A 267,978-nucleotide genomic window follows, 5' to 3' on the forward strand; every position below is an offset into this window, starting at 1 on the left:
TGAATGTTTCCCCATAGATAGAGGGTAGAAATGTAAAAATAAAAATAATTGTGATGAAGCTTGCATTCAATTGCCCATCCCTATTGCACACAAGTTATGGCTAATTTAAGATGAAAACTTCAATCCTGTAAAGTCAACCCTGTTACTTTAAAAGTTTCAATGCAGCCATTTTATCTCCATATCAAATCATTTCTGGGTAAAAAGTTTAATTGAAATTTTAATTGAAAACTAACAAGAATAGCTTCTTAGCAAAGGGCAATTTCTCAAGCAAGAATGTTGCTAGGATTGTCTGGGAGTAGTGTGGTGTAGTGTAGTGTAGTGTAGAGTGTGGAGGGGAAAAGTAAAAATGTGCTGTTATTGGCAGGAGATTTGACACCCTCTTTCTTGTTGGTCTATTCATTTACCTGTATGGTGATGTCACCATGGAAGGCCAAAACAGGCTGAAATTAATTTTATTAAGTTTAACATGTCCTCTTTATGATACATTGTTTTAATCAAGTTTTGGGGGACCTAATTGCACTACCCAAAATTACCCAAATATACTGGTCAAAATAGTATAAATACAAAGAAAATATTAAAGATAAATATTTAAATACAGTATTAAAACAGTTAACATTCATAAAATGACTGTGCATAGTGCAGCACAAACTCAAAAGTATGTGGCTTACAGCCTGTAGAAAATGATACTGTTTCAGTTGCACTACATGGTCTCTGAGTAGTTAATTGCTATTGAAATGGTCTCTGAGTAGTTCATTGTTATTGAAATTACTTTAAGGCTTCCAATCCAATAAATCCTCTGGTCTAGTGCCTCACCAAGACAGTGAGTGGGGCTCCGCTGACACTTAATAACCTGGTAGGAATGGAACCCCCACCCTCATTGGTCCTTCATTGGTGTCTCTGAGCCTCTCTCCTCTTCTTCTTGTAGTCTCAGAGAGCAGTCTTCCAGTGGTCTGGGTGTGTAATCTTCAAGTGGTCTGTCTTCATTTTGGTCCCCCTCTTCTAATTCATCTTCTTCATCTTCCTGTGGTCTGTCTTCACCTTGGTCCTCCTGGTCTCCAACCAGCACCTTGCTGTACAGCTTCTGCTGCTCCTCTTTGAACGTATTTTTCACCTTCCCTCGTTTCAGCCCTCCATCCCTTAGAGCAAACAGATAAACACAGGGAAGAGCCGTTTTGTACAACCCTCAACACATGTACACTTGCAAGAATGTACACACCATGATACACACACAGCTAGGAATCGTGCTAGACAGGATGTGTGTGCGTGTGAGATGCGTATTCACTGAAACTCACCACAGCAGGTCCACCAGTCCTCCCTGCGTGGCGATGGCTGCTTTTACTCTGTTGGCAAACTGCACCGCATCCTCTCCCTCCTACGCAGACAACAGAGATGGCTCAGTCAGACAGTTAACATTGAGTCTCCATACCAGGATGGAGTTTTTGACTTATCACTGTCAGGATTATTTAGGTCTAGATCTTAGGGGATTCCCTGGTTTATAACTGCATTATACAAATCAATAATAACAACGTTACTGGGCTAAACCAAAACAAAGGCCACACCTCTCTGCTCATAGGTGGAAGGTACCAGACACTGCAGACGATGGCCCAACTGCTCATCATCCTCAGCAGGTAGTTGACCATCCCAAACTTACTGCTGTTCCAGAACGCGTCGCCAAACCTAGGGTCATACTGTCACAGGGAGGTCAAAGGGAGAGGGTTAGGTGGTTGAGAGAGAATAATAGATAAAACGGCAGTAGAGAGAGAGGGAGAGACTACCTTAATGGCCACAGGGTAGACAGTACAGCCTATCTCAAAGCTGCCCTTTTTGAACATCATCACTGAGGTATTGTTGATGCATGTGCCTGAGTGAGAAACACATTGTCACGCCGCATCATTACACACTCACACAGATCCGACATAGGGTGAATTTTCATCATCATTACAGCCTTCATTAGTTGCCATATCTCATTTCTATTTGAGCAGCACTCGATCCACCAGAAAAGGGTCCGTTTTCATACTAACCCTCTGGGAAGATGAGGATGGGGTGTTTAGTTTTGTCTGCTACATGATTGCTAAGCCTGGAAAATGAAAATACAGAACAGTGTAAATAACATGTTTATAACTAGGGATGGGAAAATTACCATATTACCGTATAACCGACGGTTATGGATGAAGACTGTCACGAAAATAAAATAACCGTCGAACGAAGAGCTGACTGAATGATCACAATTAAGAAGCATATTTCTATAGCGGCACATGCAGTCCGGAGTGAAGGAGAGGAGAAAATGTGCAACAAAAACCATCATCCAAACTTCCATGACCGTCACAGTGCTACTAATAATATAACTGTTTTCACCACATTATAAGAATGCATTCGTTGCTTTTTAATGCCTTCGCCAAGTCTGACAATGAGAAATGGAAGGAAAGTATGGTTTCCGCAACATGCAGCTGCAGTATTACCTTTCGGCCACAAGGTGACGGTCTTTGACTTCAGATCTCTCAAACCAGATGTGGGGGCTGGATTTCACCATGGCTCTCTGGACTACCCCGATCAAACCACCATGGATCTGGCCAACCTGAGAGAGGAAGTGATGACTGAGTGAGAATCTTGAACTAAACATCTTGGCAAAGAATGGGTTATACATCTGTCTCCCAAGCGCCCCACATATTCCGTACCAGCACACATGCACACACACACACACACACACACACACACACAGCTTTAAACAAACAGACAATGCTTACTGTCACACACTAGGATTTACATACAGTACCATAGAATAGCAGCCATCATTGGCCAGGATGATGACGTCAATGGGAGTTGTGTGATTCGCCACACAGATGCCTCCATTCTTTGGTTTGTTCTCACTGTCGGCAGAGCAAAGAAACGACTGAATGAGACACATTAACAAAACCGCCTATCTCATAAAACTACCAACAACCAGTGTGTGCCACCCTAATTGACATACAGTGCCTAAAGAAAGTATTCATACCCCTTGACTTATTCCAAATTTTGTATTACAGCCTGAATTCCAACTGGATTACTTTTTTTTTTAAATCACACCCATCTATCTACACACAATACAATAATGACAAAGTGAAAACATGAAAACAGACATTTTTGCTAATTTATTGAAAATGAAATTCATTTTCACAACCCTTTGCTTTGACACTCCAAATGTAGCTCAGGTGCAGACAATTTCCTTTGATCATCCTTGAGATGTCCCTACAACTTGATTTGGGGCAGCAGATAGCCTAGTGGTTAGAGCGTTGGGCCAGTAACCAAACGGTTTCTGGATCGAATCCCCGAGCTAACAAGGTAAAACATCTGTCGTTCTGCCCCTGAACAAGGCAGTTAACCCACTGTTCCCCGGTAGGCCGTCATTGTAAATAAGAATTTATTCTTAACTGACTTGCCTAGTTAAATAAATGTTAAATAAAACAAATATATAAAAAACATTGGAGTCCACCTGTGGCCAATTCAATTGTTTGGACATGATTTAGAAAGAAACACACGTGTCTATATAAAGGTCCCACAGTTGACAGTGCATGTCAGAGCAGAAACTATACCATGAAGTCTTGGGAAATGTCTGTAGATCTCTGAGATAGAATTGTGATGAGGCATATATCTGGAAGGGTATAAAGCAATTTATAGAATGTTGAATGTTTCCAAAAGCAGTGGTCATTGGGAAATTAAAAAACATATGGAATTACCCAGACTGCCAAGAGCTGGCCGTCCGACCAAACTGAGCAACCGGGCAAGAAGGACCTTGGTCATGGAAGTGAACAATCTGTCGTTGCTAATGTTAGCAATCAACCTGCTTCAGAGTGAAAAAGACCTTAGACTGGGGTGAAGATTTACTTTCTAACAAGACAATTACCCCAAGCATACAGCCAAGGTAACACTGGGATGGCTTTAGAACAAGAATATGAAAGTCCTTGAGTGACCCAGCTAAAGCCCAGACCTGAATCACATAGAAAATCTATGGGAAAATTTGAAGATTGCTGTTCACTGCCACTCCCCATCGAATTTAACAGAGCTTGAGAAAATCTGCAAGGAAGAATGGGAGAAAATCCCCAAATCCAGATTTGCAAAGCTGATACAGACATACCCAAGACAACTCAAAGCTGATACAGACATACCCAAGACAACTCAAAGCTGATACAGACATACCCAAGACAACTCAAAGCTGATACAGACATACCTAAGACAACTCAAAGCTGATACAGACATACCCAAGACAACTCAAAAGCTGATACAGACATACCCAAGACAACTCAACACTGATACAGACATACCCAAGACAACTCAAAGCTGATACAGACATACCCAAGACAACTCAAAGCTGATACAGACATACCCAAGACAACTCAACACTGATACAGACATACCCAAGACAACTCAAAGCTGATACAGACATACCCAAGAAAACTCAACACTGATTCAGACATACCCAAGACAACTCAAAGCTGTAATCGCCACGAAAGGTGCTTCTCCAAAGTATTGACTCTGGGGTGTGAATACTTATGTCAATTATTATTTATTTATTTCATGTTCAATAAATTTGCTAACATTTCTAAAAACATGTTTTCACAAAATGTATTTAAACCATTTTGAATTCAGGCTGTAACACAAAATATGGAATAAGTCAAGGGGTATGAATACTTTATGAAGGCACTGTAAGACTGGCTTTGAGCTCAGTACAAGATAGGGTGGTGAGTCACTAAATGGGCAGAAAGCTGTGACAAAATACAGTAGGTTTGTGTCTCTGTTGTCTGAGCTGATGTTATGTGAGCATTTGGTTGGTCTACAGTACCTGTTGTGATAGGTGATGATGGCAGTGAGGGATCGGACACAGATGCGATAAGACATCAGATGAATCTTCTCACTGAGGTACGTCCTTAACCTGAGGAGATCAACACACTGACAATAAGGCTTTCACCAACACAGAATATTATTGTAGATAAGGTACTGTAAGTTTGTGGTAATTCTGAGGGTGTTGGTGGAAACGTACCAGCCGCTTGGTATGAAGCCCACTATGGTAGTCAAGACCACAAGCAGACCAATACCAGAGGCTGCCAGAGTAACCCTGTAGAACACAAAACAGTCCACCACATATCAATTTTGTTTACAACAAAAGTTGTGATGTGCAAAACCCCCCAAAAAATGGTCTTTCATGCTAAATAAACACAATTCTTATAAATCTCATTTGTAGACATCTTAATGTCCACAACAGCTCCTTGTCGGCCAATAACTAGCAAAGACGTTTCCTGCCTTAGATGCTGACCCTGACTCTTGACCTCTGACCTGAGTGGCAGCAGGAAGCCATAGCGGATGAAGAGACCCAGTCCCCAGAGCACGCTGAGTCGCAGGCTGATGTGGCGGGCGTTGAAGTTGCTGCGGGTCAGCAGGTTCCAGGACTCCAGCTCCTGAGCAGAAAAGCGCTTGGTCACCTCGTCATCCACGATGCTCTCCACTCCCCGCCGGCAGAAATACATGATGTCCGCCATCTCAAACTCAGGCTCAGAGCTCAGAGTGGTGCCGCTGGCACGGAGCTCCTGGATCTCCTGCTCCAGAGATGACAGTTCTTTAGCTATGATACCTGAGACAGAGAGGGAGTGAGGGAGAGGGATGGAAAGAGAGACAGAGTTAACACAACAACAGAGACATTGCCATTCCCATAAGTGAGAGATGTACATTAAAAGGTTGTACCATTACTATAGGGTTTATAAAGATGTTGATTCTTCTCCTTTGCGCCTCTCTCCATCCGCACAGTAGCCCACTAAAAAGAGGGGGGGTATCATACATTAGTTGTACATTAACTTTAAACCATGAATTCTATCCCAAAGGTATTTATAAGCCATATTCTATAGCTTATGACATTTATATTCATAATTCTTATCATTTGATGAGAAGCAATAATTTCTCTGTGCCAAGATATCGTCATTCATAAGCCTGAAGGTGCATCACAGATAGTCTTGGGGACCAGACTGTATCTCCTAAATGATTTATGTTAGCCTGGCCTAGCAAGACTACATCACATGGTACAACTGACAAAGAGTCAAGAGCTGAGTAAGCAGATCCACAGAGAATAGGAACACAACAGCTATCTTAGACAGGCTCATAAGCATGAAACAGGCAGTCTGGAGTATTTGGGGGGCATGTGGTTTCCCCTGAGGGACAGACTGAAAACAATCATTTTTAAAAATATTTTACATTTAACTAGGCAAGTCAGTTAAGAACAAATTCTTATTTACAATGACGGCCTAGAAACAGTGGGTTAACCGCCTTGTTCAGGGACAGAATGACAGATTTTTATCTTGTCAGCTCTGGGATGTGATCTAGCAACTTTTCGGCCCAACACTCTAACCACTAGGCTACCTGCCACCCCATAAAAAAGGAGGATCCGAACGGACCCGAGGACAATCAGACCCGAACCAGAAGTGGTCAGGTCTATTCGGGTCTATCAGCTGTGGTTACATAGAATTTGGACCTGCTCAGGTCCCGGGCCAGGTATTCAGGTTCGGGTGGACCAGTGAAAACTACTGTATATCCCTTCCTAAACCATTTCCTCCACATTTCCTGTGGCTGCCCCACACCTAGGCCTAATTCAGTCATGATTTCCTTGAAAATAACATCAATCCTGTGTTTGAATGTGTAGGAGATTATAATCATATTGATATGAAATCCCTAGTAATTTGAAAGTATAATGCTGCTAGGCTAATTCAGCACTTACAGCCAAAGGCACTGTGACATGCTCCTGACAGATGCAACAGGTTGATGTCAAATGTGATGTGGTAGGGGAGAACCAAAGACCACACACACACTGCCACCTGAGGACAAATTTGACAAATCCACTGAGGGTAGTGGTCTCTCGTGCTCACTTTAGTGAATGAAAAATTAAATGATATGAATTGCTCCACAGAACAATGTCTATAATGCCATTTATTGTCAGTGAAGTTGACTGACCACATTAGGGGGAAAAAGAGCCAAGCTGAGGTGACTAGTCTCTCCACAAAGCCGATCAGACTCAACCTGGGGTGTAATAAGGGCAGCTATTCTAAATTGAGCCTGGCCTTAGATGAACGCCCCTTACTGCTAAGCGAATTCAAAATATAGGCATAGTTCAAGTTCATACATTAAAACTGGAATACAATTACTTTGTATTGGAGTATGAAAGTCGCCTATCAAAGTTTTTCAAAAATATCTCGAAGCAGGCATTCACTAAGGGCCCAATTATGAGTTAGGAATTGACGCCTTCTCTACGCACTTCTCAGTAGTTGGTATTCAGATTTATCTTATTCAGTTGCGTAACACTCTTTTGCGCGCTCTGAATAAATTTCATTAAACTATTGAAAACCCTCCCATTTGCTGGCCAACAGATTTTCTCGTGTAGTTTTTATTCAATAGGGTTTTTCAGGACTTTTATCTTAAGCCATCCTTTTAGTAGAATTTTGTCTACATACACACAAGAATATATCGACAGAACGGGTTCTGAATATTAGGGATCAATTAAAGAAATCCATCTAAATATATGCATATTCGTCTCCGTTTCAGCACCAATTGGTAGATTTAAAAATACAAAGATTTTGTAGATTATTTAGGTTTAGGAAAGTATTTATGAATCTTCTTTTTTTTTTAAACAGGTTTGGAGAGCCTTTACAAACAAAAGAAGGAAAACGGTGGTTTGATTCATTCAGAAAATGTCCACATTAATTTCTTCAACCCATGGTAATGTTGGAAGATTAATGTAGATATAATTATAATAGAACAGTATACCCTGTTACCCTTGTCTACTGCCTGCACTAAACATGGCTGTGTCATCACACGGTTACAAGTGTTGCGCCAGGCGTCGGGTTCAGACTGTTACGGCTTGGTCTGCGCACCACTCCATTACGATTTAATTAGCCTGCAATAACAACAGGACCTTACCGGAGTTCAGAGAGGAAACAAACGAAGGTAAACGAAACAATGTAATTAAATAGAATGATAATGTAACCTATATCAACTGAAGGGAACTAACAGTAAATTGGCAGTTGAATATGTGTGGTTATTAGGCCTACTGACGGCCGATACTGATAGTGGCTAATATTTAACGTGATAGAAATAGGAAAAAGAGAAAGTCATTTGAGTGACCATCCCTGCAAGTTAAAAGGCTATACAATTTAAATTCTGCATAATGTCACAGCATTTCATAAACTTTACTGTGGGGAAGTTGATCTGTTGCTATGCTTCAGTTTGCTTCCATATGACTGGTTTCACATGTCTCCAGCGATTATAAGGTCAAATACAACTAAAACAAGTGTTATTTTTATTTATAATTCCCTTATCCAAACTGATTACTCATTTATCAAGTTGTAAATTACAGTGCATGGAGAATGGTGGTATTTCTCTCAGAAAAAATAAAGATGCTTTTTCCACTTGGACATGGTAGTTTCGCTAGATCTTAAGCATGAGAAAAGGTGTGTAAGTTCAAGGTCAGAATACGCATATAGAGAAAAGTGCATAAAAAAGGGATTTTCTTTTAAACGTTCCATTTACGCACGCTTAAGTAGAGTCAGAATCGGACCCATTGTGACAGTGTGAAGCGAACTCACCTCAAAGACCTTGAGAAGACTCTTCATGTACAGTCTGCGGATCCCAATGGACACTCCAAGGACGGCCGGCACGACTATGACTAGCAGCGAGCTGAATCCCACAGTGAAGGATATGCCAAGGACTATACACAGCGGGTTATCAAATGGGAGGAGGAACCAGCCCATGTTGGCCACAGGTGAGGCCGGGGCTGTGGTGCAGTGGAACGGTGAGGGGATATGGCAGGGAACAGGGAGGACTGATAAAGGACTAAAGAGAAGTCCAGGACCAAGACTAAGGCTGCAGATTAGTCCTCTTGTCCCTTTATAGCCTCAGCTTCTGAAGCCTGCAATGAAACAAGGGCTTCATGGGCACATCGGGCCTGGGGAAGCTCAAGTCAATGTCTAGGAGAGCAGACTGATCTCATCATGAAGACTATAATAAAGGATCCAGTAATGTCAGAGCATCCAAAACTTCAGTCCTCAACTTGATCCATCCTTCAAAAGAAAAAGGAAAATGGTAAACCACCAGTCTGTTTGTATAGGTTGTTTTTTATGGTTCCTTTGCAAAAGGGATGAGACTGCCCTGGAAAAATACAGATATTGGTGTAGCTATCCTCTATAGTGAAGGCTGGTTAAATAGTTAGATGTGGTACACAACTGATGTTCAATTGCCATGTTAACTGAACAGTTAGCTAGCTCAGTGTTATAATGCTCTTACACAGAGTTATTAAACGTCAGTAGATACAGTACATAACTAGTAGAGGTCCCATATGGTGCTGTTATAAACAACACAGCAACAGCTGGTTAGCAGCTTACTAAATTGCTAGCTAAGTAGTGTTACCTAGCAACCATCACTGATCTTTCCCATTTGGACAATAGATGCAGAACACACAGAACTAGTTCGAACTCAGAAAATCTATTGTTACAAAGCAGATTTACTTGTTCACATTTAGATAGCTAAATATATCTAAAAATAGCTATCTAGCTAGCTAACATAACAATATTGAAGCTAGCTAGCGAGCAAGTTAGCTAACTAAGCTGCTTACTAGCTCTCGAAAACCCTTCTCCGTATGTAGCTAACTTTCGGGTTTTCTGCCATTCTCCTCTGTCAGAGCGTCTATTGTATGTGCTCGGGAAGCGCACTGAATTTACAAACAATCTGACAACGCTCTAAATTTACGAACGACCGAGAACACACTGACACACAGGAGGCAATTTATGAACGCAACCTCAGACGAGCGTGCTATAATAATAATAATAAATAATTGCAAAATGTGTCGTTTAGCAAACAGTAATGATGTCCAAACCCGATTGCGATTATACTCACAAAATATGCAAATTACTTCTTCAGAGTGTGTTTACTCACTTATTTTTAACTTGGCGGGCTCCAACAAGGAAAACGTATATGAGAAACTCATCATCAATCATTAGCATGACTCCCTCCCTGTCTGCAATCATCGACCTCATACTGGGAGCTAATCCTCTCTGTTTAAACCTGAGTCTGGTCTGCAGTGCCCCGAGAGGGGAGGGGGAGGCTCAATCTGGTTTTAATGTCTATGCTCAATGCAGAAGTTCCAGGAGTGGCCCTGCTCTTCATTCCATCCTCTCTGGTTCCATATATTTTTGTTACATTGTACCCTCTGTCACTAGTAGCATAGGCCAGAGATTTGCAAGGGGTCCACGATTTTTTTGTGGTTAATTTGTGGAAAAATATTGTTGGTGATTTGTATATGTGATCAATTATATTTTTTTATTCGTTTTTTATTTATTATCTACAACAGAATAACATCGTGGATACCATTTTATGTCTGTGCTTCCAGTATAAGGGAAGTTCTAGGTAGGTTTGCGAGCCAATCCTAACTAGTGTTAGCCAATTCTTTTTTTCTTTTTTTACCTTTATTTAACCAGGTAGGCAAGTTGAGAACAAGTTCTCATTTACAATTGCGACCTGACCATGATAAAGCAAAGCAGTTCGACACATACAACAACACAGAGTTACACATGGAGTAGTACAAAAATAAGTCTATACACAATGTGAGCAAGTGAGGTGAGATAAGGGAGGTAAAGGTAAAAAAAAAAAAAAGGCCATGGTGGCGAAGTAAATACAAGTAAAACACTGGAATGGTTGATTTGCAGTGGAAGAATGTGCAAAGTAGAGATAGAAATAATGGTGCAAAGGAGCTAAATAAATAGAGTAGGGAAATTTCTTTTCGATACTGTCGCAAAGCTAACTAAAAAGCAGCATTCCCCAAGTGAGGATGGCTTTCACTTCAGCAGTAATAAATTCATGAACTTCTTTGAGGAAAGGATCCTGATTATTAGAAAGCAAATTATGGACTCCTCTTTAAATCTGCGTATTCCTTCAATGCTCAGTTGTCCTGAGTCTGCACAACTCTGCCAGGACCTAGGATCAAGAGAGACACTCAAGTGATTTAGTACTATATCTCTTGACACAATGATGAAAATAATCATGGCCTCTAAACCTTCAAGCTGCATACTGGACCCTATTCCAACTAAACTACTGAAAGAGCTGCTTCCTGTGCTTGGCCCTCCTATGTTGAACATAATAAACGGCTCTCTATCCACCGGATGTGTACCAAACTCACTAAAAGTGGCAGTAATAAAGCCTCTCTTGAAAAAGCCAAACCTTGACCTAGAAAATATTTTTACAACTATCGGCCTATATCGAATCTTCCATTCCTCTCAAAACTTTTACAAAAGGCTGTTGCGCAGCAACTCACTCCCTTCCTGAAGACAAACAATGTATACGAAATGCTTCAGTCTGGTTTTAGATCCCATCATAGCTCTGAGACTGCACATGTGAAGGTGGTAAATTACCTTTTAATGGCATCAGACCGAGGCTCTGCATCTGTCCTCGTGCTCCTAGACCTTAGAGCTGCTTTGATACCATCGATCACCACATTCTTTTGGAGAGATTGGAAACCCAAATTGGTCTACAAGGACAAGTTCTGGCCTGGTTTAGATCTTATCTGTTGGAAAGATATCAGTTTGTCTCTGTGAATGGTTTGTCCTCTGACAAATCAACTGTAAATTTCGGTGTTCCTCAAAGTTCCGTTTTAGGACCACTATATGTTTTCACTATATATATATATGTCATTCGAAAACATAATGTTAACTTTCACTGCTATGCGGATGACACACAGCTGTACATTTCGATGAAACATGGTGAAGCCCCAAAATTGCCCTCGCTAGAAGCCTGTGTTTCAGACATAAGGAAGTGGATGGCTGCAAACTTTATACTTTTAAACTCGGACAAAACAGAGATGCTTGTTCTAGGTCCCAAGAAACAAAGAGATCTTCTGTTGAATCTGACAATTAATCTTAATGGTTGTACAGTCGTCTCAAATAAAACTGTGAAGGACCTCAGCGTTACTCTGGACCCTGATCTCTCTTTTGACGAACATATCAAGACTGTTTCAAGGACAGCTTTTTTCCATCTACGTAACATTGCAAAAAATCTGAAACTTTCTGTCCAGAAATGATGCAAAAAAATTAATCCATGCTTTTGTTACCTCTAGGTTTGACTACTGCAATACTCTACTTTCCGGCTACCCGGATAAAGCACTAAATAAACTTCAGTTAGTGCTAAATACGGCTGCTAGAATCTTGACTAGAACCAACAAATTTGATCATATTACTCCAGTGCTAGCTTCCCTACACTGGCTTCCTGTCAAGGCAAGGGCTGATTTTAAGGTTTTACTGCTAACCTACAAAGCATTACATGGGCTTGCTCCTACCTATCTCTCTGATTTGGTCCTGCCGTACATACCTACATGTACTCTATGGTCACAAGACGCAGGCCTCCTAATTGTCCCTAGAATTTCTAAGCAAACAGCTGGAGGCAGGGCTTTCTCCTATAGAGCTCCATTTTTATGGAATGGTCTGCCTACCCATGTGAGAGACGCAAACTAGGTCTCAACCTTTAAGTCTTTACTGAAGACTCATCTCTTCAGTGGGTCATATGATTGAGTGTAGTCTGGTCCAGAAGTGTGAAGGTGAACGGAAAGGCTCTGGAGCAACGAACCGTCCTTGCTGTCTCTGCCTGTCTCTACCTTCCCCTCTTTCCACTGGGATTCTCTGCCTCTAACCCTATTACAGGGGCTGAGTCACTGGCTTACTGGTGCTCTTTCATGCCGTCCCTAGGAGGGGTGCGTCACTTGAGTGGGTTGAGTCACTGATGTGATCTTCCTGTCTGGGTTGGCGCCCCCCTTGGGTTGTGCAGTGGCGGAGATCTTTGTGGGCTATAGGATGGATCCTGTCTCAGGATGGTAAGTTGGTGGTTGAAGATATCCCTCTAATGGTGTGGGGTCTGTGCTTTGGCAAAGTGGGTTGGGTTAAATCCTTCCTGTTTGGCCCTGTCCGGGGGTATCATCAGATGGGGCCACAGAGTCTCCTGACACCTCTTGTCTCAGCCTCCAGTATTTATGCTGCAGTAGTTTATGTGTCAGGGGGGTAGGGTCAGTTTGTTAAATCTGGAGTACTTCTCCTATCTTATCTGGTGTCCTGTGTGAATTTAAGTATGCTCTCTCTAATTCTCTCTTTCTCTCTCTCGGAGGACCTGAGCCCTAGGACCATGCCTCAGGACTACCTGGCATGATGACTCCTTGCTGTCCCCAGTCCACCTAACCGTGCTGCTGCTCCAGTTTCAACTGTTCTGCCTGCGGCTATGAAATCCTGACCTGTTCACCGGACGTGCTACCTGTCCCAGACCTATTATTTTACCATGCTGGTCATTTATGAACATTTGAACATCTTGGTCCGATCCTTCATACTCCTCGTCAGAGGAAGACGAATGTCGTTACACATGCTTATTTAAGATGGTGAGGAAGGCATTTAAAAAAAAAACAGGCATCCTCTACTGACGGAATGAGATCAATATCCTTCCAGGATACCCCGGCCAGGTTGATTAGAAAGGCCTGCTCGCTGAAGTGTTTCAGGGAGCGTTTGACAGTGATGAGTGGGGGTTGTTTGACCGCTGACCCATTACGGATGCAGGCAATGAGCCAGTGATCGCTGAGATCTTGGTTGAAAACAGCAGAGGTGTATTTAGAGGGCAAGTTGGTTAGGATGATATCTATGACTGGAAGTCTACAGGAACTGTACTTAGATACATGCTTTTATTGATAAAATCTCGAACTATTCCTTTAATATGGGGCAAATTACATTTTTTTTCTGTATTGAAAATTATTAGGCAGGTCTCTTAGTGTTCGTTTTCAGGATGAAAAAGCAGTTTCAGTGTCAATTTAAACAACCAAAACCAGATAGAAAGCATGCAGAAAAGAAATGGAACTATACATATTTTTTAATAATACCATATTTGACAACTAACAATCAAATAAAAGTTAGACAGTCTGGGAGAATCAAAAACTGGGCATTCAGGGCACATGCCCATTGGTTTTGTTCTAATGTTTGACCAGAGGAACATAGCATTAGCTATGGAAAAAATGCATAGAATTGCAGGAATTAAAACTGTAAAATTGTCTCTCAGCTCCATGCCAAACTGTGTAGAATGGCTGAAATTTGCTTAAAATCTGCAAACTGTTTTCTCCACCAACAAAAAAATACATTTACATTTCTAGCTAGTAGCAAAGAAGAGGTGACGTGAGAGTTTTTTTCGCCCCAAATCTGCCCAAGTTAAGCAGATCATTAATTATTAAGCAAGTGAGGGAGTTTTTTATTGGGGGGGGGGTGAGTGTCAAAATAAAAGGAATTGCTATTTTGATATGTGAGGCTTATTTGATCTAATATAAGTTTAGTAATGCTTAGGTTATTACGAGTGTACAGATATAAGTGTGATGCACGTGACATCCCAGCAACGTTGAGAAAAAACACTTTATTGGAGTTGTCCCTGTTGAAATTCGAGTCGGTCTATGCATATTCATATTCTCAAAATATTTTGTAATCAAGGATATTATTTCTGATCTGACAGGTTTTTGCAACCTATAGGCTAATGGGTGTATATCCAGCTAGTTCAGGTCCTGTCTGACTGTTTTCTGCTCTGAATGCAGATAGAGGTCTCACACACACACACACACACACAAAGACATACACACACACACAGTGTTTTTGCAACAAAAATCTTTATTCTCATCTACTATGCTACAAATGGTTTTACTATTTGGCATGCATAGAATCACACAAGGAAGAGACATGCAAAGTCACAAATAAGACTGCCTAAGGGAGACTCGCACAACAAAATACACAAGCACTCATACATAAACACTCTCATCAGTACATAAATACACACACACACACATTCTCACACAGGTTTCAGTGTTATGTTGATCACCACAATAATATACTGTGTATATGTTTGTTTGTGGTGCACATTGTTTATTTGCATGGGGAGTGACAGTGTGTCTGGTTAAATCATAAGTGGAGCATGCATTCTTAGTATTCATGCAAAACAATGTGCAAAACTGTGTATTGGGTTGGCCCGAAGAAACCAATTAATTATGATTGCTACCGCATTCCCCAGAGTATTCGGTACTCAAGAAACAGACCTTCCATTTATCAAAGCAGGTACCCATCTATGTTCAAAACTTGTATAATGTAACTCGATATGTGTTGATAATGATAAAATCTAAAAAAGTGCATCCGTGGTAATACATGGCATGTAATTCAAGATAGAGCCAGCATATGCCATGGGTTTGACACTAACTGTACAGTAGCTTAAGACATATGAAATCTTACAGGAAAGGATAATTGAGGTGCACAAACACACATGAACGCACACACAAACAATACATATTTTGAGAGTTGGTACACTGATATAATAATATTGCCACTAAAAAGTTTATTTTAGGAGTCCAAAGCCCCAAAGGGGAATATGCTGCTTTAGACTAGTTATAGGAGACGTTGGCATAAGTAAGAAAGTGTTGAAAATGTAAATGTGTCTCCTTTACTTTGCTACAGCATTAACCAACCATTGCAATGAGTGTAAGTAGCTCAAACATCACATTGCTCTTTAGACCCTGTAAACACCTAGATATGTTTTCTCGAATATCTGAAATGTACAATGTAAAACTGTGGGAGGCTGGCTGTTGTTCTGTTTTGCTCTTAGAGACAGCAGTAACAGCATCATCATGATCACTGATGTTGTTCCTTCAGCTTTTGTGCATGTCTTCAGATGTGGCAGTAGCAGAGCGGGGTTGATATGTCGTTTTCTCCTTCTGTAGTTCAGAAGTCTGAGGTAAGAGGTCTGTCGGTAAGGGCTCTGCCATCTCTGCCTCTCCTTCACTTCTTCTTCTCCTTCTCATCCTCTCTTACCAGGAAAGGAACCAGTCGGTATCATGACCTACACTCAGCGAGACATCATGCGCACAAACTCTGAGGGAGATTCGTAAAAGAGAGAGATTAATAAAACTGAGAGACATTAATACAACAACAGGGAAAGAGTGTGAACATGATTCACATAAAGTTTAGTGGCTGATCCCCAACTGGTGAATTTGGCCCACGGGTGATTTTATTTGCCCCCCCCCCTATAAAAGACTGTAAAACACCAGCATATCAGCTCCGAGAGATTTTAATTTTGTAAATCTGTTCCATAGTATTCCCACGCATAATAGAGAGATACTGTATATGTGATCGTAAACAAATGTAAGCAGTGTTTGAAATTATGATGTTTCAGTCAAATGTTATATGTTTGTGCTTCTTGCAGTCAATTTGCAGTCTACAAATGATTTGTAATTATGTCCTAACGTGTAGGGAATGCATGGTACTGAAGGTCACAGTGCTTTTAAGAACTGTATGTGCTGCTATCAGCCAATAAAAATAAATACATTTTCATAGCAACGATTCTATTTCTAAATGAGCACTGTGGATTATAAATATGAATGTATTTAGAGCGTAAGACGTGTGGGCGAAACTAACGTTTGGAGAACGCAGAGCATACGGATGACTCTAGTAAGAATACCAGCACATTGCTATTTTTGTCCCACTGGCAGTATGCTTCCCTTGTTCTCCTGGTAATCTGTGAGGTGACATAATCCTTTGGTGTGGAGATAATCTGACAGACAGCCTGACTCCCTTCATCCTCCCACCTCGCTCTTAGCATGATGCTAGAGTATCAGCCTGCCTCAAACTGTATCGGTGGGGATTGGCACTGAGAGAGTGTGTATATGCATGTGCTTGGGTATGTGTGTGTGTGACGGGATTATTGTGACGGGATTATTGGCATAGCCATAGGAGGGTGCTACAGCACCCCCTGAAAAATCGGAATAAAAAAATATATATATTAGCAGCCCGATATATCCGTCTGCAACGCCAGCACTGGCAAAAATATTTGTTTGATGTGTTTCCTACCATTCCCTTTTATCCATTCTAGCCATTACAATGAGCCTGTCCTCCAACAGCCTCCTCTGGACTGTATATATGAATGGACAAAGCCATCAATCATCTGACACCATTCATTCCTATTTGAACACTCAATAGCGCATTGAAGCCAAATTAAGGTTTAGATGGCATATCATGAAGACATAACATGTGCAGTTTGAGCTATTCTAGGTAGTGACGTTGTAGGCTTGATCAGTGCTGCTGACTCTCATTGAGGAACTCAATTTGAAGGCTGACCGGGTACTGCAGGCTCCCATTAGCAACTCAATTATCCTTATAACTCCTTCTGTGTACAATTTTCAAATAATTGGTTCAAGGACCTACATCTGGTGTATTAGAAGCAATTATTGGTATCATGATCGTCTTCGATTTTTTTGTTTGTTATTTACACAAAGTTTGACCAAGAAGATTACCATTTTTCCATATACTACAGTATAGTGGGGCATCCTGTTTTCTGCTAACTGCAATACCGCAGTGGCCATTGAACTTCTATGGCTTCAATGAGAGGGGGCTGTCATCCTCCCCTGATATGAACAGTGGACCATGACAGGGGTTTGTCAAGCGCTGCAATATCATACAACGAAATAATAATGAACATAAAGTGGATTCGGAAAGTATTCAGACCCTTTGACTTTTTCCACATTTTGTTACATTACAGCCTTATTCCAAAATTAATTAAATTACATTTTTCCTCATCAATCTACACATAATACCACATAATGACAATGCGAAAAATAGATTTTTAGAAATGCTTTCAAATATATATATATATATATATATATAAAGAAAAACATAAATACCTTATTTGCTAAATGATTCAGACCCTTTGCTATGAGACTCGAAATAGAGCTCAGCTGCATACTGTTTCCATTGATCATCCTTGAGATGTTTCTACAACTTGATTGGAGTCCGCCTGTGGTAAATTCCATTGATTGGACATGATTTGGAAAGGCACACACCTGTCTATATAAGGTCCCACAGTTGACAGTGCATGTCAGAGAAAAAAGAGAAAAAACTAAGCTATGAGGTCGAAGGACTTGTCTGTAGAGCTCCGAGACAGGATTGTGTCGAAGCACAGATCTGGGGAAGGGTACCAAAACATTGAAGGTCCCCAAGAAGTGGCCTCCATCATTCTTAAATGGAAGAAGTTTGGAACCACCAAGACTCTTCTTAGAGCTGGCCACCCGGCCAAACTGAGCAATCGGGGGAGAAGGGTCTTGGTTAGGGAGGTGACCAAGAACCCGATGGTCACTCTGACAGAGCTCCAGATTTCCTCTGTGGAGATGGGACAACCATCTCTGCAGCACTCCACCAATCAGGATTTTATGGTAGAGTGACCAGACGGAAGCCACTCCGCAGTAAAAGGCACATGACAGCCCGCTTGGAGTTTGCCAAAACATTTACATTTAAGTCATTTAGCAGACGCTCTTATCCAGAGCGACTTACAAATTGGTGCATTCACCTTATGACATCCAGTGGAACAGTAGTGCATCTAAATCTTTTAAGGGGGGGTGAGAGGGATTACTTGATCCTATCCTAGGTATTCCTTAAAGAGGTGGGGTTTCAGGTGTCTCCGGAAGGTGGTGATTGACTCCGCTGTCCTGGCGTCGTGAGGGAGTTTGTTCCACCATTGGGGGGCCAGAGCAGCGAACAGTTTTGACTGGGCTGAGCGGGAACTGTACTTCCTCAGTGGTAGGGAGGCGAGCAGGCCAGAGGTGGATGAACGCAGTGCCCTTGTTTGGGTGTAGGGCCTGATCAGAGCCTGGAGGTACTGAGGTGCCGTTCCCCTCACAGCTCCGTAGGCAAGCACCATGGTCTTGTAGCGGATGCGAGCTTCAACTGGAAGCCAGTGGAGAGAGCGGAGGAGCGGGGTGACGTGAGAGAACTTGGGAAGGTTGAACACCAGACGGGCTGCGGCGTTCTGGATGAGTTGTAGGGGTTTAATGGCACAGGCAGGGAGCCCAGCCAACAGCGAGTTGCAGTAATCCAGACGGGAGATGACGAGTGCCTGGATTAGGACCTGCGCCGCTTCCTGTGTGAGGCAGGGTCGTACTCTGCGGATGTTGTAGAGCATGAACCTACAGGAACGGGCCACCGCCTTGATGTTAGTTGAAAAAAGGTACCTAAAAGGTACCTAAAGAATCTCAGACCATGAGAAACAAGATTATCTGGTCTGATGAAACCAAGATTGAGCTCTTTGGCCTGAATGCCAAGCATCACGTCTGGAGGAACCCTGGCACCATCCCTACGCTGAAACCTGGCACCATCCCTACGCTGAGGCCTGGTGGTGGCAGCATCATGCTGTGGTGATATTATTCAGCAGCAGGGACTGTAAGACTAGACAAGATTGAGGGAAAGATGAACGGAGCAAAGTACAGAGAGATCCTTGAGGAAAACCTGCTCCAGAGTGCTCAGGACCTCAGACTGGTGTGAAGGTTCACCTTCCAACAGGACAACAACACGAAGCACACAGCCAAGACAACGAAGGAGTGGCTTCAAGACAAGTCTCTGAAAGTCCTTGAGTGGCCCAGTCAGAGCCCGGACTTGAACCCGATTGAACATCTCTGGAGACCTGAAAATAGCTGTGCAACGACGACACTCCCCATCCAACCTGACAGAGCTGTCATGAGGATGGCCTGTGGATGAGGTTTATGACCCCATCATAAATACCTTTCTCCCTTTTCTCTCTCTTGACTCTACAGAAGGACTCTTGAAAAGCCTTTGTTAAACATAGAGTCTGGGAACATCAAAAGGTGGGGGGAAAGGAACCATATTTCGGTAATCCAACCAGCTGAAAATATGTGTTGGTACTAAATGAATATGATGATTCAGATCAGTTGGCGTCTGAGACATTATTACTGATGAGAGGACGACATAAACTGTATCTTGGAAAGTCTACACATTTTAGTTATCAGATTCACATGGAATTGTTGTGCAATTTCAATGTTTAAATATGAAACTAGTTGTGAAAAGATTAAATGTAATCTAGCTTCTTAATGAGAGAACGGTTTGTCATAGAGTAAACTATGCTCAACTCAGTGGCCCTGCCCATGTGAACAGACATTGGTTATAAACTATGAAACACGCCCTTCTCTCCCCTCCTATATAAAGCCCTTGACGAAAATGTAACTTTCTGTTCCGAGGACGTTAGGGCGACAGTCCTACGTTAAAAGGGCTCAGATAATAAGCTGTTCCAAGGATGTGTGGACTTAAGGTCCCCACGTTGAAAGGACAAAGACCACCTACAGAACTAAGCCAATCTTCGAGAACCTAACAAAATTAGCATCGAATTTCATTGTGAAGGTGACGACCTACACCCCGGAAGGATGAATTTCGACTATACCAGCCAGAATATAGCATGAGCTTAAAAGTATGGCAACTTGGTATGAACTTTGAACTCTTATTCACTCCAGAAGTGATACCTCCTAGCCGTTGAGTTAGCAGCAGTCGCTAAAAGTGGGCTAGGAGAGGATGGACAGAGTATCCATTCTACCACGCTCCAGTTCACTAGACATTATTCAGTGGACCAGAGATCCATAAAGGACAAACCGGCCTTCCATCGACGATCAATCTACCGAAGCGCAGCTCAGAGTAAATATTTATTGCATTCTCCTTTTTCAAATGGGCGGTTATTTAGAATGCATAAGATTCTGTATTTACGATAGCATACCTTCTGCCTTTGTTATTCAGTCTTCCTGCTTTTTCACTCAAACCCAACCCCCTCTCTTTGTGTAACCAGCTGTCGTATCTGTTCCGTCCAACAGGGACGTTTTCTTTATGACATAATTTGTAATCAATGTATGATCCATTCTGTGTGATTATTTAGGTATTTAGTAAATAAATAATTAAACCAAATGTTGTATTGCTGATTCAACTTGTTAGCCACGGTTCGTGAAGATAACCAAGAATTTACAACTTTCAGATGAGACTGAATAAAGTGACGATTAAATATTGACTGCTATTGATGCAAAAGATTACTAGGTCTTTAAGGGTTTATTCAGAAGATAACAGCTCTATAAACATTATTTCTAGTTGATTACATTCACCTGATTAGCTTAATCAGGTAATATTAATTACAGATAAATGTCAGAATAGCATGTCATATCACTTAATCCGGCATAGCCAAAGACACAACAGCTTTGTATTTTTTATAAATTTGCAAAAATGTATAAAAACCTGTTTTTGCTTTGTCATTATGGGGTATTGTTTGTAGATTGATGAGGGGGAAAAAACGATTTAATCCATTTTAGGCTGTAACGTAACAAAGGCTGTAACATAATAAGGCTGTAACGTAACAAATATTTGGAAAAAGTCAAGGGGTCTGAATACTTTCCGAATGCACTGTAATACCTGTCAAACAACATCCTACAGGGAGGTGTCTTAGAACCCACTGAGATACTGTAGCTCACCTTCAAAGTCGACATGGCCGTCTCCATTCAGGTCAATGTCCCGTAGGATGTCCTCTAGGTCTCTATGACCAACCTAGTAGAATAGGGAAAGAACCGAGAAAAAGCACTGCTCAAATGTAGGCTACAGTGAGATCAGACAGATGCGTGGACAGGTTGAGTGAAAGATGGAAAAACTCAAACAGAAGGACCACTTTTCTTACCTGTTGACCTAAAAGTTTCTTCATTGCTTCTCTGAGTTCAGATGTGCTGATCTGGCCATCACCATTTGTGTCAAACTGAGAGAGAAGGAGAGAATATAATAATGAATAATTAACTAGCTAATCATGCAGTATTGTAGTCTGCTCTTTCACCAATACCGTCGTCTTTCCTATATTACTAATGAGTTCCCCATACACATGAATGCTTCTCCTCACTTAATCAAATTTATATTAGCTTAAATCTTTCTAGCTTTCTTTCATCCCCTTTGGATTTTGTTCTTTCTTTCTCTATTATATCATTTATATGTAATAAAAATAAGTTCTCCTCACTCTATTCCTATCTCTCGCTGTCTTATTATTCCATTCCATACCACCCTTCTCTCTCTCTCTCAATCTCTTATCCTCACCTCTTTGAAAGCATCCCTTAGCTCCTTGACCCCGATCATATCTGCTGTTTCAGCCAGAAGTTTGGGCCCCATCAACTCCACAAAGTCCTCAAAGTCCACATGTCCTCCCACTGTGTGATGAAGAGTAAACGTAGGTTGAAGGATGTCAGATATAAATTCACAAAACATGTCACACGAATACATCTACAGGGACATTTGTACAATGTCAGAAATATGCAGCTTTGAAAGAGGAGAGAGAGAGAAAAGACTGGCAAAATTTAAGCTACTGTCATGTCTACATCATATTCAGTCATCAATTTTCTCCAAGCCCAGATAGTATTTATAGAAGCGAATGTTATCTTCTTTTCAAGGTTAATTGTTAAAGGGATCAACATCAGAGGTATTGGACCTTGAATGTTCAGAGCCTCTGTGTGTAATGGTGTGTGCAAGTGTCTTTTAGTGTGTGTTAGTGGAAGGGGACGGGGGGGACAGGGGTACATAGAGCATGAATTAGAGATAGAGAGAAAGAAGGAAGAAAGGACATAATATGATAGTGTAACAAAAGAGAAAAGGATAGAGGAAAATGCAAGAGCATAGAAAAAAGGAACACAGGACCTCCCATATTACTCACAGTTCATGTTGATCTGCTGGCTCAGTTCTATCAGCTCCATCTCAGTAGGCATGTAGCCCATGGTTCTCATGCAGTTGCCTAGGTCTTTACAGCCAATGAAGCCATCTTTGTCTTTGTCAAACTCTTTAAAAGCCTCGCGCAACTCTGAGAAAGGAAAGCATAGATGGAGAAATATCAATTGTGCTTTTTAATCACATTATAAAAACCATCAGTTGGCTTATTGTTTTACTACACACAATGAGTGTGGTGTTTATAATACACATGACAGGGAGAGTGAGAGGTAAGCTTGAAACAGTCCGCAGGCTGAAAATATTCCAAAGGTACCTAACACGAGAATGAGATTTTACCAAGGTCAGGCAGATCCTTTGTTTGTATGGATCTAAACCAGTAAGGACTGCTCAATGACTGTATATAGGAATGTTCAAAGCCATTGATCACATGACACCATACATTCCTATGTGAAGACTCAATAGCGCATTGAAGCCAAATGAAGTCGGTTAAGATAGCATCTCATGGAGACACAAAATGAGCAGTTTGAGCTACACTAGGAAGTGACGTTGCAGGTTAGCTCAGTGCTGCTCCCTCTCATTGAGTAACGCAGTTGAAGGCCGACTGGGTTACGGCAGGCTGCCATTAGCAACTAAATGATCCTTATCACTTCTGTGTGCGATTTTAAAATAATTGATTCAAGGACCTACATCTGGTGTATTACACAAAGCTTGACCACGAAGATTGCCATTTTTCCATTCACTATAATGAGGGATCTAACCTTGCCTACAGTACCGTGGTCAGCCTTGGACTTCGGTTGCTTCAATGAGAGGGGGCAGTTGTTCTCCCCTGGGAATGCTACAGTCCAATATGCAATATGAAAGCTCATTGTAATTCATACGGTTTGCTCCTGTATAATGAAACTTACCATCCATCTCCTCCGGCCTCAGCTCTCTATCCTGTAAAGAATCACAAGTCAGGGTTAGGATCCAGCAAGTGGCATTCCACAATTGATGGCTCATAACAGTACAAAACTCTTATGTGAGATATCATCAACTTAACAATCGTTATACATCGTAGAGTACTTTTGTTACATGTGCAATCACAGTTTTTTTTGTGTTAAATCATGTAACGATGAACCCAAATGCAACTTAGTTTAGAGCATTTGTTTGATGCTTGAGTAGCCCATCTACTTAGCTGAGAGGTGCATGCCAACTTTGAGGGTTGGTGGTGAGTCCTGGGGGAACATAGGATGAAGGAGTTCCATTTGTTCTCTCTTAAGATTAACGTCTAGCCTTTGAATTAGCTCGACCCCACCCCTGCATCCCCTAATAGCATCATAGAACATATCATCATGACAGGCTATGAACGGTGCCAGTCTACCAAGGACAGGTCAGTGCACATCTTCCCTTAATGACAATGCCTTGCTACTGAGTCTACTGATCACAGTGAGACTGATACAGACGAAGACAGATGACCTTGTTGCTGCTCCACAGACTTTAGTAAACATTCCGTCAAGGCAATACTACATGGAACACAACGACTTACATTCTATCAGAGTGGCACAAATGGCAGTGAGTGCTAACACTCACACACAGTCGCACGCGCTCATTTTCACACCAACTGACAAGCATTCTATATGTAGGTTACTGTGGATATTTTGAGTCCATTACCTTCTTCTTTGAGTCCATAAGGAGTGTATTGGTCAACGTGGGTGAAAAAGAAGCAGACAAAGACAAAATGTCTGTATGATTATGTGTAAGTTTGTATGAAAATGTTTGTTTTCTTACATGTAGCTACAATGTAAATGTGTCTCTGCATGCATTATGGGCATGTGTCTGTTTGTGTCTGGACTTACGTACAGCCTGCCGGCTCTCAGCGAAGCCCTTGCGTAGAAAGATGCAGGCAGGCCCCAGTACGTTGTGCATGTTGCCTCCATTCTGAGCCATAGCAACTAGTGGCTCAAGATAGGCCCCCCCAGTACCCTCCTCACAGGACTGCACTGCTCTGTAGTTCTTCTTCTGGTCCTGGGGTCACAGATATCCAGGGTGTGGGGCCAGGAGATAGAGGCGCAGGGGCAGAGACAGGGACATAGACTGTGACTCAGCTTGTGGATGGACAACATGGAGTCAGTCAACAACAAGGGGCTAGCTGGTATGAGGGTGGGTGTATGGAAGTGGAGGTGGTGGTGGAGAGGCTGAAAACATGTATGTTAGTCCCTGTGAGTGAGGTCAGAGGTCAGGATAGTAATGGGGCTAGTCAGTCAGTCATGTGGAAGGAACACAGTCAGGGATTGGGTTCAGTGAACGGGGCAATTAATGCCACCCATCCATCCCAAAGATGTCTCCGTACTGCTGAGGACACTGATTTGACTCAGCACACTGCTAGGGTTAGATAATCAAAGAGACACAACAGCTAACTAAGACAATCAGCACAATCCAAGAGAGGGCACGCAGGGAGACCCAAACACATATCTGCAAGCCATTCTGCTTTTGACATATGCACAGTGTAATAGTGGCACAATGATCCCTGTGTAAGGTACCCAGACAATGATCACACTCATTATTGGTTAAAAATGTAGGGTTCTCAATACATAATTTTGTCTAAATACCATTTAAATACAGGGTTTTATTCACGACAGGAAAGCCACACGCATATAAAAGAGACGGATTGCTTCGTGCTCATTCCAATTAACCATTGTCCCAATGATGGAAAGAATTAAATACATCCAGCCATTACATTATAATGACTAATTTGTCTGTGGACCAGGGGGCAGTGACAGGCCATACAATGCACAGACCTAATTACAGACAGAGCCACAGGTTAATTAAATATGAAGGGTGTCACGCCCTGACCTTAGAGAGCCTGTTTATTTCTCTATTTGGTTAGGTCAGGGTGTAATTTGGGTGTGCATTCTAGTTTTCTATTTCTTTGTTGGCCGGGTATGGTTCCCAATCAGAGGCAGCTGTCTATCGTTGTCTCTGGTTGCAAATCATACTTAGGCAGCCTGTTTTCCACCTGAGTTTGTGGGATCTTGATTTTGTATGGGTGCTGTGTAGCCTGCAGAACTTTAGGTTCGGTTAGCTTTTTGGGGGGGGGTTCATAAAATTAAAGAAAGATGTACACTTTCTACTCTGCGCTTTGGTCTCATTCCGACGACGGATGTAACAAAAGTAACATCGGCCACCATAAGAAACCTTTAAAAGTAAAAAAAATAAGGGCCAACCTTTCGGCAGTGTAATGACAGACAAAGAGAAAAGTGGCATCAGTGGACAGAGAGGAGCTGTGGTAAGAGACTAGAATGCTGACTGGCTTATGACAGAAAGTGTCACTATACATGGAACACTGAGCAGTTAACTTAAAGTGGAACTGACAGCATTGTTGGCAGAATAGATGGATGCAGTTTAATGTATGATTCATATAATTCACCAATACATTTCTTGGTAGTCTGAACAATATTGCTATCAGGTTGGTACATTGTTTGCTGCCTCCATTCGGGATGCACTGTTTCAGGTTCAATGTCTCAATATTTTGGTAAAAACTAACAAATGTAACGAAGGCTGGGAATGTAATTTGGTTAGCTAGCAAGAATGTGAACAAATGTTATCCAGTTAGCATATCTCTTGCGTTCGCAAATTCTTTCTGGCTATCTACTCCAATTTCAGAGCACTCTCATCTGAGTGCCAGAGACCAGAATAACTGATCAATTTACGTACGCGCAACATCTGTTGAATATGATCGGTGTCAGTAAACGTAGGCAAAAAAAGTAATAGTAAACGCTATAGATAACATATAAAGAGCCCAACCAACTCTGCTAGGGTGAGTAAAATGGTCAGTGAGGTGTTCTCTCATTTGTGTCTGTAAGTAGCTAGCTAGCAAGCTAACCATCTTTAGCCAGTAAGCTTGGGTGCTTGGTTGGGACAAGAATGCATTGGCAGAAAAGCTGCAGAAGGCTACAATTCCCCATCGTTTATCAGTGCAATTTTGAAGGCCAACTAGCTGAAAAGGTTTGATAGGGTTTATAAAATGTTCCTTAGTTAGATTTTCTCTCATCTTGCTCTGGCTAGTATTAGTTGTTAATCTTGTTGGTGCATAACTGAGGGAGAGAGAGCCTACCTTTTCATGTTGTTTGATCAAAAGAACTGTAAAGTTCCCAAATTTAAGACGACTCCCGTGGTATTTAGATATATGCAGAAATCCATTCAGGTGTATTTTGTGGCATTTGGCGAATGTGTTCTAATGGTCTAAAGTCATGCTGTTGCAACTTCCTGTAAACACACTGTCCAGTTAAAAGTGAATGATGGCAGGCCTGTGTGACAAATGGCTTATTTGCCTACTGTAGCCCTGATTGGCTATGGCTCACCGGTCTGCGTAGACTCCGGTCCTGGACAAGACAGAAGTTTTTATTAGGTTTTATTGACTGCAGTGTCTTAATTGTCCAAACTTACGGCCGCTTTCCCACTATAATGCTATAGAATTTTCACAAAAGCTGTATTTTACGTAATTCCCAAACATTCTAAGAATTTATGAAAATGTGAAAATGGCCATTTCTAAGTGCTCGCCTGTCAGAAAATATAACAAAATAAATAAAGTGTCATATACTTCCTGGGCCGGGCTAGAGTGGGCATCGAGCCAAGTAAGGTTGGGCAGGCTCGGTGCTCAAGAGCTCCAGTGCGCCTGCACGGTCCGGTCTATCCAGTACCACCTCCACACACCAGTCCTCCGGTAGCAGCTCCCCGCACCAGGCTTCCTGTGCGTGTCCTCGGTTCAGTACCACCAGTTCCAGCACCACGCACCAGGCCTTCAGTGCGCCTCGCCTGTTCAGCGCAGCCAGCGCTTTCCTCCTCTCCTGCGCTGTTGGAGTCTCCCGCCTGTTCAGCGCAGCCAGAGCCTTCCTTCTCTACAGCGCTGCTGGAGTCTCCCGCCTGTTTAGCGCAGCCAGAGCCTTTCTCCTCTCCTGCGCTGTCGGAGCCTCCCGCCTGTTTAACGCAGCCATGGCCTTCCTCCTCCACAGCACTGCCGGAGCCTCCCGCCTGTTCAGAGCAGCCAGAGCTGTTGGAGTCTCCCGCCTGTTCAGCTCTTCCAGAGCCTTCCTCCTCTACAGCGCTGCCGGAGCCTCCTGCCTGTTCGGAGCAGCCTGAGCTGCCAGACTGCATGGAGCAGCCAGAGCTGTCAGCCTACATGGAGCAGCCAGAGCTGTCAGCCTGCATGGAGCAGCCAGAGCTGCCAGTCTGCATGGAGCAGCAAGAGCTGCCAGTCTGCATGGAGCAGCCTGAGCTGTCAGTCTGCATGGAGCAGCCTGAGCTGCCAGTTTGCATGGAGCAGCCAGAGATGTCAGTCTGCACAAAGCTGCCAGTCTACATGGAGCAGACAGAGCTGTCAGTCTGCATGGAGCAGCCAGAGCAGCTAGATCCGCCAGTCAGCCATGATCTTCCAGATCTGCCAGTCAACCAGATTCTTCCAGATCTGCCAGTCAACCAGACTCTTCCAGATCTGCCAGTCAACCAGAATCTTCCAGATCCGCCAGCCAGCCAGGATCTACCGGAGACAACTACCTGCCTGAGCTTCATCTCAGTACTGGGCTTCCTCTCAGTACTGGGCTTCCTCTCAGTACTGGGCTTCCCCTCAGTCCAGGGCTGCCCCTCAGTCCCGAGCTGCCCCTCAGTCCCGAGCTGCCCCCCAGTCCCGAGCTGCCCCTCAGTCCAGTGGGGTTCTGGGTGAGGACTATTAGGCCATGGTCGGCGGCGAGGGTGGATTATCCCAGGACGCGAAGGGGAGGAACTATGACATTAATGGAGTGGGGTCCACGTCCCGAGCCGGAGCCGCCACCATGGACAGACGCCCACCTGGACCCTCCCTATGGTTTTGAGGTGCGTCCGGTAGTCCGCACCTTAGGGGGGGGGGGGTTCTGTCACGCCTTGGTCATAGTATTTTGTGTTTTCGTTATATATTTGGTCAGGCCAGGGTGTGACAGGGGTTTATTTTGTTGTGTTTCGTATTGGGGTTTTGTAGGCATTTGGATTGCGGCTGAGTAGGGGTGTACCATAGGCTTGGCTGCCTGAGGCGGTTCTCAATCAGAGTCAGGTGATTCTCGTTGTCTCTGATTGGGAACCATATTTAGGTAGTCGGGGTTTCACTGTGTATTTTGTGGGTGATTGTTCCTGTCTTTGTGTTAGTTAGCACCAGACAGGCTGTATAGGTTTTCGCGTTTCGTTTTGTTTTGTTTATTCAAGTTATTTCATGTATCGTTCATCTATTACATGAGTAACCACCACGCCGCATTTTGGTCCGACTCTCTTTCAACAGACGAACGCCGTTACAGCGGCTTTTTTTTGTATCTAGCTGCATAAGTGTTGCTCTCCACTGGTGGATCGAGTTTTGAAATCAGTGGAAATAGAGTACGATAGCTAAAGAGATGGGAAAACGCATGTTTCCAGATTACGTCTTCAAACTAAGGACATTTGTAGCATGGATCGGTGACAGGGAGACGTGTCCATCATGCATGATGATGTATACGGGTAAGATTAGCTAGCTACATTTTCAGATATTACACGTTTGTAATTTTGACCAAGTGGTTTCATTTCAATCTAAAGTGTACTGTTAGCTAGCGTTAGCTAACGTTAGGTGGCTGGCTCATAAGCTAAGGTAATGTGTGTGATCTTACACGTTGTTTACCTAACTAGGTTCCTTGTTTACTTAGGTAGCTAGCTACATGTCTTAAGCTAAAGTGTACAATACCCGTTGACTATGGCCAGTGTCAGTAAACATCGGCAAAAAAAACAATGAAATTGTTGTAAGCAGAGCTGGTTAGGCTGTTTTCATGTTATCCAGAGGTAAACAAACCATCGGCCAGAGCATCAAGCGAGCGCTCTGAATGCAACAAGATATGTGGGGCTAAAGCTTAAGAGGGTGTGAACGATGCTGAATGGGTGTAGACAAAGAAGAGCTCTCTCACCGAAACACTAAAATGCCATTTTCTCAAAAGTGAGTTTACAAGTTTATCAACATTCAAAGCAGAATTATTTTCCCATTGTTCCTCAAATGCAGTGTATGATATACCATTTTGTATCTCTGAGTTGGGTTTTGAGAATAAGGAGAGAGGGCACAAGGAGTATGAATGAGATTCTCCCCCTCTATCCCTGCCCATTTTCCAGACCCACCCCCCCCCCCCCCACACACACACACACACACACTGCATTTGCCCTCCAATGTACATGACCTTCACACTCCATTTGTTACAGTGGCATTTCCAGCGCCAGCTCCTGCCCTGATACACAGGGCACATCAGCAAGTGATACACGAAGCAGTGCTGATTATCTGATGGTCCATTGTGTCACCAACCTCTACTAATGTTTTTTTTTTAATTATTACATTGAAATGACAGCTAAAACAATATTCTAATGTGAGAAGCAGTAACTTCCCTAGCTACAAGATGGCTTCAACAGTTGCTTGTCATATTGTACTGTACACGCTCAAGGATGTACAGCTGCTGAAGGGGATGAATCTCACTGATGCGTGGTGAAGCAATGCTCCCACTGAACATGAAATCCTGTCTTTACTGTGCAGTTACTCGATGGCTAAAGATCTATGGCTGTCATTGTTGATCCTTCTGTTAAATCACTGAATTATTGTTGTACATGGACTAATCATATACTACTGGCAGATAATGTAAAAATCCCTTCATGATAAGTCCAATATATCCATTCTATAGTCCATTTATAGTACAATGAACATTAACTGGCTGGAAACCCAACCTACCTGTTGTGCAGGGCGTCTGTTAAGATCAGGCTAAAATCCATCATGCTCCTGCAGGCATGGTTCAAGACTATAGCGCCACCTGTTGGTATGTCTGCGCCACATAATCCCCTCTGAAAATGTGAAGTGTTGATGCTTGAAACATGTGGTTGATCATTACAGGAGCCTGCTCAGTGACACCACTCATCCCAGCTATCGGATTCAAGAACAACACAAGACACTGTCTACTACACTAAGGACTCCCACACAGTCACTCCAGCACAACTGTTATATTCACATATATGACAAATAAATATGTAAAAACAGTCACAATGTAGTCCTAATGCGTGGTAGAGTTCATATAGTCCATGTACAACTATACTGTCGTCTTCCTGTCCACAAAATATTGCAGGCTTCCCAGTCAGTATTCTACGCTGGTCAGCTGACTATTTTAGTCCTTGAGGTTCAGTGAGGTTGATGAGACCATAGCATGAGACACTAGGTTGTCCTGTCTCCTCTAATATTCACAACTAGTCTGTAACAGCGAGAGCACAGCTCCTCAGACCAGAAGACTGACAGAGATGCCCCACAGTCAATGCAAAAAAAATCCATGTCCAGTGTGGTCCAATAGCCTCCAGTCAAGTTAAGGACAGTGAGACAGACATGCACCACAGACAGTCAGGGGTTCAGGTGGTCCACAGCCAGAACACAGTACACAAAACCTTACCTTCTTGGAGAAGTGAGATTTGACTGAGTTCCCCATGGTAAAGTCCCTCTCGGTGTGTGTTGTGTGTCTAACCGTGTCTGTGTTAGTATGTCTGTATGGTGTGTGTGCATGTGTATGCGTGTGTGTTTGCATGTGCATGTGTTTCTATGCATGCATGGGATAAAGAGAAAGGTGGTTCAGTGGGTCACAAACTAAGACAAAAGGGAATTTAGGGGGAGAGAGAGACACAGAGAGAAAGAAAGAGCGGGAAAGTGAGGTTCCACAAGATCCACAGAAGACCTAGAGGGAAGGACACTGGGAGTCACGGTGAGAGAGGTAGAGAGGGAAGAGGGGAGGTAAACTGAAATGGAGGAAAGCAAAGAAATGCAACAAAGAATGAAAGATCAGAGAGACAAAGACATGAGAGGGAGAGGAGGCAGGCATGCGTGTCTTAGCGAGATGTAAGCGCTCAAAGTAGAAAATGCAAGATTGCTTATTCATTAGCTCACCATCCTCTCTCCCTCAGCCTCTCTCTTTTTCTCCCTCCCCCTCTCGTCTCTCCCTCACTCTGTTGCACAGTTTCAAACCATCTCTACAAAGCGAGAGAGTGACAAAGAAGCTTGTTCGGACAAGCATATTACCTTCCCCCGAGCAAGATACTGGAGACAGTAATCCAAACACACACGCGCGCATACACTCGATTAAACACACTCACGGATGTGGGGCTGTGGAGCTAAAAATATAACGCACCCTCTCTCTCTCTTCCCCCTCTCTTTTTCCCTCCCTCTTTCCCCTCTCCCCCCCTTCTCTCTCCCTCCTGTCTCCCTTCCTCTCTTTCCCCTCCTCTCTCCCTTCCCTCCTCTCTCTCTCTCTCTCCGCTCCTCTCCCCTCCTCTCTCCCCCCTCCTCTCTTCCCCCTCCCCCTCTCCCTCTCTCTCTCCCCTCCTCTCTCTCCCGCTTTCTCTTACACACGTATGCACATACACAGAAGAGTATGTTCCTCACAAAGTAATTTTAAGCTAGAAGGGACAGTATTGAGATCAAAGCTCTACAAAATACACAATAATTTAACATAAAAGGCATGTGGATGATGGACCACACACACACACACATGCATACATGTACAACACACACCACAAATCACTGCACACTTGTTATATATCTACAGGGTTCTGAGCATTTAGGCAATAAGCACCACATGTATGCTGATAGCAATCTATGCAATCACCTGCAGTGGCTGCCACTGGTCAATCGTTTCCCATAGTTACACACACCAAGGTCCTTTCTCTCGTCTATCCTCTACCTCTTTTAGTCATTTATTCTTTGTCTGCCTCTCTGTTCTACTCCTGATGATTCATCCAGCCTCTCACCGGAGGCTCATTGTGAACATCAGAACACATCAGAACACATCAGAAATCAGACACAGGAGCCGTTGGCTCTCATAATGTCAGCCCAGTGTGTGCACAGGCATAACACACACACACACACACCTGTTTATGTGCCAATTCACATAAACAATAACGCTCACTGTGTTCACCTCCTGATATACACTCATCCATACAACATCCCTCTATATGTTCCTTTCATAACAAGGCACAGTCAGCACACAAAGGAAAGCATGCATTAGTATATTCATACCCACATTCACACACATGCAGACACATACAGTTTGCCACGGGAGAGACATGCCACTAATTCGAAGAGGAAATTTGATGTTAATAATTGCTTTTGCAGTTTAATGAAGATTTGAGGTCAAAGTTAATCCCATTTGATCCAGTGCCATCTAGTGAGCTAAATGGCTTGGGAGAGGAGGGAGAGGAGTCTGGACTGGTAGGGCTGGTAGCATCATCTCTCATGATTCTGCCATGGCATGTCTTTTTTCTCATTCCATGTATGTACTATACTACAGTACTGTATGTGAGTGTGGGTTCATTCTGTAACCTCCATATGATGATGAATATATCTGCCTTTACAGTCCATTTTTAGTTCCTCATCCAATTGCCTATAATTATTACCGTATTATAATGCTACCTTAATATTCACATCAATATTCACAAGTCAGATACAGATGTTCTTCAGAGATATTACATTAATAATGTACTTTATACCTTATATGTTAGTTTCATCTGGGGTAGATATTGAAGAATGGATAACCCATATGTCTGGCTCCTTATGGAGGAGAGAAGAGCCTGAGAAACAAATTGATTTGGGATGATGACCTTATAGCATCTGTATGTGAAAATCACCCGAGGAGGATTCAGTCAGTGACCTGTAAACAGCCCAAGTAGGGAGAGATTATGGTGATGACACACCATATCAACCCCTGAGTTGAAATAACAGCCTTTTTAAATAAAAGTCTGAAAAATGTTTTAGGTTAAATAGGTTGTTATTTTTATGGCAATGAAAGTATCATCTTTCATTTGAAACTAATCTATTCCATGCTAGGAATAATTAAGTGAGAAGCTAATGAAAAGATTTCTCCTTTTTCTAAAGGAGAATGGATGGGGAGTAGTTTGCCGTCAACATTTCAAATAGCATAGCACATAGTATCATGATACAACCTTAGCCAATATTACTATTCTCTTCTTCTGCCTCTTGCCTCTGTGTCCCCTTTCACTCTCTCTCCTTTCCCTGTTTCCCTGTCTCCCTGATTTCCTCTTCCAGTGGCTACGGACAGCCTCAGGTTCCCATGAATATTCATCATTAGCACTCACACACATAAACACACACATGCGCACAGACACACACGTCTTTACACAGTCTCTTGAATTTCACGGTCTAATCCTTCACATTTCAATGAGGATTTAACTGAATAGTGAAAATGTCTACCTCCTTCACAACCATCCATTAATGGACTGTATAAATAGCCATCTGTGGCTATAAATAGTCTTTGGGCTATACACATATTGAAGACAGAAATTACAGTTGATACGACAATACTTATACATGTATCATGGCAGCTTGTCCACACCTCCTTTTCACTTCCCTTTACCACCCAGTCCTTTCATTTTTCTCTCTCTTTCCCGTCATCCATGCTCTCTCTCTTTCCCGTCATCCATGCTCTCTCTTTCCCGTCATCCATGCTCTCTCTCTTTCCCGTCATCCATGCTCTCTCTCTTTCCCGTCATCCATGCTCTCTCTCTTTCCCGTCATCCATGCTCTCTCTTTCCCGTCATCCATGCTCTCTCTCTTTCCCATCATCCATGCTCTCTCTCTTTCCCATCATCCATGCTCTCTCTCTTTCCCGTCATCCATGCTCTCTTTCTTTCCCATCATCCATGCTCTCTCTCTTTCCCGTCATCCATGCTCTCTCTCTTTCCCATCATCCATGCTCTCTTTCTTTACCGTCATCCATGCTCTCTCTCTTTCCCGTCATCCATGCTCTCTCTCTTTCCCGTCATCCATGCTCTCTCTCTTTCCCGTCATCCATGCTCTCTTTCTTTCCCGTCATCCATGCTCTCTCTCTTTCCCGTCATCCATGCTCTCTCTCTTTCCCGTCATCCATGCTCTCTCTCCATTTTCTCTGCCCCCTCTTTCCATTTCAGACCTCATCAAGGTCAGTATGACCTGGCAGGAGAGAGGGAGGGAGAGATGGAGAGGAAGACAGGGAATGATGGAGCGAGGGTCAGAGAACTAATAAAAAAGGGAAAGGAATGAGACTTACAAAGGAGAGAGAGAGCGAGATGACATTTGAAATGTCTATTCCTTTAGAACTTTGGGAGTGTAATGTTTACTGTTCTTTTTTTGAGAGAGAGAGAGAGAGAGAGAGAGAGAGAGAGAGAGAGTGGGGGGGTCCATAGAGTGAAATAGGAGATTATTCAGTGGAATAGTGACAAGGGAAGGTAGGGAGGAGGGAGCATACCACCAGCAGGAAAAGGAGGCTTTAGCTGTGCTTTTACTGGAGAGGTTTCCTTGCTGTCACGCTCGTTGAAATGATTGGACCAAGGCGCAGCGTGCGTATAGAGTTCCACATATTTTAATCAATTGAAACTCACCAAACAAAACAATAAAGCACAAACGAAACGTGAAGCTAACAGTGCTACATTTACATTTACATTTAAGTCATTTAGCAGACGCTCTTATCCAGAGCGACTTACAAATTGGTGCGTTCACCTTAAGACATCCAGTGGAACAGCCACTTTACAATAGTGCATCTAAATCTTTTAAGGGGGTGAGAAGGATTACTTTATCCTATCCTAGGTATTCCTGAAAGAGGTGGGGTTACAGGTGTCTCCGGAAGGTGGTGATTGACTCCGCTGTCCTGGCGTCGTGAGGGAGTTTGTTCCACCATTGGGGGGCCAGAGCAGCGAACAGTTTTGACTGGGCTGCGCGGGAACTGTACTTCCTCAGTGGTAGGGAGGCGAGCAGGCCAGAGGTGGATGAACGCAGTGCCCTTGTTTGGGTGTAGGGCCTGATCAGAGCCTGGAGGTACTGAGGTGCCGTTCCCCTCACAGCTCCGTAGGCAAGCACCATGGTCTTGTAGCGGATGCGAGCTTCAACTGGAAGCCAGTGGAGAGAGCGGAGGAGCGGGGTGACGTGAGAGAACTTGGGAAGGTTGAACACCAGACGGGCTGCGGCGTTCTGGATGAGTTGTAGGGGTTTAATGGCACAGGCAGGGAGCCCAGCCAACAGCGAGTTGCAGTAATCCAGACGGGAGATGACAAGTGCCTGGATTAGGACCTGCGCTGCTTCCTGTGTGAGGCAGGGTCGTACTCTGCGGATGTTGTAGAGCATGAACCTACAAGAACGGGCCACCGCCTTGATGTTAGTTGAGAACGACAGGGTGTTGTCCAGGATCACGCCAAGGTTCTTAGCGCTCTGGGAGGAGGACACAATGGAGTTGTCAACCGTGATGGCGAGATCATGGAATGGGCAGTCCTTCCCGGGAGGAAGAGCAGCTCCGTCTTGCCGAGGTTCAGCTTGAGGTGGTGATCCGTCATCCACACTGATATGTCTGCCAGACATGCAGAGATGCGATTCGCCACCTGGTCATCAGAAGGGGGAAAGGAGAAGATTAATTGTGTGTCGTCTGCATAGCAATGATAGGAGAGACCATGTGAGGTTATGACAGAGCCAAGTGACTTGGTGTATAGCGAGAATAGGAGAGGGCCTAGAACAGAGCCCTGGGGACGCCAGTGGTGAGAGCGCGTGGTGAGGAGACAGATTCTCGCCACGCCACCTGGTAGGAGCGACCTGTCAGGTAGGACGCAATCCAAGCGTGGGCCGCGCCGGAGATGCCCAACTCGGAGAGGGTGGAGAGGAGGATCTGATGGTTCACAGTATCGAAGGCAGCCGATAGGTCTAGAAGGATGAGAGCAGAGGAGAGAGAGTTAGCTTTAGCAGTGCGGAGGGCCTCCGTGATACAGAGAAGAGCAGTCTCAGTTGAATGACTAGTCTTGAAACCTGACTGATTTGGATCAAGAAGGTCATTCTGAGAGAGATAGCGGGAGAGCTGGCCAAGGACGGCACGTTCAAGAGTTTTGGAGAGAAAAGAAAGAAGGGATACTGGTCTGTAGTTGTTGACATCGGAGGGATCGAGTGTAGGTTTTTTCAGAAGGGGTGCAACTCTCGCTCTCTTGAAGACAGAAGGGACGTAGCCAGCGGTCAGGGATGAGTTGATGAGCGAGGTGAGGTAAGGGAGAAGGTCTCCGGAAATGGTCTGGAGAAGAGAGGAGGGAATAGGGTCAAGCGGGCAGGTTGTTGGGCGGCCGGCCGTCACAAGACGCGAGATTTCATCTGGAGAGAGAGGGGAGAAAGAGGTCAGAGCACAGGGTAGGGCAGTGTGAGCAGAACCAGCGGTGTCGTTTGACTTAGCAAACGAGGATCGGATGTCGTCGACCTTCTTTTCAAAATGGTTGACGAAGTCATCTGCAGAGAGGGAGGAGGGGGGGGGGAGGAGGATACTACTATACTAGTGCTACTAGGCAACTATACATAGACAAGATCCCACAAATCGCAATGGGGAAAATGGCTACCTAAATATGATCCCCAATCAGAGACAACCATAAACAGCTATCTCTGATTGGGAACCATACCAGGCCAACATAAACCATTAATCACCTAGATGACCCACCCTAGTCACTATCACGCCCCAACCAACAGAGAATAAACAGCTCTCTATGGTCAGGGCGTGACACGTGCATTATCTTCAGAGCTGTCAAATGCTCTGTGACCAAGGAGCTGAAGGGGGAAAATAAAGTTCTGTATTTTCCTTACATAACCTAGGTCTGTTAGCATGACTGCCTTCCCACATAGCTCAGATCTTCCTCCTATTTATCCAATTCCTTCACTCTTTAAATTCCTGTCACCCCTGTGGCTGCTCGTATGACACACAGAGGTTGGGTTTACGAACTGTGAATTTGCTAATGTGGGATTGGCAGGATCATTACCCTAATACACACACATACACACACACACACATCATTATCACACAATCACACACAGTTTATTAATGAGTGTAACTTATCTCAAGCTGGGTAAACTGGATAAGAACCGCCACAGCCTGTTATCAAATACTGTTGTATACATAAATTAAGAGTTTATTTCCAAAAATAATATAGCCACCTACTTTTCACTTGTTTTTTCGTCAGAAATGATTGCTTATGGGTACCTTCATGTGTGTGTAAAATATTACTGTTCTTAGAGTTTTTATTCATAGATTTGAGATGTTAATGAACATTTTATGAACATTTTTTATGAACATTGTTTTGCAAAACCCTATACTGTATTTACATTTGTTTCGCTGGAATGGAATGTTCGAATCCTGTATATTTGACTGTAATATGTGGTTGTCTCACCTAGATATCTTAAGATGAATGCACTTACTGTAAGTTGCCCTGGATAAGAGCATCTGCTAAATGACACAAATATCAAATGTGACTGTTTTACATACAGATCTCATATTCCTGTATTTAATTATTATTTTTAAACATATTTGAAATGTTGATTTCACAAATGATAAGTTTGTATAGTTCTTTATTGAAAATGTAGTTATTTGTTACAATTGACTGTGTAAAACCTAGGAGTACTACTTATTTCTCTGAGAGTGAGGCAGATAAATAGCATCAAGTGATAGATTTTAAACAAATGCACTGCATGACCAAAAGTATGTGGACACCTGGACATCTCATTCCAAAAGCATGGCCATTAATTGTCAGCCCCATTTGCTGCTATAACAGCCTCCACTCTTCTGGGAAGGCTTTCCACTAGATGCTGGAACATTGCTGCGAGGACTTTCTTCCATTCAGCCACAAGAGCATTAGTGAAGTCGGGCACTGTTGTTTGACGATTAGGTCTAGCTTGCATTCGGTGTTCCAATTCATCCCAAAGGTGTTTAATGGGGTTATGGCTAGGGCTCTGTGCAGGCCAGTCAAGTTCTTCCACACCAATCTCAACAAACAATTTCTGTATAAACCTAGCTTTGTGCATGGGGGCATTGTCATGCTGAAACAGGAAAGGGCCTTCCCCGATATGTTGCCACAAAGTTGGAAGCACAAAATTGTCTAGAATGTCATTGTATGCTTTAGCGTTAAGATTCACGAGAACTAAGAGGCCTAGCCCGAACGATGAAAAACAGCCCCAGACCATTATTCCTCCTTCACCAAACTTTACAGTTGGCAGTATGCATATGGGCAGGTAGCGTTCTCCTGGCATCCGCCAAACCCATATTCGTCTGTCAGACTGCCAGATGGAGAAGCATGAAGCATCACTACAAAGAACACGTTTCCACTGTGCCAGAGTCCAATGGCGGCGAGCTTTACACTACTCCAGCCGACGCTTGGCATTGCACATGGTGAGGCTTGTGTGTGGCTGCTCGGTCATGGAAACCCATTTCATGAAGCTCCCGACAAACAGTTCTTGTGCTGGACGTGGCTTCTAACGGATGTGACTAATATAGCCGAATCCACTCATTTGAACGGGTGTCCATATACGTTTGTATATATAGTGGACATGTCTGTCATTGAAGAACGCCATGCCATGATTAGACAGTGTGTGTTTTTTACCAACATTTGTCTTTTATTTCATTTTACCATGCACCTGCAACAAAGATAGCTCAGATGTGCCAATGCCTTTTGCATGTTGTACCCACATTTCTGAAAATGGATGCCCCCTCCTCATTCAATTCAATGTCTATTCCACGTTGGTTCATTGAAATGACGTGGAAACAACGTTGATTCAACCAGTGTGTGCCCAGTGGGGAGAGTAATGATGAGTATGGAGAGTATAGTGTAATGATGTTATCATTCATAACTGATGAAAATTGGTGTTTTATTTATAGCTATGCATGAATTCATACGTCCAGACAGGGATATTGTATTTATATCAGGATTTTCCTTTATTGATAGGAATCATTCATCATTAAACACTCATTATTTTCATGTCCAATTCTCACAATGCCCCCTCCTCATCACTTTCCTCATAACGCCCCCTCCTCATCACATTCCTCATAATGCACCCCTCCTCATCCCTTTACTCAAAACGCACCCCTCCTCATCCCTTTATTCATAATGCCCACCAACTATTCCCTTTCCTCATAATGCCCCTCCTCATCTCATTCTTCATAATGCCCCCTCCTCATCCCTTTCCTCATAATGCCCCTCCTCATCACATTCTTCATAATGCCCCCTCCTCATCCCTTTCCTCATAATGCCCCCCTCATCCCTTTCCTCATAATGCCCCTCCTCATCACATTCTTCATAATGCCCCTCCTCATCACATTCTTCATAATGCCCCCTCCTCATCCCTTTCCTCATAATGCCCCTCCTCATCATATTCTTCATAATGCCCCCTCCTCATCCCTTTCCTCATAATGCCCCCTCATCCCTTTCCTCATAACGCCCCCTCCTCATCCCTTTCCTCATAATGCCCCCTCCTCATCCCTTTCCTCACAACGCCCCTTCCTCATCCCTTTCCTCACAACGCCCACCTCCTCATCCCTTTACTCATAATGCCCCCTCCTCATCCCTATCCTCACAATGCCCCCTCCTCATCCCTTTCCTCACAACGCCCCCTCCTTATCTCTTTACTCATAATGCTCCCCTCCTCATCCCCTTTACTCATAATGCCCCCTTCCTCATCCCTTTACTCATAATGCCCCCTCCTCATCCCCTTTACTCATAATGCCCCCTCCTCATCCCCTTTACTCATAATGCCCCCTCCTCATCCCCTTTACTCATAATGCCCCCTTCCTCATCCCCTTTACTCATAACGTCCCCCTCCTCATCCCTTTACTCATAATTCCCCCTCCTCATCCCCTTTACTCATAATGCCCCCTCCTCATCCCTTTACTCATAATGCCCCCTCCTCATCCCCTTTACTCATAATGCCCCCTCCTCATCCCTTTACTCATAATGCCCCCTCCTCATCCCCTTTACTCATAATGCTCCCTCCTCATCCCTATCCTCACAACGCCCCCTCCTCATCCCTTTACTCATAATGCCCCCTCCTCATCCCTTAACTCATAATGCCCCCTCCTCATCCCCTTTACTCATAATGCCCCCTCCTCATCCCTTTACTCATAACGCCCCCTCCTCATCCCCTTTACTCATAATGCCCCCTCATCCCCTTTACTCATAATGCCCCCTCCTCATCCCCTTTACTCATAATGCCCTCCTCATCCCCTTTCCCCACAACGCCCCCTCCTCATCACTTTCCTCATAACGCCCCCTCCTCATCACTTTCCTCATAATGCACCCCTCCTCATCCCCTTTACTCATAATGCCCTCCTCATCCCCTTTCCTCACAACGCCCCCTCCTCATCACTTTCCTCATAACGCCCCCTCCTCATCACTTTCCTCATAATGTCTCCCTCCTCATCACTTTCCTCATAACGTCCCCCTCCTCATCCCTTTACTCATAATGCCCCCTCCTCATCACTTTCCTCATAATGCCCCTCTCCTCATCCTTCTTCTCTTTCTTTCTTTTTTTATTTAACTAGGCAAGTCAGTTAAGTACAAATTGTTATTTAAATAGCGGCCTTCCCCGGCCAAACCCGGATTATGCTGGGCCAATTGTGCACCTTCCTATTTGACTCCCAATCATGGCCGGTTGTGATACAGCCTGGAACGCCTCCCTCCTCATCCCTTTACTCACAACGCCCTCCTCCTCATCATTTTCTCATGACACCCCCCCTCATCACTTTCCTCATAATGCCCCCCTCACCCCTTTCCTCATAATGCCCCCTCCTCATAACGACCTCCTCCTCATCCCTTTACTCATAGCCCTTCTATTTCAGGAATTCCTTCTGATGAAAATGAAAGTGAAAGTGTAGGCTCTGCCCTAATTTATGTGCTCTCTATCATCATAGCATGACAAATGGCCCAAGACGATGCCCAAGGACCAGTCAGCCCTTCCTCCATCAAGGGGCCAACATCTTTCTCTACAGTATCCAGAGGACTGACTATTAAATGTGTGATAGAATAATACTATAGTGTCTATGTTTAGTATATATCAATAGAACTCTGAAGCTAGCTACAGTATATGGATGTATGATCTCTGTGGTTCCTTATAGTTGTTCAGAGTAATACTCTGTCCACCCCCACAGGTCATTACACATAGATGTGACCCCCTTCCTAGATGCTTCCTTGACAGGTTTGATCTGATTGGATATCTTAGTTTTACTACCTTTTTGTTTGGTCTCTGGATTGGACAACAATTTATTTTGAATACAAACAAGTCATATCTGGTATAAATGGAATGAATGTCTGTTCTCTCATCTTGATATTTTCTCATTTCCTAGGCTTCTATGCCTCTGGCCTAGTAGGCATCTCTTAGTTCATGCTTTGTCTTGTAACTTAACCTTAAGACATATATGCCTAGAATTATGTTTTGTTAATAATGTCAGTATTGCCTTGTAATTTTTTTAAGCTTTATGCCTTGTATGTGAATCCATTCAATTTATAAAGTTATTTAATAATACTTGCATTTTGCCATCACTTCTCATGACCATTCCTTGATCTTACTCAGCTAAACGCCTAATGCTTGCTTGCATATTTTCCTCACGTGTGCTCCCTCTACAGCCTGTAGGTCACCAGGCTGCTCGTTAGGGCGCACACCTGTCACCAGCGTTAGGCGCATAATGACACTCACCTAGACTCCATCACCTCCTCGATTACCTGCTCTATATATGTCACTCCCTTTAGTTTCTTCTTGTTCCTGTTCCTGTTCCATGTCGGTGCACTGTTCGTGTTTTCTTGTTTTGTTCTTTTATTTATTAAATGTATTCACTCCCTGAACTTGCTTCCCGACTTTCAGAGCACATCGTTACAATTTTAATGATCTTTATAGAGTCAGATATAGTTTTAATAGACTTTGTCCATTAATTGAATAGTCTTATTACAGGTCGCATGTAAGGTACATATACACATGCCAAATATTACCCTGCTACAAAAGCATGCTATTTATATGGATGCTTGAGATAATGTGTTTTCTTATGCAGGAATCCCTGCTTTAGTCACCAATTTGCAAACTGGCTTTGTCAGGTAGCGCGTTAGCCAAAGGATTTGAATATTTTTACTACCACACGAATGGCTGTTCTCCTCCACTCTCTCATAATCAGGTCTTGGGAGTGTTATATTTAGCTTCCACTGGCAGAGAATGAGTTCTGTAGGGAGACCTTGATGTTACATAAGAAAAATATGAAATATAGAATGTCAGTGGGTACATTCTCACTCCATATCAAAAGATTTATTCAAAGTATACTTGTGCCAGTGCCAATAAAAATATATGATAAGATAGATATGATAAGATAGATATGATATGTAAATGTCACCTAATAGATTATCACAACCAAAGATCCAAACACACGCATGCACCTATGTGCACACACAGGCAAGTGTACACACACACACACACACATCTTTGTATCAGACAAACAGAACATCTTGCAATATCTAGACAACACCACACAACTCTCATTTGACTTGAAACTTTGCTATTATGTAATTGGACACAAACGCTGCATATCCAGTTATAGATCTGATCCTACTGAAATAGTCAGAGCTTTCTGACAAGTCTCTGACTTACAGTAACTAGCATCAAGTGACAGTCCCCTTGCATACTTTTTCTGCTCAAAAACTCCTCCAGCTGAGCAATTTCACAGCCAAGTGAGTGAGAAATAGACAGATATTGTCATTAAAGGTCCTTCAATATTCCCATTTCAAAGCACAATGACTGGATAGAGTGATAGAGGGCTACTGCATCGTGTCTCACTGTGGAGCAGATTGAGATACTGTAGGCACTATAGAGCACAGCAGTGCTGCATAGATTGGGGTTTGCTGCCTAGAACTCCTGTGACTGATTGAAGCTCTGGCCTTGTTTGAGTGAAGTTATTTCTGGCACACATTAACACATGGGAAACGTGTTGTCTCCTTCTGAGCTTTCTATCTCCCTTAGCACTGAAACTAATATCTCAGCGCCACGGGAAGAAAACAATGGATAGCCTATGGAGAGCAACAGAGGCACTATAGGAACGGGGTTATTTGATGAGGACTTTGAAGAGGACCTTTGTATTAGTAGAGGGTAGAGGGTAGATGGAGAGGCACACTTCTTTTGCCATCCACAATCACCTGTCTATCTTCCGGTGTACGGCCCCAAAATCTGGCAAAGATTATACCTTTTCCATCCATAAACCTTGATGTGAGTGTGACTTACCACAAATAGCTGTGTGTGTGTGTGTGTGTGTGTGTGTGTGTGTGTGTGTGTGTGTGTGTGTGTGTGTGTGTGTTCAGCACAATACAATTTCCACAGGATTGGAAAGTTGATCCACCTGCCATTGCTCAGGTGACAGACATGATGAGAGTATCCTTCATATCAACACACATGACAGTCTGCCACCCCCTCCATCAAACTAATTACCAGATACACAGATAAGTGAAATTTGGACTCAAAACATATCTACATTTTTGATATGGTCAGCTGGGGTGAATGGGTGTCAGGTCACACTTGGGTTCCTGCTCTACCTGTCCCTCACGTTTGACCCTATCCTACCAACCTGACACTGTGAAGCATTCTCATTTTGTCATGCTTGAGCTGTCTAAGCTATATAATCTGACCTATCGGCTACTACTCATATCTATCCAACGGTCTTGTTTCAAATACATTGGAATCTTTTAGGAAAAATCTTTGGGAAATGTTATAGTGCACTGTGCAGTTGGAAAAATCCATAATCCCAGCCTTCTGTTGTCACGCATCCTATAGCTATTGCAACTACCTGCTCTGAATGAAAGGTTCATCCTTAATTTCTGTGTTATGAATTACTGTTTAATGGTGTTACACAACAAAACACCTACGTGTTTATCCGTGCATAATAGAGCCTTAATGCCGAAATGCATGAAATGGTTAATTGTGTAAATTAAGTTGAATATTTTTGCATTTAGACATTATAATTCAAATTGACCCTTGCAATAAAAGTGAGTTTAGGTCGCGCGGCGTTTTTTGGCAAATGCACATAAATGAATTGCCTATTGTGACTAATAATCCCCCGTCTACTTGTTGAATCCTTGAGCTGATTTTGAATGTTTGTTCGAGAGTAGGCAGGCTAATCAATGTGTTGTAGTGCTGTCTAGACACGGATTTACCTACCTGCCCGAAGACTGATTTCACTATCGGATGCAGATTGGAGTCATGTTCAGGTGGAGCTGTGCTGAGTCTTTTGGCGGTGCGGCTGGTAAGGGGACGGGGCACTGGCGTGGACGATACCGGTGGGTCAGAGTTTAAACTCGTGGACGACCCAGCAATTATTCTGTCCTTTGATTCAAAAAAGTACGCAGTGTCGTCGGATTGTTTTGTATAGGATGGAGTTGGCGAGGACCTCCGGTCTGGACGTGCGTTCCCGTGGTGATGCGCAGGCGGCAGGTCACATTTGGAGGTGTTGTGGTGGTGGTGGTGTGGGTGGAGATGTCTGGACGACTTACTGCGGTCTTTCCCACTGCGATCCATCCGCTCTCTCATTTCTTCCTGTCTGTAGCCGTCATCGTAGTGGTTGCTGTGTTGTTGTAAGTGGTGGGAATGTCCCCGTTTATCACCTCCATTCCTGTCTGTCCTGCCACCGGCATGCCTCGGTTGACAAAGCGGTCTGCGCGCGCTTGCCTCGCACTCATCGCTCCAACACGGCTCGTCAGGTACACCGCTACCTCCTTCGGGTTGATGATGGTGACTGCGGTGGCTGCGCGACCCATGATGCTCGGAATGATGTGCGGATCTGCGACTCACCGGGACCGCTGAGGATCTCAACAGAGAGGTCGTAGATTCGCTCTTGGGAAGAGAGGAGCTCATTGCCGTGTGCCGTTCTTTTTACCTTAATGTATTACTTTGTGCAGATACCAGGACAAGACTGAAGGTCGTGTGAAGACAGTTGCAGGTGCTGGGCATTTAGCCGGTATACTGTGTAGTCTGGGCAGTCTATTGGATCCCCTCTCAGTAACCTATTCGCGCGTCTCTACAGCCTAGGCTACAGTGCAAATTAGGAACATCCACCCACTGCGAAATGATAAAGTTCTGAATGCCACCTGCTCGCTCTATTGTATAGATGCGAGGCTACGTGTCATACGAAGTGACGAATCAGTCGCTTCTATACACGCGCAGAACGCATCAGTGAATTTGGGTGGCTTTGGAAAGGGACTTTATAGTTGCCTGCTATGCGGTGTGCCGTACACTGTCCTCGCGCAAAGTTCGTTAGGTCCCGCGTCACCACAGATTATAATGAATCGTAAAAGAACCGTATATCATTATAATTAGTCACTGCTTTACTCATTCATCCCGACCCCGGGGGGCCATGAGGTTGAGCATCACATGATGTGAAGCAAGATAATAGGTGAGAGGGGTACGACATTGTTTTTACTTCACTGCCTTGCCAGAACAATTGTCAATCAATGGTTTTTTGTTCAGTTATTGATTAAAATACATAACTAGAACTGCATCTCTTGGACAAATATTCCTATATTCATGTCAAAGTTAAGTACATTAGTATCAGCATGATATTCTCAATTTCATCAATGAACGGTTTTCCTCTTTTCCTCTGATCTTCTGTCTAGTAACTCTACGATACGAGGACCATTAGGAATTGCAATTCTACCAGAGTAAAAAGCAACAGCTTGCATGGAATTCCGACCAAACTCCCCGTCCCCAGACCTATCTAACCATCTTCCAACTTTCCATCCATCCTATAGTCTACTCTAAACATTTTCAAAATATCTATCCGGTGAAACCCTATTGCTCAATGCCATCAAAACAAAAATCTATATATATTTATTTTCCTCCACAATGTCTAAATAGGCTATTACCACTCCTGTTGGCAGTTGGCTCTTTCTCAAGTGGCCTCTGTCTTTCTCTGGTCTCTCTCTCTCCCCCAGTGTTCTCCCTCCCTCCATCCTCCCTAACCCTAACTCTCTCTCTAGGGTAAACAGATGCTCTCAAGCTGAAAGTGGAGCTTATGTAACATTGTACCTTCACCTTTCAACCCCATCTCCATACATTTGTAATGGTCAAATCACATGTACAATTACTTAGCACTTCACCTTTTATAAAGGTTTTGTAAGGGATGTATCATTGGTTGTAATTGTGTGATTGTTTGTGCTTGCTAAATAATTGAGTTATATGTCTGTTATAATTCAATCAATTAGTTATTACTGTTTAATACCAATAACAAAAATGCTCTAGAAACAAACTGTTTTTACAACTTTTGCAAAGCCTTTTTAAAGGGCACTTAAATGTGAAGGGTATTTTGAATAGCACCATTTACTCATATGAGTGTGTCAAATGTATTTGTCTCAATGGAAATTGTAAAAAATAAAAATAAAAAAAAAACAATGAAAGAATAATAAATAATGAAATTCACTATACATTCTTGACCATACATATTTGGGTTGTTCCACCAATTTGGTCAAAGAAAACGTTTGATTTCACCTCATTTTTACATTCTGTCATACACTGTAAACCCCAAGGCATGTTTAACTCAAATACTTCTAGTAATTTGTACTCAAAGTAATGAAAAGTCATTATTACATCAAATGTTTATGTGGTAACTTTTTTCCCAGCATGCTCTACTGCAGGTTGATAAAAAAAAAAATGTTTTTAATATCTGTGTTTTTGCATGTACATTGAGTGATTGATTTATTAAATGCTATGATACACAAAGATAAATAAAACAATTCTAACTAATCCAATTATTGAATTTGTGCACCCATTACTGAAATGGTTGTTCCAGTTTTGCTGGGTTAGGTCATTTCCTCCTACCATTTTTATCCCTGGCAGCCATTATGAATGCAGGTTGTGGATGAATACAAATTGCAACTATTGGATAACCTAACGCTGGCTGGATTCCAATAGGAATTACATATCACTTTGCAAGACAGTATAATGCGATTATCAGTACATTTCAGGTACATTTTCCATGTTGCCCATAAATACTGGTTGGAAGATTACTGAACATTTTTTGGAAAGTTTGTAGAATTTTGCATCCCTACTTGCAGGCCTGATGTGGCCTGTAAATTATGTGTTTCAGGCCGCTGTATAAGGCCTTATGATATATGTAATGGTTCAATTATAATGATAATATTCACCTAGGAACTCACTTGGTGAAGGCCACAAGACTGAAAATGAATGAATTCAACAACCATGTCTCTGTCACTAACAAATACAGTCATGGGTTGTTTACTCTACAATTCCATTGAAAAGGCAAGGTACACTCGCAAGTTATTGGAAGTGGGGCTTAGTGGGGGCGTTACATTTAAGTATACCTTACTCAAAAAACCTGCATTTGTATTACTCATATGAAGGTAATCAGTTTCCTCAAAATGTTTGAGTAGCCAGAACGTATCCGGTTTTACAGTGTAAGGAGTACACGTTCAACTTAATTAACAAAAAACATATTTTCCCATCTCAAGAGGTAAAAAAAAACTATATTATTTAAGTAAGTACCAAACAAAGTAGGGTTGGCGTGACGGGGTTGACGATTTCATCTTGTGACAGGGGGAATGGAAGCTTTTTGTGTGCGACAGAAGGACAAGCTTAATTTTTTAAATTTCATTATCAATACATTTCTAGCCTATCTATGGGTAACAGGGGACGTGTTATTCTCGACCCTTCTGCCGAAGTCGGTTCCTCTCCTTGTTCGGGCGGTGTTCGGCGGTCGACGTCACCAGTCATCTAGCCATTGCTGATCTGATTTTTTTTATTTTCCATTTTGTTTTGTCTTGTTTTCCCACACACCTGGTTTGCATTCCCTCATTACGTGTTGTGTATTTAACCCTCTGTTCCCCCCATGTCTTTGTGTGGTATTATTTGTTTGTAAGTGCTTGTGCACATGTTGACTAGTGCGCATCTGGTTTTGTACCCAAGTTGTTATTTTCTTGATGCCGTTGGTGTTGGAATTAAACTGCTCCGTCTATTACCTAGTTCTGCTCTGCTGCGTCTGACTTCCCTGCCACCAGTTACGCACCCCTTACACCCGCTCAGTTTTCCAATGTGTCTATTGAAAAAAAAATTGAAAAATGAATAGCTTCACCATATTAAAACGAGAGTTCAGTTCACCTAACAGGCTTAAATTTAAACAGATGTAAATGGAAAGATGTAAATTCATCACTAATAACATTACATAAATAAATAATAATCTTCAGAAATGATTTTGTCAAAGAAACAAAATAGCTAGGGCTTTACAATGATGGTGAAAACTTGGAGAAATGTTGGGGTTAAGTTGGTTAAAATCTTCCTAGAGGTCTGAGACGGTACACAGATGGACATGTCAAAATGCAGAATTTTGGCACTTTAGCAAGTCTTTATTCATATTGAAAAAGAGATTTATTGAATTATCTATATGGTCTATATTAAAGGGCTCTTCATTTAATATAACAGGCTTTCAATATTCAATATTGGTCCACAAATTCTATTTAAAATATCAAAGGGATGCAAAAGGAACTAATTTCATGGAACAACCCTGTCACGGTTTTCTAGGTGTGGTGAAGGAGAGTCGGACCAAACTGCAGCGTGTCGATTGCGATCCATGTTTATTTAAACAAACGTAAACACGACTAAACACGAACACAACAAAACAATAAACGAAACGAAAACCGAAAACAGCCTATACTTGTGTCAACTAACATCAAACAAGGACATCAAGACACTCAGGACAATCACCCACGACAAACTCAAAGAATATGGCTGCCTAAATATGGTTCCCAATCAGAGACAACGATAAACACCTGTCTCTGATTGAGAACCACTCCAGACAGCCATAGACTTTGCTAGATAACCCCACTAGCTACAATCCCAATACAATACACGCCAAAACCCCAAGACAAAACACACCACAATACAAAAACTCCATGCCACACCCTGGCCTGACCCAATACATGAAGAAAAACACAAAATACGTAGACCAGGGCACGACAGACCCATTAAATGATAGACCAGAAGAGCTAACAGGTCGGGGACAGTAGATCTGAAGCTCTTTATCAGTAGCAGGTCTTCAGATAAAAAACATAATAACCAATTTCTGTTATGATTATGTAGCACATGGGGATGTGTGAAACTTACTCCTCAGCCTGAAGTGTCCCCACTTGCACCATGAAATAGCTAGCTTTCCACATGGCGTGACTGGTAACGCATTGGCAGGGCGGTCACGTGTGCTAGCAAAGCAGTGCTGGGTTTGAGCCTCGGTGTGAGTCAAATCAGGTGTAAGTGGTACTTGCTAAGCAAGAGCGTGAAGTCATTTACAATTGCATCATTAATGAAAGAAGAACTAAGTGAGTGCTGAAAGTGTAGTCAGATAGCTGAAGTAAAATGTGACCGTATCTGTATGCCCATGGTCTTTACTCACACAACAGATGTCCAGGGATCCAGGCACATGTCAAATTCTGTTAATATATAGACACAATTAGACACACAACCCCTCCTAACTGTGCTTCAGTGTGCAAAGCTGAGAAGTGAGCCTCCTCTCCCCTGTCTCTTGGGAGTTTGTGTTTTCTGACATCTGTGTCTCTGTATCCCCTGCTCCAGGGATAGTCGGCAGAATATCTTGCTTCTCTTTTCATTTCTTTCCCATGCATTCCCTGATTTCATCGCCTTCTTCTCCTGCTCTTGTTCCAGCTATTTCTAATTTTGTCATCCTCTCTCCTTCCCTGTCTTTCCTGTTTCTTCTCTGTCCTGCTTTTTTGGTGAGAAATGTCACCAAATGTTGACATGTCACTCTTATGTATGTAGGCCTGATATTTATGGGGAGGAGGAGTTATAGATATTAAAATTTAACATAATAACATATTTATACCAGTGACGGTTAAGATTAGGAAGAACATTTTTTATTAATGAGCATGATTTTATTTCTATTTCAGCCTATTGGATGACTGTCATTCATATTCCATTCACCTTAATGTAACATTGATAGGTTTAGGCTACAGTATGACATTATACTCAAATTTGCCCTATACCCATCATTAGGTTGCTGGAACCTAGCCTTAAAATGAACATTTATAAAGTAAGTGCACAGGTCAAGGGACAAATTGGAGTAATCAAGGTGACAGCATAGCCGCGGGAAGTAGAGGTGCTAAGGGGGCTGCAGCACCAAAATTCACTAAAATAGTGCACTAGGCCTTTATTACTCCTGTATGAGCAAAGCAAAATATTCATCAGAAGAGCGGGGATAAATCTCTCTCTCTTTCGCTCTCTCTTTGCTGCTTCTCCTTAATTTTTGAAGAAATGAATTTGTTCAAAACTGTTCAACTATTTTATTTTTCTCTCGTTGAGTCAACTACTCACCACATTTTATGCACTGCAGTGCTAGCTAGCTGAATCTTATGCTTTCAGTACTAGTTTCATTCTCTGATTCTTTGACTGGATTGACAAAATGTCAGTTGATGCTGCAATAGCTCTGATAGGTTGGAGGACGTCCTCCTGAAGTCATCATAATTACTGTGTAAGTCTTTGGAAGGGGGTGAGATCCAAGAGCCACCTAGGTTTTGTATTGAAGTCAATGTAGCCAGAGGAGGACAGAAAATATCTGTCCTCTGACTACACCACGGTGCTACCCTACAGAATGCTGTTGAGGCTACTAGAGACCTTCATTGCACTGTGTGTTTTAATCAATTATTTGGTAACGTGAATATATTTAGTATAGTTTTATCTACAAAGGATAACTTTTTTAAATGTTTCACTATTTTTATTTTTATGAAATTCACTGAGTAGGATGGTCCTCCCCTTTCTCCTATGAGGAGCCCCCACTGATTATATCAAAGCTGCTCCCCTCTCTCTCCCACTCTCTTAGCCCCCCTTCTCCCTTTCTTTCTATCTCTTTAGAAAACGTTGGGCTCCAGCAGCAGGGGACATGAGCCTCAGGCTTCAATATGGCCTATTTACAGTCCACACACACGGAAACTAAACAATGTGAAACCATTTCCAGCTCAGTAAACAACCAAAAAAGCACATCTACATCAATGTGTGTGTGTTAATTAAGTAATTTTAGTAATTTGACAACAATATCATATAGTAATATACAACTGTTGGTCTAAATACACCAACTCAACATGACGTGTGAAATTCGAGACAAAGTACCTCTAGCAAGCCATGTAACAGTTACTGTAACACTTGAAGTCACCTTTCTCTCACCCTCACGATCAGTTTACACCAATGACATGGTTCAATTAAGTCTCAAGGGTCTCGCTCTCTCTCTTTGTGCACAGTCTCCTATTTCATACTTAGTGGACATTTCTTTCTCAGAGTTTACATGCAAAATAAAACATAAAAAGGGAGATATGTGTGTTCCTGGACATGTCCCCCTATAGGGAGATATGTGTGTTCCTGGACATGTCACCCTATAGCGAGATATGTGTGTTCTTGAATGGTGTGTGTTGTTGTCCATGCAGCCCTCTCCCTGCTGTTGGTCTCTTATCTCTGACCACATCTTGCACCCCCATTAACCCGGTCCCCTGGCACAGTTTGGTAACCCTGAAAAATTAATCGATTGCTTTAATAATTAACCACACAGCAGCTTGTGTCATACAGGTTTTTAGTTGCTATTGTAGAATATCATGATTTATATCTTAATGAACCATCCACTTGTACTTTTTTTGTTCTCCAATAGTTTGGTGTTGCGCTCACACTGTTTTGTGTACTGTGTTTCTCCACTACCCCATGTTCTAATCTTGCCCCCTCGCTCTCTTTCTTTCCAGGAGTGACTCAGTTGGACGAATATTATTCTGGAACTATATTTCCGCATCAATGGAATAAAGGCAGATTTTTGCTCATTCATCTGTCTGGCTGTCTATCAGCTTCCAAGTATACTATACAGTAATGGTTGTTGCCATCTCGTTACAAAAATAACCAAAATGCACCGAAAAACAAAAGGGTAAAGAACATTTTTAAGTGTTGAAGAGAGGATAAAGTAGTATATTATTTGGGTTTAATGATTTATGGAAGAAAAGAAAGGAAACAGAAATTGCAAAAATGACTTGATGAGTAGCTTCATAGCCCCAAAAACTAAAGGATGGGATGCAGGGGAGGTGGGTGTGGAAGAGTGGATTTGGTGGGGGGTTGGTGTGGCGCAAAAGAGTGCAGAATGATAACTAGCTAATGCTATTTATAGAATTATAAAGACCTTTGTCTCTCTGCTTCAACACATACGCCTACCCTGTCTCTGGGTGTTCTCCTTTTCAATTACACAATTTGTATAACAACAGTCATTATATCATCAACATACAATTATACAGTAGTTACTGATTCAGGTTATGATAATGATCAGACGACTATACTAAGCTGCACAATAGGATATATAAAATCCCATTCAAATGAGGTGCTTTCTTTCGGGCACTGTATTTGGATGAATTGATCCTTGCTTTCAAACACAATTCATCATTAGAATAGAAACCTTTACAGTATGCCAACAATTCAGGTCATATGACTGCAGGGTGTGAAATATAGCACATGACCCTACATTAATCACCTGATAAGTATGTTTGTGCATATTTCTAGCCCAGTGTTTTACCTGAAGCAAGACGCCATATGAAAAGGGTACCAGGACTTCCTGAATGAACAGGCTCTAAAAAGCTAATTAACATGAGAACGGGATCTTCTACAGACTGGACATACAAAGACTCCTATCCTATAGTATTTTGTTGATGAGATGCTGTGTATGCATAGTCTGTGATGGTGTGGAATGGGGCTTGCAGATGTAGCTGGTGCTAGTGATACTGGGTTAACACTGGGGCAATGAAAGGATGGTGCACTTTGTAATTACAGTGCATTCAGGAAAGTATTCAGAGCCCTTGACTTTTTCCACATTTTGTTATATTACAGCCTTACTCTAAAATGGATTAAATAAATAAAATCCTCATCAATCTCCACACAATACCCCATAACGACAAAGTGAAAACAGAAATACCTTATTTACACAAGTGTTCATACCCTTTGCTATGAGACTCGAAATTGAGCTCAGGTGCATTCTGTTTCCATTGATCATCCTTGAGATGTTTCTACAACTTGATTGGATTCCACCTGTGGTAAATTCAATTGATTGGACATGATTTGGAAAGACACATACAGTACCTTTATATACAGTGCCTTGCGAAAGTATTCGGCCCCCTTGAACTTTGCGACCTTTTGCCACATTTCAGGCTTCAAACATAAAGATATAAAACTGTATTTTTTTGTGAAGAATCAACAACAAGTGGGACACAATCATGAAGTGGAACGACATTTATTGGATATTTCAAACTTTTTAACAAATCAAAAATTGAAAAATTGGGCAAAATTATTCAGCCCCTTTACTTTCAGTGCAGCAAACTCTCTCCAGAAGTTCAGTGAGGATCTCTGAATGATCCAATGATGACCTAAATGACTAATGATGATAAATACAATCCACCTGTGTGTAATCAAGTCTCCGTATAAATGCACCTGCACTGTGATAGTCTCAGAGGTCCGTTAAAAGCGCAGAGAGCATCATGAAGAACAAGGAACACACCAGGCAGGTCCGAGATACTGTTGTGAAGAAGTTTAAAGCCGGATTTGGATACAAAAAGATTTCCCAAGCTTTAAACATCCCAAGGAGCACTGTGCAAGCGATAATATTGAAATGGAAGGAGTATCAGACCACTGCAAATCTACCAAGACCTGGCCGCCCCTCTAAACTTTCAGCTCATACAAGGAGAAGACTGATCAGAGATGCAGCCAAGAGGCCCATGATCACTCTGGATGAACTGCAGAGATCTACAGCTGAGGTGGGAGACTCTGTCCATAGGACAACAATCAGTCGTATATTGCACAAATCTGGCCTTTATGGAAGAGTGGCAAGAAGAAAGCCATTTCTTAAAGATATCCATAAAAAGTGTCGTTTAAAGTTTGCCACAAGCCACCTGGGAGACACACCAAACATGTGGAAGGTGCTCTGGTCAGATGAAACCAAAATTGAACTTTTTGGCAACAATGCAAAACGTTATGTTTGGCGTAAAAGCAACACAGCTCATCACCCTGAACACACCATCCCCACTGTCAAACATGGTGGTGGCAGCATCATGGTTTGGGCCTGCTTTTCTTCAGCAGGGACAGGGAAGATGGTTAAAATTGATGGGAAGATGGATGGGGCCAAATACAGGACCATTCTGGAAGAAAACCTGATGGAGTCTGCAAAAGACCTGAGACTGGGACGGAGATTTGTCTTCCAACAAGACAATGATCCAAAACATAAAGCAAAATTTACAATGGAATGGTTCAAAAATAAACATATCCAGGTGTTAGAATGGCCAAGTCAAAGTCCAGACCTGAATCCAATCGAGAATCTGTGGAAAGAACTGAAAACTGCTGTTCACAAATGCTCTCCATCCAACCTCACTGAGCTCGAGCTGTTTTTCAAGGAAGAATGGGAAAAAATGTCAGTCTCTCGATGTGCAAAACTGATAGAGACATACCCCAAGCAACTTACAGCTGTAATCGCAGCAAAAGGTGGCGCTACAAAGTATTAACTTAAGGGGGCTGAATAATTTTGCACGCCCAATTTTTCCGTTTTTGATTTGTTAAAAAAGTTTGAAATATCCAATAAATGTCGTTCCACTTCATGATTGTGTCCCACTTGTTGTTGATTCTTCACAAAAAAATACAGTTTTATATCTTTATGTTTGAAGCCTGAAATGTGGCAAAAGGTCGCAAAGTTCAAGGGGGCCGAATACTTTCGCAAGGCACTGTATAAGGTCCCACAGTTGACAGTGCATCTCAGAGCAAGAGGTCGAAGGTATTGTCCATAGAGCTCAGAGACAGGATTGTGTCGAGGCACAGATCTGGGGAAGGGTACCAAAACATTTCTGCAGCATTGAAGGTCCCAAAGAACACAGTGGCCTCCATCATTCTTAAATGGAAGCAGCTTGGAACCACCAAGGCTCTTCCTTAAGCTGGCTGCCTGGTCAAACTGAGCAATCGAGTGAGAAGAATCAAGATTCTCTGGTCTGAGGAAACTAAGATTGAACTCTTTGGCCTGTAGGCCAAGCATCACGCCTGGAGGACACCTGGCACCCTACGCTGAACGATGTTGGTGGCAGCATCATGCTGTGGGGATGTTTTTCAGCGGCGGGGACTGGCAGACTAGTCAGGATCAAGGGAAAGATGAACGGAGCAAAGTACAGAGAGATCCTTGATGAAAACCTGCTCCAGAGCACTCAGGACCTCAGACTGTGGTGAAGGTTCACCTTCTAACACAACAACGACACAATAGTGGCTTCGGGACTCTGAATGTCCCTGAGTGGCCCAGCCAGAGCCCGAACTTGAACCCAATCAAACCTCTCTGGAGAGACCTGAAAATAGCTGTGCAGCGACACTCCCCATCCAACCTGACAAAGCTTGAGAGGATCTTCAGAGAAGAATGGGAGAAACTCCCCAAATACAGGTGTGCCAAGCTTGTAGCGTCATACCCATGAAGACACAAGGCTGTAATCGCTGCCAAAGTTGCTTCAACTAACTACTGAGTAAAAGGTCTGAATAGTTATGTAAATGTTATATTTCTGTTTTGATTTTTTATAAATGTGCAAATATTTATAAAAACCTATTTTTGCTTTGTCATTATTGGTTATTGTTTGTAGATTTAATCAATTTTAGAATAAGGCTGTAATGTAACAAAATGTGGAAAATGTCAAGTGGTCTGAATACTTTCCGAATGCACTGTATACTATTAAATGGGGATTAATTCAACTATTTTGTCACGTCCTGACCTTAGTTCCTTTTTGATGTCTCTATTTTAGTTTGGTCAGGGCGTGAGTTGGGGTGGGCATTCTAAGTTTTGTGTTCTATGTTTTCTGTCTTTGTATTAGTTACCAGACGGAACTGTTTCGGTTGTTCTTTTTGTTTACTTTATATTGTAGTTTTCAGTTCAGTTGAATAAAATGACGAACACTAACCACGCTGCATATTGGTCCGATCCTTCCTACTCTTCATCAGAAGAGGAGGACAACCGTTACAGAACTACCCACCACCACCACAACCGGACCAAGCAGCGTGTTACCAGGAGCAGAGGGTTCTGGACATCTGCTGCATCAGTCAGGGCCAGTTCGTACTATCACGACACAAGGCGAGACCCAGATGCAGACACAGGAGGCAGATGGTTAGAGCTCTGGTATTATTACAATCCAAGGGATAGACAAAAGGCAGGTCGGGGACAGGCAAGCATTCATAGCCAGGGCAGAGTCCAAACGGTACAGGGCTCGAGGTCAGGGGCAGGCACGGGTCAAAACAAGGAGAACGAGAAAAGAGAGATTGGGAAAAACAGGGGTTGAGAGAAAAAAAACGCTGGTTGACTTGGCAAACAAGACGAACTGGCACAGACAGAAAACACAGGTATAAATACCCAGAGAATAAGTGGGGACGATAGGCGACACCTGGAGGGGGATGGAGACAAGCACAAGGACAGGTGAAACAGATCAGGGTGTGACAAGTTCTCAAATGAAAAGAGGGAGAAAGAGGCAGAATGGTTCAAGTATGGCTCCCCAATTTACACATATTGTTATTGTGGCTTTTGTGAGAGGCACCAAATTTCACACACAGCTAAGACATGCCTAAACAAGTATTTCTGGCTACATTTTTACATTTAAGTCATTTAGCAGACGCTCTTATCCAGAGCGACTTACAAATTGGTGCTTTCACCTTATGACATCCAGTGGAACAGCCACTTTACAATAGTGCATCTAGGTCTTTTAAGGGGGGGGGGGGGATGAGAAGGATTACTTTATCCTATCCTAGGTATTCCTTAAAGAGGTGGGGTTTCAGGTGTCTCCGGAAGGTGGTGATTGACTCCGCTGTCCTGGCGTCGTGAGGGAGTTTGTTCCACCATTGGGGGGCCAGAGCAGCGAACAGTTTTGACTGGGCTGAGCGGGAACTGTACTTCCTCAGTGGTAGGGAGGCGAGCAGGCCAGAGGTGGATGAACGCAGTGCCCTTGTTTGGGTGTAGGGCCTGATCAGAGCCTGGAGGTACTGAGGTGCCGTTCCCCTCACAGCTCCGTAGGCAAGCACCATGGTCTTGTAGCGGATGCGAGCTTCAACTGGAAGCCAGTGGAAAGAGCGGAGGAGCGGGGTGACGTGAGAGAACTTGGGAAGGTTGAACACCAGACGGGCTGCGGCGTTCTGGATGAGTTGTAGGGGTTTAATGGCACAGGCAGGGAGCCCAGCCAACAGCGAGTTGCAGTAATCCAGACGGGAGATGACAAGTGCCTGGATTAGGACCTACGCCGCTTCCTGTGTGAGGCAGGGTCGTACTCTGCGGATGTTGTAGAGCATGAACCTACAGGAACGGGCCACCGCCTTGATGTTATTTGAGAACGACAGGGTGTTGTCCAGGATCACGCCAAGGTTCTTAGCGCTCTGGGACGAGGACACAATGGAGTTGTCAACCGTGATGGCGAGATCATGGAACGGGCAGTCCTTCCCGGGAGGAAGAGCAGCTCCGTCTTGCCGAGGTTCAGCTTGAGGTGATGATCCGTCATCCACACTGATATGTCTGCCAGACATGCAGAGATGCGATTCGCCACCTGGTCGTCAGAAGGGGGAAAGGAGAAGATTAATTGTGTGTCGTCTGCATAGCAATGATAGGAGAGACCATGTGAGGTTATGACAGAGCCAAGTGACTTGGTGTATAGCGAGAATAGGAGAGGGCCTAGAACAGAGCCCTGGGGACACCAGTGGTGAGAGCACGTGGTGAGGAGACGGATTCTCGCCACGCCACCTGGTAGGAGCGACCTGTCAGGTAGGACGCAATCCAAGCGTGGGCCGCGCCGGAGATGCCCAACTCGGAGAGGGTGGAGAGGAGGATCTGATGGTTCACAGTATCGAAGGCAGCCGATAGGTCTAGAAGGATGAGAGCAGAGGAGAGAGAGTTAGCTTTAGCAGTGCGGAGTGCCTCCGTGATACAGAGAAGAGCAGTCTCAGTTGAATGACTAGTCTTGAAACCTGACTGATTTGGATCAAGAAGGTCATTCTGAGAGAGATAGCGGGAGAGCTGGCCAAGGACGGCACGTTCAAGAGTTTTGGAGAGAAAAGAAAGAAGGGATACTGGTCTGTAGTTGTTGACATCGGAGGGATCGAGTGTAGGTTTTTTCAGAAGGGGTGCAACTCTCGCTCTCTTGAAGACGGGAGGGACGTAGCCAGCGGTCAGGGATGAGTTGATGAGCGAGGTGAGGTAAGGGAGAAGGTCACCGGAGATGGTCTGGAGAAGAGAGGAGGGGATAGGGTCAAGCGGGCAGGTTGTTGGGCGGCCGGCCGTCACAAGACGCGAGATGTCATCTGGAGAGAGAGGGGAGAAAGAGGTCAGAGCACAGGGTAGGGCAGTGTGAGCAGAACCAGCGGTGTCGTTTGACTTAGCAAACGAGGATCGGATGTCGTCGACCTTCTTTTCAAAATGGTTGACGAAGTCATCTGCAGAGAGGGAGGAGGGGGAGGGGGAGGAGGATTCAAGAGGGAGGAGAAGGTGGCAAAGAGCTTCCTAGGGTTAGAGGCAGATGCTTGGAATTTAGAGTGGTAGAAAGTGGCTTTAGCAGCAGAGACAGAGGAGGAAAATGTAGAGAGGAGGGAGTGAAAGGATGCCAGGTCCGCAGGGAGGCGAGTTTTCCTCCATTTCCGCTCGGCTGCCCGGAGCCCTGTTCTGTGAGCTCGCAATGAGTCGTCGAGCCACGGAGCGGGAGGGGAGGACCGAGCCGGCCTGGAGGATAGGGGACATAGAGAGTCAAAGGATGCAGAAAGGGAGGAGAGGAGGGTTGAGGAGGCAGAATCAGGAGATAGGTTGGAGAAGGTTTGAGCAGAGGGAAGAGATGATAGGATGGAAGAGGAGAGAGTAGCGGGGGAGAGAGAGCGAAGGTTGGGACGGCGCGATACCATCCGAGTAGGGGCAGTGTGGGAAGTGTTGGATGAGAGCGAGAGGGAAAAGGATACAAGGTAGTGGTCGGAGACTTGGAGGGGAGTTGCAATGAGGTTAGTGGAGGAACAGCATCTAGTAAAGATGAGGTCGAGCGTATTGCCTGCCTTGTGAGTAGGGGGAAGGTGAGAGGGTGAGGTCAAAAGAGGAGAGGAGTGGAAAGAAGGAGGCAGAGAGGAATGAGTCAAAGGTAGACGTGGGGAGGTTAAAGTCGCCCAGAACTGTGAGAGGTGAGCCGTCCTCAGGAAAGGAGCTTATCAAGGCATCAAGCTCATTGATGAACTCTCCGAGGGAACCTGGAGGGCGATAAATGATAAGGATGTTAAGCTTGAAAGGGCTGGTAACTGTGACAGCATGGAATTCAAAGGAGGCGATAGACAGATGGGTAAGGGGATAAAGAGAGAATGACCACTTGGGAGAGATGAGGATCCCGGTGCCACCACCCCGCTGACCAGAAGCTCTCTGGGTGTGCGAGAGCACGTGGGCGGACGAAGAGAGAGCAGTAGGAGTAGCGGTGTTGTCTGTGGTGATCCATGTTTCCGTCAGAGCCAAGAAGTCGAGGGACTGGAGGGAGGAATAGGCTGAGATGAACTCTGCCTTGTTGGCCGCAGATCGGCAGTTCCAGAGGCTACCGGAGACCTGGAACTCCACGTGGGTCGTGCGCGCTGGGACCACCAGATTAGGGTGGCCGCGGCCATGCGGTGTGGAGCGTTTGTATGGTCTGTGCAGAGAGGAGAGAACAGGGATAGACAAACACATAGTTGACAGGCTAGAGAAGAGGCTACGCTAATGCAGAGGAGATTGGAATGACAAGTGGACTACACGTCTCGAATGTTCAGAAAGTTAAGCTTACGTAGCAAGAATCTAATTGACTAAAATGATTAAAATTATACAGTACTGCTGAGGTAGGCTAGCTGCGTTGTTGACACTACCCTAATCAAGTCGTTCCGTTGAGTGTGAAGTTTCTACAATGCTGCTTTTCGGGGGCTAGCTGGCTATCGTGCCATAGCAGATTTAGTCCATTAGCCCCTGGCAGCCAGTTTGGACAGCAGTCATATCAGAGGCGTCATGCCCATAAGGGGCACAGGGACACGTGATTTGTCTCGTTTAAAAAAATCATAATAATAAACATATATTATATATATTAATACTACTAGCCACTTAGCAATTTTATGAAGTTGTCTTTAGCTAGCCCAGATAGGTTCTCAATCTCCCAACCTCATAACTAGCTACCAAGAAGCCATTTCAGGCTATCAATCAAGTTGGAGTAGCTAGCTTGTCTAATATCTTAGCTGGCATGCCTGCTGGAAAGGTTGGTACACTTTAGAAAAGCAAGCAATTACTAAATGTACTGAATAAGACATTATTTTCAATCTTTTACCCAGATTTTAGCAGAGATGCAGATAAGTATATTTTGTTTCGTTTCAAAATGAACCTCCAGTCAGGAGGATACAGACAGATATGCCGAAATATTAAAATCTTCTTCTTTTTTAACATAGAATTAAGCATAATGATTATGGCTCTAGAAAAGGCAAATTCAGTTTTAGTTTTTTTCAGAAATCTCCAACTAACACATGTGGGGGGGCCTAGTCCCCCTCCAGACCACCCCCCAGCCACCCCCTTCGTTGTGCCCCCTCAGAGTCACATGGCCAGTGTGCTAAATTTAAAAAAAAATGTTTTAAATCATGTCTAGTTCCAATATGAACTGAGCTGATTACACCTTCCTAACGCTTGTCAATTTCAAAACGGATCAAGTGGAGCATGACAATGAGTCATGATGAAAACCATTTTGTCATAGTATTTGGGGGTCTGCATAGTCACAGGATGTAGGGGTGCTGAGCGTGCTGTAACACCCCCTGATATATCAGAATATTTTTTTTTTGCACTGGCACTGGACAAAAATTGTCAGTAAGAGGTTGCTGGTTTCGAATCCCTGAGCAAACTAGGTAAAAAATATGATGATGTGCCCCTTGAACAAGACACTTAACCCTAATTGCTCCTGTAAGTCGCTCTGGATAACAGTGTCTGCTAAATGACTAAAATGTAAATGGGTACATAGGTCATGCTACAGTACATGTTGAGGATGCAATGAAACAGGAGTAGTTAAAGTGTGCTGATCAGGACTGTTAACACAGATGTGGTTGTCTCAAAATAATTGTCTCAATTACCCTGATCTTTAGGTTACGTATGGGACAGGAAGGAACTTTTGCCACGTTGCTGCACTTAACATTGACAGAAAGCTGGGGACAGAACAGAGTGCTGCTTTTTATACATAGTATACTGCTGATAGAACAAAATAGCCAACAGAGGGGCAATGTTCTGAGAAGCATCTGGATATCCTCAACATAAAGACTCCTCTGTGTCATTGACATCCAATTTACATACTAAAACTGTACTCTGTCGAGGATAATAGTAACTGTTGTTTATGCATACTCTGCATTTGACATTACTGTAACAAATGACAGGATAAGGGTATCAAGGGTCAGCACAAGAGTATCATTAAAGTGATTAAAGTGACAGATTAAAGTGACAGGAGTGGTACTATGTGTGTACACATTACACACACGGACACAGTATTCACTATTTCCTGTAGTTGAAAACAAAAAAAGTGTATTAGCTGATTAGAAATAGTGGACCTAAGCATAATACACATGTAGCCAGCAAATGGAGAGCACAATGAATACGTTGAAAAAGATTTGTTCTTTTTTTTTTTTTTAAGAATTCTAAAACGATTTCAAGTAGGCCCAGTTCAACATCTTTAAAACATGGTTGATGATAAGCCTATTACATGTATAATATGCATAGACTGTTTGTATGAAGATAATATGCCACATTCCCTTCCAATGTCATCTAATATACACTGAACAAAAATATAAACGCAACATGCAACAATTTCAATGATTTTACAGTTAATATAAGGAAATCGGTCAATTGAAATAAATTCATTACGCCCTAATCTATGTATTTCACATGAGGCAGAGACAATAAGAAGACACAGTGGCAGAATAAATTCATTACGCCCTAATCTATGTATTTCACATGAGGCCGAGACAATAAGAAGACACAGTGGCAGAATAAATTCATTACGCCCTAATTTTTTATTTTTTTATTTTACCTTTATTTAACTAGTCAGTTAAGAACAAATTCTTATTTTCAATGACGGCCAAGGAACAGTGGGTTAACTGCCTGTTCAGGGGCAGAACGACAGATTTGTACCTTGTCAGCTCAGGCATTTGAACTTGCAACCTTCCGGTCACTAGTCCAACGCTCTAACCACTACGCTACCCTGCCGCCCCTAATCTATGTATTTCACATGAGGCAGAGACAATAAGAAGACACAGTGGCAGAATAAATTCAACCACACCTTTGTTTCATCACAAAACCGGAGAGCAACCTCTGTCGGCTGAAGTCCACAAAGCATATTATTGCATGTAACAAACAGTTACATGACCTACAGCATGGTCAAGCAAGTTAATGTTTCTGACATTATCAGGCTACAAAATAACTATTGATTTAGAACCATGGAGAGTTACCGCAAGTCGCAAAGAAAACAGGAGCCACCATTCCAGCACTATTTCGACTTCAACATTTCAACATCATCAAGTCACATATGCTTTCTTAGTCTAATACAGTGACAACTAAACAATTCAGTCCAATCAATGTAATTTAAATATGATGTGGTTGTCCATGGTGCGTTCTTGCAAATAGATAAAGCATGTTGACTCACCCTACATGTAGGGAAACGCCAATACCATCTTCCTCTCTTTCATGTTGACAAAACAGTCTTTAACTCTGTCATACAGTACAGGTTTTATATTTTGTTATCCTAGGCTACCTGGCTAAAATACTTGCTCACTAGCCCAACTTCCTTTCATGGGCAATGTTAGCTACACTACCGTTCAAAAGTTTGGGGTCAGTTAGAAATGTCCTTGTTTTTGATAGAAAAGCTAAAAGACGTGTCCATTAAAATAACATCAAATTGATCAGAAATACAGTATAGATATTGTTAATGTTGTAAATGACTATTGTAGCTGGAAATGGCAGATTGTTTATGGAATATCTACATAGGTGTACAGAGGCCCATTATCAGCAACCATCACACCTGTATTCCAATGGCACGTTGTGTCAGCTAATCCAAGTTTATCATTTTAAAAGGTTAATTGATCATTAGAAAACCCTTTTAAATTATGTTAGCACAGCTGAAAACTGTTTTTCTGATTAAAGAAACAATACAACTGACCTTCTTTAGACTATTTGAGTATCTAGAGCATGAGCATTTGTGGGTTCGATTGCAGGCTCAAAATGGCCAGAAACAAAGAGCTTTCTTCTGAAACTCATCAGTCTATTCTTGTTCTGAGAAATGAAGGCTATTCCATGCAAGAAATTGCCAAGAAACTGAAGATCTTGTACAACGCAGTGTACTTCTCCCGTCACAGAACAGCGCAAACGGTCTCTAACCAGAATAGAAAGAGGAGTGGGAGGCCTTGGTGCAGGTCATTGTCCTGTTGCTTGGCGGACAGATAGCCTTACATTCTCCTGCAAAATGTCTTGATAAACTTGGGAATTCGTTTTTTCGTTGATGATAGCAAGCTGTCCAGTCCTTGAGGCAGCAAAACAGCCCCAAACTACGATGCTCCCTCCGCCATGAGGTTTTGATGTTGGTATGCTGTGCCTTTTTTTCTCCACACATAGTGTTGAGTATTCCTTCCAAACAACTAAACTGTAGTTTCATCTGTCCAGAGAATATTTTGCCAGTAGTGCTGTGGAACATTCAGGTGCACTTTTGCAAACTTCAGACGTGCAGCAATGGGTTTTTTTGGACAGCAGTGGCTTCTTCTGTGGTGTCCTCCCATGAACACCATTCTTGCTTAGTGTTTTACATATTGTAGACTCATCAACAGAGTTGTTAGCATCTCCCAGAGATTTCTGCAAGTCTTTAGCTGACACTCTAGGATTCTTCTTAACCTCATTGGGCATTCTGTCAGAACAGTAGGCTAAGTTATGAGTGGGAAAGGGACCAAATTATTAGGGTGAGGCACATGAGCTACTAACAGCTTACTACACAACATACACTCAGTATTACTTTCTTAGCTACCATTAACGTATCTCCCTGGCATATCACATTATTTATGCAGCAGCATACAAGACATGTTTGGACTCACCTTGTTGTGCTGTGTTCACCTGAACAGGAAGGTAGCGCAGAGGTCCTTCATGTGGGAAAATGTTGTCATCAAACTTTGTCATCAAAGTCTGGCATTCTCTGGATTTATGGTGCTTTCAAGACAACTGGGAACTCTGGAAAAAAACAAGGTTAAATCATGAAGTCATGCTGGATTGACAGCATGGCCAATGTATTCAACATTTTCTGGCCCATGGTGTTGAATGTTTATCCTTTTAAGCTTGGAAAAAAATACCCTTAAACCCAGACTTGGACCACACACCCGCTCCACTGAATAGCAGGCTAGTGATTGCTTTGTAACGTTTGCAGTTAGCCACTGATTCCTTCCAAACCACTCATTGTTGAATTTGCGATTTCCAACTTGTTGTGAAATGTTTATGTCCAGTGGCCAATATGTTTTATCTATAATTTCTGTTCATCATTTCTCTTCATATGACCAGGTTTGAAAAGGATTTGCCAGTAGATTGTCGACTTGATTCATGATGATGACTGCTTGTCTAGTTTGCTAGCTAAGATTTTGAAAGTTGACATGATCAGTCCAATCAAAGCTATGGTACATATAACGTGATTTGACATTTTATCTGTGGTCAATGACCTTGTTGGATGGGCACTGCTAATGTAACTCTATGGCAGCACCCAATGGGGTTGAATTTTTTTGAGCTCTTCCTGTAGATTTTGCGGTGACATAGTGTCCCCAATATCGTCTGCGGTTGTGAGGCCGGTTGGACGTACTGCCAAATTCTCTAAAACGACCTTGGAGGCAGCTTATGGTAGAGAAATTAACATTACATTATCTGGTAACAGCTCTGGTGGATATTCCTGCAATCAGCATGCCACCTGCAAGCTCCCTCATAACCTGACACATCTGTGGCATTGTGCTGTGTGACAAAACTGCACATTTTAGAGTGGCCTTTCACTGTCCCCAGCACAAGGTGCACCTGTTTAATGATCAGGCTGTTTAATCAGCTTCTTCATATGCCACACCTTTCAGGAGGATCGATTATCTGGGCAAATGAAAAATGCTCACTAACAGGGATGCAAAGAATTTGTGCACAGCATTTGAGAGAAATAAGCTTTTTGTGCATATGGAACATTTCTGGGATCCTTTATTTCAGCTCATGAAACATGGGACCAACGCTTTACATGTTGCGTTTATATTTTTGTTCAGTTTCAGTATGGCTCAAGGGGAAACAACGTTCACTTTCACTTCAGAAGTGCAACAATTTGATCGAGTGGGGTGGAGGAGGAGTATGAAGGCTCATTGACTACTAAGCGGTGAGCTCTTGGAACGGGACAACACTTTCTGCCCAGCGGAGAATAGTATTTTTGGAAAAGTTTTTCTCTTGAAAGCATGTCCAAATATAAGCCATGGCAGGTTGGTTGCTGTCTCTGTATCGGTTTATTTGGTGCTATAATATTAATCTGTCTCTGCATACTAGCCTTCGGCGTATTTATCCACCGAGGATGCTCCGAGGACACGTACAAGCACGCGGCGGTTTCTGCGGACTAAACTTTGCTCGGACATTGGCAGGTAAAGTAGAATACGGTCGCCTCGATCGTACAGCTAGTTATAATAAATTATAATTTATTTAAAACATCTAAAGTTTCACTGCTCTAATGGGCTACCTATGATAAATGGATTTGGTAGTCTGATTGAACAGTGTTGGTGTTATTTTACCAAAATGGCCAAATTCAACTGGTCTCTAGGTTCAAGCTGCGTGCCTTATCATGGACAATATAATTGTCATTTTAGCAGGGAAAGAACACTCTTTACTGCAGTGATTTAGACTGTAGGCTATTCATTTTCAACTGGTAGCCAACGTGCAGATAGATATAAACCGTAGGTAGCATAGACTACCAAATAGTATGCAGTTTAGGAGATTTGAACATCGGCCAACAGGGATTATACAGAACTATTAATTGTATTGAACCCAAGTTACTTGATTCAGCTGACTGATCAGATCTATAGCTTTCCTTTTATTACAAAAACAATTATGCCTACAGTAAGTATTTGTTATATTTTTATCAGTGACTTTTCCCATGTATTTTAAGCATACTGACACTTTTGCATATACTCAGTTGGTTTGAGCTTTCCATTCCTTTGATATAACCCCTAGCAAGCATGGCCAATAGTCAGCTCCCCCAGCAAAAACATGTACCTCAACACAACATTTTCAGCTTTGTTAGCGGAACCGGTAGCGCACACAGATCAGCTTGCGTCTCTGTGTTATAGGTCATCTATTTCCCCTACCACCTGCCAAGAGTTGTCACTCATCAGCAATGCACTTACTTGTTCAGTCGTGTGAAGTTATGTGAACATCTCTTATTTTAAGCAATAAATGAGGCATGAAGACACTCTTCACTTCTTCAGCTGTCCCCATTTGAGAACCTTTTATGGTTCCAGGTAGGACCCTCTGTGGAAAGGGTTCCACATGGAACCCAAAAGGGTTCTTCTACCTGGAACCAAAAAGGGTTCTCCTATGGTGACAGCTGAAGAACCCTTTTAGGTTCTAGATAGCATCTTTTTTCTAATAGTGTAGAGGTCCAGATGACCCAACATGCCTACACTGGAGGAGAGAGGATGTAAGCACAATTAAAGTTGGACCTGCTTTTATGTGATGGGGCATTTCTGCAGGGTGTACATAGTAAGCAAGCTTTGTGTTGACACCATGGCCTCTTAGATCCCCCTACTCTCTCTGTTGTTTAACACGGAGAAAGGACACAAGGCTTTTAATACCTGTGTCATAATATTTAAAAATATATATTTTTTGACCCTATCCTTTGAAAGCCCTTTATTAGCACTTGAATGGAAGTTATTCTTTTAGTATTGTGTATAGTAGGCAGAGTCTACCGCACATCGAGGGCTGATTGGTGAAGGTGCTGGAGGCAAAAGGCTAAACTGGAGAAATAGGAAAAAGTCTCTGCTCACTTTCATTCAGATACACATTTCTTTAATTGTAGCTGAGCTTTTGCTTTTATACACAGATGATGACAATTATTGCATGATGATCTTTTGAACTTCCCAATACCTTTCTGGTGCATTTTAGTCACTTCAAACTATACTTTCTTCAGATTTAAAAATTTTGAAAGTACTGTCAGACTGATTTGTAATAGACTGTCAAGGACCAAAATAAAAATGTAAACATTGGCTGTTGATTAGATCAAGTTTTTTTACAAGGTGGGGTCGCAAAACATTTTAAAAATCCAAATGGGGTCAATTGCCAACAAAAAAGTTTGGGAACCTCTGCTGTAATGTGGGCTGTTTCCAGAGATATACTGCAACAAGGAGGATCGGCAGTAGATGGCGCCATTGCAGCTCTGTTGTGCACTTCACTGGTCAACCCTCAGAGCATGGGCCTGGGAGGAGGCTCCATATTCACTGTTAGGGACAAAACTGGTGAGTCTGTTCTTTTATAGTCTTTGCTTTTGTGGTACTTTACTGTGGGGTTTAGCCAATAAGGTTTGTGGTGGAATTGTATAACCTATGCATCTCTTTATCTATCCTCAGGCAAGGTGAAAACCTTCAGTTCGAGAGAGACTGTTCCACAGTCATCCAAAGCTGATCTGCTGAAGGGCTGTCCAACATCTGTCACATTTATCACAGGTAGTCAGACCTGCCAAAAAATGGATGGATGGATCCATATACAGTATCAATGTCTGTACATTGTATGACAACAATTAACAGATTTTTAAATTCAAATAACTCTGACAGGTAAAAGAGTAATGCCTTTTAGTCGTTCTAACATCAAATGTGAGCAAACTACAACACCAAACACTACCCCTTTCATGTCTACTCTTCCTTTCTGTCCTGGAATGTGGCATGATGTAACACCTCTCTTTTTGTTTGTGTATTAGGGCCCATATAGTCCAGTAGCGTTTGCTGACCTACTTAGCACCTCTGAACAGAGTGCCAGCTGTAATTTGTTTACCGAGTGTGCATGATTTTACATGTATCATTGCGTGAAAATGTTGGCAGTCGGACGTTTACAGCAGGTGGTCCCTAAAACACAGCACGCTGAATGATCAGCGCAGACACGCTAAATCCACATTCAGTACGGTGTGTGCAAGCTTTAACATCTCTTTTTGCTTGTGTGGACCCTGGCAGGTAGTCAGTGGATTGGCGTTCCTGGAGAGTTGCGTGGGTATGAGGTGGTTCACAGAATGTACGGGAAGCTGCCCTGGGCCAGGCTGTTTGAGCCCAGCATTAGACTGGCCAGAGAAGGATTTCCTATGCCACCCTTCCTGGGATCCCTCCTTAACATCACACTCATAGGAAACCTGGTGAAAGCAACATCACTCTGGTAGTAGTGTGTTTATTGGCTTATTTCACTGTAGAGCCTCTAGTCCTGCTCACTATACCTTATCCAACTTATTAGTTCCACCACCCACACACGCAATGACATCTCCTGGTTTCAATTATGTTTCTAGAGACAATATCTCTCTCTTCACTCAATACCTAGGTTTACCTCCACTGTATTCACATCCTACCATACCTTTGTCTGTACATTATACCTTGATGCTATTTTATCGCCCCCAGAAACCTCCTTTTACTCTCTGTTCCAGACGTTCTAGACGACCAATTCTTATTGCTTTTAGCCGTACCCTTATTCTTCTCCTCCTATGTTCCTCTGGCGATGTAGAGGTGAATCCAGGCCCTGCAGTGCCTAGCTCCACTCCTATTCCCCAGGCGCTCTCTTTTGATGACTTCTGTAACCGTAATAGCCTTGGTTTCATGCATGTTAACATTAGAAGCCTCCTCCCTAAGTTTGTTCTTTTCACTGCTTTAGCACACTCTGCCAACCCGGATGTTCTAGCTGTGTCTGAATCCTGGCTTAGGAAGACCACCAAAAATTCAGAAATTTTAATTCCAAACTACAACATTTTCAGACAAGATAGAACTGCCAAAGGGGGCGGTGTTGCAATCTACTGCAAAGATAGCCTGCAGAGTTCTGTCCTACTATCCAGGTCTGTACCCAAACAATTTGAACTTCTACTTTTAAAAATCCACCTCTCTAAAAACAAGTCTCTCACCGTTGCCGCCTGCTATAGACCACCCTCTGCCCCCAGCTGTGCTCTGGACACCATATGTGAACTGATTGCCCCCATCTATCTTCAGAGCTCGTGCTGCTAGGCGACCTAAACTGGAACATGCTTAACACCCCAGCCATCCTACAATCTAAACTTGATGCCCTCAATCTCACACAAATTATCAATGAACCTACCAGGTACCCCCCAAAGCCTTAAACACGGGCACCCTCATAGATATCATCCTAACCAACTTCCCCTCTAAATACACCTCTGCTGTCTTCAACCAAGATCTCAGCGATCACTGCCTCATTGCCTGCATCCGTAATGGGTCAGCGGTCAAACGACCTCCACTCATCACTGTAAAACGCTCCCTGAAACACTTCAGCGAGCAGGCCTTTCTAATCGACCTGGCCGGGGTGTCCTGGAAGGATATTGATCTCATCCCGTCAGTAGAGGATGCCTGGATATTTTTTTAAAATGCCTTCCTAACAATCTTAAATAAACATGCCCCATTCAAGAAAATTAGAACCAGGAACAGATATAGCCCTTGGTTCTCCCCAGACCTGACTGCCCTTAACCAACACAAAAACATCCTATGGCGTTCTGCATTAGCATCGAACAGCCCCCGTGATATGCAGCTGTTCAGGGAAGCTAGAAACCGTTACACACAGGCAGTTAGAAAAGCCAAGGCTAGCTTTTTCAAGCAGAAATTTGCTTCCTGCAACACTAACTCTAAAAAGTTCTGGGACACTGTAAAGTCCATGGAGAATAAGAACACCTCCTCCCAGCTGCCCACTGCACTGAAGATAGGAAACACTGTCACCACTGATAAATCCACCATAATTGAGAATTTCAATAAGCATTTTTCTACGGCTGGCCATGCTTTCCACCTGGCAACTCCTACCCCGGTCAACAGCACTGCACCCCCAACAGCAACTCGCCCAAGCCTTCCCCATTTCTCCTTCTCCCAAATCCATTCAGCTGAAGTTCTGAAAGAGCTGAAAAATCTGGACCCCTACAAATCAGCCGGGCTAGACAATCTGGACCCTTTCTTTCTAAAATTATCTGCCGAAATTGTTGCCACCCCTATTACTAGCCTGTTCAACCTCTCTTTCATGTCATCTGAGATTCCCAAAGATTGGAAAGCAGCTGCGGTCATCCCCCTCTTCAAAGGGGGGGACACTCTTGACCCAAACTGCTACAGACCTATATCTATCCTACCATGCCTTTCTAAGGTCTTCAAAAGCCAAGTCAACAAACAGATTACCGACCATTTCGAATCTCACCATACCTTCTCTGCTATGCAATCTGGTTTCAGAGCTGGTCATGGGTGCACCTCAGCCACGCTCAAGGTCCTAAACGATATCTTAACCGCCATCGATAAGAAACATTACTGTGCAGCCGTATTCATTGATCTGGCCAAGGCTTTCGACTCTGTCAACCACCACATCCTCATCGGCAGACTCGACAGCCTTGGTTTCTCAAATGATTGCCTCGCCTGGTTCACCAACTACTTCTCTGATAGAGTTCAGTGTGTCAAATCGGAGGGTCTGCTGTCCGGACCTCTGGCAGTCTCTATGGGGGTGCCACAGGGTTCAATTCTTGGACCGACTCTCTTCTCTGTATACATCAATGAGGTCGCTCTTGCTGCTGGTGAGTCTCTGATCCACCTCTACGCAGACGACACCATTCTGTATACTTCCGGCCCTTCTTTGGACACTGTGTTAACAACCCTCCAGGCAAGCTTCAATGCCATACAACTCTCCTTCCGTGGCCTCCAATTGCTCTTAAATACAAGTAAAACTAAATGCATGCTCTTCAACCGATCGCTACCTGCACCTACCCGCCTGTCCAACATCACTACTCTGGACGGCTCTGACTTAGAATACGTGGACAACTACAAATACTTAGGTGTCTGGTTAGACTGTAAACTCTCCTTCCAGACCCATATCAAACATCTCCAATCCAAAGTTAAATCTAGAATTGGCTTCCTATTTCGCAACAAAGCATCCTTCACTCATGCTGCCAAACATACCCTTGTAAAATTGACCATCCTACCAATCCTCGACTTTGGCGATGTCATTTACAAAATAGCCTCCAATACCCTACTCAACAAATTGGATGCAGTCTATCACAGTGCAATCCGTTTTGTCACCAAAGCCCCATATACTACCCACCATTGCGACCTGTACGCTCTCGTTGGCTGGCCTCGCTTCATACTCGTCGCCAAACCCACTGGCTCCATGTCATCTACAAGACCCTGCTAGGTAAAGTCCCCCTTATCTCAGCTCGCTGGTCACCATAGCATCTCCCACCTGTAGCACACGCTCCAGCAGGTATATCTCTCTAGTCACCCCCAAAACCAATTCTTTCTTTGGCCGCCTCTCCTTCCAGTTCTCTGCTGCCAATGACTGGAACGAACTACAAAAATCTCTTAAATTGGAAACACTTATCTCCCTCACTAGCTTTAAGCACCAACTGTCAGAGCATCTTACAGATTACTGCACCTGTACATAGCCCACCTATAATTTAGCCCAACAACTACCTCTTTCCAAACTGTATTTAATTTATTTATTTATTTTGCTCCTTTGCACCCCATTATTTTTATTTCTACTTTGCACATTCTTCCATTGCAAAACTACCATTCCAGTGTTTTACTTGCTATATTGTATTTACTTTGCCACCATGGCCTTTTTTGCCTTTACCTCCCTTCTCACCTAATTTGCTCACATTGTATATAGACTTGTTTTTTTTTTGTTTTTTTTTACTGTATTATTGACTGTATGTTTGTTTTACTCCATGTGTAACTCTGTGTCGTTGTATGTGTCGAACTGCTTTGCTTTATCTTGGCCAGGTCGCAATTGTAAATGAGAACTTGTTCTCAACTTGCTTACCTGGTTAAATAAAGGTGAAATAAATAAATAAATAAAAAGTAGGAGATCTCACTCACACTTACAGACAGGAACTCAATGTGTACATTAGTTTTCATACACTTAAGGACTCAGGTGTTAAATGAAGTCATTGAGGATTGCACTTGTTTCGATTGATTGTAGTGGTTTATTTGTAATTGTACCTTGTAGTTTTTTCCTTTTTTTTAATGTAAATTGTATTGATTGTGAAAATGTTTGTACTCGGGACACCATTATGAATGAGACTTTGGTCTCATTTGGGATCCCCTGAATAAATACAAGTAAGAATAATATATATATAAAGAAAGACGCTAAAACTGCATTTGTCCAAATGTCAGGTCAGCAAAGTTGTTAACAGTGCATGAAGTACATGTATCTGAGGACTTTTCAGTCAGAAAGTCCAGATATCCAGTCCTATTATCCTAGCATGAAGCTAATAAACTTGTTTAGAGATTGACACCTCCACTGTAGTCTGTGGGCTCAGATCAAGTTCTCATCTGTATGGTTGTGCAGTACTATACACAGACAGACTGCAGAGGCTTTCCTGAGTACAGACTGTAGACCAGTGGAGGCTGCTGAGGGGAGGACGGCTCATAATAATGGCTGGAAATCATGTATTTGATACCATTCTACTTATTGCGCTCTAGCCATTACCACAAGCCCATCCTCCTCAATTAAGGTGCCACTGACATCCTGTGCGGCAGACACAGACTGCAGAGGCTTTCCTGAATACAGACTGCAGACACAGACTGCAGAGGCGTTTCCTCGTCTCGGCTCCTCTCCTCCCCTCTCTCTTCCTCCTCTTACAGAACAGAAGTGTGAGCAGTAGCACAGGAGATGTGTGGGGAATGTGCCCTTGGCACCCCAGCAGATGGAGAGGGGGATTCACATATACTCAGGGATAATTTGAGAATGGAGATAGCAATGAAATTACAGAGATCTAATGTTTGACAGTTGCAAATGTTCTGTTCTATCACTGTAATCCAATAAAAAATAAAATTGCATATTATTTCTCACACGCGCCGAATACAACAGGCTTACCGTGACATGCTTACTTAAAAGCCCTTAACCAACAATGCAGTTCAAAATATTTACTAAATAAACTAAAGTACAAAATCAAATAAGTCAGATAACATCCAGAAAGCACTGTATGATAATGCATTTGTATGTTTGTTCTCTGGTCTTTTTTCTGTTTGTGGTTGGTATGGTATATTAAAGACATGCCGCTCTTTCAGTGAGGTGTTCTGCCACAAGAACAAGACGGTGCTGGGCATAGGAGACATGTTGAAGTTCCCTAAACTGGCAGAAACCATGGAAAACATTGCAGAACAAGGTGTAGATGCCTTTTACACTGGCCAAATTGGACTTGACTTGATCCAAGACGTAAAAGCAGCAGGTGGGAGCGAGATTTATTTGTGTAAATGAGAGAGGGGGAGGGAGAGAAAGATTGGGAGAAATGTAGAGGGAAAACCAGTATAAAACAAATTTAATAAACATTTTAATAAACTCCAGATTGTTATTTTCTTGTCCGTGTAAGGATTGCTAACATGGATGGACATACTTGTCTCCCCATTTAGGTGGGACCCTTACCATGGAGGATCTGAAGTCATTCAGAGTCAGAGTGGAGGATGCCTGGACTGTTCCTCTTGGCGATTACCAGATGCACATCCCTCCACCTCCTGCAGGGGGAGTCATGCTTGCCTTCATCCTCAACCTTGTTAAAGGTACATTAGGTACCTTAGGTGTTAACACTTTCCCCAAGTGTTTCAAGTCAAGTCAGGCTACAGCTATATCCACAATTTAGAGCTATTGTTTTGTAACCATTATGTTTAAAGTGTGTTGATGGTGTGTCATCATGGTAGTGCACAATCATTGGACAGTTCCAAAAAGGTACCTTCTCCAGGTTGTGGAGGTTTGACTGGCTGTTTTTGACCTTTCCCAGGGTTCCATTTCACCCCCAGGTCCATGGAGGAGGACCAGAAGGTCCTGACCTATCACTGCTACATAGAGGCAGCTAAATTTGCTAACGGACAGAGGAACAGCGTTCACGATCCTGTTTTCAACACTAAAAAAGTAAGGATCTAAGAGAACTGCCTCTCTAAATGTATTCTGTACTTTTACACACTAATATGTGAAATCATACTTTTTTTAAATGTAGGATGCATCGTATATGGTGGACTCTGACTTTGCTGATCGGATCAGGGTATTGATCAGTAAAAACCGTACCTATAATGACTCCTACTACAACATAACACCTTCCCCTGACCGCTTTGGGACCACACATGTGTCAGTCCTGGCTGAAGATGGATCTGCAGTCTCTGTCACAAGTACCATCAACCAAATGTGAGCCTCTACCCTCACTGAAATGCGGAACAGCACATCCCTCTAAATAGAACACTGTCTAATGTATTAACACAGTCTCCTTCTAAATAGTAATATGACCAATGTCTCGACAGCAAACAAACCAGCTAAAACTGCAGGTTTTGGAGTTGTGTACTCTTTTCTCTAGGCTAACAGTCTTTTTGTCTCTCTCCAGTTTTGGTGCAGGGATTTACTCCAGTAGAACAGGCATCATCCTCAACAACGAGCTGGCTGACTTCTGTTTTAGAGCAGAGAGATTGAGTGCAGGTAATTTAGTAACCGTTTTAAATGAATGTATCACTTAGGACTACTTGTCTAACCTTTAACTGGTCTTCATGGGGTGATATCTTATATAAGTCTATGGGTGATATCTGTGTATATTACATTATCTCATTCCTCACAGGTGAACAGCCTCCCTCTTCAATGGCTCCAGCTATACTGAGCTCCAGCTCTGGGAAAAATACCCTTGTAATTGGGGGATCAGGGGGTAGCCTGATCACGACCGCCATGGCCCCGGTGAGTCTTGATTCAGGTGTCTTAACCAATTTCTACCACATGTCTCACCGTTCCTTCTCAACACAGCAAAAAATGTTAAAAAAAAAAAAAGGATACATAGAGCCTCATCAAATCTCTCCCCTTTCAGTCCATAATGAACCACCTTTGGTTGGGGATGAGTTTGAAAGATGCCATTGCTGCTCCTATAGTGTTCGTCGATGGCAACAACAATGTGATGTTTGAGAATGGCTTTGATAAGGTAATTCCTCTGTTCTTATCCTTTCAGTAAATCAATGACAGCCAAGGTCACTGCAATTGGCTGTTGAGTGATGACAAAGTGATGTGTGTGTATATATATATATTTTTTTATAGCTAATATTGGTTTGATTGTAATGGCTGCCTGAGAGCAGTGACCATTTTGAGAGAAATACAGTCAAATCATGATTTTAAAATGGGATGAGTAAGGGACAGTGAGTGGTGCTTTTTTTTAGCCTGACTAACTGTCTGTTTGTCTGCTCTCAGTCTGTGATAGAGGCCCTTAAGATCATTGGACACAGAGTGACAGACTTCGAATACTTCTTCAATGTGGTCAATGCTGTGGCCAAGGAGGACGGATGCATCACAGCCGTGTCAGATGCCAGGAAGCAGGGCAAATCTGCTGGCTACTGACCAAGGTTTACAGCCAATTAGTTGGCTTTAGAACACTGTACAGTAGGTCCCAGAGGACAGTACTTTTAGTGAGATTTATTTTTTGTAATTCTATTATCTTCATATATGAACATTTTTATCTAAACCAACAGTCCAGAGCCTTAAGCAGAATCAAATGGCCCTCTTGACAAAATACTGGAGTTTCTAATTTTACCAAGTACAAACAATTACATGCTTGTTCTTAATGACTTAACTGTGCAGTACACATAGATTATAGCACAAGGGAGGTCCCGAAGGAACTCAAATGGGAAGAGAAGGTCAGTACAGCCTGTCAGCCTGTACTAACATGGGACTCATACTGTGACCACAAGGACTTGTCAGATTCAGGACAGGACATGGTACAACATGTTACAACTCAATCCTCCAAGTTCATTTATTAGTCCCTCTCCGGAGTGTTGCAGCAATGCTCTGAGACTCATACTTTGAGATAAAACAGGCTTTTTGCAGCCCCCTTCAGTGTCAGAAAGGAGCTCCACTGCCTAATAATGCTAAAGCACCCTTTGCTGACTCTAACAGCTACCCAATCAGCTTGCTGCCTAATCTTATTAAACTGGTGGAGAGAATTGTGTTTGACCAAATACAATGCTACTTTTCAGAGAACAAATGAACTACTGACTTTCAGCATGCATATACAGAAAAGCACTCAACTTGTACTGCACTGACTCCGATGACGGATGATTGGTTAAAATAAATGGATAATAAGATGATAGTTGAAGCTGTATTGTTAGATTTCAATGCAGCCTTTGATGTTAGATCATAAATTGTTATTGAAGAAACTCACATTGGCTTTACATCACTTGCCATCACATGGTTGGACATCACATGGTTGGACAATTCCACACTCTACATGTCAGCACCAAAAGTCGGTGAGCTCACAAAATAAATAAATAAAAGATTGTTAGTTTTAGAATGAGTGAATAATAATAATAAACTGGTCTTAAATACATTTCAAACTAAAAGCATTGTATTTGGTTCAAAACATTCTCTAGGCCCTAAACCTCAACTGGAGTTGTACATAAAGGGTGTGACCATTGAGCAAGTTGAGGAAGCTGAACTCCTACGCACAGTACGTATAACACTGGATGGTCAATTATCATGGGCAAGTCATATTGGCAAAGTTGTTGTGAAGATGGGGAGGGGTATGTATTTTATAAAAAGAGGTTATGTGTTTGAGACAAATCAACTTGGCATGTATAACAAGGCAATTAGAAATTCCAGACAAGCTCGTTTTCTAACTTGATCACTAAGATCAGGGTGGCAGGGTAGCCTAGTGGTTAGAGCGTTGGACTAGTAACCGAAAGGTTGCAAGTTCAAATCCCTGAGCTGACAAGGTACAAATCTGTCCTTCTGCCCCTGAACAGGCACTTAACCCACTGTTCCTAGGCCGTCATTGAAAATAAGAATTTGTTCTTATCTGGCTTGCCAAGGTAAAATAAAAAAAATAATCTGAATGTGTTTGAGACAAATCTACTTGGCATGTATAACAACCATTGATGACCTGATTTAATCCTACCCCTGCAAGCGAACCTGCAAACTTTCCTCCACAGCTAAAAGCTCAAATAACACCTAGCTTTTCATCTGGTGTTTTATCTTTATTCCACTTTAATTAAAATATGCGGCCAGATTCTCTCTGTGGTTTGGCGCCAACAATAAATCTTGTCTTGATTTAGCTGGAGGAAGTTGTAAGACATCCAAGTATTTAAATCACTAATACAGTCTAATAATTTATCCGTGTAGCTAAAATCCTCTGGTGACACAAATGTAAAGTTGTGTATGAAGTGCCAGCTGTATTTTAGAAAAATTCCAATCTGGTTTTCGTGCCCACTACAGCACAGAGACAGCCTTAGTTAAGGTGGTAAATGATCTTAGCGCTAACACAGATGCCAAACAGCTCTCCGTCCTTGTACTCTTGGATTTAGGTGCTGCATTCAACACGGTTGACCATGATGTCCTTTGGAAAGACTGGAGAGGTGGGTTGGCCTCTCAGGTCCAATTCTAAATTGGTTCAGGACCTATTTGAGTTTTTTTGTGACTCATGGTGAACATAACTCAGAGAAAATACTACCACCTGAGGAACATTGCCAAGGCGCGGCCATTTCTCTCTCAGGCTGATACAGAGAGACTCGTCCATACTTTTATTATAAGCAGGCTTGACTACTTTAGTGCTCTCCTGTTTGGTCTACCCAAGAAAGCTATTGGTCAACTGCAAAACATACAGAATGCTGCTGCACTGGTACTGACCAAGACCAGACGGAGAGCACACATTACACTGGTTTTAAGGTCTCTGCACTGGCTGGCTGTGAGTTTTAGAAATTCATTTTAAGATTCTTATATTGCTTTTTAAATCAATCCATAATTGTGTACCCCAATACATGTCAGACATACTTTTTAAGTTATGTACCCAGTAAGTCCCTCAGGTCCTCTGGTACTGGCCTTTTAACTATTCCAAAGCCTAGGATCAAGAGGCATGGAAAGGCAGCCTTTAGTTATTATGCCCCCAGCCTCTGGAACAGCCTGCCAGAGATCCTCAGTGGGCTGAAACTGTGGACATATTTAAAAGAGATCTTAAAACACCTTTTTAGCTTTTGCTTTTCCTTAGTTCTTTTTAGTCATTTAGTTTTTGTTATTCTTTTTATCCTCTTATTGTGTAGTAAATATTTAAGTTTATTTTTCCTGTGAAGCACATTGCGTTGCATTCCATGTCTGCAATGTGCTGTATAAATAAAGTTTGATTTATACTAGTTGTTCTGGCTCTGGTCTTGTCCCATCTTGATTACTGTCCAGTAATATGGTCAAGTGCAGCAAACAATGACCTAGCAAAGCTGCAGCTGGCTGAAAATAGAGCACACGCCTTGCCCTTAACTGCACATATTGAGCTAACATCAACATGCATGCCAGTCTTTTCTGGTTGAAGGTTGATGAGAGATTAACTGATTCTCTTTTAGTTATGAGAAGTATTACTGTAATGAAAATTGCAGATTGTCTGCATAATCAAATAACATTCAGCTCAGACACCCATACATGCCACCAAGGGTCTCTTCACAGTCCTCAAGTTCAAAACGTATTCACGGCAATGCACTGTATTATACAGAGCCAGAACAGCAATGCACTGTATTATACAGAGTCAGAACAGCAATGCACTGTATTATACAGAGCCAGAACAGCAATGCACTGTATTATACAGAGCCAGAACAGCAATGCACTGTATTATACAGAGCCAGAACAGCAATGCACTGTATTATACAGAGCCAGAACAGCAATGCACTGTATTATACAGAGCCAGAACTCCCTTGGATCTCCAATTACTCAGATGTAGTTTTTGTGGACCCCAGGAAGAGTAGCTTCTGCCAACGTTAAATGGGGATCCAAAGAAAAAACGGTACATATAATAAAATCAATGTCCGAAATAACAAGTAAATTGGTAAGAGTTCTGAATGCCATTACGCAATCTTACAGAAGCTATAATAACACGTGTGAAAAATAATGTACACACAGTGAGAGTACGGTACTGTATTAGCTTTTGATGTATTGCATTGACATCGCCAGGGCCTGTTGTCACATGTACAGGTTTATATTGATCCCCCTCCAGGTCTATTAAAAATTCAACCAGTGTTAACTTTCAGCATTTAGCTCCGTCATGTCTGCGATGAATACTAATTACTTTGACGTATTCTTTTTGCCCTAAAGGAAGTGAGAATAGCTTCTTTCTTTTAACAAATGCAGTAATAGTAATGCGATGTTTCAATAGTAGAGCTTGTGAATGAGTAATGATCTCTAAATTGGATCCTCCCAGGCACTAGATGTGAATATACTACCTGGTGTTGGTGTCTGGTGTTCATGTGGGATCATTTGGAGTAAAGGAGCTCAGTCTTTGGTACAGATGTAGGATCTTCATTTGAGCCAGTTTGCTACAACAGGAAAATAATCCTGCAGCAACAGGAAATGTGAATTATAATTAATGGACATTTTTGTAGGGGTTGATACATTTTCCATAAGGGAAAATCAAGTCTGAAATACACTTTTTTGTTTTACATTTCCTGCATTGCAGGATGTTTTTCCTGCAACAGGGTGAACAAATTAAGATCCTACATCTATATGTGCCCGAGTGTTTCATCAGGTTTAGCTAAATGATATTAAGGAAAATGCTTGAATAAAGCCTTAGTTAATCTACTTTCCAATACAATTGTTCTCTGTCCAGGGCATTTCAAAGCTGTAAAATTGTTGCGGTAAAATAGTTGTTAAAAGCTTTGCCTCTGAGTTTTTGTCTCTGTTTTATATCCTGCTTTCCAAACTTTAAGGACTTTGTTCCTTTCTAACTATACAGTAAGAGATGTGGTATGACCCTGTCAGAAGTTACAGTATTAATGAGGTCATGTCATGAGCTGTTGTTGAAGTTTGTTGATGGGAAATTGTTAGTCATATAGTATAGCTCGCTACCACATGCGTTTCCTACTGTGACATTTAGCCTTTTACGGTAGGTTAATTCATCCCCACATACACACTTTGCCCATTGACCATAGTACATATACTATGTCCAAAATGTGATGCCAATAGACAGGTTAAATATTTTCTAACAGACATTGTCCCTTTTTGCTATATTTGTTTAAAGTGTATGGTCTGTTACGCATTCACTATACCCCTGAGTGGCACTGAGAATAGTTGCTTTACATATGCTTTCATGTTATGACATAATTTTCTAACATTTTGTGGAATATAAATCAAGGTTTCATGTTTACTGTCCAAAAAAATGGATCAAGTAAATACATTTTTGTGGAGAAAATGTTATGGAACACCTTACGAGATGATCATCAATAAATATGTCTACATGTTCACTCGTGAGAACAATTCAACCCTGAAGTAAGCCCTCTTTTACTCTTTGAAACTCTCTGATTACCTGTGTTTTCATTGTTGGTCAATGCTGATCCAATTGTTGTAGTCTTGTGAACATTATTACATCCTTAAACAGTTCTATGGATATATATTGTAAATGATTGATCTTGAACCAAAAGCAACACAATTGATATATATATATATATATTAGGCAAACTGTGATGATGATTAATAATAATCTCAAAATAAAAGCACCAGTCATTACCTTTCCTATTCTGACCGATGAAAGACAAACATGAATATAGAGATGGCACTGTTAATTGGAATATGAAATATTGAGATGGTACAGACCGTAGCGATTAATAATCCAATTAAAACGATGTGAAGGAGAACTGTGGATAATGAATTGCTCTATTTCTTTATATCAGACTGAGGTATACTTGGTCATCAAAGACAGGATAAGAGAGGAGATGTTGGAGGGTAGTTTCTCTCCACTTTATGACACCAATGAGCGTAGAAAGGTGGACCTGGTTTACCAGAGTGGACTAAGGTTAAAGGGCATTACCGAGATGAGGAGAGGAATGCGTGTATGTTTCTGTTGGTTTGTAATATAGTCTGTGGGGGTCTGAATTGGATGCCTAATCAGCCAGCCTGTCTGTGGAAGCAGGGGTGTGTGTATGGGTCTCAGTTTGTGTAAACTGGGGTGTCTGTATGGGTCTCAGTTTGAGGGAGCAGGTAATGATGGTGGAAAAGAATCTGTACAGTTACATATCGCTATTTGTTTGGACGATGTTATATTGATACTTTGACTCCAAGTATTGATTTGTAAAAAATGAGGTAGCTTTAGCTAGAGCTAGTCGGCTGTACCTGTTAATCTTACAGCCTGTTCTCCATCTTTTTAAATAGTGAGCTGACATGTTTTCAGCTATTTTTATTTCCATGACTGATTAAAACTAATTTTCTCATGGTGTCTTTTGTCTCTCTGCAGCTGTCATAACGTGAGCAATATGTTTGGAACGTCAAATCGCAATAAAATCACAGTATCGAATCACAATAAATATATAATTGTGGGAATCGCATACATATATTGGCACCTAAGTATTGTGATATCGTATTGTGAGATCCCTGGCAATTCCCAGTCCTAGTATTGGCTTGTGTGGTTGGTCTCAGTACCCAGCGGCATAGCTCCACTTCCTGGGGTCAGATTCAGCATGAAGCCGGTCACCCTGGCGCACCAGCGCCTGAACCACAGCACATGTGGCTGTCAGGAACTCTGTCTCATGGTTCTTCAAGGCCAAACCAGCCATCACCCTCTGTAAGGAAAGCATATAGAACACTGTGAAACTTCTATTCAAATAGACACCCTGCATCACTAGCATGATAACCAGCCACGATCTTGACACACTGTAGGGCATGTGTATTGAAGATCGTCAGCCATTTAACCCACCTCGTCAAACCCGGGCTCTCCCTGTGTGGTGTTGGGACTCAGCTGGTTGTGGATTCTGGGATCTGCCACAGCTTTCTTCAGGTCATAGTTAAAGAACAGCGCATTGAGAATCACCTGCAGAACGAACAGCCAACTATACAGTCACAGACGACTACTTGGTAGAATGCAAAGAAAGTATTAAAGAGTATTTTCACACAGCAATGAAAGGGCATGGTAGCCTGGCTCACCGTGGCAGTTGCCGTGGTGATCTTTGTTCCTCCTGAGGCCCCCACCACCATCTTGACTTCCTTGCTCCCCTTGTCAAAGAGAATGGCTGGACACATAGAGGACAAGGGCCTCTTACCTGGAGAGAGACAACTAGGGAGTTCGGTCAATCCAGATTCACCATCAAGTACCAATTTCTGGTTATCCGAGTCGGCTGATGCACTGAAAACTTTGGTGTCTGTAGTCAGATGAACCCTTTACCTGGTCTGATGAAGTTGCTTGGTGAAGGGGGCACTCCATAGCCATTCGTGATGAGGGGGGAGCTGAAGTCATCCATCTCATTGTTGAGGAGGATTCCTGTAGAATGCGACATGACTTTGGAGCCAAACCTAGGGAGGAAGTAGAAAAGAAAGATAATGAAGACAGGTGAGTAATGAGGACTACTTCCAGTACATTTTTTAAATCAAAACTGGGACTTGATTCTTACAAATGGTTGATGGTGCTGGTGGCTGCCACTGCACTCCCGTCCTCTGCCACCACAGACAGATGTGCTGTCCCGTGGTTCTCGGGGACAAAGTACTCCGTCTCATAGTAGTTCATGTGATGGGTGGTATCATCTGTAATCTTCTGACGGAGGGCATCGGCAAAGTAATCTGAAGTCATGTTGTGGATGAGCTGAAGAGGTGAGGGGACAGGAGAATGAGGCTCTGCCATTCAAATGAATGCCCATTCCACCATACGGAACAGTGGAGAATGTTGAAGATGGACTGGTTTGCATTTAATGACATTTCAACATAGCAGCTTTACAATAGTCTAATCAACTCTCTTATATGAGCATATACATATTTACTTTGTCTCCAACGAACATGACGTTTCAACACATACTAGGACCAGTTGATTGAATATGATTAGTAAGTGCCTGATTGGAGTAAACTCTGTAAAGAGTATAGAGACATCCTATTTGAGAACTATTCAATATAAGCTCTGGGAAAGATGAGGATGAGAGTTACATCAGAGATGCGGAGGAATTGTGGATCTCCCAGCATGCTTCGCTTGGCATAGGCAAAACGGAAGGCCTCGACCATGCGGTGGTACGTGAGGATCTTCTTCTCAGTGCTGGAGACACTGTCTGAGGTGAAGTTGTATCCTGCATGGGAGAAAACCTGGTAATCAACCATAACCACAATCCCTACATTTATTAAACAATAATACAGTATATTTAATTTGATCACGTCAATATACACTTTGACTCTGAAGTGAACATTGAAAAGGTGTTCCCCATATACAGTAAAAGCTCAATATAAAAGTACGGTTCATTCTGTCTCCCAGTCCCAGTCTATCAGTGTTACAACTATTTCAGTTCACAGCCGTAGAGGAGAGGATGGGAGAAAGGAAAGAAAGCTAAAACCAAATGGAAATATTTGATGCATTTCAGCTGACAAGCAGTAGCAGAAGTCATGGTGAACCATCAGGATGAAGGGCTTGAGCGGGCCCTGACATGCCATTAGCAGAAGTCATGGTGAACCGTCAGATTGAAGGGCTTGAGCGGGCCCTGACATGCCATTAGCAGAAGTCATGGTGAACCGTCAGGATGAAGGGCTTGAGCGGGCCCTGACATTCCATTAGCAGAAGTCATGGTGAACCGTCAGGATGAAGGGCTTGAGCGGGCCCTGACATGCCATTAGCAGAAGTCATGGTGAACCGTCAGGATGAAGGGCTTGAGCGGGCCCTGACATGCCATTAGCAGAAGTCATGGTGAACCGTCAGGATGAAGGGCTTGAGCGGGCCCTGACATGCCATTAGCAGAAGTCATGGTGAACCGTCAGGATGAAGGGCTTGAGCGGGCCCTGACATGCCATTAGCAGAAGTCATGGTGAACCGTCAGGATGAAGGGCTTGAGCGGGCCCTGACATGCCATTAGCAGAAGTCATGGTGAACCGTCAGGATGAAGGGCTTGAGCGGGCCCTGACATGCCATTAGCAGAAGTCATGGTGAACCGTCAGGATGAAGGGCTTGAGCGGGCCCTGACATGCCATTAGCAGAAGTCATGGTGAACCGTCAGGATGAAGGGCTTGAGCGGGCCCTGACATGCCATTAGCAGAAGTCATGGTGAACCGTCAGGATGAAGGGCTTGAGCGGGCCCTGACATGCCATTAGCAGAAGTCATGGTGAACCGTCAGGATGAAGGGCTTGAGCGGGCCCTGACATGCCATTAGCAGAAGTCATGGTGAACCGTCAGGATGAAGGGCTTGAGCGGGCCCTGACATGCCATTAGCAGAAGTCATGGTGAACCGTCAGGATGAAGGGCTTGAGCGGGCCCTGACATGCCATTAGCAGAAGTCATGGTGAACCGTCAGGATGAAGGGCTTGAGCGGGCCCTGACATGCCATTAGCAGAAGTCATGGTGAACCGTCAGGATGAAGGGCTTGAGCGGGCCCTGACATGCCATTAGCAGAAGTCATGGTGAACCGTCAGGATGAAGGGCTTGAGCGGGCCCTGACATGCCATTAGCAGAAGTCATGGTGAACCGTCAGGATGAAGGGTTTGAGCGGGCCCTGACATGCCATTAGCAGAAGTCATGGTGAACCGTCAGGATGAAGGGCTTGAGCGGGCCCTGACATGCCATTAGCAGAAGTCATGGTGAACCGTCAGGATGAAGGGCTTGAGCGGGCCCTGACATGCCATTAGCAGAAGTCATGGTGAACCGTCAGGATGAAGGGTTTGAGCGGGCCCTGACATGCCATTAGCAGAAGTCATGGTGAACCGTCAGGATGAAGGGTTTGAGCGGGCCCTGACATGCCATTAGCAGAAGTCATGGTGAACCGTCAGGATGAAGGGTTTGAGCGGGCCCTGACATGCCATTAGCAGAAGTCATGGTGAACCGTCAGGATGAAGGGTTTGAGCGGGCCCTGACATGCCATTAGCAGAAGTCATGGTGAACCGTCAGGATGAAGGTCTTGAGTGGGCCCTGACATGCCAGTGTTACATGATTCCCCCGCCACTCATCAGTGTCCAATTAGAGGTAATTTGGAAAGATTAGAGTTTGCGGTAGAGGAAGGGGGCCACGGTGAGTGGGTGGCCAGGCAGAGGAACCACAGGAAGATGAGGTTCAGGCAGTTTAAATACTCTGGAATAAGTTTTTCATCTAATCCTCTGAGACAAACACTGTCACATTATATAACCATTGTACTGGGTACCAGCAGAGAGAGGAAGTCTGGAGGAGGACATCTATGCACTATATATCCAATAGACCCTGCATGAATGTGGAGCTGAAACAGAGCTTGGAAGAGGAGATTTATTTCTACACCCCAATAACTGGTCACTCAGCAGCACCACCACGAACAAAAGGTGGTTATCTATCTTAATTTGCATGGCCAAGAGAGCTATACATGTATGGTGCACACAGTAATAGTATGAGATACAGTGCCTTGCAAAAGTATTCATCCCCCTTGGCGTTTTTCCTATTTTGTTGCATTACAACCCTTAATTTAAATGGATTTTTATTGGGATTTCATGTAAAGGACATACACAAAATAGTCCAAATTGGTGAAGTGAAATGAAAAAAATGAATGTTTCAAAAAATTGAAAAATGAAAAGTGGTGCGTGCACATGTATTCAACACCTTTGTTCTGAAGCCCCTAAATAAGCTCTGGTGCAAGCAATTACCTCCAGAAGTCACACACTCTGTTAAATAAAAGTCCACATAGGGGGGGATTCTAAGTGTCACATGATCTCAGTATATATACACACCTGTTCTGAAAGGCCCCAGAATTTGCAACACCACTAAGCAAGGGGTTCCACCAAGCAAGCTGCACCATGAAGACCAAGGAGCTCTCCAAACATGTCAGGGACAATGTTGTGGAGAACTACAGATCAGGGTTGGGTTATAAAAAAAATATCAGATACTTGGAACATCCCACGGAGCACCATTAAATCCATTATTAAAAAATGGAAAGAATATGGCACCACAACAAACCTGCCAAGAGAGGGCCGCCCACCAAAACTCACAGACCAGGCAAGGAGGGCATTAATCAGAGAGGCAACAAAGAGGCCAAAGGAGCTGCAAAGCTCCACAGCGGAGATTGGAGTATCTGTCCATAGGACCACTTTAAGCCAAACACTCCACTGAGCTGGGCATTACTGAAGAGTGGCCAGAAAAAAGCCATTGCTTAATTAAAGAAAACACCAAAAGGAATGTGGGAGACTCCCAAACATATGGAAGAAGGTACTCTGTCAGATGAGTCTAAAATTTAGCTTTTTGGCCATCAAGGAAAATGCTATGTCTGGCGCAAACCCAACACCTCTCATCACCTCGAGAATACCATCCCCACCGTGAAGCATGGTGGTGGCAGCATCATGTTATGGGGATGTTTTTCCTCGGCAGGGACTGGGAAACTGGTCAGAATTGAAGGAATGATGGATGGCGCTTGAGGGGCTGCCTCTCGTGCCTGTTGCGCTGCCGTGTACGTGGCGCCAACTCCATACGCCGGTATCTCTCCTCGCACTGTTCCAGCGAATCCCAGGCGGGCTCCGGCACTCTCCCTGGGCCGACCGACCACCTTTCTATTTTGTCTCAAGTTGTGACATAGTCCAGATCTCGCTGCTGCCTGATACCCCGCTGCTTGGTCCGGTTGTGGTGGGGGATTCTGTAACAGCCGTTGTTGGTGGAAGAAGGTGAGGACCAAGGTGCAGCGTGGTATGTGTCCATATTTATTAGAATGAACACGGAAATAACCAAAATAACTAAGAGAAACGACCGAAAACCGTTCTGACTGGTGCAGACACACAACAGACAACAGAATATAATCACCCACAAAACACAATAGAAAACAGGCTACCTAAATATGGTTCTCAATCAGGGACAATGATAGACAGCTGCTTCTGATTGAGAACCATACCAGGCCAAACACAGAAATAGCAAATCATAGAAAAACTAACATAGACAACCCACCCAACTCACGCCCTGACCATACTAAACCAAAGACATAATAAAATAACTAAGGTCAGAACGTGACAATATTGGAGACTGAGACGGAGGTTCACCTTCCAGGACAATGACCCTAAGCATACTGCTAAAGCAACACTTGAGTGGTTTAAGGGGAAACATTTAAATGTCTTGAAATGGCCTAGTCCAAGCCCAGACCTCAATCCAATTGAGAATCTGTGGTATGACTTAAAGATTGCTGTACACCAGCGGAACCCATCCAACTTGAAGGAGCTGGAGCAGTTTTGCCTTGAAGAAGAGACAAAAATCCTAGTGGCTAGATGTGCCAAGCTTATAGAGACATACCCCAAGAGACTTGCAGCTGTAATTGCTGCAAAAGGCGGCTCTACAAAGTATTGACTTTGGGGGGGGTGAATAGTTATGCAAGCTCAAGTTCTGTTTTTTTTGTCTTATTTGTTGTTTGTTTCTCAATAAAAAAATATTTAGCATCTTCAAAGTGGTAGGCATGTTGTGTAAATCAAATGATACAACCCCCCCAAAAATCAATTTTAATTCCAGGTTGTAAGGCAACAAAATAGGAAAAATGCCAAGGGGGTGAATACTTTCGTAAGCCACTGTAAACCAGCACTGCTATAATGTAAATTAACAGCATACTTTTCTTATGTGAACAGCATCAGGCCTGCAAAGCAGAGCGCCTCAGGTGTGATGGCTCGGAAAACAATTATCTTCGGTCCTTATACATTTATAATGTAGCATAGGCTGTCCAAATGTGACCCACAGTTTGATATTGAATACAACTCTGTGGCATCAGTGGGAAGGCTTACCATCCAGGATGTTGAGTATGAGGGACAGGACAGGGCCACTGGCGGGGGCGTTGGGTGCAACCATGGTGTACCCCCCCACAGTAGCATTGAGAGGATTCTCATCCAAAAAAAGGCTTGTATTTCTTTAGGTCATCCAGTGTGATGATACCATCTGAAACACATACACATAAACACATTCTGTAGCACGTACAGCCAGCAGACCCTGAATGAAATTATATCAAAATTGCAGTTTGTTCATATTTGGTAGATTTAAGGGTGAAACCAACTTGAAGCCTGAATGTCCTTCACAAGGTTCTCTGCCAGCGGCCCTTCGTAAAAAGCATTAGGTCCCTCATTTGCTATTATTTCATAGGTGTCAGCGAGTTTAGTAAAGGTGATGATGTCATTTTCCTTAAGGATGCCACCGTTTTTGTCACAAAATACCTCACTGAAAGAGAGACCAAAAAAAGAGATGTCATGTCAGAGACAACATACGAGACACTGAGCTCTCATGTTTGCGTATAAGGGCATAAATCATCAACAGGGGATGTACAGTATCTTCTCATGTGAAAACTTGACCCTCTGAACAGTAATTCAGATCGTCACTCCATATTACCCCTCCCTTGTAGGCATTCTCACCATAAAGCTGTGTCACAGATGATGGTTTCCCTGTTCTTGGAAATAGCGGTGGCCAATGCCCTGCCCAAAGGAAAGCCTTTCCGTGCCAACTGGATTGCAGGCTGGAAAAGCTCTCTCCATGGCAATTTTCCATGGCGATCGTGTGCCATCTCATACCCACGGATCTCCCCTGGTATGGCGATGGACAACCCTCCTGCCAAACATTACACGTAATGTAATGTAACAGATTGTGAAAGGATATATTGGAAGATGATAGGTTGGAGTGCAGCTTTTGATCTTCTCTAATGTACTACTCTTCATTCCTGTTCCCAAGAACTCTAAGGGTACCTGCCACAATGACTATCGCCTTGTAGCACATCTGCAATCATGAAGTGCTTTGAAAGGCTGGTTATGGCACACAGCAACTCCATTATCCCAGACACCCTAGACCCACTCCAATTTGCATACCACCCCAACAGATCCATAGACAATGCAATCTCAATTGCACTCCACACTGCCGTCACCCACCTACAATAGATAAAAGGAATACCTATGTGAGAATGCTGTTCATTGACTACAGCTCCGTGTTCAGCACCATAGTCCCCTCCAAGCTCATCACCAAGCTCGGGACCCTGGGACTGAACACCTCCCACTGCAACTGGATCCTGGACTTCCTGAGGGTAGGAAACAAAACCTCCGCCATGCTGACCCTCAACACGAGAGTCCCACAGGGGTGTGTGCTTAGACCCCTCCTGTACTCCCTGTTCACCCACGACTGCGTAGCCAACCACGAATCCAACACAATCATCGAGTTTCCTGACGACACGGCCGTGGTTGGCCTGATCATCGGCGAGGGAGGTGGTCAGTGACCTGGCAGCATGGTGCCAAGACAACAACCTCTCCCTCAACATCAGCAAGACCAAGGAGCTTATTGTGGACTACAGGAAACAGGGGGGCCAACACACACCCCTCCACATCGACAGGGCTGTAATGGAGCGGGTCAAAAGGCTCAAATTCTTTGGTGTCCAAATCACTAAGGACTTAAAATGGTCCATACACACACACACACAGTCATTAAGAGGACACGGCAGCGCCTTCTCAGGAGGATGAAACGTTTTGGAATAGGACCTCAAATCCTCAAAACGTTCTACAAAAAGTTCTACAGCAGCACCATTGACTGCATCACTGCCTGCTATGGACTCTATGCACACTCACAGGCCTCTACACACTCACTCACACTCCAACACGCATACACACTTCATTGGCTCACACACATAACACGCATTCATACTGATACTACACACACAAACACACTCACACACAATCATTATATAAGTTGCTGCTACTCCATTTATCATATCCTGATGCCTAGTCACCTTACCCCTATACATACAGTATCTACCCCTACCACTCCAGTATCCCTGCACATTGTTAATATGGTATTGGCACTGAACCTGTCAATATCGCTTACTTACTTTCTTGTGTTCTTCTTATTTCTATTTCTTGTGTGTTTTTATTCTACACTGAACAAAAATGTAAAGTGTTGGTCCCATGTTTCATGAGCGGAAATAAACAATCCTAGAAATGTTACATACACACAAAAAGCTTATTTCTCTCAAATTTTGTGCACAAATTTGTTTATGTCTGTGCTAGTGAGCATTTCTCCTTTGCCAAGATAATCCATCCACCTGACAGGTGAGGCATATCAAGACGCTGATTAAACAGTGTGGTCATTACACATGTGCACCTTGTGCTGGGGACAATAAAAGGGCCCTATAAAATGTGCAGTTGTGACACAACACAATGCCACAGATGTCTCAAGTTTTGAGGGAGCATGCAATTTGCTTGTGGATTGCAGGAATGTCCACCAGAGCTGTTGCCAGAGAATTTAATGTTTATTTCTCTACCATAAGCTGCATCCAATGTCGTTTTAGAGAATTTGGCAGTAGATCCAAGCGGCCTCACAACCGCAGACCATGTGTAACCACGCCAGCCCAGGACCTCCACATCTGGCTTCTTCACCTGTGGGAGCGTCTGAGGGGGGATGGAGGCGGGCTGAGGATGTGGTGGGGAAAAAACTCATTCTGATTGGCTGAGCCTATGCCCTCCCAGGCCCACCCATGGCTGCAACCCTGACCAGTCATGTGAAATCCACATATTAGGGCCTAATTAATTGATTTCAATTGACTGGTTTTCATATATGAACTGGACCTCAGTAAAATCTTTGAAATTGTTGCATGTTGCGTTTTTATTTTTGTTCAGTATAGTACTTTACTTTATTTAATAGTACTACTGATATTGATTACTGCATTGTTGGGAAAGAGCTAGCAAGAAAGACTGTACCAGTGGATGTGACAATAAAACTTAGTGTCTTTTGACTCTATTGCAAGGCCATCTTTCATTGTAAATGTGCAACTTTCATCTTTTTGTTAGGTAACTGATCAAATATTACCCTTCTTGGCTAACTGGGTGCTATTCCCAAACATGTCCTCTGTTGCGTTGGCGGGAGCCGTCTCTCTGGAATCAATGGTCTCTACCTTTCCTGTGAAGGAAGACAGAATCATTACATCACACCAAGTTACAATGGAGTGAGCTATTACATTTCCTGTTTTTAGTTCAGTTGTGCCAGTCAATGTTTGATTTGTTGACATCATTAAAGATACAGTTGGTTTAGGTTTAAGTCAAGGATTAGGGCTCAGACTCTACCAGTTGTGGCATTATAGATGGTGAAGAAGAGACCTCCTCCAATGCCCATGCTGTGGGCATTCACCAGCCCAACACACAGCAAGGCAGCAATAGATGCATCCACAGCAGAGCCCCCTTTCTGCAACGTGTCTCTGAGATTTATATTGGACACACAAACACACAGACAAAAGTCTTGCATACACAAGCGCTAGTTTGTGAAGAAACAGCAGGCAGTTTACACAGACAGAATGAATTATGATGACAAAATCATAAGGATTTGTGATGATGGATGAATATACATACACTCAGAAGAAGGAACATATTTTTATGTTCAGACAAAGAAACATTTGAGCCTGGTATCTGCTATTTAACGGCCTGCTTGAGACAGCGTTGAGTCAATCTCAATTGAAAAGAGTTAGACAAGTATAAACACACAGAAACACCCCCACACAAATGTACCTTCAAAATAGAAAAACAGCAAAGACGATTTTTTCAAACATGTGTATCACAATTATAAAATGTGAGTTGTGGCTAAGTTCTCTAACATTCTTTTCAGATATTAAACCAGGCCATTACAACTCACCTCATTCAACAGTGTGTCCTCCTAACCTTATCTAGAGAGTAAACTCGATAGTAACCCTTTTGGTATTTCAACCCAATAAGATACAGTTACCTCCTAACTAGTTTATTTTGTTGAAATCTGAGACTGTGTTTACACAAGCAGCCCAACTCTGATTTCTGTGCCCATTTATTGGCAAAAAAATCTGATCTGGGTCAGAAGACCAATTACTGGTGAAAGTTTTTTGTCTGCCATTGTAAACGTACTGTCACGGCTGGCTGAAGGACTGGACCAAGGTGCAGCATGGTAAGCATACATTTGAACTTTATTTAAAAAATGACGACGACAAAACGAAGAACAAAAAAACAACCGTGAAGCTTTGGGCTATGTGCTCTGAACAACTACAAAGTTAACTTCCCACAAAACAGGTGGGGGAATAGGGTACCTAAGTGTGGTTCTCAATCAGAGACAACGATAGACAGCTGTCCCTGATTGAGAACCATACCAGGCCAAGACATAGAAATACTAAACATAGAAAAAAGGACATAGAATGCCCACCCTAGTCACACCCTGGCCTAACCAAAATAGGGAATAAAAAGCCTCTCTATGGCCAGGGCGTGACAGTACCCTCCTCCGGCCGCAAAACCTGACTCTAAAGGGGAGGGTCCGGGTGGGCCTTCTTACGGCGGCGGCTCGGGTACGGGACGTGGACCCCGCTCCACCTCAGTATTGGCCCACCCTCGCAGCGGGCCCCGGACTGAAGACCCTCGTAGAGGGCGTCACTGGACTGAGGGGCGCCTCTGGACTGAGGGGCTGCGGCTCTGGCAGCTCCGGACAGGCGGTCGGCTCTGGCAGCTCCGGACAGGCGGGCGGCTCTGGCAGCTCCGGACAGGCGGGCGGCTCTGGCAGCTCCGGACAGACGGGAGCACCTGGAGGGAGGAGACGGAGAGACAGCCTGGTGAGTGGGGCTGCCACCGGAGGCCTGGTGCGTAGTGGAGGCACCGGATACACAGGGCCATGGAGGCGCACTGGCGGTCTCGAGCGCAGAGCTGGCCCCACCCATTCTGGCTGGATGCCAGCTTCCCCCTGGCAAATGCAAGACGTTGGCCCTGAGCATACCGGCCTGTGAATACTCTGCCTCGGTACCGTGCGCATCACCCCATAGCACGGGGCCTGACCAGTCCCATGCTCGCCACGGTAAGCACGGGGAGTTGGCTCAGGTCTGCTTCCTGACTCTGCCAACTCCCCGTGTGCCCCCCCAAAAAATTGTTTTGGGGCTGCCTCTCGGGCTTCCTTGCCAGCCGTGTTCCCACATACCGCTGGTTCCTCTCTCCGGCTGCTTCTGCTCTCCTAGCTGCCTCCACCAGTTCCCATGGAAGGAGATCCCTTCCCGCCAGGATCTCCTCCCATGTGTAGACTCCCTTGCCGTCCAGAACGTCCTCCCATGTCCAGAAGTCCACCTTACCATGCTGCTTGGTCCATTGGTGGTGGGAAGTTCTGTCACGGCTGGCTGAAGGACTGGACCAAGGTGCAGCATTGTAAGCGTACATTTTAAATTTATTTAAAAAATGACGCCGACAAAACGAAGACACCTCCAAATGAAAGAGTTTGGGGAAGGCCTAACCACACCCAGTAATGTTGAGGAATCTACAACTTCAGTAGCACTGTTCGGACTTATTCCATAAGTCTAAATATTAAAGCTATCCGTAGAGACATGCATAGGCCTACGAATAATACAATGGTGATTAAATTTGCGTTGTGTGACAGAACTGCACATTTTAGAGTGGACTTTATTGTCCCAAGCGCAAGGTGCACCTGTATAAAGATAATAATGTTTAATCAGCTTCTTGATATGCCACACCTGTCAAATGGATAGATTATCTTGGCAAAGGAGAAATGCTCACTAACAGGGATGTAACCAAATTTGTGCACAAAATTAGAGAGAAACAAGCTTTTTGTGCGTATGGAAATTTTCAGGGATATTTTATTTCAGCTCATGAAACATAGGACCAACATTTTACATGTTGCGTTTATATTTCTGTTCAGTGTTGATAAAAATAAATAATGGTTTTGTCCTGTGCCCATTCCCAAGGTATTTCATTTGGTTTCTCTATGTGTTTAAAGAACATTGGTCCGCAGTACTTTTGAATTGAGATTGTGTGTCACATTCATCACTAAATCCCAACACATGACAAAAGACGATAACCCAATGCTCCTCTGTGAAGCTCATCCTGCCTGATGCCAACAAAATTAAACCAACAACACAATAGACTGGAATCAGATAATACCTCCTCCCTTCAGTGCTATGTATTTACTGCCATGCAAATTCCTTAGCCTGTCAAAACAGTGTTCAATGCATGTAACATCTCTGGACACTTCATTTAGCTTATGCAGCACAGGTACATTTGATCAAAATACACAAACCATTCAGACTGAATTATTCCCTGTCCTCACACTTAATATGATTTTTTTTTTTTTGCTATCGATCACCTAACTAGTAAAAGATCAGATCTTCCTCTTACCTTGGTGTCTCTCAGGCCTCTGGAACAGACTGGTTGGCAGTGGGTTTGTCACGGTCCTCTCAGTAAGTTGAGCAGTACATAGCACCATCTAGGCAATAGCTCTCAATGTTTAACTATTACAATGATGTTCAACTTGAACCTAAACCTGCATAAAAGCACCTGATTGGTGTTACTCTTTAAAAAGCAGACAGGAACAGAAGTAGGTAGCCTAGCGGTTAAGAGCGTTGGCCCAGAAACTGAAAAGTCGCTGGTTTGAATCCCTGAGTCGACTAGGTGAACAATCTGTCTCTATGCCCTTCAGCAAGGCACTTAATTAACCCTAACTGCTCCTGTAAGTATCTCTGGATAAGAGTGTCTACAGAAATGTAGGAACAGAGGAGCACATTCAGAAAACATTAACATAAAACCCACCTCTCTTATGAGGGAAATAATTGACAACCTAACACCAATATAAAACCTTCTATGATGTTATTTTGTTGCACCAGAGACTGGATGTCTAAACAATGGAATAAATGATCTCTTTATTAACAAATAGACTGCTATTCTAGTATTAACCACATCAAAACACATTCAAATATGTGAACAGACATGACACCAGCGTAGAAAAGCACAGGGGCGTAACTTTGGTTTTAGAAGATGGTGAGACATCAATTTTTTTATTTTTCCAATCAGATAAACACTCCAAACAGCCTACCCGACCTCTCAGAGAAGTCTACATGGTCCTAAAGCACACCGTTGCCTCGTTTTGTATCACATTGCAATTATAGAACTGGGGGGGACAAAAATGCAATTTCAGAATGTCCTCAGTGAAAGTTGTACACCTGTAAAACCATGCTAGATGAGGGAAATGGGTCAGTTGTACAGCTGAATGCCTTCAACTGAAATGTGTCTTCCACATTTAACCCAACCCCCTCTGAATCAGAGAGGTGCAAGGACTGTCTTAATCGACATCCACGGCACCCGGGGAATAGTTGGTCAACTGCCTTGCTCAGGGGCAGTACGACAGATGTTTACCTTGTCAGGTCGGGGATTCGATCCAGCAAGCCCAATGCTCTAACCAACAGGCTACCTGCCACCCCTTCACCATCTTGATGCACATAATCAATGCAGCATTCTAACACCCGAAAAGGTAGTGGCACATTATTTGTAACAGGGGTCAATTCGAAGTGAAGGCAGTCAATTCAGGAAGTAGACTTAAATAACAATAATAGAAACAAAACAATGCATCTATTTCCAATGACTTCTCAATAAACTGAGGTGTAGAAGCATTTTTTTTTTAAAGTGTCCTTTTTAATATGTATTTTTTATAAAATCACTTCCTGAACTGACTGCCTTCAATTTGAATTGGCCCCAGCCATGATTTGTAGTAGATATATATTCTCTGCTAGGAACATCACATATGGATTGGTTTGACTTTTTTCAAATGTAATGTTTAACTTGAAAGAGGGCAACAATGGTTGAAATGGTATACATTTTTAACACACCTGTATTGCTGAGGTTTATAAATATACATATTTTTTATTCTAGAATGACAAAACATCAACTCGTTTCACACCAGACTTTCAGTAGGCTATTTCTTGACAATACAGCAACTCCATAACGTATTTTATCCTTTGGTTTATCTTTCCTTTTACATTGTAGAATAATAGTGAAGACATCAAACCTATGAAATAACACATATGGAATCATATAGTAACCAAAAGTGTTAAACAAATCAAAATATGTTTTATATTTGAGATTCTTCAAATAGCCACCCTTTGCCTTGATGACAGCTTTGCACTCTCTTGGCATTCTCTCAACCAGCTTCATGAGGTAATCACCTGAAATACATTTCAATTAACAGGTGTGCGTTTTTCAAAAGTTAATTTGTGGAATTTCTTCCTTCTTAATGCGTTTGAGCCAATCAGTTGTGTTGTGACAAGGTGGGGGTGGTATACAGAAAATAGTTATATTTGGTAAAATACCAAGTTAATATTATGGCAAGAACAGCTCAAATAAGCAAAGAGAAACGACAGTCCATCATTACTTTAAGACATGAAGGTCAGTCAATACGGAACATTTCAAGAACTTTTAAAGTTTCTTCAAGTGCAGTTGCAAAAACCATCAAGTGCTGTGATGAAACTGCCTCTCATGAGGACCGCCACAGGAAAGGGAGGCCCAGAGTTGCCTCTGCTGCAGAGGATAAGTTCATTAGTTACCAGCCTCAGAAATTGCAGCCCAAACATATGCTTCACCTAGTTCAAGTAACATACACATCCCAACATCAACTGTTTAGAAGAAACTGTGTAAATCAGGACTTCATCGTCGAATTGCTGCAAAGAAACCACGACTAAAGGACACCGATAAGAAGAAGAGACTTGCTTGGGCTAAAAAACATGAGCAAGAACGGTGGAAATCTGTCCTTTGGTCAGGAGTCCAAATTTGAGATTTTTGGTTCAAACCATCGTGTCTCTGTGAGATGCGGTGTGGGTGAACGGATGATCTCAGCATGTGTGGTTCCCACCGTAAAGCATGGAGGAGGAGGTGTTATGGTGTGGGGTTGCTTTGCTGATGACACTGTCTGTGATTTATTTTGAATTCAAGGCACACTTAACCAGCATGTATTCCACAGCATTCTGCAGCGATACACCATCTCATCTGGTTTGGGCTTAGTGGGACTATCATTTTCTTTTTCAACAGGACAATGACCCAACACACCTCCATGCTGTCTAAGGGCTATTTTACCAAGAAGGAGATTAATGGAGTGCTGCATCAGATTACCTTGCCACAATCACCCGACCTCAACCCAATTGAGATGGTTTAGGATAGGTTGGGCCGCAGAGTGAAGGAAAAGCAGCCACCAAGTGCTCAGCATATATTTTACTAAGAAGGAGAGTGATCGAGTGCTGCATCAGATGACCTGGCCTCCAAATTGAGATGGTTTGGGATGAATTGGACAGCAAAGTGAAGGAAAAGCAGCCAACAAGTACTCAGCGTATGTGGGAACTCCTTCAAGACTGTTGGAAAAGCATTCCAGGTGAAACTGGTTGAGAGAATGCCAGGAGTGTGCAAAGCTGTCATCAAGGCAAAGGGTGGCTATTTGAAGAATCTCAAATATAAAACATATTTTGATTTGTTTTCACACTTTTTTGGTTACAACATGATTCCATATGTGTTATTTCATAGTTTTGATGTCTTCACTATTATTCTACAATGTAGAAAATAGTAAAAAATAAAGAAAAACCCTTGAATGAGTAGGTGTTCTAAAACTTTTGATCGGTAGTGTATATTATTTAAGTATAGAATACTCTGTAATACTCTGATGGCTAAATGTGAGAGAGAAAGAGAGTCCAAAAAATAAATTAATCAAATGAAAACATTAATGAATCCATATTTTCTACATCAATTGTGATTTGATCAAATCAATGCGCTGAATACAGGTGTAGTAGACCATACAGTGAAATACTTACTTACAAGCCCTTAACCAACAATGCAGTTTAAAAAAACAAGTGTTAAGTAAAAAATTGAAACTAAAAGTTACAAATAATTTAATAGCAGCAGTAAAATAACAATAGTGAGGCAATATACAGGGGGTACAGGTATAGAGTCAATGTCAAGGTTTAGTCAAGGTAATTGAGGTAATATGTGACTCTACCTGGATTTGGTCTTATGTAGCAAAATGTTTAATTAGGTTTTTTACATTGGTAAAACAGAGACTCAGAGCTACCAAATGGTATATCATACACTGCATTTTTGAGGAACAATGGGAAAGTAATTCTGCTTTGAAAGTTGATACACTTGTAAACACACTTTTGAGTAAATGGCATTTTAGTGTTTATGTGAGAGAGCTCTTCTTTGTCTACGCCCATTCAGCATCGTTCATACCCTCTTAAGCTTTAGCCCCACATATCTTGTTGCATTCAGAGCGCACGCTTGACGCTCTGGCCGATAATTTGTTTTCCTCTGGATAACATGAAAACAGCCTAACCAGCTCTGCTGGCAACAATTTCATTATGCTTTTTTGCCGACGTTTACTGACACCGACCATATTCAACGGGTGTTGTAGACTTTCGCTTAAGACATGTAGCTAGCTACCTAGGTAAACAATTAACCTAGCTAGGTAAACAACATGTACGATCACACACATCACGTCATGCCATCTAAAGTTAGCTAGTTAAACAACAATGAACAGTGCCAAATCATGTCATTACTACCCCTGCATGAATAATAATGACAATGACAATAATAATAATAATAATGTCATACACGCAACGTTCTCCAGGGAGCCAGCCAGCTAACAGTAGACTTTAGCTTAAGACATGTACCTAGCTAGCTAGGTAAACAATTAACCTAGCTAGGTAAACAACATGTAAGATCACACACATCATGTCACAACGTTAGCTAACGAGCCAGCCACCTAACTAACTGTACACTTTAGCTTGAAATTAAACAACTTTCTGTCAAAATTAGAAACGTGTATTATCTGAAAATGTAGCTAGCTAGACTACCTTACATACATCATCATGCATGGTGGACCCTTCCTGTCACGGATCCATGCCAAAAACGTCCTTAGTTTGAAGACGTAATCTGGAAACAGGTGTTTTCCCATCTCTTTAGCTATCGTACTCTATTTCCACTGATTTCAAAATTTGATCCTCCAGAAAGTGGAGAGCAACATTTATGCAGCTACATTTAAAAAGATGTGTTCAACAGGATTACCAACAGAGACTGACCAGCTCAAATAAACAAAAGCCTTCTATATGGCAGACCAATCAGAACTCATCTCTCAGCATGTCCAGCCCACTCATTATCTCAGCCAATCATAGCTAGTGGGAAGGTTGCTGTCTTTTTAGGTGGTTTAAACAAGGCTCGTAATTTCTCTTTGTATATTTACAGATGGCATACAAGTCTGTTATTAAGGCACATGAAAGTACACATGTTCAAGAAGACATTTCTGCCAAAAAACACATTTTTATTTTAAAAAATGTTTATGTTCAAACTGCTCTCCTGTGATGTCGTGACTTGCGACATACGCCTAGTTTCCTGAATCAGCTCACATATGTACATGTAGGTACAGTTAAAGTGACTATGCATAGATAATAAACAGAGAGTAGCAGCAGCATAAAAGAGGGGTCTGGGTAGCCCTTTGATTAGCTGTTCAGGAGTCTTAAGGCTTGGAGGTAGAAGCTGTTTATAGCGCTCTGTTACCGCTTGCCATGCGGTAGCTGAGAGAACAGTTTATGACTAGGGTGGCTGGAGTCTTTGACAATTTTCAGGGCCTTCCTCTGACACCGCCTGGTATAGAGGTCCTGGATGGCAGGAAGCTTGGCCCCGGTGATGTACTGGGCCGTACGCACTACCCTCTGTATTGCCTTGCGGTCGGAGGCCGAACAGTTGCCGTACCAGGCAGTAATGCAACCAGTCAGGATGCTCTCGATGGTGCAGCTGTAGAACCTTTTAAGGATCTGAGGACCCATGCCAAATCTTTTCAGTCTCCAGAGGGGGAATAGCGTTTTATCGTGCCCTATTCACGACTGTCTTTGTATGTTTGGACCATGATAGTTTGTAGGTGATGTGGACACCAAGGAACTTGAAGCTCTCAACCTGCTCCACTACAACCCCGTCGATGAGAATGGAGGCGTGCTCGTACTCCTTTTCCTGTAGTCCGCAATCATCTCCTTTGTCTTGATCACGTTGAGGGAGAGGTTGTCCTGCACCACACAACCAGGTCTCTGACCTCCTCCCTACAGGCTGTCTCATAGTTGTCGGTGATCAGGATAATGGTGTTGATGTGAGCCATGACCAGCCTTTCAAAGCACTTCATGGCTACAGACGTGAGCACTACAGGTCGGTAGTCATTTAGGCAGGTTACCTTAGTGTTCTTGGGCACAGGGACTATGGTGGTCTGCTTGAAACGTGTTGGCATTACAGACTCAGTCAGGGACAGGTTAAAAATGTCAGTGAAGACACTTGCCAGTTGGTCAGCGCATGCTCGGAGTACACGTCCTGGAAATCCATCTGGCCATGCAGCCTTGTGAATGTTGACCTGTTTAAAGGTCTTACTCACATCGGCAACAGAGAGCGAGATCACACAGTCGTCCGGAACAGCTAATGCTCTCATGCACATTTTAGTGTTAATTGCCTTGAATCGAACATAGAAGTAATTTAGCTCATCTAGGTTTGTGTCACTGGGCAGCTCGACGATGTAGTCTGTAGTAGTTTGCAAGCCCTGCCACATCCGACGAGCATCGGAACCAGTGTAGTATGATTCACTCAGTCCTGTATTGATGCTTTGCCTGTTTGATGGTTTGTCGGAGGGCATAGCGAGATTTCTTATAAGCTTCCGGGATAGAGTTCCGCTCCTTGAAAGCGGCAGCTCTAGCATTTAGCTTAGTGTGGATCTTACCTGTAATCCATGGCTTCTGTTTGGGGTATGTACGTACGGTCACTGTGGAGACGATGTCATCGATGCACTTATTGATGAAGCCAATGACAGATGTGGTGTTCTCCTCAATGCCATCGGAAGAATCCTGGAACATATTCCAGACTGCGCTAGCAAAACAGTGCTGTAGCATCTGCTTCATCTGGACACTTTTTATTGACTGAGTCACTGGTGTTTCCTGCTTTATTTTTGCTTGTTAAATCAAATCATATTTATTTGTCACATACACATGGTTAGCAGATGTTAATGCGAGTGTATGCTTGTGCTTCCGACAATGCAGTAATAACCAACGAGTAATCTAACCAAACAATTCCACTACTACCTTACACACAAGTGTAAAGGGATAAAGAATATGTACATAAAGATATATGAATGAGTGATGGTACAGAACAGCATAGGCAAGATGCAGTAGATGGTATAGAGTACAGTATATACATATGAGATGAGTAATGTAGGGTATATAAACATAAAGTGGCATAGTTTAAAGTGGCTAGTGATACATGTATTACATAAAGATGGCAAGATGCAGGAGATGATATTGAGTACAGTATATACATATGAGATGAGTAATGTAGGGTAATGTAATATATATATATGTAAACATTATATTAAGTGGCATTGTTTAAATTGATAGTGATACATTTTTACATTAATTCCCATCAATTTCCATTATTAAAGTGGCTAGAGTTGAGTCAGTATGTTGGCAGCAGCCACTCAATGTTAGTGGTGGCTGTTTAACAGTCTGATGGCCTTGAGATAGAAGCTGTTTTTCAGTCTCTCGGTCCCTGCTTTGATGCACCTGTACTGACCTCGCCTTCTGGATGATAGCGGGGTGAACAGGCAGTGGCTCGGGTGGTTGTTGTCCTTGATGATCTTTATGGACTTCATGTGACATCGGGTGGTGTAGGTGTCCTGGAGGGCAGGTAGTTTTCCCCCGGTGATGCGTTGTGCAGACCTCACTACCCTATGGAGAGCCTTACGGTTGTGGGCGGAGCAGTTCCTGTACCAGGCGGAGATACAGCCCGACAGGATGCTCTCGATCGTGCATCTGTAGAAGTTTGTGAGTGCTTTTGGTGACAAGCCGAATTCCTTCAGCCTCCTGAGGTTGCAGAGGCGCTGCTGTGCCTTCTTCACAACGCTGTCTGTGTGGGTGGCCCAATTCAGTTTGTCCGAGATGTGTACACCGAGGAACTTAAAACTTACTACCCTCTCCACTACTGTTCCGTCGATATGGATGGGGGGGTGCTCCCTCTACTGTTTCCTGAAGTCCACAATCATTTCCTTTGTTTTGTTGACGTTGAGTGTGAGGTTATTTTCCTGACACACTCCGAGGGCCCTCACCTCCTCCCTGTAGGCCGTCTCGTCGTTGTTGGTAATCAAGCCTACCACTGTAGTGTCGTCCGCAAACTTGATGATTGAGTTGGAGGCGTGCATGGCCACGCAGTTGAGGGTGAACAGGGAGTACAGGAGAGGGCTCAGAACGCACCCTTGTGAGGCCCCAGTGTTGAGGATCAGCGGGGTGGAGATGTTGTTACCTACCCTCACCACCTGGGGGCGGCCCGTCAGGAAGTCCAGTACCCAGTTGCACAGGGCGGGGTCGAGACCCAGTGTCTCGAGCTTGATGACGAGTTTGGAGGGTACTATGGTGTTAAATGCTGAGCTGTAGTCGATGAACAGCATTCTCACATAGGTATTCCTCTTGTCCAGATGGGTTAGGGCAGTGTGCAGTGTGGGTGCGATTGCATCGTCTGTGGACCTATTGGGGCGGTAAGCAAATTGGAGTGGGTCTAGGGTGTCAGGTAGGGTGGAGGTGATATGGTCCTTGACTAGTCTCTCAAAGCACTTCATGATGACGGAAGTGAGTGCTACGGGGCGGTAGTCGTTTAGCTCAGTTACCTTAGCTATCTTGGGAACAGGAACAAAGGTGGCCTTATTGAAGCATGTGGGAACAGCAGACTGGCATAAGGATTGATTGAATATGTCCGTAAATATACCAGCCAGCTGGTCCGCGCATGCTCTGAGGACGCGGCTGGGGATGCCGTCTGGGCCCGCAGCCTTGCGAGGGTTAACAAGTTTAAATGTTTTACTCACATTGGCTGCAGTGAAGGAGAGTCCGCAGGTTTTGGTAGCTGGCCGTGTGTCCGTGGCACTATATTGTCCTCAAAGCGGGCAAAAAAGTTATTTAGTCTGTCTGGGAGCAAGACATCCTGGTCCGCGACAGGGCTGGTTTTCTTTTTGTAATCCGTGATTGACTGTAGACCCTGCCACATACCTCTTGTGTCTGAGCCTTTGAATTGCAACTCTACTTTGTCTCTATACTGACGCTTAGCTTGTTTGATTGCCTTGCGGAGGGAATAGCTACACTGTTGGTATTCGGAACAAATCCCAATCCACGTGATCGAAGCATGGAGAGTGGAATCAGATTGGTCGGACCAGCATTGAACAGACCTGAGCGCGGGAGCTTCTTGTTTTAGTCTCTGTCTATAGGCTGGAAGCAACAAAATGGAGTCGTGGTCAGCTTTTCCGAAAGGAGGGCGGGGAAGGGCCTTATATGCGTCGCGGAAGAATAACAAGGATCCAGGGTTTTACCAGCCCTGGTTGCGCAATCGATATACTGATAGAATTTAGGGAGTCTTTTTTTCAGATTAGTCTTGTTTAAATCCCCAGATACAATGAATGCAGCCTCAAGATATGTGGTTTCCAGTTTACATAGAGTCCAATAAAGTTTGTTCAGGGCCATCGATGTGTCTGCTTGCGGGGTAATATATACGGCTGTGATATATTCCCCCCAAGCAGACACATCGATGTTAGCAGCAATCAATAGGATAGAATGATGGTAAGACTTGCTAAATGGAGGGCGAAGGAGAGCTTTGTAAGCATCTCTGTGTGTGGAGTAAAGGTGGTCTAGAGTTTTTTTCCCCTCTGGTTGCACATTTAACAGGCTGGTAGAAATGAGGTAAAACGGATTTAAGTTTCCCTGCATTAAAGTCCCCGGACACTAGGAGCTCCACCTCTGGGTGAGCGGTTTCCTGTTTTCTTGTGGCGCATAAAGCTCATTGAGTGCGATCTTAGTGCCAGCATCGGTTTGTGATGGTAAATAGACATTTACGAAGAATATAGATGAAAACTCTTGGTAAATAGTGTGGTCTACAGCTTATCAGGCGAGCAAAACCTCAAGACTTTTGTGCACCAGCTGTTGTTTACAAATAAACATAGAGGCCGCCCCTTGTCTTGCCAGAGGCCGCTGTTCTATCCTGCCAAAAAGCGTAAAACCCGCTAGCTGTATGTTATTCATGTCAACGTTCAGCCAGGACTTGGTGAAACATAAGATATTACAGTTTTTAAATGTCCCGTTGGTAGGATATACGTGATCATGGTTGGTCTATTTTATTATCCATTGATTGTACGTTGGCTAATAGGACCGATGGTAAAGGGAGATTACCCACTCATCGTCAGATTCTTACAAGGCACCCAGACCTTTGTCTGAAATCTCTGTCTCTTTCTCCTGCGAATGACAGGGGTGAGGGTCTTGTCGGGCATCTGAAGTAAATCCTTCCCTTCAGACTTGTTAAAGAAAAAGTATTCATCCAGTATGGGGTGAGTAATAGCTGTCCTGATATCTAGAAGCTATTTTTGGTCATAAGACATGGTGGCAGAAACATTATGTACAAAATAAGTTCCAAATAACGAGAAAAAACACACAATATCACAATTGGTTAAGGGATCGTAAAACGGCAGCCATCTCTTCCTGCGTCATTATTCAGACTGACAGTATGTGATATGATAATTACTATGATAATTGACAAACTGTGTACAAAATGTATTAGCATTATATCATCCCTCTCAAATAGAAAGCTAAACCATCATGAGCTGCTAAACAACATAACTGGTCTTGGACAGTCGAGGATACTGAGAGAGTAATCCCATGACTGATCGATGCAGCGCGGATTCTTATTGGAAGCAAAGACCACGATCGCCACGTGATGTTGTAGTAGGCTACACTGACTGCTCGAGCTCTGCTGTGGCAGTGCATGGTTATAACGGCAAGACGGTGGAAATTATTTGAATGTGAATAGAAAGCTATGCAATACTGCTGGTGTAATGCTCTAAATGTAATCTAATAGAGAATATAGTAATTTATCAACCTATATTTTCTCCCTTTGTTTTCATACTGTTCAGATAAAAAAAAACGTGTGTTCGTTACTCAATATCCAAGTTTAGGCTACTGTGTAACTGTTATGGCTACATTCTGTGAGGTACATGTATATAGCGTCTAGGAACCGTTGTTCAACTGAAACATTCTGTGAAGTAATGGGTTCTAAATTGACCAGGCAAAGAAGTCTGGACCAAATAGAAACCACATTTTCCAACAGGAGACGCCAGCAGCATGACAGCTCCGGAGAAAGTGAGCGGAGTAGTGGCAGGGAAATCTTGTTTACATCCCTGATGCTGAAGTCAGATAAGCTCCCAGGGATGCTGCGGAAAACCAAGCACAGCCCCTATGTGAGACGGGTGGCATGGATCCGGGAAATACAGAAGCTTCTTCGAGAACAGAAACAAGAACATGCAGTCGAGGTGCTCAAATTGCTAAGAAAGGTAAGAGAGAATGTTTAACATTGAATAATAGTTTACTTCTCCTAAACTTCATAAGATGTGTCCGTCCGTAAATTATTTGGTGCACCTGCAGAATTTGATGCTGTTAGATCAGCAGTATCCACAAGTTGTCACTCAAGTCAGCCTGATCAAAAATATGAAATGTACTGGTAAAATGCTGCATTTACTATTTGTGTTAGATTATTATGCCTGTGTAAGTGACTGTAGGTTTGTTTGTAAATTAGGCATGTTACTTCATATTTTGGGGTTTCCCCTTTATTTTGGGGTTTCCCCATTCAGCCACAAGAGCATTAGTGAGGTTGGGCACTGATGTTGGGTGATTGGGCTTTTTTTGTTGTTGCTTGCAGTCAGTGTTCCAATTCATGCCAAAGGTGTTCGATGGGGTTGAGGTCAGGGCTATGTGCAGGCCAGTCAAGTGATTCCACACCATTCTCGACAAACCATTTCTGTATGGACCTTGCTTTGTGCAAGGGGGCATTGTCATGCTGAAACAGGAAAGGGCCTTCCCCAAACTGTTGCCACAAAGTTGGAAGCACAGAATCATCTAGTGACATTCTAGATGATTCTGTGCTTCCAACTTTGTGGCAACAGTTTGGGGAAGGCCCTTTCCTGTTTCAGCATGACAATGCCCCCTTGCACAAAGCAAGGTATGCTGTAGCATTACGATTTCCCTTCACTGCATCTAAGGGGCCTAGTCCGAACCATGAAAAACAGCCCCAGACCATTATTAATCCACCAAATGTTACAGTAGGCACTATGCATTGGGGGCAGGTAGCGTTCTCCTGGCATTCCCCAAATCCAGATTTGTCCGTCGGACTGCCAGATGGTGAAGCGTAATTCATCCCTGCAGAGAACGCATTTCCACTGCTCCAGAATCCAATGGCAGCGAGGTTTACACAACTCCAGCAGACACTTGGCATTGCTTCCAAAGGCAGTTTGGAACTCGCTGGTGAGTGTTGCAACCGAGGACAGACAATTTTATCACACTACGCTCTTCAGCACTCGGTTGTTCCGCTCTGTTTGCCTTGTGTGACCTACCACTTCACGGCTGACCCGTTGTTGCTCCTAGACGTTTCCACTTCACAATAACAGCACTTACAGTTGACCGGGCAGCTCTTGCAGGGCAGAAATGTGATGAACTGACTAGTTTGAAAGGTGGCATCCTATGACGTGACACATTGAATGTCACTGAGCTCTTCATTAAGGCCATTCTACTGTCAATGTTTGTCTATGGAGATTGCATGGCTGTGGGCTCGATGTTATACACCTTTAAGCAACAGGTGTAGCTGAAATAGCAGAATCCACTCATTTGAAGGGGTGTCCACATACTTTTGTATATATAGTGTAATTTAGTTTAGGGTACAATTATTCAGTGGCTTGCCCCTTACATAATCACAGATCAAAATAAATTGAAACTGCTGTGTCAGATTGTCTGCCTTGTCTGGCTCCGGTATGTATGGTAACACCTTCACTGCTGTTGAGGTGTAGGTCTTCAGGCTCTTCGTGGAATATCACATTTCAGACAGGTGACAAACGGAGACTGAAATAGTGTCACACCAACAAACAAAAAAACAGCCATACGAGCATTGATCCAAGACAAAAACCGTCAAAAAACAAAAACAAAACTACAACTCAAATCATAATCAGTTAGAGCCAGTTACAGTACGTGTTAGTTATCTTTATTTTCTTTATTATTTTGGTTAGGTCAGGGTGTGACAAGGGGTGGTTTGTTGTGTTTTGGTATGTTTATGGGGTTGTTTCACTAGTCTAGGTGTTTTGTATGTCTATGGTTGCCTAGATTGGTTCTCAATTAGAGGCATCTGTTTATCGTTGTCTCTGATTTGGAACCATATATAGGCAGCCATATTCCTTGGGTAATTCGTGGGTGATTGTCTATTTGATGTTGCATGTTTGCACTCAGTGTTGATAGCGGTCACAGTCGTTTTGTTATTTTGTTTGTTTGTTTAGTGTACGTCGTGTTTAAAAGTATGTATTCACATCAAGCTGCCCTTTGGTCTCTTCACTATGACGATCATGACAGAATCACCCACCAACCAAGGACCAAGCAGCGTGGTAACGGGCAGCGACAGAAATCTCAAAACTCCTGGACATGGGAGGAAATTCTGGAAGGCAAGGGACCCTGGTACAGGCTATGGAATATCGCCGATCCAAAGCAGAGCTGGAGGCAGCGAAAGCTGAGCGGCGGTGGTATGAGGAGGCAGCACGGCAGCGCGGCTGGGACGAGAGGCAGCCCCAAAAATGTATTGGGGGTGGGCACACGGGAATGTGGCTAAGTCAGATAGGAGACCTGCGCCAACTCCCTGTGCTTACCGTGGAGAGAGGTGGACCGGGCAGGCTCAGTGTTATGCCGTGAGGCGCACGGTGTCCCCGGGGCGCAGGCATAGCCCAGTGCGTTACATAGCAGCGCCTCATCGGCCGGGCTAGAGTGGGCATCGAGCCAGGTGCCATGAAGCCGGCTCAGCGCATCTGGTCTCCAGTGCGTCTCCTCGGGCCAGGGTACATGGCACCAGCCCTACGCATGGTGTCCCCGGGTTCGCCAGCACAGCCCAGTGCGGTCTATTCCACCTCGCCGCACTGGCCTGGCTACGGCGAGTATGCAGCCAGGTAGGGTTGTGCAGGCTCGGTGCTCGAGACCTCCAGTGCGCCTCCATGGTCCGGTCTATCCGGTGCCTCCTCCACGCACTAGGCCTCCGGTGGCAGCCCCCCGCACCAGGCTGTCTCTCCGTCTCCTCCCTACAGGTGCTCCCACCTGTCCGGCGCTGTCAGAGTCTCCCGCCTGTCCGGTGCTGCCAGAGTCTCCTGCCAGTCCAGAGGCGCCACTCACTCCAGTGGCGTCCTCTAATCTGGGGTAGGTGGTGAGTGTTCCCGCTCCAGAGACATTACGTAAGTGGGCCGAGTCAGAGGTGGAGCGGGGTCCACGTCCCTCACCAGAACCGCCACCGTGGAGTAATGCCCACCCAGACCCTCCCGTATCGGTTTAGGTTGGCGGCCCGGGAGTCCGCACCTTTGGGGAAGGGGGGTACTGTCACGCCCTGACCTTAGTTCTTTGTTTTCTTTATTATTTTGGTTAGGTCAGGGTGTGACAAGGGGTGGTTTGTTGTGTTTTTGTCCTGTCTAGGGTTTTGGTATGTTTATGGGGTTGTTTACTAGTCTAGGTGTTTTGTATGTCTATGGTTGCCTAGATTGGTTCTCAATTAGAGGCAGCTGTTTATCGTTGTCTCTGATTGGGGTCCATATTTAGGCAGCCATATGCCTTGGCTAATTCGTGGGTGATTGTCTATGTGATGTTGCGTGTTTGCACTCAGTGTTGATAGCGGTCACATTTGTGGGTAGGCAACAACATCTCCTCCCCGCTGATCCTCAACACGGGGGCCCCACAAGGGTGCGTTCTGAGCCCTCTCCTGTACTCCCTGTTCACCCACGACTGCGTGGCCACGCACGCCTCCAACTCAATCATCAAGTTTGCGGACGACACAACAGTGGTAGGCTTGATTACCAACAACGACGAGACGACCTACAGGGAGGAGGTGAGGGCCCTCGGAGTGTGGTGTCAGGAAAATAACCTCACACTCAACGTCAACAAAACTAAGGAGATGATTGTGGACTTCAGGAAACAGCAGAGGGAACACCCCCCTATCCACATCGATGGAACAGTAGTGGAGAGGGTAGCAAGTTTTAAGTTCCTCGGCATACACATCACAGACAAACTGAATTGGTCCACTCACACTGACAGCGTCGTGAAGAAGGCGCAGCAGCGCCTCTTCAACCTCAGGAGGCTGAAGAAATTCGGCTTGTCACCAAAAGCACTCACAAACTTCTACAGATGCACAATCGAGAGCATCCTGGCGGGCTGTATCACCGCCTGGTACGGCAACTGCTCCGCCCTCAACCGTAAGGCTCTCCAGAGGGTAGTGAGGTCTGCACAACGCATCACCGGGGCAAACTACCTGCCCTCCAGGACACCTACACCACCCGATGTTACAGGAAGGCCATAAAGATCATCAAGGACATCAACCACCCGAACCACTGCCTGTTCACCCCGCTATCATCCAGAAGGCGAGGTCAGTACAGGTGCATCAAAGCTGGGACCGAGAGACTGAAAAACAGCTTCTATCTCAAGGCCATCAGACTGTTAAACAGCCACCACTAACATTGAGTGGCTGCTGCCAACACACTGTCATTGACACTGACCCAACTCCAGCCACTTTAATAATGGGAATTGATGGGAAATGATGTAAATATATCACTAGCCACTTTAAACAATGCTACCTTAGATAATGTTACTTACCCTACATTATTCATCTCATATGCATACGTATATACTGTACTCTACATCATCGACTGCATCCTTATGTAATACATGTATCACTAGCCACTTTAACTATGCCACCTTGTTTACTTTGTCTACATACTCATCTCATATGTATATACTGTACTCGATACCATCTACTGTATGCTGCTCTGTACCATCACTCATTCATATATCCTTATGTACATATTCTTTATCCCCTTACACTGTGTATAAGACAGCAGTTTTGGAATTGTTAGTTAGATTACTTGTTGGTTATCACTGCATTGCCGGAACTAGAAGCACAAGCATTTCGCTACACTTGCATTAACATCTGCTAACCATGTGTATGTGACAAATAAAATTTGATTTGATTTGTTTGTTTAGTGTACTTCGTGTTCATTCGTCTTACATTAAAAGTATGTATTCACACCAACCTGCGCTTTGGTCTCCTTCCTACGACGATCGTGACAAATAGAGTATATAGAGGGCAACCACTGAATATGTTAAATGAAAGGTCAATTTTCTATTCCTTAGATATTATTCTCGGGGACACAGAAAAGCAATGTTTTCCTACATTACACAGTTCTACATAGTGTACATTAAATATGTCCACATATTTATCCTGCCATGCTGGGTGGTGCTTGTGAATTGCACACAAATTAGTGAATTATCTGAGCCACGTGCCAATCATCAAATTGAAACAGCAGCAAAAGGCGTCACCTTGCGCTGCTCTGCTTCCCTGTAGCCCTGAAGTTACATTAATGAAAACTTGCTCAGCTCCACCTTCTCTTGTCCATGGCTGGATTACCGACCGGGTACGCAGGGCACTGACCTCCAGGGGGCCCCCAACCCCTCAAAAAATACAAATAGCATATAAACATGTCGGTTGTGGGCCCCCTGGAGGTCGGGGCCCCCCAGATAGCATATGAACAAGTTGGCTGCCCCCCCTCACCCCCACCCCCCCAGATAGCATATGAACACGTCATAAGCCATGGAAAAATGTGTAGAATTGCAGAAAACCTGCTTTAAAACATTTTCTCTCAGCCTCATGACAAGATCTGTGACAAGATAGCGCCGAACATCTTACGAGTTCCAACCAAACTTTGCTTTATAGTGACTTTTATCGTGTTTATCCTTACCTTTTTTGTACAGAAAGATAATCCTATTATCACATATGACCACCAAGCACTTCTAGACATCAGATTGACAGTTACTAACCTCGATTTCGACCTCAAATACGTCTTCAACTCTGACTCAGCTGTTCCACTGTTCATGCTGTACCCTATTCCTTTGTTCCATTGGCGACCAAAACGCTACAGGCGTAGACATGGGAGACGAGGTGATGTCCTGGTGAAATTGAGGCGAAGAGAAAACCAAACGGCGCTCCCCCCTCGAGGGTCCGCCCGTTTTGGTGGCGACTCTGGTGCAGGGATGGAACCGGACTGTGGATCATCGCCGGAAGCTCCGGACCGTGGATCGTCGCCGGTAGCTCCGGACCGTGGATCGTCGCCGGGGACTCCGGACCGTGGATCGTCGCCGGAGGAATCGGGGCCGTGGATAGTCGCCGGAGGATCCAGACCGTGGATAGTCGCCGGAGGATCCAGACCGTGGATTGTTGCCGGAGGCTCCGGACCGCGGATCGTCGCCGGGGACTCCGGACTGGGAACCCACGCTGAAGGCTCTGGACTGGGAACCCTCGCAGGAGGCTCCGGACTGGGAACCCTCACAGGAGGCTCCGGACTAGAAAACCCCTTGACAGGTATTCAAACCTCTTGACATTTCCAAATTTTGTTGTGTTACAGCCTTATTCTAAAACTGATTTGATCGTTTTTTTGCATCAATCTACACACAATACCCCATAATGACAAAACAAAAACAGGTTTATAGAAATGTTTGCAAATCTATAAAAAAATTTAAATGGAAAAAACGTATTTACGTATGTATTCAGACCCTTTGCTATGAGACTCGATATTGAGCTCAGGTGCATCTTGTTTCTACAACTTGATTGGACTTCACCTGTGGGCTATATAAGGTCCCACAGTTGATAGTGCATGTCAGCGCAAAAACCAAACCAAGAGGTCGAAGGAATTGACCGTAGGACTCAGGGACAGGATTGTGTCAAGGCACAGATCTGGGGAAGGGTTCCCAAAAAATGTCTGCAGCATTGAATGTCCCCAAGAACACAGTGGCCTCCATCATTCTTAAATGGAAGAAGTTTGGAACCACCAAGACTCCTGGACAAACTGAGCAATCGGGGGAGAAGGGCCTTGGTCAGGGAGGTGCCCAAGAACCCAATGGTCACTCTGACAGAGCTCTAGAGTTCAGGCCTTTATGGTAGAGTGGCCAGACGGAAGAGAATCCTCAGTGAAAGGCACATGAAAGCCAGCTTAGAGTTTGCCAAAAGGCACCTAAAGACTTTCAGACCATGAGAAACAAGATTATCTGGTCTGATGAAACCAAGATTCAACTCTTTGGCCTGAATGCCAAGCGTCACGTCTGGAGGAAACCTGGCACCATCCCTACAGTGAACCATGGGGATGGCAGCATCATGCTGTGGGGATTTTTTTCTGCGGCAGGGACTGGGAGACTAGTCAAGATCGAGAGAAAGATGAATGGAGCAAAGTACAAAGAGATCCTAAATGAAATCCTGCTCCAAAGCGCTAAGGACCTCAGACTGGGGCAAAGGTTCACCTTCTAACAGGACAACGACCCTAAGCACAGAGCCAAGACAACGCAGTAGTGGCTTCGGGACAAGTCTCTGAATATCCTTGACTTGAACACAATTAAACATCTCTGGAGAGACCTGAAAATAGCTGTGCAGCAAGGTTCTCCATCCAACCTGACAGAGCTTGAGAGGACCTGCAGAGAAGAATGGGAGAAACTCCCCAAATACAGGTTTGCCAAGTTTGTAGCATCATACCAAAGAAGACTCAAAGCTGAAATTGCTGCCAAATGTGCTTAAACAAAGTACTGAGTAAAGGGTCTGAATACTAATGTGAATGTGATATGTTTTTCATTTTTAATAGTTTAGCAAAAGTGTCTAAAAAACAGTTTTTGCTTTGTCATAATGGAGTATTGTGTGTAGACTGATGAGGGGAAAAACAATTTAATAAATTTTTGAATAAGGCTGTAACCTAACAAAAAAAAAAGTGGTCTGAATACTTTCCAAAGGCACTGTACATGTATAGCCCTATGCCCTCGTCTGCTACTTATAATGTCTGCTTCCAACTCACACCCTCAAACACGTACATCGCCTGAACTTAGCTCACACTCTCAAACACCTAGATCCCCTGAACGCAGCTCACCTAGATCCCCTGAATGCAGGTTCTCCAAGCTGTGCCGACTCATCCCCCTTCCGCATGGAAATGGCTGAGTTGCATGTTCCAGCAGGTGTTTCGTCTGTATGGGATCCCGGAAGACATCGTTTCGGAGACCCCAGTTCATCTCCAGGGTGTGGCGAGCCTTCTGCGACCGACTGGGGGTCTCCATCAGCCTATCCTCCGGATACCATCCCCAAACCAACATGCAGACGGAACACCTGAATCAGGAAATAGGGAAATACCTTCGCCAACACTGCACCCACCAACCACACAAGAGTCGCTATCTAGCCTGGGCCGAATACGCACAGAACTCCCTGGTGCATTCCTCACTCCATCTCACTCCTTTTCAGGGTGTCCTCGAATACCAACCCCCCGTGTTCCCATGGGAGACAGAACCCGGGAGCTGTGCCTGCCGTTGATGAGTGGTTTTGACAGAGTGAGCCAGTTTGGGCAACGTGTGTGGCTCTCTACACTGGACATCCAGCTTCGTGACCCATGCAAAATGTTCAGTCCACAGTTCATTGGTCCTTTCAAAATAACACACTGCATCAATCCTGTCACCTACCGTCTCCACATCTTTCCATGTGTCCCTTCTCAAGCCTGTGAGGTACAGCCCTCTCCATCCTCCTGTGGCGCACCTCGACGCACCCCCTCTATTTGACTTCGGCGGTGCACCGGCTTATTCCTTTCAAGCCCTCCTTGATTCCAAGCGCCTGGGTGGTCGCATCCACTACCTGATGGATTGGGAGGGGTACGAACCAGAAGAATGGTCCTGGGTCCCCGTCCAGGACATCCTCGACCCAACCGCTTTCCACTGTAACCGTCCTGACCGCCCAGCTCCACGTCCCTGGGGGAGGCCCCTGCTCAGCTTCCTAGGCCGTGAAGAGCCTGTAACATCTGCTTCCAACTCACACACTCAAACACCTAGATCCCCTGAACGCAGCTCACTCTCCAGATCCCAATCACCTGAATTCTAATCACCTGTTCACACACCTGTATGTCATTATCACACACTATTTAGTTCAGTTCTGCACCCCATCACTGTGAGGTGTTGTTTGTTTTGTGACACATGGCTTACGGAGCGCTGTGTTTCCCTCGATTTCCTCCTCCCGTGTATGATAGTTTCGCCTGCCTCACTAACAACGCCTTTTGCCTATTCCCTGCCTGTACTTTAGCCTAGCGGATTTCCTGTTATCTACCTATTGCCTGATCTCCCACCCATTTATGACCTTCTGCCTGCTCCTGGACCCAGCTACCTGCCTCTTGAGGTGGTCCTTTGCAATAAACACCCTGTGCTTGAAACCAACTCTCTGTAATAAACACCCTGTGCTTGAAACCAACTCTCTCTCTCCACTTGTGTTCATTACACTACCATCTTCACATTGCATGGAGTCCAGCAAGTAAACAGACTAACAGCAGCTTTGCTCGTACTGTAGAACAGAAATGGAGAAAATCAATATTTTGTATGATTTACCTTGATATCATATAGCCCCCATTTGACTTAGAACCCGTTAGTAAACCAAGTCCTGAAACAAATGAATTATAAGAGGGGATAAATGTCTTCCTGAATTTAGTTTTGTCCTCCTCTGCTCTACTCCGCCTTAACCTTTCATTGTGGTGGATGTTTTGTTTTCGAGGCTTTCTGTCACGGCTTGCCTGCGGTTTCAGCTCATTTGTTTCAGGGAGGTGTGTGGTTGATCTCATCGTCCTCGATATGGGAGGTTGGTGAGGGCTGCATCGAAGGCCTTTTGATGTGTGTCAAAGCGTTACGTCTCAAACCCGGGCTCACAATAACATCAATCCCCCTCACCAGCAGCAGCCCTCAGAGCATTACCTGACGTTGCAGCTTCCATTGCCTCACTCTATTTACACTGTCACTGCAAATAGCAGCAGCCCTGCAGATGATACTAGTAAGAACAACCTCTGGGGAGGTTCTCATTCCTCGTTTTTAATAAACCCTTCTGCACATCACACACGCATGCCATTTGAATTCAATAGAAGATGGTGGGGAGCGGGAGTGCTGTAGACTTGGACCATTTCTCTAAGTGCCTGCGTGGTGTTTTTAGAGTTCTTTTTTGGATAGCTCTGGAGTATGTTCAGTGTGGTGTGTGTAAAAACCCAAGGCTTTTAGGGATGGAAGTGTCCTAAGGCACACTGCAGACCCCATACAGATCACAGCAGTAAAGTCACTGTCCCTAGAGTGCATGTTATGCAATAGAACATCATTTTACTGTTAGGGGTGACTGAGGGCACAGCACATCACTTTAGTTGTTGTGTGTTTGAAATGTCATTTTGAGAGAAATTGTCCTGCTTTAAACCCCCATCCCACACCCCTGCCTATCCTGTGCCTTGTCCCATTTGGCACTCTTAGTGTAAAATCCTCTCGGCTTGATAAATGAACATAACAATGAAAGTGGCTGATGAAAGGATTATGTAAATACATTGATAATCTGTTACCATTAAGCAGTCCACATCATGTCACTTGAATACTTAATGATGCATGACTTGCACTTAAAAATATTGTAATTCCCCCTTGTTGGATCTTGGAATGATTGAAAAGAAACACAAATGGTAGATTATTCTCTCTTGCTCTGTGTTCCCACAGGACTTGGGACTCCAGGGAACATCCCTCAATGATATCCTCTATAAGAACTCAGCCTTTCTCAACCTGGTGGATCCAATCTCCCATGAGCTCTTGCTCAGCCTGGCCAAAGACATGCAGTGTCCAAAGAGGGTAAGCCCATTGTAATGTCTGACTTGAGCTGTCTGTTTGTCTGTCTGTCTCAACCACCTCAGCCGTGCTGTTGTCAGGGAACATCAAATGAGATCAGGCACAGAAAATTGAACGTTTAGGAATCCACGGCTGCAAGGGTCAATTCAAGAGCAAATAGATGATGGTCTTAGAAATATGACTGCTAGGCCATTTGGTTTGGTTCCAGCCTTCCAACTGCTGCCATAAATCATACAGTTATGATTAGGCTCTGAATGACGCATTTGTGTGTGTGTGCAGGTATTCACTCTTGAGGTGCTGGAGACATGGGGCGTCTATTTATAACTAATGACAAGAAGTAGGTCAGTCACAGTGTGGTGTCATTTCTACAACTGTCAAAAGTACAATCCAATGTCAACAACAACTCATCAAAACGTGAAGAACCAGTTTCACTGCTTCAAAACATTACTTTTATTGTGCATTCAACCATAGTACTGTGTATCTATATCTCAAGAGCCATGTGGTGGCTACTGCCTGTGCATATTCTGAATCCATTTTGAATTTGATTCCATGTTGACAATGCCCCAATTCACATCAAAAAGAAAAACATGTTATTATGAGGGAGAAAGAGTAATGGAACAAGAGCAAGACCAAGGAGAGAGGGACTGACAGAGATGCTAAAGTATATTTTGATGTATAACAATGTTGGATGGACAAGGGAGAAGGGCCTTGAGATAATGTGGTGATAGGAGCCAAATGGTTGGATTGTTTGTAGTGGGATAAGTGAAGGAGATCAGACAATCTAAATAACCTTCACATTTTAAACCAACATTCTAAGAACAAAGGAAACAGCCCCATCACCACACAGGTCAATGTGGCATAACAGGGGTTGCAAGGACATAAGTGAAACAGTGGTCCATTGAAATATGTGTATCCAAGATGCTCTGCCTTGGGCTTCTAAAATGTATCAATTCATTCTTAGGCGTCACAATGTTACCTGTTGTCCTAAATGTGGTTTAAAGGAAAATTCCACCCCAAAACAATATTTTGGTATTTGTTTCATTAGTGCATTGTTGACATAGTCGCAAAATGTTTTTTCGAGATATGTAACTTTCAAAATACAGAAATCATCCTCGTATGATGCATTTGACATCAAATGAAGGAAAATGCAGGGGTCTAATTCCATTGTTCATGATGTCGGAAAGGAAAATAGGCGTATTTTCATTAAATGTATTCAGTTCAGAGAGTCAACAAGAGCAGTCACTTTTGATTGTTCCTCTATTTGAAAGACAGACACTTTCACCGTATGTATGTATGTATGTATGTATGTATGTATGTATGTATGTATGTATGTATGTATGTATGTATGTATGTATGTATGTATGTATGTATGTATGTATGTGTGTGTGTATATTACAGGAAACAGATACACTGAAGTCATCCAACAAGATCTGCAGACAGCTGATATTCCACCTGACCCCTCACTCCAAGTGGATGAGACAAAGCCTTCCCAGGAGGAAGTCGCAGGCCTGGTGAGTCTGTCTGTCTGCCGATCTGTCCATCTATCGCTGGCACATCCACTAACTGGGACAGCTACTGCCATAACTCCACTGCAAACAAATGAACAGCAAACAGACATCAGAGGAGTGATACAGTACGCACGGCCCCAAAAACCTACTTAAGCCCACTAACATCTCTGAAACAGAACAGTCTCGTGTTCAGTGAGTGTTTGTTAGAGATTAGTCACTCCTGATATTGAGTGCTTTACTGTACAATAACAGCAAGGATTTCATGTGTTAGATAATTACACAGCAGCACTAGCTTCCACCAAGTCTATTTTGTTAGTGTCTTGGATAGGGTTGCAAAGCTACCGGTAATTTACCGAAGTTACTGCAATCTTCAGTAATTAACAGAAAATCTATGGCAATGTATCGTCATTCTGGTAATTTATTCTTGAATAACTTTAAAAATATATATTTTTATATAGTATTCATTTATTATATCTGTTTCCATATTGTCCATGAGTGTCTAGTAGATAGACCACATTTTTAAGAGAAAGTCTAATTAATGAAAAAAGCATCTAATCAACAATGGCATTATTTTCAATTAACTGCAACTATTGAATTTGTTCACAACTGCCACTAGTTTGGCACCAAAACTTTTACAACAAATACTTAGTGGCTTGCGAAAGTATTCACCCCCCTTGGCATTTTTCCTTTTTTGTTGCCTTACAACCACGAATTAAAAATAGATTTTTGGGGGGAGGTTGTATCATGCCTACCACTTTGAATATGCTAATTATTTTTTCTTGTGAATCAAACAAATAAGACTAAAAACAGAACTTGAGCGTGCATAACTATTCACCCCCCCAAAGTCAATACTTTGTAGAGCCACCTTTTGCAGCAATTACAGCTGCAAGTCTCTTGGGGTATGTCTCTATAAGCTTGGCACATCTAGTCACTGGGATTTTTGCCCATTTAAGGCAAAACTGCTCCAGCTTCATCAAGTTGGATGGGTTCCGCTGGTGTACAGCAATCTTTAAGTTATACCACAGATTCTCAATTGGATTGAGGTCTGGGCTTGGACTTGGCCATTCCAAGAAATTTAACTGTTTCCCCTTAAACCACTCGAGTGTTGCTTTAGCAGTATGCTTAGGGAAATTGTCCTGCTGGAAGGTGAACCTCCATCCCAGTCTCAAAGACTGAAACAGGTTACCCTAAAGAATGTCCCTGTATTTCACGCCATCCATCATTCCTTCAATTCTGACAAATTTCCCAATCCCTGCCAATGAAAAACATCCCCACAGCATGATGCTGCCACCACCATGCTTCACTGTCGGGATGGTGTTCTCGGGGTGATGAGAGGTGTTGGGTTTGCGCCAGACATAGCATTTTCCTTGATGGCCAAAAAGCTACATTTTAGTCTCATCTGACCAAAGTACCTTCTTCCACATGTGTTGGTAGTTTCCCACATGCCTTTTGCCAAACACCAAACATATTTGCTTATTTTTTTCTTTCAGCAATGGCTTTTCTGGGTGAGCTAATAGTAGAGTGGTTTATTTCAGCTTTCATTTCTTTCATCACATTTCCAGTGGGTCAGAAGTTTACAAACACTCAATTAGTATTTGGTAGCATTGCCTTTAAATTGTTTAACTTGGGTCAAACGTTTTGGGTAGCCTTCCACAAGCTTCCCACAATAAGTTGGTTGAATTTTGTCCCATTCCTCCTGACTGAGCTGGTGTAACTGAGTCAGGTCTGGTTTGCTCGCACACGCTTTTTTTTTTTTCCTTGCCAGGACACGCTTTTTCAGTTCTGCCCACACATTTTCTATAGGATTGAGGTCAGAGCTTTGTGATGGCCTCTCCAATACCTTGACTTTGTTGTCCTTAAGCCATTTTGCCACAACTTTGGAAGTATGCTTTGGGTCATTGTCCATTTGGAAGACCCATTTGCGACCAAGCTTTAACTTCCTGACTGATATCTTGAGATGTTGCTTCAATATATCCACATGCTTTTCTCTTCCTCATGATGCCATCTATTTTGTGAAGTGCACCAGACCCTCCTGCAGCAAAACACCCCCACAACATGATGCTGCCACCCCCGTGCTTCACAGTTGGAATGGTGTTTGTCACATCCTGACCTTAGTTCCTTTTTTATGTCTCTGTTTTAGTTTGGTCAGGGCGTGAGTTGGGGTGGGCATTCTATGTTGTGTATTCTAGGTTTTGTATTTCTGTGTTTGGCCTGGTATGGTTCCCAATCAGAGGCAGCTGTCGATCGTTGTCTCTGATTGAGAACCATACTTAGGCAGCTTGTTTTCCCACTATGGGTTGTGGATACTTATTTTCTGTTTAGTGTGTTTTGCACCTGACGGAGCTGTTTTGGTTGTTCTTTTGTTGCTTGTTTGATAGTGTTCAGTTGTACCATTAAAATGATCAACACTTACCACGCTGCACCTTGGTCCTCACCTTCTTCCACCAACGGCCATTACAGTGTTCTTCGGCTTGCGAGCCTCCCCTTTTTTCCTCCAAACATAACGATGGTCATTATGGCCAAACAATTCTATTTGTTTCATCAGACAAGAGGACATTTCTCCAAAAAGTACAATCTTTGTCCCCGTGTCCAGTTGCAAACTGTAGTCTGGCTTTTTTATGGGGGTTTTTGAGCTGTGGCTTCTTCCTTGCTGAGTTACGTTTCAGGTTATGTCAATATAGGACTCGTTTTACTGTGGATATATTTACTTTTGTACCTGTTTCCTCCAGCATCTTCACAAGGTCCTTTGCTGTTGTTCTGGGATTGATTTGCACTTTTCGCACCAAAGTACGTTCATCTCTAGGAGACAGAACGTGTCTCCTTCCTGAGCGGTATGACTGTTGTGTGGTCCCATGGTGTTTATACTTGCGTACTATTGTTTGTACAGATGAAGGTGGTACCTTCAGGCGTTTGGAAAATGCTCCCAAGGATGAACCAGTCTACAAAGTCTACCATTTTTTTTCCTGAGATCTTGGCTGATTTCTTTTGATTTTCCCATGAAAACAAGCAAAGAGGCACTGAGTTTGAAGGTAGGCCTTGAAACACATCCACAGGTACACCTCCAATTGACTCAAATGATGTCAATGAGCCTATCAGAAGCTTCTAAAGCATGACATCATTTTCTAGAATTTTCCAAGCTGTTTAAAAGCAGAGTCAACTTAGTGTGTAAACTTCTGACCCGCTGGAATTGTGATACAGTGAAATATAAGTGAAATAATCTGTAAACAATTGTTGGAAAAATTACTTGTGTCATGCACAAACTATAGTTTGTTAACAAGAAATTTGTGGAGTGATTGAAAAACAAGTTTTAATGACTCCAACCTAAGTGTATGTAAACTTCCAACTTCAACTGTAAATCATGCAAACGTGTTAACCCTCGCAGGCTGCCGACCCAGACGGCATCCCTAGCCATGCCCTCAGAGCATGTTCAGACCAGCTGGCTGTTGTGATCTCTGACATTTTAAATCTCCCTAGCTCAGGCCGCTATACCCATCTGCTTCAAGATGTCCGCTATCATCCCTGTGCCCAAAACGAAAGTAACTGAACGACTACCGACCAGATGCACTCACTTACGTCATCATAAAGTGCTTCAAGAGGCTTGTCAAAGACCATATCACCTCCTACCTCCCCGACACACTAGACCCTCTCCAATTCACCTACAGCCCTGGCAGATCCAATGACGACACAATTGCCATTGCGCTGCACATTGCCATTACCCACCTGGACAAAAGGAATGCATATGCAAGGATGCTGTTCATCCACTCCAGCTCTGCCTGCAATACCATAGTGCCCTATAAGCTCATTTCAGAACTCAAGGCCCTGCGTCTCCTCCCTATGCAACTGGGTCCTGGACTTCCTGACGGGCCGCTCCCAGGTGGTGATGGTAGGCAACATTACCTCCTCAACACGGAGGCCCAGAGGGGTGCGTCATCAGTCCCCTCCTCTATTCCCTGTGTGGGTATACCCACGACACAGTTCCAACTTCATCATCAAGTTCGCTGACGACAGTCAAATTTGATCAGTCACGTACACATATTTTTCAGATGTTATTGCAGGTGTAGCAAAATGCTTGTCCCTAGATCCAACAGTGCAGTAGTATCTAACAATTCACAGCAATACACACAAATCTAAAAGTTAAATAATGGAATTAAGAAATATATAAATATTATATTGCTCAATGTTGGAGTGGTATTGACTAAAAGAACAGTATAATAGAATACAATATATACATATGAGATGAGTAAAGCAGTATGTAAACATTACTAGTTACTAGTGCTCCATTATTAAGGTGGCCAGTGAGTCCACGTCTATATATATATATAAGGCAGCAGCCTCTAAGGTGCAGGGTTGCGTAACCGGGTGGAAACCGGCTAGTGATGGCTAGTTAACAGTCTGATGGCCTTGAGATAGGAGAGAGAAACGGCTTCTGTCGTCATCGTCAATCCCCCCCAACTGATTTTTTACTCTGCCCCCACCCCAACGACAGGCATCACTGTTGTTGTTGTTGTTAATATATATACAGTGGGGCAAAAAAGTATTTAGCCAGCCATCAATTATGCAAGTTCTCCCACTTAAAAAGATGAGAGAGGCCTGTAATTTTCATCATAGGTACACTTCAACTATGACAGACAAAATTAGAAAAAAAATCCAGAAAATCACATCGTAGGATTTTTTATGAATTTTTATTTGCAAATTATGGTGGAAAATAAGTATTTGGTTACCGACAAACAAGCAAGATTTCTGGCTCTCACAGACCTGTAACTTCTTCTTTAAGAGGCTCCTCTGTCCTCCACTCGTTACCTGTATTAATGGCACCTGTTTGAACTTGTTATCAGTATAAAAGACACCTGTCCACAACCTCAAACAGTCACACTCCAAACTCCACTATGGCCAAGACCAAAGAGCTGTCAAAGGACACCAGAAACAAAATTGTAGACCTGCACCAGGCTGGGAAGACTAAATCTGCAATAGGTAAGCAGCTTGGTTTGAAGAAATCAACTGTGGGAGCAATTATTAGGAAATGGAAGAAATACAAGACCACTGATAATCTCCCTCGATCTGGGGCTCCACGCAATATCTCACCGCGTGGGGTCAAAATGATCACAAGAACGGTGAGCTAAAATCCCAGAACCACACGGGGGGACCTAGTGAATGACCTGCAGAGAGCTGGGACAAAAGTAACAAAGCCTACCATCAGTAACACACTACGCCGCCAGGGACTCAAATCCTGCAGTGCCAGACGTGTCACCCTGCTTAAGCCAGTACATGTCCAAATCTTTGGAGGGAGTTGAAAGTCCGTGTTGCCCAGCAACAGCCCCAAACATCACTGCTTTAGAGAAGATCTGCATGGAGGAATGGGCCAAAATACCAGCAACAGTGTGTGAAAACCTTGTGAAGACTTACAGAAAACGTTTGACCTCTGTCATTGCCAACAAAGGGTATATAACAAAGTATTGAGATACACTTTTGTTATTGACCAAATACTTATTTTCCACCATAATTTGCAAATAAATTCATAAAAAATCCTACAATGTGATTTTCTGGATTTTTTTTCTCATTTTGTCTGTCATAGTTGAAGTGTACCTATGATGAAAATTACAGGCCTCTCATCTTTTTAAGTGGGAGAACTTGCACAATTGGTGGCTGACTAAATACTTTTTGCCCCACTGTATTAGTACTTTTTTTATTACCATTTTTGTTTTTAATTTAACTTGGTTCCCAAAACCCCTCAATGGTCATGCTGCTCCCCCAATAGTCATTCCCCCCACCCTCTCAACAGTTTACTCTGCCTCCACCCCAATGGAAATGTATTTAGTCAACACTGCTACAGTTATGATGGACAGTACCAGTTTCCGACCATGAAGGCCTGATTCACGCAGGCTTCTCTGAACAGTGGAGGTTGAGATGTGTCTGTTACTAGAACTCTGTGAAGCATTTATTTGGCGGCAATTTCTAAGGCTGGTAACTCTAATGAACTTGTCCTCTGCAGCAGAGCTAACTCTGGGTCTTCCTTTCCTGTGGCGGTCCTCATGAGAGCCAGTTTCATCATAGCGCTTGGTTTTTGCGACTGCACTTGAAGAAACTTTCAAAGTACACATTGACTGACCTCTATGTCTTAAAGTAATGATGGACTGTCATTTCTCTTTGCTTATTTGACCTCTTTTGCAATAATATGGACTTGGTCTTTTACCAAATAGGACTATCTTCTGTATACCACCCCAACTTTTTTCACCTTTATTTAACCAGGAAGGCTAGTTGAGAACAAGTTCTCATTTACAACTGTGACCGTGCCAAGATAAGCAAAGCAGTTCAACACATACAACAACACAGAGTTACACGTGGAATAAAGAAACAGTCAATAATACAGTAGAAAAAGTCTATATACAGTGTGTGCATATGAGGTAAGATAAGGGAGGTAAGGCAATAAATAGGCCATGGTGGCGAAGTAATTACAATATACCCATTAAACACTGGGGTGATAGATATGCAGAAGATGAATGTGCAAGTAGAGATACTGGGGTGCAAAGGAGCTAAATAAATAAATAAATAACAGTATGGGGATGAGGTAGTTGGATGGGCTATGTACAGGTGCAGTGATCTGTGAGCTGCTCTGACAGCTGGTGCTTAAAGCTAGTGACGGAGATACGAGTCTCCAGCTTCAGTGATTTTTGCAGTTCGTTCCAGTCATTGGCAGCAGAGAACTGGAAGGAAAGGCGGCCAAATGAGGAATTGGCTTTGGGGGTGACCAGTTAAATATACCTACTGGAGAGCGTGCTGGGTGGGTGCTGCTATGGTGACAAGTGAGCTGAGATAAGGCTGGGCTTTACCTAGCAAAGACTAATAGATGACCTGGAGCCAGTGGGTTTGGCGACGAGTATGAAGCGAGGGCCAGCCAACGAGAGCATACAGGTCGCTGTGGTGGGTAGTATATGGGGCTTTGATCGACTGCATCCAATTTGTTGAGTAGAATGTTGGAGGCTATTTTGTAAATGACATCGCCGAAGTCGAGGATCGGCAGGATGATCAGTTTTACGAGGGTATGTTTGGCAGCATGAATGAAGGATGCTTTGTTGTGAAATAGGAAGCTGGTTCTAGATTTAATTCTGGATTGGAGATGCTTAATGTGAGTTTGGAAGGAGAGTTTACAGTCTAGCCAGACACCTAGGTATATGTAGTTGTCCACATATTCTAAGTCAGAACCGTCCAGAGTAGTGATGCTGGGCGGGGGTAGGTGTGGGCAGCGATCGGTTGAAGAGCATGCATTTAGTTTTACTTGCATTTAAGAGCAGTTGGAGGCCACTGAAGGAGAGTTGTATGGCATTGAAGCTCATCTGTAGGTTAGTTAACAACAGTGTCCAAAGAAGGACCAGAAGTATACAGAATGGTGTCGTCTGCGTAGAGGTGGATCAGAGAGTCACCAGCAGCAAGAAGGACATCATTGATGTATACAGAGTAGAGAGTTGGCCCGAGAATTTAACCCTGTGGTACCCCCATAGAGACTGCCAGAGGTCCGGACAACAGTCCCTCCGATTTGACATACTGAACTCTATCAGAGAAGTAGTGTCACAATCACTGTCTTCAAACTCCCTGTCATAAATGAGCCAAGGCGCAGCTTGCATGTAATTCCACATCTTTAATTGAAGTGAAACCTTCACAAAAAACAGGTAAACAGAAACCTAACGTGACGCAACCTTGGCGCACACAAACACTCACAGAAAATAAATAATTACCCACAAACACAGGTGGGAAAAAGGCTACCTAAGTATGATTCCCAATCAGAGACAACGATAGACAGCTGCCTCTGATTGGGAACCATACCCGGCCAACAAAGAAACCGACAAACTAGAATGCCCACCCAAATCACACCCTGACCTAACCAAATAAAGAAATAAAAAGGCTCTCTAAGGTCAGGGCGTGACAAGTAGTTGGTGAACCAGGTGAGGCAGTCATTTGAGAAGCCAAGGCTATTGAGTCTACCGATAAGAATGCGGTGATTGACAGAGTCGAAAGCCTTGGCCAGGTTGATGAATATGGCTGCACAGTAATGTTATGATATCGTTTAGGACCTAGAGCATGGCTGAGATTCACCCATGACCAGCTCTGAAACCAGATTGCATAGCGGAGAAGGTACGGTGGGATTCGAAATGGTCGGTAATCTGTTTGTTAACTTGGCTTTCGAAGTCCTTAGAAAGGCAGGGTAGGATAGATATACAGTGAGCACCATAATTCATTGGACAGTGAACATTTTTTGTTATTTGGGTTTTGTACTCTATCACTTTGAGTTTGAAAGGATACAATGACAATGAGTGAAGTGCAGACTTACAGCTTTAATTTGAGGGTATTTTCATACATATCAGATTAACCGTTTAGAAATGACACCACCTTTTGTGCATGGTCCCCCCATCTTAAGGTACTACAATTATTTGTTGAATTGGCTTCACAGATGTGTGTCGTTAGGCAGGTGTATTCATTTGTGTCGTTAGTGAATGCAGGAGAGCTGTTGATGAATAGTATTGATTCTAGACTTTGCTATTGCCTTTGGAGGTTGTTGTTGGGGTGTGACAACATGAGGAAGACAGCAGTGTCGATGCAAATGAAGCTGGCCGTCATAAGGCTCAGAAATGAAGAAAAAAAAATCAGGAACATTGCAAAAACCCTGAGCATGCCCAAGTCAACAGTTTGGTTCATCATTAACAAGAAAAAAACAACCGGTGAACTAATTTATATCAAAAGACCCGGTAGACTGAAGAAGACCACTGTAGTGGATGACCGGAGAATACTCTCTATGGTGAAGAAAATCCCTGACAACAGCCCAACAGATCAAAAACACTCTCCTGGATGCAGTTGTAGATGTGTCAAAGTCTACCATACGTAGAAGACTACACCAGCAGGACTACAGCGGGTACACTACAAGATGCAAACCACTGATAAGCCTGAAAAACAGAAAGGCGAGATTACAGTTTGCTAAAAAGCACCTAAAAGAGCCCAAGAGTTCTGGAAAAAAGTATTGTGGACAGATGAGACAAAGATTAACATGTACCAGAGTGATGGATGGAGGAAAGTGTGGGGGAAAAAATACATGCCCATGATCCAAAGCATACCACCTCATCCTTGAAACATGGTGGAGGGGGTGTTATGGTTTGGGCCTGTATGGCTGACAGTGGAACGGGCTTACTTGTCTTCATCGATGATGTGACTGCAGACAGAAGTAGAACAATGAATTCTGAAGTCCACAGAAATATTTTATCTGCTCAGATAAAACTAAATGCCTCCAAACTCATTGGACGGCACTTCATCAAGCAACAAGGCAATGACCCTAAACATACTGCTAGAGCAACGAAGTGGTTTTTGATGGCCAAAAGGTGGAAAATCATTGACTGGTCGAGTCAATCACTGGATCTGAATCCAATTGAACATGCATTTTACATGCTGAAGAGGAGACTGAAGGCAATAAGTCCCCGAAACAAGCAGGAACTGAAGATAGCTGCAGTACAGGCCTGGCAGAGCATCACCAGGCAAGATACCCAGCGTCTGGTGATGTCGATGCAAGCAGTCATTGTATGCAAAGGATATGCGACCAAATATTAACAATGATTGCTTTATTCTACATTATGTTAAACTGTCCAAAATTTTTTGGGGGGGGGGACTATGTACAGAAGCTTCTATAATTTCTAAACGGTTCATCCGATATGTAGGGAAATACCCTCAAGAAGATGCACTTCACCCTCATTTTCATTGTATCCTTTCAAACTCAAAGTGCAAGAGTACAGAACCAAAATAACAAAACAATGGTCACTGTCCAATGAATTATGGTGCTCACTGTAGGTCTGTAGCAGTTTAGGTCTAGAGTGTCTCCCCCTTTGAAGAGGGGGATGATCGCGGCAGCTTTCCAATCTTTAGGAATCTCAGACGATACGAAAGAGAGGTTGAACAGACTAGTAATAGGGGTTGCAACAATTTCGGCAGATAATTTTAGAAAGAGGGGGTCCAGATTGTCTAGCTCGGCTGATTTGTAGGTGTCCAGATTTTGCAGCTCTTAAAGAACATCAGCTATCTGAATTTGGGTGAAGCTAAGCTAGCCTTAGCTTTCTTAACTGCCTGTGTATATTGGTTCCTGACTTCCCTGAAGAGTTTCATATCACAGGGGCTATTCGATGCTAATGCAGAACGCCACAGGATGTTTTTTTACTGGTCAAGGGCTGTCAGGTCTGGAATGAACCAAGGGCTATATCTGTTCCTGGTTCTACATTTTTTGAATGGGACATGCTTATTTAAGATGGTGAGGAAAGCACTTTTAAAGAATAACCAGGCATCCTCTACTGACGAGATGAGGTCAATATCCTTCCAGGATACCCAGGCCAGGTCGATTAGAAAGGCCTGCTTGCTTAAGTGTTTTAGGGTGCGTTTGACAGTGATGAGGGGTGGTCGTTTGACCACAGACCCATTACGGATGCAGGCAATGAGGCAGTGAGCGCTGAGATCTTGGTTGAAAACAGCAGTGTATTTGGAGGGCAAGTTGGTTAGGATGATATCTATGGGGGTGCCCATGTTTACTGATTTGGGGTTGTACCTGGTAGGTTCATTGATAATTTGTGTGAGATTGAGGGCATCAAGCTTAGAATGTAGGATGGCCGGGGTGTTAAGCATGTCCCAATTTAGGTCGCCTAGCAGCACATATGGTGTCCAGGGCACAGCTGGGGGCAGAGGGTGATCTATAGCAAGCGGCAATGGTGAGAGACTTGTTTCTGGAAAGGTGGATTTTTAAAAGTAAAAGCTTGAATTGTTTGGGTACAGACCTGGATAGTAAGACAGCACTGCAGGCTAACTCCACCCCTTTGGCAGTTCTATCTTGTCGGAAAATGTTATAGTTAGGGATGGAAATTTCAGGGGTTTTGGTGGTCTTCCTAAGCCAGGATTCAGACACGGCTATGACATCTGGGTTGGCAGAGTTTGGTAAAGCAGTGACTAAAACAAACTTAGGGAGGAGGCTTTTAATGTTAACATGCATGAAACCAAGGCTTTTACGGTTACAGAAGTCAACAAATGAGAGCACCTGGGGAATAGGAGTGGAGCTAGGCACTGCATGGCCTGGAATAACCTCTACATCACCAGAGGAACAGAGGAGGAGTAGGATAAGGGTACGGCTAAAGGCTATAAGAACTGGCTGTCTAGTACGTTCGGAACAGAGAATAAAAGGAGCAGGTTTCTGGATGTGATAGAATAGATTCAAGGCATAATGTACAGACAAAGGTATGGTGGGATGTGAATACATTGGATGTAAACCTAGGCATTGATTGATGAGAGATTGTCTCTAGAAACATTTAAACCAGCTGATGTCATCACGTGTGGGAGGTGGAACTAAAGGGTTGGCTAAGGCATATTGCGCAGGGCTAGAGGCTCTACAGTGAAATAAGACAATAATCACTAACCAGAACGGCAATGGACAAGGCATATTGACATTAGGGAGAGGCATGCGTAGCCGAGTGTTCATAGGGGTTCAGTGAGTAGTTAGGCTGGCTGGAGACACGGCGATTCAGACAGCTAGCAGGCCGGGGCTAGCAAGCTAGCAGAAGGGCCTTAGAGGGACGTCGCAACGGAGGAAGTCTGTTATAGCCTCCTCATGTGGATTAGTAAGGTTCCGTGTATCAAAGGGGTCCAGTCTAATTGGCAAAATAGGTATAGTGGCCCGAGAAATTGGCAGATGGATCTCTTCAGCTAAACAGTCCAATATGCTCTAGACAGCTAGAAGGCTAGCAGATGGGCATTCAGGGTACGTCATGACGTAGGAGCCAGTTGAATAACCCCCTTGGACAGATTACGTCGGTAGTCCAGTTGTGAAGGAGCTCCGTACCGGCAGTAAAAGGGGTCCGGGCCAATTGGAAAAATAGGTATTGTAGCCCCGGAGTGGCTGATGGACCTCTTCAGCTAGCCGGGAGATGGGCCTAGCATGGGCTAGCTCCAGGCTAACTGGTGCTTGCTTTGGGACAGAGACGTTATCCGAGTGGCTACTCCTGGCTTGCAGCTAGCTAGCTGCGATGATCCAGATGAAAAGGCTCAGAGCTTGCGATAGGAATCCGGGGATATGGAGAGAAAATAGGTCTGGTATGCTCTGGTTTGAATCGTGTTGTGCAAACTGGCAAGAGTTTTCTGAGCTATAGGTTAGCTGATGACCGCTAGCAGTGGTTAGCTGACTAGTAGCTAGTTAGCGGGCTAGCTTCTGTTGGGGGATTCCGGTTCAGAAGTAAAGAAAAATACTTAAGAAAAAAATCTCATCCACACCACATTGGGTGAGGCGTGTTGCAGGAGACTATTTTGAAGTTGAGGTTTAGAAAAATATAAAAAAGAAATGCGAAGAAAAATATATAAACCGATTTATACATGGGACACGATGAGACGAGGACAAAGACGTCTGACTGCTATGCCATCTTGGATTGACATTGTCACAACACAGTTGATTGGCTCAAACACATTAAGGAAAGATATTCCACAAATTAACTTAAGGCACACCTGTTAATTGAAATGCATTCCAGGTGACTACCTCATGAAGCTGGTTGAGAGAATGCCAAGAGTGTGCAAAGCTGTCAAAGGCAAAGTGTGGCTATTTTGAAGAATCTAAAATATATCATATGTTTTGTTTAACACTTTTTTGCTTACTGCATGATTCCATATTTGTTATTTCATAGTTTTGATGTCTTCACTATTATTCTACAATGTAGAAAATAGTCAAAATTAAGAAAAACCCTTTAATGAGTAGGTGTCCAAACTTTTGACTGGTACTGTCACACCCTGATCTGTTTCACCTGTCTTTGTGCTTGTCTCCACCCCCCCTCTAGGTGTCGCCCATCTTCCCCATGATCCCCAGTTTATTTATACCTTTGTTCTCTGTTTGTCTGTTGCCAGTTCGTTTTGTCTGTCAAGCCTACCAGCGGTTTACCCCTTGTGCCGGTCTTTCTATTGTTCCTTTTTTCTAGTTTTGACCATTCTGCCTGCCCTGAGCCTGCCTTCCGTTCTGTACCTTTTCACTGCCCGGGATTATTAACCTCTGCCTACCCTGACCCTGCCTGCCGTTCTGTACCTTTTGACTCTGATCTGGATTGCTGAACTCTGCCTGCCCTTGACAGCCTCCACCCTAACTATTCAGGCTCCCGAGTGGCGCAGCAGTTTAAGGCACTGCATCTAGGTGCTAGAGACCCTGGTTCGATCCCGGGCTGTATCACAACCGGATGTGATCGAGAGTCCCATAAGTCGGTGCACAATTGGCCCAGCATTGTCCGGGTTAGGGGAGGGTTTGGCTGGGCTAGGCCGTCATTGTAAAATAATAATTTGTTCTTAACTTACTTGCCTAGTTAAATAAAGGGTAAACATTGTTTTAAATAGCAGCCACTCTACTCATAGCCTCAACACTAACTACCAAGGCAGCATGCTCCTCTCTATAAATCATCCATCTTCTCACAGCCTTTACCCTAACTACCCAGCCAGGCAGCCTCAGCCATACTGCACTGGAACACTGTCAACACCATTCCTATTCAAGTAAATTTCATGGCTTACTGAAAAAGTGCGTAAGAGTTTGTGCTGTGAATACTAGTAGCATTTAGGGCACAATTCATAATGGTTTCACTGATAATGGGTATTTGATCATTTGTTGTTTGATAATGGGTATACTTCACATAAAGTGATGCTTTTCCTCAATTGTATTTATGCTATAGAGTATTCTTCCCCATCTAACCTCTCTGGTGTTCTCTCTGTTTCTCTCATGCTCCCTCTCTCTCAAGTTGGTCCCATCTTAAAATAATTTCTCACATATGATTTTCTTTGTGTCGATTTTGTTCAACAGTTGCCTCAGGGAGAGCACAGAGCTGTTCAGCGGTCTGAGCTGGGGCTCTAGGGTAAACGAGAGAGAGAGACATATGTAAACAGGTTTCCCATGCCAATAAAGCCCTAAAATTGAGAGAAGGGGAAAGGGGGAGGGAGAGAGCGAAGGAGGGAGGGAAAGAAAGTGGGAGAGAGAGTGTGGGTGGGGACTGCAGGGCTACCCATTAGAAGCCCTGTGTTTCATTAATTCCCCCTGCCTAGTCTTACAGTAAATAGGTTACAGCTATAGGCATGTTCTCTCATTTATAGGAAAAAAGGAGTGTTACTTGTACAATAGCATGCTTTCCAGTGACAGAAAGTCACTGCATTGAGCTCATGCATAAATGAAACCCAGACCTTGCTTTGTTACTTGTCAGCTCAGTCCTAGAACAGTGTGAAAGGTGCAGAGCCATTTTGTCCTGTATTGTTCGGAATCATGTCCCAGGAGAGATCAAAATCTATTTCATTTGTCTACAATAGCATGTTATCTAGCTCAACAAAAACAAGAAGAAGCACTAACTGTAGCCAATCAAGGGCCATATTCAGCACATAGCATAAGACAACATTCCCCAGGTATAATTAAATCCACTCATGCATTGCACAGCACTTATTTTGATCGCTGATCATTTTCCTGCACTGTAGGAAATGTAAACGTATAGTGTATGAGTTTTAAAAAGGCTTCAAGTTTGTACAGTACTTTACACATTTTAGACTTGATTTGCCCTAACGAAAAATGTACCAACCCCTACAAAAATGTCCATTAATTATAATCCACATTTCCTGTTGCTGCAGGATTATTTTCCTACTGTAGCAAACTGGCTCAAATTAAGATCCTACATCTGTAGCTGATGAGGGTTTGAAAGTTAGAAATTATGTCAATGGATGGTAGTTAAATTCTCTACTGACCAACTCAATTGGTCACGAAGTTATAACTATATACCTTTAATTACTTTATATGGTACTACACTCAGTGGGCGAGGGTCAATGGTTGTCCAAGCAGCCCAATATAAAGCATTATCATCTTGAGATGAATGGTGAAAGAGTAAGATACTGGCTATATGTGCTTTATGGCTGTTGGGCTGTTAGCAAGGGCCTGTAAGTAAGCATTTCGCAGTTAGTCTACGCCTGTTTGCGAAGCATCAATCAAATGTATAAAGCCCTTTTTTTTTTTTACATCGGCCAATGTCACAAAGTGCTGTACAAAACCCAGCCTAAAACCCCAAACAGCAAGCAATGCAGATGTAGAAGCACGGTGGCTAAGAAAAACTCCCTAGAAAGGCCAGAACCTAGGAAGAAACCTAGAGAGGAACCAGGCTCTGAGGGGTGGCAAGTCCTCTTCTGGCTGTGCCGGGTGGAGATCATAACAGAACATGGCCAAGATGTTCAAATGATCATAGATAACCAGCAGCGTCAGATAATAATGATCACAGTGGTTGTAGACGGTGCAACAGGTTAGCACCTCAGGAGTAAATATCAGTTGGCTTTCCATAGCCGATCATTCAGAGTTAGAGAGAGCAGGTGTGGTAGAGAGAGAGTCCAAAACAGCAGGTCCAGGACAAGGTAGCACATCCAGTGAACAGGTCAGGGTTCCAAGAATGTGACAAATAAAATTGGATTTGATTGAATATAATACCCACTCTGACCCCCATCTTTCTGCTACACGTGGAGCTGTCCACCTGGGGCCCTGATATCTGACCCAGACTAGATGCAGGCTAGCAGTGGCATACCGCAGTTTCCAAACCATGGTTGACCAAATCCCTCACCAAAATGGCTGACCTTTATCTCATCATAAGAAGGTTCATGGACATTCTAGTATTCTAATTCTTATTTCTAATTCCGAATTCTATGTGGCTACAGGGTCAGACGATTAGGTTACGTATAGTACTATGCATTTGACAGGCTGTTTATCACTGGCACACGTTCAGTACATACACAGCTACGGACACGGACACACACACACACACACACACACACACAGGCTGTGACATGGTAAAAAGTTTATCCAAGGCAGATGGAGCAGGTAGGCTTTCAGTCAACTCAGCACGTGTCAGGACCTGTTTGACTGACTGGCAATTTCACACTGATCCAAATGTGTGAAACAGATACCTCCAAGGTTATGAGGGTGGTAGGCAGCTTAGCGGTTAGAGCGTTGGGCCAGTAACCAAAGAGGCGCCGGTTGGTATAACCGAGCCTACAAGGTGAAAAATCTGTTGATGTGTCCTTGAGCAAGGCACTTAACCCTAATTTTCTCCAGGGGCACCGTACTAGTATAGCTGACCCTATAGAACAACACATTTTGCTGCACCCATCTGTTGAATGTGACAATAAAATACATTTTCTTTTTCAATAAGCATGCAGTATTGTATACAACTTTGCATTGGTTAACTCCGGCAGTTCAGGTTAATTAGCTACCCTGCTCAAGAGCACAACAGTGTTCTGTCATGATATCACTACCACTACCTGTTGTATCACTACCATAGTTAAGTGACTCCAATAGACTTTGACTCTACACCAAAGTGGTTAATGATACTGAAGCACTTCTCCTTCATTCATTTACTTACATCACTCCTATGCCTGTTGCCCCAGTGTCTGCTGTTTGAATGTGTTTGGAATGGTCACGACAGCTCTGACTAATCTCTCCTGACCCTTTAATAACCTGAGAGAGATGCTCAAGGTGAGGGAAAGGAGCCAAATGAGTAAACACGTGGGAGGAAGATAGATATCGAAATGAAGAGTTCCTTTTGGCACAGAACTTTTAGAGCAGAGTGAAATGCTTACTCAGAATACGAACAGGACATTAAAGAGTGGAGCTGATTTAAGGAAATCTCAAATTGTAAATACCTTATGTGAACATGGCCTCATATTGTCTATCCCCTAACCATTTGATTGAGTATAATTGCCTCCTCATATATATATTAAGTACAAGTAGTATAGGCTTTTTGTGTACTTTACTAAGGGTTGCAAAGGGAGGGTATATTAGTGTACCAGTAAACTACAATCATTTTGTTATCTTTCAAGGATTTTATATCATCTATCACAATACATCTAGTGGCCCTTTTGAGTACTTTAGATTATCACAGGTGTCTGTAATAATCTCAAATCAAATGTTATTGGTCACATACACATGGTTAGCAGGTGTTATTGTGAGTGTAGCGAAATGCTTGTGCTTCTCGTTAGATATTGCTGCACTGTCGGACAAGTAATCTAACAATTCCACAGCAACTACCTAATACACTCAAATCTAAGTAAATGAATGGAATAAGAATACATAAATATATGGATGAGCAATGACAGAGCAGAATTGGCAAGATGCAATAGATTATATAAAATATAGTATATACATATGAGAAGGGTAATGCAAGATATGTAAACATTAATAAAGTGGCATTATTAAAGTGACTAGTGATCCATTTATTAAAGTGGCCAATGATTTCAAGTCTGTTATGTAGGCAGCAGCCTCTGTGTGTTAGGGATGGCTGGTTACCAGTCTGATGGCCTTGAGATGGAAGCTGTTTTTCAGTCTCTCGGACCCAGCTTGGATGCACCTGTACTGACCTCGCCTTCTGGATAGAAGTGGGGTGAACAGGCAGTGGCTCGCTCGGGTTGTTGATGATCTTTTTGGCCTTCCTGTGACATCGGGTGCTGTAGGTGTCCTGGAGGGCAGGAAGTGTGCCCCCGGTAATGCGTTGGGGCAGATCGCACCACCCTCTGGAGAGCCGTGCGATTGCGGAGGGTGCAGTTGCCGTACCATGCAGTGATACGGGGTGGTAGGTAGCCTAGTGGTTAGAGCGTTGGACTAGTAGCCGAAAGGTTGCAAGATTGAATCCCTGAGCTGACAAGGTAAAAATCTGTCGTTCTGCCCCTGAACAAGGCAGTTTAACCCACTGTTCCTAGGCCGTCATTGAAAATAAGAATTTGTTCATAACTGATTTGCCTAGTTAAATAAAGAAAAATACAGCCAGACAGGATGCTTTCAATTGTGCATTTGTGAGGGTTTAAGGTGACAAGCCAAATTTCTTTAGCCTCTTGAGGTTGAAGAGGCTCTGTTGCACCTTCTTCACCACACTGTCTGTGTGGATGGTCCATTTCAGTTTGTCAGTGATGTGTACGCCAAGGAACTTGAAGTTTCCACCTTCTCCACTGAAGTCCTGTCGATGTAGATGATAATGTGCACCCTCTGTTGTTTCCTGAAGTCCACAATCATCTCCTTTTTTTTGTTGACGTTGAGTGAGAGGTAGTTTTCCAGGCACCACACTCCGAGCCCTCACCTCCTCCCTGTAGGCTGTCTCATCATCGTTGGTAATCAAGCCTACTACTGTTGTGTTGTCTGCAAACGTGATAATTGAGTTGGCCACGCTGCTTGGCCACGCAGTCATGGGTGAACAGGGAGTATAGGAGGAGCTGAGCACGCACCCCTGTTGAGGATCAGGGGAGTGGAGGGGATGTTTCCTTTCTTCACCACCTGGTGGTGACCCGTCAGGATGGGGTTCAGACCCAGGGCCTCAAGCTTAATAATGAGCTTGGAGGGTACTATGGTGTTGAATGCTGAGCTTTAGTCAATAAACAGCATTCTTACATAGGTATTGCTCTTGCCCAGATGGGATAGTGCAGTGTGCAGAGTGATGGTGATTGCATCGTCTGTGGATCTATTGGGGCGTTAAGCAAATTGAACTGGGTCTAGGGTCTGATGCTGCCACAATGCAACCACGCAGTGATGTTGCCATGTTTCCTCCAGACGTGACACTTGGCATTTAGGCTAAAGAGCTCAATCTTGGTTTTATCAGACTAGAGAATCTTGTTTCTGTGGCCACTGTGTTCTTGGGGGCTTTCAATGCTGCAGACATTTTTTGGGAACTCTTCCCCAGATCTGTGCCTCGACATAATCCTGTTTCGGAGCTCTACGGACAATTCCTTCGACCTCATGGCTTGGGTCAGGGCTGGTCAGGGAGGCCACAGTTCCACTGGACATGGTAACGCAGGGGGATCATAGGGAGCGGATTAGTCTCTTCCTTATCGATTCAGCTGCGTTTCCAGTGGTGCTGGATATTCCCTGGCTGGCCAGTCACAATCACAGGATTTTGTGGAGACAGTGGGTTCTCCAGGGGTGGTCAGAGGAGTGTTCAGGTAGGTGTATGGGAGTTTCCATCAGTGCCATGTCGGTGGAGAGTCCAGACCAGGTTTCCACTGTGCGCATTCCCTCTCAGTATGCCGATTTGGCTATCGCCTTTTGTAAGAAGAGGGTGACTAAATTACCACCTCATCGACAGGGGGATTGTGTGATAAACCTCCAGGTAAACGCTGAGCTTCCCAGGAGTCACGTGTACCCATTGTCACAGGAGGAGACGTTGTATGTCACGGAATCTCTGGGACAGGGGTACATTCGGCCCTCCATTTCACCCGTCTCCTCGAGTTTCTTTTTTGTGAAGAAAAAGGAGGGAGGTCTGCGTCCGTGCATTGGTTATAGGGGTCTCAATTCCATCACAGTGGGGTTTAGTTACCCGCTACCTCTCATCGCTACGGCGGTGGAATCATTTTACGGAGTGTGGTTTTCACTAAACTGGACCTCAGGAGCGCGTATAATCTGGGGCGTATTCGGGAGGGAGACGAGTGGAAAACCGCGTTTAGTACCACATTGGGCCATTATGAGTACCTCGTCATGCCGTATGGGTTAAACACGCGCCGGGCATGTGTCTCTGGTGCGTAAGGTGCTTGGTAGACTGTTGGAGCATGACCTATACGTCAAGGCTGAGAAGTGTGTGTTCTCCAAACGAGCCTTCTCCTTCCTGGATTATCGCATTTCCACCTCGGGGGTGGTGATGGAGTGTGACCGCGTTAAGGCCGTGCGTAATTGGCAGACTCCAACCACGGTGAAGGAGGTGCAGTGGTTTTTAGGGTTTGCCAATTAATACTGGAGGTTTATCCAGGGTTTTGGCCAGGTAGCGGCCCCCATTACTTCACCGCTGAAGGGGGGGAGTGGTGCGTTTACGGTGGTCGGCAGAGTCTGACAGAGCCTTCAATCGGTTGAAGGCACTGTTCACTGATGCGCCCGTGTTGGCGCACCCGGACCCCTCTTTAGCATTCATTGTGGAGGTGGACGCTTCCGAGGCTGGGGTGGGTGCCGTGCTATCACAGCGCTCGGGTACGCCACCGAAACTCCGCCCCTGCGCTTTCTTTTCAAAGAAGCTCGGCCCGGCGGAGCGTAACTATGATGTGGGGGACCGGAGTTGTTAGCTGTGTTAAAGGCCCTGAAGGTGTGGAGACACTGGTTTGAGGGGGCTAAGCACCCTTTTCTCATCTGGACTGACCACCGGAATCTGGAGTGTATCCGGGCAGCTAGGAGACTGAATCCGCGTCAGGCAAGGTGGGCCATGTTCTTCACCCGATTTAGGTTCACCATCTCGTATAGACCAGGTTCCCTGAACATGAAGGCCGATGCGCTGTCCCGTCTCTATGACACAGAGGATCGGCCCATCGATCCTACTCCCATCCTTCCAGCCTCTAGGCTGGTGGCACCGGTGGTATGGGAGGTGGACACGGACATTGAGCGGGCGTTACGGGTGGAACCTGCGCCTCCACAATGTCCAAAGGGTCACAAGTACGTGCCGCTTGGTGTTCCTGATCAATTTATTCGGTGGGCTCACACATTACCCTCTTCGGGTCATCCTGGTGTGGCGAGGACAGTGCAGGGTCTTAGGGGGAAGTACTGGTAGCCCAACTTGGCTAGGGACGTGAGCTTCTTTGTCTCTTCCTGTTCGGTGTGCGCCCAGAGTAAGGCTCCTAGGCACCTTCCTAGAGGGAAGTTACAGCCCCTCCCCGTTCCACAACGGCCGTGGTCTCACCTGTCAGTGGACGTCTGAGGGTCTCGGTCAGTTTGACCTCTGGTTATCACCCCGAGAGTAATGGGCAGGTGGAGAGAGTGAACCAGGCGTTGGGTATGTTTCTGCGGTCGTATTGCCGGGTCCGGCCAGGGGAGTGGTCAAGGTACGTCCCATGGGCGGAGTTGGCCCAGAACTCACTCCTCCACGAACATGTCACCATTTCAATGCGTGTTGGGCTACCAGCCGGTCCTGGCGCCGTGGCATCAGAGTCAGACCTTGGCTCCTGCGTTGGAGGAGTGGGTGCAGCGCTCCAAGGAGACCTGGAGGGCCGTCCAGGAATCCCTTAAGCAAGCCTGTTGACGGCAGAAGAGAAGTGCTGACCGCCACCGCAGTGAGGCCCCCGTGTTCGTACCGGGGGACAGCGTCTGGCTCTCGACCCGAAACCTACCCCTCCACTTGCCCTGCCGGAAGCTTAGGCCGCAGTGTGTGGGGCCCTTCAAAGTCCTGAGGAGGATAATCGAGGTGTGTTACAGATTACAACTCCCTTCCTATTACCGTATTAACCCCTCGTTTCATGTGTCTCTCCTCAGGCTGGTGGTAGCTGGTCCCCTGCAAGAAGGTGAGGTGCCGGAGGTCCCTCCGCCCCTCTGGACATCGAGGGGTCCCCGGCGTTGGGGTCGGCGGCGAGGGTCCCTGCACTAGAGGCGCCACCAAAGTGGGCCAAGCCAGAGGTGGAGCGGGGTCTACGTCCTGCACCAGAGCCGCCACTGCGGAGAAATGCCCGCCCAGACCCTCCCCTATAAGTTCAGGTTTTTGGGGGGGGGGGGGGGGGATACTGTCACGCCCTGACCTTAGAGAGCTTTTTATGTCTCTATTTTGGTTTGGTCAGGGTGTGATTTGGGTGGGCATTCTATGTTAATTTTTCTATGTTTTGGTATTTCTTTGTTTTGGCCGGGTATGGTTCTCAATCAGGGACAGCTGTCTATCATTGTCTTTGATTGGGAACCATACTTAGGTAGAATTTTCCCACCTGTGTTTTGTGGGTAGTTGTTTTCTGTTTAGTGTTCTGCACCTGACAGGACTGTTTCGGTTTTGTTTCTCACTTTGTTATTTTGTTCTAGTGTTCAGTGTTAATAAAAATCATGAACATTACAACGCTGCGCTTTGGTCCGATCCTTCTTCATCAGACGACCGTTACAAGTAGAGTGGTGGAGATTGAAGGAGAGGAAGAGAAGGATTGAAGGGAAAGAAATACATCAATGGGACAGCTAAGGTCTTCACTAGACTAACCTAGAATTAATAGACTTAACCTTGAAGGGAGAAAAAAAATCAACTTCATGTTCTTAATCTCAAGACCCACCACAACAGCAACATACTGTATGTGAAAATGTAACATTTCTGTTTTGAAGAAAAAAAGATAAAGGAAGATAAGTGTTTACGATGACATAATCTGTGTGCATCGTGATTTTAACCAATAATGAATAGGCATTGCCTACTTATTGGTTGATGATGTCATCGGAAACACTTATCTTCCTCTATATTTTTTACTATAAAACATAGAACAACAGTATATTCCTGTTGGGGTGGTGCTGGAGATTATGAATATGAAGTTGAACATTTTTTAAATGTCCCTTTAATAGAGTTTTTAAAAAAATGCTTACACAAATGAACATGTTAACCAACATCCTGATTACAAATTCACATTAATGCTGATGTGTGCTGAAATAGGGAATAGGGGAAGCCTTATATTCTTAATCCTCTGTGAGGTTGCATAAACAGAGCTCCTCTGGCTGAAACATAGGTTGACACGTTTTATCTGTGCTGTCGTGACTGTAGAGACGGATGCTGCCTCCCTGGAAATCTCGGGATTTGTGTCAGGTCTTGAAATGGATGTTACCATAACATAGCCTGTATGATCTCAACCAGTGGAGGCTGCTGTCGGGAGAACAGCTCATAATAATGGCTGGAATGGAGTAAATGGAATGGTATCATATGGTTTTCATATGTTTGATACCATTCCATTCACTCCATTTAACTCCATTCCATCCATTATTATAAGCTGTCCTTTCCTCAGCAGCCTCCACTGATCTCAAACCAGAACTGTTTTAAACTAATACTAAATCATAGGTGCTGGCCTCTCCCTATTTTACTTAATGGATTGTTTGTTCAGAGCATTAGAAACTGAAATCTTTAGTTGTGTCTTTAGTTCTGACGTACAGTACCCATGAGACCACTAGAGGCCCCTTTGGTCATTCGACTGTATGAAAGGGCTACAAAGCAGACTATTTCCCATGGGAAAACACTGGGGCCCCACAAGGGTACGTGCTCAGCCCCCTCCTGTACTCCCTGTTCACCCATGACTGCGTGGCCATGCACGCCTCCAACTCAATCATCAAGGTTGCAGATGACACAATGACGAGACAGCCTACAGGGAGGAGGTAAGGGCACTCGAAGTGTGGTGTCAGGAAAACAACCTCTCACTCAACATCAACAAAACAAAGGAGTTGACTGTGGACTTCAGGAAACAGCAGAGGGAGCAGCCCCCTATCCACATCGACGGGACAGCAGTGGAGAAAGTGGAAAGTTTTAAGGTCCTTGGCGTACACATCACGGACAAACTGTACTGGTCCACCCACACAGAAAGTGTGGTGAAGAAGGCGCAACAGCGCCTCTTCAACCTCAGGAGGCTGAAGAAGTTTGTCTTGTCACCTAAAACCCTCACAAACTTTTACAGATGCACAATTGAGAGCATTCTGTCGGGCTGTATCACCGCCTGGTACGGCAACTGCACCGCCCTCAACCGCAAGGCTCTCCAGAGGGTGGTGCGATCTGCACAACACATCAACGGGGGCAAACTATCTGCCCTCCAGGACACCTACAGCACCCGATGTCACAGGAAGGCCAAAAATATCATCAAGGACAACAACCGTCTGAGCCACTGCCTGTTCACCCCACTACCATCCAGAAGGCAAGGTCAGTACAGGTGCATCAAAGCTGGGACCGAGAGATTGAAAAACAGCTTCTATCTCAAGGCTATCAGACTGTTAAACAGCCATCACTAACACAGAGAGGCTGCTGTCTACATACAGACTCGAGTCATTGGCCACTTTAATAAATCGATCACTAGTCACTTTAAGTAATGCCACTTTAATAATGTTTACATATTTTATATTACTCATCACATATGTAAATATGATATTTTATACCATCTATTGCATCTTGCCAATGCCGCTCGGTCATCTATCATGCATATATTTATATGTACATATTCTTATTCCATCCATTTAGATTTATGTGTATTAGGTAGTTGTTGTGGAATTGTTCGATTACTTGTTAGATATTACTGCACTGTTGGAACTAGAAGCACAAGCATTTCACTACACTCACATTAACATCTGCTAACCATGAGTATGTGACCAATACAATTATTTGATTTGAGTAAATTCTAGCTATGAAAAGCAATCAGCCTGAGCAGCTAACCCTACATTAACCCAGCCATTAGCTTTACATGAGGGAGTCCATTCTCATTTGGTTCCTGTGCTGCTGTATCAATTCCCTTCTGATGGAGTCGCAGATCGATTTCCCTCTTGTTTACTGTTAAATGAGACCTAATACAGGAGAATCTCAGTGTTCTTGAGATGAATATTGATTATTATGCAGAGAATCTGGCTGCCTTGGAAAGTATTTGTTTTGTTTGTGTTGTAGAAACTGCCTGTTCATTGTTTTTTTGTGTTGTAGAAACTTCCAGTTCTTTGTTTTGTTTGTGTTGTAGAAACTGCCAGTCCAAGTAGAATGATACTGCTGGCTATAAGCAAAGCAGGCACATTAAATTAGAACAAGACAGAACACTTTTAGTTGTTTCTGTTGTTTTATTTTTTGATGGTAACAGGCAGAGGCTGTGGTGTGAGAAAGGTTGGTTGTGTCCGTGACTCTGAACCAGCCAGACCCGTAGGCCTGTGGGTGGCATTCTGCCCATCTTTCTGGGAGGCAGTGGATTTGGAGGGCGGTCCAAGACCGTTTTTGCTGCTCAGCCTCATTAGAACAATATTACAGAGAATATCCCCCTACGCCACCCACACGCCCCGTCTCAGTCTAACTGAAACAGGCTTCTTCTTTCTTTCTTTTTCTTTCTTTATCTCTCTCCCTCTTTCGCTCTCTCACGCTCGCTTTTTCTCTTCTATGTACTCTCTCTCTCTCTCTCTCTCTCTCTCTCCGCCCACACAGTGAGGTGAGAAAGCAGCCAGCTCCAGCAGGAACTGGGAAATACTCACATCCTCTGAGCCCTCTATCTGCCAAGAAACAGAGCAACACAAAACAAAAGTTGATGCATGGCTCTGTTGGCTCAGGAGGTGTAGCCTTCATCTTACAGATATTGCACAATACAAAAGCCCCAGAGCCACTCTGCTGAGGAGAGCTAAGGAGAGACAGATGGAGCTCCCTGGTGTTCAGAGGGGAGAGTGAACGCACGACAAGTCAATGCCAATGAGGTTTATTACAATATAAAGGAGTGGCTGAGTACACCTTATATTCCTATGGGGAAATCAAGTTGTAATTCTAATCCTTATGTTTTATTAGAGAGAAGAGGATAGCAAGATAAAAACAGACCTTACGACATGCAGAGCAAAATAACAAGAGAGCAGCACAGGCTGAATGCAGAGGAAGGGAGAGTAGGATGGATGGTGAGCGAGGGAAGGAAGGGAATCGAGAGTAGGAAATAGAGAGAGGGAGTTGATTTATTGCCACCTCGATGAATCAATAAACTCACAACTCTGAGCTCCAGTTAGCCGCTGCTGCAGGCCTTTCCTTGGCTGCTCCGGAGCAGAAAGGCCGACAGATGTGAGGACCAGAGGAAAACCATTTATACTATGAGGCTCCTGCTCTCACACAGCCTAGGAGCAGAAGGTGCGAGGAGAGGGCGTTCAAACCCCCAGGCAAACAGGACTGTGATTAAGAGGAGAGGGAGGGAGCTCAGGCCAATGTGTGTGTAGTCTGGTACATCTTCCCATGAATGCTGCATATGTAAATCTCTCCATGCCCACTTGTCATTATCATTTATTTTACAAACTTCCTCCTACTGCAATATCCAGCTGTAGGCTAGAGGAGGGAGGTCAACCCTCACCCCAAAACCATAACATGTACTTCCATGACATATCTAGCTAGAGTCCTGCGCTCCAGTGTCACTTCCGCACGGTGCAGCTGCCTCATAGCTTTCTAATGAATATTTAATCAGACTGTGGCAGAGAGCAGGTTTTTGTTTTGTGCCTCTATTCTGCTTAGTCTCAGAGCCAGTGGAAGTGTGTGACGGTAGACAATGACAGTGTCAGAGGACCAGTAGCTCCACTCTTCTCAGTTTGAACTCTCCATACACTTTATCATCTGACGATTGATGTGATCCTTAAATGCCATATACTTTATTTGCCATTACCACAGATTACATCCTTTTTTAAAACAGATTTATCTTGCACGCTGAGATAGGGTTGAGTAAAACACATTGTTGGGAGTACCAGTTAGATGCCTCTGCTCTGTGGAAAAGGGACAGTAGAGCCAATGCCAGTCTTTTTCTGTGGAGGGTGACATTTTGGCCAGTTCTGAGAGAGGGAGAGAAACGTACACTAATACATGACACTCACCAAAAACACTTCTCAAAGCAATTCTCCTAGTTATCTACTTTCTGTTTTTATTGCCTGGCTGCAGTGGGACCTCGGATCCTCTGTCATGTTGAACAACATCCATAGTCCCCCATAACAGGACTCTGTAGCTCAATGAACACAGGCTAATTAAAGGGATAATACACCCTAGAAATTAAATGGGATGTGATACGTCATCATGCTAAAGTTCTGGTCACTGCTAGTCGGAACTAGGAAACTCTAAAATGTTAGATTTGCTAACTGGTTGTTATACACGTGCCGCATTCAATAAGTTAGCAAGTTGGATATTTCAGAGTTTCCTAGCACGTGAACACAGCATAACAAACTATCTGATTTCATAATGGTTTTATAACAATTACCTGCACTCCAGATACAGTGGAGCAAAAAAGTATTTAGTCAGCCACCAATTGTGCAAGTTCTCCCACTTAAAAATATGAGAGAGGCCTGTAATTTTCATCATAGGTACACTTCAACTATGACAGACAAAATGAGAAAAAAAATCCAGAAAATCACATTGTAGGATTTTTAATTTATTTATTTGCAAATTATTTCCATGTCTAGAACACATCCCTCTATGACTTCACGACAAAGTATATATTTTGTTCAAATGTCCTCAAAGTGCCCAGTCAGATTAATAACTTTTCTTCCTTCAACTACCATGGACCATGGAGTAAAGCAGTTTTTTGCTCTCGTCTCCCTTCTTGCGGGCTCGCAGGGCCCTTGCACATTGCCATAGCAACCTGACACGCAGCTTTGAGCTAGATAGGCGATCTCTACAGGGTTGAACATGGGGAGATTTACAGGAGGTTGGTGGCACCTTAATTGGGGAGAACGGGCTCGTTCTAATGACTGGAGTGCAATTAGTGGAATGGTAACATATATATATATATATATATATATATATATCTAACACATGGTTTCCAGATGTTTGATGCCTTCCATTTGCACCATTATTGTAAAGTCGTCCTCCCCTCAGCAGGCTCCTGTGGTGAGATTGTAACTCCTAAATTGATAGTGCAGGTTACAACTAGCTAACTACTTCACATGCTGATATTGACTTTGGTATTGTGTGTAGCTACAAGTAGAGGCTGCTGAGGGGAGGACACACATGGAAACCATTCCACTCATTCCGATCCAGCCACTACAACGAGCCTGTCCTCCCCAATTAAGGTGCCACCAACCTCCTGTGGTAGCCATGTTTTCTAGCTAGCTACCTAGCCAGCCAGCCTTTCTAGAGAGAGCATTGCGTTGTGGATGTTGTGGTCAACTTGAGCTCTGCAGATTTGCACACACATTTTCACGTTGCTTCCTAATTTATTATTATTCGCGTTATTTAACAATGTAAATCAAATTAATTTGTGGTTTTGAGTCAATTATTCCTTTAAGTTAAGATCATTTGTCTTCACACGCTAGCTGCAGGGGTATTCAACTCTTAACCTATGAGGTCCGGCGCCTGCTGGTTTTCTGTTCTACCTGATAATTAATTGCACCCACCTGGTGTCCCAGGTCTAAATCAGTCCCTGATTAGAGGACAACAATGTAAAAACTCAGTTTTTAATTTTACCTTTATTTAACCAGGCAAGTCAGTTAAGAACAAATTCTTATTTTCAATGACGGCCTAGGAACAGTGGGTTAACTGCCTGTTCAGGGGCAGAACGACAGATTTGTACCTTGTCAGCTCGGGGGTTTGAACTCGCAACCTTCCAGTTACTAGTCCAACGCTCTAACCACTAGGCTACCCTGCCGCCCCAGTGGAGCTGGCTTCGTGATCCAGAGTTGAGTTTGAGGGCGCTAGAGGATACCTAACTTCCAATATAGGATGCTTGGTCCCAGCTTGGTTATCACCTACACTAAATGGCTATTCTGTGCTCTAGAGTCTAGAGAACCAAAACAAAACTTGCAAAGAAGATTGGCGTTTCAATTCTATTCTCTGTGTAGTTTTTAACTGTCTCTGGTCTTTCCATTCACAGTCTTAAAACCACACTGAAGAAGAAACTGACCAACGACGTGGCCAACCTGTCTGGCATCCCTCTGTCTGGCCGAGACATCCACCGGGTGGCCTACTACCTCCAGAGTAACGGCAACTCTGTGTCGGCCGTGGACCTCAGCTTCACTGAGCTGCAGGACGAGAGCCTGCGTCTACTGCTGCCCTACCTGGGCTCCATGCCCAAGCTCACCACCCTGGCCATCAACGGCAACCGTCTGACGGTGGGCGTGCTGAAGGATCTGACGGAGGTGGTGAAGAACCCCCTGCAGTTCGCCAGCCTGGCATGGGTGGACTTGGGCAACAACGTGGACATCTTCACTGTGCCACAGCCCCTCCTAGTGGCCCTGCGTAGACGCTTCGGCCTCCGGAGCAGCCTGCCCACCATTTACGAGTATAGCGAGGTGCAGGTCTATAGTAGTTATACCCTGGAGACCTCTATTGAAGAACCCAGCCAGTATGAGGAGGAGGGAGAGGAGGAGGAGGAGGAGGAGGGAGAGGGAGAAGAGGAGGAGGATAAGCTGGAGCTAGAGGCATGGGGAGGTGGGGAGAAGTGTGTATCCACGATTGTGGCTCTGAACTACTGTGAGAGGTGATGAGCCAACGTTGTAATTTGACAACCCTTTGTACCCTACTGTCCCCTCACCTTGGCCTGAGCCCTACCTCCCGTTTCAGCATGTGTCATCATCGCAGGAGAAGCTTGGGGTCACCAAATTCATAAACCACTCACGAGGAGAAAACCCTGTTTTGTGTTGTCTCTTTATATGTTCCCGATTGCAGAGAGAGTTCAAGCCAGTTTTGCCAGAAAATATACATTTGAGAAAAAACAGACTGTTCTTGTGTTGGTAAAGACATAGGTATTCTAGGCACTGCAGTGATATTTTTACTGTGTCCTCCTGCGTATGTCATTCTTTATGAGCAAAGCAATCCTACACCCCAGGAATAAGACAGATTAGATTTCACCTGACTGGTTTGGCTTTCTAATGTCAAGTGCTTTTTTCTAATGAGGTACTTCCATGTAGCACATGCAGATTGGATGACACAGTGGGAGGGTTTCTATAAATATGCTGCTGTGTTTTATTGCACAACACACAACATTTACTAAACGCTGATTTCAAAACAGATGGTTTTAATTATACATCCACCAGATTCACATTTATCCAAAAATAGTTTTTATCTTCCAAGTAGAGCAGACCTGACTAGGCTGTGAACCTCTGAGTGAGCCTCAACTGGCAGGTTCTGGGTCAGGCTGCCCTTGCCCTGAGCTGGGTGCTGGGGAGAGGACACCCTGTCTGTCTGTCTGTCTGTCAGGGAGGGAGGGAGCTGGGGAGTGGACACCCAGCCTGTCTGTCTGTCTGGGAAGGAGTGAGCTGGGGAGTGGACACCCAGGCTGGCTGTCTGGGAAGGAGTGAGCTGGGGAGTGGACACCCAGGCTGTCTGGGAAGGAGTGAGCTGGGGGATGGACACCCAGGCTGTCTGTCTGGGAAGGAGTGAGCTGGGGAGTGGACACCCAGGCTGTCTGGGAGGGAGTGAGCTGGGGAGTGGACACCCAGGCTGTCTGTCTGTCTGGGAGGGAGTGAGCTGGGGAGTGGACACCCAGGCTGTCTGTCTGGGAAGGAGTGAGCTGGGGAGTGGACACCCAGGCTGTCTGTCTGTGAGGGAGTGTGTGTGGGCAGCTGATGAACTGACTGCTGTCTCTGTCAGGTTGTGTAAGAGGTGACAAGGCAGACAGATGGTGGGGAGAGGGGAAAAAAATATCCTAGCATAACAGAATTATCTCTCGACTGCATCTTTCACCATGGGTTATATGAAAGATTCTAATTGTGAATCGTACCGTAAAGAAATCAAATGTACCCCTGTCTTTCAAATGAAAGGCAAAAATATTGAGATGAGGAATGAGATAATAAATTATCATCGGTACTGCTGTTTGCACATAATATGAAACTGAATTGCAAATGAGATCAAAGGGAGCGTGGTCAAAGGGAGCGTGTCACAGGTGTCTTTTTAGATATTTTGTTTAGTGTTCAACTTGAGCATTATTTTGAATTGTTTTTTTTAAGGTGACATGATGTTTACTGCAGCTCAACAATAGTCTGCAGAGAACGTTTTAAAAAATGATGATGAAATATGTTTTTGTGTGTGTACTAGTTTGTGCACTCATGTGGTTGTGTATGTGTTTCTGTGTGCCCAGGTGTGTGGCTGTGTGCGTTTGTAAGTGCTCTGGACATACCTGGTGTCCTCTAGAAGCCTATTGTTTGCACTTTAAATGCAAGAACAAGTCAATGACTGTTATCCAGTCACAAATCTCTCATTGATCCATTCTAGTGGATATTCAATCTTCATCCAAACCACCATAGTCATTACAATATGACTTCCAGCATACCGTATCTATTTGTTTCCCACCTCAGTTTACTCTACAGTAACAACCATGGTTTTCTCTGAAAATTATAGAATACTGTTAATATGACTTCTTGCTAACTGCAACAAAATAAATACATGTTACAATTATTTGGTCATTTTGTTGTTTGTTTTTTAACCGTATTAACTGATGTTATTTCCCCCAAGACAAGGCCATAGGAGCTACTCACATTATTTTCATCAAGAATATCCCCCTCTATAGTTTGATAGCTTTCCGATACATCAGTTGGATGTTCTGCCAGGGTTTGTGTTTTGGGTGAGTGAAATGGACGTGAGGTCCAGCCCTGTATGGAGCTGCCAGTGTGAGAGTAATATCACCATGGCACTTGACTGTGACTGCTCTGCTTGGTAGTCACTTCCCTGGTCATAGGGGAAGTACCGTTGTGTCAGACCATCCATCTTATGCTCTTATTAGGCCTGTAGAAGTCATGTTGGAGCTGTCAGGTAAGAGGGGATCCTGGGCCAATGTGTAGCTGGCGTTGATCCAGGCAGACTAGTGTAACATAAACCACGCTTAGCATTCCTTCTAATAGCATCTCCAAGGCAAAGAGCTCATTCACAGGCTCATGCTATATGGTCTTATGACAAAAGCTCTGCTGCAGGGTACAGTAGATTATCACCTTCCCATGACCAATGTGGGTCTGCTGACGTAAAACACTAAGATGTTTTCGTTCCTCTCAGAATCATTATAAAGGCTCACATAGGACATTTTAAAACGGACATTGGGCTGAATTGGACACCACTTGCATTGTTCGTGGTTAGTCAAGCTTCCACAGACCAGTGTTTTTTAATCCCATTCCTCAGCCCTGGGATGTGTACAGATGCTGCTTTTTGACTGTAACACCAGTGTTACACTAGTGCATAGACCCTTATGTTATACTAGGGAAATATTGTTTCCATAGCTAGGGCTGACAGTGAGGACTTGCGAAGAGCAGAATCAACAACATCTGCGTTATCAAAACAGATGCATTGTGAGAAGGTGTTAAAGTTCACAGCTAACCATGGTTATGTATAGGCTCATTTATCCCCCTTCCTCTCCCCTGTAACTATTTCCAAGGTTGTTTCTGTAAATTAGAATGTGTTCTCAGTCAACTTACGTGGTAAAATAAGGGTAAAAATCGAATTAAAAAAATTATGTAAATTCCAGCTGAAAAGCCGGTCTGCCAGAGCCAAGGACGAGTGAGACAGAGGTGCAGGCCCATGTAGATGGAAACAGAAAAGTCTGAGCTTCTGGCTAAAACAGGGTAAATCTTATTTTAAAATGTTGCCATTAGAGGTCAGAGGTTAATGAACAGAATAGGCTGTGCAGGACAGTGTGTAGCAGCTTCTGAATGGTAAACCTCACACTGATTGTACCCATACTCCCTCATTTACCAGTTACTGGGACTGGATGTTCTTACTGGGACTGGATGTTCTTACTGGGACTGGATGTTCATGGAATTCAAGACAGACAGTCTAAGAAGCCCTTCAATACGATGCAATTACACTCCGTTTTAAATGTGGATATGCAAAGGGTACTAGCTTGTAATGTCAAGGGGTAATCTCAATGTATTTAGCACCTTATCCATGTCTGGTGGTATAAATAAAACATTGTTTTGTCTCACATTATTCCTGTGTGTTTGTGTTATGTTCAGTCTGATGTTGCAATGTCATCATTGTGACTGGGGAAATATATATGTTTTTCATATTATTCTCGTATTCAAAACGTTGTAAGTGCTATTACTCATGCTTTTTCCCAGAATCCATACTCTGCCTGGTAGTGGTATTGGTCCCATGGCAGCTCATATGGACCAAGGCCAGAAACCATCGCTACAGTTTAACTCCTCACAGGCCTGACCTCCAAAATGACAGGACTGGTTCACTATTAACAATACAGGAAATGTCTGTTGATTTCAATCCGTGTTTCCAGTCTTCCAAACACGAACGGTTCCACAGTATTTCATTAGCTATGACACTGTGAAAGGGAATCATTACCAGTAAAACTAAGTTAGAGACAAACACATTTATTGATGGGATGTATGCATAATATATACATTTGAGTGCCTGCAAGTGTATGTATTTATGTGTATTTATGTCTGTGTATGTGAGAGTGTAATGTTAGTTTCACCTCTTTACTCAATCTCAGTTTACCCATGGCTCCAGTTTAACAATGCTGACAGGAACAAGAGAGACGGATGATGGGGTTGTTCCCCAGTGTCTCCATCCACAGCTTCAAAATAATGCTCTGCACGGGCATGAATTTTAAGCCCAAGCCCGAGCTCTACCCATGCCTGTGACATTCCTACCCTACCCATGCTCGATTTCTTCTGCCATATTTAAGGCTCGGCCCTGCCCGAAATCTTAGCTGCTCCTCACTGTCTGTCGCTCCTTCCCTGTGCTCAGCTCGCTCTACATGCGCTCTGCTCATGATGGCTCTAATTCTGTGAGTATCCATGGCAACGGCTCCACTCAATGAAGAGACGAGAAAGCAATTACTGTAGCTGTTAGCTACTTTTCGTCACTCTAAACTCCAATAAAACTCAAGGAACATTTACATTTACTGTGAAATAATCTCTCCTGTCTTATATTTGACGAGGTTAAAGCACTTCTGACACCATGTTATGATCTTAGACAAATGTGACTGTACTGCTTAGCAGAGTACAAGCAAATGGCTCAGCTTCAAAACGTTAGTGATTCATTTAGTGATACTCAAGCCCTGCCTGTACCCTATTTATTGATGAAAACAAGCCCAACCCGACGTATAAGGTAGAGGCCGTGGGGCTCAGGTCAGGTAGCAGAGTTTTACTTCAGAATGCTGTTTGATTGAATATAATACTCATCACTAAAACAAAAGCAGTTTAGGTCAGAAGAGATGAGACTAATAAAGGAAATAGAGGAAGTAACAGAGCAGGTAGATGGTCATGGAAACTGTACAATAGAGGCACAAAATAAGTTAGAGGAAAAACAAAAAAGAACAATCAAGTGTAATGTATTACAAAAATAAAGGGAATCGATGGAAAATGGTAAATAAAGTGCACAACATTTTTCTTGAATCTTCAACATGGAAATGCTACCAAAAATAATTTACCGAAACTTGTTACAAATGATGGAGTCATCCATGATTCTCCAAATGATATTTTGAAAGAGGAAGCAAAATATTTAAGCATATGTTTTCTTTTCAGTCTCCTCCATTTCCACTGAATGATTTTAACTATAAGGATTTGTTTCCAAATAATAATGTAATAATGATAATAATAATCATGTAAAATTAACAAATTTACAGAAAGACCTGTGTGAAAGTCAAGTTACAGAAGAGGATCTTTTTGAGGCAATTCAATCTTTTCAGTCTAGAAAATTAAACATTCCTATTTATATAATGAATATGAGTTTGGGGTGCTAAAATGATTAAATATTAAAGCTTTAAACCTCTCACTAAAAGCTTCCCTCATACATAAGTTATACTTAAAACCCAAATGGTTCTCCAGTAGATTATTAAGAAAGGCTCATCCTTTGTTCAAAATGGCCTTTTTGCCTTTATACAGATTACAATTTCTCATTTCCGACTAATTGAAAATGACATTTTGTTTAAGGTATCGCCCTTTCTTAAACAAGCCATACAAAACTGGTTACAATTTCAGTTTTATCCTCCAGAAAAGATAGAACAAATATTACAACAAATGTTTTGGTTAAACTCAAATATACTAATTAATTTAAAAAAAACATTCTTTATGGATTTAAAAAAATATATATTATATTTATGAATGACATTATGAATAGAAATGGAAGAGTTATGTCACATATTCAGCTTTCTAAAAAAATAAATATGGGAATGTCTGCTCAATCCAAACTTACAACCAACTGATTGCAGCATTACCACAAAAATTAACTAAACCTGAACTTCCTGACCTGCCGCCCGCAGGTGGTAAGGGTAGGTAACAACAGATCCGCCACGCTAATCCTCAACACAGGGGCCCCTCAGGGGTGCGTGCTCAGTCCCCTCCTGTACTCCCTGTTCACTCATGACTCCACGGCCAGGCACGACTCCAACATCATCAATAAATCAGTGGTAGGCCTGATCACCTACAATGACGAGACAGCCGATAGGGAGGAGGTCAGAGACCTGGCCGTATGGTGCCAGGACAAAAATCTCTCCCTCAACGTGATCAAGACAAGGGAGATGATTGTGCACTACAGGAAAAAAGAGGACCGAGCACACCCCCAATCTCATCGACAGGCCTGTAGTGGAGCAGGTTGAGAGCTTCAAGTTCCTTGGTGTCCACATCACCAACAAACTGACATGGTCCAAGCACACCAAGACAGCCGTGAAGACGGCACAATAAAACCTGTTCCCCCTCAGGAGACTGAAAAGATTTGTCATGGGTCCTCAGATCCTCAAAAGGTTCTACAGCTGCACCATTGAGAGCATCTGGTTGCATCACTGCCTGGTATGGCAACTGCTCGGCCTCCGGCCGCAAGGCACTACAGTGGGTAGTGCAAACTGCCCAGTACATTACTGGGGCCAAGCTTCCTGCCATCCAGGACCTCTATACCAGACTCCAGCCACCCTAGTCATAGACTGTTCTCTATGCTACCGCACGGCAAGCGGTACCGGATCGCCAAGTCTAGGTCCAAGATGCTACTAAACAGCTTCTATCCCCAAGCCATAAGACTCCTGAACATCTAATCAAATGGCTACCCCCCTCCCCTTCTTTACACCACTGCTGCTCTCTGTTGTTATCATCTATGCATAGTCACTTCAGTAACTCTATCTACATGTACATACTGCCTCAACTAACCGGTGCCCCCGCACATTGACTCTGTACTGGTACCCCCCTGTATATAGTCTCGCTATTGTTGTTTTACTGCTGCTCTTTAATTACTTGTTACTTTTATCTCTTATTCTTGTCCATATTTCTTTAAACTGCATTGTTGGTTGGGGGCTCGTAAGTAAGCATTTCACTGTAAGGTCTACCTACACCAGTTTTATTCGGCGCATGTGACTAATATAATTTGATTTTGATTTGAAATCCATTCATCTTTGTTTGATATAATTTTCCCTTCAAAAATGTCATACCTTTGGAAATGTTTTAGTGATAACCCCTATATCACTTCCTGGTAACAGTGTTTTTCCAGTACTCTGACATACAGTAGTGGTGTCCTACCCTTGATATGAGGTGGTGATCCTACTCAGCAGACTTCTTTCCCATCTTCAAGATGTTCAAATCCAACGGTTTTCCATATTGCGGAAGGATAATAACACAGAAACATCTCAATGTCATCTTAAAGGGACAATCTGCAGTTGCTACATACCGTTTTGGACTTATAAATAAATGATATCCACCCGTTGTTGTCGTACCCCTATTGATGTCGTACCCAATCAAAACCCCAAATAAGGTTGTTTTTAAAGAAACACTATATAGTCTCAAAACATGGTTAAAACTATCATTTTTGATGGTCCTTGCATCTATAGCTCGGTCCATGAATTTGAGAGTGGTTACATTTTCCAGCCCATCCCTTAGCTTTTTCATTGTTTCAATTGTTGATTTCAGCTTTAAAGTCTCCTGGACAGTTGTTTGTTCTCAGCAAGGATAACAGGATCTGCTTTCCCAGAAACTGTTGTGGGATTTGTTTCTTGCTTCCCAGCAAACCTCAAAGAGGATCAGGAACAGAAAAAAACACACTCTCAAATTTGATTTGTGTTTGCTAGCAGGTGTTTTGGCCTACTACTGTGTTGCTATACTTTTTACAGACCCTTCAGGAGATCAGAGCGGTGGACTTGGGAGAATGGTAGAGTATTTATTTGCAGGGGGTCTGACCTTTGGCTGAGATCTGAACATATTGGTCCAAAACAGCCCCAAAGGAACCCACAATCAACAAACACTCAACAAACAGCTACTAACACGCTACTCATACGAGTGCCAAAGGCATTCTCACAACATTATGGCCATTGAAGTGTATTTTATAGTGAGCATAATTTACGTACTATATTTTACATGGCTCTTTTCCTCAAGATTCCTGTTCACTGAGTGTAATATCTGAGTTTAGGATTAGGGTTAGGGTGAAATGTATTACCAATCTAGGGTCACGGTTAGGATTAGGGTTAGGGTGCAATGTATTACCAATCTAGGGTCAAGGTTAGGATTAGGGTTAGGGTGCAATGTATTACCAATCTAGGGTCAATGTTAGGATTAGGGTTTCTGCTGTAAGCGCAATGTATTAAATCAAATCCAATTTTAATTGACACATGCGCTGAATACAACAGGTATCATAAAATGCTTACTTACAAGCCCTTAACCAACAACGCAGTTCTAAGAAAATAGAGATAAGAAAATATTTACTAAATAAACCAATCTGGGGTCGTGGTTGTGGATAAGGATAAGGATAGGGTTAGGGAATAAACGGGATGTGGGTATGAAGCCCGGGTTAATGTCCGCGCCCGCATTGAAATCTAATTGGAAAATCTGTTAATTTAAACTAGAGATTTCTAGGTTTTTGCAAGAGAAATGGATGATGGATTTGTTCCCCAGGGTCTCCCTCCACAGCTTCAGAATTCTGTTTGATTAAAACGATCTAGCTCACATTGGGGGAGAAGAAAATCCCTAATATGGACCCCGTCAAGGGGTCACATTCTGTTAACCTAACAGGCCATAAAACGCAGCTGGAAAGGATCAAACATGGGGAAATTCCAAGATCTGATAAAATATCCATTAAGTTAATTCATCCCTGCAATGATTTGATTTTCCCTTCCAGCTTAAAGGTTTACGAAACTTTGGAGATTTTTGAGTGATGAACAATGTATCATTTCCTAGGAACAGTGTTTTTCCAGTAAACTCTGTGAAACCTTTGATGTGTGTGGGAGTTTCTAGTTCGTACATGAGGCAGTGATCCTACTCAGCATACTTCTGTCCCATCTTCAAGATGTTCAAATCCATGAGTTTTCCATATTGGGGAAGGATAAAAAGTGGAAATCTACGGTTGCCACATCCACGTTTTTATACTCAGCATGTATAGCAGGATCCGCTTTCCCAGAGACTGAAGAGGTACTTGTTTCTCGCTTCAAGGTAAACCTCAAAGACGGTCAGGATCTATAAAAACATACTCTTAAGTTTGATTTGTGTTTTCTAGCAGACATTTTGGCCTACTACTGTGTTGCTATACTCTTTACGGGCCCTTCAGGAGGTCAGAGCGGTGGACTTGGGAGAGTAGCAGAGTATTTATTTACCAGGGGTCAGACACTCAATAAACTACTACCCACACATGTTTCAGTAAACGTTATTAGTGCCAAAGGCTTTCTCACAACATTTACCATGCATATAGTGCCACCTCATGGCCATTAGAGTGTATTGTATTGCGAGACATGTAACTTACATGGCTCTTTTCCTCAGCATTCCCATTCACTGAGTGTAGGGTTAAGGTGATGAATGAGGATAGGGTTAGGGTAATGGTTGAATCAGGATGTGGATATGGACTAGGGTTAAGGTTAGAGTGAGGGGATAAGGTGTGTGTGTGTGTGTGTGTGTGTGTGTGTGTGTGTGTGTGTGTGTGTGTGTGTGTGTGTGTGTGTGTGTGTGTGTGTGTGTGTGTGTGTGTGTGTGTGTGTGTGTGTGTGTGTGTGTGTTAGGGGGAATGTTGGGGCCTTGCCTATACTAGTGATTTTTCCACCTCCAACCATTGGCAACACTGCAGTATTAAATGTCATTTGATCCCATTCACCTCATCATCTACAAGCCTGTAATCAAATGTTTGCCGCTCCAAAGCGGATTCTGCAACATTTACAGGCCACGTTGTTCGCCTCAACTGCCATCACTTAATGTGATTAGGTGGGAATAAATGTCTCTGGAAGCACTGATAAGCAGGAGGCAATAGACTGCAGGCAACACCGCGCTGATGGTGGCTGTGTGATGTACTGTAGGCCTATTATTATGTAATACATTGATGGCAGTATACATTTGTGGTACAAATGTCCCTAATATTTGGGACAGGCTAGAGACAGATTCAGAAAAACTAACTATTTACCCATGAGGCTAAATATTTTGCTTCTACTGAAGTATGTGAAAAATATAGATTTTTGTGGGTTATACTGCAAAATATGTACTGTTCTGTGTATGTAGTATTATTTGTATTGTTAGTGATGTCATCATAGTCTGTTATACACTCAGTATACAAAACATTAGGAACACCTGCTCTTTCGATTACATAGACTGACCAGGTGAATCCAGGTGAAAGCTATTATCCCTTATTGATGTCACTTCAATGGTAGTAGGTATGTTAGTAGGTGCCATACTGGTTTGAGTATGTCAAGAATTGTAACGCTGCTTGGTTTTTCACTCTCAACAGTTTCCCATGTGTATTAAGAATGATCCACCACCCAAAGGACATCCAGCTACAGTGACTTGACACAACTGGGTAGCATTGTAGTCAACATAGCCAGCATCCCAGTGGAACACTTTCGAGGGCAATAGTGGGTGCAACTCATTATTAGAAATGTGTTTGTATACTCAGTCTCTCTCTGTCTCCCCCCCCCCCTCAATCTGCAGGCCTATGGGCCATTTGCAGTTCTGATCACCCTGACACAAGCACACTTGTTTGTTTCCCTCACACTTTGAAGTTTGTAGAGCCAGATGGATAGCCTTATATTCATCTCAGAGTTTAGATGTTCTGATTCTGTATTTAGTGAAATAATAAATATTCAAGCCATCAGGTGAAAATCATGCAAAACATAGTAGATACTGTATTTGTTTCCATTAGAGGTATTATTTTTTGTGATAATCATAGGCTAATCAAATGAACATTCAGAGGTAGCTAGGCTCTATAATTAGTTGTAGTGCAGTGAAGTGAAGTGATGGATGGGCAGCTTGTTCGAAGATTACATCATAGCCTACTGGGCTACAACTCAACTCTGCACTATGCAGTAATTTAACCATCACCCCAAAACTTGTCGCAACAAAATGAAGTCAACATCTTAATAAAAAAAAGCTGCAGCAGCAGTATTTCATAAATATACATTATCTAAATTAAATATCGATAGTGCACGGCGGATTGCCCGTATCAAGACATGCGCGTACCTACGCATAGCTCAAAACGCCCACTATGCGGCAATTGAAAAGGCGATTGGCTGCTAAAGATAACCGTACCTCCGGTTATTTCGTGATTGGTTGAGGGTGACTTGTACATTACGTTATGCCTATTCTACAAGTACACAGGGAGCTTCTGAAAAGGAAGACGTAATGGTGTGATTCCTTGTGTCCTTGCAATGGTCATCATTCTAATATTACACAACAAATTCCACAACCGGGAGTCAGAATGAAGGTATGATAGGCCTACTGCAATGTCAATATATCTATGTTGTGATATTTTGCACAGCCGGCTTGCAATCGATCTATATTACAACTTTTAAATCCGGTGCGTCGACAAATAGTAACAAAATATAAATATAGCATCCAATCAAACCTATTAATTGTTATACAATTACAATGCATTAATTTTGTTGTTTGTCTGTTTGCTTTAAAGGGTTGCAAACTCTGATTTTACGGATACATGTATAAGGTGAGTGACAGTAGTGTTTTGCCGGTTGGAATATTTTCTCCAGGGTTGAAATATTTATATTGCGTTCTATTTACAATGGCATGGATACATTAAATGATGATAGTCACGAGCTCTTTCTGATCCTCAGTCTGACACTAGTTTGCATCTCCCTCGCAGTGAACTATACCACAGTGCAATGTCCATTCATTTCCCCCATCGTTAATCTGCCATAATGAGATCAGTATACTGCAGTCAACGAGTGATGGAATATTTTGAGATGTCTGGTCTATTGATAATACCCCGTCCCTAGTATTTTGACTCACTAATCACTGGCCAGGAGTGCTAGAACAGGCGAGAACAACAACCATCGTGTAGGGGATGGTGATGTTGAAGAGGAGGATGAGGATGGATGATTATCATCAATAACCCCCTAGCATGTTTTTCAGTGTGAGTATCCGATGTATGGAAAGTTGTTTACCTCATTTTAATTAACAAAGCCTAACCCCTTAAATCCTGTTTCTTGCAACACTGTAATAATGAGCATCAGTGTAGAATAGTGTTTAGAGTAGGCGATAGATAAGATCTTCTTAATTGAGCAATTATTTCCACTGGCAATGTTTGGCTCCGATCCAGCATATCAATGTTATGTTGTGCAGCAGGCAGTAGTCTTTCAAATTGCTATACTATCACAAGGTGCCATGCAACGTCAACATATCACAACATATCACTTTAATAATGTTTACATATTTTGCATTACTCATCTCATATGTATATGCTGTATTCTATTGTATCTTAGCCTATGCCGCTCTGACATTGCTCGTCCATATATTTATAAATTCCTAATTCCATTCCTTTACTTAGATTTGTCTGTATTGGGTATATGTTGTGAAAATTGTTAGATATTACTGCACTGTCGGAGCTAGAAACACAAGCATTTTGCTACACCCGCAATAACATCTCCTAAACACGTGTACGTGACCAATAACATTTGATTTGATATCAGACATTTGTGAATACATAAAGTGCATTCGGAAAGTATTCAGAAACCCTTCACTTTTTTCACATTTTGTTATATAACAGCCTAATTCTAAAATTGATTAACACAATTTTTCTAATCAATCTACCCAACACAACCCACCCATTATGACAAAGAAAAAACAGGTTTTGCACATTCTTTGCAAATTTCTTACAAATAAAAAACAGAAATACCGTATTTACATAAGTATTCAGACCCTTTGCTATGAGACTCGAAATTGAGCTCAGGTGCATCCTGTTTCCATTGATCATCCTTGATGTTTCTACAACTTGATTGGAGTCCACCTGTGGTGAATTCAATTGATTGGACATGATTTGGCAAGGCACACACATGTCTGTAGAAGGTCCCACAGTTGACAGTGCATGTCAGAGCAAAAAAAACAAGCCATGAAGTTGAAGGAATTGTCCGTAGAGCTCTGAGACAGGATTGTGTCGAAGCACAGATCTGGGGAAGGGTGCCAAAACATTTATGCAACATTGAATGTCCCCAAGAACACAGTGGCCTCCATCATTCTTAAATGGAAGAAGTTTGGAACCACCAAGACTCTTCCTAGAGCTGGCCGTCCGGCCAAACTGAGAAATCGGGGGAGAAGGGCCTTGGTCAGGGAGGTGACCAAGAACCCGATGGTCATTCTGACAGAGCTCTAGAGTTCCTCTGTGGAGATGTAACAAACTTCCAGAAGGACAACCATCTCTGCAGCACTCCACCAATCAGGCCTTTATGGGAGAGTGGCCAGAGGGAAGCCACTCCTCACTAAAAGACACATGACAGCTGGCATTGAGTTTGCCAAAAAGCACCTAAAGGACTCTCAAACCATGAGAAACAAGATTGTCTAGTGAAACCAAGACTGAACACTTTGGCCTGAATGCCAAGCGTCATGTTTGGAGGAAACCTGGCACCATCCCTACAGTGAAACATGGTGGTGGCAGCATCATGCTGTGGGGATTTCTTTCAGTGGCAGGGACTGGGAGATTCATCAGGATCAAGGGAAAGATGAACGGAGCAAAGTACAGAGAGATCTTTGTTTAAAACCTGCTTCAGAGCACTCAGAGCCTGAGACTGGGGCAAAGGTTCACCTTCCAACAGGACAACGACCCTAAGCACACAGCCAAGACAATGCAGTAGTGGCTTTGGGACAAGTCTCTGAATGTCCTTGAGTGGCCCAGCCAGAGCCAGAGCCTGGACCTGAACCCAATCTAACATCTCTGGAGAGACCTGAAAATAGCTGTGCAGCGACGCTCCTCATCCAACCTGACAGATTTGGAGAGGATCTGCAGAGAAGAATGGGAGAAACTCCCCAAATACAGGTGTGCCAAGCTTGTAGCATCATAGACAAAAAAGACTTGAGGCTGTAATCGCTGCCAAAGGTGCTTCAAAGTGCTGAGCAAAGGGTCTGAATACTTATGTAAATGTGATATTTTTTTTAAAATATATATTTCTTAATCTGTTTTTGCTTTGTCATTATTTGGTATTATGTGTAGATTGAGGGGGGAAACTATTTAATCAATTTTAGAATAAGGCTGTAATGTAACACAATGTGGAAAAAGGGGTCTGAATATTTTCTGAAGACACTAAGTTGGCCATGATGGTTCAGAGGTCTATCATAAACATGTTTGTAACATCTATATCCTCAAGTACTCAATCTTTTCCTTTACCCGCTTCCCTAGTATTTGAATAGTGATGTATTGTGGGGGGCCTAAATCAGTTTGTTGTCTCAGTGCAGGTGAAAGGTCATCTGGTCTTCTGTCTGATCATGACAATCCATCATCTGCCCCAGAGAGATATCTGTGACGTTGTATTGACTAATCTGGTTTATTTTGAAAAGCAGCTTTTCAGCTCATGAGAAATGGAGGATGATGGCTGTAATATGTTTAGAACCACACATGAACCATTTTTGTTGCAGTCAGTTGTACCATATGTTTTACATCTAATTCATTGATACTGCATTGTCATAAGGATCCTGTTATTCGACATGACTTCTCTTGAGTTCCACTGAATTGTCAGTTATGGGGACTGTTGCTCATTGGGGCATATTGTTTTGTTGTGCAAGAGAATTCACTGAGAATTTGAGAGAATTTGCACAAGAGAATTCAGGATAGTTTGACTGGCATGACCCTGTTCTGAATTCCAAAATGGATTTGGAACTCTGAGATTAGGAGCTATGGTCTGTTGGAGTTAAATGTGATAGACTCAGAAAGGTAGCAGTTTCCGTGGCGGTCGTTATTAAATATGCCAGTCATATTTTAATATCAGGATTATCTCCTGAGCAGACACATCGTTTTGGTTTTATTGCCTGCAACCCAAAATCCAAATCGCTGTTTTTTTATTAGTTGGAGCGATCTTCCACTACCCCAAAGGTAAGGCTTTAAAGGTACAATTGTATGATGCACAGGACATTTGCCATAATTTCTAAGCACCATAATTTCTAAGCTCCATCAGTTATCATTGACATGTTTGAATGCAGTCTTTTGAACAGCACATATTTATTCATACATTGTGATTTGCTGTGCCTTCCCTGACAAAAGCAGCAAGAGATTGATTGAATCAGCTAGATTTTTCTGTCAGTTTTACTTCCTGATCTCAATGGAGATGAAGTCTAGTGCAGGCTGCCAGCTGCCTGCACGCTTCACTATCTGAATGGCATCTCCCCCTGAAGCTACTGAAGCAATACTCTCCAGTGAGGAAATGATGGGGTGGAGAAGAGGGAGGGAAGAGAGGATCATCAAACTAAATTGATCATCAAATCACAAGTGTAGAATTTACTGTGAAATGCTTACTTACGACCTTTTCCCAACAACGCAGAGTTAAAAAGTAAGAAAAATTGGCTAAATAAAGGAAATAGTAACACAATTAAACTAACATTAACGAGGCTATATAAAAGGAGTACCCGTACCGAGTCAATGTGCAGTATGAGATAGTTGAGGTATTGATGTAATATGTAAATGTCATGTAGGTAGGGGTCAAAGTGACTAGGCTATCAGGATAGATAATAAACAGAGTAGCAGCAGTGTATACGAAGAGTGTGAAAGTGTGTGTGTGAGTGGGTAGCCATTTGATTAACTGTTCAGCAGTCTTATGGCTTGGGGGTAGAAGCTGTCCTGGAGACTTTGGTCCCAGACTTGGTGCTCCGGTACCGCTTGCCAAGTGGTAGCGGAGGGAACAGTCTATGACGGGTGGCTGGAGTCTTTGACAAGTTTACCTCTGACATCGCCTGATATAGATGTCCTGGGTGGCAGGGAGCTCGGCCCCAGTGATGTACTGGGCTGTATGCACTACCCTCTGTTGCGCCTTAAATCAGCAAGCAGTTCCCATACCAAGCGGTGATGTAGCCAGTTAAGATGCTCTCAATGGTGTAGAACCTTTTGAGGATCTAAGGGCCCATGCCAAATTTTTTCATTATCCTGAGGGGGAAGAGGCGTTGTCATACCCTCTTCACGACTATGTTGGTGTACTTGAAGCTCTAGACCTGATCCACTACAGCTCCGACGATGTGAATTGGGGCGTGCTCGGCCCTACGTTTACTGTGGTTCCTGATCAGCTCTTTTGTCTTGCTGATGTTGTAGGAAAGGTTGTTGTCTCTGACCTCTTTCCATTAGGCAGTCTCAATGTTGCCGTGATCAGGCCTACCACCATCGCGTCGTCTGCTAACTTAATGATGATGGTATTGGAGTCGTGGCTGGAAGAGTGAAGGCTGGGGACACTGGGACAGGGTCTGTTGTTTTGGTGGGGTGGCAGGAAGGCTAGCGGTTAAAAGCGTTGGGCACAAGAGTGTTGGGCCAGTAACTGAAAGGTCACTGGTTTGAGTCCCAGCCGACTAGGTGGAAAATCTGTTGGTGTGCCCTTGAGCAAGGCACTTAACCCTAATTGTAACGGTCTGAGTGTAGTGGGTGAGGAGTCAGGCGCAGGAAGCATAGAGTTCAGGGGAGTGCTATTTTAATGCACTGAGAAACGCTGAACATAAGCCAACCCTCACAAAAACACAGGGCGTACTGAACAAACAAATGCCCCAAACAGGGGGGCTTAAACTGTCCAGGAAAAACCCACAAAATGGGAAAACACAAAACCCATAGACGTGCACACAAGTACACCAAACAGACGATCACAATAATTAATCCCGCACAAGGAACCCTGCGGGCCGGCTGACTAATAAAGCCTTACTACCTAACTCAAAACAGGTGCACTCAATCAACACATAAGGAGGGGGAGGAAATAATCAGTAGCAGCTAGTAGGCCGGCGACGACGACCGGCGAGCGCCACCCGAACGGGAAGGGGAGTGTCCTTCGGTCGGAGTCGTGACAGTACCCCCCCTTGACGCGTGGCTCCCGCAGCGCGCCGACACCGGCCTCGAGGTCGACCCGGAGGACGAGGCGCAGGGCGATCTGGATGGAGGCGATGGAAATCCCTCAACATTGACGGATCCAAAATGTCCCTGGTGGGTACCCAGCACCTCTCCTCCGGACCGTACCCCTCCCAGTCCACGAGGTACTGCAGGCCCCTCACCTCGATGTCCAGAGGGGGAGGAGGGACCTCCAGCACCTCACCGTCCTGTAGGGGACCAGCTACCACCGGCCTGAGGAGAGACACATGAAACGAGGGGTTAATACGATAATAGGAAGGGAGTTGTAATCGATAACACACCTCGTTTATTCTCCTCAGGACTTTGAACGGCCCTACACACTGCGGCCCAAGCCTCCGGCAGGGCACGCGGAGGGGCAGGTTTCGGGTCGAGAGCCAGACCCTGTCCCCTGGTACAAACACGGGGCCTCACTGCGGTGGCGGTCAGCACTCCTTTTCTGCCGTCCACTAGCCTGTTGAAGGGATTCCTGGACGGCCCTCCAGGTTTCTTTGGAGCGCTGCACCCATTCCTCCACCGCAGCAGCCTCGGTCTGGCTCGGATGCCACGGTACCAGGACCGGCTGGTACCCCAGAGGAGTGGCGTAATGAGTTCTGGGCCATTTCAGCCCAGGGGATGTATCTCGCCCACTCCCCTGGCCAGTCCTGGCAGTACGACCGCAGAAACCTACCCACCTCCTGGTTTACTCTCTCCACCTGCCCATTACTTTCGGGGTGATAACCGGAGGTCAGGCTGACCGAGACCCCAGACGCTCCATGAACGCCCTCCATACTCGTGACGTGAACTGGGGGCCCCGATCAGAAACGATGTCCTCCGGCACCCCGTAGTGCCGGAAGACGTGGGTGAATAATGCCTCCGCAGTCTGTAGGGCTGTTGGGATACCGGGCAACGGGAGGAGACGGCAGGACTTAGAGAACCGATCCACAATCACCAGAACCGTGGTGTTGCCCTGAGACGGGGGAAGGTCGGTCAGGAAATCTACGGATAGATGTGACCATGGCCGTTGTGGAACGGGGAGGGGTTGTAACTTCCCTCTAGGAAGGTGCCTAGGAGCCTTACTCTGGGCGCATACCGAACAGGAGGAGACATAAACCTTAACGTCCCTAGCCAAGGTAGGCCACCAATACCTCCCCCGAAGGCTCCCCACTGTCCTCCTCACCCCAGGGTGACCCGAGGAGGGTAGGACGTGAGCATACCGAATCAGTTGGTCCCGAACACCAAGCGGCACGTACCTCCGCCCCGCCGGACACTGAGGAGGCGCGGGTTCAGCCCGTAACGCCCGCTCGATGTCCGAGTCCACCTCCCATACCGCCGGTGCCATCAGCTTTGAGGCCGGAAGGATGGGAGTAGGTTTGGTGGACCTATCCTCCGTGTCGTAAAGGCGGGACAGTGCGTCCGCCTTCACGTTCTGGGAGCCCGGTCTATATGATAAAGTGAACCGGAATCGAGTGAAAAACATGGCCCACCTTGCCTGCCACGGGTTCAGTCTCCTAGCTGCCCGAATATACTCCAGATTTTGGTGGTCGGTCCAGATGAGAAAGGGGTGCTTAGCCCCCTCAAGCCAGTGTCTCCACACTTTCAGAGCCCTGACCACCGCTAACAACTCCCGGTCCCCCACATCATAGTTACGCTCCTCTGGGCTGAGCTTACTCGAGAAGAAAGCGCAGGGGCGGAGTTTTGGTGGCGTACCCGAGCGCTGTGATAGCACGGCACCCACCCCAGCCTCGGACGCGTCCACCTCCACTATGAATGCTAGAGAGGGGTCCGGATTCGCCAACACGGGTGCATCCGTGAACAGCGCCTTCAACCTGTTGAAAGCTCTGTCCGCCTCTGCTGACCATCGCAACCGCACCGGGCCCCCTTTAGCAGTGAGGTAATTGGAGCCGCTACCTGGCCAAAACCCCGGATAAACCTCCGGTAGTAGTTGGCAAAACCCAAAAATCGCTGCACCTCTTTTACTGTGGTTGGAGTCGGCCAATTACGCACGGCCTTACTGCGGTCACCCTCCATCTCCACCCCCGAGGTGGAAATGCGATAACCCAGAAAGGAGACGGCTCGTTTGGAGAACACACACTTCTCAGCCTTGACGTATAGGTCGTGCTCCAGCAGTCTACCAAGCACCTTGCGTACCAGAGACACATGCGCGGCGTGAGTGGCTGAGTAGATCAGAATGTCATCGATATAAACAACCACTCCCTGCCCGTGCAGGTCCCTGAGAATATCGTCTACAAAGGATTGAAAAATGGCTGGAGCATTCTTTAACCCATACGGCATGACACAGTACTCATAGTGGCCCGATGTGGTACTAAATGCGGTTTTCCACTCGTCTCCCTTCCGAATACGCACCAGGCTATACGCGCTCCTGAGATCCAATTTTGTGTAGAACTGCGCTCCCTGAAAGGATTCCACTGCCGTAGCAATGAGAGGTAGTGGGTAGTTGAACCCCACTGTGATGGCATTTAGACCTCTATAATCAATACACGGACGCAATCCTCCCTCCTTCTTCTTCTCAAAAAAGAAACTCGAGGAGACTGGTGAAATGGAGGACCGAATGTACCCCTGTCCCAGAGACTCCGTGATATATGTCTCCATAGCCAACGTCTCCTCTTGGGACAATGGGTACACGTGACTCTTGGGAAGCGCAGCGTTACCCTGGAGATCTATCGCACAATCCCTTCCCGGTCGACGTGGTGGTAATTTAGTCGCCTTCTTTTTACTAAAAGCGATTGCCAAATCGGCATACTCGGGGGGAATGCACACTGTGGGACCCTGGTCTGGACTTTCCACCGAGGTGGCACCGACGGAAACTCCCAGACACCTTCCAGAACACTCCTCTGACCACCCCTGGAGAACCCCCTGTCTCCACAAAATTTTGGGATTGTGCCGGGCCAGCCAGGGAATCCCTAACACCACTGGAAACGCAGGCGAATCAATAATATAGAGACTGATACGCTCCCTATGATTCCCCTGCGTTACCATGTCCAGTGGGATCGTGGGATCTCCAGTGGGATCTCCCTGACCACCCCTGACCCTAATGGCCGGCTATCTAGGGAGTGCACGGGAAAGGGAGAATCTATCGGCACAAGCGGAACACCTAATTTAATAGCAAGTCCGCGATCTATAAAGTTCCCAGCTGCGCCTGAATCGACTAGTGCCCTATGCTGTGAAGAGGGGAAAAATTTAAGAAAAAAAATCAAGACAAACGTGACCAACAGGGGGTTCTGGGTGAGTTTGGTGCTGACTCACCTGGGGTGATCGAGAAATGTTCCGCCTGCCATCTCGACTCCCAGACGGACCCCCCCAGCACCGATCGTCCGTGTGTCCTCTCCGACCACAGTTGGTGCAGAGGGAGCCTCCTCCTCCGGTACCCCTCGGCAAAGCCCCTCCCAACTCCATCGGAACAGGAGTGGAGGTGCTGGGTGGTGGAACACACAGGACCCTCTCCGAACGCCCGCGGGCAGCCAGCAGATTGTCCAGTCGGATGGACATGTCAATTAGCTCATCCAAGGAAAGAGCGGTTGTCGTGGAAATTTCCTCTATTTACCAAATCATGGGAGCAAACCACACACACACGTCAGAGTTAGTTATAAAAGTCCATCTTTAATTATATGAGCTCTTATCACAATCCTGTGACTCTCAGATAAATTCAGTGTCTCCCCAGTGAATTCTCTGAGAGTTCCCTTACAATGCAACTGAGTTCCTTTAATAGCAAAAACACACATAGTCAGATAGCATAGACATAATTCATCGTTCAGCTTTGTCTCCTTCCCCAAACCCCAGAACCATAAACCAAATCCTCCATATCAACAGGCATATATCAAATTGTCATTTATATACAACCCACTCTAAATACAAACTCCTGGACAAACTCACGGAGAGGGGGTGAGGCTATAGGTTTAAGATAGAAACAACAATAAGAGGGAGCATAGAATGGTTCCAGACACTGCAACCCCTCCTTTCCCCACTGGGAAAGGTAGGGAGTATAAGATATGTTTACACATGATGACACTTTGACCTCTCCCCTCTCATGTGGCCCATGCAACTTAGTCCTGACATAGAACAGATAACTGCCAATGGCAGCCACTATAGTACAACAAAATACATTCTTATGAGAAGTAACTTACACACATTTGATGAATATTAAACATCTTACAAATGTTACCAACAAATTCTGATAATTCCACGACACGGTGTCCCGACACGCTAGCTCCCTGCGGACGTCCTCCCGGAGACTACACCTGTAGTGGTCGATAAGGGCCCTGTCGTTCCACCCGATCCTGCTGCCAAGGTACGGAACTCCAACGCGTAATCCTGGGCGCTCCTTTTCTCCTGCCGAAGATGGAATAGACGTTCTCCCGCCGCTCGGCCATCTGGAGGATGGTCAAACACGGCGCGGAAGCGGCGAGAAAACTCGGGGTAGTGCTCCTTAGCTGAGTCTGGGCCATTCCAAACTGCATTTGCCCACTCCAGAGCACGACCCGTGAGGCAGGAGATGAGGACATTCACCCTCTCCGCTCCCGAGGGAGTAGGTCTGACGGTGGCCAGGTACAGTTCTAGCTGGAGTAAGAACCCCTGGCACCCTGCTGCCGCTCCATCATAGACCCTCGGGAGCGTAAGACGGAGGGTGCTGGAGTCGGGAGATGGGGAGTCCTGAGGAGGGGGGGCCGAAGGTGGAGAGAGGAGACCGCTTCTCTCCCATCGGTCCATTCTCTCCATCACCAGATCCATCGCCGTTCCGATCCGATGGAGAACGGTGGTGTGATGTAGAACCCTCTCTTCCATCGATGGGAGGGGAGTGGCTGTTGCTCTTGCTGACTCCATTCCAGAGGTGCGGGATTCTGTAACAGTCTGAGTGTAGTGGGTGAGGAGTCAGGCGCAGGAAGCAGAGAGTTCAGGGGAGTGCTATTTTAATGCACTGAGAAACGCTGAACATAAGCCAACCCTCACAAAAACACAGGGCGTACTGAACAAACAAATGCCCCAAACAGGGGGGCTTAAACTGTCCAGGAAAAACCCACAAAATGGGAAAACACAAAACCCATAGACGTGCACACAAGTACACCAAACAGACGATCACAATAATTAATCCCGCACAAGGAACCCTGCGGGCCGGCTGACTAATAAAGCCTTACTACCTAACTCAAAACAGGTGCACTCAATCAACACATAAGGAGGGGGAGGAAATAATCAGTAGCAGCTAGTAGGCCGGCGACGACGACCGCCGAGCGCCACCCGAACGGGAAGGGGAGTGTCCTTCGGTCGGAGTCGTGACACTAATTGTGCCTGTAATTCCCTCTAGATAAGAGCGTTTGCTTAATGGCAAAAAAAAAACTTTAAAAAATTAATGTGGTGTGTCAACAGTAATATCTGTAATTATTGTCACACTTTGTCTATGTTGTCTGGTCTTTGTTCTTTAGGGAATGTCTTAAGCCCTGGTTTTACCGGGTTCAATTGTCCTGATCTTGTCCACATTCTGATTGTGCTTACATTTTCAGACAGGTGTTTCAGATTAAAAAACGCAGGAGGTAGTCCGGCACGTATTTTGTATGGTTATCTGTAAATGGATCTGGACAGTGAAACCATTTAAATTATAATTATCCCGCCTACTTAAATCATTGACAGGTGGCACAATTGACTTATGGCATTAATATGTCTGTTTTACATATTCCTAACCAGTTGGGTTATTTTTGTTTGTTTCTTTGCGTTGTTTGTAATTACTTTTTTAAACTTATTTTGTATATAATATTGCTGCTGCTCTCTGTTATGACCGAAAATAAATAATTCTGGACATCAGAACTGGGATTACTCACCACGTACTGGCAGAATACTTTTTTTCCTTTAACAAATCCGATGAGCCTGACGTGAATGGTATACTGCTTTCCCGGGAACAGGCCCAGATCCGTGTAATTTGCGTTAAGAGAAGGCGTAGAAAAAGGGTCCAGAGGGTGGGCAGCTTTCTGAGAATTCGTAGGCAGACGAATTAACCCCCACTTCCTTCCATTCAAATAGAAAATGTGAAAACTTTGGAAAATAAAATCAATGACCTACGCGGAAGATTAAACTACCAACAGCACATTCAAAACTGCAATATCTTATGCTTCACGGAGTCGTGGCTGAACGACTGAATTATAAACATACAGCTGGCTGGTTCTACACTGTATCGGCAGGATAGAACAACGGCGTCTGGTGAGACAAGGTGCGGCGGACTATGTATTTTTGTAAATAACAGCCGGTGCACGATATCTAGGGAAGTCTCGAGGTTTTGCTCACCTGAGGTAGAGTATCTCATGATAAGCTGTAGACCATACTATCTACCGAGAGAGTATTCATCTGTATTTTTTTATAGCTGTCTACATACTACTACAGACTGATGCTGGCACTAAGACCGCACTGAATGAGCTATAAGCAAACAGGAAAATGCTCACCCAGAGGCGGCACTCCTACTAGCCGGGGACATAAATGCAAGGAAACTTCCGTCTTACCAAATTTCTTTCAGCATGTTAAATGTGCAACCAGAGGGGAAAAAACTAACTCTGGACCACCTATACTCCACACACAGAGACGCATACAAATCTGACCATAATTCTATCCTCCTGATTCCTGCTTACAAGCAAACATTTAAGCAGGAAGCACCAGTGACTAAATCAATAAAAAAAAGTGGTCAGATGAAGCAGATGCTAAGCTACAGGACTGTTTTGCTAGCACAAGCTGGAATATGTTCCGGGATTCCTCTGATGGCATTGAGGAGTACACCACATCAGTCAATGGCTTAATCAATAATTGCATCGATGACGTCGTCCCCATAGTGACCGTACATACAAACCCCAACCAGAAGCCATGGATTACAGGCAACATCCGCACTGAGCTAAAGGCTAGGGCTGCCACTTTAAAGGAGCAGGATTTTAACCCGGATGCTTAAGAAATCGCGCTATGCCCTCTGACGAACCATCAAACAGGCAAAGCATCAATACAGGACTAAGATCGAATCGTAATACACCGGCTCTGACACTCGTCGGATGTGGCAGGGCTTGCAAACCATTACAGACTACCAAGGGAAGAACAGCCGAGAGCTGCCCAGTGACACGAGCCTACCAGACGAGCTAAACTACTTCTATGCTCGCTTCGAGGCAAATAACACTGAAAAATGCATGAGAGCACCAGCTGTTCCGGAAGACTGTGATCACGCTGTCCGCCGCCAATGTGAGTAAGACCTTTAAACAGGTCAACATTCACAAGGCCGCAAGGCCAGACGGATTACCAGGACATGCTTTGAAAGGCTGGTCATGGCTCACATCAACACCATTATCCCAGAAACCCTAGACCCAATCCAATTTGCATACTGCCCTAACAGATCCACAGATGATGCAATCTCTATTGCACTCCACACCGCCCTTTCCCACATGGACAAAAGGAACATCTACGTGAGAATGCTATTCAATGACTACAGCTCAGTGTTCAACACCATAGTTCCCTCAAAGCTCATCAATAAGCTAATGACCCTGGGACTAAACACCTCCCTCTGCAACTGGATCCTGGAATTCCTGATGGGCCACCCCCAAGTGGTAAGGTTAGGTAACAACACATTTGCCACGATGATCCTCAACACAGGGGCCCCTCAGGGGTGTGTGCTCAGTCCCCTCCTCTACTCCCTCTTCACTCATGACTGCCTGGCCAGGCGCAACTCCAACACCATTAAGTTTGCCGAAGACACAACAATGTTAGGCCTGATCACCGACAACGACAAGACAGCCTATACGGAGGAGGTCAGAGACCTGGCCATGTGGTGCCTGGACAACAATCTCTCCCTCAATGTGATCAAGACAAAGGAGATGATTGTGGACTACAGGAAAAAGAGGAGCAAGCACACCACCACTCTCATCGACGGGACTGTAGTGGAGCAGGTTGAGAGCTTCAAGTTCCTTGGTGTCCACATCACCAACAAACTGACATGGTCCAAGCACACCAAGACAGTTGTGAAGAGGGCACGACAAAACCTATTGTCCCTTAGGAGACTGAAAAGATTTGTCATGGATCCTTAGATCCTCAAAATGTTCTACAGCTGCACCATTGAGAGCATCCTAACTGGTTGCATCACTGCCTGGTATGCCAACTGCTCGGCCTCCGGCAGCAAGGCACTACAGAGGGTAGTGTGTACGGCCCAATACATCACTGGGGCCAAGCTTCCTGCCATCCAGGACCTCTAGGCGGTGTCAGAGGAAGACCCTGAAAATTGTCAAAGACAGCCACCCTATTCATAGACTGTTCTCTCTGATACCGCACGGCAAGCTGTACCGGAGTGCCAAGTCTAGGTCCAGGATGCTTCTAAACAACTTCTATCATCTATGCAGAGTCACTTTAGTAACTCTACCTACATGTACATATTACCTCAACTAACCGGTGCCCCCGGACATTGACTCTGTACCGGTACCCCCCTGTATATAGTCTCGCTAATGTTATTTTACTGCTGCTCTTTAATTACTTGTTACTTTTATTTCCTACACTCCTGAACATCTAATCAAATTGCCACCTAGACTATTTGCATTGCCCCCCCCCCCCCACCCCACCCCCTCTTTTACACCACAGCTGCTCTCTGTTGTTATCATCTATGCAGAGTCACTTCAATAACTCTACCTACATGTACATATCACCTCAACTAACCGGTGCCCCCGGACATTATCTCTGTACCGGTACCCCCCTGTATATAGTCTCGCTAATGTTATTTTACTGCTGCTCTTTAATTACTTGTTACTTTTATTTCCTATTCACATTTTTTGTTAAACTGCATTGTTGGTTAGGGGCTCGTAAGCATTTCACTGTAACCTGTTGTATACGACACATGCGACTAATACAATTTGATTTGATATTTCTGAAAATGTGGGCACAATTAGAATGTGGGCCAGATCAGGACAAGGAACGCATGTTAGCACCTGGTATAAACAAGGCTTTACACTGTCATATATTCTGCCAAAAAGAATAATAGAAATCAATGGTCAAAAACGTTTTTAAAAAGCACAGTGCTCCTCAGCAGGTCCAGCGCATCAGCAGATTGACTGTGTGTGTCACTGTCAAGAAGTCTGATATGACAAGTGCAAGTTAGGGGCCCTAAACACCTTAACTGCCCACAACCAGGCATTCTATAGTAATACGTAATATTTCATCTTCATGTAGATTAGATATTATTAAGCTCAAAAAGGTGTATATATTGGTAACAAAATAGTGCATTTTACTGTTACTCTTGTTTGCTGTTATCTATTGTATGTTTTGTCAGTCCTTCCCTGCAGAGTTTACTGGGTGCTAATTGAGGTGACAGGGGAAAGCTCTTCTTTTGGTGCTGTGCCAGATATGAGTGATTTCATGGCCATTCCACTGTGCCTCCTCCTGCTAAATCTAGCGAAAGGGTGTAGTAATGGCCCACTGAGTAACTGTCCAAAGATAGGGGGATTATCTAAGTCACAGTGGATCTTTTACCACTCTTTCTGTGTGCCTGGTTTATGCCCCATTGCATGCTTGGTCGGATGTATGAGTAGGGCACTCATCTATTTCCATTGCCTGCAATATATTGAGAAAAACTCAACCCTGCGACACTCATCTTTCCCACTGACTACATTGTATTGAGAAAAACATCAGCTACTGTGACATTTGAACTTCATTAAAAAATTTGCCAGGATGACATTTTCTTATGATATCATGTTGTTTCACAACCAACTTATTGCTGTACTGTATTTCTGGGAAGACCATCTCCATCTCAGTGCAGTCAGTTCCACATATAGCACTTAGCTCCTGGATTATATAACTGCAGACTGGCTAAGCAGGCAAAGAGAGGCGAAGAGAGGTGAGATCATAGAGCAGGGCTGTGTGTTGTGGCAGGTCATGGCTGAGTAGAACTGTATTTGTGGACAGCAGCGGCCTCATCTTGTAAAATATAGCCTACGCTCACAGTATTCTCTACTGAGCTCAGACATAGACACATACTGTATGCTCATGTCAGCTATTGATTCCCCAGGCCCTGTAACAGAAGACATTTTCTCTCCCTGCTCTCCTCTCTTCCCCCATCAATATGCTCCAAGGAGCTGCGCCAGGGATCATGCCATCTTGGGTCTCAGGCCTTGGAGTAGACAGTCTTGCAGTCAGTAAACATTGATCAGGCAAACATGTCACATCCATTGTATGGTCTTCTTTTGGAGGACCACATTAAATATCACTAAGTGCACCTACTCTACTAGGTCATAAGTCTGTTATATCTGTTAAATTACCCCACTACTTACACAGTAACCATACAAGTCTTAACATAGAGATGATGTTTTCAATGAGAGCCATAGCATACTCTCATCGGGGGATTTATGTCTGTAGCGTTGTGTGTGACCAGGCATTCATTATATAATGGACAGAAACTTAAAGTGGCAATGTGCAGTTGCTACATCCATTTTTGGACTTGTGATAATGTACACATTGATTCTTGAAAAATATAACTGATAAATGCCTCATGAGCTTAGTTCAACTGTCGTACCCCATCAAAATGCTAAATATAAGCTGGTTTTAACAAAGTAAATGTAAGCAGGGTTATTTAACGCTTACCCTATGAGGTACGGAGCCTGCTAGTTTTCTGTTCTGCTTGATAATTAATTGCATACACCTGGTGTCCCAGGCCTAAATCAGTCCCTGATTAGAAGGAAACATTGATAAACTGCAGTAGAATTGGCTTCGAGGTCCAGAGTTGAGTTTGAGGGTTATGAAGCCTCAAAACATGGTTAAAACTATAATTTTGATATCATGGATGGGTCAGGCCTTGCATCCACAGCCCTGTCTATAAATTTGAGAGTGGTTACATTACTTCAGCCCCATCCCTCAGCTTTTTGCTGAAACGGGTGGGAGGCTGCTTTGTTATTGTTTCAACTGCAGATTGCACCTTTAATGATTGAACCCAGCATCCCTTTTGGGGCATAGCTCATTAGGACAGGCTGTTTACGCTCTAGTGCTTGACCATTTTCAACCACAAACAGACCCAAAGAGCTCTCATAATAATGTATTTTCAGCAGGCACGTTCACAGAAAGGGGTCTACCTTTGCCCTCCCACTCCCAACTGCCCTTTGGGTGGTGGAATATACATTTTTGTATGCGGTTTGCATTACAACTGCGCTGGTTTATCGTCTCATTAGTGTGAATGTGTTTCACCTGTGCTGGCCCAGGTGCTATTTTAAGATTGGCTGGCCGAGGGCTCCAGTTGTCTTGGAAGAGGTGAAGGGTTAACACCTTTGACTCCCCATTTGATTTCTAAATCAAAATTATTTATCTGATCTTCCCAGTTTTGCTCCACCTTTTGGTTTCTTCCATGTTTTTAAATTTGGTGGGTGTCTTTTAGGTCCTAGTTGTTGCTAGTCAGCTTTCAGTGGACACTCTTAAAACTCCACCCGTTTCGTTTTGGTTGTTCCCCTTTTCTGTTTGAGTGAACAATTTTGGTTTTCTTGCTAGGAAATGTAACAAAAACCAAGGAAAGAGAATGCAAGGAAAAAGTGGCACAAAACTTAAACCAGAAGATCAGATAAAGGATTTTGTCTAGAAAGCAAATGAACGGGGGGTGGTCAACTTAAGGCGTTAACCTTCCACATCTCTCAAGACAACAGAAACACTGGGCCAGCTGCTCTTAAATAGCACCTGGCCCAGCACAGGTGAAACACCTTCCCACTAATGAGATGACAAACCAGCGCAGGTGTAACACATACTGACTAACGAGGTGACACCAATCGGCGTGCCCCACATGCTAACATCCAATCTCTAAATATAAATGGAAAAAACAAAGCCTGTAACAGTAGCAGCAACACATGTAGTCTATTAGACTCTAGCTAACTACCGTATACTAAAAATATCCACTAGCCAGCCAGTCATATATCATAAGTTCAAAGTTTATGAATATTATATTAAGAAGTTATTATTTAAGAGCATTGAAGATAAATCACAACCAGTGAAAATTTACAACAAAAAAATATATATATATTTTAAATTTTCAGTTCTCATTTACAACTGCGACCTGGCCAAGATAAAGCAAAGCAGTGTGACACAAACGACACAGAGTTACACATGGAATAAACAAGCGTACATATAGAGCTAGCTAAATAGCAGATGGGTGCCCTTTTTTCATTTTGAGCACCTGCACCCTGTGCACGGCCCTGATTTGCAGTCCACATTCACAGTTTTTTTGTGTCTTTCACTCTGTTCCATTTGGATCTTAAGTTCCTTCCTCTGAAGAGCTATAGGCTGTATAGCATCCACCTCTGCACCTCCACACTGTTCACAGGACCCTGTTCTGAATACGCCAGCTGCCGTCAGGCACTGCTACACATTTCTTTAATGTGTGAACACCCCAGAGACTTTATTAAGAATACTTCAATGCTTTTTGTAGAGGAACTCAGGAGCTACAAAGGTAGTTCATCAGAGGGGGGAGGTGGTTGAGCATCTGAAGGTCACAATGAGGCATTGTGGGATTCAGGGACAAATTACGAATGATGTGAGAAGTCTGAGATACCATTCCCTTAGCAATGCAACCTACAACAAAAGTTGTACTTTTCTCTAGTCTAGTGTTGGAGGTGAAATTGGGGCACTGTATTGATTGCATTGAAGGCTACTATGATTTCAGTACTGCCAAAGGCATATGGTTTATGAACCTACTGGGATGGATAATAGGGCTCCAAACTATGCATTCAAGCTTGGAGACATTCATTTAAAAAGAACAGACGTGCATTCTTTGTGGGTTTGTTTCATAGGCGGGGGCATCGTCCATGTGGGCGTCATGCTGTGGGCTGCTGAACGAGGTGATGGGCACAGGGACGGTGCGCGGGCAGCAGCCAGGGTTTGGGGCCGGGACGGGGCCCTTCCGCTTTGCCCCCAGCGCCGGGTACTCCACATATCCCCCCACCAGCTCAGGGAGTGCAGGTCAGCTCTGCAAGGCCTGTGGACTGGCCTTCTCCGTCTTCAGGCGCAAGGTAGGTGGTGATGAGGATAATGACAATAGTGTGTAAAAAGATGAGGAAGAACACTGTGCCCCTTATAAACTAATAAAACTAACTTCCATATGAAATACTCAATCATACTGGTCACACCAGGGCATCAGCTTAGACTGCAGACAGGTAAATGGCAGAGCGTATCTAGGCATTGACTGACAGTGTAGCATGCTGGGACAGCGATAGAAGCCCCTGGAGGCTTCAGCGTTCTTGCACTTCCAGGCTCAGACTGCTCTATCAGCCCGCTCACACCTGTTGAGGTTCAATCCCGGAATATATTCTATGTGTGTGTGTGTGTGTGTGTGTGTGTGTGTGTGTGTGTGTGTGTGTGTGTGTGTGTGTGTGGCTCAGCTCGATATCTGTGTCAAGAAAGGAGAGGTTCCTGGGGACTAACACAGACGATTGATAAATGGACCTGTCAGAGTGTGAATGTCCTCTTTCTGGTCCACAGCTCATTTGCAATGCACAGTAATGATATGGAAATTATTTCTGGCCATATCCCACTTTTTCTGTCTCCATTCAGACTGCCTGTCAGTCGATTCATCTGAGTTTCCTCAGTAAACCGAGATAAGCTTGTAAATGCTAGAGAATATTCCATATAGTATTATTTAGCTTGTCTGTGCCAAATGGGGGAAACTCATCCTCTTTCCTAGGACATAGTGACGTCATAGGGAATGAGTCCTTGTATTGAAAAGCTGTTGTCTGGTAGATTTGGCAGATCCCTCTCATTAGTTGTAATTAAGAGTTCTAAAGCCAGGATAGTTAATTGACTCCATGATGCCAATAATTAATTACATCTATTAATTAATTGATCAGGAGGAATGGACATGACTGGCTGATGGGATCGCCTCTCTTCTAAATGTGTGTGGTGAGTCTCTATCGCTGTATCTCTCTCTGTCTCTCTCTCTTTCTCTCAGCACATATGCTCGGACTGTAAGAAAAGTTTCTGCGCCATGTGCTCAGTGCTGCAAGAGAGCCTCCGCTGCTGCACCACCTGCCACCTCCTGCGCGGAACGGCCTTCCAGAGACCACAGCTCATGGCGCTGCGCGTTAAAGACCTGCGCCAGTACCTGCTGCTGCGCAACATCCCCACAGACACCTGCAGGGAGAAGGAAGACCTGGTGGACCTGGTGCTCTGCCACCAGGAAGCTGGAGAAAACACCTTGACACAAGGAGGTGTAGAGGAAGATGGGGAGGAGGATGAGGAGGAGGAGGAGGAGGAAGAAGAAGAAGAAGAAGAGGAGGAGGATGCAGACACAGACAGCCTGCACTCGCTCCCCCACTCCCTCCACGCCTCGCCCCCCTCAGCCGCACACCGCTCCGCTTCAGAGCAGTTGTCTCTCTCCACCTCGGAGCAGTCGGCTCTCTCCGCCTCTCAAGGAGGCTCTCCTCTCAGCCGGAGTGACAGCTCAGGGACCGCTCAGAGCCAGGTATGACTACACAAACACATAACACACACACGCATGCACACACACACTCACAAACACAACCTAGTCCCATTCCCCATACAGCTGCCCCCCTTCGTTTACCATCTTCTCTTCTCTGTCCTCCTTGTATCAAAGCTAATTAATGTGAAGCTTGATAAGCACATGGCATGGATGTGGGAAACATATTAGTCAGTGTGAAGTAGAGTTGTCACAGCTAAGCATAACAATCAACAACGAGCAATTGCTACTCTAGATCTCTAGTGCTGGGATGTAAATGGGTTATGATTGTCCACAGCCCTGCTGAAAGTAACCCCTTTGATAACCATTTAGGCTAAATATAGGAGCATAAAAAGCTTACAAGCATTCTAGTAATTGCAGTATAGTTTATTGCAGTCAAGCCCTGTCCTTTGCAGCCAGTTTGATACAGTCTGGTGCTTTGTGTTTGACATGAATGAAGAGGTTCACTCACACAGATCATCTGCTACATTCATATTTCATAGTGCACAATTTCACTCTTTTCTGTGATCTGACGTCCACGTGACTGACAGCTGCTCTTGCAGTGCAGCCCTGGGAGCTGCAGCCAGTCATCAACAGCCAGAGCTGAAGCCCTCTTTTTTAGGTCTGTTATGCTGTCGGTTATGTAACAATGCTCAGGCTGGCTTCTGATTCCTCTCAACGGCACAGCTGTAATTGAAAAGAGAGAGCGAAACACAACAATACTGCTCACATCTCTGTCCGTGGGATCATTTTGGCCTAAACATCAAAATCATCCACTCCTATTGTAATCCATAAAGGATTAAATGAGTGGGGCTCTAGGCTGGTTGTGAGCATAGCTGGTGTCTGGTGGTAGTGCAGTTGTGGTGTTGTCAGTTGCTAGAGCTGGGTTAGGGAGGCTAGCACACCACAAACAGGCCTGCTGATGCTTGCAGCCTGCAGCTGATTGGTCCAGTGGAATACGTAGGGAGCATGTGTGTGCACATACACCCAGGAACATCAGCCTCCCCCGACCCCCTATAGACTCAGCCCCCATCCTTCATCGTGATGTCACACCGGAAGAATGTATTAGCCCTGCACCATTAGCTAATTGCTTTTTGTGCGGTGGTCCGGTGGAGACAGAGAGGAGGGGAGGAGTAGGCTCTTCATGATCGTTGCTGTTTTATGTTCTCTCTTCATTGCACATAAATGGCTGAGTTAATGCAAGTCAATACGCCACAAGGTAAACATTCTCATCAGATTCATCCCGCCAAGACCATTAGATTCTGGTTGCAGGCAAACTCCAAATATAGTTAACATATTCAAAGGGAATAATTAACCAATCTGTTAAGATTAGAAGAAGCAAATGGTGCTGAATACTAAATGTAACATGGTACCTTTAGAGCAGTGGTTCCTAAACTTTTTATAGCCTCAAACATTCAACCTCCAGCTGCATACTCCCTCTATCACCAGGGTCAGCGCACTCTCAAATGTTTTTTTGCCATCATTGTAAGCCTGCCACACACACTATACAATACATTTTTTAAACATAAGAATGAGTGTGAGTTTCTGTCACAACCCGGCTCGTGGGAAGTGACAAAGAGCTCTTATAGGACCAGGGCACAAATAATAATATAATAATAATCAATAATTTTTCTCTTTATTTAACCATCTTACATATAAAACCTTATTTGTTCATCGAAAATTGTGAATAAATCTCCACAGGTTAATGAGAAGGGTATGCTTGAAAGGATGCACATAACTCTGCAATGTTGGATTGTATTGGAGAGAGTCTGTCTTAAATCATTTTCCACACACAGTCTGTGCCTGTATTTAGTTTTCATGCTAGTGAGGGCCGAGAATCCACTCTCACATAGGTACGTGGTTGCAAAGGGCATCAGTGTCTTAACAGTGCGATTTGTCAAGGCAGGATACATCCATAAATCAGGCAGTTTTCACGATGAGGCTCTCTTGTTCAGATATCGGTAAGTGGACTGGAGGCAGGGCATGAAAGGTATAACGAATCCAGTTGTTTGTCATCCGTTTGTTTGTGTCATCCATTTCGGGAAAGTACCTGCGTAATTGCTCACCGAACTCACTCAGGTGCTTCGCTATATTACATTTGACATTGTCCGTAAGCTTGAGTTCATTTGCACACAAAAAAATCATACAATGATGAAAAGACCTGTGTGTTGTCCTTGTTAATGCAGACAGAGAAGCGTTCCAACTTCTTAATCATAGCCTACATTTTTTAATTGAGTTGTCAGATAGTACTTCTGCACTGTGGCTTAGGAAAGGCACTACTCCCAATATAAGTGAACCCCAAATCAATGTAGTTCTCATCATATTTGTGCCTCTTCGATGGTCCAACGTCCCTGTCTGTTGTTCGGTGCTTCCCCGGGTAAGGGGGCAGTAAGTAGCTCTTAGGCTGCATCAGATTCAAAACGGTCAGTGTCCATGCTAGCTGGACTAACAACAAATGTAGAATTACTGATCCTAGCATTGGATGTGCTCGTGGAAGCAGAACGGTTTGTGTTTTCGACAGGTGCAGGTGTAGTACTGCTGGTAGTAGCAGTACTACCAGCCAGTAGAGCTGGTATGTGTCTCTATGGGCCTTACTAAATGTACTGTTTGAAAATGTGAAGATCATTTTTTTCCCAGACCACCGACGGCATTCCGCGTACTCCTGGAGGATACGCCTACATGCCTCATTTCCTTATCAGACATTTGAAGAGAGACATCAGATATGAATTTGATTTATGATTATTATAGCAAACTGTACTATTTTTATTTCCCTCTGATGGATGTTTAATATGAATAAAACAAGTGATCACAGCACCTCTGGTGGTGTTTTATAGAAGTTCTGATTTGTGGGAGAAAGAGTGAGGAGCATCAGACAACACAAGTATTTCAAAACTGTCATATCTGCTCTAGTACTATTTCTCAAACTGCTGTTTTCCACTAGAGTACAGTTAATGTGCCTCCCAATACCTAGAATGTTGTATTCAAATCTGCAGCTAAAATCCTAATTGAAAGCTTTTGGAGATATTGTGTTGTGTTGTGTTTCCAGGAGCATGGGGGAGCTCCGACCATCCCACTCCTTCACCTGGAACCTGCCAGTGAACCTATCATAGAGGTGAGACGACCCGCCCTTTACCTCTGTCCTTTCAGTCTCCACCTCATGTATTTAACTGAAGAGAAATCACTGACCCACTCTTGTGAGAGCATTCACTTGGTCAGTTGTATTACCTCAATGACCATGGTGTGACCAAACATGGTCATAATTGAACTTTTGTATTGAACATGTTTTCTGAAGTGCCTCCTCTTTTCTCTTTGTAGGTCAGTCCAGTGACACAGAGGAGAATACGGGCCTCTCTATCTGACCTGGACAACGAAGGGGACATTGAGAGCCTGTCTGTCCGGCAGCTCAAAGAGATTCTGGCCCGTAACTTTGTCAACTACTCTGGCTGCTGTGAGAAGTGGGAGCTGATAGAGCGGGTGCATCGGCTCTACAGGGAGAACGAACAGAACAGGAAGTCCAGTAAGCACCACGTTGAATCATTTTAGTCCCCCTATACCAACCAACCTAATCTTAACTAGAACACTACTGATCCTTTTGATAACGACCTTCATAGATGATCAATCTCCAGTTCAAACCTAGTTTGAACAATAGAGAAACTGTCCAAGTTAAAACCTCTTTCTTTGATTTGGTATTATTCACAGGTCCAGATACACCGTATTAAAGATGTATTTCTGTATTTTCTTCCAGTGGAAAATGTCAGCAACATCAACAGCATGTCTGCAGGTGAGGGCATTCAATACTGTTTTGTTGGGTTGTATTGTATATTACATGATGCACATACAGTTGAAGTTGGAAGTCCTGTTCCACTGGATGTCATAAGGTGAAAGCACCAATTTGTAAGTCGCTCTGGATAAGAGCGTCTGCTAAATGACTTAAATGTAATGTAAATGGAAGTTTACATACGATTAGGTTGGGGTCATTAAAACTCGTTTTTCAACCACTCCACAAATTTCTTGTTCACAAACTATAGTTTTGGCAAGTCGGTTAGGACATTTACTTTGTGCATGACACAAGTAATTTTTCCAACAATTGCTTACAGACAGATTATTTCACTTATAATTCATTGTCTCACAATTCCAGTGGGTCAGAAGTTTACATACACTCATTTGACTGTGCCTTTAAACAGCTTGGAAAATTCCAGAAAATGATGTCATGGCTTTAGAAGCTTCTGATAGGCTAATTGACATCATTTGAGTCAATTGGAGGTGTACCTGTGGATGTATTTCAAGGCCTACCTTCAAACTCAGTGTCTCTTTGCTTGACGTCATGGGAAAATCAAAAGAAATCAGCCAAGGCCTCAGAAATAAGATTGTAGACCTCCACAAGTCTGGTTCATCCTTTGGAGCAATTTCCAAACACCTGAAGGTACCATGTTCATCTGTACAAACAATAATACGCAAGTATAAACACCATGGGACCACGCAGCCGTCATACCGCTCAGGAAGGAGACGAGTTCTGTCTCCTAGAGATGAATGTACTTTGGTGCGAAAAGTGCAAATCAATCCCATAACAACAACAAAGGATCTTGTGAAGATGCTGGAGGAAACAGGTACAAAAGTATCGATATCCATAGTAAAACGAGTCCTATATCGACAAAACCTGAAAGGCCACTCAGCAAGGGAGAACCACTGCTCCAAAACCTCCATAAAAAGACAGACTACGGTTTGCATCTGCACATGGGGACAAAGATCGTCGTTTTTGGAGAACTGTCCTCTGGTCTGATGAAACAAAAAATAGGACTGTTTGGTCATAATGACCATCGTTATGTTTGGAGGAAAAAGGGGGAGGCTTGCAAGCCGAAGAACAATTTCCCAAGCGTGAACCACGGGGGTGGCAGCATCATGTTGTGGGGGTGCTTTGCTGCAGGAGGGACTAAAAATTATGTGGATATATTGAAGCAACATCTCAAGACATCAGTCAGGAAATTAAAGCTTGGTCTCAAGTGGGTCTTCCAAGTGGACAATGACCCCAAGAATGCTTCCAAAGTTGTGGCAAAATGGCTTAAGGACAACAAAGTCAAGGTATTGGAGTGGCCATTACAAAGCCCTGACCTCAATCATATAGAAAATTTGTGGGCAGAACTGAAAAAGCGTGTGCGAGCAAGGAGGCCTTCAAACCTGACTCAGTTACACCAGCTCTGTCAGGAAGAATGGGCCAAAATTCACCCAACTTATTGTGGGAAGCTTGTGGATGGCTACCCAAAACGTTTGACCCAAGTTAAACAATTTAAAGTCAATGCTACCAAATACTAATTGAACATATGTAAACTTCTGACCCACTGGGAATGTGATGAAAGAAATAAAAGCTTAAATAAATCATTCTCTCTACTATTATTCTGACGTTTCACATTCTTAAAATAAAGTGGCGATCCTAACTGACCTAAGACGGGGAATTTTTACTAGGATTAAAAGGAATTGTGAAAAACTGAGTTTAAATGTATTTGGCTAAGGTGTATGTAAACCTCTGACTTCAACTGTATATTTGAGTTGTGTACAGGAAATGACTATAATGGAATTGTGCATAGGAAATGACTGTGTATAGGAATTGTTTTAATACTATGTGAGAAAGAAGAATTGGAGTAAGAACTTATATCCTATTAGAATCACTAATGGTTGTTTTGTCACTGCTCCTTTCCTTCTGTAAATGAAGTGGTGTCATATCCTCCGCCTATCTGCAATGGTGCAGTGGAAGGTAGGCATGTCTAACTCCACCACTATCCCACCTGCAAAACCTTCACTGTCTTGAAATACATCTCTCCATATTGATGCATGCTGAAGTCTAATTTCCCATTCAATCCCAACCATAACCCCTCCTGAGTAATATGCTATGTGCTGTTCTGAGAGAGACCACTCTATCCTGCTGTTTAACTGGCTATTTGGGCACTACGTCATCATGTACAGTATGTGAATGACCATAGAGAAGACAGCCATCCTCAGGCTGCTAGCTACGTGGAGTAATACTTTTTTCTCGTGTTGTTTTTCTCCACAGACAGTGTGAAGGCTCAGCTGGCCTCTGATGACCACCTATGTCGCATCTGCATGGACGCTGTGATCGACTGTGTGCTGCTAGAGTGCGGTCACATGGTCACCTGTACCAAATGTGGGATGAGGATGAGCGAGTGCCCCATCTGCAGGCAGTACGTGGTGCGGGCCGTGCACGTCTTCAAGTCTTAACTCTGCCTTGAGCGTGCATGTCAGCCAAGGACATTGAAGCTGTGACGTAGTGTGTGCATATGCTTGAAAACCAGAGGGAGTGTGAATGATTTTGCAAGTTTCCAAGGACTTAATGCTACAGCAGATGTGCACATCCTCCAGTCCAAATGACATGCAGAGCAGACAGCTTCACACAGCCTGACTTTTACTACAGCTACTAGAACTACAAGAGCCCCACAGGAAATTGCTCTGTCGTGTCTGGACCTCCACTGGCTCCAGGACACTGACCTTCTGTCTTTAGTGTGATACACACTGAATTGTTTCACAAATAACTCTCCAATATCTTATTTTACAGTGCTTCATGTCAATTAGTTTTTTACTTTTAATAAACCATGAAGCGGAATTGGTCCCATCAGGGCCGATATACCGAACGGGGACACAGGGCTTGTGCCCCGGGGCCCTGACCTTCCTCAACCAAATTTGTATTATTACATTTTTGGGGTGTTGTGGGTCAGATTGCAAATAGTGTAAAATTGCAGGAAATTAGCTTTAAAACGGCAACATATTCTCTTAGCCTCATGATAAAATGTGTAGAAGGAGGGGGGAGTGCCTTGAGGTTGGTGCCCCAGGGTTCCAAATGCAGTAGACTGGCCCTGGGTCCCATGGATACTTGAATTGGATATGTTTCATGGTGAGTAGGTATTAGGTGATTAAGGTGGAGATCATTATGATATCCCAGGGTTAGAGTCAATATGGTTTACACACTCATACCACACCAGGCTATACTATACGTATCTCCTTCAATGTTCTTTAGTATGTGCAATATTAAAACATAGACTTCTATGTCTGTCTATGACTCTCGTCTGAGAAACTCAACCAGGCTGCATGTCTCTGTGCTGTTCCATTCTATATACACATACACATACACACACATACACAGGGGAGGGTTTTAGGTGCCAAACTTCATACTACAACTACATTACTGATTGCTGTTTCTATGCCAAGTGTCACTCCTCACTTCAGACCATGCATTGTAGATTTGAGCAGCATCCAACCCAATCAATATGTAAACCATCAAGCTCAGTGATTGGTTGAATTGTAGGGAAGCTCTTGAGCCACATGCTATGGGTTATAGGGACTTCAGTTCAAGGCTGTCCAACCCATGTTCTCCTTGCATGTGTTGAATCAGTCACAAGTGATATCACATTATGATTCATATTTATGTTGATGATCTTGTTTGGTTTAGAGAAGGCTCCTGTCTACTGTGGTAACATACCATACACTGTGGCTGGGTCATCCCATGCTTTACGTTCCTATGCTCTTCGTCGGTGTATCTTTTATTAAAGTCTGGCATGACTGACAATGTGTCTGCTACTTAGCTTAATTAAGCAATATCATTCCATTACTTTTCCTAGGTGTGTTGTCCATTGGCTCAGTGTTCACCTCTTGAAGGTGACAGGTGCTAATTCCTCTGTTCTGAGCTCATATTTAAACATCTTTTATCACGTTGTGTATTTGTCTTTTAATATCTCTTTTCAAGAGAAGAAAAGGATGCATAAACTCAGTCTAAGTTGATTTGTTTATACAAATACAACTTCTGTTCTTTCATAAAATTACATTTATTCAAATGTCTATTGAAAAAACAAAGTATCTACTAATGCCTGTAGATCGTTAGACAAAAAGATTATTGCTGTAAAATAATTGCATATGATATGTAAGCTATTGATAAATATATATTTTTCCATTTGCTTTGGATGTCGTAATATCATTTATTAGCATTTGATATTTTAAGAGGTTGAATCATTTTTTTCAGAATGTAAATTCCATTAATTTGATCAAATGAATATGACTCTCCAATCAAAAACAGAGAGATCACTGATCATGACATTTCCCCATTAAAGTTCTCATTTTATTTTGGAGCATTTCTTGTCCTTACCTGCTAGCGGATTCAAAACCTTATGAATATTTGTACAACGCACACGGTAGCGAACACTGTCACTGTGTTTACATGTATGTTTATAATAATGCTGCGATATCGCAGATGTCCCTTGTAGGCAGCTATATGATGTCAAAGTAGGATGAGTTATAGCTATGAGCACTCTATGGAATCCTGGAACTTTGTATTTTGGAATGTTGAACTTTTTATTTTGGTAATTACAAGTATTTAATAGATTTAATAAAATCCTGTACCATATAATAAGCAGAGATCCTGTTGTTTTTAACGCTGCTGTATCCGACCGGTTACCCCAAATCAATTTTTTATCCCCAGTTTAAAGAATGCAAGTTGACAAAATGGCAAACTATTCCAAATGTTGATGTTTAAGGTCTTTATTTCAGAATGTAAAAACCGTGAATAGATAATCCAACATATGACATACTTTAAACATATTTCACAAATGTTTTTGTTTACATATTGCACTCAATGCTTATAAACATGACCAAAAAGATAAATTAAGACGATCGTGGAAACATGACCAAAAATAGAGTTCAGTATTTAGAATGAATTTTTATAACTCAAGTCACAAACAGTTCTCTATACAGTATATACAGTTGAACCAATGACATACTAGTACTAAAATATTTCCCAACTGCACAGGGAAGACATGGTTGGTAGTTAGGCCTGTCCTCATACAAAAAAAGTAGATTTATATACACATTAGGACCCCCCAGTAGCCATACTTTTGTTATTTCCTGTAATTAACACGAGTTAAATACAAACTGGGGAACTGTACGTCAGTGTCTGACAGGTAACTGACTACATTCCTTATATTACACCAGTAGTAAGTAGTGGCTTTACTTGTGTATGCAGGTTATTATTATGCCATATACACATACTATACTGTGTCTGGTTAAAGAGATTCTTCAGTACTTCTGTATACTTTTTAGCCAGTAGCTCTGAAAGTAGTGCTCATAAGATAAAACTGGTCCCCGAAAATGGCATACCACATCATTGCTTTCTCTCTCTATTATGTGTACATCTTGCTAGCTGTCACTCAAGCATTATACGGTTAAGTCTACAACCATTGTATTCGGCGCACGTGACAAATACAATTTGATTGCGAGGGGCTGAAGCCCAAATTGCTAGGGGGCAAGCCCACGTGAGGGGAAAATGGCAGAGCCTACAGTTTCCAGTAAACAGTCACTTTCAAACTAGCGATTTCATGGAACAGTAATTCTGTTCATAGATTATGCATGTATGAACGGCATTGACACATTCAGTCGAAAGTGTGAGGTTTAAAAAAGACTCACTAGTCAGCAAAGTTCAGGAGCATGTCTTTAAAACCTGCATCTATAGGTGTGAGAATCCCTTGTAAAAAATAAATACAATTAAAAACAGCCTAGTATACGGAGACTGATTGACAGTAGACTTTAAATCAGTCTCATGATGCTTCCTCTAGCAAACGGTCACTGGTGCCAACTCACACTGGCTTGATAAACCTGGGAAAGTACAGTAATATAAAACAAATTGTCAATCAGTGGAAATCGATTTTTATAGATATTTAGAAATTGAAGTGGAGTAAAAACAACTGTTCTATGGAAAGGAGAAAGTACCTGTGTACAGACAAATACAAATATCAAAATGAAATAGCAGCACTTAAATAAATACAATATAAAACACCTGCACAGAAAACAAGCTACTGCTCTATTGGCATAAATCTTCAGAGGTTTGAGTCTAAATAGTAAAAAACAAACAGTGAGGCAGATTGACACTTTTCAATCAAAATGGTACATGTAAATCAGTGCATTCAGTACTGCACAAAAGTATGAAACACTTTGATTAAAAAGATTGTTCTAATGCATAAACGGTGCGCTGCAACAAAAGAAAATCATTAACAAAATGAGAAAAACATGACCATTGTGTACACCAGGGGTGGCCTATCATTTTGGCTCCAGGGCCACATCGACTTTTCAAAATTAAACGTTGAGCCGCAAAGATTTATTTTCGGAACGATGTGTTCGTCAAAAGCAAATTTGCAGGTCAGATATTTTTAGATGTTCAAGAGTGGCCTGGAGTGGTTTTTAACCCAAAACAATCATTCCTCATGGAAAGAGAACACCTGCTCTTTCCATGACAGACTGACCAGGTGAATCCCGGTGAAAGCTATGGTCCCTTATTAATGTGATGTTAAATCCACTTCAAACCAGTGTAGATGAAGGGGAGGAGACCCGTTATAAAAGGATTTCTAAGCCTTGCAACAATTGAGACATGTCTTATGTATGTGTGCCATTCAGAAGTGGAATGGGAAGACAAAAGATTTAAGTGCCTTTCAAAAGGTTACGGTAGTAGGAGCCAGGCACACCAGTTTGAGTGAGGCAAGAACTGCAACACTGCTGGGTTTTTCACACGCAACAGTTTCCCGTGTGTATCAAGAATGATCCACCACCCAAAGTACATCCAGCCAACTTGACACAACTGTAGGAAGCATTGGAGAAAACTTGACACCTTGTAGAGTCCCCAACGTAATGAGGCTGTTGAGGGCAAAATGGTGCAACTCCATATTAGGAAGGTGTTCCTAATGTTTTTTTCACTCAGTGTGTGTGTGTGTGTGTGTGTGTGTGTGTACGTACGTACATACATACACTACCGTTCAAAAGTTTGGTGTCACTTAAAAATGTCCTTGTTTTTAAAAACACCAGTCTCAACGTCAACAGTGAAGAGGCGACTCCGGGATACTGCTCTTCTAGGCAGAGTTCCTCTGTCCAGTGTCTGTGATCTGTTGCCCATCTTAACCTTCTTTTTTTTATTGGCCAGTCTGAGATATGGCTTTTTCTTTGCAACTCTGCCAAGAAGGCCAGCATCCTGGAGTCGCCTCTTCACTGTTGACGATGTTTTGCGGGTACTATTTAATGAAGCTGCCAGTTGAGGACGTGTGAGGCGTCTGTTTCACAACCTAGACATTCTTATGTACTTGTCCTCTTGCTCAGTTGTATTTCTTCTTTAAATCAGCACAACAGTTTTCAGCTGTGTTAACATAATTCCATAAGGGTTTTCTAATGATCAATTAGCCTTTTCAAATTATAAACTTGGATTAGCTAACACAACGTGGCATCGTAACACAGGAGTGATGGTTGCTGATAATGGGCCTCTGTACGCCTATGTAGATATTCCATAAACAATCTGCCGTTTCCAGCTACAATAGTCATTTACAACATTAACACTGTCTACACTGCATTTCTGATCAATTTTATGTTATTTTAAACAGACAAAAAAATAGGATTTTCTTTAAAAAATAAGGACATTTTTAAATTACCCCAAACTTTTGAATGGTATTGTGTGTGTATATATATATATATATATATAGTTGAAGTTTACATGCACTTAGGTTGGAGTCATTAAAACTCATTTTTCAACCACTCCACAAATGTCTTTTTAATAAACTGTAATTTTGGCAAGTAGGTTAGGACATCTACTTTGTGCATGATACAAGTCATTTTTCCAACAATTGTTTACAGACAGATTATTTCACTTATAATTCACTGTATCACAAATCCAGTGAGTCAGAAGCTTGGAACATTCCAGAAAATGATGTCATGGCTTTAGAAGCTTCTAATAGGCTAATTTATATCATTTGAGTCAATTGGAGGTGTACCTGTGGATGTATTTCAAGGCCTACCTTCAAACACAGTGCCTCTTTGCTTGACATCATGGGAAAATCAAAAGAAATCAGCCAAGACCTCAGAAAAGAAATTGTAGACCTCCACAAGTCTGGTTCATCCTTGGGAGCAATTTCCAAAGGCCTGAAGGTACCACGTTCATCTGTACAAACAATAGTATGCAAGTATAAACACCATGGGACCATGCAGCCGGCATACCGCTCAGGAAGGAGATGCGTTCTGTCTCCTAGAGATGAACGTACTTTGGTGCGAAAAGTGCCAATCAATCCCAGAACAACAGCAAAGGACCTTGTGAAGATGCTGGAGGAAACAGGTACAAAAGTATCTATATCCACAGTAAAACGAGTCCTATATCGACATAACCTGAAAGGCCGCTCAGCAAGGAAGAAGCCACTGCTCCAAAACCGCCATAAAAAAAGCCAGACTATGGTTTGCAACTGCACATGGGGACAAAGATCGTACTTTTTGGAGAATGAAACAAAAATAGAACAGATTGGCCATAATGACCATCGTTATGTTTGGAGGAAAAAGGGAGAGGCTTGCAAGCTGAAGAACACCATCCCAACCGTGAACCACAAGAGTGGCAGCATCATGTTGCACATGCACATCGCAAAATAGATGGGGTCATGAGGTGGGAAAAGCATGTGGATATATTGAAGCAACATCTCAAGACATCAGTCAGGAAGTTAAAGCTTAGTCGCAAAGGCATCTTCCAAATGGACAATGACCCCAAGTATACTTCCAAAGTTGTGGCAAAATGGCTTAAGGACAACAAAGTCAAGGTATTGGAGTGGCCATCACAAAGCCCTGACCTCAATCCTATAAAAAAATTGTGGGCAGAACTGAAAAAGTGTGTGCGAGCAAGGAGGCCTACAAACCTGACTCAGTCACACCAGCTCTGTCAGGAGGAACAGGACAAAATTCACCCAACTTATTGTGGGAAGCTTGTGGATGGCTACCCGAAACATTTGACCCAAGTTAAACAATTTAAAGGCAAAGCTACCAAATACTAATTGAGTGTATGTAAACTTCTGACCCACTGGGAATGTGATGAAAGAAATAAAAGCTGACATAAATCATTCTCTCGACTACTATTCTGACATTTCACATTCTTAAAATAAAGTGGTGATCCTAACTGACCTAAGACATGGAATTATTACTAGGATTAAATGTCAGGAATTGTGAAAAAAAGTTTACATGTATTTGGCTAAGGTGTATGTAAACTTCCGACTTCAACTGTATGTATGTATGTATGTATGTATGTATGTATGTATGTATGTACGTACGTACAGTGGGGCAAAAAAGTATTTAGTCAGCCACCAATTGTGCAAGTTCTCCCACTTAAAAATATGAGAGAGGCCTGTAATTTTCATCATAGGTACACTTCAACTATGACAAGCAAAATGAGGGAAAAATCCAGAAAATCACGTTGTAGGATTTTTTATGAATTCATTTGCAAATTATGGTGGAAAATAAGTATTTGGTCAAAGTTTATCTCAATACTTTGTTATATACCCTTTGTTGGCAATGACAGAGGTCAAACGTTTTCTGTAAGGTTTTCACACACTGTTGCTGGTATTTTGGCCCATTCCTCCATGCGGATCTCCTCTAGAGCAATGATGTTTTGGGGCTGTTGCTGGGCAACACGGACTTTCCACTCCCTCCAAAGATTTTCTATGGGTTGAGATCTGGAGACTGGCTAGGCCACTCCAGGACCTTGAAATGCTTCTTACGAAGCCACTCCTTCATTGTCTGGGTGGTGTGTTTGGGATCATTGTCATGCTGAAAGACCCAGCCACATTTCATCTTCAATGCCCTTGTTGATGGAAGGAGGTTTTCACTCAAAATCTCACGATACATGGCCCCATTCATTCTTTCCTTTACACGGATCAGTCGTCCTGGTCCCTTTGCAGAAAAACAGCCCCAAAGCATGATGTTTCTACCCCATGCTTCACAGTAGGTATGATATTCTTTGGATGCAACTCAGCATTCTTTGTCCTCCAAACACGACGAGTTGAGTTTTTACCAAAAAGTTATATTTTGGTCATCTGACCATCTGACATTCTCCCAATATTCTTCAATATTCTTCTGGATCATCCAAATGCTCTCTAACAAACTTCAGACGGGCCTGGACATGTACTGGCTTAAGCAGGGGGACACGTCTGGCACTGCAGGATTTGAGTCCCTGGCGCCGTAGTGTGTTACTGATGGTAGGCTTTGTTACTTTGGTCCCAGCTCTCTGCACGTCATTCACTAGGTCCCCCCATGTGGTTCTGGGATTTTTGCTCACCGTTCTTGTGATCATTTTGACCCCACGGGGTGAGATCTTGCGTGGAGCCCCAGATCGAGGGAGATTATCAGTGGTCTTGTATGTCTTCCATTTCCTAATAATTGCTCCCACAGTTGATTTCTTCAAACCAAGCTGCTTACCTATTGCAGATTCAGTCTTCCCAGCCTGGTGCAGGTCTACAATTTTGTTTCTGGTGTCCTTTGACAGCTCTTTGGTCTTGGCCATAGTGGAGTTTGGAGTGTGACTGTTTGAGGTTGTGGACAGGTGTCTTTTATACTGATAACAATTTCAAACAGGTGCCATTAATACAGGTAACGAGTGGAGGACAGAGGAGCCTCTTAAAGAAGGTCTGTGAGAGCCAGAAATCTTGCTTGTTTGTAGCTGACCAAATACTTATTTTCCACCATAATTTGCAAATAAATTCATTACAAAATCCTACAATGTGATTTTCTAGATTTTTTTCCCTCATTTTGTCTGTCATAGTTGGAGTGTACCAATGATGAAAATTACAGGCCTCTCTCATCTTTTTAAGTGGGAGAACTTGCACAATTGGTGGCTGACTAAATACTTTTTTGCCCCACTGTATGTATGTATGTATGTATGTATGTATAGAGTTCACTTGCAGAAAGAAAAAAATAAATACTTCAATATCTTAGCAAAGACAAAGGAAGAAAAAAAAACATGCTCTGTCAAATTTCCAGTACAGCCAGGTGTCCTGCCTTACATATTGAACATCCTGTTTTGGAAAACATTCTTGCTTCTGCAGCACAAGAGCCATTCAATGAGTATCAGGGCAACAGTCACTTTTAAAATGTCTTATGCCATTTCCAATGTAGGTTGTTTTTTTGCACAGAGGTGCGTGAAATACAACACCGTCTCCATGGTGATAACATCACCCTTGCCAGTTCCTTAATCTGACGAGTTTCCTAGCTAGCCAGTGCATACAGTACAGTCTTCGTCAACCTGCTGTTTGTCCACTAGCTGAGTTTCAGCAGTAGTTTCTCCTCTACTAGTTCAAACTGTACACTCACTGACATCTCAGCAATGAATTGCTCGCAGCCCTCTTTGGTCACCTGCTTGCAGTATCGCAAGTCAATATGACAAATGCTTCCACAGCGCTTGAAGTAAGTCAGGGACTGGTCCGTGACTCTGTTGCACACTGCAGAGATCAGGGAGGAGGAAGATACATTATTAGGTTGTTGTAATATGAGACCATTCATCATCTTCAGTTAATACACAAAGATAGGTGCCTCCTATATATACTTGGCCATAACAGTCATTTGTTTTCTAGAATAAAGGCTCCAACCAAAACCTCACCATTGTCATGAGCATATTGAGTGCAGTCAATGGGTGACGGCTTCCCCCATTAACAGTGACTGACAGTGGATAATTAGACAACAGTGGTGCCCTGTCTGTCTGTCCCACATTGACCCAACCTTTAACAGCACTACTCAGGGAGAGGAGAACCATGGGGGTACTTCAGTTATGGTGTTTGGAATGGAGCCTAGTTTTACTCCACCCCATGGCTCCAACTGTGCATCAGAAATAGAGACAATTAAAGCTATTCATACTTTATACTGGTGTTTATGGGGTCGAGATATAACTTTACGAGGCACACATTCATCTCAGTAGGGAACATTTGTTATTCAATAAGACCTATGAAGCAATGAATGAACTTTGCAATGAGAGGTCAATGGCCATGTCCGGATTGTCACCAGTATGTTCTAAATAGTGAATAGTACTGTTAGCAGTGATTACTTTTAGTAGAGACATTCTGACATGGCCAATGTCTATAGTGATAGTAGGCATTGTGACATGGCCTTGTATGCCCCTACCGGAGAGGTTGATGTCAGTGAGCGAGTCTCTGGTGGTGGTCCCTGCAGCGGTCAGGATGTTGACTGACTGGTCAGTGACGTGGTTGCAGTAGCTCAGGTCCAGTCTGGTCAGCTGGGGCATGTAGCGGATGAGGAGGCGCAGAGAGGTGTCCGTGATGTCCAGCCCGGCCAGACGCAGGTCCACCACATTTCGCAGCTTACTCCTGTTGTCCAGCTGACCTAGGGAGGGAGAGAGAGACAAAGATTGAATGCTTGTCAAGTTCATTTTCTTCCTTTTTTAAAGCTTCTTTACTTCTACTAGGAGCAAAATCGAATGCAAGCTTTTCCAGCTGTGTGGCTATAAAGACCGACACAAACATTCAGCAGAGAGCACAGCAAGACCTGACATGGATGGGCTGCAGCAGCCTGACTGGACTGCAAAGCAGATTGACATACTGTTCAATACTTCACACCATGTGTCCAGATGGTCACTAACACAGTGCAGGATGGCGAAAACCTACCTGGTCTGTTGTCTGTGGGGGGTGAGAGCAGATCCCTCATCTGGGCATCTTTGAGACCCTCTACCCACTGGACGTCCAGGGTCCGCAGCAGCGGGCAGCTGGCGGTGCAGAGGGCAGACACAGCCACCCAGGAGCAGCCTGAGAGCAGCAGCATCCGCAGACCTGCAGGGACAACAGTCAGGGGTTAAGAGGGGTCAAACTCAACGACATCGCTCGCTCTCTCAATTCCTACTAAACACACCCTAGCACTGTCAAAATGACCGAAACCAAAACGCCATAATAATACAGAATTGGGTTTGCCTCCCTTGGACAGTCAGTCCTAATTAAGTAACTCAAAACGTGTAACATTATCTGCTGCCCCGTTCAATCCTTTGGGGGGGATCTTAATAGTCTCCAACAGTGCATTAACCTGAGGGTGCAAAATCAAGCAAACAAAAACCATCACTATGTAAATGTAATTACAGTCGCCACATAATTAATTCTAAGAAGAAACAAAGCCAATCGTCAGAAACACTGAGGAACCCCTGGGGATCCCATTATTATGGAGCAGAGTCGCAGCCATACGGCAGCATTCTCTGAAACTTCCAGCTCACCCAACCAATGAAACAAAGACAGCGTTACATTATCACCAAACTAGTCACATTAAATACGTTCCTATGAATGCTCTCAGTACAGAGAAGCACAGTAACCGGCTGCAGTGGTGACATCAGGTTTGCAGTGTGTACCCAGAGCCATGGACAGAGACACAGTATAATGGCTAGGTGTATACTGTATACTGTAGACCGTTCTATTATAAAGCCACAGAGGGATATGCATATTGCCTCAATTACAACACTGCTGGCTGGTGTTTAATATACCTGGCAGCCTGTTGATGAGCCAGCTGAGCTGCTTCTTGGAGATGTTGGTCCAGCTGAGGTCCAGAGCCACAGGCTGTCTGCGGATGATGCCACTCAGCATGAGGGGAGTGATGGACTTACAGCGGTTCAGATCGACCCGCGTCCACAGCCTCTTATCACAGCACCTGAGGAGGTAGGGGCGAAGGTAACTACAAGATCACACAGCCACCATGGCTACAGCTGTGGAAAGACTACACTTGAGGTGAGAGCTCTAGGCTAGAGAGCCTTACAGCTTAGTGTTCATACGGTCTTTCCAATAAACAAGGGCCACTTTGAAAAACACAACCCACTATTCACAAGATTGACTTGTCCAACTTCGTATCAGACGCTTTGGTCTATCAGGCCCTGTCTGGACATGACAGTTCATGTAGCTTTAGTATTCTGATAATGGAGTTCTGATCATGGAATTCCGAACACGTCACGAGTCTACACTTAAATGTGTCCACATTGTGTCCGTTCCTGCACTATAATCAAATGCCAGTGTGCATTTTACAAATGGTGGAATAAGCTAAATATGATAACAACAACAACAGACGGCAGTAGCTAACTACTGTATAGCTAAGTAGCCAGCTAACCTCTGTAGCTAGCAAGCAATGCTGAAGTGATTGCATAACTCTAGCCAAACAAAAGCATTTATGAGGCCAGCAAACACGATCCTCACACGCTAGGAACGCATTTCCTCCAATGTTATAATGATGGCCTTTCTAGGGAGTTTTTCCTAGCCACCATGCTTCTACACCTGCATTGCTTGCTATTTGGGGTTTTAGGCTGGGTTTCGGTACAGCACTTTGAGATATCAGCTGATGTAAGAAGGGCTTTATAAATAAATATAAAAGTGCCTTTCAGTCCCAAAACAAGACTTTTCTAGACACTGATGATGTCGTCCACTGTATGCGCTTTTGGTAGCCTGATTGCGTCTAGATTGAGGACAAATCCGCACACAAGCATCCCTGACCACCTCCTGAAGTGGTCAGACAGATCTGAACAGAATCAGACCAACGTGACTTTTGTGCGTCTAGACCCATGCGATCTTCGTATTCTGATAGCAGAAGTTGCATGTAATTGTCAAGTGTAGACACGACCTCCGATAGCTACAGCTCACCATCTGTTCCAGGTCTTGCAGACACGCATGCAGACACACAGGTCTCTGTGTGCGAGGTGGCTGAACACGACCATCCACACCTCCCTGCGCATCACGTGGGCCTGTCCGTCATCCAGGGGAAGTCTGTCTGGTGGGGGGCTGATGGGAGGCGGCCGGATCACGTGACGCTCCATCTGTACACACTTGGGCGGTGAATGGCAGGGATGGGGGCGTGGGCAAATAGGTGTGATCGGAGGGCTGCGGTTCCACCCCAGGGGCGAGAGCTGGCGGGGCGTCCCATTCACCTCCCGCCCCCTGGGGTGGAGCCAGTCTCCGAGGTCACTGCTGCCGTTGTCGAGTGGCCGTTTAGGCTTAGGCTCCTCCCCGTCACTCTCAGGCTCTGTCTTCATTGGCTTGTGGTTCTGATTGGCCAAGCAGTCCTCTGTCTTCAATGGTCGACGGTTGTGATTGGATAGGCCATCCTCTGTCTTAATTGGCCTGCGGTTATGATTGGTGGGGGAGTCCTCTGTTTTTAGTGGTCTGCGGTTCTGATTGATAGAGGAGTCCTCAGTCTTCAGTGGTCGACGGTTGTTATTGGTTGGGCTGTTCTCCCCCTTCAGTGGTCTGCGGTTCTGATTGGCCAAGCAGTCCTCGGTCTTCTGGATCTCCAGGTTGAGCTCTTTGCTCAGCTCCTTGCTCAGCTCTTTGTTGGGTAGGCGGCGACGCTGGTGTGCCTTCAGCTGGCCAAGTGTCTTGTCTGGGGCATCGCCCCCCTCACTGCTGGGCCCTGCCCGGGGAGAGCTGGAGCAGGACTGGTCACTCTCTCTGGCTGCAGACGTCCGTAGCAGTGGACTCAGCATAGTCTTTACTTTACCATCTTTACTGTCCTCTACACCATCTTTCTCCTCTTCTTCCTCCTCATCATCCTCCTTATCTTCCTCCTCTTCTCTTTTCCCTTTAGCTGCAACCCTGTCCCCTGTGTATCTGTCATCTTCATGGTCTTCGTCCTCATCAACTTTCTCTTGCTTGATGGGCCGTAACAGCTTGGAGGTGAAGGTGTCATCAGGTTTTGGGGGCTTCTTCTGTAAGGGAACATGGGGAGCATATCAATTATTCTGACATTCTTTTGTCATAATCATCTTTACAGTTTTAATTTGCATTTTTATGAAGACCTTATTTATCATATATTTTTCTCCAAACAGTGTTTGTCAAGTAAGTGGACTACAAATTCTCAAATCAAAAGGGTTATTGTTTGGTAATAGAATCTTGACAAAATAAACTCTGGGCCTTATCAAATCTGTCTCTTATCAAATCATGAGGAATGCTCAGTAAAGACAGTCAATATAAAAATAATTATCCATGGCCAGCCTAAAGCCTGTTGGATAAATTACCTTTTTCTTGACAACAGGAGGCTCGTCCTCATCTTTGATGTCGAACAGCTTCCTCTTCTTCCTCAGAGGGTTGTCCTCAGGCCTGGGTCGGGGATGAGGTAGCCCACCCAGAGACAACATGGGAGAACGTTTCTTCAGAGGAGGATATTCCTCTGCTTTCCTCTTGGGGGTGTCATCACGCTCTGCCTTCCTCTTCACTGCAGTGGGTGATGTTGGCACACTGGGCAGGTCGGACTCTTCCTTAACGTCACGGTTCAATCGCGAGTCCTTCAGCAGCGACCCGGGAAGGTTGGACGCGTACTTGAATCCTGGTCCTCTTTTTTGCTTGACAGCCAAAAGGGAAGAAACAAGGGAAGACAACTTTATACCTTTTGCCTATTTGTTTCCAGACAATTCAAGTCTTCTTATAATAAAAGTGATTTATTGAACAGTGCAGAGCATAGATATTCTGCCTAGAACATTCATTTCCACAACCACATAGATGCTTACTTTCCCGGTCTTCCCTGCATGGTTGCATTTTGGACACTCCCAGCAGTTTGGCAACTCTTCATTTACAACTCCAGCAGAATTCTTCACCTGAACAAGAGAGCACAAGTAGTGAGTGGGTGAAGGTGATAGGAAGCACAAGTAGTGAGTGGGTGAAGGTGATAGGAAGCACAAGTAGTGAGTGGGTGAAGGTGATAGGAAGCACAAGTAGTGAGTGGGTGAAGGTGATAGGAAGCACAAGTAGTGAGTGGGTGAAGGTGATAGGAAGCACAAGTAGTGAGTGGGTGAAGGTGATAGGAAGCACAAGTAGTGAGTGGGTGAAGGTGATAGGAAGCACAAGTAGTGAGTGGGTGAAGGTGATAGGAAGCACAAGTAGTGAGTGGGTGAAGGTGATAGGAAGCACAAGTAGTGGGTGGGTGAAGGTGATAGGAAGCACAAGTAGTGAGTGGGTGAAGGTGATAGGAAGCACAAGTAGTGAGTGGGTGAAGGTGATAGGAAGCACAAGTAGTGAGTGGGTGAAGGTGATAGGAAGCACAAGTAGTGAGTGGGTGAAGGTGATAGGAAGCACAAGTAGTGAGTGGGTGAAGGTGATAGGAAGCACAAGTAGTGAGTGGGTGAAGGTGATAGGAAGCACAAGTAGTGAGTGGGTGAAGGTGATAGGAAGCACAAGTAGTGAGTGGGTGAAGGTGATAGGAAGCACAAGTAGTGAGTGGGTGAAGGTGATAGGAAGCACAAGTAGTGAGTGGGTGAAGGTGATAGGAAGCACAAGTAGTGAGTGGGTGAAGGTGATAGGAAGCACAAGTAAAAGTGATAAAATACGAAACAAAGCTATCATTTATCATTTGCAGAATAAGTCCTTTATAGAAGGGGAAGGCAACTAGGTTAATCTGCGGACCAATTTTTGTCGGAGCGGATGATGGGGGGCCGGAACATAATTATGATAATATGTACACTGCAAATTGACCACAACTTAGACCCTCATATTTTTGGGGGGTGAAAAATATAGCTACGAGCAGCAATAAACAGGGTTCACAGGGTAACAAAAGGAACACAAGATCAGTTGGATAACAAAGCAAGCACTATCATGTAGGTACTACTGTATCTTCCTTTATGTGCACTAAATACAAAATCATTAGCGTTACATATGCAAAGAGTGAGTTGTTAATATATTTCTTGGTTTAAAAAAATATATATCAATACCAAATTCAGCGTGGTACATCTTAAGGACGTCCATGATAACAATGACAAGTTTCAAGTCGATAGGCCACTGTTAAATGTGGATTTACAGTGGGTTAAATGAGTACTTAAAATCAGATTTTGATTTGTCACCATCTTTTACTGATCAGGACCAAATTTGGTATTATTTGGTCCTATGGCTCATGAGAAGAAGATTTTTTTTTTTTAAGTATTTTGGCATATTTTAAAATATGTGCTAATATGCATCTACTGGCGAACATTGATGGATCATTGTGATGAGTCCAACAACCAAATATGGAGTGAATCTGGCTTTTGCCAATGAGAAGATTTGTTATGATTATTTTAAGTTGTAGCATTACATAGTTAAACAAGTGAATTGTTAGTTTGCTTATTTGTTAAGATATCAATGCCAAACTTAACATGGTTCATCAATGTAATGTCTTTGATGACATTACACAGGATTTACAAAGGATTTAAAATTGACATATGAAATCAGCATTTCCTGATTTATCAATAACTCAGCCATCTCTTTAACTAAACCCTTAGCTTTTCTCAAGGGCCATCCTGTTTCCATTGATCATCCTTGAGATGTTTCTACAACTTGATTGGAATCCACCTGTGGTAAATGTATTGATTGGACATGATTTGGAAAGGCAATTCCCTGTCTATATGAGGTCCCACAGTTGATAGTGCATGTCAGAGCAAAAACCAAGCCATGAGGTCGAAGGAATTGTCCGTAGAGCTCAGAGACAGAATTGTATCGAGGCACAGATCTGGAGAAGGATACCAAAACATTTCTGCAGCATTGTAGGTCCCCAAGAACACAGTGGTCTCCATTCTTAAATGGAAGAAGATTGGAACCCCCAAGACTCTTCCTAGAGCTGGTCACCTGGCCTAATTGAGCAGTCGGGGGAGAAGGGCCTTGTTCACGGAGGTGACCAAGAACCTGATGGTCACTTTGACAGAGCTCTAGAGTTCCTTTGTGGAGATGGGAAAACCTTCCAGAAGGACAACCATCTCTGCAGCACTCCACCAATCAGGCCTTTATGGTAGAGTGGCCAGATGGAAGCCACTCCTCAGTAAAAGGCACCTAAAGGTCTCTCAGACCATGAGAAACAAGGTTTAGATTCTCTGGTCTGATGAAACCAAGATGGAACTCTTTGGCCTGAACGCCAAGCGTCACGTGTGGAGGAAACCTGGCACCATCCCTACGGTGAAACATGGTGGTGGCAGCATCATGCTGTGGAGATGTTTTTCAGTGGCAGGGACTGGGAGACTGACTAGTCAGGATCAAGGGAAAGATGAACGGTGCAAAGGACAGAGATCCTTGATGAAAACCTGCTCCAGAGCGCTCAGGACGTCAGACTGGGGCAAAGGTTCACCTTCCAACAGGACAATAACTCTAAGCACACAGCCAAGACAATGTAGGAGTGGCTTCGGGACAAGTCTCCTTGTCCTTCAGTGGCCCAGCCAGAGTCCGGACTTGAACCCGTTTGAACATCTCTGGAGAGACCTGAAAATAGCTGTGCAGCGACGCTCCCTATCCAACCTGACAGAGCTTGAGAGGATCTGCAGAGAAGAATGGTGTGCCAAGCTTGTAGCATCATACCCAAGAAGACTCGAGGCTGTAATCACTGCCAGAGGTGCTTCAATAAAGTACTGAGTAAAAGGTCTGAATACTTATGTCAATGTGATATCCGTTTTTTTTGTCATACATTTGAAAACATTTCTAAAAACCTGTTTTTGCTTTGTCATTATGGGGTATTGTGTATAGATTGAGAAAAAACAACAACATGTCATCCGTTTTAGAATAAGGCTGTAACGTAACAAATGGCAAACGGAGCAGAGGATATGGGAGCTTAAGTGAGACTGCTTATAACTGCGCCACGGCTTTGCTGTGAACCCCTAATAACAATAATTTTATACCTTGAATACATTGAGACACATTCAGGTATGTCTCTTTATTTGTGGGAATACCTGGGAACAGATTTCCTAAATTAAACTCATTTTTTGCTGAATTCCTGGTGACTTTACATGCTTTTGACCAAAAACATCAATCTTAAAAATTCGAAATACTTTTTTTTGGGGGTGCGGGACAAAACCAAGCCACTCTCAGTCGCCGACCCCTGCTCTATAGGAGGAAGGGTAACCATAAACAAATACACTGCAGTAATGTAAGTGCTCACACTGAATCAATTAAATCAAACAGATAAGATGCTCATTAACAGCATACTGTCTTGAGCAGTTTACCTTTAGGCAGAGGGGATGGACTATCTCATTGCAGATGGAGCACTCCATGAGCATGAGGTTAAATTTGTCCTCCTCTTCCTCCACCGTGTCCTCCTTCCCTGCCTCCCCACACACCAGACACACCGCAGTGTGGGGCAGGACAGGCTGGAGACAACAAACAAACACCACATTAGTATATTAGAAACTCCCCCTCTGCACATAGTCACCAGATAAAATGTCAGCACACATACAAAGAATGTCCAAATACTCTGCAGGTTAGTATGAGGCCTACCGCGATACACTGCCTCATGATGCAGGACTGTTTCATGCGACCCGGCCCTCCAAACTTCTTCATGTCTTTACAGAAGTGGCATTCTCCACACTCTGTCCTCAGGCACGCCTCACACTTCCGACATCGCGTCCTCCTTCTCCGGGCCCCAGACGTGTTCCGGCTGGCCGACAGCTTGACCGCAGGCACAGGAGACGAGGCCGCCATTTTGGGTTTGGGCCTGTTGGGAGGTCTCTGCTGCTGAATGGAGAAGAGGAAGAGGTAGGAGAGTCAGGTATCTTTATAGTACAACAACCCAACAAGTGAAAGCAAGGTCTAGTATAGACAGATGGATCTGGGCCTATATTCACAAAGAATCTCAGAGTAGGAGTGCTCATCTAGAATCAGGTCCCAATCAGTCCCAATACTCCCAATTCATTATGATCAAAAAGACTGACACTTGATCAACAGTCCTACTCTAAAAGGCTTCGTAATACAGGATCAGGTCTGCAGGGTGTTGCAGTATTTGCTGTCATATTGACCCCGGAATTGGCAGCTGTTTAGGGAAACCAGGTGAATTGACTCATCTAATCAATCCCAGCAGTTGACCAACTAAGTTCTGCGCCACAAGCAGAGCTTTTATTATGACCTATGATACCTAGTTCGCTGGTCTAACCATCTACTACGGAAAACAAAGAACCATGGGAACAGGCCTAGATCCCTGTCATTTGAGTGAAGAGAATGCAGAGAAAAAGAAGCCAGATGGCGGGCTGCCTTCTGAGAATTCATTAGCGATCCAATAAACCCCATTGCCTTCCATTCTGCTAGCAAATGTGCAATCTTTGAAAAATAAAATCAATGACCTACACGGAAGATTAAACTACCAACATTCAAAAGTGTAATATCTTATGCTTCATGGAGTCATGGCTGAACGAGAACATTATCAACATACAGCTGGCTGGTTCTACACTGTATCGGCAGGATAGAACAGCGGCGTCTGGTAAAGACAAGGGTCGGCGGACTATGGATTTTTGTAAATAACAGCTGGTGAACGATATCTAGGGAAGTCTCAAGGTTTTGCTCACCGGAGGTAGAGAATCTCCTGATAAGCTATACACCACGCTACCTACCTAGAGAGTCCATCTGTATTTTTCGTAGCGGTCTACATACCACCACAGACATTATATTACAAAAATGTACATACGTCCGTTAGCAAGCTAACAGACAAAGTTAATATCTTCATGGTAAATGCCCTAGCAGCTAATTGCTGTTGCCAAAAGACTCTTTGATAGCGATGGCTGGCACTAAGACCGCACTGAATGAGCTGTATTCCGCCATGTATTCTGAGGCGGTGCTCGTAGTAGTTGGGGACTTTAATGTAGGAAAACTTAAATCAGTCTTACCAAATTTCTATCAGCATGTTAAATGTGCAAACAGAGGAAGATGTTTTTTGTTTTTTTAAATAAATAAATAAATAAATAAATGCAACACCTCTGGACCACCTTTACTCCACTCACAGAGACGCATACAATGCTCTCCCTCGCCCTCCATTTGGCAAATCTGACTGTAAATCTGACCGTAAATCCTGATTCCTGCAGGAAGCACCAGTGACTTAATCAATAAAAAAAGGGGTCAGATGAAGCAGATGCTAAGCTACATGACTGTTTTGCTAGCAAAGACTGATATGTTCCGGAATTCCTCTGATGGCATTGAGGAGTACACCACATTAGTCATTGGCTTCATCAATAAATGCATTGATGACGTCGTCCCTACAGTGACCATACGTACATACCACAACCAGAAGCCATTAATTACAAGCAACATTTGCACTGAGCTAAAGACTAGAGCTGCCGCTTTCAAGGAGCGGGAATCTAACCCGGAAGCTTATAAGAAATCCCGCTATGCCCCCCGATGAACCATCAAACAGGCAAAGCGTCAATAAAGGACTAAGATCGAATCATACTATACCGGCTCTGACGCTTGTCAGATATGGCAGGGCTTGCAAACCATTACAGACTACAAAGGGAAGCACACCCGAGAGCTTCCCAGTGACACGAGCCTACCAGACGAGCTAAACTACCTCTATGCTCGCTTCGAGGCAAATAACACCGAAACATGCATGAGAGCATCAACTGTTCCGTTAGACTGTGTGATCACGCTCTCCGCAGCTGATGTGAGTAAGACCTTTAAAACAGGTCAACAGGGCCAGACGGATTACCAGAATGTGTACTGCGAGCATGCGCTGACCAACTGGTAAGTGTCTTCACTGACATTTTCAACCTCTCCCTGTCCGAGTCTGTAATACCAACATGTTTCAAGCAGACCACCATCGTCCCTGTGCCCAAGAACACTAAGGAATCCTGCATAAATGGCTACCAACCCGTAGCACTCACGTCTGTAGCCATGAAGTGTTTTGAAAGGCTGGTCATGGCTCACCGCAACACCATTATCTCAGAAACCGTAGACCCTCTCCAATTTGCATACCATCCTAACTGATGATGCAATCTCTACTGCACTCCACACTGCCCTTTCCCACCTGAACAAAAGAAACACCTATGTGAGAATGCTATTCATTGACTACAGCCCAGCGTTCAACACCATAGTGCCCTCAAAGCTCATCAATAAGCTAAGGACCCTGGGACTAAACACCTCCCTCTGCAACTGGATCCTGGACTTCCTGACGGGCCGCCCCCATGTGGTAAGGGTAGATAGCAACACATCCGCCACATTGATTCTCTACACAGGGGCCCCTCAGGGGTGAATGGTCAGTCCCCTCCTGTTCTCCCTGTTCACTCATGACTCCACGGCCAGGCACAACTCCAACACCATCATTAAGTTTGTCGATGACAACAGTGGTAGCCCTGGTCACCGACAACGACGAAACAGCCTATAGGGAGGTGGTCAGAGACCTGGTCGTGTGGTGCAAACAACCTCTCCCTCAATGTGATCAAGACAAAGGAGATTATTGTGGACTACAGGAAAAAGAGGACCGAGCACACCCCCATTCTCATCAACTGGGCTGTAGTGGAGCAGGTTGAGAGCTTCAAGTTAATTGGTGTCAACATCACCAACAAACTAACATGGTCCAAGGAAGCACCCCAAGACAGTCGTGAAGAGGGCACGACAAAACATATTCCCCCTCAGGAGACTGAAAAGATTTGGCATGGGAGCAATCGAGAGCATCTGGTTGCATCACTGCCTGGTATGGCAACTGCTCGGCCACCAATACAGAGGGCAGTGCGTACGGCCCAGTACATCACTGAGGCAAAGCTTCCTGCCATCCAGGACCTCTATACCAGGTGGTGTCAGAGGAAGGCACTAAAAATTGCCAAAGACTCCAGCCACCCTAGTCGTACAATGTTCTCTCTGCTACCGCACGGCAAGCTGTACCAGAGCGCCACGTCTAGGTCCCAGATGCATCTAAGCAGCTTCTACCCCCAAGCCATAAGATTCCTGAACATCTAATCAAATGGCTACCCAGACTATTTGCATTGCACCCCCCCCCCCCCACCCCCCCCCCCCCCCTTACGCCGCTGCTACTCTCTGTTGTTATTATCTATGCATAGTCACTTTAATTACTCTACCTACATGTACATATTACCTCAACTACCTCGACTAACCGGTGCCCCCACACATTGACTCTGTACCGGTACGCCCCTGTATATAGTCTCGCTATTGTTATTTTACTGCTGCTCTTTAATTACTTATTACTTTTATTTCTGATTCTTATTTTTTTAACTGCATTGTTGGTTAAGGGCTCGTTGAATTTGGCGCATGTGACTAATACAATTTGAAGTTATCAACATCTGACCACACTCAAGTGAGAACATGAGATCATCTGCACTCCAACATCTTGGTTTGAAAGTGTTTCCATGTTTCCCTAGCAACATTGTATGCCAAAACACTTTTATGTAACAACGAGAGGGGACAAGTTTAAATATGCTGTAAAATTCAATTGAAGGCAGTGAGAGATGGAGGGGAGGGGGGCTGCTTTGATGTGGAGCATTTTCCATTATTGAGTCTATTTCTTCCTGAGAGTGTTTATTTTCCCCTCTTATTTCTGGCTCTGAGCCAACGCTGAGACAACATTGTATGTGCTGCTCATAAAACACACACACACACATAAAAATATTTTTCTGGATCAAAAAGGTGGGTGTGGCAGGGGGATGTGGCAATGCCATGGTCGGCCCATCGACGCAGCCGAATTCGGTCCGGTTCATGTGCAAGAACATTTGAGGACATCTTGGCGGTGCAGAGTAATGTTTGCATTTTAAGCCAATTACCTGCAATTCTACACATGGAGCGGAGAGAAAATGTTGCAAATTCCCTGCAATTTAACATCCTGCCGTGGAGATGAGGAAAAATGTGCAGTTCTAAATTTCATGAAATTCTATGCATTTTGCCATGGCTAATGCTGTGTTATGCTCAAACATAAAATAAATAATCCCGAATGTATTCTTTTTTTCCCCCTAGCTTTTATTTTGGTGAGTTAGTTCTCAAAGATTTTTTTTTTTTTTAATACAGTGGCATGCGAAAGTATTCACCCTCCTTTACATTTTTCCTATTTTGTTGCCATACAAACTGGAATTAAAATGGATTTCTTGGGGGTTTGTATTATTTGATTTACAGAACAAGCCTACCACTTTGAAGATGCTAAATATTTTTTATTGTGAAAGAAACAAGAAATAAGACACAAAAAAAACTGAAAGCTTGAGCGTGCATAACTATTCACCCCCCACCCAAAGTCAATACTTTGTAGAGCCACCTTTTGTAGCAATTACAGCTGCAAGTCTCTTTGGGTATGCCTCTATAAGCTTGGCACATCTAGCCACTGGGATTTTTGCCCATTCTTCAAGGCAAAACTGCCCCAGCTCCATCAAGTTGGATGGGTTCCACTGGTGTACAGCAATCTTTAAGTCATACCACAGATTCTCAATTGGATTGAGGTCTGGGCTTTGACGAGGCCATTCCAAGACATTTAAACATTTCCCTTTAAACCACTCAACTGTTGCTTTAGCAGTATGCTTAGGGTCATTGTCCTGCTGGAAGGTGAACCTCCATCCCAGTCTCCAATCTCTGGAAGACTGAAACAGGTTTCCCCTCAAGAATTTCCCTGTATTTAGCACCATCCATAATTCCTTCAATTCTGACCAGTTTCCCAATCCCTGCCAATGAAAAACATAACATGATGCTGCCACCACCATGCTTCACTGTGGGGATGGTGTTCTCGGGGTGATGAGAGGTGTTGGGTTTGCGCCAGACATAACATTTTCCTTGATGGCAAAAAGCTACATTTTAGTCGCATCTGACCAGAGTACCTTCTTCCATATGTTTGGGGAGTCTCCCAAATGCCTTTTGATGAACACCAAACGTGTTTGCTTATTTTTTTCTTTAAGCAATGGCTTTTTTCTGGCCACTCTTCCGTAAAGTCCAGCTCTGTGGAGTGTTTGGCTCAAAGTGGTCCTATGGACAGATACACCAATCTCCGTTGTGGAGCTTTACAGCTCCTTCAGGGTTATCTTTGGTCTCTTTGTTGCCTCTCTGATTAATGCACTCCTTGCAAGGTCTGTGAGTTTTGGTGGGCGGCCCTCTCTTGGCAGGTTTGTTGTGGTGCCATATTCTTTCCATTTTTTAATAATATATTTTATGGTGATCCGTGGGATGTTCATAGTGTCCGATATTTTTTTATAACCCAACCCTGATCTCTAGTTCTCCACAACATTGTTCCTGACCTGTTTGGAGAGCTCCTTGGTCTTCATGGTGCCACTTGCTTGGTGGTGCCCTTTGCTTAGTGGTGCCCTTTGGGGCCTTTCAGAACAGGTGTATATATACTGAGATCATGTGACAGATCATGTGACACTTCAATTGCACACAGGTGGACTTTATTTAACTAATTGTGTGACTTCTGGAGGTAATTGCTTGCACCAGATCTTATTTAGGGGCTTCAGAGCAAAGGGGGTGAATACATTTGCACACACCACTTTTCCATTTTTTTATTTTTTGAAACATTATATTTTTTTCATTTCACTTCACCAATTTGGACTATTTGGTGTATGTCCATTACATGAAATCCAAATAAAAATAAATTTAAATTACAGATTGTAATGCAACAAAATAGGAAAAACACCAAGGGTGATGAATACTTTTGCAAGGCACTGTATACAGTACCAGTCAAAAGATTGGACACACCTACTCATTCAAGGGGTTCTCTTTATTTTTCTATATTTTCTACATTGTAGAATAATAGTGAAGACATGAAAACTATGAAATAACACATATGGAATCATGTAGCAACCAAAAAAGTATTACATAAAAATATATTTTATATTTGAGATTCTTCAAAGTAGGCACCCTTTGCCTTGATGACAGCTTTGCACAATCTCGGGCTCCCGAGTGGCGCAGCGGTCTAAGGCACTGCATCTCAGTGGAAGAGGTCCCTGGTTCGAATCCAGGCTGTATCACATCCAGCCGTGACTGGAAGTCCCATAGGGCGGCACACAATTGGCCCAAGTTTGGCCCAAGTTTGTCCGGGTTTGGCCGTCATTGTAAATAAGAATTTGTTCTTAACCGACTTGCCTAGTTAAATAAAAAAGTTTAAATAAAATAAAAGGCTGGTTGAGAGAATACCAAGAGTGTGCAAAGCTGTTATCAAGGCACAGGGTGGCTACTTTGAAGAATCTCAAATATATTTTGATTTATTTAACACTTTTTTTTGGTTACTACATGATTCCATGTGTGTTATTTCATAGTTTTGATGTCTTCACTATTATTCTACTATGTAGAAAATAGTACAAATTAAGAAAAAAACTAAATGAGTAGGTGAGTCCTAACTTTTGACTGGTACTGTATATAGGTACATTACCTTTTCTACATATTTCAAAATTACAACTTAGGCGGGCCGGAAAACACTTAGGTGGAACACCCAAGCATTTTCTATACAGAACAATCCCTTATATTGATGTACTGTATGCAAACAACAAGGACATACAGGCTATGCCTGGTCACTAAAAAGGAGAAGACCCAGGGGATATTAGCTACTGTAAACAAACTCATATTTTAAATCATATTCAAAATCACACTGATATCATATAAATATTATATTTGTTATATATTGAATACTGCAGAGTAGGTCTTGCACGTTACGCATTTCACTGTACTTTTGCACGTGACAAATAAAACTTGAAGGGTACTGTGAACTCAGCTATATTAGGCAGACTATTGGAGGTTTGTTTCTATACTGAACAAAAATACAAACGCAACATGTAAAGTCTTGGTTCCATGTTTCATGAGCTGAAGATCCAGAAATGTTCACAAAAAGGTTATTTCTCCCAAATTTGTGCACGTTTGTTTACATCCCTGTTAGTGAGTATTTCTCATTTGCCAAGATAATGCATCCACCTGACAGGTGTGGTATATCAAGAAGTTGATTAAACAGCATGATCAGTACACAGATGGACCTTGCGCTGGGGACAATAAAAAGACACTCTAAAATGTGCAGTTGTCACAACACAATGCCACAGATGTCTCAAGTTTTGAGAGAGAGTGTGCAATTGGCATGCTGACTGCAGGAATGTCCACCAGAACTGTTGGCAGAGAATTTAATGTTAATTTCTCTACCATAAGCCACCTCCAATGCCATTTTAGAGAATTTGTCAGTACATCCATCTGGCCTCACAACCGCAGACCATGTGTAACCAGCCCATCCCAGTACCTCCACATCAAGCTTCTTCAGCTGCGGGATCGTCTGAGATCAGTCACCCAGACAGCTGATGAAACTGAGGAGAATTTGTCTGTAATAAAGCCCTTTTTGTGGGGAAAATCTAATTCTAATTGGATGCGCCCCTGCTCAGTCATGTGAAATCCATAGATTAGGGCCTAATGAATTAACTTTAATTGACTGATTTCCTTATTTAACTGTAAAATCGTTGAAATTGTTGCATGTTGCGTTTATACTTTTGTTCAGTATGCTTCAAAGAGATACTGCACTCAACACGACCGTTCACCCATAGATCACAGAGTTATAATGTACTTCACCAAGAAGCACATACTGATATATGGTTATGGGCATAGATACACTACATAGCCAAAAGTATGTGGGCAGCCCTTCAAGTTAGTGGATTCGGCTATTTCAGCCACACTCATTGCGGACAGGTGTATAAAATGGAGCACACAGCCATGCAATTTCCATAGATAAACATTGGCTGTAGAATAGTCCGTACTGAAGATCTCAGTGACTTTCAATGTGGCACCGTCATAGGATACTACCTTTCCAAAAAGTCAGTTTGTCAAATGTCTGCCCTGCTAGAGCTGCCCCGGTCAACTGTAAGTGCTGTTATTGTGAAGTGGAAACGTCTAGAAGCAACAACAGATCAGCCGCGAATTGGTAGGCCACACAAGCTCACAGAACCGGGCAGCGAGAAGTTAAGTGCTTAGCACGTAAAAATCGCCTGTCCTCGGTTGCAACACTCACTACAGAGTTCGACACTGCCTCTGGAGGCAACGTCAGCCTCAGAACTGTTTGTCGGGAGCTTTATGAAATGGGTTTCCATGGCCGAAGCTGCACACAAGCCTAACACCATGCCCACACCGGACACACGCGTGCGTACGCAAGTTGATTTAGTTCCAGTGAAGGGAATTCTTAAAACTACAGCAAACAATGACATTCTAGACCATTCTGTGCTTCCAACTTTGTTGCAACAGTTTGGGGAAGGCCCATTCCTGGTTCAGCATGACAATTTCCCAGTGCACAAAGCGAGGTCCATACAGAAATGGTTTGCCGAGATCAGTGTGGAAGAACTTGACTGGCCTGCAAAGAGCCCTGACCTCAACCCCATCGAACACCTTTGGGATGAATTGGAATGCCGACTGCGACTAGGCCGAATCGCCAAACATCAGTGCCAAACCTCACTAATGCTCGTGGCTGAATGGAAGCAAGTCCCAGCAGCAATGTTCCAATGTCTAGTGGAAAGTCTTCCCAGAAGAGTGGAGGCTGTTATAGCAGCAAAGGAGGGACCAAATCCATATGAATGTCCATGATTTTGGAAAGAAATATTCAACGAGCAGGTGTCCATGTACTTTTGTACTGTATATACACTGAACAAAAATATAAAAAACACAACATGCAACAATTTAAAAAGTTTTACTGGAGATCCAGTTCATATAAGGAAATCAGTCAATTAGGCCCTAATCTATGGGATTTCACATGACTGGGAAAACAGATATGCATCGATTGGTCACAGACACCTTAAAAAAAAATAAGTAGATGCGTGGATCAGAAATCCAGTCAGTATCTGGTGTGACCATTTTCCTCATGCAGTGCAACATCTTCACATAGAGTTGATCTTACTGTTGATTGTGGAATGTGGTCCCACTCTTCAATGGTTGTGCGAAGTTGCTGGACATTGGCGGGAACTGAAACATGCTGTCGTAAACGTCAATCCAGAGCATTCCAAACTTACTCAAAATCGGTGACACGTTTGGTGAGTATGCAGGCCATGGAAGAACTGGAACAATTTCAGCTTCCAGGAATTGTGTACAGATTTTTGCGACATGGGCCCGTGCATTATCATGCTCAAACATGAGATGATTGCGGCGGATGAATGGCACGACAATTTATTTTATTTTTTTTCACCTTTATTTAACCAGGTAGGCTAGTTGAGAACAAGTTCTCATTTGCAACTGCGACCTGGCCAAGATAAAGCATAGCAGCGTGAACAGACAACACAGAGTTACACATGGAGTAAACAATTAACAAGTCAATAACACAGTAGAAAAAAAAAAATGGGCAGTCTATATACAATGTGTGCAAAAGGCATGAGGAGGTAGGCGAATAATATAATTTTGCAGATTAACACTGGAGTGATAAATGATCAGATGGTCATGTACAGGTAGAGATATTGGTGTGCAAAAGAGCAGAAAAGTACATGAATAAAAAAAGAAAACAGTATAAAAACAGTATGTGAATGAGGTAGGTGAAAATGGGTGGGCTATTTACCAATAGACTATGTACAGCTGCAGCGATCGGTTAGCTGCTCAGATAGCTGATGTTTGAAGTTGGTGAGGGAGATAAAAGTCTCCAACTTCAGCGATTTTTGCAGTTCGTTCCAGTCACAGGCAGCAGAGTACTGGAACGAAAGGCGGCCAAATGAGGTGTTGGCTTTAGGGATGATCAGTGAGATACACCTGCTGGAGCGCGTGCTACGGATGGGTGTTGCCATCGTGACCAGTGAACTGAGATAAGGCGGAGCTTTACCTAGCATGGACTTGTAGATGACCTGGAGCCAGTGGGTCTGGCGACGAATATGTAGCGAGGGCCAGCCGACTAGAGCATACAAGTCGCAGTGGTGGGTGGTATAAGGTGCTTTGGTGACAAAACGGATGGCACTATGATAGACTGCATCCAGTTTGCTGAGTAGAGTGTTGGAAGCCATTTTGTAGATGACATCGCCGAAATCGAGGATCGGTAGGATAGTCAGTTTTACTAGGGTAAGCTTGGCGGCGTGAGTGAAGGAGGCTTTGTTGCGGAATAGAAAGCCGACTCTTGATTTGATTTTCGATTGGAGATGTTTGATGTGAGTCTGGAAGGAGAGTTTGCAGTCTAGCCAGACACCTAGGTACTTATAGATGTCCACATATTCAAGGTCGGAACCATCCAGGGTGGTGATGCTAGTCGGGCATGCGGGTGCAGGCAGCGATCGGTTGAAAAGCATGCATTTGGTTTTACTCGCGTTTAAGAGCAGTTGGAGGCCACGGAAGGAGTGCTGTATGGCATTGAAGCTCGTTTGGAGGTTAGATAGCACAGTGTCCAATGACGGGCCGAAAGTATATAGAATGGTGTCGTCTGCGTAGAGGTGGATCAGGGAATCGCCCGCAGCAAGAGCAACATCATTGATATATACAGAGAAAAGAGTCGGCCCGAGAATTGAACCCTGTGGCACCCCCATAGAGACTGCCAGAGGACCGGACAGCATGCCCTCCGATTTGACACACTGAACTCTGTCTGCAAAGTAATTGGTGAACCAGGCAAGGCAGTCATCCGAGAAACCGAGGCTATTGAGTCTGCCGATAAGAATATGGTGATTGACAGAGTCGAAAGCCTTGGCGAGGTCGATGAAGACGGCTGCACAGTACTGTCTTTTATCGATGGCGGTAATGATATCGTTTAGTACCTTGAGCGTGGCTGAGGTGCACCCGTGACCGGCTCGGAAACCAGATTGCACAGCGGAGAAGGTACGGTGGGATTCGAGATGGTCAGTGACCTGTTTGTTGACTTGGCTTTCGAAGACCTTAGATAGGCAGGGCAGGATGGATATAGGTCTATAGCAGTTTGGGTCCAGGGTGTCTCCCCTTTGAAGAGGGGATGACTGCGGCAGCTTTCAATCCTTGGGGATCTCAGACGATATGAAAGAGAGGTTGAACAGGCTGGTAATAGGGGTTGCGACAATGGCGGCAGATAGTTTCAGAAATAGAGGGTCCAGATTGTCAAGCCCAGCTGATTTGTACGGGTCTAGGTTTTGCAGCTCTTTCAGAACATCTGCTATCTGGATTTGGGTAAAGGAGAACCTGGAGAGGCTTGGGTGAGGAGCTGCGGGGGGGGCGGAGCTGTTGGCCGAGGTTGGAGTAGCCAGGCGGAAGGCATGGCCAGCCGTTGAGAAGTGCTTATTGAAGCTTTCGATAATCGTGGATTTATCGGTGGAGACCGTGTTACCTAGCCTCAGTGCAGTGGGCAGCTGGGAGGAGGTGCTCTTGTTCTCCATGGACTTCACAGTGTCTCAGAACTTTTTGGAGTTGGAGCTACAGGATGCAAACTTCTGCCTGAAGAAGCTGGCCTTAGCTTTCCTGACTGACTGTGTGTATTGGTTCCTGACTTCCCTGAACAGTTGCATATCACAGGGGCTATTCGATGCTATTGCAGTCCGCCACAGGATGTTTTTGTGCTGGTCGAGGGCAGTCAGGTCTGGAGTGAACCAAGGGCTGTATCTGTTCTTGGTTCTGCATTTTTTGACAATGGGTCTCAGGATCTCGTCACGTTATCTCTGTGCTTTCAAATTGCCATCTACAGTGGGGCAAAAAAAGTATTTAGTCAGCCACCAATTGTGCAAGTTCTCCCACTTAAAAAGATGAGAGGCCTGTAATTTTCATCATAGGTACACTTCAACTATGACAGACAAAATGAGGAAAAAAAATCCAGAAAATCACATTGTAGGATTTTTAATGAATTTATTTGCAAATTATGGTGGAAAATAAGTATTTGGTCAATAACAAAAGTTTATCTCAATACTTTGTAATATACCCTTTGTTGGCAATGACAGAGGTCAAACGTTTTCTGTAAGTCTTCACAAGGTTTTCACACTGTTGCTGGTATTTTGGCCCATTCCTCCATGCAGATCTCCTCTAGAGCAGTGATGTTTTGGGGCTGTTGCTGGGCAACACGGACTTTCAACTCCCTCCAAAGATTTTCTATGGGGTTGAGATCTGGAGACTGGCTAGGCCACTCCAGGACCTTGAAATGCTTCTTACGAAGCCACTCCTTCGTTGCCTGGGTGGTGTGTTTGGGATCATTGTCATGCTGAAAGACCCAGCCACATTTCATCTTCAATGCCCTTGCTGATGAGAGGTTTTCACTCAAAATCTCACGATACATGGCCCAATTCATTCCATGACATCTGTGGCATTGTGTTATTTGACAAAACTGCACATTTTGAGTGGCCTTTATTGTCCCCAGTACAAGGTGCACCTGTGTAATGATCATGCCGTTTAATCAGGTTCTTGATATGCCACACCTGTCAGGGGGATGGATTGTCTTGGCAAAGAAGAAACGCTCACTAACAGGGATGTAAACAAATGTCTGCACAAAATTTGAGAGAAATAAGCTTTTTGTGTGTATGGGATCTCTGAGCTTTTTAGCCTACTCAAGTATTTCATATCTATTGCTTCTGATATTGCTATGTAGCCCAGATTATTGTCTCTTTCCAATTATACCTTACAAATTGTCAATTTTTGATACTTTACATATTCCTTTTTATTATGCAGACTCCCCATTTGCCAATCTCTAATTAACTATCTGCTTGCACCTGTTGCGCCTGTTATGCACAGCAGATGTTTTAAGTGCGTGTTTTCTTCATTTGTTTGTACAGCACTGATGAAGGCATGAGGCCAAAACGTATGCTCAGTTTATTGAATGTTTTATTAGCACCTTGCACTTTCTGTATTATTTTGAGTGTGGATTAAATGAATGATATTATTTTTGCATCTTGGCCTCTTTGGGTTATTCCTCTTCATGGTTGAGTGCAAGTACTTTTTGAACTCTACAGATACTCTTCCATGCACTAGCCACCTTTCATTCTATCTTGAGCTAACCCTCATACTGACTTCATATCTATTATTTCAGCTCGTGAAACATGGGACCAACACTTTACATGTTGTGTTTAGATTTTTGTTCAGTATATAACCTAGCTGTGTACAGTATATGGTGATGGGGCACGAGCTATACCAGAGGAAATGTGGTTACTGTGAATTCAAATGGTAGATATCCAGCAGGCACTAGTTTCCACAGCAACCCACGGTACAGAACATGTGTTACTTTCCCACCATCCTGTGATTTTCAGTTGGAAAGGGCATGTACTAAGGAAATGCAGGTGAATGCTGACTGACTGCTCAGAGCTGCACCAGCAACACTGGGTGTGTACTGCTTTATATTTCTATCTGAAGAGCATTATGCAAAACACTATGTGAGTCAGAATAATAACAACATTGAAATTGCTAATTCACTAATCCCTTTGATCTTCATACTAAATCACTAAGCTGTGCACACTCCACCTCCTCCCTATCCTCACTCAATGACTAACCAGCAGGACTAACAGGTTTTGCAAGAATAAAACCACAAACCGCTTCGGAAGAATTTGCATGATGTAATGAGGTGTTTGAATTCAATAGAATGGTTATGTCATCATAACATTCTCCACCTAGCCTAGTGAGAGCAGTAGGAAGAGATGAGAGAAATCAGTGATCACAATTACAGCAAGGAACGGAACAAAAAACAGCCACAGCCAATCAGGTGTATCAGATTTCTATAGCAACATCAGCAGTGCACATTTTCCAAGGATCAGCATAGCAACAACAGACTTCCTACTATTCCTGTGACATGTAGAGAGAGTTGGGTAGCCAACCAAGTGCTGCTACCACTGGACAGAGAAAACGCAAATAACCTATCAGAGAAGAACATCAGGGTCAGAGGCTAAACCTTGTCTTGTTCTAGACTTATCCTAAAACAAGTGTACACCAAGCAGAGTGGCTAGGCTGGGGTGATCAGAGATCTAGGATAAATAATATTTTATTTTAGATATTGGGGGCATCTATAATCTGTGGTGGAATCCAAGGATCTCTGTTTGGATTACAGACTCGGGGCCAGAGAGGAAGTGCAGATAAGTAAAGAAGACTTGTTTTCTTATGCTCTCTCTTGTCTCTCTGCAGCAGACATACAGTGGGAAGTATTCAGACCCCTTGACTTTTTCCACATTTTGTTACGTTACAGCCTTATTCTAAAATAGATTAAATCGTTTTTTCCCTAAATCAGTCTACATACAATACCCAATAATCAAAGCAAAAACAGGTTGACATTTTTGAAAATGTATCAAGATAAAATTAAAATATATATTTTTAAACTTTGTCACAAGCGCCGAATACGACAAGTGTAGACTTGAAATGCTTACTTACAAGCCCTTAACCAACAGTGCAGTTCAAGAAGAAGAAAATATTTACCAAGTAGACTAAAATAATAAATAATAATAAAAATGAACACAATAAGAATAAAAAGGCTATATACAGGGTTCACCGGTACCGAGTCATTGTGCGGGGGGTACAGGCTAGATGAGATAATCTGTACATGTAGGTAGGGGAGAAGTGACTATGCATAGGTAACAAACAAACAGTGAGTAGCATCAGTGTACAAAAAGGGAGGGGGGAGGGGGTCCAATGTAAATTGTCCGTTGGCGATTTTATGAATTGTTCAGTCATCTTATGGCTTGGGGGTGGAAGCTGTTGAGGAGCCTTTTGGTACGAGACTTGGCGCTCAGGTACCTCTTGCCGTGCGCTAGCAGAGAAAACAGCCTATAGAGACTGGAGTCTCTGACAATTTTATGGGCTTTCCTCTGACACTGCCCATTATATAGGTCCTGGATGGCAGGAAGCTTGGCTGGGCCGTTCGCAACACCCTCTGTAGTGCCTTGCGGACAGATGCCAAGCAGTTTCCATACCAGGCGGTGATGCAACCGGTCAGGATGCTCTCGATGGTGCAGCTGTAGAACCTTTTGAGGATCTGGGGACCCATGCCAAATATCACATTTACATAAGTATTCAGACCCTTTACTCAGTACTTTGTTGACGCACCTTTGGCAGTGATTACAGCCTCGAGTCTTTGAGTATGACGCTACAAGCTTGGCACAGCTGTATTTGGAGAGTTTCTCCAATTATTCTCTGCAGATCCTCTCAAGCTCTGTCAGGTTGGACGGGGAGTGTTACTGCACAGCTATTTTCAGGTCTCTCCAGAGATGTTCGATCGGGTTCTAATCCAGGCTCTGGCTGGGCCATTCAAGGACATTCAGAGACTTGTCCCAAAGCCACTCCTGCATTGTCTTGGCTTAGGGTCATTGTCCTGTTGGAAGGTGAACCTTCGCCCCAGTCTCAGATCCTGTACTTTGCGCCATTCATCTTTCCTTCGATCCTGACTAGTCTCCCAGTCCCTTCCACTGAAAAACATCTTCACAGCATGATGCTGCCAACACTATGCTTCACCGTAGGGATGGTGCCAGGTTTCCCCCAGATGTAACACTTGGCATTCAGGCCAAAGAGTTCAATCTTGGTTTCATCAGCCCAGAGAAATCTTGTTTCTTTAAGTGCCTTTTGGCAAAAGCCCAGAGGAATCTTGTTTCTTTAAGTGCCTTTTGGCAAAATCCAAGCGGGCTGACATGTTCCTTTTACTGAGGAGTGGCTTCCGTCTGGCCACTCTACCATAGAGGCCTGATTGGTGGAGTGCTGCAAAGATGGTTCTCCTTCTGGACAACAGGTGGACTTCAATCAAGTAGGAGAAACATCTCGAGGATGATCAATGAAAACAGGATGGACTGGGGCTCAATTTCGAGTCTCATAGCAAAGGGTCTGAATATTTATGTAAATAAGGTATGGTTTTTGTATTTTATAAATTTGATAACATTTCTAAAAACCTGTTTTCTCTTTGTCATTATGGGGTATTGTGTAAATTGATGGAAAAATGTTTTTCATCAATTTTAGAATAAGGATATAATGTAATAACACGTGTTAAAAGTCTAAATGGTCTGAATAGTTTCTGAATGCACTGTACAGTCAGCAATATGTTTGAAACATCAAATCGCAGTATCGGATCGCAATACATATAGAATCATAATACATATCTTATCGGCACCTAAGTATCGTGATAATATTGTACCGTGAGGTCCCTGGCAATTCCCAGCCCTAACATACAGTGTTCTATGATCTGTCCTGTCACCTCCTTGACATATCTGTCACAAGCAACCATAGACAATGACAGAGGATCCATTTGCCCATATTAAAAGTCATAAGCCAACAGGTTACCTGACAGCATTCAGTGATTTTCAAGTTAATCTGCCTCAAAGGAGTAGATCTATCGCTGTCAGATCGGACCTGACCCCAAAGGACCACGGACCTTACATGAGAAAATATGGTCCAGACAGCTCTCCACATTGTCTTGAAAATGTTCTCGTCTCCCAGCAACACAAAAACATAATAGGATTGGGAATCCTGCAGGACAGTGACAGAAGGGTGTAAATCTCCATCTAAAAAGAGGAAGTGAAACTAACTTTACAGAACCTGAACTGACCCATCAGTCAGTCTCAGGAAGCCCAGGTCACTGAGTGACATAAGATGTTCCTCATCATATCCTAAATGGAGACTGTACAGGGAGCATAATATCTCCTTGCAAGGACATGCAATGACAGAAATGTAGCTTATCCATCTCATCAGCGTCAAAGCCTTCCATGCCTAAAAGGATTGTTATCTGTAAACTATGTCATTTATTACCAGAGCACACATGTAGGCATGTTATGTAGCTAGCTAGTAGGGCCCTGTGATTTGGTTAATCATGTCACATGACATGGATTTTAATCTTTATTTAACGCTTTTTTATCAAAGCTGTCCCATTTTCTTTTTATGTCAGATGGTCCAGAACCATCCTCAGACAATTGCTTTCATTTTTGGTCTAATTCTCATTTCTGGAAAAGGCTTAAAATAATGCTGAAAATCCAGGTCATGTGACATGATTAACCAAGACACAGGACCCTAGATCTAAGGTATGATGATGAACATTCCTCTACAAACCAGCGTGCTATTCCTTAGCTCAGCAAAGCTGAGGTTCAGCAGAGGAGTTGGAGTATGTGCCACAGTGTAATAACCTACTGCGTCACAGTGGAACACAGGAAGACCTGCTCAACTTGAATAGCCCATATCCACACAGGCATACGCCCAATCAGTCATACAGCACAAACAAACACGATGTGTGATCTTAGATAAAACACCACTGCTGGTAAACTTCAAGAGGAAATGCGAGCGAGGAATAATAGATGCAAGGCTCTCTTAGACTGAGGCACAGTGAGCGCCCAGAGGTACTGTAAAAAAAAAAAACAGTTGTCCAAACATTGACACTGTTATTGTGGGCTTCTGGGGCATTTACAAGCCTAATGAATTTGCTCTTGATATAACAACTCAAAAGCATTTATCTCAATAAACCTATCTCATAGGTACTGTAAAAAAATATATAATAATCTGCAACCAGACCGTTGAGATGGAGGTGATATGTTTTGTTTTTTTAACACCAAAAACATGCACATTCCTATCGAACAACACCACCACATACAAATATTGTGTTGATATCAACAGCGACAGGGAGGAAAAAAATATAATCTGCCATCTCATCTGTGGCAGGATCGAAAATAATTCAACTGTATCCAATGATAAACACACTCACAGTCAGTGTATAATTGGAAGGGGCTGTGGAATGCAGTGCTATGACTATGTGGCAGAGGAGTCTATACACAAACACAATCTTCCTCAGCGTTTACATGCACAATCTCCTGGCTCATTTACATGCCATAGCCAATTCATACGGTACACATCAACTATATTCCCTCATTATCATACACAATTGCAGGCACAATAAATATATTAAATGTATCAGATGTATTCTTCCCTGTTCATACAATTGAACCTATTAAATATTCATCTATAATCTGCATCTTTCTGCCTGATCTCTCACACACATTCTTGTTTATCTCGTTTCTCTTCCCTGTTCTGGAACAACCAGTAGTTTCCCTGAGGACTGACGCTGCTGTCTGAACGGTCTGTGCCATCTCACCTCCTTACTGCATTTCTCAGGCACACACACACCCACACACAACCTGTAAATCAACCTACAAGCACAGGGAAGAAAATAAAGAACACAAGAAAGGAGGCTAACACAGAAACAGAAGCAGCATTTCTCTTCAGGTGGCCCCTTTCCATACAACAATCAGCTCAATTAACTGTGCCTCACAGACAGACACATTTCTCTCCTCTCCTCTGCTATGTCCCGGGGAGTTCAGTGCGCTAACCAACCTGCTCAGCCTCTGAGTCGTAATCCCCATCGTCAGTGCTCAGCGACATGGCCATGGCTGTTTTTCATACCCTGACCAACTCACAGCAAACTGACATGGCTGCAGCCCGCCCCAGCCTGAGCCTCCTCCTCATCCAGCTGCTGCTGCCGTCTACCGCACATCCCTCCCTCCTGCTCCACAATCTTCCAGCAAAGGCAATATACACAGCAGAGCAGAGCAGGCTAGCTCATGAATAGGGAATGGTTAGGTCTCTGGGAGGAAGGAGTACAGGGAGACAGTGCAGCCAATGGGGAGACCATATGCAGATAAGGTATTTGAATACGTGCAGTGGAGCCCCACCTTCTTCCAGTCAGGAAGGAGAATGCAGAACCAGTTTGGGGATATTCCTACATGAGCCGGATCACTGGGAAGGAAGACCAGACAAATTCAGCCAATAGAGAGACAGATGGTGTTTTATTCCAAAAGGAACACACAAAGAGCCCACAGAATCAGCAGCTGGCCTTTAAATTGATCAACGACGTATAGGGGGAGCAGCAGACAACAGATTTCTATGATCAAAATCCATCCCATATGCAGCTATGTGCTACTGTGTCCACAGCACACTTCTTTGTAAGGGATCTAGTCTGTTGCTTTCCTGCCTGCCCGCTGCATCAGTGAATCTGGCTTTGATTGCTCTGCTCTGGCTTCTACTTTATGTCCAGCTGTACTGTGGTTGGAGCTTTTAATGCAGTACAGGAAGTTAAAGATCAAAAGGGGCTTCACACAGATAATTTTCTATCATGCCGCCACTCCTCCCCTCAATCCCCATTCTGTCTTAGTCAATACAACAGTAGAAGTGATGTCTAATGAGATGCAGTGACACAATTAAGCATTTTTGGACTTCGATACAAAATAATAAATCAGACTTATTTGCAAATTATTTGTCAAGCTGATCAATAGGCCTAGATAGATCACCCATAAGGAGCATAGTTGTAGTTAACCTTTTATCAGTAAACTCAAAGCCCTCACTTGGTAAACAAGATGAAGCAGAACAGTGTTAATTATCCAACAATGACAGACACTGTGGATGAGACCCAGCTGTGACATGGAAGAGATGAGGAGCAAAAAAAAACAGAAAATCTCATTATCTCCCTCGTTAGGCAATTCTGCAGCCCGCTAAATCAAAATTATGCAAATAAGTACAACCACTGCTCTAGGGAAGAAGATAATCTAGTTTGAGAGAGAGGAGAGAGAAACACGAGTACCAAAATCACGATATACACCCTGCTCTACTAGGCCAAGACAGAGTATGAATATGGGCAGGCTTTCAGATGACAGATGAATGACAATACTGAGGCTATAAACACCGCATCTCACCTTGGTAGACTTCTTGGGCCAGCACACCACAGGTACACCAGTGGCAGCCATTTTGGGATCATCGTCTTCATGTTCCTTCAAGACAACCTGGGGAACGGGTAAAAGAGTAATGTAAGTTCCTGTGTTTTGTAATGGTACGTCCAAATATTTATACAGAGACAGAAAATACATTAGAGCTGAGCTGGGATAGGCACATACCTTCATGTCATCCAGCAGGGCCTGGGGGTCCTCCATACCATCTGGGACACATTTCTTATTTTCAGGGAGTGCTTCCAGCTTCTCCACCAGGGCCTTAAGGCCCTTCAGTTCAAACTCAGTCAAATGAGTCCATTTACTCTGAGACTCTGAGCCTGGCGAACCAGAGGGGGTTTTGGTGAACTCTGGAGGCTGGATGGAGGTGGGGTTGCAGCTATCATCCAAGGCAGCTTTAAGAGGCTGAGGGACGCTGGGTTTACCCTTCCTGTTATCAGGAGAGCAGGGGTCATCAAATGCTGACCTGTCACTCCGTTCATCTCGTTCCTGCTGCGTCTCGCAGGAGTCCTCCTCGTCCATGTCCTGACTCCGCGAGTCAGAGGAAGGGCTCTCAGTGCTCAGCTTCGTCTCCAAATCTGAAGAAGTGCAGGAGGAGGATGAGAGAAGACTAAAGGACCAGTCTGATGTGTTCCATATGTGTAACCATTCCGATCAGATTATAATTTCTGTCACTTTCATCATGCTAGCTATCATTTCTGTGATAACGCAGTCTCACTGATTAAACAGAGGTCAGAAGTGTTATAACATTGTCTCTTAGCAAAGGATTAGAGTGTTACCCACTTGTGAGTGGTAATTACAACAAGAGTGCAAGGCAGGAGCTCTAGGGATATAAGAAAGATTGAAGCAGCATTCATTGACACACCCGGGGCACTGGTTAAACAGCTCCATTAGTTGGGCTCACTCACCGATTAGCAGAGGATCTCTGTGAAACTCCGGAGCGAGATGGGAGCGCTTGGTCAGGCAGTGCACGTACCTCTCCAGGACATACCAGCACATCTCATTGTAGAACGGGTAGCGGAACTTGGAATGAACCTGAAACGAGTTTGGAGAGAAAATGTCATTAAGAGAACAAAAGTCTCTAAAAAGACAATGAGGGAAGTCATTCCCATGTTTAGTCTGCTACCATTTTGTAATGATTAACAAGAGTTAACGCCTAATCTTCACTGTAGGTCTGGTGGTTTATTTACTTCCTTCTGTATTAATACTCAAGCAGTAGGCCTAATGTCTGGGACTAGACAGTTATCATTTACTCTAGGCTAAAACATGAGGATCGCCACAGGAGAGGAAGACCCAGAATTACTTCTGCTGCAAAGGTAAATTAATCAGATTTTACAAGCCTCAGAAATTGCATCCCAAATAAATGCTTCACAGAGTTCAAGTGACAGACACACCGCAACATCAACTGTTCAGAGGAAACTGTGTAAATCAGGCCTTCATGGTCGAATTGCTGCAAAGAAACTACAACTAAAGGACACCAATAAGAATAAGAGACTTGCTTGGGCCAAGAAACACAAGCAATGGACATTAGACCCGTAGTAATCTGTCCTTTGATCTGTCCAAATTTGAGATTTTTGGTTCCCTGTCGTGTCTTCGTAAGACACAGAGTAGGTGAATGGATGATCTCCGCATGTGTGTTTCCCATCGTGAGGAGGAGGAGGTGGTGGTGTGATGGTGTGTTTTGCTGGTGACACGGTCAGTGATTTATTTAGAATTCAAAGCACACTTAACCAGCATGGCTACCACAGCATGTCCAAACTTTTGACTGCTACTATATACTGCTACAAAAGTATGTGGAAATACTTTCACATTTGTAGAGTCTGCTATTTCAGCCACACCCATTGGTGACAGGGGTATAAAAAATATAAAAAATCAAGCACACAGCCATGCAATCTCCATAGACAAACATTGGCAGTAGAATGGCCTTACTGAAGAGCTCAGTGACTTTCAACATGGCACCGTCATAGGATGCCACCTTTTCAAAAAAGTCAGTTTGTCCAATTTCTGCCCTGGTCAACTGTAAGTACGGTTATTGTGAAGTGGAAATGTCTAGGAGCAACAACGGCTCAGCTGCAAAGTGGTAGGCCACACAAGCTCACAACAGGACCGCAAAGTGCTGAAACGCATAAAAATCGTCTGTCCTCGGTTGAAACACTCCGTATTTCAAACTGCCTCTGGAAGTACCATCGGCACAAGAACTGTTCGTCGGGAGCTTCATGAAAGGGGTACCATGGCAGAGCAGCCGCACACAAGCCTAAGATCACCATGCGCAATGTCAAGTGCCAGCTGGAGTGGTGTCAAGCTCGTCGCCATTGAACTCTGGAGCAGGTCAAACACGTTCTCTGGAGTGATGAACCCTACCAAACGAGCTAAATGACTTCTATGCTCGCTTCGAGGCAAGCAACAGTGAAGCATGCATGAGAGAACCAGCTGTTCCGGACAACTGTGTGCTCACGCTCGCCATAGCCGACGTGAGAAAGACCTTTAAACAGGTCAATATTCACAAGGCCAGGCGGATTATCAAGATGTGTACTCCGAGCATGCCCTGATCAACTGGCAAGTGTCTTCACTGACATTTTCAACACGTCCCTGGCCGAGTCCGTAATACCTACATGTTTCAAGCAGACCACCATAGTCCCTGTGCCCTAGAACACCAAGGTAACCTGCCTAAATGACTACCGACCCATAGCACTCACATCTGTAGCCATGAAGTGCTTTGAAAGGCTGGTCATGGCTCACATTAACACCATCATCCCAGAAACCATAGACCCACTCCAACTTGCCTACCACCCCAACAGATCCACAGATGACACAATCTCTATTGCACTCCACACTGCCCTTTCCCACCTGAACAAAAGGAACACGTATGTGAGAATGCTGTTAATTGACAACAGCTCAGCGTTCAACACCATAGTGCCCTCAAAGCTCATCACTAAGTTAAGGACCCTGGGACTAAACACCTCCCCCTGCAACTGGATCCTGGACTTCTTGACAGGACTGCACGGCCAAGCACGGTGGTAGGCCTGATCACCGGCAACAATGACACAGCCTATAGGGAGGTCAGAGAACTGACAGTGTGGTGCCAGGACAACAACCTTTCCCTCAACGTGATCAAGACAAAGGAGATGATCGTGGGCTACAGGAAAAGGAGGGCCAAGAACGCCCCCTTTCTCGTCGATGGGGTTGTAGTGGAGCAGGTTGAGAGCTTCAAGTTCATTGGTGACCACATTACCAACAAACTATCATGGTCTAAACACACCAAGACAGTCGTGAAGAGGGCAAAACAAAACCTATTCCCCCTCAGGAGACTGAAAATATTTGGCATGGGTCCTCAGATCCTCAAAAGGTTCTACAGCTGCACCCTCGAGAGCATCCTAACTGGTTGCATCACTGCCTGGTATGGCAACTGCTCGGCCACCGACCTCAAGGCACTACAGAGGGTAGTGTGTACGGCCCATTACATCACTGGGGCCAAGCTTCCTGCCATCCAGGACCTCTATACCAGGTGGTGTCAGAGGAAGGACCTAAAAATTGCTTGAGACTCCAGCCACTCTGGTCATAGATTGTTCTCTCTGCTACCGCACGGCAAGCAGTACCGGAGTGCCAAGTCTAGGTCCAAAAGGCTCCTTAACAGCTTCGACCCCCAGGCTATAAGACTGCTGAACAGCTAATCAAATGGCTACCCGGACTATTTGCACTGACCCCCCCTTCTCCTTTCTTTTTTGGCGCTGCTGCTACTACTCGCTGTATATTATCTATACATCTTCGCTTTACCCCTACCTACACGTACATATTACCTCAACTAACCTGTACCCCCACACATTGACTCAATACCGGTACCCCCTGTATATAGCCTCGTTATTGTTATTTTATTGTTGCTCTTAATTTTTACTTCAGTTTATTTCGTAAATATTTTTCTAAAACTGCATTGTTGGTTAAGGGCTTGTAAACTCAACCTTACTGTGGAATGCTACACCGGTTTTATTCGGCGCATGTGACAAATAAAATGTGATTTTATGAATCGCGCTTCACCATCTGGCAGTCCGACGGACGAATCTGGGTTTGGCGGATGCCAGGAGAACGCTACCTGCCCTAATACATAGTGCCAACTGTAAAGTTTGGTGGAGGGGGAATAATGGTCTGTGGCGGTTTTTCATGGTTCGGGCTTGGCCCCTTAGTTCCAGTGAAGAGAAATCTTAACACTACAGCATACAATTACATTCTAGTCGATTCTGTGCTTCCAACTTGGTGGCAACAGTTTGGGGGAAGGCCCTTTCCTGTTTCAGCATGACAATTCCCCAGTGCACAAAGCGAGGTCCATAAAGAAATGGTTTGTCGAGATCGGTGTGTAAGAACTTAACTGGCCTACACAGAGCCCTGATCTCAACCCCATAAAACACCTCTGTGATGAATTGGAAAGCCTACTGCGAGCCAGGCATAATCATCCAACATCAGCTTCCGACCTCACTAATGCTTGTGTCTGACTGGATTGCATACTTTTGGTCATGTCGTGTAAGAAACTAGTTGAACAATTCAACTGCATTTGATAGAGACAACGGTTACGTTAAACACACACTGGCAAACCAGAGGCCCTGTTCAAGGCCAAGCTCTTCCATTCATTCCCATCTCTCCAGGGAGAGCTTGCCCTCTCAGACACAGCAGCATGATCTGATTCCCACTCTCCTCTAAGAAACACAGCTATATTTATCTCGCTGAGATGATTTCATACAGATCAACACTTTTCAGTGATAATCCTTTCTTTCTCCAGCTCCATTTCTGTGTTGAGGTGTAAAAATAGAGTGAACGCAACGCCAAGCCCTGGGGAGCATATGAAACTGTCTCTGTTTCTCTCATACCTCTTTTCCAGCAGAAACAAAAATAGTACTGTACTTTCAACAAAGCTGACTCTTCTAACCAGCTATCCATCATAACTGAGAAAGCTACATTTAGCCAAGTATCCATATAAATCTCAAAGCCTGCAGGACAAGCATCCATATCATTACAGCAACTACTCCGATCTTATTATTGGAAAGAATACCGGAATAAAAATAGTGAAATATTTCTAGACATTCCTCTCATTAGGTCATATACAGTACAAACACATGCATACACACAAAAGCAATAGGCTCATATACACTATATTTCATCAACATAAGAAGCCCCTGGGAGTTTGTGAAAAGAAGAGAAACACTATTTCCTTTAAGTATTTCAGTCTCAGGCTGCCAGTATGTAATCTCAGTTAACCCAGAATGTAAATATTGGGTAATTTGATCAGCTGCGTTGGGTCCATACGGTTTGGTTTGCGAAGTCTCCACCCTAGCAAAAATAAATTCTCAGCCAAAACCCCCTCCCCTCCACTCATTGAACCTGTGTTTATCACCCCTGGAGTTTAAAATTGCTTAAGCACCACCTTTGCCCAATTATACATCCAAATAGTCAGTGTCAGATTCTTTGGTTTACGCGCAGGATCTCTCCACGAGAGATTAAGCCAATATGACACAACAAGCTCCGTGATTCATTTCTGCCCTTTTAGCGCTGTATTCTGATTTTACATGAACCGCTGTCACAGACTATGAATATGGATGGATTTTTTTTTGCGGGCACAGACCTCATCCGCGCCATCATTAGCACATCAGTCTGTTTCTCAATTGGATGGTAATGCAAATGACAGAATGTTCAGCACCTGGGCCTTTGTGTCACATTCCTGCCTTGTTTCAATCCCTAGCTTCCCAACTTCCCCTATCCAGTTCAGATCTGTAAAAAAACAGAGGTAGGGGCTGAGGAAGAGACTATTCAGTTCTCATACTCATTGACATAGCACACTAAGTGACCTAGACTTGTTTGTATGAGGTGAGGCTTTTTCCCCATCCATCTTCATTGTAGAGACACAGTTTAGTTTCACTAATGGTTTCACTAATGGAGCAGGTCAGAGGTGGAGTGAAGCATCAGTACTGGAACACCTGTATGAGACAGCCTACCTTAGTCCTGTTCTCTATCTCATAGATTGAGAGTTGCATGGGAATGTTAAAGCTGTGCAGAATGTTGCCTCCGAACACCAGTGTGTCCTCGGGGGTGTAGACTGCATGAATCCAGCCTGAAACGGGACAGCCAGGGAAACATCATGAGAACCAGCTGACCCACTCAAAACATGCCTGAATAAAGCAGTGCATATACTGTATGGTTTGTTACAATGATATTCATGATATTATGATAGGAATAGATCAAAGCAAAATGCTAGGCAGCTCACCGGAGGGGATGAAGAAGGTGTAGCCCTGCTTTAGCTCAACTCTCTGGCAGCCATCTGCACGATCTCCCAGGAAGACGTCACTCTGCTTGCCTGACAGAACCCAGTCCTCATACAGGGCAAGGTTATGAGGTGTCGGAGGCATCAGCCAGAACACCTGAGCACAGGACAGGGAGATAAAAGTTGGGGATGTGGCTTTGGTTGTCATCTAACAACAAGGGCGATATATTTCTCAAGGTTACAGCTTATATTAGAGAAGTCAGCACATTTCGGAGATTTGTTCATCCTTTCACATAATGTTCTTCCCCCTCACTTCCTCTTCATGCCTTAGCTTGACCTTTGCAAGTTTGAATAATGTGATCCGTCAAAGGTGTGCATACGGACACCCTAGCAACAATCCTCTGAGGTCTGCTGACTCTGCAGCAATTGCTGAGACAAACAGGGAACAGGTTCATTTGTAGCGCCTCGACAGAAATAGAATACATGTACAGTACCAGGATTGGGGGAGGGTATACCAGAGAGCCTCAGGATGCATTATTTTGCCACATACAATCTGGAAAACAAACATGACAACTTACCTTTCCTCCCTTGAACACGTGATACCACACAGACGTGCCCCCGAAATCAATGTGGAAGTCAGTATAGCAGCCCTTCACGCTCATCAAACAGTACCTACAGAGGGACATGAGACGGGTGAACGATGACCCACTGGATCTGAATAGTTATGACGAACCTAGGGGAGCATATTTTCTATGTTTGACAGCCTAGACGTTAAGAGCGTTGGGCCAGTAACCAAAAGGTCCCTGGTTTGAATCCCTGAGCCGACTAGGTGAAAAATATGTTGATGTGCCCTTGAGCAAGGCACTTAACCCTAATTGCTCCCGCAATTCGCTCTGGATAAGAGCATCTGCTAAATGACTCAAATGTAACTAAGAAGACTGTGGGTTGGGGGCTGAGCTGAATGAACATCAGAAACCAAAAGGGGGAAATAAAAGATGTGCAGTACGGTCACCAATTATATCAAAAAAGTGTGTTAGAAATGTTAAGCGAGCTCGTTTTTTGTTCATTGTTCTTACCCCAGAAACTATACAGTAAATTGTACCATTTCAACATTCCAGCTGTGCAATGTACAACTGAATATGAAAGCTATTTGGATGAAAATGTCTTTGTGATTAATTTCTAAGAAACAAGCAGCTCAACCACAATATCTGTTTGAAATCCGCTACTCTCTACTGTACAACAACTGCCAGTACCCTACTCCAACAACAACTGCCAGTACCCTACTCCAACAACAACTGCCAGTACCCTATTCCAACAACAACTGCCAGTACCCTACTCCAACAACAACTGCCAGTACCCTACTCCAACAACAACTGCCAGTACCCTATTCCAACAACAACTGCCAGTACCCTATTCCAACAACAACTGCCAGTACCCTACTCCAACAACAACTGCCAGTACCCTATTCCAACAACAACTGCCAGTACCCTATTCCAACAACAACTGCCAGTACCCTACTCCAACAACAACTGCCAGTACCCTACTCCAACAACAACTGCCAGTACCCTACTCCAACAACAACAGTACCCTACTCCAACAACAACTGCCAGTACCCTATTCCAACAACAACTGCCAGTACCCTACTCCAACAACAACTGCCAGTACCCTATTCCAACAACAACTGCCAGTACCCTACTCCAACAACAACTGCCAGTACCCTATTCCAACAACAACTGCCAGTACCCTATTCCAACAACAACTGCCAGTACCCTATTCCAACAACAACTGCCAGTACCCTACTCCAACAACAACTGCCAGTACCCTATTCCAACAACAACTGCCAGTACCCTACTCCAACAACAACTGCCAGTACCCTATTCCAACAACAACTGCCAGTACCCTATTCCAACAACAACTGCCAGTACCCTATTCCAACAACAACTGCCAGTACCCTATTCCAACAACAACTGCCAGTACCCTACTCCAACAACAACTGCCAGTACCCTACTCCAACAACAACTGCCAGTACCCTACTCCAACAACAACTGCCAGTACCCTATTCCAACAACAACTGCCAGTACCCTATTCCAACAACAACTGCCAGTACCCTATTCCAACAACAACTGCCAGTACCCTATTCCAACAAACACCAACAACAAAAATCAGTAACCACAAATAAGCTTAGAGAATCGCTCACAACAGCCTCTCCTCTGGAAGTTAATTGTGGAATGATTAGGGCTCCGTGGGACATAAATCATTCAGTAATTCAGTGAGATAAGAATGAGAACAGGTCTATTAATAGAATGGGACCCGACCACTGACTCCAGTAGCCTCATATAAACCAGAATGATTACCGCTGCGCTATAGTAAAACAATGTAAAGCTCGCGAAATCAGGCGGCTTGCGAGGCTATGACTCCAGGGCTTCAGTGGAGAAAATGGAACACTATCATTTACGACCGGGACGATACCAACATCGCAATATGTTTTCCATGACAAAACTGAAAACATGAAGCAGACAAAACTCTTTGATCCTTTAAAAAACATCTGTATGTAACTTAATGTGCTATAGGTTGGAAAATAAATTAATGTGACTGAATGACAACATAAATCAAATCAAATTTATTTGTCACATACACATGGTCAGCAGATGTTAATGCGAGTGTAGCGAAATGCTTGTGCTTCTAGTTCCGACAATGCAGTAATAACCAACGAGTAATCTAACCTAACAATTCCAAAACTACTACCTTATACACACAAGTGTAAAGGGATAAAGAATATGTACATAAAGATATATGAATGAGTGATGGTACAGAACGGCATAGGCAAGATGCAGTAGATGGTATCGAGTACAGTATATATGTAACGGATGTGAAACGGCTAGCTTAGTTAGCGGTGCGCACTAAATAGCGTTTCAATCGGTGACGTCACTTGCTCTGAGACCTTGAAGTAGTAGTTCCCCTTGCTCTGCAAGGGCCGCGGCTTTTGTGGAGCGATGGGTACCGATGCTTCGTGGGTGACTGTTGTTGATGTGTGCAGAGGGTCCCTGTGTCGCGCCCGGGTATGGGCGAGGGGACGGTCTAAAGTTATACTGTTACATATACATATGAGATGAGTAATGTAGGGTATGTAAACAAAGTGGTATAGTTTAAAGTGGCTAGTGATACATGTATTACATAAAGATGCAGTAGATGATATAGAGTAAAGTATATACATATACATATGAGTAATGAGTATGTAAACATTATATTAAGTAGCATTGTTTAAAGTGGCTAGTGATATATTTTACATAAATTCCCATCAATTCCCATTATTAAAGTGGCTGGAGTTGAGTCAGTGTGTTGGCAGCAGCCACTCAATGTTAGTGGTGGCTGTTTAACAGTCTGATGGCCTTGAGATAGAAGCTGTTTTTCAGTCTCTCGGTCCCAGCTTTGATGTACCTGTACTGACCTCGCCTTCTGGATGATAGCGGGGTGAACAGGCAGTGGCTCGGGTGGTTGTTGTCCTTGATGATCTTTATGGCCTTCCTGTGACATCGGGTGGTGTAGGTGTCCTGGAGGGCAGGTAGTTGATGATGGTGATGCGTTGTGCAGACCTCACTACCCTCTGGAGGGCCTTACGGTTGTGGGCGGAGCAGTTCCGTACCAGGCGGTGATACAGCCCGACAGGATGCTCTCGATTGTGCATCTGTAAAAGTTTGTGAGTGCTTTTGGTGACAAGCCAAATTTCTTCAGCCTCCTGAGGTTGAAGAGGCGCTGCTGCGCCTTCTTCACGATGCTGTCTGTGTGGGTGGACCAATTCAGTTTGTCCATGATGTGTACGCCGAGGAACTTAAAACTTACTACCCTCTTCACTACTATCCCATTGATGTGGATAGGGGGGTGCTCCCTCTGCTGTTTCCTGAAGTCCACAATCATCTCCTTTGTTCTGTTGACGTTGAGTGTGAGGTTATTTTCCTGACACCACACTCCGAGGGCCCTCACCTCCTCCCTGTAGGCCGTCTCGTCGTTGTTGGTAATCAAGCCTACCATTTGTGTCATCCACAAACTTGATGATTGAGTTGGAGGCGTGCATGGCCACGCAGTCGTGGGTGAACAGGGAGTACAGGAGAGGGCTCAGAACGCACCCTTGTGGGGCCCCAGTGTTGAGGATCAGCGAGGTGGAGATGTTGTTACCTACCCTCACTACCCGGTGACACTTTGTGTTTTGTTTCCTTGCCACGATACTAATGAGTTTCGCGATACTGGTATCATCCCGGCCATAATATCATTACATGGCACATTATTGTTGGAGCCACAGTCATGATATTTGTTAGGTGGTTTGATTTGTATGTAGGCTACTGTAAAATGGTGCATCTGTTCTCTTGGTATCATTTCGCAGCCAGCACAGTTAGTCTACGCTCAAGGTTTATCAGATTGAAATCTGCTAATAACAAGTGCATACCACACAGAGTGTGTGATAGATTAAAAAATGGCCAAATAAAAAGTAGGGATGAGACGATACCAGTATCACAGCCCTAATGTTGGAAACAAACATCATTATGTTGTCATCCAGAGTCAAAATAATAATAATTCCAAGCTATAGCACACAATAGTTTATAGTTTTGGTCTGCTTCATGTTTCCATTTTTGTCATGGAAAAAATTGTGATACTGGTATCATCACAGCCCTAGTAAAAAGGCTGTGATACTTCTACTGTGGATATGGCAGGGTAGAAATTCCACTCTTCAAGCCATGGGACATCCAAAATGAGTGATGAATAAACCATATACTAATTCTATACCTGGCACTGATCAACATAAACCCTGGTCCTGATGCAGGGGGAACAAACTCTCTTGGCAACACGAGTCCACCAGGAGCCTCAATAACACCAGGCAGCTGATCAATACAAGCTTGTTTGCCTCCTCTGATCCAGTCAGTAGCAGTAGCTCATAAAATACAGACCACTTCCCATCCTGTCAACACGGCTCATTTTGTCCATACATATAATTTGATTTGGTCTAGTTGCATGGCTAAGTTATAGTTCTCCAGCCCCGGCTGACTCTTACTGTATGAGGCCAGTCAGACAGATACAGGCTTGTCATCCATCCCACAGCAGTGTATCTGCACCTTCCCACAGAGACACCGGAGGAGAGGGTTCACATGGGCTGGAGACCGGAGTATGACCTTGACTGAGGTAATGGTGGAAACTACCAGTGTAAGCATATTATAAATGCTCCCACTCAGAGGGAGAAGGTCACCTCATCCATATAGACACATATCACCGACACTGAACAGAACATGTCGAGACGCACAATACTGTCTGGCTTACAGACTTCACTGAGGGCCCATCTGCTGAACCTGTGAGACACTCACATAATCACACACACAGATCCCCAGCCTATTGCACAGCAGTTTGCGGCTCTCCTATGGACAGAGAGTGAGCAGACCCTGGGCTATAGAAGCCCAACATCCCACTACAAAACACCACTCACGATCAATCACACCAGCCCTTGAGCGTCTCCATTAAAGACAGGGTAAATAAATCAAATGACATGGTAGAGTACCCCGACATCTCTCAATCTGAACAGCTTTTCCCAATAAAAGACAGAGACATACCCGACAGCTATTCCTCTCTCTGACCCGGTTCGCTCAGGACCACCCCCCACCCCACCCCCCATGCACTGGTCACCGACCAGACAGGAGAGAACTGCTCCGGATTTTATTTCTGCCCTGCACCATTAAGTAAAAAATAGAGAGGAGTGAGAGTAGAAGGAGAGAGAGAATATTAGAGTGAAAGAGAGAGCTAGAAAGAGAGAGGGGAAGAGTGAGGGTGAAAGGGAGGGCACAATTGGCTCTTGAATGCCCTCTATGTCATAATGCTGGTAGCTGATTGGCTGAGGAGGAGCCATGAAGTCACTTCGGCATCCTGTGAAGAACCGCCCTCTTCCATGAAAGAGCCCTGCTGCCTAGCAACCATCTAGAACCATCAGAGGAAGTGAATGACAGCAAGGGGCTAAAAGAGAGAGGGCAAAGGGACTTTGGAAAAAGGAGGAGTAGGCTAATATTTCCTCCCAGCAAAGCAGCAATTTTCTCACAGCTTTTTAAAAGAAACTTTGGCATGTGCTTCAGTGTTTTCCTGTTATGTACAATCAACTGCATTTTTGTAACAGGTCCACACCTCAAAAGTAACTATGACATTGCACACAATAACTAACTGAATTTCTAAAAGATAAATTACTTACTTCTGTACTTTGGGGTACTTCATCTCTGAGATGACATTAGTGGCTTCAGTTTGTCTTTGTTTCAGTTTAAGGGGCCACATGTTGTCCACCCAGTCCACTAGATCCACCTATAAGAGAGAGTTGACAGTTGGCATTCACTGTCAAATTTGCCCTTGTTCATAATGGATAAATTAATCAAAAACTGGCGATGCCATCTTACCACAGTGGGCCTCTTGACGAGGTTCTCCAGTTTGGTGTGGCTGAACTCCAGGCTGATAACATTAAATAGTTTGTCCCGCTCCTCCTCAGGCGTCTCATAGTAGCGGGCAAACTGGGCCATGCTCATCTCAGAGCCTTTCTGAGTGCTCACGTCCATCACATCAACGGCACGACGGCTACCTGCAAACACAAACACAGCAGTCTTACCGTAAACCTGAACACTACCATGTCACATGAGAGATCATATTAGAGGTAATTTAGTAAAAAGTGCCATTTAACTATAACTGATTTCAGTCTGACTTTCTGTAATATAGATGGATAAGCCTATGTGTATTGTGTCTGCACTGGATATTTCTGAAATGCATCTTGGTAAAGTGAGTCATCTAATGTTTGTTCCATAAGTGAAAGAACCCTGCATTACCGGCTTAAAAAAAGTTTCCATCAACACCCACACACTTTTTGACTTGACACCTTTTCCGGCAGCATGCTTTTCATTCATCAACAAATGCAGGGTATTGTTGAGTACAGTGTGGGCCCTGCTGTCCAAACTAAATGATGAGTCTAAGAGAAGTATTTATGCAGTGAAAGGAATATGTTCCATGCCTAATATTTAAAAGATAGACTTACCAACCAAACCCTTAATCTCACTGACGGTGAACTCCGGGTCTGGCATTCTGTATTTTTTCAAGAATGAAGTCAAGATAAGCATATTACCTTCAAACCATTCCACAAAACCTAATATTTAACCAAGGCAAACAAGAACATTTAATAGGCTAAATAGTACTTTATTGTTCACACGTCTTCATATTGTACTCATCTCTCACCTGAGCCCCAGTCCATCTTTGGCTTTGAAAATAAGAGGGGTCTGAAGTGCTTCTCTTTGAACATACTCATAAGTGAAATCTGAGAAGAAGAAAAGTGTAGGTGTTCATTATATCTTCACTGCGCACATGGTACAGTAGAGTACAATTTGTGTGTGTCTCAATGGCTGCGTTTAGACAGGCAACCCAATTTTGGTCTTTTTTCCCCACTAATTGGTATTTTGACCACTCAGATCAGCTCTGAAAAAGATCTGATGTGAAAAGATCTGTTGTGGTTGGTCAAAAGACAAATTAGTGGAAAAAATATCACAATTCAGCTACCTGTCTAAACACTGCCATAGATGTATGAGGACATCATGCACAAAGACGAATTAACCAAATGGAACTTCTCCCCTAATGTGTGTGAATGCAATGGATGAAAAGGAAGAACATTTTAAAGGCCCAATGCAGACATTTTTATCTCAATATCAAATAATTTCTCTGTAATAATTAAGTACCTTGCTGCGATTGTTTTCAATTAAAATGCAAAAAAAAAATAAAATACAGTAGCTTCTTAGCAAAGAACAATTTCTCAAGAAATAATTTTCCTAAGACTGTCTGGGAGTGGTCTGAGTGGGGAGGGGAAAATGGGAAAACTAGCTGTTATTGGCAGAGGTTTGGAATGCTCTTTCTTATTGGTGTATTAACTAATTTACCACTTGGTGATGTCACAAGGCACACCACAACTCCATCCTACCAAAACAGGCTGAAATTTCAGGCAGTCTTTTCAAACAGCTCTTACACTAACTGGGCATTATCACAGTATTATTCCAACCTCAGTGTGGAAATATATGAAATACAAGGAAATTACGTTTTTGACTGCCCTGGCCTTTAAGCGTGTCCACCAGTGAGGGTACAGTGAGTGTAGTAAGCTAAATTAAGAATTAAGCATTTCATTTTAATTTACCTTTGCCGTCCATCAACTGAACGAAATGTCTGTTGTACGAATTGCTAACAAGTTTCTCCTCCAGATTAAAACCCCTGACATTTGCAATTTCTTCAACGTCAGAGAAGTCCTCATTTTCGTCGTACATTGTCCGGCAGATGGAGCGCTAGTAGAGGAATGAAAATACAGGTTATAAAAGTAGGAGACAATATTTATCACGTCTTACCAATAATGTTCTCAAAATACTAGAGTATATAATGAATATGCAAGTATAGCTTTGAATAAGGGCGGTCGTTTCAAATTAGAAAAAGCATAGGCCAGGCAGTACATTATCTTATGTAGGCTCGAGAGAGATCACAATAAAACAGTGGTGCACGTGGCTATGCTGTATTTGTGGTTGTAGGTGGGCCTTTAGCTGCAAACACCTTTACAGATGATTAAACAATGCTAGTTAATAATCTCAATCGTTATGTCCAAGACAAACATTAACATAACGTGCTAAGATGCACAATAACAACGGTACGCAAAGTCTGAGTGGGCTTGTGAATGACGTCTATCATTTTCCAATCAAATATAGCCTAAGTAACTACATAAAGCTGACGTTTGTCAAATTTTAACATATGACATCTTCTGTTCTGAGGGTCAATGAAATGATGATAAGCTAGGCTACCACTGATATCTCAGCTAACCTAGCTAGCTAGTCCAGTTAAAAGCGAGGCTAGCTATGCTAGAATAGGGTAATAATGCTACACACCAGCTTGCGTCCAGAATCTGCACCAGCTTCCATGATCTGAGCCCTTGCCTAGTGTATCTGTTCAGCCCTTCATTTAAAAAATTATAATAATCACATTTAAACTAATTATCACTGCGTTTCGACTCAACTAAGTGGTAACCATATTTGTTTTGTGCTGGATAACGTCACCGACAGAATCAAAACATTGTTGGACAACGTCATGCGTCACCTCCCACACTACTTATTCTTCACGTCAATTATGAAAATAGTTCTGAATGTATAACAAACAAATATTATTACATTTATTTATCCGACTTTTTCGCGGTCTGTCATAGACCTGCAATTGCATGCACAACAAAGGCTGCTTGGAGTCCGCATGCATGCTCGCTCGCTCTAGTTTAGATCCCTCAATATGGATATAATGCATGCATGTACGCTATTGGGCACAATGGTCAGTGGGAACATTGTCTAAAATGATTCAATTGATTATTGCAAATTGTTAGTTAGTAGCTAGACATTTGTATAAACGTGTCATGCGAATAGCTAAATTATAATCATCCACTGTCGTTCAAATTATTATAAGTAATTTGCAAGTATAACTGACACTGTTTGGTTCGCATTCTTCACCGGCATACGTTTCAGATAGACAGGTTATATTTTCCACGAATGGCCCTGCATGACTGACTAATGACAGTAACCAAATTATTGTACGCACTATAAATATAGTTTCAGAGTAACTAGTTACAATGTGAAAGTTTAAACTATTTCTGTTTGTATGATCCAACTAACTTATTATGGATAGGCAGAATTGTGCGTAGTTTATTTAGCTTCGCCGCAATGGCTTATGGGTGCAGCCAGCTCGAGCGAAACAGCAGGTTCTAGGTGTTCGGTTCAGAGGCGCTGCAGAAGAAGTATACGGTATGAAGTTTAAACAGCGTTATGCTTACAATACTTTGTCATTATTTAATGTCAACATAGCGCTAACGAAAATCGATTGAAAGTATCTGAACAGCTGCCAATTTCTACATCAATTTATTTGGACACCGAGGATGTTATCTCTGGTTAGCTAACGCCTATCGTTATTATTATACAGCCACATACGTATCAAACAACGCCTGTTCAGTCTTTTCAATTTCAGCGGCACAATGAGTCTGAACGAGCATTCATTGCAAGCACTGTCTTGGAGGAAGCTTTACTTGAGTCGAGCAAAACTGAAGGCTTCCAGTCGAACGTCTGCTCTACTATCTGGGTTCGCTATGGTAAGGAATATACTCGCCCAAAGATGCATTGCAGCAAAGGCAAGTCTTTGATGTCCATAGCATGATGATGGCTAGGCATAATCCAAAAGCAGAATCCTTGTGTATTCATCTCATGTTGTATAGATTCTTTGCACCCCCTAGTTTTGTATTGCAGTTTTTCTTCATTTGGAAAGATCATGTCTGGATGGAATTTTGACAGCACGTTTTTCCACCTTTATAGATCTCTAGTTCCAGACGGTCTGTCTTGAATGCTATTTTTTTCCTGATACATTTCATACTGTTACTATCCCTTTCTCCTCTCTAGGTAGCAATGGTGGAGGTTCAGTTGGACACAACCTATCCTTACCCACCTGGTCTCCTCATTGCATTCAGTGCCTGCACCACTGTGTTGGTGGCCGTTCACCTTTTTGCCCTGATGGTTAGTACCTGCATCCTGCCTAACATTGAGGCAGTCAGCAACGTTCACAACCTCAACTCAGTGAAGGAGTCTCCACATGAGAGAATGCACCACCACATCGAGCTGGCCTGGGCCTTCTCTACAGTCATTGGCACCCTGCTCTTCCTGGCTGAGGTTGTACTCCTCTGCTGGGTCAAATTTCTACCCATTAGGCCTAAGAACCACAACCCCAACAATGGGACCATATCTGCAGGTGTGGCTGCTGCCATCACCTCCACCTCTATCATGGTGCCTTTTGGCCTGATATTTATAGTATTTGCTGTACATTTCTACCGTTCCCTTGTCAGCCACAAGACAGACAGGCAGTTCCAGGAGCTGGAGGAGCTATCCAACCTGACCAGGCTGCAGAATGAGCTGGACGGCAGAGGGGAGTCCCTCATGCAATCCCCCATCTCTCAATTCCCTTAAAGACTGACCACTCTGACAAGATAGATATCTCTACCACGACAATACTTTTGCCATTAGTTTGACATTTCTATTAAAAACACAACATAATTTATATGAAAGTGTTGTGCAACTCACTGTTTGAAATGTTCACATTTCTAGATTTTTTAAACTTGCATATAACTGTAAAACTATGCCACTTAACGCATGTACACATTTTCAACAGAAAAAAACACCACTGTCTTAACTGGCACTTGGAGCATTGTATTGTGGACAGTTTAAAAAAAAAAATTTTTTAAATGTACCTTGCAGGTAATAATGCATGGGGCTGAAGAGGGCTCTCATTAACAATCTATTGTGACAAGGTGGCTTGCTTTATTGTTACAAGCACCACTGAAGGTCTTATGGTGTTTTCAAGACAACTCTGAACCTCGCAAGTTAAAATTTGCGTAGAGCTTCCTATTGGACGATTCTGATATTTTCGAAGTGGGAAACCCATTCCTCATCTTTCTACAATGAGTTTCCAAGCAGGAAATGTTAGTTCTGAGTTGTCTTGAATGTGGCATTACTTCTGTAAGAGGTGAATATGTTCTGTATTCAACCTAATGTTCTGATTTTTACTTTTTAGAGTTAACGTTTGATATTAAATGTAATCGGCCTCAAGTTATTTGTAGTCCAAATGTTACTGCATAAACTCACAACAGTTTACTACTATGTAAACAATTTGTTATTGAAATAAACATTTTGTACCATGGTTGTCTGAACAATGTTTTTGTGACATTGAAAGGTTATTTTCACTGCTGCTTAAACAGTGAATACAAAAATGAACTGCACAGATTCTTTCTCAACACAATTTGCTTCGTAAAAGGTGTTCTGTTGCTTTAATTTCCTGTCAAAAGTGCACCCTCTGACTTGTTTGTACATTGAGTTGGTAGGTCTTGGTAAATATAGAAAAGTTTGGTCATACGCACATCCTTAAACCTTTTGCTTTTTGTTTTGCTTCTAGGATATATTTAATACCTCAAATTGCCATTGGGGAATGATAGACAGATGGTGCTGTGACCTCATTACAAGTCTGATCATGTTCAGTGGTCCTGTTTCAGAGAAGTAAAGTTATTAAGATCTTACTCATGATGATATGCTCTCTTAATTTAACAATTAATGGCATTTTACTACGTGTCCAGAGATCAACAGAGATGAAGCACAACAGGAGGGTGGTTTTAATGTTTCCATTAAAACTGATTTTACATCCAACAGATGTACCTTAAGCAGAGAAAGGTGGTACACCTCACCATACAGTGAATTTATCATCACCCTGGGTTAAAATACATGTTTATTTTATTATTTGTTCTTTATTTTTCAAATAATGCAGCCTGAAGCAATTACTTATTTTGGAAGTAATTTAAAAGTATTTTCAAATACCTGGGTTTAATGCATGGAAGGGTATTTGAGTATTTTCAAATAGCTGCCAATACTTTCCAATATTAAACTACTTGTCTTAAATATCAGAATACTTTGAAATGTGAAAGTAATTGAGATATTTGAAATAGTATTTGATCCCTGGTCTGATAGGGTGCACAGCACCATACCTGCAACACCCAGTAAAAGACACTTTTAAATGCTTCAAAATACAAAGTATGTACCTTAGGAGTTGTGTATATTGTGGTTGTTGTTGCCTCTTCTCTTCCAAAGTCCGACACTGTTCCACATTTGGCCACTCGGTCCACCCAGAAGCCCTCATAAAGCTGACCTTTGTCCAGGTAAAATAACTCCCCATGCCCATACAGTTGCCTTCATTACCGTTTTTTTCCTTGATTCCCTCATTTGTGTTGAAGCCAATCTCAAAACCTGACATACTGTTATAGTTTACACCCAAATCCATGCAAATCCAAACCAAATTCATTCACGTTGTTCTACCAAATACATGTTTTATGAAGTAATTGCTGTTGCCACAGTAACAGACTTGTATGCAATATTTCGTTCTTGCAGTGTTTCATTGAATTCCAGTCAAATTGTCAAAGTTGGGGACAGCTCATCTACACTAATAAAGATGCATGTAAATGTAGGCTACAATTGCTTAATATACCTCAACTCTCCATTTACACACTGGAAATCAACTTTGTCTTGAACGCACCCATGTAAGATAATATGCCCCTACCTAGACGAAACATGCCCTGTCCGTGATGTTTGTCTTCAGCCATTCTCCCTCAGATACAGTATAGTGGGAAAGGAAAAAAGTGTAGGTCCTATAGTTACATCCTTATTGCCTGTTGAAAAAAAATTAAGAAAAAAATGGAGAGAACCAGTCACGGTCCATGGGTCTAAATGGTGACGCAGTAAAAGATCATTTATGCTTGATCCGAAAGGTGGTCGGGGGCGCGGTATGTATGGATGGTGTGACGCAATTGCCGAGCCTCTTGAGACATACAGTGGCCAAATTGAGCTCTGTACCGCATCGCCGTGCATAACGAAAATGTTTTAACAATGCAGAGGGATCCGTATAGGTCCGCATTGACATGATTGGTTGATGGTAAAGTGGGGGCGGGAGGTCTAGTATAAACACAAACTCACTTCCTTGACAACTTCCTTCACAACAGCTCTGCACTGTTCCGTGAAGCGCAAGAAGTGTGAATGCCCTACAGAGGCCATATCACCCTAAATGCTGCACGGCCAATGAAGATGGAGGGTTAACGCCTTTAAACAGGCCTTTAAACCTAGGCCTAATACCTGATGTGTGCAAAATCTAGGCTATGTCATGCAACAGTAGTACCATGCGTCTTGCTCTCCAACTAATCCCCTGTGTATTCATCTCCATAGACTGAATAAACAGCATTTTACATTATCAGAAAAAATATTGTAATCAGATTGGATACTTTTTAAAAATTTGATGATTACTTCGAGGATTATTTTTACATTCAGAAAGGATGTTTGCGAGAAAAAAAATATGACACTTCTGTTTTCTCAATTACATTCAAAACAGTTTTGAAAAACCTGAAAGTTAAAATTTGTTCCACCTGAACGAGTCTGGCCACAAATCAGAGCCAACTATGATGACACGCCAAATTAGTTGGATCAATCGCGGGAAAAGAGCAAGAATAGGCTTTTGTAGGCTACAGTCCAAACTATGTCTTCCAATAGTGAGATTGCTGTCGTCATCCAAAGATTAACCAATTTGAATAAACGCTTGGAGGTAAGGATGACAGCAGTGGTGCAGTCTATGGTGATACGGATATCACTTATTATTGATATTTACATAGCGCATTGATGTGAATCACACTGCTGCTTTCTCATTTAGCTATTTACGCCTTACGGATTGTGGTTGTTGTGGATGGCTGTTCACAAATCTAAAATGTGTAGCTGAACCCATAATGGTTCAATTCAAGAAGTTTAAGCTGCCTATCAATCATTGTTTTTGAAACCTGTGGACAGCCAGTCAAAAATGCTCTCTTGTAACAGCTGCATAGTGCGGATCCAAGCCTATGGAATAAAAGTGGCTCTTTAATTGCTCAATCCAATTCATGCTGATAAAATAAATCCATAGGCCTAATGGACATATGCTCAAACTCGCACACTTTTGATAGACTTAAACGGGTCAATCTGTAGTTGCTACATCCATTTTTGTACTAAATTATATATCAATTGGTCCTTGAAGAATATAACTTCTGAATGCTAACTTATAAAATAAAAACGTATAAACTGTCACACTCCATGAGAACCCAAAATATATGCTTGTTTTGCTCCAATGTTTGTAAACATTATAAATGTAAACAAACACTGAATGGTATGGAACGCCATTTGGGTCTTTGAGTGTCAAAAAATATACATGTCAAATAACACTATTTGACGTGTCTAAGCATGTTGACCAATCAGGACCCGAATATGACTGCACGTCACATAATAATTTAACATTTCATTTTTTACATAGTTATTACACATTGATTACACTATCACTCGTATTTCATGTCACAACGATTCACCAATATGTATGCTATTGTAACGGATGTGAAATAGCTAGCTAGTTAGCGGTGGTGCACGCTAAATAGCATTTCAATCGGTGACGTCACTTGCTCTGAGACCTTGAAGTAGTGGTTCCCCTTGCTCTGCAAGGGCTGCGGCTTTTGTGGAGCGATGGGTAACAATGCTTCGTGGGTGACTGTTGTTGATGTGTGCAGAAGGTCCCTGGTTCGTGCCCGGGTATGGGCGAGGGGACGGTCTAGAGTTATACTGTTACATTGGTGCCGTGACCCAGATCACTGGTTGCTGCAGAAATAGGAGGAGGTCAAAAGGGGGGTGAGTGTAAAGGATGTGAAATAGCTAGCTAGTTAGCTGTGGTGCTCGCTAAATAGCATTTCAATCAGTGACGTCACTTGCTCTGAGACCTTGAACTAGTGGTTCCCCTTGCTCTGCAAGGGCTGCGGCTTTTGTGGAGCGATGGGTAACGATGCTTCGTGGGTGACTGTTGTTGATGTGTGCAGAGGGTCCCTGGTTCGCGCCCGGGTTTGGGCGAGGGGACGATCTAAAGTTATACTGTTACATTGGTGCCGTGACCCGGATCACTGGTTGCTGCAGAAATAGGAGGAGGTCAAAAGGGGGGTGAGTGTAACGGATGTGAAATAGCTAGCTAGTTAGCTGTGGTGCTCGCTAAATAGGGTTTCAATCAGTGACGTCACTTGCTCTGAGACCTTGAAGTAGTGGTTCCCCTTGCTATGCGGCTTTTGTGGAGTGATGGGTAACGATGCTTCGTGGGTGACTGTTGTTGATGTGTGCAGAGGGTCCCTGGTTCGAGCCCGGGTATGGGCGAGGGGACGGTCTAAAGTTATACTGTTACACTATGATGCTGGTAAAGTTGTGTCTGGCGCCCATGCCGCTGCTGCACGAGCGCAGACACACTTACCCAAGCTCTAGAGACAGTGCTGGTCGTTAAAAAAAGCTAGCTAGCTGATGGATGCAAACTATGTTCTTCCAAAAAAAACATAGCAACAACGACAATCTGTTTCAGTAGCTGTAGTTAGCTAGCTAACTATCTAGCTAAGTGTAATCATCTAAAATACCCCTAATTTATAAAACGGTTCTTATTTGATTAATGGTGGTCAGACCCACCTATGTGAAGCTAACCACAATAAAGATTAGCCACAACAGTGGAATTTGCTGTTTGCTTTCTACATAAAGGTCTCTCAATGAATGTCAAATGCAAATAATACAAATAGTGGAATCATGCCATACTGAAATAGATCATGCTAAACGAGGTTGAAATGTTCTTATATAAATTCAACAAACGTTTAATTTGACAAAAGTCTGTGGAAATCACACTGGATATATTAGACTTTAGAATTGCATTGGAGGCATTCTTATTTCACTGTACAGCCTCTGGATTGGGTTATCAGTCTACTCAGTGGCACCCAGAGAACATTAGCATTGTAGCTCTGAGGAGGATGTTAGAAAAAAATATAGTGGGTATTGAGTAGACTGATAGCCCATTTCATTGATCCCCTATCCTTAGGTAAAGCTGTACAGTGCAATATGAATGTCAATACACACACTTTTGATTACTGTCCAGTATTATGGTCAAGTGCAGCAAAGAAAGAACTAGCAAAGCTGCTGCTGGCTCAAAACAGAACAGCAGGCATTGCCCTTAACTGCGCATACAGAGCTAACATCAACATGCATGCCAGTCTATCCTGGTTGAGGGTTGACGATAGACTAACTGCTTCTCTTCTAGTTATGAGAAGTATTACTGTAATAAAAATTCCAGATTGTCTGCATAATCAAATAACATTCAGCTCAGACACCCATACATACAGAAAAAGGTTTTATCTCCCTCACCAACTTCAAACATCTGCTATCTGAGCAGCTAACCGATCGCTGCAGCTGTACATAGTCTATCGGTAAATAGCCCACCCAATTTACCTACCTCATCCCCATACTGTTTATATTTATTTACTTTTCTGCTCTTTTGCACACCAGTATCTCTACCTGTACATGGACATCTGATCATTTATCACTCCAGTGTTAATCTGCAAAATTGTAATTATTCGCATACCTTCTCATGCCATTTGCACACAATGCATATAGACTTTTTTCTGTGTTATTGACTTGTTAATTGTTTACTCCATGTGTAACTCTGTGTTGTCTGTTCACACTGCTATGCTTTATCTTGGCCAGGTCGCAGTTGTAAATGAGAACTTGTTCTCAACTAGCCTACCTGGTTAAATAATACATTTAAAAAATACCCCACAAGACATGCCATCAGGGGTCTATTCACAGTCCTCAAGTCCAAAACAAATTCAAGGCCACACAGACACACTAACATACCATTTTTTTTTGTTTTTTTGTATTGTTTGTATTTCATTGTATTTTACATTTGTGTGACTATCCTTGTGTATCAGTGTTATATTACTTGTCATGTTTTGTGTTTTTTTGTGGAACCCAGAAAGAATAGCTGCTGCTTTGGCAAATGCTAATTGGGATCCGAATAAAATGATACAAATAAACAATGAATAACAAGTTTTTAAAAATAACATGACTATATACAGGGAGTACCAATACCGAGCCGATGTTCAGGGGTATGAGGTAGTCATGTATTCCAATGGCACAGGAGATGGCTGCCGTTTTACGTTCTCCTAACCAATTGTGCTATTGTGTGTGTTTTTTTCGCGTTATTTGTAACTTATTTTGTACATAATGTTTCTGCCACCGTCTCTTATGACCGAAAATATCTTCTAGATATCAGGACAGCGATTACTCACCTCATACTGGAAGAAGATTTTTTCTTTAACAAGTCGGAGGCAAAGGATTTACTTCAGACACACGACAAGGCCCTCATCCCCGTCAATCGCAGGAGAAAGAGACAGAGATATCGGGGAGGTAGGTCGGGGTGACTTGCAAGGATCCGACGGCGAGAGGGTAATCAGCCTTTACCATTAGTCCTATTAGCCAACCTACAATCATTGGATAACAAAATAGATGAACCACGATCATGTATATCCTACCAACGGGACATTAAAAACTGTAATATCTTATGTTTCACTGAGTCTTGGCTGAACAACGACATGAATAACATACAGCTGGCTGGGTTTTCGGTGCATTGGCAAGATAGAACAGCTGCCTCCGGTAAGACAAGGAGTGGCAGTCTGTGTTTATTTGTAAACAGCTGGTGCACGAAAAATAATAGTAAGGAAGTCTCAGGATTTTGCTCGCCTGAGGTAGAGTATCTCATGATAAGCTGTCGACCACAATATTTACCAAGATAGTTTTCATCTATATTCTTTGTAGCTGTCTATTTACCACTACAACCCGATGCTGGCACTAAGACCGCACTCAATGAGCTGTATACGACCATAAGCAAACAGGAAAACGCTCATCCAGAGACGGCGCTCCTAGTGGCCGGGGACTTTAATGCAAGGAAACTTAAATACGTTTCACCTAATTCCTGCCAGCATGTTAAATGTGCAAGCAGAGGGGAAAAAACACTCTAAACCACCTTTACTCCAAACACAGAGATGCATACAAAGCTCTCCCTCGCCCTCCATTTGTCAAATCTGACCATAATTCTATCCTCCTGGTTCCTGCTTACATGCAAAAACTAAAGCAGGAAACACTAGTGACTCGGTCAATAAAGAAGTGGTTAGATGACGCAGATGCTAAGCTACGGGACTGTTTTACTAGCACAGACTGGAATATGTTCCGGGATTCTTCTGATGGCATTGAGGAGTACACCACATAAGTCACTGACTTCATCAAGAAATGCATCGATGACATCGTCCCCACAGTGACTTTCCGTACATACCCCAACCAGAAGCCATCGATTACAGGCAACATCCGCACTGAGCTAAAGGGTAGAGCTGCCGCTTTCAAGGAGCGGGACTCTAGCCCGGAAGCTTATAAGAAATCCCACTATGCCCTCCGACGAACCATCAAACAGGCAAAGCATCAATACATGACTAAGATTGAATCGTACTACACCGGCTCCGACACTCGTCGGATGTGGCAGGACTTGAAAACTATTACAAACTACAAAGGGAAGCACAACCGCAAGCTGCCCAGTGACACGAGCCTACCAGACGAGCTACATTTTCTTCTATGCCCGCTTCGAGGCAAGCAACACTGAAGCATGCATGAGTGCATCAGCTGTTCAGGGTGACTGTGTGATTACGCTCTCCATAGCCGATGTGAGTAAGACCTTTAAACAGGTCAACATTCACAAGGCCGCAGGGCCAGACGGATTACCAGGACGTGTAATGCGAGAGCATGCGCTGACCAACTGGTAAGTGTCTTCACTGACATTTTCAACCTGTCTCTGGCTGAGTCTGTAATACCAGTCTGTAATGTTTCAAGCAGACCACCATAGTCCCTCTGCCCAAGAACACTAAGGTAACCTGTCTAAATGACTACCGACCGACCCGTAGAACTCACGCCTGTAGCCATGAACTGCTTTGAAAGGCTGGTGATGGCTCACATCAACACCAATATCAACACCAAGAAACCCTAGACCCACTCCAATTTGCATACTGCCCCAACAGAACCACAGATGATTCAATATCTATTGCACTCCAAAATGCCCTTTCCCACCTGGACAAAAGGAACACCTATGTGAGAATGCTATTCATTGATTACAGCTCAGCGTTCAACACCATAGTGCCCTCAAACTCATCACTAAGCTAAGGACCCTGCGACTAAACACCTCCCTCTGCAACTGGATCCTAGACTTCCTGATGAGCCACCCCCAGGTGGTAAGGGTAGGTAACAACACATCCGCCACGCTGATTTTCAACACGGGGGCCCCTCAGGGGTGCGTGCTCAGTCCCCTCCTGTACTCCCTGTTCACTCATGACTGCATAGCCAGGCACGACTCCAACACCATCACTACGTTTGCCAATGACACGACAGTGGTAGGATAACAATCTCTTCCTCGACGTGATCAAGACAAAGGAGATGATTGTGGACTACAGAAAAAGAGGGCCGAGCACACCCCCATTCTCATCGATGGGGCTGTAGTGGAGCAGGTTAAGAAGTTCAAGATCCTTGGTGTCCACATCACCAACAAACTATCATGGTCCAAACACACCAAGGCAGTCGTGAAGAGGGCATGACAAAGCCTATTCCCCCTCAGGAGACTGAACAAAGTTCTACAGCTGCACCATCGACAGCATCCTGGGCAGACTGGTTGCATCACTGCCTGGTACGGCAACTGCCCGGCCTCCGACCGCAAGGCACTACAGAGGGTAGTGCATACAGCCCAGTACATCACTGGGGCCAAGCTTCCTGCCATCCAGGACCTCTGTACCATGCAGTGTCAGAGGAAGGCCCTAAAAATGGTCAAAGGCTCCAGCCACCCTAGTCATAGACTGTTCTCTCTGCTACCACACGGCAAGCAGTACCAGAGTGCAAGTTTAGGTCCAAAAGTCTTGTTAACAGCTTCTACCCCCAAGCCATAAGACTCCTGAACAGCTAATGAAATTGCTACCCAGAATATTTGCAATGCCCCCCTTTTACGCTGCCGCTACTCTGTTTATTATCTATGCATAGTCACTTTAAATCTACCTACATGTACTTATTACCTCGACTAACCTGTGTCCCCGCACACTGACTCTCTTTCGGTACCCCTTGTATATAGCCTCGCTATTGTTATTTTACTGCTGCTCTTTAATTTGTTTTTATTTTGTATTTTTGACTTAACACTTATTTTTCTTAAAACTGCATTGTTGGTTAAGGGCTTGTAAGTAAGCATTTCACTGTAAGGTCTACTACACCTGTTGTATTTGGTGCATGTGACAAATACAATTTGATTTGATAGGTCGGGGTAAAGTGACAAGGAAACAGGATAGATAAGACTAAACTGTAGCATCAGTGTTTGTGGTGAGTGTGAAAATGTGAGTTGCATCGGTATGCATTAGTACGCATGTTATGTGTGTGTATGTAGTGTGTTCATTGTACAGGTAGTTGAAAATAGTTTATATTTTGAAGCTATAGGTATATTGTTTGTTTACAATGTCTGCTCAACATAAACAAAATAAGAAAATAATTGCTGATTCATGTGCAAACTTGCTAACTAATGTTAGCTGGCTAGCTAGCTAAGGACCTGTTTATATTACACATGACTTTTACAGCTAAAAAAAACATTTATTAACACAAATTGTACCATGTATCCAAGTGAACAGCTCCTTTTAGCTAGTCTTTCAAAGCAAAGTCAAATTTGACATTAGGTCAAGATAGCTAGCTAGGTGGTAAAAATAGACATGAATCATGATGAGTGGCAATCACTGAAGTATAGATGGATTAGCTGACAACATCACAAAAACGATGCATACGCTTAAATGGGGCAGAAGTCCGTGAGTTGTTGTGATTCTGAATGGCCAGATAGCTGCCAACAATGACAAGAAACTGCCATGTGGGGAATCGTAAGCAAGTGACTAGTTTCAGCTAGTTTAATGTTATTCTTGATACCATGACATGTTTTGACTGATTTCATGTTAATAGTAATATGGCAGAAATTTGCTAGCTAGCTTACCAACAACTGTATTTTGAGAGATGAGAGAGATAGCAAGTGCTCATTGTGTAAATGTATTTATGTTTTCAATAAACATTGGAGATGAAATATAGTTTACATGTTGTCAACAAACTAAGCCAGGGGTAGGTTCCTGTTCCTGGAGTAGTGCTGCTGCTGCTTGCTGCTGCTGCTGCTTCTTCGTCTACGATATAATGGCAGTCCACAAACCAACGTTAAAGGTGCATGCCGCCACCTACTGTGCTGGAGTGTGTGGTCAATCACGGTTTACAACATTTCTAAATCCTCCTACCTAACTCAGTACTTCTGAGAAAATAAAAAAAAGTCCCCTACTAACTTCTAATAGTCCCTCACCACCCCCAAATCCCCCCAACCAACCTCAATGACCCTACATGTCAATCTTGCCCTCTCTTCAACATACTTACAACAATATAACACATGTTCCACCGACCATACACAAACCCTTCACATGCTTGCCAACCAGATGTAATTTTATTTGACCTTTATTTAACTAGGCAAGTCAGTTAAGAACAAATTTTTATTTTCAATGACGGCCTAGGAACAGTGGGTTAACTGCCTGTTCAGGGGCAGAACGACAGATTTGTACCTTGTCAACTCGGGGGCTTGAACTTGCAATCTTCCGGTTACTAGTCCAACGCTCTAACCACTAGGCTACCCTGCCGAGTTCAATGTACAATGTCCTAAATGCAATTGAACAAACATCACCTCTTCTTTCCTAATCTGATCTTTGAATCCTGGTCCACCGACCTTTCTTTGGAGGGCATACACAGTGGCAAGAAAAAGTATGTGAACCCTTTGGAAATATCTGGATTTCTGCATAAATTGGTCATAAAATTAGGTCACAACAATATACAAACACAGTCTGCTTAAACTAATAACACACAATTATATATTTTCATGTCTTTATTAATACCATGTAAACATTCACAGTGCAGGGTGGGAAAAGTATGTGAACCCTTGGATTTAATAACTGGTTGGCAGCAATAACCTCAACCAAACGTTTTCTGTAGTTGCAGATCAGTCAGGAGGAATTTTGGACCATTCCTCTTTACAAAACTGTACCAGTTAAGCAATATTATTGGGATGTTTGGTGTGAACCGCTCTCTTGAGGTTATGCCACAACATTTCAATCGGGTTGAGGTCAGGATTTTCTTCTGTTGAAGCCATTCTGTTGTAGATTTACTTCTGTGTTTTGGGTCGTTGTCCTGTCGTATCACCCAACTTCTGTTGAGCTTCAATTGGAGGACAGATAGCCTAACATTCTCCTGCCAAAATGTCTTGATAAACTTGGGAATTCATTTTTAGGTCAATGTCCAGGCCCTGAGGCAGCAAAGCAGCCCCAAACCATGATCCTCCGTCCACCATACTTTACAGTTGGGATGAGGTTTTGATGTTGGTGTGCTGTGCCTTTTTTTCTCCACACATAGTGTTGTGTGTTCCCTCAAAACTCAGCTGTAGTTTCATCTGTCTACAGAATATTTTGACAGTAGCACTGTGGAACATCCAGGTGCACTTTTGCAAACTATAGACGTGCAGCAAAGGTTTTTTTGGACAGCAGTGGTTTCTTCCATGGTGTCCTCCCATGAACACCATTTTTTTGTGTTTTATGTATCGTAGACTTGTCAACAGAGATGGTAGTATGTTCCATAGATATCTGTATAAGTATAAGCTGACACTAGGATTATTCTTAACCTCACTGAGCATTCTGCACTGTGCTCTTGCAGTCATCTTTGCAGCACGGCCACTCCTAGGGAAAGTAGCAACAGTGCTGAACTTTCTCAATTTGTAGACAATTTGTCTTACCGTGGACTGATCCTCAGTGATGTCACCATTGCCCTTGATTCTTGATTCACGCAATATTGTGCTGCTATTTTTTATTGACTTGGCCAAAGCTTTTGATACAGTAGACCATTACATTTTTATAGGCCGGCTAAGGAGTATTGGTGTCTTTGAGGGGTCTTTGGACTGGTTTGCTAACTACCTCTCTCAAAGAGCACAGTGTATAAAATCAGAACATCTGCTGTCTCAGCCACTGCCTGTCACTAAGGGCGTACTCCAAGGTTCGATCCTAGGCCCCACGCTCTTCTCAATTTACATCAACAACATAGCTCAGGCAGTAGGAAGCTCTCTCATCCATGTATATGCAGATGATACAGTCTTATACCACTCGCCAGATTTTGTGTTAAATGCTCTACAACAAAGCTTTCTTAGTGTCCAACAAGCTTTCTCTACCCTTAACCTTGTTCTGAACACCTCCAAAACAAAGGTCATGTGGTTTGGTAAGAAGAATGCCCCTCTTCTCACAGGTGTGATTACTACCTCTGAGGGTTTAGAGCTTGAGGTAGTCACCTCATACAAGTACTTGGGAGTATGGCTAGACGGTGCACTGTCCTTCTCTCAGCACAAATCAAAGCTGCAGGCTAAAGTTAAATCTAGACTTGGTTTCCTCTATCGTAATCGCTCCTCTTTCACCCCAGCTGCCAAACTAACCCTGATTCAGATGACCATCCTACCCATGCTAGATAACAGAGACATAATTTATAGATTGTCAGGTAAGGGTGCTCTCGAGCGGACTAGATGTTCTTTACCATTCGGCCATCAGATTTGCCACCAAAGCTCCTTATAGGACACTTCACTGCACTCTATACTCTTCTGTAAACTGGTCATCTCTATATACCTGTCGCAAGACCCACTGATTGATGCTTATTTATAAAACCCTCTTAGGCCTCACTCCCCTTTATCTGAAATATCTACTGCAGCCCTCATTCTCCACATACAACACCCGTTCTGCCAGTCACATTCTGTTAAAGGTCCCCAAAGCACACACATCCCTGGGTCGCTCCTCTTTTCAGTTCGGTGCAGCTAGTGACTGGAACGAGATGCAACAAACACTCAGACTGGACAGTTTTATCTCAATCTCTTCATTCAAAGACTCAATCATGGACACTCTTACTGACAGTTATGGCTGCTTTGTATGATGTATTGTTGTCTCTACCTTCTTGACCTTTGAGCTGTTGACTTTACCCAATAATGTTTGTACCATGTTTTTGTCCTGCTACCATGTTGTGTTGCTACCATGTTGTTGTCATGTTGTGTTGCTATCATGCTGTGTTGTCATGTTTTGCTGTTATGTTGTTGTCTTAGGTCTCTCTTTAAGTAGTGTTGTGTCTCTCTTGTTGTGATGTGTGTTTTGTCCTATATTTATATTGTATTTGTAATTGTTTTATTTAATCCCAGGCCCCTGTCCCCACAGCAGGCCTTATGCCTTTTGGTAGGCTGTCATTGTAAATAAGAATTTGTTCTTAGCTGACTTGCCTAGTTAAATAAAGGTTAAATAAAAATAATAAATAAATGAACATCAAGGCTTTTAGAGATACTTTTATAACCCTTTCCAGATTTCTGCAAGTCAACAATTCTTAATCTTAGGTCTTCTGAGATCTCTTTTGTTCGAGGCATGGTTCACATCAGGCAATGCTTCTTGTGAATAGCAATCTCAAATTTTGTGAGTGTTTTTTATAGGGCAAGGCAGCTCTAACCAACATCTCCAATCTCGTCTCATTGATTGGACTCAATGTTAGCCGACTCCTGACTACAATTAGCTTTTGTAGAAGCCATTAGTCTAGGGGTTCACATACCTTTTCCAACCTACACTGTGAATGTTTAAATGATGTATTCAATATAGACAAGAAAAATACAATAATTTGTGTGTTATTAGTTTAAGCACACTATGTTTGTCTATTGTTGTGACGTAGATCAGATCAAATTTGATGACCAATTTACGCAGAAATCCAGTAATTCCAAAGAGTACATATACTTTCTCTTGCCACTGTAAATATGCTCAGATTCCCATCTCTTCTGCTACAAATCTATCAAATTGCTCTGATCTTACATTTGGCCTCACCTCTACCCAGTGGAACATTAATATCAATTATATATTGTTTCAAAGATCTTTTGGGTAACCGGTCTACAATTTCATTCCCTTCCACCCCCGAATGTGCTGGGACCCAACATAATCTCACTATTACACCCATTCTCTCAATGCTCCAAAATAACATTAATACCTCCAATAGTAGGTCACTCCTATTAGATTTACAAGATTATAAACTATTCAACACAGACAGAGAATCTGAGCATACTATAATTCTAACAGGTTGTACGTCCTCCACCCACTGTAGGGCAACTATTATCGCCAACAGTTCAACTGAGTATACTGACAGTTAATTTGTTAGTGTTCTACATATCTACACATCAAATTCAGGAACAGAAACGCCTGCTCCTGTACGCCCACTATCTGGTTCCTTGGATCCATCTGTGAAAAGCGGTAAAAAAAGGATAAACATTTCTACCAATGTAATTGTCAACCAGTTTCTCTATATCACCAACTTCTAACCAATCTTTCCTTTTCTCTACCAAGGTTAGATCAACAACAGGATCTGGGAGAAACCATGGCGGAACATCCCCTATCACCACAGAAGGACCAGCCTCTTACTCCCTCAAACCACTATCATCACCAAGCTTTACAACTGTCCAACCAAAACCACGGCCTTGTCTACTAGTATATTCCCAACAGTCATCTAGAACAGTAGCAGTGGGATGCTCAACCTCACAGCTTTTCAACAACTTTTCAGCGAATGACCATTTTTTTACACCATATATCAAAAGGCATCTCACCTGCCTCCACTAGTAAGGCACATATATATATGTTGATTTAAACGCACCAATACATATCCTTAAAGCTATATACTGGATTCTGTCCAGTTTCTGAAGCCAAGTATTCGCCGCTGTTCCATAAACTTTACACACGTAATCAATTGCTGTCCTGATCAGAGCCCTAAAAATATCCGTAATCGATTGTCTTTCAGCACCCTATTGCTAACCAGAGACCGAGCGCATAAGATTCACCACCTTCTTACACTTTGTTTCAACATTTACGATGATCTTTCCATGTATATTGCTCATTGAACCATAGACCCAAATATTTGTACTTAGAAACCCTCCCCATAGGCTGTCCATACAGAAACAACTGTATATTATCAGCAACTTTCTTCTTCGAGAAGAATATACAACAAGACTTTGCCACTGACTTTGACAATTTAAAACCCTAATAAATCTACCATCTTTCAACATCCACTATAGCTTGTTGAATAGATTTGATCCCGAGAGACATTCTTTCCCCTCTTCCAAATAGCTCCATCATCAGCATATAGGGAAGGCCCAATACCCCAACTACATTCGAAAACACATTGTTAATCATAATGTTGAACAAAATAGGACTGATAGCACTGCCTTGAGGAATACCATTGTCAACTCTATAGGCTTCAGATAAAATGTATCCTATTTTAACTTGGAAAGAGCGATTATACAAGGCCAAAACCCAGTTATATAATCTCCCACCAAAACCAAGTCTCTCCCACCTTCTCTCCACATAGAGTCATAATGTAAAAAAAGACAGTAGCCATTACTTCATTCATGACCAGAGAAATATATATATATCCACAGCCTATTAAGGCTGAACACATCTCATGTATGGTCAAATCAGGATCCATATTATTTAACAATACACACAATATTTAACAATACACACAATCTAAGGTAAAGGAATGGAATTAAGAAAATATAAATATTTGGATGAGCAATATCAGAGCGGCATAGACTATGATACAGTAGAATAGGATACAGTATATACATATGAGATGAGTAATGCAAAATATGTCAACATTATTAAAGTGACTAGTGTTACATTTTTAAAGTGGCCAGTGATTTCAAGTCTATGTACAGTTGAAGTCGGAAGTTTACATACACCTTAGCGAAATACACTTAAACTCAGTTTTTCACAATTCCTGACATTTAATCCTAGTAAAAATCCGTTGGATCACTACTTTATTTTAAGAATGTGAAATGTCAGAATAATAGTAGAGAGTGATTTATTTCAGCTTTTATTTCTTTCATCACATTCCCAGTGGGTCAGAAGTTTACATACACTCAATTCGTATTTGGTAGCATTGCCTTTAAATTGTTTAACATGGTTCCCACAATAAGCTTCCCACAATAAGTTGGGTGAATTTTCGCCCATTCCTCCTGACAGAGCTAGTGTAACTGAGTCAGGTTTGTAGGCCTTGCTCACACACGCTTTTTCATTTATGCCCACAAATATTCTATAGGATTGAGGTCAGGGCTTTGTGATGGCCACTCAAATACCTTGCCTTTGTTGTCCTTAAGTCATTTTGCCACAACTTTGGAAGTATGCTTGGGGTCAATGTCCATTTGGAAGACCCATTTGCGACCAAGCTTTAACTGATGTCTTGAGATGTTGCTTCAATAAATCCATATAATTTCCCCTCCTCATGATGCCATCTCTTTTGTGAAGTGCACCAGTCCCTCTTGCAGCAAAGCACCCCCACAACATGATGCTGCCACCCCCATGCTTCACGGTTGGGATGGTGTTCTTCAGCTTGCAAGCCTCCCCCTATATCCTCCAAACACAACAATGGTCATTATGGCCAAACAGTTCTATTTTTGTTTCATCACCCCAGAGGACATTTCTCCAAAAAGTACGATATTTGTCCCCATACGCGGTTGCAAACCATACTTTTTTTATGGCGGTTTTGGAGCAGTGGTTTCTTCCTTGCTGAGCGGTCTTTCAGGTTATGTCGATATAGGACTCATTTTACTGTGGATATAGATGCTTTTGTACCTGTTTCCTCCAGCATCTTCACAGGGTCCTTTGCTGTTGTTCTGGGATTGGTTTGCACTTTTCGCACCAAAGTACGTTCATCTCTAGGAGACAGAACACGTCTCCTTCCTGAGTGGTATGACTGCTGCATGGTCCCATGGTGTTTAGACTTGGATACTATTGTTTTTACAGATGAATGTGGTACCTTCAGGTGTTTGGAAATCGATCCCAAGGATGAACCAGGCTTGTGGAGGTCTACAATTGTTTTCTGAGGTCTTGGCTGATTTCTTTTGATTTTCCCATGATGTCAAGCAGAGGCACTGAGTTTGAAGGTAGGCCTTGAAATACATCCACAGGTACACCTCCAATTGACTCAAATTATGTCAATTAGCCTATCAGAAACTTCTAAAGCCATGACATAATTTTCTGGAATGTTCCAATCTGTTTTTTACTCCTTATGGCTGGGGGGCAGTATTGAGTATCTTGGATGAATAAGTTGCCCAAAGTAAACGGCCTGCTCCTCAGTCTCAGTTGCTAATATATGCATATTATCATTGGTATTGGATAGAAAACACTCTAAAGTTTCTAAAACTGTTTGAATGATGTCTGTGAGTATAACAGAACTCATATGGCAGGCAAAATCCTGAGGAGAAATCAAAACAGGAAGTGAGAAATCTGAGCTTGGTATGTATTCACCACAGTTTCCAATGAAATCCCATTGAGATATTAATGATGTTGCACTTCCTAGGGGTTCCACTAGATGTCAACCATCTATAGAAATTTGAATGAGACTTCTACTGTGTGGTGGGACTGAATGAGAGCAGAATCTATCAGGTGATTGGCAGTCAGCCATTTTCTGATCACGCGCATTCCTCATGGTATCCACTTGCGTTCCATTGCTCATCAAGACACAAAGGAATACTCCGGTTGGAACTTTATTGAAGTTATATGTTAAAAACATCCTAATGATTGATTCTGTACTTAATTTGAAATGTTTCTTCGACCTGTAATATAACTTTTTGAAGTTTTTGTCCGACGTAATGCTGACCAGAATGAGCGTTTGGATATGTATACCAAACGAGCTAAAAGAAGGTTTTTGGACATAAATAACGGACATTATCGAACAAAACAAACATTTATTGTGGACCTGGGATTCCTGCAGTACTTTCTGATGAAGATCATCAAAGGTAAGGGAATATTTATCATGTTATTTCTTGTTTATGTTGACGCCAACATGGCGTCTATTGTGACTATTTCTTCTGAGTGACGTCTCAGATTATTGCATGGTTTGCTTATTCCGTAAAGTTTTTTTGAAATCAGACACAGCGGTTGCATTAAGGAGAGGTATATCTATAATTCCATGTGTATAACTTGTATTATCATCTACATTTTGTCACGCCCTGGTCTAAGTATTTTGTGTTTTTCTTCATGTATTGGGTCAGGCCAGGGTGTGGCATGGAGTTTTTGTATTGTGGTGTGTTTTGTCTTGGGGTTTTGGTGTGTATGTTAGTGGGATTGTAGCTTAGTGGGGTGTTCTAGGAAAGTCTATGGCTGTCTGAAGTGGTTCTCAATCAGAGGCAGGTGTTTATCGTTGTCTCTGATTGGGAACCATATTTAGGCAGCCATATTCTTTGGTTGTATTGTGGGTGATTGTCCTGAGTGTCTTGATGTCCTTGTTAGAGGTTAGTAGACACATGTATAGGCTGTTTTCGGTTTTCGTTTCATTTATTGTTTTGTAGTGTTAGTGTTTTGTCGTGTTTTACATTTGTTTAATAAAGATAAATCGCAATCGACACGCTGCAGTTTGGTCCGACTCTCCTTCACCATATGAAAACCGTGACACATTTATGATGAGTATTTCTATAGAATGATGTGGCTATGCAAAATCACTGGATGTTTTTGGAACTAGTGAATGTAACGTGCCAATGTAAACTCATATTTTGATAAATATTAACTTAATCAAACAAAACATACATGTATTGTGTAACATGAAGTCCTATGAGTGTCATCTGATGAAGATCATCAAAGGTCAGTGATTAATTTGATCTCTATTTGTGCTTTTTGAAACTCCTCTCTTTGGCTGGAAAAATGGCTGTGTTTTTCTGTGGCTTGGTGGTGACCTAACAATCATTTGTGGTGCTTTCGCTGTAAACGCCTATTTGAAATCGGACACTGTGGTGGGATTAACAACAAGATTACCATTTAAAACGGTATAAAATACATGTATGTTTGAGGAATTATAAGTATGAGATTTCTGTTTTGAATTTGGCGCCCTGTACTTTCACTGGCTGTTGTCATATCATCCCGTTAATGGGATTGCAGCCATAGGAAGTTAAAGGTACAGTCACCTTAGTGTATGTAAACTTCTGACCCACTGGAATTGTGATACAGTGAAATAATCTGTCTGTAAACAATTGTTGGAAAAATGACTTGTGTCATGCACACAGTAGATGTCCTAACCGACTTGCCAAAACTATAGTTTGTTAACAAGAAATTTGTGGAGTGGTTGAAAAAAAGAGTTTTAATTACTCCAACTTAAGTGTATGTAAACTTCCGACATCAATTGTATATAGGGCAACAGCCTCTAATGTGCAAGTGATGGCTATTTAACAGTCTGATGGCCTTGAGATGGAAGCTTTTTTCAGTCTCTTGGTCCCAGCTTTGATGCACCTGTACTGACCTCGCCTTCTGGATGATAGCGGGGTGAACAGGCAGTTGCCCGGGTGGTTGTTGTCCTTGATGATCTTTTTGACCTTCCTGTGACATTGGGTGCTGTAGGTGTCCTGGAGGGCAGGTAGTTGATGATGGTGATGCAAACCTCACTACCAATTTTCTTCAGCCTGCTGAGGTTGAAGAGGCCCTGTTGTGCCTTCTTCACCACAGTCTATGTGTCTGGACCATTTCAGTTTGTCAGTGATGTGTACGCCTAGGAACTTGAAGCTTTCCACCTTCTCCACTGCTGTCCCGTCGATGTGGATAGGGGGGTGCTCCCTCTGCTGTTTTCTGAAGTCCACGATCAGCTCCTTTGTTTTGTTGACGTTGGGTGAGAGGTTATTTTCCTGAAACCACACTCCGAGACCTCACCTCCTCTGTCGTCTGTCTCGTCATTGTTGGTAATCAGGCCTAATACTGTTGTGTCGTCTGCAAACTTGATGATTGAGTTGGAGGCGTGCGTGACCACGCAGTCATGGGTGAACAGGGAGTAGAGGAGGATCAGAGAAGTGGAGGTGTTGTTTCCTACCTTAACCACCTGGGGCGGCCTGTCAAATCAAATGTATTTATATAGCCCTTCTTACATCAGCTGATATATCAAAGTGCTGTACAGAAACACAGCCTAAAACCCCAAACAGCAAGCAATGCAGGTGTAGAAGCACGGTGGCTAGGAAAAACTCCCTAGAAAGGCAAAAACCTAGGAAGAAACCTAGAGAGCAACCAGGCTATGAGGGGTGGCCAGTCCTCTTCTGGCTGTGCCGGGTGGAGATTATAACAGAACATGGCCAAGATGTTGAAATGTTCACATTTGACCAGCATGGTCAAATAATAATAATCACAGTAGTTGTCGAGGGTGCAACAAGTCAGCACCTCAGGAGTAAATGTCAGTTGGCTTTTCATATCCGATCATTGAGAGAATCTCTACCGCTCCTGCTGTCTCTGGAGAGTTGAAAACAGCAGGTCTGGGACAGGTAGCACGTCCGGTGAACAGGTCAGGGTTCCATAGCCACAGGCAGAACAGTTGAAACTGGAGCAGCAGCACAGCCAGGTGGACTGGGGACAGCAAGGAGTCATCATGCCAGGTAGTCCTGAAGCATGGTCCTAGGGCTCAGGTCCTCCGAGAGGGAGAAAGAAAGGGAGAATTAGAGAGAGCATACTTAAATTCACACAGGACACCGGATAAGACTGGAGAAATACTCCAGATATAACAGACTGACCCTAGCCCCGTAAAGAAGTCCAGGATGCAGTTGCACAGGGCGAGAGCTTGGAGTGTACTATGTTGTTGAATGCTGAGCTATAGTCAATGAACAGCATTCTTAAATTGGTATTTCTCTTGTCCAAATGGGATAGGGCAGTGCAGTGCAATGGCGATTGCATCATCTGTGGATCTATTGGGGCGGTTAGCAAATTGAAGTGGGTCTAGGGTGTCAGGTAGGGTGGAGGTGATATGATCCTTGACTAGTCTCTCAAACCACTTCATGATGACAAAAGTGAGTGCTAGGGGGCAATAGTCATTTAGTTCAGTTATCTTTGGTCTCTTGGGTACAGGATCAATAGTGGACATCTTGAAGCATGTGGGAACAACAGACTGGGATAGGGAGAGATTGAATATGTCCGTAAACACTCCAGCCAGCTGGTCTGCGCATGCTCTGGGGACGCAGCTAGGGAGGCCGACAGCCTGGCGAGGGTTAACACGCTTAAATGTCTTCCTCACGTCGGCCACGGAGAAGGAGAGCCCATAGTCCCTGGTAGCGGGCCGCGTCGGTGGAACTGTGTTATCCTCAAAGTGGGCGAAGAAGGTGTTTAGCCTGTCTGGAAGCAAGACGTCGGGGTCCGCGACGTGGCTGGTTTTCCCTTTGTAGTCCGTGATTGTCTGTAGAACCTGACACATACGTCTCGTGTCTGAGCAGGTGAATTACGACTGCACGTTCTCTCTATACTGACGTTTTGCCTGCTTGATTGCCTTACAGAGGGAATAACTACACTGTTTGTAATCTGCCATATTCCGTCACCTTCCCACGGTTAAATGCAATTGTTTGCGCTTTCAGTTTTGTGTGAATGCTGCCATCTATCCATGGTTTCTGGTTTTGGTAGGTTTAATTAGTCAAAGTGGGTACAACATCTCCTATACACCTCCTCATGAACTCAGTCACCGTATCAGTGTATTCGTTTATGTTGTCGGAGGCTACCCAGGACATATCCCAGTCTGCGTGATCAAAACAATCTTGAAGTCTGGATTCTGATTGGTCAGACCAGCGTTGAATAGTCCTTAGCACTGGTACTTCCTGTTTGAGTTTCTGCCTATAGGAAGGGAGGAGCAAAATGGAGTCGTGATCAGATTTGCCGAAGGGAGGGTGGAGGAGGGCCTTGTCGGCATCCCGGAAGTTGGCGTAGCAGTGGTTGAGTGTTTTAGCAGCGCGATTACTACAGTCAAAGTGTTGATAGAAATTCGGTAACGTTTTTTTCTCATATTTGCTTTGTTAAAATCCCCATATACAATAAATGCGGCCTCAGGATATGTGGTTTCCAGTTTGCATAAAGTCCAGTGAAGTTCTTTGACGGCCGTCAGGGTATCGGCTTGAGGGGGAATATATACGGCTGTGACTATAACCGAAGAGGATTCTATTGGGAGGTAATACGGTCGGAATTTGATTGTGAGGTATTCTAGATTGGGCGAACAAAAGGACTTGAGTTCCTCTATGTTATCACAATCACACCATGAGTAGTTAATCAGGAAACATACACCCCTGCCCTTCTTCTTCCCAGAGAGATATTTATTCCTGTCTGCGCTATGAACTGAGAAGCCAACTAGCTGATCGGACTCAGACAGTATATCCCAAGAAAGCCATGTTACCGTGAAACAGAGAATGTTACAATCTCTGATGTCTCTCCGTAAGGAAATCCTTAATTTTTATTTTATTTTATATATTTTTTACCTTTTATTTAACTAGGCAAGTCAGTTTAAGAACACATTCTTATTTTCAATGACGGCCTAGGAACAGTGGGTTAACTGCCTGTTCAGGGGCAGAATGACAGATTTGTACCTATTATCCTGAGACTGAACATTAGCGAGTAATATACTCGGAAACGGTGGGTGGTGTGCGTAAATCCTGAATCGTACTAAAAGTCCACTCCGAGTACCTCTTTTATGCCAGGGGAGTTTTGGAATAGTCTCTGGGATCAGTTCAATTGCCCTAGGGGGTACGAACAAAGGATCTGGTTTGGGAAAGTCGTATTCCTGGTCGTAATCATAGCAATGCTGGTAATTACTGCCGCTCTGATATCCAAAAGTTCTTCCTGGCTGTATGTAATGACACAAAAAATGTCCTGTGCTAATAATGTAAGAAATAACACAGGAAGAAAATGAAGTACTGCAGACTTTCCTAAGAGCTTGAAGCACGGCAGCCCTATCCGTTGGTGCCATTTTCCTGAGTATATACTTCATACTTCATCCAAAGTAACCCCACTACGCAACACTCTGTAAGCCCTATTTCTTTCTCAAATAACCACAGTGCACTCTTCAGTCAAACAATGAACCACCTTCCTTTTCTCACCCCCTTCTCCCACTGGTACATATACATTTCCAGCACTCAACATCAGAGAGGTCACAGAGGCAGCACATACATCAACTAGCCTCTCTAAAGACAACTGTCCAACAGACTTCAAGCAATGATCACCAGACTTTTCCCAGTCTGCTTTAAGAAAGCACCATCTTCTGAATGGAACTCCATCTGGAATAGTAACATCAAAGTTCATGTTACACCAAATCGGGAAATTATCACTTCCAACAGTAGAATCATTCATTCCATTCCATTCACACATACAGTTGAAGTCGGAAGTTTACATACACTTAGGCTGGAGTCATTAAAACTCGTTTTTCAACCACTCCACAAATTTCTTCTTAACAAACTATAGTTTTGACACGTTGGTTAGAACATCTACTTTGTGCATGACACAAGTAATTTTTCCAACAATTGATTACAGACAGATTATTTCACTTATAATTCACTGTATCACAAATTCCAGTGGGTCAGAAGTTTACATACACTAAGTTGACTGTGCCTTTAAACAGCTTGGAACATTCCAGAAAATTATGTCATGGCTATAGAAGCTTCTGATAAGCTAATTGTCATCATTTGAGTCAATTGGATGTGTACCTGTGGATGTATTTCAAGGACTACCTTCAAACGCAGTGCCTCTTTGCTTGACATCATGGGAGCCTTGGGGGCAATTTCATCAACCGTGGGAGCAATTTCCAAACACCTGAAGGTACCACGTTCATCTGTACAAACAATAGTACGCAAGTATAAACACCATGGGACCACGCAGCGGCCATACCTCTCAGGAAGGCGCGTTCTATTTCCTAGAGATGAACGTACTTTGGTGGAAAAGTGCAAATCAATCCCATAACAGCAGCAAAGAACCTTGTGAAGATGCTGAAGGAAACGGGTACAAAAGCATCTATATCCACAGTAAAACGACTCCTATATCGACATAACCTGAAAGGCCGCTCAGCAAGGAAGAAGCCACTGCACCAAAACCGCCATTGAAAAAAGCCAAACTATGGTTTGCAACCGCGCATGGGGACAAGGATCATACTTATTGAGAAATGTCCTCTGGTCTGATGAAACAAAAATAGAGCTATTTGGCCATAATGACCATTGTTGTGTTTGGAGGAAAAAAGGGGAGGCTTGCAAGCTGAAGAACACCATCCCAACCGTGAAGCATGGGGATGGCAGCATCATGTTGTGGGGGTGCTTTGCTGCAAGAGGGACTGGTGCACTTCACAAAAGATGGCATCATGAGGAGGGGAAATTATATGGATTTATTGAAGCAACATCTCAAGACATCAGTCAGGAAGTTAAAGCTTGGTCGCAAATGGGTCTTCCAAATGGACAATGACCCCAAGCATACTTCCAAAGTTGTGGCAAAATGGGTTAAGGACAACAAAGGCAAGGTATTTGAGTGGCCGCCATCACAAAGCCCTGACCTCAATCCTATAGAATATTTGTGGGCATAAATGAAAAAGCGTGTGTGAGCAAGGCCTACAAACCTGACTCAGTTACACTAGCTCTGTCAGGAGGAATGGGCGAAAATTCACCCAACTTATTGTGGGATGCTTGTGGAAGGCTACGTGAAATGTTTGCCCCAAGTTAAACCATTTAAAGGCAATGTTACCAAATACTAATTGAGTGTATGTAAACTTCTGACCCACTGGGAATGTGATGAAAGAAATCAAAGCTGAAATAAATCACACTCTACTATTATTCTGACATTTCACATTATTAAAATAAAGTAGTGATCCCAACTGATGTTTACTAGGATTAAATGTCAGGAATTGTGAAACACCTTAGCCAAATACATTTAACCTGAGTTTATGTAAACTTCCGACTTCAACTGTAGATGCAAGAGTTAGAAGCCATTGTGAGGTCCAGGCTGGATGTAACCCCTCCAACAACATCAACTCTTGTACAACCACATTCATAGTTAAGACATCTAATGCTCGTTTCCATCATATCTTCCACAATAGTACCACTAGCATCTGTGTGCTTCCCCATAAACTATTACGTGCATTAAAGTCGCCACAGCATATCTCTCTAGAGCCCAATTCTCCTGATATTTCATCAAACATCGCTACAGATAGTTGATGACAAGGGTTGTAAAAATTGTGTAACTTAACATTACTACCTACACTGTAGTTTTCCACCATCACACTTTCAGATTGGACAGTTATATTACGATATACAAGACCTTCTCTTATGAACGTAGCACAACCACCACCCTGTCCAATTGATCTATCAGATCTGATTGAACAATAACCAGGAATAATAAAATCAAGATGTGGTCTAAGCCATGTTTCTTGAACACATATCACAAAGTTTGATCTCTAAATCTATTACATATTTCTTAAACTCCTGACCGTTAGCAATCAATCTTCTGGCATTCCACTGAACGATAACAAAACTCTAATTATCATCATACTGAGACATTCCATCATTAGTATTATATGAGTCAACATATCAACAATCATGGCAACAGTAACATCTGTTACTCCTAAAAACTCTGTTGCTGCTTACACAATGATCTTCAACTTGGCAGTTCTTCTTTCCACACACACAGTCAGGTTGATAACCTTTCAATGAAAGTTAATCTAAGTAACTATTAAGGTGTCCTTTGAAACAATACATTTGTGAAAGCAAGATTTCTGAGATGGTATTAGTGTCGACCAACAAAAGCAACATTTCCTACAGTAGGTCTACTTATTCCAGGAGTAACCCTATTATCTCCATCGTTCTGCATAATAGTTCCACCAATCTGGCTTGCAGCCTCTGCATAAGTGACATGAGTGATTTTATATATTTGGGCCTCTCAAGCCTCTTACAACATTTAACCTTGACATTGTTCCCACATTCACCATAATCTTTTATTTTTTTATTTCACCTTTATTTAACCAGGTAGGCAAGTTGAGAACAAGTTCTCATTTACAATTGTGACCTGGCCAAGATAAAGCAAAGCAGTTCGACACATACAACGACACAGAGTTACACATGGAGTAAAACAAACATACAGTCAATAATACAGTATAAACAAGTCTATATATGATGTGAGCAAATGAGGTGAGATAAGGGAGGTAAAGGCAAAAAAGGCCATGGTGGCAAAGTAAATACAATATAGCAAGTAAAACACTGGAATGGTAGATTTGCAATGGAAGAATGTGCAAAGTAGAAATAAAAATAATGGAGTGCAAAGGAGCTAAATTAATTAATTAATTAAATACAGTAGGGAAAGAGGTAGTTGTTTGGGCTAAATTATAGGTGGGCTATGTACAGGTGCAGTAATCTGTGAGCTGCTCTGACAGTTGGTGCTTAAAGCTAGTGAGGGAGATAAGTGTTTCCAGTTTCAGAGATTTTTGTAGTTTGTTCCAGTCATTGGCAGCAGAGAACTGGAAGGAGAGGCGGCCAAAGAAAGAATTGGTTTTGGGGGTGACTAGAGAGATATACCTGCTGGAGCGTGTGCTACAGGTGGGAGATGTTATGGTAACCAGCGAGCTGAGATAAGGGGGGACTTTACCTAGCAGGGTCTTGTAGATGACATGGAGCCAGTGGGTTTGGCGACGAGTATGAAGCGAGGGCCAGCCAACGAGAGCGTACAGGTCGCAATGGTGGGTAGTATATGGGGCTTTGGTGACAAAACGGATTGCACTGTGATAGACTGCATCCAATTTGTTGAGTAGGGTATTGGAGGCTATTTTGTAAATGACATCGCCAAAGTCGAGGATTGGTAGGATGGTCAATTTTACAAGGGTATGTTTGGCAGCATGAGTGAAGGATGCTTTGTTGCGAAATAGGAAGCCAATTCTAGATTTGACTTTGGATTGGAGATGTTTGATATGGGTCTGGAAGGAGAGTTTACAGTCTAACCAGACACCTAAGTATTTGTAGTTGTCCACGTATTCTAAGTCAGAGCCGTCCAGAGTAGTGATGTTGGACAGGCGGGTAGGTGCAGGTAGCGATCGGTAGCGATCAGTTAAAGAGCATGCATTTAGTTTTACTTGTATTTAAGAGCAATTGGAGGCCACGGAAGGAGAGTTGTATGGCATTGAAGCTTGCCTGGAGGGTTGTTAACACAGTGTCCAAAGAAGGGCCAGAAGTATACAGAATGGTGTCGTCTGCGTAGAGGTGGATCAGAGACTCACCAGCAGCAAGAGCTTCTCTGTATACAGAGAAGAGAGTCGGTCCAAGAATTGAACCCTGTGGCACCCCCATAGAGACTGCCAGAGGTCCGGACAGCAGACCCTCCGATTTGACACACTGAACTCTATCAGAGAAGTAGTTGGTGAACCAGGCGAGGCAATCATTTGAGAAACCAAGGCTGTCGAGTCTGCCGATGAGGATGTGGTGATTGACAGAGTCGAAAGCCTTGGCCAGATCAATGAATACGGCTGCACAGTAATGTTTCTTATCGATGGCGGTTAAGATATCGTTTAGGACCTTGAGCGTGGCTGAGGTGCACCCATGACCAGCTCTGAAACCAGATTGCATAGCAGAGAAGGTATGGGGAGTTTCGAAATGGTTGGTAATCTGTTTGTTGACTTGGCTTTCGAAGACCTTAGAAAGGCATGGTAGGATAGATATAGGTCTGTAGCAGTTTGGGTCAAGAGTGTCCCCCCCTTTCAAGAGGGCTGCTTTCCAATCTTTGGGAATCTCAGACGACACGAAAGAGGGATTGAACAGGCTAGTAATAGGGGTGGCAACAATTTCGGCAGATAATTTTAGAAAGAAAGGGTCCAGATTGTCTAGCCCGGCTGATTTGTAGGGGTCCAGATTTTGCAGCTCTTTCAGAACATCAGCTGAACGGATTTGGGAGAAGGAGAAATGGGGAAGGCTTGGGCGAGTTGCTGTCTCATTGCCTGTTGACCGGGATAGGAGTAACCAGGTGGAAAGCATGGCCAGCCGTAGAAAAATGCTTATTGAAATTCTCAATTATGGTGGATTTATCAGTGGTGACAGTGTTTCCTATCTTGTGGGCAGCTGGGAGGAGGTGTTCTTATTCTCCATGGACTTTACAGTGTCCCAGAACTTTTTAGAGTTAGTGTTGCAGGAAGCAAATTTCTGCTTGAAAAAGCTAGCCTTGGCTTTTCTAACTGCCTGTGTATAATGGTTTCTAGCTTCCCTGAACAGCTGCATATCACGGGGGCTGTTCGATGCTAATGCAGAACGCCATATGATGTTTTTGTGTTGGTTAAGGGCAGTCAGGTCTGGGGAGAACCAAGGGCTATATCTGTTCCTGGTTCTAAATTTCTTGAATGGGGCATGTTTATTTAAGATGGTTAGGAAGGCATTTTTTTTAAATATCCAGGCATCCTCTACTGACGGGATATATATATATCAATATCCTTCCAGGATACCCCGGCCAGGTCGATTAGAAAGGCCTGCTCGCTGAAGTGTTTCAGGGAGCGTTTGACAGTGATGAGTGGAGGTAATTTGACCGCTGACCCATTACGGATGCAGGCAATGAGGCAGTGATCGCTGAGATCTTGGTTGAAGACAGCAGAGGTGTATTTAGAGGGCAAGTTGGTTAGGATGATATCTATGAGGGTGCCCGTGTTTAAGGCTTTGGGGAGGTACCTGGTAGGTTCATTGATAATTTGTGTGAGATTGAGGGCATCAAGTTTAGATTGTAGGATGGCTGGGGTGTTAAGCATGTTCCAGTTTAGGTCGC

The 267,978-nt window shown here is 43.6% G+C and overlaps 8 protein-coding genes and 1 pseudogene across 12 annotated transcripts; 4 read left to right on the forward strand and 5 right to left on the reverse strand.

Annotated features, from left to right (window-relative positions):
- Positions 1 to 436: 436 nt before the first annotated feature.
- Positions 437 to 10,154, reverse strand: LOC115105810 (glycerol-3-phosphate acyltransferase 4-like). 2 transcript variants are annotated; one of them, XM_029628214.2, is made up of 13 exons: positions 9,943 to 10,154; positions 8,598 to 9,071; positions 5,713 to 5,782; positions 5,308 to 5,602; positions 5,015 to 5,089; positions 4,817 to 4,906; positions 2,774 to 2,867; positions 2,460 to 2,575; positions 2,022 to 2,077; positions 1,776 to 1,861; positions 1,560 to 1,688; positions 1,293 to 1,372; positions 437 to 1,136 (listed from the first exon to the last, which is right to left on the reverse strand). In XM_029628214.2, the coding sequence occupies exons 2-13, from the start codon at positions 8,760 to 8,762 to the stop codon at positions 875 to 877; spliced, it is 1,518 nt and encodes a 505-aa protein (XP_029484074.1). In that variant the 5' UTR covers positions 8,763 to 9,071; positions 9,943 to 10,154; the 3' UTR covers positions 437 to 874. The 2 variants fall into 2 exon arrangements, with proteins under 2 accessions (XP_029484074.1, XP_029484075.1); XM_029628215.2 differs by having other exon boundaries at positions 9,904 to 10,154.
- A 4,510-nt stretch (positions 10,155 to 14,664) lies between these two features.
- On the reverse strand, positions 14,665 to 45,552 carry LOC115105811 (calcium-binding protein 1-like). 2 transcript variants are annotated; one of them, XM_065007447.1, is made up of 8 exons: positions 31,004 to 31,443; positions 24,405 to 24,569; positions 23,471 to 23,501; positions 22,555 to 22,698; positions 21,945 to 22,054; positions 21,541 to 21,615; positions 21,341 to 21,413; positions 14,665 to 15,926 (listed from the first exon to the last, which is right to left on the reverse strand). In XM_065007447.1, the coding sequence occupies exons 1-8, from the start codon at positions 31,139 to 31,141 to the stop codon at positions 15,901 to 15,903; spliced, it is 762 nt and encodes a 253-aa protein (XP_064863519.1). In that variant the 5' UTR covers positions 31,142 to 31,443; the 3' UTR covers positions 14,665 to 15,900. The 2 variants fall into 2 exon arrangements, with proteins under 2 accessions (XP_064863519.1, XP_029484078.2); XM_029628218.2 differs by lacking the exons at positions 24,405 to 24,569; positions 31,004 to 31,443 and adding an exon at positions 44,563 to 45,552.
- Positions 45,553 to 65,761: 20,209 nt separating this feature from the next.
- Positions 65,762 to 78,771, forward strand: LOC115105813 (glutathione hydrolase 5 proenzyme-like). Its single transcript, XM_029628221.2, is given in 13 exon segments — positions 65,762 to 66,032; positions 66,034 to 66,057; positions 67,796 to 67,923; positions 68,035 to 68,130; positions 68,632 to 68,827; positions 73,699 to 73,859; positions 74,041 to 74,187; positions 74,406 to 74,536; positions 74,622 to 74,806; positions 75,000 to 75,091; positions 75,228 to 75,340; positions 75,468 to 75,578; positions 75,842 to 78,771. Coding segments are annotated over 13 exon segments (1,686 nt in total). The 5' UTR covers positions 65,762 to 65,877; the 3' UTR covers positions 75,989 to 78,771.
- Positions 78,772 to 81,900: 3,129 nt separating this feature from the next.
- On the reverse strand, positions 81,901 to 92,895 carry LOC115105814 (glutathione hydrolase 1 proenzyme-like; annotated as a pseudogene).
- On the reverse strand, positions 92,426 to 95,010 carry LOC135563825 (uncharacterized). Of its 2 annotated transcripts, XM_065007448.1 has the most exons (3): positions 94,641 to 95,010; positions 93,436 to 93,636; positions 92,426 to 93,047 (listed from the first exon to the last, which is right to left on the reverse strand). In XM_065007448.1, exons 1-3 carry the CDS (start codon positions 94,726 to 94,728, stop codon positions 92,842 to 92,844), a joined length of 495 nt encoding a protein of 164 aa, XP_064863520.1. In that variant the 5' UTR covers positions 94,729 to 95,010; the 3' UTR covers positions 92,426 to 92,841. The 2 variants fall into 2 exon arrangements, with proteins under 2 accessions (XP_064863520.1, XP_064863521.1); XM_065007449.1 differs by lacking the exon at positions 93,436 to 93,636 and having other exon boundaries at positions 94,641 to 95,006.
- A 10,013-nt stretch (positions 95,011 to 105,023) lies between these two features.
- On the forward strand, positions 105,024 to 148,355 carry LOC115104805 (leucine-rich repeat-containing protein 75B-like). The gene is made up of 4 exons (XM_065007450.1): positions 105,024 to 105,657; positions 115,913 to 116,041; positions 117,437 to 117,549; positions 145,834 to 148,355. The coding sequence occupies exons 1-4, from the start codon at positions 105,322 to 105,324 to the stop codon at positions 146,441 to 146,443; spliced, it is 1,188 nt and encodes a 395-aa protein (XP_064863522.1). The 5' UTR covers positions 105,024 to 105,321; the 3' UTR covers positions 146,444 to 148,355.
- Positions 148,356 to 157,446: 9,091 nt separating this feature from the next.
- Positions 157,447 to 185,968, forward strand: LOC115105815 (E3 ubiquitin-protein ligase RNF34-like). Its single transcript, XM_029628222.2, has 9 exons — positions 157,447 to 157,553; positions 157,755 to 157,790; positions 175,919 to 176,137; positions 177,073 to 177,585; positions 180,626 to 180,691; positions 180,895 to 181,096; positions 181,325 to 181,360; positions 183,287 to 183,328; positions 183,626 to 185,968. Exons 2-9 carry the CDS (start codon positions 157,782 to 157,784, stop codon positions 183,808 to 183,810), a joined length of 1,272 nt encoding a protein of 423 aa, XP_029484082.1. The 5' UTR covers positions 157,447 to 157,553; positions 157,755 to 157,781; the 3' UTR covers positions 183,811 to 185,968.
- Positions 185,969 to 186,101: 133 nt separating this feature from the next.
- On the reverse strand, positions 186,102 to 236,966 carry LOC115105816 (lysine-specific demethylase 2B-like). Its single transcript, XM_065007451.1, has 21 exons — positions 236,768 to 236,966; positions 236,035 to 236,179; positions 235,092 to 235,170; positions 234,895 to 234,941; positions 234,269 to 234,447; positions 234,070 to 234,176; positions 228,428 to 228,521; positions 227,853 to 228,006; positions 227,584 to 227,699; positions 222,514 to 222,640; positions 221,774 to 222,183; positions 221,576 to 221,662; positions 201,603 to 201,839; positions 201,332 to 201,475; positions 197,888 to 197,974; positions 197,399 to 197,758; positions 196,029 to 197,089; positions 194,888 to 195,051; positions 194,031 to 194,192; positions 193,531 to 193,749; positions 186,102 to 192,854 (listed from the first exon to the last, which is right to left on the reverse strand). Exons 1-21 carry the CDS (start codon positions 236,798 to 236,800, stop codon positions 192,673 to 192,675), a joined length of 4,194 nt encoding a protein of 1,397 aa, XP_064863523.1. The 5' UTR covers positions 236,801 to 236,966; the 3' UTR covers positions 186,102 to 192,672.
- Positions 236,967 to 237,094: 128 nt separating this feature from the next.
- LOC115105817 (calcium release-activated calcium channel protein 1-like) lies at positions 237,095 to 239,600 on the forward strand. Of its 2 annotated transcripts, none has more exons than XM_029628227.2 (3): positions 237,095 to 237,664; positions 237,885 to 238,005; positions 238,310 to 239,600. In XM_029628227.2, the coding sequence occupies exons 1-3, from the start codon at positions 237,591 to 237,593 to the stop codon at positions 238,868 to 238,870; spliced, it is 756 nt and encodes a 251-aa protein (XP_029484087.1). In that variant the 5' UTR covers positions 237,095 to 237,590; the 3' UTR covers positions 238,871 to 239,600. The 2 variants fall into 2 exon arrangements, with proteins under 2 accessions (XP_029484087.1, XP_029484086.1); XM_029628226.2 differs by having other exon boundaries at positions 237,250 to 237,664; positions 237,870 to 238,005.
- The last annotated feature ends 28,378 nt before the right edge of the window (positions 239,601 to 267,978 follow it).

The sequence above is a fragment of the Oncorhynchus nerka genome, linkage group LG22 (assembly GCF_034236695.1).
Source record: "Oncorhynchus nerka isolate Pitt River linkage group LG22, Oner_Uvic_2.0, whole genome shotgun sequence".
NCBI classification, from domain to species: domain Eukaryota; kingdom Metazoa; phylum Chordata; class Actinopteri; order Salmoniformes; family Salmonidae; genus Oncorhynchus; species Oncorhynchus nerka.

Coding starts and splice junctions, on each gene's coding strand:
- LOC135563825 (XM_065007448.1), bottom strand. CDS start 94,728: ATGGTGCTATGTACTGCTCAACTTACTGAGAGGACCGTGACAAACCCA. Junction 93,637..94,640: donor GAGGCCTGAGAGACACCAAG/GTAAGAGGAAGA, acceptor ACCTTGGTCCAG/TCCTTCAGCCAGCCGTGACA. Junction 93,048..93,435: donor GCCGGAGAGAGGAACCAGCG/GTATGTGGGAAC, acceptor TCCTCCCTCCAG/GTGCTCCCGTCTGTCCGGAG.
- LOC115105817 (XM_029628226.2), top strand. CDS start 237,591: ATGGGTGCAGCCAGCTCGAGCGAAACAGCAGGTTCTAGGTGTTCGGTT. Junction 237,665..237,869: donor CGCTGCAGAAGAAGTATACG/GTATGAAGTTTA, acceptor ACGCCTGTTCAG/TCTTTTCAATTTCAGCGGCA. Junction 238,006..238,309: donor TACTATCTGGGTTCGCTATG/GTAAGGAATATA, acceptor TCTCCTCTCTAG/GTAGCAATGGTGGAGGTTCA.
- LOC115105811 (XM_029628218.2), bottom strand. CDS start 45,255: ATGAGCTCCTCTCTTCCCAAGAGCGAATCTACGACCTCTCTGTTGAGA. Junction 23,502..44,562: donor TGAAATCAGTCTTCGGGCAG/GTAGGTAAATCC, acceptor GATTCTTTACAG/GATAGAGAGCTGAGGCCGGA. Junction 15,927..21,340: donor CGGCCATGTCGACTTTGAAG/GTGAGCTACAGT, acceptor AATCTCCCTCAG/AGTTTGTGCGCATGATGTCT.
- LOC115104805 (XM_065007450.1), top strand. CDS start 105,322: ATGTATATAGCGTCTAGGAACCGTTGTTCAACTGAAACATTCTGTGAA. Junction 116,042..117,436: donor ACATGCAGTGTCCAAAGAGG/GTAAGCCCATTG, acceptor TGTATATTACAG/GAAACAGATACACTGAAGTC. Junction 117,550..145,833: donor AGGAGGAAGTCGCAGGCCTG/GTGAGTCTGTCT, acceptor TTCCATTCACAG/TCTTAAAACCACACTGAAGA.
- LOC115105810 (XM_029628214.2), bottom strand. CDS start 8,762: ATGGGCTGGTTCCTCCTCCCATTTGATAACCCGCTGTGTATAGTCCTT. Junction 5,090..5,307: donor GGCTTCCTGCTGCCACTCAG/GTCAGAGGTCAA, acceptor TGTGTTCTACAG/GGTTACTCTGGCAGCCTCTG. Junction 1,137..1,292: donor GGACTGGTGGACCTGCTGTG/GTGAGTTTCAGT, acceptor GTTTGCTCTAAG/GGATGGAGGGCTGAAACGAG.
- LOC115105815 (XM_029628222.2), top strand. Junction 176,138..177,072: donor TCTCCGTCTTCAGGCGCAAG/GTAGGTGGTGAT, acceptor TCTTTCTCTCAG/CACATATGCTCGGACTGTAA. Junction 183,329..183,625: donor CTGCAATGGTGCAGTGGAAG/GTAGGCATGTCT, acceptor TTTTCTCCACAG/ACAGTGTGAAGGCTCAGCTG.
- LOC115105816 (XM_065007451.1), bottom strand. CDS start 236,800: ATGGAAGCTGGTGCAGATTCTGGACGCAAGCTG. Junction 228,007..228,427: donor ACGTGTTCAAGGGAGGAAAG/GTAAGTTGTCAT, acceptor TCCTGTGCTCAG/GTGTTCTGGCTGATGCCTCC. Junction 222,641..227,583: donor AGATAGAGAACAGGACTAAG/GTAGGCTGTCTC, acceptor AACTCGTTTCAG/GTTCATTCCAAGTTCCGCTA.